This window comes from Anabrus simplex, chromosome 1 (genome assembly GCF_040414725.1).
Source record: "Anabrus simplex isolate iqAnaSimp1 chromosome 1, ASM4041472v1, whole genome shotgun sequence".
NCBI lineage: Eukaryota > Metazoa > Arthropoda > Insecta > Orthoptera > Tettigoniidae > Anabrus > Anabrus simplex.
In genome coordinates this window covers 1,609,977,298-1,610,265,655 of record NC_090265.1, presented here as the reverse complement: position 1 = coordinate 1,610,265,655, position 288,358 = coordinate 1,609,977,298, and the positions used below count along the sequence as shown (strand labels likewise).

Genomic DNA, 288,358 nt, shown 5'->3' with positions numbered 1-288,358 from the left:
TCCCCTTGTTTTTAATCTAGCCTATCCCGAATTTCTTAAATTAATTTTCCACCAATTATGTGTTTCTTCTTAGTATTGTGTAGGGGGTTTATTGATGAACCAATAAAATCCTCGTGGGAGGGTGTTCTCATTCCCCTAACGCCTAGAACCTTCCGCGAGAGTATTTAAACTGCTGATTTTAGGGTCTCCGGGCCACTTCTGTTCCATCTTTCAGTGTATAAAGTACATAGCAGGAGGCGGGAAGCGCCTCTTTCCTCGGCAGCGGTCAACAACAAGGTAATGGCCAATTAATAACTTTTTTTCTTGGCTAGCTCAGCAGTTTAACTCTCGGGGCGGGTTCTAAGCGTTCCACCATGTAACCTTTTCCTAAATGTAACTACTCTTTCATATATTCTCTTTTAAAGCTACATACTGGGATAGAGAGTGCTAACCCTCTCGAGCTCCCACTCATATTGTTTTGAGGTGAACTTATTTTTCTCAACCTATTCTTCGTTAACGTAAAACAAATTGTTCTCTTCTTAAGTCACCTCTTTAGTATGGGATTAGCCCTTGTATTAACGGCCTAGTGCCAAGTAGGTCTTAATCAAAGTGTATTAGGAGTGCAAGTTCGCCTCCTCTCAAATTGTTACCTTAGAGGTCATTTAATTAACCTTCTTTTCATTTTATAGCCCTCAGTAGATTGGGTATTCTACCCCTGTGTTTAGGTCCGTTGAGGACAACTTGAAGGTGGAGTTTGGTGTGGCCTGGGAGAGGCTTAAATTTGAGAGCGAGTGGCTCTTTTGAAAATTGAGTGTTGTACGCCTCGTGGAGGCTTTTCTGTGTAATTTGGAGCAAGGGCTCCTAGGCATGAATGGGGTTTTCTGCCCCTCTGTTGAAACTTGTGTTTGGGGTAAAACTGGGCTGATTGCCCTAGCATTGTGGAGTCAGGGCGCGAAGCCCAAATCTTGTAAATATTGTAACTACCCTTTGGACTTGCTACTTTGTACCTGCCATGCTTGTTATTTCTTTGTTTTAAAAAAGAAAATATAACCTTGTTAAATTTTAAATTAATTTTACTTTAGTAGCTTGAGACCTGTTCACCACCCCGCACCTTCTTTCACGCATAACTACCACAAAAACTCGGTAACAAGTGGTAGCAGAGCGTGGTTGAATGGGTCTCAATTTAGCCCCTTTTGACGGCTAAACGTTGTTTTGTTCCGAACCCTAACTATTTTCCCAGTTGCTGGAATTTTTTGAGTTTTTCAAAATTGTTCTGTCATCATGCCCGGCCCTCGCGATGTTCTCCATCTTAACTATTTGCGCAAGGAGGAGTTGATCTATGAATTGACTATTAGAAATGTACAATCTGGAGGCACGGTTGCAGTAGACACAAACAAGCTTAGAGAGTCCCTAGATTTGCCCATTTCCATCCCCAGTTTGGGAGAGAAAGAAATTGACGATTCTCTTTCCACGATCACGGAGAATATTACTGGGCTAGCTTCTGTAGTTAGTTTTTTTGATGAAAATGATCCTTCTCCTAATCAAATTAAGCGTGTGCAAGCTAGGCTATATCACTTTTCAAATAGAGTTAACGATCTGTTGTCTCTAAAGTTGAATGACGTTCAGAAGAAGGAAGCTAGTACGCTGCTTGAAAATATGTCTGAATTATCTAGCAAGGTCACTCAATTGTTAACAGGGGAGGTTCCTCCCAAAAGCGATCTACCCACCACAGTGAATGTAGGTTGCGAGGAAGAGCCTCATAAGGGAGAAGTCAATAGGATAACCGTTGCTGCTCAAACAACTTCTGCCCCATTGGACGAGTCTGAACGCCGTGCATCGTTGAGTAACATCCGTTCTGAATTAACTACCTTGCCATTGAAATCTTTACCTACTATGTCACCCGGGTTTAGCAGCTTGCCTCATCCATTGGCAATGTTGCTCAGAGGTATCTCTAAGTTTTCGGTTAATACCACCAGTGAAGTAATTTCATTTTTAAGATTTCTGGTTGAATTTCAGGATCACGCCCTTGTGTTTTCTCTTTCTCCATGTCAAATTTTGCAAATCATCTATCCTTATGCAATTGGTATTCTTTCTGACAAAATAGTAAGAGCCATAGCCGAACAGTCATCTATTGAAGATTTTCATGCACACTTGCTTGCAAATTTTATTCCCGCCCGCGCGAGGTCATCTCTGATTCAGAAGTACTATTATCGTGTACAGCGCTTGGATGAGAACTTGGCTGATTGCATACAAGACATTAAGTTTTATACTAGGGTGTTTGCCCTTCATTTTCCTGAAGATCAGATTGTACAGGCTATTGTAGAAGGCATTTCACCATCTTATAGGTCATATTTGTGTTTCGCGGCGTGCCCGCAAACTTTCTCTGAACTTGAAGCGTTGGCCGTTTCAGCGGAAGGAGTGAGGTACGCTGACTCTTTGCGTGTGGCAAAAGAACCCCCTCCTTCGTTTAGTAATACTCGGCCTCCACCTCGCCGACCAGTCACACCCCGTAAATGTTATGCTTGCGGGTCGCCTGACCATCTTCGCAATAAATGTCCATTGGTCAAAACTAGTAGGGCAAATAATGGAGCTGGTTCAGCACAAGGCTGTTTTAAATGTGGGGCTTTCTCACATATCGCCAAGAATTGCCCAAACTCGATTAGCACCCCCTCCTGCTCAACTTCTGGTGCAAATTCTACCTATGCCAATAATAAAAAGTGACTAGTGGCTTCGGCTGAGTCGACTAATCCATCTTCCCGAGACTCAGCCCCTAGTAAACAGGTTGTAAATTCAGGGAACGAGCAATTTTCAAATTTATCTTTTGAAGGTCCCAAAGAGTGTCTTAGGATTGCGGCGGATTCTCCCGCACCGGTTCCTTTTCTTAAGATTGAGTTAAATAACGAGCCTATAACAGCTCTCTTAGATTCAGGCAGTGTTTGTTCGATTATTTCGGCTGAATGGTATTCTAAATTGAAGTCTGTTTGTAAACTCCCTGACTATGTCTCATCTCCTGTTCAATATGTTTCGGCTAATTCATCCCCATTAGAAATTCTAGGTTCCTTATTGGTCAAAATTCGTATTTTTAAATTCACATGGAAAGTTAAATTGTTTGTGGCCAAGCTCTTGTCTTGCCCCATTATATTGGGAGCGGACTTTATTTTTCACACTGGTCTTGTGCTCGATCTTCAGAGTAGGTCTTGCACTTTCAAATTTGCCTCTAATTGTAATATCCCTCTATTAAAGTGTAATTCTGCATCATGTTCTTCTATTTCGCCTACCCAGGATGAGATGTTGTTAGACCTTAGACATCTACCTGAGGAGCAGGCTGATAGTATTCGTAAGCTGTGTCAGTCCTTCCCAGAGGTGTTCTCTGATACTCTTGGTGTTACTGACCTGATCGAATACAAAATTGAGGTCACGGATTCGATTCCTGTCCGTTTTCCACCGTATAGGCTATCTCCACCTAAAATGAAGGCTCTGAAAGAAATTATCGATCAGATGTTGAAGGATGGTACTATTAGGCCCTCTAAGTCGGCGTATTCTTCGCCTATTTTTTTAGTTTCGAAACCCCAAGGAGGTTTCAGGCCTGTCATTGATTATAGGGCTCTCAATCGGAAGGTGGTGTTGCAATCTGTGCCCCTTCCTGACCTTCATTCTTGTTTTTCATGGTTTCGTAAGGCCAAGTTCTTTACTATCTTGGACTTGAATCAGGTCTATAATCAAATTCCCCTTGCCGAAGAGTCTAAACATCTTACAGCGTTTGCCACGGACTGGAACTTATACGAATACAACCGCGTGCCTTTCGGGCTCCCCACGGGAGCAGCTGTACTCACTAGGCTACTAGATAGGGTCTTCTCCGACATCAAATTTGAGTACTTATATCACTACTTGGACGATGTCGTCGTATTTTCAGAGACTTTTGAAGAACATCTAGATCATCTGCGAGAAGTTCTCGATCGCCTTCGTAAGGCTGGGTTAACCGTTAAGTTGTCCAAGGTCGCCTTTGCTAAGCCCTCTATGTCATTCCTAGGGCATATTGTGTCACCTGATGGCGTAGCAGTCGATCATTCTAGAACACAGGCCATCCGTGATTTTAAACCTCCCAAGGACATTAAAGGTATCGCCAGGTTCATTGGTATGGTGAATTTCTTCAGGAAGTTTATTCCTAACTTCGCGAATAGAGCGTCGCCCTTAAACCTTCTTCGTAGGAAAGGCATCAAATTCGAGTGGGGACCTTCTCAACAAGCCGCTTTTGAAGACCTTAAATTAGCTCTTTGTAATGCCCCTGTACTTGCTATGCCTGATTTCTCGAAGAAATTCATCGTCCAAACCGACGCGTCGTCGTCAGCCGTAGCGGCAGTCCTTCTTCAAGAGAATGAACTAGGGAGGCGACCCATCGCCTATGCATCTAGGACTTTGTCGGCTCAAGAAGCCAAGTATTCCATCTATGAGCTCGAAGGTTTGGCAGTCTTATTCGCCTTAGAGAAGTTCCGTCTCTATCTGGAACATGTTAAATTCGACCTGGAGACAGATAATCAAGCCTTAAGCTGGGTCTTAGGTAGGCCGCGTCGTACTGGTCATATAGCCCGCTGGGCCATTCGTATTTCTGCCTTCCAGTTTGATGTTAGACATATCAGAGGTACCGAAAATATTGTCGCTGATGGACTCAGCCGTATGTTTTCAAACGACGTTGAGATCCATGAACAGGTCGACAGTTCATCACCTTCCGAGTCCACACTATCTGATGTTAATACCATCTTAACTGATGCTCCCATGCTTTTTAGGGATATTGAGAAATACCAACGTGAAGATCCGACGCTGGCTCCGATAATGGAAACCCTTTCTTCTGGGGAACATGTTGTCCCTTATGTTCTGAGGAATGGTGTTTTATGTTGCCCATCGAGGCATGACAAGATGATGAAGGTTGTCGTTCCAGCTGTTCTCGTGCCTATGATCGTCAAATATTATCATGAGACCCCATTAGGAGGGCATCTTGGAATCTTTAAAACCCGTGAAAAGATTCGTGAAATGTTCATCTGGAAAGGTATGGACGGTGAAATCCGTGAACTAGTAAAGGCTTGTAAATCCTGTTTGATTAGTAAACCAACCATGTCCACCAAGGTAGGCCTTTTGTCTTCCCATCAAGCGTCACGCCCCATGGAACGCCTGTACATTGATTAGGTAGGACCCTTCCCCCAGTCAAAGGGTAATGCTAACAAGTTCATCTTTGTATGCGTAGATGGTTTTACCAGATTTTCTTGGTTATTTCCGACTAAGCTGGCTACCGCTCAGTCCACCATTACTTGCTTAAATTCTATTTTTGCTTCTTTTGGTCCGTGCCAATATATTGTATCTGATAATGCTAAGGCTTTTACATCTAATTTATTTCGTAAATTCTGTTTTGACTTATCCATCTCTCATGTAACTACTTCTGCTTATTACCCTCAACTATCTCTGGCTGAACGGGTTAATCGTAATCTCAGGTCCGCACTTATTGCCTATCATCATGAAGATCATTCCAGGTGGGACACGTCCCTGCATTGGTTAGCTTTTGCTTTGAATTCGGCGGTTCATGAATCACATAAATTTACTCCAGCTTCTTTGATGTTCAAATTTGTTCCCAACACGCCGCTCTCTAACCTCTGGTCTCTGAGTGACGTTCTACTCGAGACAATAGATCCGGATAATATTAAAGATCTTTGGAAGAAGGCTAAAGCCAATCTTAAGGTATCTCATGAAAAGGTTAGGGAAAGGTATGATCGTGGACGGAGACCCACCACTTTGAAGGTAGGTGACCAGGTGATGGTCAAGAACTTTGTTCCCGCGGGCAAGCTTGCCCCCAGATTCCATGGGCCATGCATTATTCTGGATTTCCTTACGCCGGTTACCTTATTGTTAAGTAATCCAGCCACCGAGAGGATATTTAGAGTTCACCTGTCCCAGGTGAAATCGGTGTAATTTCTGTGTTAACTTGCTTCATATTATTTTGAAAGGAATATGAAGGTTATATTTTTTTTTGAGTTTCACTTTTAAGGCTTTCTGCCCCTTCTATAATATTTTGTCTTATATGTAAGCTTTTTGTGAAACCTTCCCCGATCCGTTAAACTGCCATTTTGTCCTGACCATGGCCATTACCACGCTCCCGTCTCCTGCTATACACACTGCGGCTTGATTACATTAAATGCCATGGACACCTGCACGCCGCTGACCCCTCAACCTCTTCACCAAGCCTGTGCCCTCAAAAAGATGATGGTCCAACACAATTCTGCCGCCTAGCTTTAATGTTTCAGTGCCCCCGCAGCCGCGCGGCGCCGTGCAGCAACTGGGGCAGAGGACGGGCCCCCTCTTCTCCAGCGAGGACGTCAGGTGCACGGCGAGCCGGAGCTCTCCTCCCGGCCAAGGCTGATGCGCGGCGCACGACCTGCTACTTGCCCGCAGCCTGTATATGTTCACCGCGGGCGCGGCGTGTTTCAACACCTCTGCTCCCCTCATAGTGCGGACGAGCGGTATCTCAGGGTACTTGAGGGGTCCGAGCGGCCTCCTTTTGGACGCAAGCTGCAACGGCCGGTCTGGCCATTCAACTTAATCAACATCAACTACATGGACAGTTACGATAAGCAATGACTACACTTGGGAATTCAACAGCAGTATTTGGCGGCAATTGCAAAATTTTTCTTCACCTCTAAGTATTAAAAGTTTATCTTCAGAAATTCAACTTCTACAAATATAAAGACTTTACTTCACCTGCAACAACAAAATTTTGAAACTGAATCAAACCAAATTAAGAAAATCTTATAAATGCTTCTGCAATCAATCTTCATATCCACAGCATAACTTGGACCTTGTTTCAAACAGATTTCATGTGTCACCCCTGGAGGTACTTTTAGGGGGGGGAGGTCTGTACCGGGCGGTACACCTCCACGCCGCTAATTTAAAATTTGCGCCAGTTGAAACTCCTCTGCTGGAGGAAGTCTGAACTTTATCTACGCTATTAATTCTCTACTTTCTCAGAAGATGTCACCACGTGGAAAATTTTGAGTTTTTGAACTGTGTCATTTTTGATGTGTTTTTGTTTCGCTTGAAGTAAGAAGTGTGAACTTTCTCTTCTAGAGGACACTACTGAAGATCAACAATAGTGCACCCTAGTGCGAAGTCAAAGAACTATTTTGTTGGAGAAATTTTTATTTCAAATGTTTGTTCTTTGCTAAATTTTTTTCAGTCATTGGTTAAGTTGGCAATATTAACCCCTTCTTTCCCCTTGTTTTTAATCTAGCCTATCCCGAATTTCTTAAATTAACTTTCCACCAATTATGTGTTTCTTCTTAGTATTGTGTAGGGGGTTTATTGATGAACCAATAAAATCCTCGTGGGAGGGTGTTCTCATTCCCCTAACGCCTAGAACCTTCCGCGAGAGTATTTAAACTGCTGATTTTAGGGTCTCCGGGCCACTTCTGTTCCATCTTTCAATGTATAAAGTACATAGCAGGAGGCGGGAAGCGCCTCTTTCCTCGGCAGCGGTCAACAACAAGGTAATGGCCAATTAATAACGTTTTTTCTTGGCTAGCTCAGCAGTTTAACTCTCGGGGCGGGTTCTAAGCGTTCCACCATGTAACCTTTTCCTAAATGTAACTACTCTTTCATATATTCTCTTTTAAAGCTACATACTGGGATAGAGAGTGCTAACCCTCTCGAGCTCCCACTCATATTGTTTTGAGGTGAACTTATTTTTCTCAACCTATTCTTCGTTAACGTAAAACAAATTGTTCTCTTCTTAAGTCACCTCTTTAGTATGGGATTAGCCCTTGTATTAACGGCCTAGTGCCAAGTAGGTCTTAATCAAAGTGTATTAGGAGTGCAAGTTCGCCTCCTCTCAAATTGTTACCTTAGAGGTCATTTAATTAACCTTCTTTTCATTTTATAGACCTCAGTAGATTGGGTATTCTACCCCTGTGTTTAGGTCCGTTGAGGACAACTTGAAGGTGGAGTTTGGTGTGGCCTGGGAGAGGCTTAAATTTGAGAGCGAGTGGCTCTTTTGAAAATTGAGTGTTGTACGCCTCGTGGAGGCTTTTCTGTGTAATTTGGAGCAAGGGCTCCTAGGCATGAATGGGGTTTTCTGCCCCTCTGTTGAAACTTGTGTTTGGGGTAAAACTGGGCTGATTGCCCTAGCATTGTGGAGTCAGGGCGCGAAGCCCAAATCTTGTAAATATTGTAACTACCCTTTGGACTTGCTACTTTGTACCTGCCATGCTTGTTATTTCTTTGTTTTAAAAAAGAAAATATAACCTTGTTAAATTTTAAATTAATTTTACTTTAGTAGCTTGAGACCTGTTCACCACCCCGCACCTTCTTTCACGCATAACTACCACAAAAACTCGGTAACAATAATAATAATAATAATAATAATACCGGGTGAGTTGGCAGTGCAGGTGGGGGAGCGCAGCTGTGAATTTGCATCAGGGAGATAGTGGGTTGATTGATTGATTGATTGATTGATTGATTGATTGATTGATTGATTGATTGATTGATTGATTGATTGATTGATTGATTGATTGATTGATTGATTGATTGATTGATTGATTGATTGATTGATTGATTGATACTAGTTTAGCTAAGTATTATTCACATAATTTGGGAAGATAAAGCAAAGTGATTTTCTTTGCGTTTGGTTGTTTTTTATTTCCATTCCTGCAGAATAGTTTGTAGTTAAATTAAGTTTGAAGGAATAGGATTTTGCGACTAGTAAGTTATCAAAATGGAGTATTAGAAATGTTACCAGTTTGCTGCTGATATTCTGAGCGCATTTTCGACAATATTTAATTTATTATGCATCATATTTCCAAGTTCTTATGTAATATGTTGATATTTTTAGGGCTTAAGTGCATGCATATTTTCGAAGATTTTAGGCCATACAAATTTCATTCCTAATAATAATTCTCATACATGTTCCTTTAACACGAAAAAAGACTTACTTCATCCCAAATAGGCGTATTTATAATATTTTATATTATATTATTTTTAGAGTCTCTGTGGCTCAGGTGGCAGTACATCCGCCTCTCACCGCTGGGTTCCGTGGTTCAAATCCCGGTCGCACCATGTGAGACTTGCGCTGGACAAAGCGGAGGCGGGACATGTTTCCCCGGGTACTCCTATTTTCCCTGCCATCTTTCATTCCAGCGACACTCTCCAATATCGTTTCATTTAATCTGTCCGTCATTAATCACTGCCCCAGGGGAATGCGACAGGCTTCGGAAGCCGGCACAATTGCTATCCTCACCGCTGGATGGGGGGAGGGGGGGCTTCATTCATTCCATTCCTGGCCCGGTCGAATGATTGGAAACAGGTTGATCTTGAGGATTATAAAATTGTTCAATATTGAGACGCGTATAATGGAGCAAATTGCGCAAAACGTTATGGCACTTATTAAGCAGTTCCGTCACGAAACTAGGCGATTATAATACAATTCTCGGTCAGAAATATTCTACAGGCAGGAACTCGCATACAGTTTACGAAGGAGTTCCAGTAGTGGCGTTTAACTCACGAAGCTATGAAATCCATTCTGTCCACTGCCCTACGTTCTTATTTTAAGTAATTAATACCACCGAACACGTCCGCCTCTGTGGTGTAGTGGTTAGTGTGATTAGCTGCCACCCCCGGAGGTCCGGGTTCGATTCCCGGCTCTGACACAAAATTTGAAAAGTGGTACGAGGGCTGGAACGGGTCCACTCAGCCTCGGGAGATCAAATGAGTAGAGGTGGGTTCGATTCCCACCTCAGCCATCCTGGAAGTGGTTTTCCGTGGTTTCCCACTTCTCCTCTAGGCGAATGCCGGGATGGTACCTAACTTAAGGCCACGGCCGCTTCCTTCCCTCTTCCTTGTCTATCCCTTCCAATCTTCCCATCCCCCAGCAAGGCCCCTGTTCAGCATAGCAGGTGAGGCAGCCTGGGCGAGGTACTGGTCATCCTCCCCAGTTGTATCCCCCGACCCAGAGTCTGAAGCTCCAGGACACTGCCCTTGAGGCGGTAGAGGCGGGATCCACCTCCGAACACAGTGTTCAACTGATGACATTTCTTCACGTGCCAAGAAATACAATAAGTGACAGTCAATAATGAAACGGCGTAAATGGAAGATTCTTGTCAGGTGCGAAAATGGGCAAAGTGTCGTTAGCTATTAATATTGAAATTGTCCGACTCGTTGGCTGGCGTACTGGTCTTCGGTTCAGAGGGTCCCGGGTTCGATTCCCGGCCGGATCGAGGATTTTAACCTTCATTGGTTAATTCCAATGGCTCAGGGCTTGGTGTTTGTGCTGTCCCGAACATCCATGCAACTCACACACCACACTTAATACTATCCTCCACCACAATAACACGCAGTTACCTACACATGGCAGATGCCGCCCACCCTCGTCGGAGGGTCTGCCTTACAAGGGCTGCACTCGGCTAGAAATGGCCACACGATTTTTTTATTTTTTTTTAATATTGAACTTAGGCGCATCTTCAATATCGTACATGTTTATGTTATGTATTTAACAGCATGGTAGTAATTAGTCTATTGAATATTGTAAAAGGACTCTTAAGCATCTACAGCAACTTACTGATTAATCTACATCCAAACTACATGCATGTACGTTACCGAGAATGTAAACTTGAGTATGATGGCTGCGAACGCACCGAAGACCATCAGCTATTTCAGTGGGTTACAATATGCAATATATTTGAAAAGACCGGAATTTTCGTAGTCTTGTGGTAAACTATCTAAAAAATACTATATGTTTTGCAATATGTACATGTTGAAGTTAAATATCCCGAAATATAGAAAAATTACCTTCCATTATGGTTTACCTTGAGAAGTTGATTTTGTTCATTAGATTTCCTTAACAAAAAATGCTAGGTGCACTCCTGATGACTGATGAACAGAAAACGCCATGTAACCTGAAAAAAAGTCCTCAAATTCCACTAAGTGGCAGTATTTTTTAAAACAATTGTATACTTCTTCACTCTGTCAAAACAGTAGGTCCTAAGCAACATTTTTAGTAAAAATGTTTCATGACTACAGTATTACTAAGGGCTGTCAAATGGTCGGTATTAAATCATATTTGGGGTTTCCAGTTGGCGAATACGTGACAAATTTCCATCCCGTGCTTCTACACGATCTTCTAAACAGAAGTAGCCAACTTCGCGAGTGTTCGGTGACAAATGAATCTGTATCTACAAAGGCTGATTTTCAACATTATATCAGTCATATGATCAGTGAAACCATAATAATTTCGTGTGGCTATTTCTAGCCAAGTGCAGCCCTTGTAAGGCAGACCCTCCGATTAGGGTGGGCGGCATCTGCCATGCGTGGGTAACTGCGTGTTATTGTGGTGGAGGATAGTGTTATATGTGGTGTGTGAGTTGCAGGGATGTTGGGGACAGCACAAACACCCAAACCCCCGGCCACTGGAATTAACCAATGAAGGTTAAAATCCCCGACCCGGCCGGGAATCGAACCAGGGACCCTTTGATCCGAAGGCCAGTACGCTGACCACTCAGCCAACGAGTCGGACAGTGAAACCATGAAGATGTTATATTCGTTTTTTAACACAGGTGTATGAGTATGGGATAAGTAGGGTAAGGGGCCGTAGGCGCTAATACTGGAATGGGGGGAGGGAAGAGTTGCAAAAGAAGTCAAAATATTTGTCGAAAAAAAGTGATTTTAAAAAGATTTGACAAGATATGGAATTAAGAAAAATGAAGTCGTGATTAAGAATAAGTCCGCCTCTGTGGTGTAGTGGTTAGCGTGATTAGCTGCCACCCCCGGAGGTCCGGGTTCGATTCCCGGCTCTGCCACGAAATTTGAAAAGTGGTACGAGGGCTGGAACGGCGTCCACTCAGCCTCGGGAGGTCAACTGAGTAGAGGCGGGTTCGATTCCCACCTCAGCCATCCTGGAAGTGGTTTTCCGTGGTTTCCCACTTCTCCTCCAGGCGAATGCCGGGATGGTACCTAACTTAAGGCCACGGCCGATTCCTTCCCTCTTCCTTGCCTATCCCTTCCAATATTCCCATCCCTCCACAAGGCCCCTGTTCAGCATAGCAGGTGAGGCCGCCTGGGCGAGGTACTGGTCACTCTCCCCAGTTGTATCCCCCGACCAAGAGTCTGAAGCTCCGGGACACTGCCCTTGAGGCGGTAGAGGTGGGATCCCTCGCTGAGTCCGAGGGAAAAACCGAACCTGGAGGGTAAACAGATGATGATGATGATGATAATGATTAAGAATAAAATTACCGTTCGTTCTGAGTGCTGTCATCAGTGTTAAAGAAAACATCAAAGAGCAGTGGTTGCCCCTGGACTATAAAAATGGGGGTGCAATACTTCTCTCTTCTATACTGACGTTCTCTCTCTCTTTCGCGTACACAAATACGCACATAAACAGAATAGCAGACCTACCCTTCCATCAGCCGTTGATACTCCCCATCTTACGGTGTAAATCACATGGTGACTGATGACTTAAGTCTCCATTCCACGGCCCTTTTTGCTGGCAAATTTATATGACCGGAAACGAAGGAGACAAGCACGTGGGCAAGTAGCAGGGCTACAAAGGCTCCACGCCGAAAGACACTTTCCACTCAATTCAAAGTGAATGACTCAATTGGCTTGATCTAACAAGTCCAAGTAATACCTGACTGGGGGGTGAGTGAGTAGTTAGGGTCTCCAGAAAATGCTGCACCTTGACGTTAGTCAGTGGTGGTGATTCTTCGGACGGTGTAGAAGTTTCCTTCACCACCCACTGCAACTCGCAAAAGCACATGCACAGAACCTATCGAAATGTATATAGTCTTGTTTCCAAATGGCCTTTATGAGACTGCTTTAACCCCTGCTCTCCGCTAGCAGTTTCGGCTCCACAAACTCGCAGGACCGCTCGCGTGATCCCGATATTGCGATTCCGCGAGGAAACAACATGCTGGTGAAAGGCTGGTGACAATAACAGTGGGGAGATCGCGCGCAAATTGAAAACATAATTAACATGATCGGAAACTTGTATTTTCTTGAATTTTCTTTACTTTCAAATAAATGTCATTCATGTTAACCAATTCGGATGTTTACTTGCGAATATACGAATGGCCTCCTGGTTAATTAATGGCGTAGGGCCACCGGAGAGACCTGCTGCAGGTCTTTTTCTAGTAGACGGCCTATTAGGCGACCTGCATGTCTGTGAAGATGAAGATGAGGGCCCTACCTAGGATGATTTCTAATGTTGAATACGCCACGCACACCCAACCCCCAAGCCATTGGAACTGACCAGTTAAAGTTAAAATTCCCGACCAGGCCGAGAATCGAACCCGGGACCTTCTGAATCGAAGGCCAGTACGCTGACCGTTCAGCCAACGAGTCAGACGGCATTCTGGTAAAGAACCTGTTTTTGGGTGGATATGTTATGGTGTTATTGGGGCAGAGGTTGATGAAGGAAAGACAAGATGCTGTGTAATAAAAGGCGATCTAAAGAGTAAACGACATAGAAAAGACAACTACTGAGGGCAGAGTATGTAAAAGAACTGAACTGTTAACTAGGAATGAAACAGAAATAATTTGTTGGTTAATCAAGGTTACACAGACATAGAGGGATAAGATAAAATAAGGAAAATCTATGCGATAAAGACATGGGAGTGCACACGTATAACAAGACTGTAAAGAAACAAGTATAATAAGGCAAATCAATAATCCCAGATTCAGTTCCGGCGAGACAGTGTTCCCAGTGCGCTGTTTCTTCTCGTATGGACAGGAATAAATTCCTTACTTCCATTGACCTGGCCTAGTAACTCGTGGCTTTGACAATATGAAAGTGACTGCGGCATGAGCAATGCTTACGCAGCAAATCCGTGTTGGTATGTTTAGTCATCAACCCGAAGGCTGGTTGGATCCTCAACAGTTCTGCCATGAGCTGTCATAGATGGCCTAGGCATCAATGAAGAGGCGTACTAGGGAAATGAGGAGTGGTGTAGTTTCCCGTTGCTTTCCTCACCGAGCCAAATGTTGCTATTACATATCAGTCTGCCAAGCCCACTGACATGCATGTACCAACCGACCCTGTGAGCAACAGTTTCACACCATTCATAGCAGGAACTGGCTGCGTAAGGAATGGCATTACTAGCATCGCTCATACCTCAGTCACTTTCATATTGTCAAAGCCAAGGATAAGACAGAGACAGATCAATGAAAGTAACAAAATTGCTCTAGCCTATACCAGAGGACATAGTGCACTGTAAACACTAGGTCCCGCCAGCAAGAGTAGTGTGAGAAAGTCGCTCATGGAGTTTCAGTTGGCGTGGCAGACTGAAATGTAACAGCACATTCGGGCTCAGTGAAGCAACGGGAAACTACCTCACTCCTCTCTTCTCTAGTAAGGCTCTCTAGCGGCACCTAGGTTATATCTGTGACAGTAAATGGAGGAGTGTTCGGGCCGAGAACTCAATAAACAAAGAGTAAAATTAAAAAAGAAAACATTATGGCCACAGCTGCCGCGTTCTAAACTTCTAAATTCCGATTTACTGCTATATAAAACAATAAAGCACAGTTCTACTGGATGGCTACCAAGCAAGCGTGCGGTTTTACTTGTCTGTTGTGATGGTACTTAATATCACACAGCCCCGATCATATTTATTATTACGTCCGGTAGCTTCTCATGTATAAGACCCCATAAGTACCTGAACACCCACATTATTTCGATGATATTACATTTAATAAGTATTTTGCATAAACAACAGTTGACTCTAGGAATACCAACCTATTTTAAGTCACTGTCTACCAACGGGAGGGGGGGAGGGGATACTTTGTGACCGTAACCACCACTTTGTCCGCCTCTGTGGTGTAGTGGTTAGCGTGATTAGCTGCCACCCCCGGAGGTCCGGGTTCGATTCCCGGCTCTGCCACGAAATTTGAAAAGTGGTACGAGGGCTGGAACGGGGTCTACTCAGCCTCGGGAGGTCAACTGAGTAGAGATGGATTCGATTCCAATCTCAGCCATCCTGGAAGTGGTTTTCCGTGGTTTCCCACTTCTCCTCCAGGCAAATGCCGGGATGGTACCTAACTTAAGGCCACGGCCGCTTCCTTGCCTGACCCATCCAATCTTCCCATCCCTCCACAAGACCCCTGTTCAGCATAGCAGGTGAGGCCGCCTGGGCGAGGTACTGGTCATCCTCCCCAGTTGTATCCTCCGACCCAATGTCTGAAGCGGTAGAGGTGGGATCCCTCGCTGAGTCCGAGGGGAAAAACCGACCCTGGAGGGTAAACAGATTACGAACGAACGAACCACCACTTAAAGTCAAGTTTCTGGGAATGTATTATGTTTATTATTGGAGATATGTATAAATAATTTATTTAATGAGCACAATGTAAAAGCAAAGCAAAGTCATCTCCGCACAGGTCATGAAGGCCCTTGGAGGGGTGGAAGGTAAAGGCTTCCACGATCCGTAACCTCGACACCTAATGGGGTGGAGTGGTTAGTTCCACGCCCGGCCGCCTTTGCCCCCAGGAATTAACCTGGTACTCATTCTTGGTGTAGGCTGAGTGAATCTCAGGGCCACCATGTGCACCTCCGGAAGTGGAAATTTTGTTTCTTAAATTTTTCGACTTCCTGAAAGGGATTCGAACCCACGTGAACTGACCACGCATTTACCGCCTCGGTCAGGCAGCCCCTAATGCGCACAATGTGCAAAGAATTAAATTATGCGGATCTTCATTACAATATGTTACGAGTGATTCCAATCGCTGTTTGCAACTTGACACATGGTACCTAGTACAGTGTGTGCCACATCTCGAGCAGACGCAGTTCGGACCTGGTTTATGATAATGCTGTATGTTAGATAATTTACAGTGAAACCCATGAACGGAGAACCTTGTCGGTAGGGGCCGCAGATCATATCCACCTTGAACCCACTCGCTATTTATCATGGCATCGGTGGAGTAGAAATCTTTCCAGATGTCGGCTTTCTTCGACCGTAGGTCTCGAATCAGATGTACATTCGATGTTGTGGCTGGGAGTAACGACTGTATTCTTAGCTCCTCCTCATAAAATTGCATAGCAACATATGGCTTGGGGAATATTTGGGAACATTTGAGTCTAAGGCAACTAGAAAAGGTCGAGAAGTTGAAGGCAAACACTTGAAATGTGCACTATGCTTCACCAAATATTCCCCTTCCCGGCTTGTGAACGAGTTATCCCGGGAGGAAACAGAATATTTATACAAACAGCATTTAACAACAAATTTTACATTCCCTACAATCAGCTAAAGAGATCTTTCAACAACGACAGAGCTTATTTCAACTTTCACGTTATCAAGTGTCAACTTTTCAACGACTTGCCTACAAATAAACAGCTGAGTGATCTATTGTTAAAATGCAAATATTTTCAATGTTCTACTTTCAGCCTGATGAATCATAACTTTTACTGTGATGTCCACACGTTTAGCAGATGACAGTTTTGGAACTGTGTTTTCCGCAGGTGTATCTCTTGCATGATAATAATTTCGCGTGGCTATTGCTAGCCGAGTGCAGCCCTTGTAAGGCAGACCCTCCGATGAGGGTGGGCGGCATCTGCCATGTGCAGGTAACTGCGTGTTATTGTGGCCTTGCATGATGAACATACTGTATGATGGTAGTCTTACTTTGTTACACTTTTAATTTTTACAACGGGATAGAGCTGTGCACAAATGGCTCTTCCGTCAGTTGCCAGCTTTGCACTTCGATTTCGTTTAATTGTCGTGCCAAAAATCCCTTCCATAGAATAAATTAGATTTCTGCAGCCCTTCGTTTTTTCAGCGTGTTATTGGATTTGAGATTTCGCAACCTGAAGTCCTATTTTCCTCAAGTAAATTCTTCTTTTATTAAGTTCTTTTTTATTCAGTGCTGGTAAATTTAGCACGAATACTATAAAGGCATGACAGCTTAATTGTCGAGGAGGGTGCATAAAAATAGACAATGGGCACCTGCGCGTCCCCCTTTTTGTTGAGTATTTCCTCACCATTTGATTTACTGCATCTACACCACCTTTCGTCCCATTGTAGTGTAGATTTATAACAGTTTTTCTCCTCGTATCATCCTCAGAACCAATCGCTGCATCTGAGTGTTGAGTAGATAGCAGAAGAAGATGTTTTCTTAAGTTTGTCTTTTCCTATGTATGAAACGATGGTGACAGGAACACTTCTTTAAGCGAAAACAAATATGCTAGGGTAAAGCTCCCTTCCTTGCACTACTATGAACTCCTAGGGAATGTGTTTTCTATTTATCTGTAGTGTCCCAACTAGGGTAAGAATGTGGTTATTCCACAGATCCTCAGGCAGCTTGACGGAAATGTAATACCTGTCTGTTGTGACGTTGCGCCCAGATTTGTCTATTGAGGAAATCAAACGTTTCACAACTGCTGATTGAGTGTTCGAACCCTGTACATCACCCTGGTTCCATACTGAGTACATGCCTTGTTTTATAATCTGTGAGCATGCTATTAGTATGCCATACTTCCCGGGTTTCGATTTTATGAACACTTAGAATGGGCATCTGCCTCTAAACGGTGAAACCATTTCCTCAACAACAGTATCTGTCTCTGGAGCATAGAAAACTGGCACCAAAAAAAATTATTTATTTTGTCAAAAGTCTTTCTGTCCTGGTTGTTTAGTCATCAAATCTCACAATGCGTAAAATTTTAAGAAACATAGTTCTGCTCATAGTTGCAACATACAGTATATCGGCCGACCTGTGTCGTTTTCAGCCCCCATAAACAAAGGAATGCCTACAAAAGCCATGGATGATTTTTCACCGATGACATCAACATTACGACAGACTGACTCTTCATTAGTGTGCTTACGTATTTGTCCAATTACCTCCGAAGTCACAAATTGTTCAAAAGATTCAGTAATCAAGTTCGCTATTCCATCTGACCGCTTCCCTTTCCCCGACATTTTGATGTAGGTCTACATGTCTAGTCACTCAAGATGGTTCTGTAGAATAAAGTTTACCAGTTTTTGTCACATACCTGAGCCTAGAAATGTCACTGACTGTAGAACGGTCATTCTCATCTGAAAAAGTATCTTCACTTACTGAGTAGGAACTATCACTTATATCTTCATTCAGTAAATTCATATCCCAAGTTCCATCTTCATTTTCACTTACAGTAATATCACTGTCATCATTTTCAGGTGAATTAACTAGCTAGGAGGATATTTCAGCATCCGTCAGGTGCAAATTACTCATTGGAGTAGACAGAGAACTATGCACTTTATATCCAATTAATACTATAGTCGTCAGACGAGAAGTAGCGTGGTTGACGGGTAAGGAGTGCGAGGGATAAGCATGGCTGCTGCTGCTGCGCGTGTGCCAATCTCAAGTCTCAAGGCCTGACAGTAAACATCTGTTCCGTCCGCGGTGACTCGCGAACTGTGGTGCTGCTGTGAAGTTTCAAAGAGGTAGTGCAATTGTGCTTTAGTTACACATTTAAGGTAACTACCGCATAATAAACAGTGTAATAATGAATATGCATCTGTTTCAGAGAGTTCGCACTGTCTATCACGACTAATGTTTGTAGCTTAGTGTTACTCATGCCGTACCTACAAGCTGCCGCGACTTATCGTCAGACGCAGATAGCAATGCCTAGAAGCAGTCAACAATGAGTTTTACATCAAAGAAACTGTAATTTTACTCTGCATGGCCAACAATGTTGTAAGCAAGGGAAAAAGTGCCAATACAAAATAAGGCATTTTACGTCAAATACCGACTCGTGTTTGAATGCCTCTCTACCACCTTCAGATGGTAAAAATTAGCAAACCAACTACACCATTCGGCGCCATTGTTAGTAACAACAAATACATTTTACAACCTTTTATTTCAAATAATGGTTCAAGGCGTGGGTTACTGTAGTCACGTCCTAGTTCGTGAGCCAAGGGCAAAGGCTCAGTGGCCTAGTAAGTGATCCTGAGAGTCGGGATACCAGTTGCTATGGAGGTAGTGGGCATTTCGGACATATTCTGAGTCATGGCCCTTCTTGTGCTCGGGCTAGGACTATACAACCCACCGGTGGTCCCTAACCTATTAGCGGGGAGATCCTCACTTGTACTATGTGTAAGTAGGGTATCATCCTGTTCAGGAATTTACCGAGCTCAAAACATTTTAAGCAAGCCTCGGACCTATGGGAGTAACAGAGTCCCACTCCCATTTGACAGGCGAGGGACTCCTAGAACAGATCTCCTGCTTACCCAAATTATTGTGAATGATGGTGTTCACACTGTCCTTGCTAATCCCTAATTCCTTTGATATCCTTCTCAGAGACAGTCATCAAGAGTTTCCTGTCCATTCCGAAAGCGTTTTAACCAGTCGTAAACGCACTATTTCTGTTCCAAAGACTTGCACCAACATTGCATGCGTCTTCTTTGCCGTTTTTTCCAACTTGATGTTTATGCGTTGCTCCATTGCACAATGACACGAGTCTTTGCACGCACTACATTCGTCTGGGTGCAGTAGACTAACCTGCTTCAGCTCAGTGTGTTCAACGCTACGTGTCACTTCTCGAGATGTCTCTCTATTCACATGCGCATGCACGTAGTGTTATCACACGTTGCCATTGCAATATTGGTCCATTCATTGTTCTTTTTAGACACATCTTTTATGTAAGATTTCAAGATTGTTTTCGAGATGAACTCATTGATAGTTCCCTTGTTAGAATGTGCAGTTTCTCCGGATGGTAGTCCAGTAAGTGAAATTGAATCAAGGTGCAGAAAAGCAAATGCAGTGAGCTCGCAGTTGCGATCAACAGTCGGCGGATTGCATTTTCCGCAAAAAAAAAAAAAAAAAAAAAAAAAAAAAAAAAAAAAAAAAAAACCTAGCTTTACCGCAAAACTTCCTATTTTCAGTTCTGCGAATTTGGACATTTCTTTGCCGCAAATATAAAGTGTACAACAGCTTACCTTTGAAACTGGCAACGCAGCACACTGCTTGCCGCGGTGAAATATTTACAGCATGTAGTGGGAACCAATGTGCAATTTATTTTACGTACTCCAGTAACGGTATATGCACTACGTTGACATTTCTCCCACAACTTAGTAGCAACACGATAATTTTCACGGTGACGTCTGTTTATTGTTCTTTTATAATGCACTATGTTAAAGCACAGATACGTTTCACTTGGCAATTCCTTTAAAGCTTCCGTAAACTCGTGAATAGAAGGATGGGGTTTGAAAAAAGTTTGTTTTAAATATCTATGAAACGACTCTGCATCACTTGTAGTTCTGATTTCATCTGTCGATATACTGGCCGGTTAGCGTGATTAGCTGCCACCCCCGGAGGTCCGGGTTCGATTCCCGGCTCTGCTACGAAATTTGAAAAGTGGTACGAGGGCTGGAACGGGGTCCACTCAGCCTCGGGAGGTCACCTGAGTAGAGGTGGGTTCGATTCCCTCCTCAGCCATCCTGGAACTGGTTTTCCGTGGTTTCCCACTTCTCCTCCAGGCAAATGCCGGGATGGTACCTAACTTAAGGCCACGGCCGCTTCCTTCCCTCTTCCTTGCCTGTCCCATCCAATCTTTCCATCCCTCCACAAGGCCCCTGTTCAGCATAGCAGGTGAGGCCGCCTGGGCGAGGTACTGGTCATCCTCCCCAGTTGTATCCCCCAACCCAGAGTCTGAAGCTCCAGGACACCGCCTTTGAGGCGGTAGAGGTGGTATCCCTCGCTGAGTCCGAGGTAAAAACCGACCCTGGAGGGAAAACAGATTAAGAAGAAGAAGAAGAAGATATACTGACCCATAAATTCGGGGAAAACTTAGCATCTTTAGTTTTCAAGTATACAGGTATAGTCTAGATTTTTTTAAACTGATTGTAATTGGGAGCAATACTATGCAACTCCACAAACGCATCCCCGATTATGCTTGGAGGTAAACATCTTTTGCGGTAGTGAAAACGTATTTTTTGCAATAATGAAAATTATTTTTTGCGGAATTCCCTTAACGTTTTTGGGCATTTGCTAGCCAGCCTCAACGGTATGCTATAAAGAAAGAAGTGAGTTCTCGGACGAAAATACCTTTAAATCCATCTGTTTTCAGACAACTTTGCTGTCCGAGAATTAAGTGGGAGTGAGAGTTCTAGATCGTAATGGGTGGGTAGAGATAAGGATCTACGCTCAGATGGCCTTCTCCTGAACCGCAGTGGTACGAATAAGTTAGGAAGTTTGATTAGAAGTGGTTTATAGGGATGTACATTCAGGGAAACGGGGTCGGTTAGAGAGCGGTGATAATGGTTCAGAGATCCCTTATTTTTTTCCTAAACTGGTCATGCCTATATTTGTTTTTCAATTGTCTCATCATTTTTAAGATTATTAGGTAATAAAAATAATGGAATTCGATATTACACGTTACCACCTTATAAAAGAAAAGGTTGTTCTATTTCAAGTTATTTCACTGCTAACAAATAACAGTTTAGCCTCTCCGGAAGAAAGAAAGAGTCCAATAGAACTAGCCTTGGTTTTAGTTGGGAGTACCGTGACTTACTTTAATGTTCACTTCATTGCATTTTCGTGAGTAATCGCCGCTCTCCCTGCGAACTGCACTCAGGTTGCGGGAGGTAGCCTACAGTATTTCGCTTCATATGCACATTTCATCACACTTGAGATGCACGGCTTCTTTATTACACCTGCAGATGTTCACTGTGTGCGCTTCTGTGGTGTAGTGGTTCGTGTGATTAGCTGCCACCCCCGGAGGCCCGGGTTCGATTCCTGGCTCTGCCAAGAAATGTGAAAAGTGGTACGAGGACTGGAACGGGATCCACTCAGCCTCAGGAGGTCAGATGAGTAGAGGGAGTTCGATTCCCGCCTCAGCCATCGTCGAAGTGGTTTTCCGTAGTTTACCACTTCTCCTCCAGGCAAATGACAGTTTAGCCTCTCCCGAGGCCACGGTCGCTTTCTTCCTCTTCCTTGTCTATCCCTTCCAATCTTCCCAAGGTCCCTGTTTAGAATGGCGGGTGAGGGCGCCTGGGCGAGTAATGGTCCTACTCCCCAGTTGTATCCCCTCGAACCAAAGTCTCACGCTCCAGGACACTGTCCTTGAGGTGGTAGAGGTGGGATCCCCCGCTGAGGGAAAAACCAACCCTGGAGGGTAAACGAATTAAGAAATAAAAGAAAAATGTTCACTGCAGTGAATCGTATACAGTATTATGATAACTACGGTTCAGACGTTCAGATAATGACGTATTTTTTCCGGTCTTCCATTTTGGCTATTTATTGGAATTAAGTGGGAATTGCACTTTTCTTAGCCTTATTTTATAGGACATATAAATGTATATTTGGCCTTTTTTATGGTTTTGGTCATATTTCGGTCATTGTAGTTGTTTAAGGTCATATTTTGGTTATATTTTGCACGGAAAAATGTACTATGGTTGGAATGTGATGTCCGATGGTGCTTGTTTGAATGTGCTTGTGGAATTGTGACGAAAATTGAAGCTCGGGTTCAAAGCAGAATAGTTGCTTATTGTATCTCGTCTGAGTTTGCATCACTAGTATTAGAATAACCTTGCAGTACGGGTATTTACGTCCACTAGACTGTCACCCTTGTTAAGAGACAAGGAAATACCACAAGGAATTACTCGTATCTTCTTATCTTTCTTAGTATTTGTGGCTCCTGATCACTTGAGGTAGCGCCTAAATTACCTTGCTCTCCTCACCTTTCTTCTATAAATGGAGTATTTCAACCGAAAAGCTTTGTGTCTGGGGTTTACCCAAGTTTTGAGAATCAGCATATTACGGCAAATAGCTTGATTCTGGGTTCATTTTTGCAGATAACATCCCCCTACTTACACCGACTCCTGCAGGGTAGGATAAATGAAGTGATAAATTACCGTACTGCAAAGATTGGAATTTAAAAATTAATGCACGGAAAACTAAGGTAGTGTGTAAAAAAAAGGTATAAATTATCATAGAATGAAAAATGGATGAGCAAAATTAAGTAGAAATCGAGAGAACTGACCGGGAATCGAACCTGTGACCTCCAGGTGCGAGGCAGGCATGCTACTCCAAGATCACGGGTCGCCTTATCGTAGGATTACTGCTCAAAAACACCTTAGAGGATCGAATTAAGGAGGACAAGCCCAAGTACATGGCATTCGTATATCTAGAAAACGCATTCGATAATGTTGATCGACCAAGCTATTTAAGATTCTGAAGGTGATTGGGATCAGATCGAAGAATTATCTACATCTGTATAAAAATCAGTATGCATAGATAAAGAATCGAAGACTTTGAAAAAGAAGCAGCAATCCATAAAGGAGTGAGGCAAGGCTGCAGTTTGTCCCCCGTCTTTTTCAATGTTTACATAGAACAGGCAGTAAAGGAAATCAAAGAGAAATTTGGAAAGGGAATCACAATCCAAGGAGAAGAAATCAAAACCTTGAGATTTGCCGATGATATTGTTATTTTATCTGAGACTGCAGATAGGAAATGAAGTCTTAAAGGAAGTAGATGATTATTGTTACTTGGGTAGTAAAATAACTAACGACGGCAGAAGTAAGGAGGACATAAAATGCAGACTAGCACAAGCAAGGAAGAGCTTTCTTAAGAAAAGAAATTTGCTCACTTCGAACACTGATATAGGAATTAGAAAGGTGTTTTTGAAGACTTTCATCTGGAGCGTGACTTTGTATGGAAGTGAAATATGGAAGCTAACTGGATCAGAAAGAAAGAGAATAGAAGCCTTTGAAATGTGGTGTTACAGAAGAATGCTGAAGGTGAGATGGATAGGTCGAATCACAAATGAAGAGATACTGAATCGAATTGATGAGAGGAGATCAATTTGGCTAAATTTGATAAGAAGAAGAGATACAATTGTAGGACACATCTTTAAACACCCAGGACTTGTTCAGTTGGTGTTTGAAGGAAGTGTAGGCGGTAAGAACGGTACGGGTAGACCAAGGTGTGAATATGACAAGCGGATTAGAGAAGATGTAGGATGTGATAGTTACGTAGAAATGAAAAAGGTTAACAGTGGATAGGGTGTCATGGAGAATTGCATCAAACCAGTCTATGGACTGATGACTCAAACACACACACACACACACACCGATTTTTAAAAAATCAACATACTTTTAACATTTTACTTTATCACCTAATCTTATCCGGATCCTTGGCTGAATAGTCAATGTAGTTGCCTTCGGCTCGGAGGACTTCGGGTTCGATTCCCGGTTTGGTCAGAGATTTTAATCTTAAGCGGTTAATTCATCTGGCTCGGGAGCTTGGTTTTTGTACCTGCAACTCACACACTGCACCTAACACTATCTCTCACTACAACAACATTCAATTTACCATACACAGCAGATGCCGCCCACCCTCGTCGGAGGGTCTGCCTTACAAGAGCTACACCAGGCTAGCAGTAGTCACCACTCATAATATATAACCTTTAAATAAAGATTAAAATATCAACTACCCTTAATCCTTAAATATGTGTTTTGTTACTTTCCTGTAGTCTTGTAGGAAGTAGTACCAAAAATCGACTGTGCCCAGGATGCTGGGTCTGGAGTTTGGGGATAATTCCTTCTTTGATTTCTGCAGCCCATAAAATTATCCTGTAGTTCACTTGCCCCAGAATTTAAAATTTAGAACGATACCTGGAGTTGTTACTGCTTTACAGATATCCTGTTGTCAGTACCATGTATGTGAATCTGTGAAATCTGTCAGATAAGTGGTGTTGTTGCAATGTTTAGTAGTAAGAGTAATCGTCATCATAGAGTCTAGGATTTGGATAGTTGTCACGTGAAATTGGAATAAGGTTATACCTAGAATTTACCTGGAATAAGGCCCAGGGGCTTTTAATTTTGGAGCGTGAGTTGGCGACCACGGAGCACTTAGCTGAGTCCAGGCATTGCTTCCACTTACTTGTACCAGGCTCCTCAGTTTCATCTATCATATTCGACCTCCCTTGGTCAACTCTTGTTCTTTTCCGACCTCAAAGGTATTGGGTTTGCCAATTCTAGGGAACATTTAATTCTCATGCCCTTCGTGGCCCTTGTCTTTCTATGGCCAATATCTTCATTTTTCGAAGTATCGGATCCCGTCCATTTTTTTCCTCTGATTGGTGTTAATGCCAACGGCCGTAGCCGTGTTTAAACACCGGATTCCGTGAGATCTCCAAAGTTAAGCAACATGGATATGGCCAAGATTTGGATGGGTTGCCACGCGCTGTTGGTGGGGGGTAAAGGAATGGAGGAGCGGAAAGGAACTGGCCACCCTAATGTACGTAAACTCCGGCTCAGGCACATCTCTGCGGAGGTTCGGACCTGCCTTCGGGCAGAATACACCCTTATCTTACCTTAATGTGTTAATAGAGGATGTTGCCCAGTTGTACTTCCTCTAAACAATAAGCACCACCACCGCCTGGAAAGAGTGGAAACGATATTGAGGATGGCCAATGAAAGTTACTGAGGCTCGGGATCAAACAAAAAGCAATTTGTAGTTTTTCTTCCATATACAGGACCTCCAGATTTATGTCGTGTTCGAATCATAGGGACGTAACCTATCATTTCTAAAATCCCACCTGAATTAGTGTAAGAGTAGGTGACTAAAAGGGGGACCAGGGCCTCTCAATTTGGGGGTATGGTTTGGCGAACACGGTTCCCAGCTGAGTCTGGCGTTGCTTCCACTTGTGTCCGGTTCCACACTCTTACCTTTCCTGTCTGACCTCACTTCGTCAACTCTTGCTTTGTTCCGACCCCGATGGTATTAGATTTGCGAGGCATAGGGAGTCTTTCATATTCGCGCTCTTCGTGCTACTTTCCTTTCTTTTGCTAATAAATTCATTCGAAATATCGGACCTCTTCCATTTTCCTTCTGATTAGTGTTACTAGAGGATGGTTACACCAAGTTGTTCTTCCTAGTAAAACAATAATTACCACCATCATTTAATTTTACGTAGCAAGAAGAGGACCTGGCAACACCCTCCACTATTTGGCTTGTCGAGTTTTCACTAGAGATTTGTGTAATATGAAAATATCGTTCATGTGTTACTTTTATTTATTAAGTTAAAATGTTTCTTTTTCTTCATTTTAAATACAGTACATTGGAATTATATTCTTTGTCTTTCCACTCATTCATTTTTATACATAAATAACAGCAGAAAATATCCACAACAACTTAAAAAGGCAAAAAGAAAGCATTAAACTGTCAGATATGCTACGGAAGCTAAAATAGGCAAAAAAGGTAAAATAATAACTTGTCCTATCTTTCCCAAACGTACGGAAACATGTTTGTCTCTATGTGATACTTCGATATATCCACCCAGATTAAAAAGGCATTTTGCCTAACTTCCGGGCTCTACTCATGACTGTTCCATTTCTTCAGCCGATCCTCTACTTTCTAGAGTGGTCAGAAAAATCTTCCTGTTTATTTCACGTTTAACGGCAAGAAACACGGGTAATTCTATTGTTTTATAGCTTGAAACATCACTACTGAAAATCTATGACTTCATTCTTTAATAGTACTTCACTAGACACATTTAGGGAGGCAGATAGAAGAGATGTTACAATCACAAAGCTAGGCGAGCAGTTTTTCAAACAATGTTCAGCTAACGCTCGATAAACAACAGAGTGAGTCAGTATGATATTTAGACACTGTAGTAAACATATGATTCACAACGAAGAAATCAGTACAATTTATGTTCTTGAATGAAGGAAAGATGCTGCAGACATGATTGTGGCTACAAATAAGCAAACAAAGAAGGTTTCTGACACATAGGAGGTTCAGACCCCTCTTGGAATTTTTGCATAAGAAAATTAACAGAAACAGAAAATTAACACAAAAGAAAGTCGATTCAAAGAGTTGGCTCTTCTGAACAATCATGGAGACGCAATTGGAAGACCAGCACATTTCTTGAATCTGTTTTCTAAGAAACCTAGAAAGTTGGATTTTACATTGTAATCTGAACATATCATTCGCCGTAAAACTAAGCCAAGTACAGCTGTCTCGATAATCCGCTCGCACTACCGCAGTTCAGCTTCTCCAGCGAGCTAGGTTTCCTTGCCGGCGCGATACAGAGCTACCCCGCAGCGAAATTTAAGGTCGCTTGAGTGACGGATGCACTTGAAGCTTTTTCGAGGCGGAGCTGTGCCTCCTCCCCCGACAACAATTTACGGCGACAGGCCAGCTAGCTTAGGTAAGGGGTGTTAGTTTTAATACTTGACACTCGTAGTCTTCAGCGCCACACACTAGAGACTGCAAGAAAAATAACAACATCTTAACAGTATAGCCATTTGCACATCGTCTTGCTAATAACAGTAGAGCCAGTATGTGAAATCAATTGTAATATATACGAATATATTTTAGTCTTGGGTTTCGACATGTATACAGTTTCTTTCGAGCAATTCATTGATGGCACGTGTAGAGTATGTGTTCCGACAGCCGCAGAAAAATATTTATGTTGCCCAGCATGAACACAGAGTTAAGCGCGAATGGTTGTCTGCGATGGTGGTATATAGTGAATTTTTGTAGTGTTCCTCTTGGATTATAGGTTCTGGAATATAACGTGTGTTATACGTCATGACAAATATTTCCCCTCGTTTGTCGTTGATGCACGTACAATCAGTATGCGAGTGAAAGTATAAAACTTCAACGACGGTAAAATACCAGTTAAATTTTGCTGACTAGTTTAGATTAGGCTTTTTAAGTAAAACACAAATTATTAGTCGCAGGGTATTTTTGTGAAAACCATGACTGTACTATCACGAAGCGTCACCGGATGAAACTGTAAGTACATTGTTTAAAATCTGCTACTGATTAAGTTAGGATGGTGTCGTCACTGCCGTGGATATCAGTTTGGAAGTATGTGCGAACGTGTGGTTGAAAATATTCTTGAAAGATCTCAGGTAGACCTTTCCACGAAAAATGCAGCCTTATAAAATGGTAATGTTGACTTTAGAGAGTGTAGTGGGGCTACGATTGTTTATATATAAGAAACTTTTTTGCAGCTGGCGTAATGAATATTTTCACCGCACTCCACTGGTTCACCGGGTGCCGGGTTCGATTCCCGGCCGGGTCGGGGATTTTAATCGTGTTTGATTAATTCCTCTGGCTCGGAAATTGGGTGGCTGTGTTTGTTCCAACACTTTCCTCTACATATTCAGACAACTCCAACCACCACAAGAAACACGCAATAGTGATTACATCCATCCATATAAGGTTGGCGTCAGGAAGGGCATCCGGCCGTAAAGCAGGGTCAAACTCACGTGTGCGACACAGTTCACACCCGCGACCCCACAGGTGTAGGAAAAGCAGTAGAAGAAGAAGAAGAAGAAAAAGAAGAAGAAGACGACGACTCTAATTGAGGTCTTACCAGTGACTTACATGCCCTCTCCTTTACATCCTTACTACGACCCTGACATACTCTCATAACCATTTTCTTATATTAATTTTCTTATATTAACACCCGAGTACACTTAACCACGGATATTATCTTTTAAGGCCCGTATTTACCATCATCATCATCATCATCATCTGTTTAGCCTCCAGGTTCGGTTTTTCCCTCGGACTGAGCGAGGGATCCCACCTCTACCGCCTCAAGGGCAGTGTCCTGGAGCTTCAGACTCTTGGTCGGGGGATACAACTGGGGAGTATGACCAGTACCTCGCCCAGACGGTCTCACCTGCTATGCTGAACAGGGGCCTTGTGGAGGGATGGGAAGATTGGAAGGGATAGGCAAGGAAGAGGGAAGGAAGCGGCCGTGGCCTTAAGTTAGGTACCATCCCGGCATTCGCCTGGAGGAGAAGTGGGAAACCACGGAAAACCACTTCCAGGATGGCTGAGGTGGGAATCGAACCCACCTCTACTCAGTTGACCTCCCGAGGCTGAGTAGACCCCATTCCAGCCCTCGTACCACTTTTCAAATTTCGTGGCAGAGCCGGGAATCGAACCCGGACCTCCGGGGGTGGCAGCTAATCACGCTAACCACTACACCACAGAGGCGGCCCGTATTTACCAACGCGAGTAAAATCTTTTATCTTGACTTAAAGCTAAGAAAACCGAGATAACAGTCAAATTTGTATTCATCGACAAAATTATATCGGAAATTTAAAACTGTACCGGAGAAAAGCTAGCAGCTCGTAAACGACTGGAATGTTTAATTGAAAGAGAATATGACCATGATTATGCAATAAAACGTCTTTGGTGGATAAAATAACACGATACATATTTTGGTGACTACGATGATACTGATTTTGAAACCGATTTTATGTTATCTGAAGCTTTGGGCACTGCCAGTTTTATCCATGACAGAACATAACTGGAATTCCCGACAAAGAGGTAAGTTGAATAATTCTTGATTACAGCTTACGTCCTGTATGACCGGGCGAGTTGGCTGTGTGGTTAGGAGAGCGCAGCTGTAAGCTTGCATTAGTGAGATAGTGGGTTCGAACTCCACTGTCGGCAGGTCCCATTTTCACACCAGGCAAATGCTGGGGATGTACCTTAATTAAGGCCACGGCTCCTTCCATCCCACTCCCAACCCTCTCCTGTCTCATCGTCGCCATAAAACCTATGTGTCAGTGCGACGTATGAAACCAAATTGTTAAAAAAAATGTCTTTTTGGTACGCGATCGAGTATGACTTTTTTTTAAATGAAGAACTAAGGAATATTGAGTGAAGTATATATAAAAATGTAGCGGACATAATTTATGACAAAATATTTGCAAACACTGAACCTACTTAAATATTTTGTTTATTTTTTTGGCCTTTTCGGTAGTATCATTTGTTTTCCGTGCGTCAGTCTGAAAAATTCAAGGTTCAAATTCAGATTAAAATAAAAACTCTGTTTTGGTAAACCGAGATAATAAGTTCTGTGTGAATACATAAGTGAACGTTATCCGAGATAATGACATCCGAGTTTTGGAAATATAAGATAACACCAAACGTAACTGACATTGGTGAACACGAGATAAATGGATTAGGTAAGTTTTTTTAAACAAGACCTTGGCCACAAATAATGGTTTGTAAAATGGTTTACGCTATCTATACTGTCAGTATCACCCACATTCAGGTCATTACCTGTATCAAGGCTGCTATATTAGTTTTGAAGTAGAGTACATCTATCGTTTCTTTCCAATACACCGGGCGAGTTGGCCGTGAGCGTAGAGGCGCGCGGCTGTGAGCTTGCATCCGGGAGATAGTGGGTTCGAATCCCACTATCGGCAGCCCTGAAAATGGTTTTCCGTGGTTTCCCATTTTCACACCAGGCAAATGCTGGGGCTGTACCTTAATGAAGGCCACGGCCGCTTCCTTCCAACTCCTAGGCCTTTCCCATCCCATCGTCGCCATAAGACCTATCTGTGTCGGTGCGACGTAAAGCCCCTAGCAAAAAAAAATCTTTCCAATACTGGGTCCCTCGGTAAGAATCCGCGTGATCCTGGCTCAGTCCGGTGGTATTTAAAGGTGCTCAAAGATGTCAGCCTTGTGCCAGTAAAACTGGCACGTACAATAACTCCTGCGGGACTAAATTCCTGCACCTTGGCGTCTCCGGAAACTGTAAGAGTAGTTAGTGAGACGTAAAACCAATAACAATATTATTATTAAAATCTGCGTATCCCAAGAATGTATATGTCAGACTTCCTTCAATAATTTCAAATCTATAAATGCTAGCAACATAAAATAATAACTGAGTTGAAAAGAGTAAGGTGCAAAGAGTATACTGAAGTAACTTCCAAGGTCAGGTGGTGCAACAGTGAGCGGCGCGTGCATCGATCACTTTGTGGTGAAATCGGAGTTCGGAGCGTGTGGTAAAAGTATAATAGTACAGGTGATCAGATATGCTTGACTCCGGCACGTGGTGTTGAAACTGTCCATCTCCATTCTCCACACTTTTTTGACACCTCGTTAGAAAATTGTTTATCACTCGCTGTTGTTCACGTGGAGGAATGCCAGCAACTCCCTCATGAATATGTTTCAGTTCTTGTATAGTGTGCGCGTTCGTCTTGCTCAAGGCATTCTTTTTTTTTTTTTTTTTTTTTTTAACAATTGGCTTTACGTCGCACGGACACAGATAGGTCTTACGACGGTAATGATGGCGTGTGGCCTCCGAAGTGGCCTGGTGCAGGTCTTCCGACTTGACGCCGTACAGGCGACCTGCGCGTCTGTGAGGATGGAGCCCTACCTACGATGATTTCTAATGCTTAAGACAACACACACCCCCAGCCCCCGAGTCATCGGAATTAACCAATTAAGGTTAAAATCCCTGACCCTGCTGGGAATCGAACCCGGGACCTCCTGGACCAAAGGTCAGCATGCTAACCATTTATCCTTACGGCGGTGATGGGACAGGAAGGGGCTATGAGTGGGAAGAAAACGGCCGTGGCCTTAATTAAGGTACAGTCCCAGCATTTGCCTGGTGAAGAAAGGCATTTTTAATGTATCCCAGAGATATTCGTAATAACCGCTGGTGGATAAATTGGAGAACCAAGGGGAGGGGAGTAAAAAGCGCTAATAATAACTCTGCTCTGTGGAGACACTTTGTGAATTTTCCCATGGAAGTTTTCGCAATGTGAGCAATGTTGAAAAAAAATGCTTTTTTTTTTCTATTTGCTTTACGTCGTACCGACACAGATAGGTTCTTATGGCGACGATGGGATATGAAAGGCCTAGGAATGGGAAGGAATCAATAATAATAATAATAATAATAATAATAATAATAATAATAATAATAATAATAATAATAATAATAATAATAATAATAATGCTATTTGTTTTACGTCCCACTAACTACTTTTACGGTCTTCGGAGACGCCTGGGAAGGAATATCGGCCGTGGCCTTAGTTAAGGTACAGCCCCAGCAATTGCCTGGTGTGAAAATGGTAAACCACGAAAAACTATCTTCAGGGCTGCCGACAGTGGGTTTCGAACCCACTATCTCCCGGATGCGAGATCACAGCTGTGCGCCCTTAACTGCACGGCCAACTCGCCCGGTGAAAATGCAAAATCAAGCTCCCTTTCGGTTCATTCTCTTAAGAAGTGAGTTAGTATGGTATTCGCATAAGCCTGGCAATCACACCTGGGAAGAGCTGAAATACGATTATGATATCGGAAATGTGTACAAGGTCAGCTAGCAAGGATGCGCATGCACACCAAACAAAGCGCGGAGTCAGGAAACAAAACATGTGATGGCCCATTCCCTTCCCGCGCGCCGGAGTAAATCATATCTGATCAGTAGAGATGGGAATTATAGGCATGAATAGGTTGAAATGCAAATTTATTTGAACAAGGCACAAGTGCAATCTAGCAGCTGTACAGTTGTACCGGTGAGTTGCATATTTTTTAGGAGTTCTGCTAGTTCGGATCGCCAATATTTATGCAAATCTCACTGCAGAACCGTTGTGCGGGTATCATACACTGGCGTCTTGGTTAAATACGTTTGCATTCTAACTGTCTGGCTTCATGGCTAAATGATTAGCGCACTGGCCATTGGTTCAAGAGGCCCCGGGTTCGATTCCCGGCTTGGTCGGGGATTTTAACCTTAATTGGTCATTTCCACTGGCTCGGGGCCTGGGTGTGTGTGTGTGTGTCGTCCTTAAATAGAAAATAAAAGGAAAATGTATCAACTAAGAAAACATCAGAAAAAAGATTTTTAAAAACTTATTCGTGCCTATAATTCCCATCTCTACTGATCGGCTCCATGGCTAAATGGTAAGCATGCTGGCCTTTGATCACAGGGGTCCCGGGTTCGACTCCGGGCACGGTCGGGAAATTTAACCTCAATTGGTTAATTTCGCTGACACGGCGGCTGGGTGTATGTGTCTTCAACATAATTTCATCCTCATCACGACGCACAAGTCGACTACGGGCGTCAAAAGACCTCCATCTGGTGAGCCGAACATGCCCTCGGACACTCCCGGCACCAAAAATCATACGCCATTTCATTTTTACTCTGTATAACTCGAGAGCGTGACGTGATTGACTAGGTATAGTTGGGGACAAATCATGACGACCTCGCCTCACACCACTACTTTCCAGCGGCAGCTCGGTGTCTATTAGCGACTTACAGGATTTACTACCTCTGCTGTAGCCGGAGTTGTCAAATCGGATACTGCACTCTACACGAAGGCTACGGAGAGTGAGGAAGAAAGTGGTTTGGCAGCCTCTCTAAAACAAACAAGGATCACTTAGAACTCGTTAACTCAGCAGGGTGCAGGGTGTGATTGACTACTGGCTTCCAGCTCGCTTCTAGGAACTGAGGCCGTCATGTTTTGTCCCCAAATATACGCGAAGAATTGTGAAAGAAATGGACCTTTGAGAAATATAAATGTTATAAATGTTATAAAGAGGGTCCTCCCCTGCGAACCATGTGACCTTGCCGCGGTGATGAGGCTTGCGTGTCCCAATGAAGCAGATAGCCGAGCCGCAGGTACAACCATATCGGATGGGTATCTGTTGAGCAGGGGCGTAGCCAGGGGGGGGGGGTTACTGGGGGTTAGAACCCCCCCCCCCATGGAACTTTGACAAAAAGAAAATAAATATAAACTGACAGTTAACAATAAGCTAAATAAACATTGCTTAAAATAGATAGATAATAGATAATAGAAAATAGATAATGTCTATTAACTGTTGGAATATGCAAAGTCAGTATGGAGGTGTCTGCATGACTGCCGCGCCGGCTCTTTGGTCGTAGTGTGTGTGTGTTTCGAAACACCGCCGGCTCAATCAGCTGTCTCGATGCCTCGACACCACAACGTTTCATGTACCGTGTGTTGCGTGAACAGAAGCTCAGTCCTTCCGTACATGTCAGCTACATCGATGCTTTGAAACAGAAAAGATTTTTGAAACGGTGACGGTGGTTTGTTTATCTTCTCGCCTCAATAGAAACACTCCGATTGACATTGTCCTGAAGTTGAACTGACACTCGTTAATAGACGCTTCATATTCCGCACCGCAAGTCAAGTTACTAAAAGAACAATGTACTCCGCATTGTAAGGTATTTGTTGTACATAGAAAAATGACATTATTGTTCTCAAAGCAGGGTCATACTATGCTCCCATTTGTCAAGTGCAAACGTTTCGAAAATTATGTTTTTAAACTTCAAATTAAACTAGATTTTAAAACTGGATTAGGCCAAATCTGTTACTGTACGACCAACCAGATGAAGTAGACAGAGAAAAGAAGTATATCTACCTGCCTACAGAGCCATATAACAACAATAAATACGAGCTTGACGACGTAGAAGTGAGGGGTCTCATGATCGGTGCAAGAGGGACAATCCCTAAGAAGACGAGTTTCAACATCAGTACCAAGGACCTCAAAGCGCTCAGGGATTCTCTTCTGACACTCATTCAGACACCACTTATATTCGCCAGACAAAGATCATGGATTTATCATTTACAAAAAAAAATCCTTATATTTAACGAAGTTGTTATAGTGTATTCTTTGTCTTTACGCAGCCACCAAGTGGATTTTGAAAATAAAATAAAAATAATACCGATATTCGACTCTTCTTAGATGAATTACTCATTTTATAATCATTCAAATTAGTTCACTTAGTTGTTAACTATCTTACCATGCTTTCGTAACTACATGGTTACATGTACGTAAAACCGAGCGAGTTGGCCGTACAGTTAGCTGTGATCTTGCATTCGGGAGATAGTGGGTTTGAACCTCACTGTCGGCAGCTCTGAAAATGGTTTTCCGTGGTTTCCCATTTTCACACCAGGCAAATACTGAGGCTGTACCTTAATTAAGGCCATGGTTGCTTCCCTGTCCCATCTACGTATCTACCTATCTACGTCGGTGCGACGAAAAGTAAATTGTAAGAAGAACATGAAAAAGGAAATTGAAGACAACAGAAAGAAGATTATTCCTGTTATCGAAACTATCATTTTGTGTGGCCGCCAAGGTTTACCCCTTAGAGGACATAGAGACGATGGACCCATTATATTGAATGATGAAGAGCCTACTGAAAATGATGGAAATTTTAGTACTTTCCTTCATTTTCGTGCAAGAAATGGGGATGAGGATTTAAAAACTCATTTGCTTACAAGCAGCCGCAATGCTATGTACATTAGCCCACAAACTCAAAACGAGATCATTCACGTATGCAATTACTTTATTGTTGAAAACATCGTGCGCAGAGTGAACAGATCACAGTGTTCCACTATAATGGCCGATGAGACAAGTGATATTTCTGGAATGGAACAAATGCCACGTTGTGTTCGATATGTCAACCCTGACTCTCAGACACTCAGGGAGGACTTCCTTCAGATTGTACCGATCACTGACGCCTCTGGAAGAGGTTTGGCTGCCAAAATAATTGATGTGCTTAAGAAGATAGGAGTCAACTTAAATTATTTAAGAGGACAAGGATATGATGGAACTAACGCTATGAGTAGGCAGTTTAATGGCGTCCAAGCGATAATAAGGGAGACCTACCCGTTGGCTTTGTACGTGCACTGCAGTTCACATGTTCTCAATCTTGCTATAACCCATGCATGCTCAATCCAAGGAATCAGAAACTGTTTGGGTACTGTGGGGAATATTTGTTCATTTCTTAGTTTTCCTAAAAGGTTAAATGCATTTAAAGAATCGATAGATGCCACTGTTCCTGAAAGTGACAAAACGAGGCTTAAAGCATTGTGTCTAACAAGATGGGTGGAGCGCCATGACTCAATTGCAGTATTTCTAGAACTGTTTGATGCCGTCGTTGCAGTTCTTGAAAATATAGTACAATGGAGTAATAAAGAAGCCTGCACTAATGCTCTACATATACTAAATCAAGTATTTAATGTAAGTGATCTTCTTAGCAGATTTTTTCAAAGTGAAGAGTTGGACATTGCAAAAGCATTTTCATATGCTAATGTTGTGGAGGACAGAATTATCAAGATCAGAGGAAACGCAGAAGAGGAGTTCATAAACATATTTATGCAAGCAAGCAAGAAAGCTTCTCAGTTGGACACACAAATTACCATTCCTCGTATAGCAAAGCGCCAAAGGTAATGAAGGTATCGGCCAAAGGAACACAAGGGCCACGAAGGGTGTGAAAATGAAAGACTCCCTAGCCCTCGCAAACCTAATAGCGTTGGGGTCGGAAAAGAACAAGAGTTGACCAAGAGAGGTCGGATAGGATAGATGAAAGTGAGAAGCCTGGCACAAGTAAGTGGAAGCAATGCCAGGACTCAGCTAAGGGCCCTGTGGTCGCCAACCCCCGCTCCAAAGTTCAGAGCCCTTGGGGCGTATCCTTATGACAGTCATACATGCGCGTACCAGACACGCACAAGCAGTTTCATTATGTTATATCTTAATTTTGTAACTGTAACCCCCCCCATTGGGCGATCCTGGCTACGCTACTGCTGTTGAGAGACCAGACTAACGAATGGTTCATCGAAAGGGGGATAGCAGCCTTTCGTAAGTTGCAGAAGCGGCATTCTAGATGATTGACTGATATGGCCTTGTAATAATACTCAACATGGCTTAGCTGTGTTGATACTGCTACACGGCTGAAAGCAACGGGAAACTACAGCCCTAACTAACTCCCGAGGACATGCAGCTCTCTCTGTATGAATGATGTACTGATGATGGCTTCCTCCCGAGTAAAATATTCCGGAGGTAAACTAGTCCCCCATTCGGATCTCCGGGTGGGGACTACACGAGAGGGGGCGATCATCAGGAAGATGGATGCTGACATTCTGCGAGTCGGAGCGTGGAATTTTAGAAGTTTTAATCGCTGTGGTTGATTAGAGAATCTGAAAAGGGAGATGGATAGACTAAAATTAGATGTAGTTGGTATAAGTGAAGTACGTTGGCAGGAAGAACAGGAATTTTGGTCGGGCGACTACCGAATTATCAACTCAAAATCAAACAGGGGAAATGCAGGAGTTGGTTTAATGATGAATAAGAAAATAGGGCAGCGGGTAAGCTACTACGACCAGCATAGTGAAAGAATTATTGTCGTCAAGATAGACACCAATCCAATGCCCACCACAATAGTGCAGGTCTATATGTCTACTAGCTCAGCGGATGATGAGGAAGTCGAAATAATATGTGAAGAGATAGAAGATTCAATACAATATATAAAAGGTGAAGAGAATCTAATTGTAATGGGAGACTGGAATGCAGTGGTAGGCCAAGGAAGAGAAGGTAATACAGTAGGAGAATTCGGATTAGGAAAAAATTACGAAGAGGAAGTTGGCTGGTTGAATTCTGCACTGATCATAATTTAGTCCTTACCAATACTTGGTTCAAACACCACAAACGACGGCTGTATACGTGGACGAGACCTGGAGACACTGGAAGGTATCAAATAGACTTCATTATGATTAGGCAGAGATTCAGAAACCAAGTGTTGGATTGCAAAACTTTCCCAGGAGCAGACGTGGACTCTGACCACAACTTGTTGGTCATGAAATGCCATCTGAAGCTGAAGAAATTAATGAAAGGAAAGAATGCAAAAAGATGGGATCTAGACAAGTTGAAAGAAAAGAGTGTGAGGGATTGTTTCAAGGAACATGTTGCACAAGGACTAAATGAAAAGGCTGAAGGAAACACAATAGAGAAAGAGTGGATAGTCCTGAAAAATGAAGTCAGTAGGGCTGCTGAAAAACTGTTAGGAAGGAAGAAAAGATCAACTAAGAATCAGTGGATAACTCAGGAGATACTACACCTGATTGATGAACGACGAAAATACAAGAATGATAGAATTGAAGAGGGCAGAAAGGAATACAGGCGATTAAAGAATCAAGTGAATAGGAAGTGCAAGGTAGCTAAGGAAGAATGGCTGAAGGAGACGTGCAAGGATGTCGAAGGTTGTATGGTCCTAGGAAAGGTAGATGCTGCATACAGGAAAATCAAGGAAACCTTTGGAGAAAGGAAATCTAGGTGTATGAATATTAAGAGCTCAGATGGAAAGCCACTTCTAGGGAAAGAAGACAAAGCAGAAAGATGGCAGGAACATATTCAACAGTTGTATCAAGGTAAAGATGTAGATAATTTGGTTCTGGAACATGAAGAGGCTGTTGATGCTGATGAAATGGGTGACCCAATTTTGAGGTCAGAGTTTGACAGAGCGGTGAGCGATCTAAATAGGAACAAGGCACCTGGAATTGATGACATTCCCTCTGAATTACTGACTGCCTTAGGAGAAAGCAGCATGGAAAGATTATTCCATTTAGTGTGTAAGATATATGAAACAGGAGAAGTCCCATCCGATTTTCGTCAGAATGTTGTTATACCTATTCCCAAGAAAGCCGGTGCTGACAGGTGTGAAAACTACCGCACCATTAGTTTAGTATCTCATGCCTGCAAAATTTTAACACATATTATTTACAGAAGAATGGAAAAACAAGTTGAAGCTGAGTTGGGAGAAGATCAGTTTGGCTTCAGAAGAAATGTAGGAACACGTGAAGCAATCCTGACTTTACGTCTGATCTTAGAGGATCGAATCAAGAAGGACAAGCCTACGTATATGGCATTCGTAGATCTAGAAAAGGCATTCGATAATGTTGATTGGACCAAGCTATTTACGATTCTCAAGGTGATTGGGATCAGATACCGAGAACGAAGAATTATCTACAATCTGTATAAAAATCAGTCTGCAATAATAATAATAGATGGCTTTGAAAAAGAAGCAGAAATCCAGAAAGTAGTGAGGCAAGGCTGCAGTTTGTCCCCCCTCCTTTTCAATGTTTACATAGAACAGGCAGTAAAGAAAATCAAAGAGGAATTTGGAATGGGGGTCACAATCCAAGGAGAGGAAATTAAAACCTTGAGATTTGCCGATGATATTGTTATTTTATCTGAGACTGCAGAAGATCTTGAGAAACTGCTGAATGGTATGGACGAAGTCTTGGGTAAGGAGTACAAGATGAAAATAAATAAGTCCAAAACAAAAGTAATGGAGTGCAGTCGAACAAAGGCAGGAGATGCAGGCAATATTAAAGTAGGAAATGAAGTCTTAAAGGAAGTAAATGAATATTGTTACTTGGGTAGTAAAATAACTAACGATGGCAGAAGTAAGAAGGACATAAAATGCAGATTAGCACAAGCAAGGAAGAGCTTTCTTAAGAAAATAAATTTGCTCACTTCAAACATTGATATAGGAATTAGAAAGATGTTTTTGAAGACTTTTGTGTAGAGCGTGGCATTGTATGGAAGTGAAACATAGACGATAACTAGCTCAGAAAGAAACATAATCTTTTGAAATGTGGTGTTACAGAAGGATGCTGAAGGTGAGATGGATAGATTGGATCACGAATGAAGAGATACTGAATCGAATTGGCGAGAGGAGATCGATTTGGCTAAATTTGACGAGAAGAAGGGATAGAATGATAGGATACATCTTAAGACACCGAGGACTTGTTCAGCTGGCTTTTGAAGGAAGTGTTGGTGGTAAGAATGGTAGGGGTAGACCAAGGTATGAATATTACAAGCAGATTAGAGCAGATGTAGGATGCGATAGTTACGAAGAAATGAAAAGTTTAGCACAGGATAGGGTGACATGGAGAGCTGCATCAAACCAGCCTATGGACTGATGACTCAAACAACAACAACAACAACAACAACATAAAGAGGGTTCAAACGTACCACAAACGAAAGAAAGTAGAACGAATGATTCAAACGCAATCGAACAAGACAAAAATATTCGAGGTTGAGCGTAAGAAAGCCTATACTACTAAAATGTTTTCATTCCTCCCCTGAAAGGGGAGGCGGGCCTCTTAACGCCGTCTCTCAGGCCGGGAGATTTGTTTCGGTGAAGGAGGTGGTCGGAGAAGGTGAGGGGGTTGGCGGCCGTGACATATACTAAGAAATGTCCCGGCATTCGCCTTAGTGCAGGAGAATGGAAAACCATTCTTAGGACAGCCGACGGTTGGGGTCAGCCGTGAGGTCCAGCCTTGTCTCGTCTCCCGATTGCAGAGGTGTAGAGCCATGATAGAGCCGTGGCCGCTTGAGGGCAGGCCATCTATGTAAACAAACTTGAATTTGTGAACTCCCAGAAACTTTTGTCTTCTACAGTTAGACGTTTCTACCATCGGTTTATTTGCCCTCTCTCGCGGACTAAACTCTAATTATTGCATAGAGTAATGTTTATTTTGGAAGTCTGTAAACCTGGTTTTGAGAATTAATTTTTTATGTATCGAAATTATGAACACTTCAGCTGGTTCCTCATCGATTGTAATAAACCTATCAAAAACTTGGAAATATTGTCTCTAGCCCATTAAAATCGGGTATATAGGCGTTGCCTACAAGATAAGTAACTAACTCATTTATTTTTCAAATTTTACACATAGTTCATACCAGACCTTTTATGTCAATTGTGTATTTGTACATTTGTTTTTATATCAATTGTGTGTTTGTACATTTGTTTAGTTATTAGATGTATTACATTAAGGCTGATGATGGCCAGCCAAGACCGAAACTAGTTCCTAGTTTACTAATGTAATTCAAACATATTGCATAATTTAGAGTATTGAAAAGGTGGACCATTACGATATTAATTTTATAATTATTACTGTGTGCCCACAGCGATGTCTGGTGTTACTACAATTTCTATAATTCCTTTATTCGTGTTAACGAAATCAGCATTAACGATAAAATACCTAATGATGGTAAAGAACCGTGAAAATTCTGTGTCACAGAAACTTCATGTACAGAGAATATGATGGCTGACTGACTATTAAAAAATAGAAGTAGTGTTGATGAAACGCTGGCAAACGACAGCTCGTGATAGTCGAGCATGCTTTAAGTTAGACGAGCAAAGCAGTGCTCGTTAGTCAGAGGTTTGAGTCCAATATAGGACGATTTTATTAACCCATTTATGCCCAAGATTTTTTTTTTTCGAATTTTATGGTTTTGACTACTGGAATGAGTTTATTTATGTCCAAAAGCGCCCCGAAAATTGTTTTAAAAATATTTGTTGTTGTTGTTTAAAAATTATAGCATGGGTCGTAAACGACCCACTGGGCATGGACCCCAGGGGCATATCTCCAACATGGGCTTTGGCTATTTTCATGTTAGGGTTCATCATGGTAAATTTTTAATGATAAAAGAAGAACAACTGGTGCATTTTATGACTCATTATTAGTGAAAAATGAAAATGACATATCTACTACAGAGGCAAGTATTATAAAGCACCCCTTAGAAAATGCTAATAGGAAGTCGCTCTTCACTAAATGTCATAAGGAGGAATCTCTCCTATAAATGTAAAGAGTATCAAAATATAACATTAACATTAATAATATAAAATAGACTATCAGTCGAGTTTCCTAATCAGTCTTACACATTCCTTTGAATACTCAGTACTGAAATGGCACAACAGGCTTTGGGATCATATTATAAAACATTTTGTCTTGCATAAAAAAACTGTATCAGTCAAAATTTTAAGCTACGAAGCTAAAAACACGTTCTCATTTACACAGTGCACTTTACTTCTTGTGGATTTCTCCAAAACAATAATGGTGTAAGGCAACAGCACATCTTTGGCATGCTTGGACAGTTTTACTTTTGCAGACGCGACAACATCGCCGGGGCTGATTGTCCACCAGAAGATGACTACCGTAGCTTTCCTGCATGGCTTCAGTCACTGGTGCACTCGTGTTAACATTGCGAGGAGGGGTTCCATACTTGTCTAACAAGCTGATCACAATGAATCGTCGGAACGCCAAGGCGTCAAGCTTCATGCCGTGAGATTTCGACAAAATCCAAGCATTGCTCATCACAACGTCTAGAAGCCAGAGCAGAATTGGCATATACCCTATTTTGCTGATGCGGAAAGTAGATACATTGTCCGTTTTTTCTACTCCTCCCATGTTCTTGTTGTACTGAGAAACAAAATGTGGCTGAGGTATCTTCACAGGCTTTTTTTCTGTGCAAATGAGTACCGCCCAGCTTCTTCAACAGGTTCTACGCCACGCTCGTTTGACAGGATGTTCACAACGTTGTTGTCTTTCCATGTCACAGCCACTATTTGGTCTTCGTTGTCAACTGCACTTACAAAGTATCCCCTTTCTTTCTTATTCATCGTCTTCTTGTCTGGCAATGGGCAGCCTCCATCCGGTTAGCCCGAACCGTGCCAGTGCATCGCATTCCTCTTTTTAACTCCGACAACAACTTTGGGCAAGTAAAAAATGTATCGCAGTAAAAAGAGAAGCATACGCTGGGGTTAAACTTAAATAAAACATCGCAGAATTTCAAAACAACGCTTTCCTCTAAGTCAACATCTTTAGAGCAATTTTCGTTAGCTTTCGCACCTTGATAAATAGTCTTGTGCTTCAGTCCCTAGTTGTGACCCACTCATTTTATCTGGATTGTAGCAATCATCTTCGTCGCCCGAATAGGCTTATCATCCAGTGGAGTGATGAAAACATCCACTAATGTTCCAGCAATATCGCTGGCAGTCAATACCTCAAGCTCTGACAGAATTTCACCAGTAGTAAAAAATTTTCGCCTGAAAAAGACGAAATAAATATTCAAAAACTGTAATTTTCTGATTAGTTAATGAATGGACGACTTAAATGTGCTCCGAATAGTTGATATTGTTTCAAAAACACTAATTTAGAACATTTTCCGCCAATCCCTAGTGTTGTAACCATCTAAATGCAAAAATGCGCTAAAGTACTATTGTTCTGTGGTTTGTGCCCAGCGGGTCGTTTGCGACCCACACTATGTTATTCGTGGTGTATTGTTAGAACGAATTGACATATTGAAATAGTAAAGGCATCTAAAGATGCGTCAGATATCCCCGAACAACATCAACACACTGAACACTACATTTTAAATCTTTTAACCACTCTACTTACCAATAACGGCGAGAGCGCGATGCAGGTTCCACCATGACTCAACTAGCTGCCGCGCAGCATCTGCGTTGTGACGGGAAAGCTGCTCCAACCAAGACACAGCACTGCTGGCAATCTTACTACACACACTGAATGCGCTATCAACGCGAAACTACAAAAAATACGCTCGGCAGAATTTTTTCTTTCGGATGGGTCGCAAACGACCCGCTGGGCATAAATGGGTTAAATGTTCGTGTGAGTCGCATTGTTGAAGACAGACATGATCAGTTCTCATGTTCCAGGTACTCTGTTATGTTGGTTTCTAAGTAGCTCTTAGTATAGCTATTTGCTGTAAAATAAGCTATTACTGACAGATGTGCAATGGGCTTGTGCATGGTCATTCGATTAATGAAGGAAATTAACCTTAATGAGTTGAACCGTAATTACGAAAGCCTTTAAGGGGAGACGTCAATAAAATACATCAAAATATCGATTATTATTTTATTATCATTATATTTCCAAAGTTTGGTATGAGATTTAAATTTCGTAAGTCTATTAAATAACTTAAAGCTGTTGATTATGCACATAGGCCACGCCAAATTTTCACAACATGCAGTCGTTCCAGTTCAAGTCTTCTTGTATTTATTGTTATTTATCCTTCTGTACTGAAAGACGTAATATAACTACAACGTGACTGGCAAAGTTCACAACGACTGTGTTTATGATTTAGAAGGCTGTGAAACTGGCGCGAGTATTGCTGTAGTTGACATCTCTGTGGTTGCCATGTGACTTGCTATATTGTATTGTTGATTGTATATCCGAGCGGTGTTCTTTTTTTTTTTCTATTTGCTTTACGTCGCACCGACACAGATATGTCTTATGGCGACGATGGGATAGGAAAGGCCTAGGAATTGGAAGGAAGCGGCCGTGGCATTAATTAAGGTACAGCCCCGGCATTCGCCCGGTGTGAAAATGGGAAACCACGGAAAACCATCTTCAGGGCTGCCGACAGTGGGGCTCGAACCCACTGTCTCCCGATTACTGGATATTAGCCGCACTTAAGTGACTACAGCTATCGAGCTCGGTGAGCGGTGTTCATGGTAACAGCTATTATGCCTAGAAGTAACATAATTTTTAGGAAACACAAGGAATATCTGATCAATAATCCCCCTGTGGGTGGGGGCTGTAGAATAACACCCACGGTATACCCTGCCTGTCGTAAAAGGCTACTAAAAGGGGCCTCAGGGGCTCTGAACTTTCGAGCGTGGGTTGGCGACCACGGGGCCCTCAGCTGAGTCCTGGCATTGCTTCCACTTACTTGTGCCAGGCTCCTCACTTTCATCTATCCTATCCGACTTCTCTTGGTCAACACTTTTTCTTTTCCGACCGCGACGCTATTAGGTTTGCGAGGGCTAGGGAGTCTTTCATTTTCACGCCCTTCGTCGCCCTTGTCTTCCTTTGGCCGATATCTTCATTTTTCGAAATGTCGGACCCTTTCCATTTTTCCCTCTGATTAGTGTTATATAGAGGATGGTTGCCTAGTTGTACTTCCTCTTAAAACAATAATCACCACCACAACCACCTGATCAATAATGTCCGGATGACGAAATGCGAACCAAGCAAAAGTGACATAAATAACGTTGTGGCTAGTATCTCCACACCTCCAAGTGCGTCCAAATCTAAGCTGAAGAAAAGCTTGGAAAGTGACAAATTATTACGGTGATAAACTGGAGGAAGAGTGTGGATTTAGATTAATTGATATCCGGTCACACAGTCTACCTGAACCAGATTTATTAGTAATAAAGCCGGTCTACCGAGCCCTTTTGAAATGCCGACCTCCTCCGCCGATGTCTCCGTGGGAAAGCACAAAATCCCAATGAATCCCTGAACTCAGTGATACGGACACGACGTCCTAAAATCACTGTATGCTTCTTCGGCGCTGTCAGAATTACCACGAATAATGCTGTTCTTGTCTACACTGACGGAAATGGATGAAGAAATATGGGCTTCAAAACTGGAGTCTGCATATTATGTCACATGCTCAGAACTATCGACTAAAAACGTGTTGTTGCAGCTAAAACTGAAGTTTTGGCTGGAATGATACAAAGAAGGCAACAGAAGTGGGATGAAAATAGAAGAACAGCAGATGAAGAATACAAAGACTACAGTCCTGGAACATTTTAGTTTAATAAATAGAGTTATGTGAGTGACAAACTTTCATTGATGATTTCCGGTATTTCAATTTTTTAAACAAATGTTCCTTTTTTCTGACACTATAAAATGTAGCTCATTGAAACATTTTACAATGAATAAACTAATAAGAACACATATTTTACCGCAACAGAAATGGCATATTTTAAAAAAAGCATTTGTAAAAGGCATTTGTTGAACATTTTTCACAATTTCAATGCAAAATTTTCAAGTGTTTTAAAAACGTTGTTATTATACCAAGAAAAATATCCTTGCGCATATTTGTTTAAACACTACTGGTGAGATTAAATTTCAATTTTCAGAAAATACGATTCGAAGGTTTCTTGAAAAAAGGTACATAAATTGGCATTCAAAATTAAAATTTGGAATTTCAATAAACTCTAAATTATGAGATAAAAATCTGAAATTTGCCGAACTTGTAGCTAATTATACTAGTAATGGGCCTGTCAATTTTCATGTATATGTGAATTGTGGTATGGCAGGTACGTCCCCACTTAAGGGTATAAAAATAAAAATGAAAAGCTCGTAGCTAGATTTTATTTCTGAATCCGTCAAAATAAAATCACAATCTGTATCCATTCCAGGCGACGAACAGTAGGTCTCGTATCTCTGTAATAATGGGATAATCTACGCTATCGCTTCGAAACTGATCTTGTATGTTACAATCTCCAAACTCGAATGTGCAGACAGGTTTACCTTGCTGCAAACACCACAGTATGCTAAAGCATTATGTCTCTCTTAAGCCCAGATACTTGCAACCTGTTACTTGGTCAAATCTAAATGGCTAAATGGTTAGCGTGCTGGCCTTTGGCCACAGGGGTCCCGGGTTCGATTCTCGGCAGGGTCGGGAATTTTAGCCATAATTGGTTAATTCCGCTGGCACGGGGGCTGGGTGCGTGTGTCTTCTTCATCATCGTTTCATCCTCATCACGATGCTCAGGTCGCCTACGGGAGTCAATTCAAAAAACCTGCACCTGGCGAGCCGAACTTGTCCTCGGACTCTCCCGGCACTAAAAGCCATACGCCTTTTCCATTTCATTTACTTGGTTAAATGAGTCCAGCCTAATGTTTCAGGACCGAGCTCGATAGTTGCAGTCGCTTAAGTGCGGCCAGTATCCAGTATTCGGGAGATAGTGGGTTCGAACCCCACTGTCGGCAGCCCTGAATATGGTTTATCGTGGTTTCCCATTTTCACACCAAGCAAATGCTGGGGCTGTACCTTAATTAATGCCACGGCTGCTTCCTTTCCACTCCTAGCCCTCTCCTATCCCATCGTCACCATAAGACCTAAATGTATCGGTGCGACGTAAAGCAAATTGTAAAAAAAAAAAAAAAAAAAAAAAGTTTCAGGTGTTATTCACAATGGATTTGTCCGTAGTCAGTGCTTACATGGCTTCTTTCTGTCTTTCTTCTTTCTTTCTTTCTTCTTGCTTCCAGGGTTGGTTTTTCCCTCGGACTCAGTGAGGAATCCCACTTCTACCGCCTCAAAGGCAGTGCCCCGGAGTGAGACTTTGAGTCGTAGGATACAACTGGAGAGGAGGACCAGTACCTCGCCCAGGCAGCCTCACCTACTATGCTGAACAGGGGCCTTGTGGATGGATGGGGAGATTGGAAAGGATAGGCAAGGAAGCGGGAAGGAAGTGGCCGTGGGCTTAAGCTAGGTACTATACCGGCATTTGCCTGGAGGAGACGTGGGAAACCACGGAAAACCACTTCGAGAGGATGGCTGAGGAGGGAATCGAACCCCCCTCTACTCAGTTGACCTCCCGAGGCTGAGTAGACCCCGTTCCAACCATCGTTCTACTTTTCAAATTTCTTGGCAGAGCCGGGAATCGAATCCGGATCTCCGGGGATGGCAGCTAATCACGCTAACCACTACACAAATTTGTTATGTCAGGAGTGAGATTCTAACCCAAGCCCGCAGAAGTGGACTGCGACCTTAACGCAGCGCCTTAGACCGCTCGGCCATCTTGACACGCTTACGTGACAATAATGATTATGTCTGTTTATTATAACTTCCTTAGAAGAATATCTGAGACTTCAGAAAATTCAAGTCTTCTAAAGGATGCCTAAAAGAGTACGAGACCTGTCTGTGTCGGTGTGACGTAAAGCAACTAGCAATAAAAAAAAGTACGAAATGAAAAAAAAAAGGCATGACTCAAGAACGTTTCGAACACTCACTGCCCCATGTAGTTTACCCAGGTAAGTTACATCCAATATGTCTGATTCTGCGCAGCTACTTCCTGCGTGAACGTTCAACTCTTACAACTCTGTGTATTGCACTGGAAGAAAACTGGCTTCTTTAATTAAAAGTCTGTCAAAAGGCATTAAACATGTTTTAATACTTCAAATCGTCAGGAACCCTTGAAATAGGCATTTACAAGCACAATAAAATCAACAAATTCTTGTTTAAAAGAGCCTAAAACAGATTTATATCTTAAAATCCTACGTTTCCGTACCTAGGAATAAAACAGGCAAAAGGGCAAAATGTCATCTCTAGTTATAACCACATGCAAGGGCGAAGAAAGTTACTCACAAACGTCTGATTGGAAGCGAAAGCTCACGAAAACAGCAATCAGAAATCAAAAATCGAAGTTTAATGAAAAGGTTTCGGAAATACGAAATTTACTGTCGATTGTCGTCAAAATAGAGTTTAATTCTTATGCTATAGTTCAGTTATTAACCCTGTATCAGGAAACGAGACTAAGAGTAGACATAGTTCAGCTCTTCCACGAGTAATTTCAAAAACGCAAAAAAGTTTACCGGAGATTCTTTTTAAATATGGCAGACGTGGAAAAGTAAGGCTAAAATTCGAGAGAATCCGGAAAATACGGAAGTTCAGGTAACCCTGCCTGCTGATAACCTCAGATAAGCCTTTACACGCTTTAGAGGTAACATTCAAAGTTTCCCCCTGAGGAGCTGGTGGCCGGTGTACTTACCTAGCCTTCAACTGGTGACGTGGTGTCTGACAGACTCCTTGTAGGAGATACATGTACACCCCTAAGCACACAATTGAAAGTGAGACTTTTGGTTTCCAGTACCTTCATATCTCTCTGTCAACAAACGTTTCATCATTAGAGATTCGCCCTCAGTATTATCGTTCTCTCCTTAGAGTGTGGACAAGTTTCCAAGTGGCTTCGTAGACACCACGTCACCAGTTGTGTAACATTTTAATGTGTGGATTCCTAAGTTGTGCGAAGTGAACTCATACCTTTTTAATTTTTGTTCGTAATTCAACAATGGCAGACCGTGCTGGTACATCTCGACCTATAAGGCCTGAAGGTCCTGGGTTCGATGATCAGGTAGCACAGTGGTTAGATACAGAATTTAGTGATGTTGAAAATGGTGTCGACAGTGACTTTGCTATTGAAAGTGATCATTGTACTGACTCGGTAGAAGAAGGCACAGGCAGTGAAGGTGAAGATCAAGAATGCACGGAACAGCATTATTACTATGGTAAAAAAAAAAAAAACGTTATAAATGGTCCGCTAAAGAACCTACTAGAAATGTACGCACCCCAAGTCACACCATAATTCGGTTACCTGCGTTACGTGCTCAAGCAAGAATTGGCAATCAAATAGACCTAAAACTGTCTGGGATTTTATATATTCCAGGGAGATGGTGCAACTTATAGTTCAATAGACTAATATCAAAATGCGGAATATGAGACAGAAATACAAACGCATGGATCGTTCCGAAATTGACGACACAGATGACATGGAATTTGAAGCTTAGTTATACTTCTCTACACTGCTTCTTTCAAATCCAACAATGAAGATATTTCTGCAATGTAAACCAGTTATCAAAAGTAATATTTCTGTTCGTTTACGAAGTTTTACAAGATATGTATGGCATGTCTATTGATCACTTCTTAATTTGAACACTTAGGCCACTTTTGCTCCAAAGGGTTCAGAAAAAGATAGACCCTACATGTATTTTCTTGAGATTAGTTAAAACATGTAAATAAATATAATAGGTGATTCGGGTGTGTATTGGACGGAAAACAAATCAAATAAGACAAATTACAAATATTTGTAATATTTTTGAGTATTTTGAAAGTGCAAAAATTAGTGCATTGCAGGTTTTTATAGTTTCAGTGAATGTGTGATGAACTTAAGTTTTCTGAAATGATTATGTTTCAGTCTGTGTAGGAAAGTAGTTTTTGAGCCATTCGGATGCATATGAGGGATGATGATGCAATCTAAGTTGAAACCTAGATTTCTTCTTCATAAAGTGACATACACTTGGATTCAGAATTTTTTTAAATTTTTGGTGCAATGGAGTTAGTAATAAAATATGTTAAACCATTCGTCAAGATATGCCTTCTCAATATAAAATGAACAAACCTCGCCTTAATGAAATGTGATTCCATTAAAAATGCTCAAATTATAGACGTCTCTCAGACACCATGTCACCAGTTATGTTCCTTCCGGAATACGTCACCAGTTGAGGGCTAGTCATATCTCTTCGGATAAACTTGCGCAAGATCCTCCTTGCGAAGAAGCTGACATAGATAACAAATCTACAGCCTTTTCGTCATCCCTCATAAGAAAGGGCAGATAAGATTTCAAAGGAAAACATCCACTGAGCCAGGTGGAGTCAAGATCATCTTAATTGTTAATTCCTGGCACCGATATCGATATTAACACAATGAATAACATTTGTTACTCAGGGAACTGCTATTGTCTCTTAAATAAGTATTTTGCATGATATACTGCATGAAGTCAACGTGTTCAGAAAAAGAAGACATACCGAAAAACACTTATTCTTTAAAGTGGCGAAACAGTCTTACCGCCCCTACAAAAGTGTGGACCCAGCCGTTAGACTACGAGACCTATTGAGAAATCCTACACCTTAATTAAGTTCATGGCCGCCCCATTCTTAGTCCTAGCTCTGTCTCCCATCGTCACCGAAAACTAACTTGAGTTATTGCGACGTTCAACAATTAGTAAGAAAGAGGAAGTGGATTACAATTATAATTTACAGTCAAATCATAAAGGTTCCAGGAATGAGTTTGTATCATAAACTAGTACGTTGTACGTAGATACGTGACCCTGGGCATGACTGGCATACTGTAGCTTATCGGCGCCAGGATAATGGTTTTTAGTGGACCCCATGTTGTTCAGGAATTTCTTAAGCAACTAGCAGTTTCCCGCTGGCTCCGCCCGCAATGTACAATGTATGGTGTTGTTCGTTACTATCCTCACGGATGTATTTGCAAAGTTCCGACTTAATGAAATAAAGCACATGATCTGCTGCGGTAATAGAATGTAATACTGTGTCAAGAAAACACTTGAAAATACATTACACAAAGAAATTGAATTAAACGTTCCTTGGAGCAACACTACGCGCCGAACTATTAAAAAGTCCTTCAAAGATCTTCGTCATTGAGACAAATGTACTCATAACTATTCTCATAATCTACCAATGTACGTAGTTATTACTTCAAAAGAAAGCGCTGATCCACTGAGCGTTTTTAGACCAAAACGAACTGCGTACCTCAATTAGAACGAAAGATATGATTGGTTCAATGAGAAAAAATGTTGAAGAAATGAGACGTCAAATTTAATGTGCACTTATAACTTTGCTCAGAATGAACCAATTTGAATAGTTAAGAGCTGAAATGAAAGAACCTGATCCACTGAGTGTTCTTAGGCCAAAACGAACTCCGTACCTCAATTAGAACCAAAGATATGATTGCTTCAAAGATACAAAAAAATTGAAAAAATGAAATAATTTGAGGAAGGTGGAAGTTAAGTGATTTATACTACCTGATGACAAATTTGTGCATGAATACCTTTAAGTTAAAACAAAAATGCAGAAAATCGACCGGATAGAATGACCGGACTGACTGACTTTAGTTTTCATAATTTTTTAAATATATAGATGGATATTCCAAGCTCTTCCTTCTTCTCTTACAATCTTACATCATCGCGCGGGTTTTATTCCCAGTAAAAACCATCGATAAAAGGTAGTATTGCTGCTATTCAGAAGGCTGCGACAAACCAAACCAACCCCATGGGGCAACTGCCCCGAAGAGCCATGGCCTAACAAGTGACCGCTGCTCAGCCCGAAGGCCTGCAGATTACGAGGTAATGTGTGGTCGGCACGACGAATCCTCTTGGTTTCCTAGACCGGGCTTTTTCAGGCTGCTCCAAGACCATCTGAAATGTTGGGAGCTTTGCAGCCGGAGACAACAAGAATCATTAGTCGGTAAATTATTATTTGATTTCCTACAATGCCAGTTTTGGAACGTTTAAGGCAATACCATGCCCTTTCCTGTTTGGATAAACTAACTCACATAGGTTTCCGGAGACGATGAAATGCGAAAGGGAAGGTAAACTTAATTACAGGACAGCCCCGGCTTTTTGCCTGGGTGAGATAGGAAACCACGGGAGGTCATTTTCAGCGTTGCCAATTTTTATTTTCAAAATCCGCTAAATACTACTAAAAATCCGCCAAGAAATCCGATCTCAAATAATGAGCAATAAAAACGATCAATAATAATAATAATAATAATAATAATAATAATAATAATAATAATAATAATAATAATAAAAGTATATATCTGCACTCACGTGATCTGTGAGTTTCACTGGGATTAACCCCCTGCGTGCGAGCCGGCGAGTTAAAAGTTGTAGGCGTTTTAACTGTCGGGTGCAAACTAGGTGAATCCCCTACCTCAAGGGCCACACACAGAACAGGCCAGTTCATTAAACGGTCTTCCTTCATAGCATAAAAAATATAAATGCTACTCTCTCACAGTTTCATTATCTGTCGTCATTCGTCAACTAAGAGATAAGTACCCTTTCCCCACGCATTACAAATTTATGATACCATGATCTCATAACATCAAATCCAAACAGCAAGTTTTCCTCATGTGACTGCTGGCTCCTGTCAAGAAATACGGAATAGCATAGAGACAGACCGGAGTACAAAATAAAAAGGAAAGCGTAAAACACTAAATTCCGCTATAATCTAGAATTCCGCCAAAACATCCGCTGTCCGCTAAATTATATATTTCTCCGCCGACCTCCGCCAAATTTAGCGGAAAATCCGCTAAGTTGGCAACACTGATCATTTTATGAGCTGCTGACATCACGGCTTATATCTTCCATCTCCCGAATGGAAGTGTACAGCTTCACGATTATACAACGTAGTCAACGTGCTCGGTTGATGAACTGAGAACACGTGTATGCCGTATGGTGAAGAGCCTTTGTATTCCGTGACAACACAGAACAATAGTGTACTTCTGGGTTCCACGTTCCAGTTCGATGGGTAAAACGATATGTATAAAGATAGACTCTTACTTTTAAAAAATGTCATGAAATAGGAGGGAAGGATTATTAAAGTAATATATATTTTTTAAGGTCCCCCTCTGTGGTGTAGTGGTTAGCGTGATTAGCTGCCACCCCAGGAGGCCCGGGTTCGATTCCCGGCTCTGCCACGATATTTGAAAAGTGGTACGAGGGCTGGAACGGCGTCCACTCAGCCTCGGGAGGTCAGCTGAGTAGAGGCGAGTTCGATTCCCACCTCAGCCATCCTGGAAGTGGTTTTCCGTGGTTTCCCACTTCTCCTCCAGGCGAATGCCGGAATGGTACCTAACTTAAGGCCACGGCCGATTCCTTCCCTCTTCCTTGCCTATCCCTTCCAATCTTCCCATCCCTCCACAAGGCCCCTGTTCAGCATAGCAGGTGAGGCCGCCTAGGCGAGGTACTGGTCATTCTCCCCAGTTGTATCCCCGACCAAGCGTCTGAAGCTCCAGGACACTGCCCTTGAGGCGGTAGAGATGGGATCCCTCGCTGAGTCCGAGGGAAAAGCCGACCCTGGAGGATAAACAGATGATGATGATGATGATGATGATATTTTTCAAGGAGTTGCTTACTCATGCAGTAACTACCTCTCTCTATAGTAAACTTGAAATAAATATTTTTTTAAATTACAATTTACGTCGCACCGACACAGATAGGTCTTAAGGTGACGATGGGATAGGATAGGGCTCGGAGTGGAAAGGAAGAGGCCGTGGCCTTAATTAAGGCCTGATGTAAAAATGGGAAACCACTGAAAACCATCTTCAGGGCTGCCATCAGTGGTATTCGAACCCCATCATCTCCCGCATGCAAGCTCACAGCTTCGCGCCCCTAACCGCGCGGCCAACTCGCCTTGTTGAAATGGAAGTAACTAAGCTCAGGTTCGAGTTCAGCTCTGGGTATAGGCATATGTGAAAAAGCAAAACCATCTCCGTACCGGTCTTGGAGGATTCCACTATTCTTAACCTCGGCACTAAACAGGTTATCTTTAATCCCGGCCAACTTCAACCCCAGGAATTAACCCGGTGCTTATTTTTGGTGTAGGCTGGGCGAATCTCAGGGCCATGCGTCACTTCAGAAGTGGAAATCTCGTTTTTTAGTTCTCGTTTCAACTTCCTGACGGGGAATCGAACCCACGTCCTTTCAGGTGAACTGAGCACCCCGTTATTGCATCGACTAGACAGTCCTATACATACATATATATAAATAAGATCATGATGTAACCACAATAATAATAATCATCATCATCGTCATCACCATCATCATGGCGTATGGCCCCCGTAAAGGCCTGGTGCAGTTCTCTTTAGAGTTGACGGACTGTAGGTGACCTGCGAGTAAGTGACAATGGGACCATACCTATGATGAATTCTAATGAATGAATACGACAGCCATCCTCCGAGTTAGAGAAATTAAATAATTAAGGTTAAAATCCTCATCCCGGCCGGGAATTGAACCAGCGAGCTAACCATTTAGCCACGGAGCGGGGTAATTACTATGTGAAATGTGAATGAAAAGTAAAACTTCTTTTCACACACTAACCTTTGGCGTACCTCCTGTGGGTGAGGGTGGTATAATACTGTATATCCACGGTATCCCCTGTCTGTCGTTGAAGGTGACTAGATGGGGACCCAGGGACTTTAATCTTGGGTGCAAGTTGTGTCAGACTCCTCACCTCCGTCTGTTCTATCCGAATTCTCTGGCCAGCTCTTGTTCTCGTCACACCCCGACGGTTAGATCTGCAAGGACTAGGCCCTACGGTGTCTGTCATTTCCACGCCTTTCGTGGCCCTTCCCTTTCTCTTGCCGACACCTTCATTTTTCGAAGTGTCGGGCCTCTTGCCTTTTCCTTCTGATTAGTGTTAATAGTTGCCCAGTTGTACTTCCTCTCAAAACAACAATCACCACCATCACCACTTCTCCGGCGCGTGAAATAGTGAACAGGTGGTAAATATTCAGAGTTACGAAGTAATTGAGTAAAAGTAATCGAATTAATTGTAATTATTACATTCTTAATAATTTTGACTTGTAATCGTTACCTTTTACAAAATGTAATTTTTACTTGTAATTTACTTCTTGAGTCCACCTCCGTGGTGTAGTGGTTAGTGTGATGAGCTGCCAGCCCCAGAGGTCCGGATTCGATGCCCGGCTCGTCCATGAAATTTTAAAAGTGGTACGAGGATTGGAACAGGGTTTACTTAGTCTCAGGAAGTCAGATGAGTAAAGGGGTTTCGAATCCTGCCTCAGCCATCCTCGAAGTGGTTTTCTGTGTTTTCCCAGTTCTCCAGACAAATGCCGGGATGGTATGTAAGTTAAGGCCACAAACGCTTCCTTTCCTCTTCCTTGCCTATCCTTTCCAGTCTTCCCATCCCCAACAAGGCCCCTGTTCAGCATAGTAGGTGAGGCCGGCTGGGCGAGGTACTGGTCCTCCTATCCGGTTGTATCCCCGACCAAATGTCTCACGCTCCAGGATACTGCCCTTGAGGTGGTAGAGGTGGGATCACTCGCTGAGTTCAGGTGGGGGGGGGGGGGGAGGTCCAAACCTGGAGTGTAAATAAATAATAAAAATTATGAAAACTAAGTCAGTCAGTCCGGCCATTCTATCCGGTCGATTTCCTTCATTCTTTTTTTAACGGAAAGGTATTCATGAACAGATTTGTCATCAGGTATTATAAATCACTTAACTTCCGCCTTCCTCGAATGATTTGATTTGTTCAAATTTTGTCTCTTTGAAGCAATCATATCTTTGGTTCTAATTGAGATACGCAGTTCGTTTTGGTCTAAAAACATTCAGTGGAGCAAGCGCTTTCTATGAGGTAATAACTACTTAAATTGGTAGATTCTGAGAAAAGTTATGAGTACATTTGCCTCCATGACGAAGATCTTTGAAGGACGTTTTAACAGTTCGGCGCGTAGTGTTGTTCCAAGGAGCGTTTAATTCAATTTCTTTCTGTGATGCATTTTCAAGTGTTTTGTTGACATAATATTACATTATATTACCACAGCAGATCATGTGCTTTATTTCATTAACTCGAAACTTTGCAAATACATCCGTGAGGATAGTAACAAACAACACCATACTATGTACACTGCGGGCGGAGCCAGCGGGGAAACTGCTAGTAATAAATAAATAATAAATAAAATAATTTACTTCTTGAAAGAAAATTACAGTCGTTACTTTCTAGTAATCTTACATTCCAGCCATTGACATACATCGGACGGAAACGGAAACGGGGAAAAAGTAAATGTTGCAGAACCAGTAATTTCACTAGTTTTATTATGAGATACTTTCTTACCTCCTCAGTACTTCCAAATACATCATTCTTAAAACAACGATGTTCTTACATTTAAACACAGATATTCCTTTATCTGCCCCTCTATGAAGTTTTTCAGTAGGGCCTAGATGCAAAGATGTACTTTTCCCCAAATACGCCGGATCTTAGCGATGAGAACCTCAAATGAATGAAAATCCACAGTCTGTTTCCAGTCATTCGACTGGGTCAGGAATGAATGAAGCCCCATGTAGCGGCGACGATAGGAACAGCGCCGGCTGCCAAAGCCTGTCGCAGTCCTCTGAGGCAATGATTAATGAATTACATGTGAACTGAAATGATATTGAAAAGTGTTGCTGGAATGAAAAATGACAAGGAAAACCGGAGTGCCCGGAGAAAAACCTGTCCCTCCTCCACTTTGTCCAGCACAAATCTCACATGGAGTGACAAGGATTTGAACCACGGAACCCAGAGGTGAGAGGCCGGCACGCTGCCGCCTGAGCCACGGAGGTTCTTAGAATCTTAAAGAACCCATTAATGTATTTGCAAAGTAAATGACAAATTAGTTGATACGCTAAAAGTCATTAACTAAAATGAAAGTGGTAGAAAACGATTACTGTATTTCAAAACCAAGATATCGAGTTCAGTCTCACCTAGTGATGATAGCCATTTCATGTATCTATGAAAACAAAACACTAATTAAGGGACATAGTTTCCTTGCAAACTTTTTATTATGCGAAAAAATTCAGTATTTTGCTTTAAGACTGGCGCTCCGTAAAGCAACAGGGAACATGCATGATCCGGGGTTTTAATTAAAAATATGCTAATCTGATTCAAAATTGCATGCAGAATTCAAAAATGTGATCAGAATGTACAAATAATAACTCCAAACATGATAAAAATCTACGAAAATGTCACGTCACGCAAGTACGCGATCTCATTGGCCTGACGTCATCGTACAGGTTGACTGAATTAGCAAACGAAATAACACATAGTGTGCTGTAAGAAGCAGGATACACTTCGCGTATTTCTACTTTACGTTAGTGTCTAGTATGGTTAAATTCGAGGTCTATACATTGGATAATAATCTGAGTGGTATATTTTAGACTTAAAATGAATCCTGCGCAGACAGTGAGGCAGAAAACTTATAAATGGTGTAGAGTTCCGATGTGCAATAGCACATCGCATACCATACGAAACAAATTGTTTATAAACGTTCCAAAGATGCTAAAACTAGGGAGTAATGGATTTTGGCGAGCTGGAGAAATGCTGGTGATATATCGGAAAAGTCTACAGTTTATTTTTTGGAAGATTTTAACGTAAGATGAATTTGTTTGAATTCTCAAATCACTTTTCCATGTCAGCTGTTCTAGTGGTAAAACTTTAAATTTTAATGTATGATGCTTTATTTAAATGCTTCAATTACACCTTGGAATATGAAAGTAATAAACAGTGCATTAAATAATGCTGGTTATTAAAGTATTCTCCAAACCTAACCATGTCAAGATAATAAATCAAAGGGGTTATGAACCATTTTGACAGCTCTAATTCTACCAATATATCTTGGCATGGGACAGTTATGTATGTCTTTATTGAAGAGCTTAATTGGTAAAGAAATGTAGGCTATATCTAAATACTCTATAATGTAACAAAGAATAGGCGTGTACATCATGAAAGGAAACAACGTGAATTTAACAAATGTATAACTCTACACAAAACCAATGCTTGTCTGTTGGGGTCTTATAAGTTAACAATGCTCAATTATAATAATTATCATAATATTAATGAAATAAATAACATAATTGCACACAGGTGAAAATAGTGATGGAGGTGTTTAAAATATTATCCAACTTAGCCTAAGTTTTAGGTTATACAAGCCAAGTCAATAAACCGAAGGGTAAAAATACCGCGCGAGTTGGCCGTGCGGTTAGGAGCGCGCAGCTGTGAGCTCGCATCCGGGAGATAGTGGGTTTTGAACCCCACTGCCGACAGCCCTGAAGATGGTTTTCCGTTGTTTCCTATTTTCACACCAGGCAAATGCTGAGGCTGTACCTAAGGCCACGGCCACTTTGTTCCCATTCCTAGGCCTTTCCAGTCCCATCATCGCCATAAGACCTATATGTGACGGTGTGACGTAAAGCAAAAAAAAAAAAAAAAAAAAAAAAGTAAAAGCCACAGCACCCAAAGACATTCCTGTATTGAGCGACTAAAATGTCACCAGGACACTTTTCTTTCCTGATATGCTCAGCTTGTTAAAAGCCAAATGTAATTAATGTTACTGGCTTCACGCCCCGCTAACTACTTCTACGATTTTCGGAGAAGCCGATGTGCAGGAATTTAGTCCTGCAGGAGTTAAGTGCCAGTAAATCTACCGACACGAGGCTGACGTATTTGAGCACCTTCAACTACCACCGGACTGAACCAGGATCGAACCTGCCAAGTTGGGGTCAGAAGGCCAGCACCTCAACAGTCTGAACCACTCAGCCCGACTTGTGAAAACTAGATGAAGTCGTATTTATCTTTATCATGTTTAACTTTTTCCCTCCACAAAGATATTTAATTCTCTTTCATGAGCCCCGGAAGTGGGTAGGCCAGCTGTCCCAACCATAAATATATATATTTTTTGGGAATGAAAGACGATAGCCCTATAGTACTATGATCTTTCTTCCTTTCCCTCTTTCTTTCTTTCTTAATCAGTTTATCCTTCAGGGTTGGTTTTCTCTCGGACTCAGCGAGGGATTTCACCTCTACCACTTCAAGGGCAATGTTCTGGAGCGTGAGAGACTGAGTATGGTGAAGAAACTGGTGAGGAGGGCCATTACCTCGCCCAGGCGGCCTCACCTGTTATGCTCAACAGGGGCCTTGTTGGAGGATGGGAGGATCGGAAGGGATAGACAAGGAAGAGGGAAGGAAACGGTCCTGGCCTTAGGTGCCTGGAGGAGAAGAAGGAAAATACGAAAAACCACTTCGAGGATGGCTGAGGTGGGATCCGAAACCTTCTACTCAGTTGACCTCCCGAGGCTGAGTAGACCCCGTTCCAGCCCTCGTACTATTTGTTTTCAACTTTCAGGCAGAGCCGGGAATCGAAACCGGGCCTCCGGGAGTGGCACACATTAACCACTACACCACAGAAGCGGACTAGTACTATAATGCTACCTATATGTTTATGATAGTGCTGAAATCCGATTTCTTACTTTACTAATGCTGAAAGCCCGAAAATGTAATGTTATTCTTTAATAGGGGAATCAGTCTAGAAGGAAATGTTGAAAGTGATGTGATATCTATCCAGGTTCGTTGTTATCCTAATACTATGGGTTACAGTACATTGCACGTATATAAAAGACGCCACTTACAAACTGGCTTGTTATCCGCGAATTTCTGCGGCCACAAAAGTCACTATTTTTCAAGAATGATGACATTTACACATGATAGATTGTCTGATTGTGCTGTTTTGAACCTTTCTTCTGTCATTTTGAAGTTATTCGCGATCACGAATAATAAACAATCGGCTTTTAGCAACGGCTGATGCACAACGGCTGGTAGAGCTCCATGCGGTACTGGATCGTGACGTCACAGCGCGCCGCTTACGTCAGAGGCCGTTTCACTCGCCTTGCAGAAAGGCACCATTAAATATTTTTTTAATGCTAGAAAACAAGGCAACATACCACAATGTAATACGTTTACGTACTATTTCATTGGTGTACTTTTCAAAAAAAAATATTTTTGAAAATGATGCATGTTCCCAAATTGGGTAATTGTACTGATTGCTTGTTGAAGTAATTTGTAAATGTAATTGAATAAATTTTTTCTCCGGAAACTAAAATCCAGCCCAATTACTTCCTTCTTGTGCGCTTCCCATCAATGTAAATGTTACAGCGGTATGCGGCTCCTTGTCAGCATCGCAGCCATCGAGTCAGAGGGTCCTGAGTTCGATTGCCGGCCAGGTCGGAAATTTTAGCCGCATCTGGTCAATTCCTCCGGCTCGGGGACTGTTTGTCTCGATACACACACAACATACACGCTACCAACCACCAAAGAAGCACGTAATAGTGGATACATGTCTCCATATAGTCTTGGAGTCAGGAAGAGCATCCAGCCCTAAAACAGGACAAAGTCCACATGTGTGTCAGAGTTTGCATCAACGACTCCACTGGAATGTGGAAAAAGAGAGCGATGAAAGAAGCAGAAGCAGAAGAAGAATGTTAGTACAGAAGTACACTCCACCACACATTGAAAGGGTTAACATAAGTGTGCTATGACTCTGCCATTTCCGTTATCGAGTAGTCTAGTCACATCCTCGATATTACTATTTGCACATATCTGAGTTGTACGTTTTGAATCTCGGCATACCAAGTGGTCAACAGAGCAAGTGGCACGCGCTTTGGGTCACGATGCTATCAGCTTGCATTCGGGAGATAGTGGCTTCGAACCCCACTGTCGGCAGCCCTGAAGAAAGTTTCCCGTGGTTTCCCACCAGACAAATGCTGGGGCTGGACCTTAATTAAGGCCACGGTCGATTTCTACCCACTGCTAGCCCTTTCCTATCATATCGTCAACATAAGACCTATCCGTGTTGGTGCGACGTAAAAAAATGTGCTCATCCAAGAAGTGGATTTTTCATAATTTCTCGAAGGAAACACCTTATTTCACTTCTCACGGCACTAATTCAAATCTGAAGTTAAAATAATTACTAGTATATTTCCTGACAGCCGTCTCTGTGGTGTAGTGGTTAGCGTGATTAGCTGCCACCCCCGGAGGTCCGGGTTCGATTCCCGGTTCTGCCACGAAATTTGAAAAGTGGTACGAGGGCTGGAACGGGGTCCACTCAGCCTCGGGAGGTCAACTGAGTAGAGGTGGGTTCGATTCCCACCTCAGCCATCCTCGAAGTGGTTTTCCGTGGTTTCCCATTTCTCCTCCAGGCAAATGCCGGGATGGTACCTCAATTAAGGCCACGGCCGCTTCCTTCCCTCTTCCTTGTCTATCCCTTCCAATCTTCCCATCCCTCCACAAGGCCCCTGCTCAGCATAGCAGGTGAGGCCGCCTGGGCGAGGTACTGGTCATTCTCCCCAGTTGTATCCCCGACCTAAAGTCTGAAACTCAGGGACACTGCCCTTGAGGCGGTAGAGGTGGGATCCCTCGCCGATTCCGAGGGAAAAGCCAACCCTGGAGGGTAAACAGATTAAGATAGAAGATAGAAGACATTTCCTGACAAATGAGTAATCGGCTAGAAATATCTATGTCCCAGAATACACTTCAAGGACGACCAAAAGAAAGGAACACGTTATCATAGTTAACAGACAGCGGGTTTTCTACAGTCTTAGGCTTACAATACTTTTATGGGTCCAACCCACGACACAGTTGAGTTGAATATTTGGTAAATCTTTAACAGTGGGTAATATAAGCTTACCTCCTTCTGCAGATCAGATAGGCTATACCCCATAATTAATTGAAAATATTCATTCGACAAAATTTTCAAGCCTGTCACAAATATTCAGCAGCTGTTTTCACAATCCTCAAAACCATGGGCATTGTTCAACTGAGGACAGTACCTAGGAAAACCAGGACTGCCCAGGCTATTCCCCATATGTCTGTTTTGGACACCCCCTGGGGGGGTGCCAGGTGCGGTGCCAGTACCGGTGCGGTATGTAGCGCTCCTCACCTGCCCAGGCTATTCCCGGACGTATGGGAAACCTATACTGTCGACACATTTTCAATAGAAGGGCGCACTCGTATGCTTCTAACATTCGTTACAGATTACCCTAAATGCTATTTCCATATTCTATAATCCCGGCTTTCTCCCACCCGAAAGTCCTTTTATGTACGTATTCCAGCAATGTTTAATATCTTATCTATTAACAAGAACCTAGATAACTTCGTTTCATATCCTTCCTTCTGTCGTGATATTTCCCATATAACTTAATTTTCCTTCTTGTTCCTTCCTGTTTCTTCTCTTGTATTTAAGTGCATTTTCCTTTGTTTATATCATTGTTTATGTAAAAATGTAATATATAGGATTGTACAATTTTTATTGTGTATCTTTGTGTCCTTTGTAAATATTTCTATATCTTTCATTTTAGATTAATAACTATTGTAGATATCTCAGATCTTTGTAATTCGGAATTTATTTTATTTTATGAAATACTTCCTCTCATGCAGAGGCTGCCTTGCGACAAAGTATACTTTTACATTTATTTTTAGAAGATAAATAGATATACTGTACTTGATAAATGTTGAAGGTAACCTAATTGTAACAGTGATTTCTTAGAATTATCAGTGAGCCCCTTAAGGCTATGATGGCAATCTCCCGTAACGCTGTAACTGGTAGAGACATCTGTTTCCAGAAATTAGCGGCAAAAGCGGGAATCGTTCCCCTTGCTCCAATCATCAGACCTACTATGTCGATTTCCTCTATCTGGTATTTCTCCCTGTAGTAAGGAATTGTTGGTAAGTAAATATTCCTTTTCCCTAGGTTAACATCTGAGGGCTGTGACTTATGGCTTTCAAAGCGAATTGTGGGGTCAATGATGTAAATAAATAAATAAATAAATAAATAAATAAATAAATAAATAAATAAATAAATAAATAAATAAATAAATAAAATACTTGCCACTCTCCTAACACACTAGAACTACTCTAGATTATTGGCATCATATTCATATGTATTGAAGAAATGTATCTTAACTAGTAAGACAAGAAATACATTTTTTACGAAAGATCATAGCGGGGGACGATAATAATAATAATAATAATAATAATAATAATAATGGTTTTACGTCCCACCATCTACTTTTACGATTACATAATGAAGTGAAGAAAATTGAATACGTTCAATTAGTTGAATGAACTCAGCTAAGTTCTTTTTTTTTTTTTTTGCTAGTTGCTTTACGTCGCACCGACACAGATAGGTCTTATGGCGACGATGGGACAGGAAAGGGCTAGGAGTGGGAAGGAAGCAGCCGTGGCCTTAATTAAGGTACAGCCCCAGCATTTGCCTGGTGTGAAAATAGGAAACCACGGAAAACCATTTTCAGGGCTGCCGACAGTGGGGTTCGAACCTACTATCTCCCGAATACTGGATACTGACCGCACTTAAGCGACTGCAGCTATCGAGCTCGGTCAGCTAAGTTCTAGCGACACAGCCCTTTCTAGGACGATATTCTCTTATACAACAGAAGGACCATGTCCATGTTCTTGACCTAAGGAAAATAAAGATGGAGGCTATACTCACGTGTATGAGAAAGACGCCGGCAGCAACGATCCAGCTTCCAGCTGGTGCTGGGATAACATCCTTGTCCTCTAGACTCTCTTCATCCAGCTGTGGCCTTCCCCTCCGCCCCCGCGTCTCCATAACGTCACAATACACCTAACAGTTGGCATAAGCCCTCATTTCACGCTGTAGTAAATCATTCCCGGAACAACTGAGTCCTATTACTCATACATTATGGCTTTCATGCTATTAGGTAGATCAGCTTCAGTCAACAACGGACGAAGGACATTGGTGTGATGAGTTCAAAGTCTCGTGTAAGAGAAGAGTATGCCAAACTGTGTCCAATGTCCTGGGTCGCAAGCACATCCAAACACTCGACTACTTCTTAGAATCTTATGCAATATGTGTATCAAGTCAACAGTGTAGCAAAACAACCGGTTATAAATGGAGTCATTCTGTAAAATGGCTTCATAATAGTACTTTGGTAGCCATCAAGCCACATTCCGTATGGCAAGAGGGAAACTACTCGTAAATATAACTGACATTTTTATTTAAAAAACTTACCAGTACCGGTATATTACTGCTTAGGCTTTCTAAAACCACATGAAGGTTGACAGGTGGAACTTAGAGAAATAAGTTATTCGTTAAACAATAGTATTGCCTGAAGCGAACTGAACCTTCCAGAATATTTTCAGAATCTCAGTTTTAATTTATTTAAAAATTCAAGTACGGTATATTGAAGGAATATTTTAAAATGCCTCAATCTGAATAACAGAATACTGTACTGCTAATAGCCATTACATTGTTATACCACAATTCCCTTCTTCTTTACATTTATTATTCTGCGATGTAAAAATAACTCACTGTAATTCACAATTCTTTATCACATGACCTGCTCATTATCTTCACTACACAGTTCATCCAGCATTTTTACAGTTACGTAAAAAGAGAAAATTGGACAGAGCTTTATGACAAAACTCTAAGAACTGTATTGTATTCACATGGTATTTCACACACACACACTATTTAAACACGTTAGAATTTCGACCTACAAGAACGAGACTTTGTTTTAATGTAAGGTTCAGGTTTAATCTTGTGGTATGTAGCTAGCGGTTTATCTTATCATGCTGGAAGTAAACTCCGCCTTGTTCGTAACATGGCTGCCATGTCACTACGTACGGAAGTACTTGACGGTATCTCGCTTACAGGTGCGCTTGTGTTTTCGCAACAGGAGACCTTCCTCACCTTGCCCTAGACGAGAGCTACGCTCGTTAACTTCAGTAAGAGAAAAGGGACATGACAGGTATAAACCTGCAGCTTCTCAGCATAGGTGCCAACATGAGCGCCAAGAAGTCATTCGCCTTCCTTGACTTCCTCAACATTTTAACAATAATTTGTATAATAATGCATTTAGGAAATATCAATTATGTTATTATCTTCGCCCACTTTTCATTGTGGTGCATTAATGTACGGGCTGACTGAGACGCTGAAGCCACAACCCCGGTGTTCTTTTTACAATAGGCACCGTGCAATACCGGTTCCAGGTCTGTGGGTCGAAAAAATTGTTACCATCACAACGTTGGCCGGCAGGGTAGGAGACGTGGTGGTGTACAATAATTTCTAATCAACAATTTGCGTGCTAAAAGCCTGGATTCAATTCAGGGGCGTAGCCTAGGGGAGGGGGGTACTGGAGGTTAAACATTTTAGGTACATCCGGGAGATATTGGGTTCGAATCCCACTGTCGGCAGCCCTGAAGATGGTTTTCCGTGGTTTCCCATTTTCAAGCCCGGTAAATGCTGGGGCTGTACCCTAACGAAGGCCACGGCCGCTTCCTTCCAACTCCTAGGCCTTTCCTCTCCCATCGTCGCCATAAGACCTATCTGACCCCCTGCGAGTGGGGGACGCACATGTTGAATACACCCGTGGTATCCCCTACCTGTCGTAAGAGGCGACTAAAAGGGGCCCAAGGGGCTCTCAATTTGGGAGTGTGGATTGGCGACCACGGGGCCCTTAGCTGAGTCTTGGCATTCCTTCCACCTACTTGTGCCAGGCTCCTCACTTCCGTCTATCCTATCCGACCTCCCTTGGTCAACTCTTGTTCTTTTCCGACCCCAACGGTATTAGAGCATTCGAGGTCTAGGGAGTCTTTCATTTTCACGCCCTTCGTGGCCCTTGCCTTTCTTCGTCCGTTACTTCATTTTTCGAAGTGACGGATCCCTTCTTTCTTTTTTCTCTCTCTTTACCCCCTGTGGGTGGGGGACACAGACGAATAATATACGCACGGTATCCCCTGCCTGTCGTGAGAGGCGACTAAAAGGGGCGACCAAGGGATGATTGAATTAGAACCATGAAACTACTTTTGATTCGTACCATCACGCGGGGAACACCATGGGTTGCCTGTACTTGCGAGTAGTACCTCTATATTAGGTACGAAATAGGTTTGTGATTAGTAACAGCAAAGAGTGGGTTCTCCTGTGGGTTTCCAGTACCCGTGCGTCGTACCCATGTGAGCAACACCGCGGGTCTGGGCGTTGCCGGTGAGGTGTACCACTATATGAGCGACACTGTGGGTCTGCGTTGCCTGTGATTAGTACCCACTGTGTGAGGAACACCACGGGAATACCAGTAGCCGTGACTAGTACACCTAGGTGAGGAACTTCATCGGTTTGCGTTGGCTATGAGTGGCGCCATTGTGTGAGAAACACCATAGGTCTGCGTTACCTGTACGAAGTACAATACTTGTGAGTAGTACCATCTTGTGTGGAACACCGTGAGTCTTCACTACTTTTGATTAGTACCCCAACATGATAAATACCATGGTTCTACTTTACTCCGACATGTACCATTCTGAGGGGCCTTAGACCTGGATTTTGGACCCTTTAGACACCAAGCATCCTCGATTCAGGATTGTGCTTTATAAGTGGTCCCTTGGTCAGTAATACTATTATTTATGACCTTTTTTGAGTTGGATCCACTTTTTGTTTGTTTTTTGGGTTCATGTCCATCCATTCATTCTTCATGACATTTTTTTTATTTTGGTCAGTGGAAGATTTTGAACTTTTTGTTGTCATTTCATTTCGTACCATTAGGGGCCGGTGACCTCGATGTTAGGCCCCTTTAAACAACAAGCATCATCATCATCATCATCATCATCAAGACCTATCTGTGTCGGTGCGACGTACAGCCACTAGCAAAAAAATGAAAAGTTTAGGAAATTTTACAAAAAAATAAAATAAACAAACTCGCAATAAAAATAATTAACATTCAGAAACATAGTTGTAGAAGAAATAGATCTGTTTAAGCCTCGAAAGTTGAATTTTAGATCGTAAACTGGACATGCCTTTCGCTGTAAAACTGTTGACCTTGATCGTTCTGTTCTTGCTCTGTACTGCAGTCTGAACATCAACACTTGTCAGTGTCCTTATAATGACAAGCCATGCATGCGCGCACAGCACACTCACCTTCATTGTGTTCTATCATAATTTTGTGTCCGGCTCCATAGCTAAATGGTTAGCGTGCTGGCCTTTGGTCACAGGTGTTCCGGGTTCGATTGCAGGCAGGGTCGGGAATTTTAATCATAATTGGTTAATTCCCTTGGCACGGGGACTGGGTGTATGTGTCGTCTCCATCATCATTTCATCCTCATCACGACGCGCAGGTCGCCTACGGAGTCAAGTCAAAAGACCTGCACCTGGCGAGCCAAAGTCCTCGGACACTCCCGGCACTAAAAGTCATACGCCATTTCATTTCATTATTTTGTAACTCTGACCCTCCGTCCCTCCATCGGCCGATCCTGGCTACGCTATTGATTCAATTCCAAATCTCTCCGCAGTGTTCATATGGAGTGAGGGCAAATGGCGTTGTTGATGATGATTCCCCGTCGGATGGTGACGTTAAGCCTTGTTCAGCCCCATTGGTGCTAATCGATAGGAGTAGGCTAAATGCCGGTATCGGGTTTCACCCTCTCCCTTCCTGTTATCATACACCACGTCATATCACGACCTTCATTTCATCTCATTGACTCCTCTGATGAGGTTGACGTCAGAAAGGGCATCCGGTCATAAAAACTCGCTATCAAAATTCTCACTTCATACTCGACCCCGTAGAGAAACGGGACAAGGGATGAATATACGTACAATTAACGTAGGCCTGCGTAACACTAACTCAGGTTTTCGGGGACGATCAATCAATCAGTCACCACTGATCTGCATTTAGAGCAGTCGCCCCGGTGGCAGATTCCTTATCTGTTGTTGAAATGGAAATGGCGTATGGCTTTTAGTGCCGGGAGTGTCCGAGGACAAGTTCGGCTCGCCAGATGCAGGTCTTTTGATTTGACACCCGTAGGTGACCTGCGCGTCGTGATGAGGATGAAATGATGATGAAGACGACACATACACCCAGTCCCCGTGCCGGGGAAATTAACCAATTAAGGTTAAAATTCCCGAGCCTGCCGGGAATCGAACCCGGGACCCTGTGGCCATAGGCCAGCACGCTAACCATTTAGCCATGGAGCCGGACTATCTGTTGTTTACCTAGTATTAAATAATTGCAAAGAATTCGTAAATTTATTGAACATATCCCTTGATAAATTATTCCAGTCCCTGACTAATCTTCCTATAAACAAATATTTGGCCCTATTTATCCTCTTGAATTCCAATTTTATCTTCATATTGCGATCTTCCCTACTTTTAAAAACACCACTCAAACGTATTCGTCTTCCAATGCCATTCCACGCCATCACTCCACTGACAGCTCGGAACATACAACTTAGTCGAGCAGCTCGTCTCCTTTCTCCCAGGTCTTCCCACTCCAAGCTTTGCAACATTTTCATAACGCTACTCTTTTGTCGCATATCACCCAGAACAAACCGAGCTGCTTTTCTTTTGATTTTTTCCAGTTCTCAAATCAAGTAATCGTGATGAGGGTCCCATACACTGGAACCATACTACAGTTGGGGTCTTCAACAGACTTACATGCCCTCTCCTTTACATCCTTACTGCAACCCCTAAATACCCTCATAACCATGTACAGAGATGGGATCGGGAAGGGATAGGATAGTGAAGGGATCGGCCGTGGTCTTAATTAAGGTACAACTCCAGCACTTGCTTAAAACTGGGAGAGGTTGTGGTGATTATTTGCTTTAATAGGAAGTACAACTGGACAACCATCCTCTAACACTAATCAGAGGGAAAGGGGAATATGTCAGGCCCTTCGAAGAATGAAGGTATAGGCAAAAAAAAAAAGGAAGGGCCATGAAAGACCTCGCAAACCTAATACCAACAGGTTCGAAAAAACAAGAGTTGACCAAGGGAGGTCGAGTAGGAAAAATGAAGGCGAGGAGCCCGTAATTTTCAACCCACGCTCCCAAGACGAAAGCCCCTGGGTCCTGTGAATCTGGAAAACCGTGTCCAGAGCCGCCGATGGTAGGGCTCGAACCCACCATCTCCCGAACATAAGCTTACGGCTACGCAGCCAACTCGCTGTGTAAAACCCATTGTAGTTAGGGCGTGTGAAGAATATGTCCTTACTGCTCGTAGTTTTTGCTGTAAAGACTGTTATGCGCAATCGAGGCTCAAACAAGCCACCGCAATGTACCTGGTTGAGTATACTGTATTATGTTGTAGCAATTCAATCTTACAGTTCGTTCTCCATTCATTGTTTATGCTGTATTCCTAAACATGCTTTATGTTGGCCTACAGTATTTCTATGAGTACAGGTAGCAGTCAAAGGAGTATTTGGTTATAACATGTCAAAATAATTAATTTGTCTGACTCATTGCCTGAATTGTCAGCATTGAGGCCTTTGATCCATAGGGTCGCGGGTTCGATTCCCGACGGGGTCGGGGATTTTAATCGTATCTGATTAATTCTTCTGGCCCGGGGACTGGGTGTTTGTGTTTGTCCCAACACTTTCCTCATCTTATTCAGACAACACAAAAACACTACCAACCATCACAGCAACATCCGTCTACATAGGGTTGACGTCAACAACGGCATCCGGGCGTAAAACAGGGCCAAATTCACATGTGCGACACAATTCGCACCCGCGACCCCACAGATGTGGGAAAAGTGGTAGAATAATAATAATAATATGTCAGTATAAGTAAACGTATTTGCTCAGTACAAGGTGTTTGTATACAAAATAACTTATTTTGTTTCTTCGCCATAATCACCCGCACTGAGAATAACGAGGCATTAGGCATAATAAAACTGTTAAATTTGTCTAGATGCATGCCCTTTTACTAGTTGTAACTGATTGTGAGAGCCGTGCAAGCAACTACTAGGCTGTACCTTCCACCAAAACGTATACTCTGCTCCTTTACCTGTCTGTGTTGGAGTGTTGCTCATTGAGCCGAATTGTGCCTGCCTTCGGTGTAGACCTTGTTACACGAGGCGTATTCATCCATTCTGCCCACAGACTGCAGAGCGAGAAGCCGCGTGGATTCAGTTTCGTAGCTGGTTTTTACGACCTGTTCACGATGGGTATATTGACCCAGAATTTTTATTCTTTTATGGTGAGCTATGGATTCATTTGAGTGAAGAACTTCACGAGAACATTCGGGAAATTACATCGAAGAACTCATATGTTGAAATTCATCGAGTATCTGCAAATTTGTTTAGGAGGTACCAAACATAATTGGGAGATGTTTCGGTAAACAGAAAATGACAGGAAAAAGGGATTACGAAATTGGAGGGGAAAGTGTTGTTGAAGTTGATAGTTGTAAGTTCTTAGGTGTTACTATTAGAAAAGACTTAGACTGGTCAGAGTAAGTGGAAAATGTAGTTAAGAAATCCCAGACATCGTTACATTTTATTATGCGGAATCTCAAGAAAGCTAATTCTGGTGCCAAAAGCAAAGCTTACGAATGCTTGGTAAGACTGATACTCGAATATGAATCTGCGTGCTGGGATCCGTACAGGGCGGGTTTAATAAATTTCCTAGAAATATTCCAAAGAAGAGCGATGCGTTTCGTAACCGGGAATAGGAGGTATACCATTAATTGGGAAAGTCTTGAATCTAGTAGAACTGGAGCTCATCTGTGTGGTCTTTATAAGAGCTATAAGGGAAGGGTTGCCTGGAGTAGTATTAGGAATAGGTCGGAACCTCCCTCATATTTTAGAAATGATCATAAGCATTAACTTAGGGCCAGAAACCAGCATATGGACGTGGGAAAGTTTTCCTTCGTCAACAGGACTATAAGGGATTGGAATAAATTACCCGCAGCAGTCTTTGATAGATTCCCTTCCGGTATCAAGTCATTTAAGGAGATCATTAATGCTAGAGTAAAGTGAAAAGTAAACGTTGTTAATTACGGACACTGAATTTGTGATTTTCTGCTTGGTTTAGATTGTAAAACTAGGAGTTTCTCTTGTGGTATTCTCTTTCCAGGGAATTGCTTCTTGTACGCATGTAGTAGTAGTAGTAGTAGTAGTTGTTGAGCAAATTTATTATCACTTGTATTAATAAGCTAGTAGTATTGTAAGCCGTAGTATTAAGTACTGGAAATACTTAAGTTGTGTGTGAATTTGTATATGATGATGCTGGATTTAGAATTATAAACTTAAAGTAGTACTTAGTATTTCTTGTAATTTTTTTTCCCAGGGATTTACTTGTTGTACTCTTGTTTTTGTTGTTGTTCTTGTAGGGTAATTATGTTTTTAACTTTACTTTATTTTCATTGCAGTGTTGAAGCTAGTAGTAAGCTCAACCTATAGTATTGTAAGCCGTAGGATTAAGTACTGGAAATACTTATAGGTGGGCCGGCACAAGGTTGCACTTGACAGTTGTAAGTCATGTTGGCACCACTACAAAAATGAAATGAAGAACGTCACCCATCAGTCAGAATCACCAATCCATTACTTTTTATGTCAGATACAGTTACGCATTTTATTCATGTTAATTCGTATTTAATTCCGTATAGTGTTCATAATCTTTTATTTGCTTACACAAATATGAGCATTTAAAATATATTATAAGGTTTAAGCGAGCTACAAAATAAATACGAACTATTTTCAGTTGATTGTTGTTGGCAATATAGGTAGTATAGTGGTGCCATCTATAAGTAGCTTGACTACTGTATTGAACTGTTGCCGTTTTGTCTGTCGCCGCTAGCACGTGGTCAGGTGTGATTCGCGCGTTTATGAAAGTTTTGTTTTCATTGTGAGATAATTGTGAAATTTTATTTTAACGAATGCAGTGCGATGTCTCGGAAATGACAACATAGTCATGAAGCGCGAAGTGATAATCCTTTGAGCCGCGGAGTGTCCCTTAATAATCAGGCATTAGAATTAATGCGGAGAACTCGTGAGTTTTACGAGAGGGAGACGAAATTCGTACGCTTGTATAGCCATCTCTCCGTTCCTGTAGATCATGTTGTGGATCGCATATCTCAAACATTAGGGCTTTCAAAGCGTACTGTCATTCAGGCTAAAAGTCAGGTTGTGAGTTTCACAAATAGGAAAAGTCCTCTCAGTTTTAATTACTGCGTTGATGGGGTGAAAGTTCCTTTTGGGGATCATTGTAAGTATCTAGGTGTTAATATAAGGAAAGATCTTCACTGGGGTAATCACATAAATGGGATTGTAAATAAAGGGTACCGATCTCTGCACATGGTTATGAGGGTGTTTAGGGGTTGTAGTAAGGATGTAAAGGAGAGTGCATATAAGTCTCTGGTAAGACCCCAACTAGAGTATGGTTCCAGTGTATGGGACCCTCACCAGGATTACCTGATTCAAGAACTGGAAAAAATCCAAAAGCAGCTCGATTTGTTCTGTGTGATTTCTGACAAAAGAGTAGCGTTACAAAAATGTTGCAATGTTTGGGTTGGGAAGAATTGAGAGAAAGAAGAAGAGCTGCTCGACTAAGTGGTATGTTCCGAGCTATCAGTGGAGAGATGGCGTGGAATGACATTAGTAGACGAATAGGTTTGAATGGCGTCTATAAAAGTAGGAAAGATCACAATATGAAGATAAAGTTGGAATTCAAGAGGACAAACTGGGGCAAATATTCATTTATAGGAAGGGGAGTTAGGGATTGGAATAACTTACCAAGGGAGATGTTCAATAAATTTCCAATTTCTTTGAAATCATTTCGGAAAAGGCTAGGAAAGCAACAGATAGGGAATCTGCCACCTGGGCGACTGCCCTAAATGCAGATCAGTATTGATTGATTGAAAAAAAGAAAGGTGTTCGCCTCCAAGAACAGAAGGAAAAAGTGACTGGGGCACATAGCAGTAGCAAAAAGGGGGCTGATAGTAGGGACTTGTTTCACAGCACTCCGGGAAAGAAACGAATTAAGCTGGGGTGAAGTAAAACATTACGTACGCACTTATAACAAGTCCTTCACAGTTACTGAAGTGGAAGGACTGTTCCGGGAGAGTATTGCTCGAATGGATGCGGCTTTGTGCAGGAAGAAATTTAGCCATGTCGCAGCATTCATTAACTCGGCAATGGCAATACATGGCATCATCAGTGACTCTCAGGAGTTGATGATCTGCCTAGACGATGATGACAATGACAACGAAGGCGACGGTAGTGATGGCAGTGAACTGGAGGGTATCGAGCCTCTGCCTTTGTGAATCAGGTATGAAAATAAGGTTTCTGAATTTTCGTAAATTTTACTTGAAACATTGTGTTAGCACCGGTGTGCTAACATTTATTGGTGTATTTGAAGTGAGATCCTTGTCGGTCGATTTCTGCCGTGTTTTCTAACATCGCGATAAGAACTTCGTAGTATATTTCTCTCGTATAATTTTGTGTGATGAATAATCGGTGAGTTGAAAGTTCAATTTTTGTCGGCAGATTTCATTTGTATTGTGTATCATCGCGATGACATTAAAAACATTTCTCCCGTGTTTTTAAAAACCCATGTGTCGTGCAATCAGCTGTTGTTACGGCGGAAACATCGCTTCGTGCGCCATTGCAGTGTGAGCAATATTGTACGCAGCTGTCATGTGCAACCTTACGCCGGCCCACCTATAAGTTGTGTGTGAATTTGTATATGATGATGCTGGATTTAGGCCTAGTTTAATCAACACATGTTAAATATATGCTAACAAGTAGTTAATTAGTTAAAAATTTAACATCTTGTTAGGTTTCTTGCATTTCATCAAACTTTTCTTGTGAAATGTTAACTAATCGACTGTTAACTCTCCCAATATTGCGAATTGGTGCGAATCAAGGAGGCAGTGGTACGAACATGCTGTTTTACTGCGCGCTCCGATGCGGTTTTGTTTGAGTACAGCTGTAAAATATGGCGCGTGAAGTGAAACGGAATCGTTGTTCTAATTTTTCCTCCTTCGAAAAAGAGTTGTTAACTGAATTAGTAAATATATTATTGAATGCAAGCGCACAGATGGCTTGACGATAAAAGAAAAATACGAGGCGTGGGAGAAAGTCCGCGAGGGTTTCAATGGAGTTAACAGATATTTTTAGCGGGTATCCACTGTCGCACAACTATATCACTTTGTTAATTGTCCCACTTCAAACTGTGCTCCGATATGGGAGTTATTAAATATTGTATTGTCGTGTGCAGAACCAGACCACCTAGCAGTATATCCCTTATTTGGAGGTTAGGCTCACTAATCACCTGAACATTAACATTAACAGGGAAATATCCCTTCCGATTACGATATATTTCGGCCCAATTGCCTCCAGGTGATTGGATTCTTACATGTGTGCAATCTGTTTCACCTAGAACAAACACGAGGAAAACGGCTTATTTCGTAGAAGTCGCGGATAATTTGCTGACGCTCTTCTACTGAAGGGAATGTTATATACCTCCTTCTCATGGATTCTATTGCTGCAGACACTCGACAAACAACTCTACTAACAGTAGGTTTAGAAATTCCAGCATTGTCTCCGACCATTATGTGAAAAGAACGATTAGCAAAAATTCGTAATATTATCAGTACCTGCAACATTGGAGAAAGAGCTAAGTTTCTCTTCGTAGGATATTCCAACCTCACTCGAATTTCGTCAACAACCTTAGCAACGATTATTTTCGATAACCTGTATCTATGAAGAAGTCCCGCATCCGTCAAATTTTCAATGTCATTTCGTCGCTGAACTCTTCTTTGATCAGGATTGTTTTGTAAACGATCTAAATAGAGCAATTCCGCATCGAAAGCGAGATTCACAGCAGCCATTTTGGAACAGGTTGCTAAATGCTAATGTTAACCATTTAACATTGGAAATGGCTGATGTTAACTTTAATACGCAATTTAACATTTGTTAATATTAACAGTTGTTGATGAAACGCAAATTTTCTTAAATCGTATGTTAAAATGATTTAACACCTTGTTAAGTACTAACATGTGTTGATGAAACCGGTCCTTAGAATGTTAAACTAGTAGTATTTCTTGTAATGTTCTTTTCCGTGGAACTGCTTGCTGTACTCCAATTGTTGTTGATGGGTAGTTATGTTTTAAGTTTTTCTTTATTATCACTTGTAGTGTTAAGCTAGTAGTAAGCGCAACCTATAATATTGTCAGCCGTAGTGTTAAGTACTGGAAATTACTTAAGTTGTGTGTGAAATTGAATACGATGATGTTGGATTTAGAAAGTTAAACTAGTAGTATTTATTGTAATGTTTTCTTTCCATGGAATTGCTTGTTGTACTCTTGTTGATGTTGTTGCGTTGTAGGGTTTAACTTCACTTTATTATCACTTATAATGTTAAGCTAGTAGTAAGCTCAACCAATAGTATTGTAAGCCTCAGTGTTAAGCAATGGAAATACTTAAGTTGTGTGTGAATATTTTATGGTGACGCTGGATTTAGAATGTTAAGCTAGTAGTGTTTCTTGTAATATTTTCTTTCCATGGAATTGCTTGTTGTCGTCTTGTTTGTTTATTGTTGTTGTTTGGTAATTATATTAACTTTACTTTATTATTACACTATTGTAAGTAACCACTGCCACCGGGATATTTCCCATTTGCGATGTATTTGTTAATAATAATAATAATAATAATAATAATAATAATAATAATAATAATAATAATAATAATAATAATAATAATAATAATAATAATAATAGTAGTAGCCTCCGTGGCTCAGACGACAGCGCGTCGGCCTCTCACCGCTGGATACCGTGGTTCAAATCCCGGTCACTCCATGTGAGATTTGTGCTGGACAAAGCGGAGACGGGACAGGTTTTTCTCCGGGTACTCCGGTTTTCCCTGTCATCATTCATTCCAGCAACACTCTCCATTCTCATTTCATTGCATCTATCAGTCATTAATAAATCACTTTGGGAGTGGCGACCCCATCGTACTAACAGCCTATATATGCTTCATTCATTACATCCCTGACCCGGTCAATGACTGGAAACCAGGTTGTGGGTTTTCATTTTCAATAATAATAATAATAATAATAATAATAATAATAATAATAATAATAATAATAATAATAATAATAATAATAATAATAATAATAATAATAATAATAATAATAATCCGCCTCTGTGGTTTAGTGGTTAGTGTGATAATCTGCCACCCCGGAGGCCCGGGTTCGATTCCCGGCTCTGCCACGAAATTTGAAAAGTGGTACGAGGGCTGGAACGGGGTCCACTCAGCCTCGGAAGATCAACTGAGTAGAGGTGGGTTCGATTCCCACCTCAGCCATCCTGGAAGTAGTTTTCCGTGGTTTCCCACTTCTTCTCCAGGCAAATGCCGGGATGGTATCTAACTTAAGGCCACGGCCGCTTCCTTCCCACTTCCTTGTCTATCCCTTCCAATCTTCCCATCCCCCTACAAGGCCCCTGTTCAGCATATCAGGTGAGGCCGCCTGGGCGAGGTACTGGTCATCCTCCCCAGTTGTACCCCCGACCCAGGGTCTGAAGCTCCAGGACACCGCCCTTGAGGCGGTAGAGGTGGGATCCCTCGCTGAGTCCGAGGGAAAAACCGAATCTGGAGGGTAAACCGATTACGAAAGAACGAATAATAATAATAATAATAATAATAATAATAATAATAATAATAATAATAATAATAATAATAATAATAATAATAATAATAGAAGGAGTGCAGGTTTTTCGCCTCTTACATTACATTTTGTTTTAGGTCGATCTTAATCAACCTTTTCTTTTTCATATTAAGGCCAGTAGTATGGGCAATTACGCTCCTGTTTTATCGAACAATAGATTTTGGTTTAAAGTTCCTTTTGGAACACGTGAATTATAAAACTGTTGAGCAGACGATGAACCCAAACCAGGGCCAAGTGATTGTATAAGAATTGCAAGGTTAAACTTGTGATGTAAGAATTTATGCCTCTGAGAGGCTGGACTGAATTTACTTTTTAGCTCAGACTCCTAGGATATTAAGTGAGTGGAGCAAACATGTTCTTATGAGATAGTGTACCTGTTCAGAGCTGTAATTCTCATTCCTTGTATGTTATCGTGTTGATAATTCTCTCAAGTTTTGGTACCTGATATTCGGATTTATAATCCACTGTTGTTGTGGAAGCTGACATGCTTATTTATTTATTTATTTATTTATTTATTTATTTATTTATTTATTTATTTATTTATTTATTTATTTATTTATTTTATTTATTTATTTATTTATTTATTTATTTATTTATTTATTTATTTATTTATTTATTTATTTTTGACCTTAGCTAAGTTAGGGCTCGTGTCCCTCTCTTACACCTAACCTTGTAAATTACCGGATGACACATACATAAAAGAAAATATAGTACTATATTATAAAATAAAAAATAACTAAGCTAAATAACAGATTTGGTGAACATTTAATAAAGAAAGAAAGCTTAATAAATAAAATAAATCCGGAGCATAATACGCTATGCTGTTAGGTTTAATTTTATTAAACAAAAATAGTTTGTAAACTTTTTAAAGCTAGCCTCTCCCTGGTTCCACCTCTGAATGAAACTGTTTATCCAAATTAGTGGAAACCACTACCTTTCCTTGTTATTTAGAATTGGAAATGCGGAGGTTTCAAGAGAAGCTTGTGAAAAATGGAGTTTTGTTTGTCCAACCCTTGTACCGTTTCTCTACGGGGTCGGGTATGAGGTGGGATGAATCTGTCGTGGCGGGTTTTTATGACCGGATGCCCTTCCTGACGTCAGCCTCATTAGAGGAGTTAATGAGATGAAATGAATGACGTGATATATGAGAGTAGGAAGGGAGAGGGTGAAAGCCGGTGCCGGCACATAGCCTACTCCTGTCGAATAGCACCAAGGGGTCTGCTCAAGACTTAACGTCCCCATCGACGGATGAATCACCATCAACAGCGTCATATGCTCTCACTCCATATGAGCACTGCGGAGAGGTCTGGAATTTAATGCAGGCTTTTGGCACGCAATCTAGTGATTACAAATTGTATATCACCACCACCACCCCTACGCTGCCGGCCAACATTCTGATGGTGAAAAGTTTTTCGACCAACGGGACTCGAACCGGCCAACCACGTGTCAGACCGTTTAGACTTCAACGCCTTAACGATCATGACAAATAGGCGGGCCTGTGAAATATGGAGTAACGTTAAATATAACTCCATAATCATTAAATACTTATTACTGGAAAGAGTTTCTTAATAAATGATGCACTATTTTCGCTAATGAGTGGGATGGAATTATAAAGAAGGAAACATTTTCGGTTTTGTTTTGGGTTCCAGCTTCCCGTAAGACATTTAAGTTGGAATTATTTATTGATATTATACTAAGATAGAATGCACTTTCTACAAATATTTGTATTTTAGAAGATGAATGTTTCATTTACATTATATATTTCCGCTACCTATCATATATATGTGCCTTTATTTTAAAAATTTACTATGAAACTCTATCTCACTCGATAGGTAAATACGTACAGAGTTATTTTATATTTGATCTGTATGTTACTGCATTCATGGAAATACTTCTTCCTGAATTTGAAGTTCACGATTTGTTCCTCTTCCGTTCATACTCATCCAATCAAGTTATATTCCTGTAACATAAATTGAAGTATGAAATACAGACAATGCAAGTATTCAATATAATTTTTTTATTCTAAGAATTGTGAACTTTTGTAAGAAGCATTACACCCATTTCCCTGGACTATGGTTGAGGCATAAAACAAATCACCGGCTAATTTCCTCTTTTAAAACATCTCGATAGTCAGAACAGTATTTTATAATTTTCTTTGAATACAAGAGAAAATACAACAGAAAAATGTACATAAATAGTAAGCTATTTTCAAATGTTGTCAGTATGGAGGAATGCCCGGTCTAAAGTTGCATACCCGGAACATTGCTGTGGGTAGTTTCGGTAGTGATGGATGTAAAGGTAAAACAATGGAATTATCGTCTTTAACACTAGAGTAGAACGCAGCCTGGAAGGTGGTTTGAAGAGGGTTGCGCAGTAACATTCGCGCGCTTTGTAGTATGACGTGTTTTCCGCTGAGCCAATAGAATCATTTCAGTAAGAGGTGCCTGTTTGTGCGGGTCACGAGTGAATGTTTCGAGTTTTATTTGTAAATATCATAATCAACGAATTTAGGGAACTATTTGCGTGTGTACGGTCGATCCAGGAAGAGCAAAAAGACAAGTATTCCGTCGACAGGCAAGGGGAAATAGTATTTAAAGTGTATTTGTATTTTGTGAGCATGCAGCAGCAGGCGTTCATAGACGGAGAAGGTGAGAAACGCCATGTTGCCACGCTTCAAAAGAAGGCAGCACTCGCGTGTGGTATCGGCCTGCGAACAGTACAGAGGATAAAAGAAGCTTCGGAAATGAAAATAATGCCGTATTCAGGTCGCCAGAGAAGAACCCTTAGAGGAAGAAGCCAGTGACCTCGATGATTTCAATAAAAATGTTCTGCGTACAACAATACTTGATACGTATAAAAACGGCGATTATCCTACGGCATTGAAACTGGACCGTCCATTTACCTTTCTTAATATCTCGAAAATTTTCCTCAACACCTTCGCGGGGTTTGATGTTAAAAATTAATTTGGACTTCAAGGAAACATTTAAGCCCACGAAAAATATAGGTCATCGCTTTGAAATTCAAGATATAACTGGAAGAAAAAATGTTTACACGTTCATTCTGTTATGATCTCTGCACTTCGCCTTCATTTCTCTCAACTTCCATTTAACTTCTTTAATATCTCGAAAATTGACCTCAACACTTTCTCGGGGTTTGATGTTAAAAATTAATTTGAACTTTCAAGAAACTTTTAAGCCCACAAAATTATAGGTCATCGCTTTGGAATTCAAGATATAACTGGATGAAAAAATGTTTACACATTCATGCTGTTATGGGTAGCCAAATTGACATCACCGCACCTCATACTTCTGTCTCTCTCTGCGCAACGAAACCGCTTTCCGAGCTGCGTTCTACTCTAATAATAGCAGAGAAAGAAGCTCCGACCCTTACAAGAAAATGATGCTATAAGTTGGGGACAAAACATGACGGCCTCAGTTCCTAGAAGCGAGCTGGAAGTCAGTAGTCAATCACACCCTGCACCCTGCTGAGTTAACGAGTTCTAAGTGATCCTTGTTTGTTTTGGAGAGGCTGCCAAACCACTTTCTTCCTCACTCTATGTAGTATTTACCCTTTCTTCGTGTAGAGTGCAGTAGCCGATGTGGCAACGCTGGCTGTAGTAGAGGTAGTAAATCCTATAAGTCGCTAATAGACACCGATCTGCCGCTGGAAAGTAGTGGTGTGAGGCGAGGTCGTCACGATTTGTCCCCAACTATATCAACTAAAATAAGCATCCAGAGGTGTGGCGGAGAAATATCCCCAACGTCTCACAAACTTAATACTGTCGGAATCGAAAGAGATCAAGAATTAATCAGAAAGGTCAGATACTAAAAATGTATTGTAGTGTGCGTCATCAGACCACAGACGGGTTTAATGCAGCCCTCCGCCACCCTATCCTGTACTAAACTTTTCATTAATACGTAACTACTACGTCCATCCTACCTCTGTTCGAATCTGCTCGTCATTTTCGTGCCTTGGACTACCCCTACCGTTCTTACCTCATACATTTCCTTAAAAAAATATCTGAACAAGTCATGAATGTCTTAAGATGTGCCCCATCATTCTATCTCTTCTTCTGGTCAAATTTCATCAAATCGTTTTCCTTTCGCCAATTCGATTTAGTATCTGATCATTCGAGATTCAGTCTACTCATCTTATCTTCAACATTCTTCTGTAACACCACATTTTAAAAGCTTCTATTGTCTTTCTTTCTGCTCTAGTTCTTATCCCACTTCCATACAATGGCACACTCCAGACGAACGTCTTCAGAAACATATTTCCAGTTCCTATATCAATGTTCAAAGTGAGCATTATTTTTTCTTAAGGAAGGCCTTTTTTGCTTATGCTTGTCTGCATTTTATGTCCTCATTTCTTCCGCCATCGCTAGTTATTTTCCTACTAAAATGCCTTCAGGAATTAATTTCCCAATCTAATATGTCCTGCGTCAGGTGGTGGTGGTGATCATTGTTATAAGAGGAAGTACAACTGGGCAACCATCTTCTATATAACACTAATCAGAAGGAAAAGTGGAAGGGATCCAACACTTCGAAATATGAAGATATCGGCCAAAGGAAGACAAGGGCCACGAAGGGCGTGAAAATGAAAGACCTACTAGCCATCGCAAACCTAATAGCGTCGGGGTTGGAAAAGAACAAGTATTGACCAAGGGAGGTCGGATAGGATAGATGAAAGTGAGGAGCCTGGCACAAATAAGTGGAAGCAATATCAGGACTCCGCTAAGGGCCCATGGTCACCAACCCACGCTCCTAAGTTAGGATCTCCTGGGGCCCCTTTCAGTCACCTCTTACGACAGGCAGGGGATACCGTGGGTGTTATTCTATCGCCCCCACCAACAGGGGGATGTCCTGCATCACTTGACTTCGTTCGACTGCACTACTTTCCTTTTGTTTTGGATTTTTTTTCATCTTGTACTCCTTCTCAAAGTCTAAATTATACCGTTCTGTAATGTCTCCTAATCTTCTGTAGACTCAGATAAAATAACATCATTGACAAATCTCAGAGTTTTGATTTCCTCTCCTTGGATTGTGATTTCCTGTCCAAATTCTTCTCTGATTTCCTTTACCGCCTGGTCTGTATTACAATGAAAACAAATGGGACAAACTGTAGCCTCGCCTCCCTTCTTTCTGGGTTGTTGCATCTTTTCAATAGTCCTCGTTTCGTATCACTACAGACTGTAGATAATTCTTTTGTTCTCCGTATCTGATCCCGGTCTCCTTCAGAATCTCAAATAGTTTGGGCCAATCAACAATATCGAATACCTTTTCTAGATCTACAAATGCCGTGCACGTGGGCTTGTCCTTCTTAATTCGATCTTCTTAGATCAGTCGTAAAGTCAGGGTTGCTTCACGTGTTCCTACATGTCTTCTGAAGCCAAACTAATCTTCTCCCAGTCTAGCTTCAATTAGTCTTTTCATTCTTCTGTAAATAACATGTGTTAAGATTTTACAAGCGTGACATAAAAACATGTAAGAGACGAGGCTATCGCTATTTGTTTAATGTCGCACTAACACATATAGGTTTTCGGCGACTCTAGGATGGGAAAGGGCTAGGAATAGGAAGGTAACGCGCACCAAACAGTTATAGCTTGAAATAAAACTCTACATTCGGGAGGCGGAAGGGCTGGTCTCACCGTTAGCTGTCCTGAAAATGGATTTCCGTGGTTTACCATTCTCCTCACTAAGGCAAATGCCGGGACAGTTCCTTTCAAACGCTCATCTCTCACCTTCACCTCAAATCACCGCTAAACATCTCCTGACCTGAGAGTGGGCGTCACACTCTAAGAGGCCCGCCGTACCGCTTCAGGGTACGAAATGAAAACTACAAAACAAAAAAGGCAACGACCGTGTCCATAATTAAGCTACAGCCTAGTATGAACATCGAAAACCATGGAAAAACCATTGAAAGCTACAGACGATGGGTAGTTGTTTTAAGGGACAATGGGATAATGAGCTCTTTCATGTCCGACCATTTCAAACAGCAATAATAATAATAATAATAATAATAATAATAATAATAATAATAATAATAATAATAATAATAATAATCGTAGTCAAACTGTTCAAGATGAAAGAAGACAAGTTGTAGACATGATATGGGCTTTTGGGCTTACGCTGTGTCAACAAAACAAGGTGAAACTCTTGACGTTTCGCAAGGAACTCTACTTCAGAAGAAAATCTCGACTGTTCACGAGGAGGACTTCTACAGTAATGATCGTTTGAATTTAAAAATGTATTACCATTGGAGCTGTAGTGGTACGCTCGTTCGTCACCAGATGGCTCGCTGTATGCTGGCACAGTGCTCCAAGCGGGAGCTGACGATAACATTAACCTCAATTTAAGATGTTCTATCACACCGCGTGTGCGTAAGAAGTGACATAGAGTACATCAGACGAATCAGGGACGAATGTGGCAGAAAACGTAAATACATAAATAAATAAATAAATAAATAGAAGAAATACTGTAAGTACATAAATACCTAGTTTCTATTTATTTCTTCTACCACATTCGTCCCTGATTCGTCTATGTCCTCTATGTTACTTCTCAAGCACACTCGGTATGATAGAACATCTTAATTTGAGGTTAATGTAGTCGGTCGGTAGATGCAGAGTGGGTCTCGGCCCATAAGTGACCACGGCTCTACCGTGGCTCTACCCCTCTGCAATCGGGAGACGGGACAGAGCTGGACCTCACGGCTGGTCCCAACCGTCGGCTGTCCTGACAATGGTTTTCCATGGTTTTGCATTCCCCTGCACTAAGGCGAATTCCGGGACACTTCCTAGTATAGGCCACGGCCGCCAACCCCCTCACCTTCTCCGTGCATCTCCTTCACTGTAACAAATCTCTCCCAGCCTGAGAGACTGCGTCACCGTCTAAGAGGCCTGCCTCCCCCTTCACGGGAGGAATGAAAACATTTTAGTAGTAGTAGTTAACGTTGTCGCCAGCTCCCGCTTGGAGCGCTATGCCGGCATACAGCGAGCCACCTGGTGACGAATGAGCGTACCACTACAGCTACAACCGTAATGCATTCTTATATTCAAACGCTCATTGTTGTACAAGTCTTCCTCGTGAGTAGCATCCGTGGCTGAGGTGGCAGCACGCCGGCCTCTCACCGCTGGATTCCGTGGTTCAAATTCCGGTCACTCCATGTGAGATTTGTGCTGGACAAAGCGGAGCCGGACAGGTTTTTCTTCGGGTACTCCGATTTTCCCTGTCATCTTTCATTCCAACAACACTCTCCAATATCATTCCATTTCATCTGTCAGTCATTCATCATTGCTCCAGAGGAGTGCGACAGGCTTCGGCAGTCGGCACAATTTCTATCCTCGCCGCAAGATGGGGGCTTCATTCATACCATCCCTGACCCGGTCACTGACTGGAACAAGTTGTAGGTTTTCTTTTCTTCCTCGTGAACAGTCGAAATTTTATTCTGAAGACACGGAGCAAAGTTCTTTGTAAAACATAAAGGGTTTCACCTTTTTTTTTTTTTTTGCTAGCTGCTTTACGCCTCACCGACACAGATAGGTCTTATGGCGACGATGGGTTAGGAAAGGCCTAGGAGTGGGAAGGAAGTTGCCGCGACCTTAAATGGGAATGGGAAACGACGGAAAACCATCTTTAGGGCTGTTGACAGTGGGGTTCGAACCCACTATCTCCGGAATGCAAGCTCACAGCTGCGCGGCCCTAACCGCACAGCCAACTCGCCTGGTCCTTATTTTCATGACACGACATAAGCCCAAAAGCCCATATCATGTCTACAAGTACGGTCCGTGAAAGCATCAATGCTAACAGAAGAAAAGTTGGTGGTGCTGGTAGGATTATTGTTTATGCGGAAATTCCGTACAACTAGGCAACCACCCCTTCTTATTACAAATCAGAAGATAAATAGGAAGAGGTCCCGTAGTCAGCAGTTCTCGCTCGTAAGTTAAGAGCCCCTGAGGATAAAGATCTGACACTTGCAGAAATGCACCCGCAGTGGAGGTGAGCTGCATGTACAATTTCAACCACATACCAGCCCTCTTGCCATTCTTAAATTTCTGGCAGTACCGGGGATCGAACCCGGCTCTCCGAGAACGGCAGCTGATAACACTAACCGGTACGCTACGGAGGCGGACAAAAGTAAACTCGTGTTCTCATCCCGTGGTGGTGCAGCTCTTCTTAGGTACACCCCCAATGGGGGTGAGCTGCATGCGCCATTTCAATCACATACTAACCCTCCTGTCGTTCTTAAATTTCTGGTGGTACTGGGAATCAAACCCGGACCGCGGAGGACGCCAGGTAATAACAATAACTGTTACACTACGATGGCGGACAGTGAAAGGGTAAAGTTATGGAAGACAGGAAAGTGAAGGACTCTAATGGCCTCTCAGCAATTATTGACCACGGAAGGTTGGATAAGATAGATCAGGGCCTCTCAAACACCCAAAATCTCACGCGTGCCAACTGGGGCGCAGAGTGCCTGTGCACAGTGCATCGGTCCCACTCGGCTCGCCTCGGACCAACGCTTCGTCTCTGGGCTACTCGGCTAAGCTCGGCTCAACTCGGCTCAGATGTGGAGCGCTACGGAGCAAGTGAGGAAGAGAGAGATAGGCGGAGTGAGCGAGACAGGCATGGGGAAAGAGAGAGCGCTATTGCTCCAAATCGAGGAGTGGGGGTCTGCACTCTGGTCAGCCAAGCGAAGTCGTCTTTTGCACCGTGCACAGTGCATGCCCTGAGATAGATGAAAGCGAGGAGTTTGGCATACGTATACAATGAGCCAAAAAAGTATTCAACTGCCGTAGCTACAACATATAAGAGACAGGAAAAATGTACAAACTGCCGGGTGATAGACAGCTGGACAAGGTGAGAGGTCATGCATACCTGTGCGGCGATAGGGAATCACAAACGACGTTATCAACTTGCCCAGTTTCCTACCAGAAGATGAAGTGTGATAGGCCCGTGAGTCACAAAAGTATTGAACGCGGGACTATGGAAAGAGCAGAGACTTTCAGTAGAGCAACAGCTTGTCGTGGAGAAGTGTCTTCGTGATATACGACAGAATTGCAGAGTAGTTAAAGTGAGTGGAGCGGCAATGGGAGGTAAACAGAAGGAAACAACGCCAGAAGAACGCAAACTAGCAATGTGGTTGTATCGCAAGGGGAAAACATTTAAGGAAATTAGTAAAATACTAGAGAGACTGAGAGATACAGTGAAGAGCATCACTTGCAGGTTCCAGAAAACGCGTGACATCGTCACTCTAAGCATCAACCAGTGTGGGAGTAAGCACATCTAATGCAATCTTCGCGGCACGTATGCTTCTGGAGAAATGTCGAGTTAAGAATAAGGCATTTAATCTGGCATTCCTCGCCCTAGAGAAAGAGTTTGATCGTGTACCGCATCAGCTCATCTGGTACGCACTGCGAGTTGAATATCGACTATGTCCGGATGCTTTATGAGTATACAAGGTGCGCTACTGGTCTCTCTGGGAGCTTCCCTGTGAGAAGAGGAGTACATCAGGGATCAGCGTTGTCACCGCTGCTCTGCATACTTGTCATGGATACCATCTCACGTGACCTACAGTACATGCCTGTATTCCTTGGACCGTACTGTATGCCAACGACGTCCTGCTTGCAGCTACAACCAAAGAGGAACCGCAGGGATGTGTTCAAACGTGGAGTGAACGCCTAAGCCAAAATTGCCTGCATCTAAATGAAGAAGATCGAGTATCTAGAAACTAACCCGACCACATCCGCCGTCACAATCAATGGTCAAGACCTAGTGAAAACGAACCGTTACCAGTATTTAAGATCCCGCCTGGAAAGTAACGGTGACACTGATCAGAAAGTGCGGGCTAGGGTGCGATAGACACGTGACAGGTCACCATTAATCAAAGGTGTACCGCAGTAGTTCGTCCAGCGGTGTTTGATGGGGCCGAGAGCTGGCCAGTCACCGAAAGCGCCGAACGCCCTCTGCATACCATGGAGATGCGCATGTAACGTTGATCACATAACCAACGATACGATCAGGCAGAGAATGGGAGTTGTTCCCATTCAAGGAAAAAAATGCGAGAAGTGCGTCTGAGATTGTACGGCCATATCGTGTGAGCGACAAATGGTATCGAAGCTCATGAAGCATACAACTTCACTGTCGGTGGTAAGAGACCACGTAGGAGGCCGAGACAACGATGGTAAGACACCGTAGCTGCAGAGAGCTCAGCTGACACCGAACGTTGCGTCTGATCGCTAAAAATGGCGTTCCTCAATCCGAAGAGCGGCGGAACCTGCACCAGCTAGAAAACGCGAGGAAAAGAAGAAGAAGGAGAAGAAGAGAATCTCATGCCTGACCTACCAGCAAATGCATTTGAAAATGCTGGACATTCTTCCGATCTCTTATATACAAAGATGCAACCCGTGACTATTAGCAGCAGAATATTGAAAGACTAGCTCGATATACAGCTAAGAGGCTACTAAAAGGAAATGCACTAACATTCAATTTAAGTATACAAGCCAACGCAAATTATTCACATTAGATGAGATTTTGATGGAAGATGAACTTACCTGTCTCCTCCTACCGGCATTCAAACTCCCTGAGAGTATGAGTTCCTTTAGGGTCCCTCTCTGTAGTTACAGATAAAAACTGACAAGAAAGGTGTCTGCCTTCATGTGAAATTTAGACTCGAAACGAGGTTCCATCCACAAACCCCGGAAACAATAGTAATTCTGTTGCTCCAACAGACCAATGATAATATACATTTTGTCGTAGGATGTTGAAAATATGTTTGATATGTGAATCTCAGTGAGTTATTGTTCTAATACTGTAATGAGGACTTTCATATAAATGATTAAAGCAAACGAATTATAAACATCAAATTGCAGGCGAAGTAAGAACTGAGACCTCATTCAAAATAGCATGGAAATCACGAGAACCATCTTGTGTAAACCTAAAATTTCAGCCATTGTCTATTGAGTATATGGGACGTGAAGAAGAATAAGAAGCTACGATTAATTAATCTGAGTTTCACACATATATCAATAACACAGGTTCAAAAATGTGTTAATGTATACTAAATGGTAATGTTGTTGATTTTGCGTACCACTAACAAATGTTTCGGTTTTTGGAGAGCCAAGGTACCGGTATTATATAAGGCCGGCATTGAAGATGGTTTTTTCTAGTTTCCCATTTTTTTAAATTTGCTTTAAGTCGCACCAACACAGATAGGTCTTATGGCGACGATGGGATAGGAAAGGATTAGGAGTGGGAAGGAAGCGGCCGTGGCCTTAATTAAGGTACAGCCCCAGCATATGCCTGGTCTAAAAATGGGAAACGAAGGAAAACTATCTTCAGGGCTGCCGACAGTGGGGTTCGAACCCACTGTGTCCCGGATACCGAGTATAACAGCCTGCCTGAATGTTGGCGGGAAGTAGCTGAGGAGTTAGATACCTTTCTTCTTTAGGATGCCATTCCTTTGGTTCAGAAATTTTCTGAAACTACTGGTACGTAAAGCACTGGTTCATCATAGCGTTCGAGCACTCTGAGGCGCTGCTCGGGATGAACTGTGTGCATATTTATCGGAATAATGGCAGACGAGAGTTCACGGCTGTCTGCGGCCTGGTCATTTCAGCACTGGAACTTCGAACTGTTAGATCGGCACCGTAGTACTGTTCGTTAAAAGGGAGAAAACGTGCGGTTTTTCACTTGATCGAGCATTTTATGATAACATTGCTTTTAATCGCTACATTCGTACTGGCATTTTTGTAGGAAAATCACAAAAACAGTCTTACTGAGAATCCCGTAGCGAAGCACGGATTCATCAGATAGTAAGTCAATAGAAAACAAAAGTATTGGAATGTAGTCCATTGAAATCAGGAAAGTAACCAGTCGTGGTAGGAGCAAGGAAAACTAATCTGAGCAAGGGAAGAGGCTTGTTAACTTCAAACGTAGATGTACAGGTTCAGTCACTCAAAATAGAATGAGTGCATGTATCGTAAAGTTTCTCGCAGGTACACTTTCCTCAGAAACACTTGAGCTTGTAGGTATAATGTTTATTGTGGATATCAACAGGGTTTAAATCTACATGAGAGGTGTATTATATTTCGATAATAAATTACAGTTAAGGCTGATGAAATATACAATACCATGTGCTCATTCATTTTTTTGAGTGACTGTACATAGTACAGAGATATTTCTGAAAACTAGGTACTGTTCGGCGCGTGGCACTATATTATGGTGAAAAACGGACAATAAGTGGTATAAAAAGGAATGTAAGCCTTAGAAATGCAGTTTACTTCAGGATATTTGCAGGCGAGACGAGTAGATATAATCATAAATGAAGAGATACTGCGTGATTTTGTTAGGAAATTTGGCCAGAATAAGGCACATCCTGAGACAGCCATGGCTCGCTCACTTCGTTCTGAAATAAATTTCGTTAGGAAGGGAGAAAGGAGAGAGAGTGATCGGTCAAGGTATTAATTTAAAGAAACAGATTACAATACTGTACAATCATGCAGGCTGCGATTACTACGTAGAGATGGAAGGAATGGTACAGATTAGAATGGTAGATTATAGAACAGTATATCAAATCATTCTGAGAATGAATAAACTGGAAAATGTGAAGAAGGAAGTGTATAGGCTTGCGATTGATGCTCTAGGACTAAGTAAAATGAGATGGTCAACGAGTGGATTTTTCTGGAGTGGTGACTACAGAATTCTTTACTCAGAGGATGTAAAAAGAACGGGAGGTGTTGCTTTCGTATTAAAACAGAAACTGGCATATCAAGTCCAAAGCATATGGGGATTTAGCGAAAGAATGAACAAGATAACACTGAAGACAGAGCCTAAGGATATAGTATTAATCCAGACTAACATGCCCACATCTGGGCACACTGAAATAGTATATGAACAGCTGGAGGAAGTATTACTGAAAGTTAAAGGTGATGATAACCTAATCATCAGGGGCGACTGGAATGTTTTAGTCGGTGGGGGCAGAATCGGCAACTGTGTGGGAAAGTATGGCCTTAGAAACAGGCATGGAAGAGGTGACAGGCTAATTGAATTCTGCACATGTCATATGTTTGTGATTGCAAATACATGCTTTGAACAACGAAAAAGAAGAAGACACACCTAGATCATGCCTGGTAGTGGTGACAGATACCAGATAGATTATATCATGTTAGAAGACCGCCAGAAGAGCTCTCCAGGTGCAGATGTGGACACGGACAACAAACTGATACTGATGAAGAGCCAACTGCGTTTTAGAAGAAAGGTTATAAAACAATATCAGTAGGGTCAAAGGTGACGAGCAAGCTTTAAATGAGTTCAGAGAAAAACTGATGAAAGAAATTGACCGCAAGAAGATGTCAGGAAATAATGTACAGGAGAAAATGGACACTACCAAAAAAAAAAAAAAAAAAACCCTCAAATAGCTGATGCATGTTTTGTAAGACTGGAAAAGGCAGTGTACAAGCTTCGGATCACTAGAGATACACTGGAGTTAATGGAAGAACGTAGGAAGTGCAAAGCGAGAGGAAACCAGGAAGAATGTGCAAGATTACGAAATAAGATAAACAGAGAAGCAAGGAGAATAAGAGAAGAAATGTACGAAATGAAGTTCAAAGACATAGACGAAAATATGATTAGAGGTAATAGTGAGAGAGCATACGCCGAGATACGAAAACAATTTGGAGCAAGAAAGAAAATGTTGAGCATCATACGGAGTAAGAATGGCCAAGCCCCAATTGAATAAAATGAAGTAGTGCTACGTTCGACTGAGTACACAGAACTCTACCAAGGAATTATTGATTCAGGTGTCCTGGAAAGTGAGGACCAAGTGGAAGTTGATGTGCTAGGGCCATCAATACTCAGAAAAGAATTTGAAGTGGAATTCAAGAGATTAAGACAGAGAAAGGCTTCAGGATCAAATAAAATTCCTGCAGATATCTTACAGGTCCTAGGAGACAAAGCTAAAGACAATCTATACGAGCTTATAAATGAAATATACATAACAGGAGGAATTCCAAAAGATTTTAAGCAAACTATCCTGAGGCGCTTCTCCCAAGCCTCTAAAATCATAAATCGAATTATCTACCACTGGATAGAGAGGACGATAGATGCTGATAATTTCAGAAGAACAGTTTGAATTTAAGAAGGGAAGAGGCACACGCGAAGTCATTCTTAGTCTCAGCGTCAATATCGAAAAATGGCCATTTCTTTCATTAATATAGAGAAATAATTTGATAACATACTCTGGAATGTGCTGTTTGACATCCTAAGAAAGCTGAAAATAGACTTCAGGGACAGAATAATACTCTACCACCTTTACAAGAACCAGACAGCATTGGTAGACAAACAAAGTGTTGAAGCTAAAATTGGATAAGGCGTAAGACATGGGAGTGGATTATCACAATTATTGTTTTACATCTGTATAGAAGAAGCCACCAACAATCATGGTATGCATTTTAATGGTAAACTGTACAATACCATACGATTTAAAGATGATATAATACTACTAACTGAAAATGAAACAATATGGAAAAGGCACTAAATCACATGAATGAATTGCTAAAAGAAAGGTGTGGCATGAGGATAAACAAAAAGAAGAACCAAGATAATGAGATAATTACCAAATTGCAAATATGCTGATAGATGGAGAAAAACTAGATCAAGTAAAGGAATTCAAATACCTATAGCTCATTCCACGTCAAGAAAACAGTATTGCTCTTATGGACCTTCAGGAGTGAACACACCTTCTCTTAGACATCCATAATTCCTCGTGATTAAGGGATATTATACTGTACTTTGTAATGCATTATGAAAGATAAATGAAAAGGACGAGGCATTTTTGCTCTGAGTTATTAGAATAACTATATAACATTTTCTTTTTCATAAATACATTTGTAGGGAGGAAGTACAATACCGGCAACAGCCATCGCTTCATTGCGTTCCTTCATTTTCCTTCTTCTGTGTTACTCTGGCACAAGCCTCGTGCAGTCCCTCACTGTGTGAATCGCGGCAGTTCTCTTCTGCAGTGAAGTCATCTACAGTATTTATTTCTTGCATGTGTGTTTTAGGCTTTAAATCAGTGCGTAATTGTCTTGTGTTGAGTAAGAGTTATGCGATAAGCCTACCTGTGTGATTTCTTTCTTTATCAGAAATACTGTGATCTTCTGTACAGTCATCTACAGTATTTATTTGTTGCATCTGTTTTCTAGCCGTCATTGCCTGGAGAAGTTTATGAAATGCAATTAAATGCATCCTGCACCCCTCGAGCCCATACAAATTATTTGTCTATTTTCACCCCCAATTTGCCTTACACTTTAATGCTGAGATTTTTATGTGCCGTAGTTTAACTCTGATTCTTTACAGTCGAAAAATATCCCCTATAAACACCGTCCCCTTTAGTTCATGAAAAAATAAAGCTTAGTTTATTCCGCGTTTTGTCTTGAACTTAAATACTGAATTTCACAAATTTTTGTGTCACCGTTTTCCCGTGATGGTGTTGAGGATAGCCGTTCGATATGGCAACCCTGTTTTCATAAGAGCAGTACTGTTTTCTTAACGTGGAATGAGCTATAGGAAGTCTGATAACATGTAACCGAAAATGTACGAGAGAAGTAAACGCCCGGATTGCACACGCAAAGGGAGCTTTCTCAAACAATAAATCTCTACTAACATCTAAGACAATCTACATGGAGGAACGAAAACACTTCGTGAAAAAAAGTGTATGGAGGGTTGTAAGCTATGGCTCAGAAACATGGGCGCTGCGAACATGAAACTCAAAGCACTGGAGATGTAGTGCTGGCGTCGACTATTAAGAATACCTTGGACTGATAGAATCACACACGAGAACGTTTTCAAAGGAGCAAATGAGACAGGCACCTTGGTTGAAACCTTGTACAAAAGAAGAAATAGCTTCGTTTGCCACTTTCTTCGTCATTCTGACTGGTGCACAACCCTGTTTGAAGGAAAAATGGAAGGCAGGAGGTCTAAAGGAAGACCTAGAGTGCAATTTATACATAACATTAAAGGCAAGCGCACATATTGTCACTTGAAACTGCTGGTGAAACAATGGAAACGCTTGGAAGACATACGTGTTACTCATCAAACTTGGGGTTGAGGAGAATAAGAATGAGAATATTAGATGCAGGTGTTTAAATTCAAATAACAAATTCTAGATGAGGATTTCAAAGAAAGTAAGGCAATAAAGGTGACATATTCATTGAATGAATGGTTGAAGACGACTACCTTTCAAGTTCTCTTAGTATATTTTAGCACATTTCTAAAAAAGGTTGTGTATTAATCGTCCATTCAAGTAAACAATATTTAAATTATTTCTAGCTTTAATTAAAAAAGGAGCAAGCGTATTCAGTGTGACAAAGTACGTGTGCAAATTTGTCAAGAGCTTATAAAAATTATTCCATTTTTCTGTGTAGTGACGTAAATTGTACCCTTGTCTTGGTTAGGTAATAGCTGAAGAATTACGATGATAACGTAAAAGAAGCATTAAAATACGCTTGTTTCACAAATAGAAAATTAATGCTTATCATGATCTGACTTTTTGTGGACCCCAAATAACTTCCTCCTTCTTATAAAACAGAGAGAATTAAAAAATGGTTCTAAAAGATGAGAGAGTCAAATGGCATAAAGGAATAACAAACCCCGTGCTCTATGTTACTTGTTTCCCAGGATGTAGGCCCTATTCCGCATTACGTATTTTCTCGTAGATCGATTATCGGGAAATATTAATTAATATCCTATGGGTCTTCTTATATTTCTTCACTGAAAAATCCTGCAAACTAAAAGAAGCGTCGCTGTTTCAAAAATCAACAAAGGAGATATCAAAATGAAAATATCCCTGAAAATGTGATGAAGGCTTTCAATAAAAACCATTGAATTTAGACAAAGGCTACACAGAACAAAATGATTGAGTGTAGGAGTGGTGATGTCTACAAATACACGTATCGATACTGTGAGATGAGATCGCAAACTTCCTGTTGTTTAGTTCGCATCAAGGGGAAGACACACAGAGGATAAAGCGGCTTTCTTGAGACGGATGCCAATACGAATATACTGTACAATAAATATTTGGTAATTGTTGCATTATGTTAAATTGATACTTGCCTCCTCTTTATCTTCTTTGTCAACACCTCCTCCCAACATCTCTATGATGTCATCTGCTGTCAGCATACTGGGTTTACAGTCGCTATGTCCAGATATTACGCATTTATTTATGCGACTGTCAAACTCATAACCGTCGGGGCATTCCATTAGCTCATATCTTAGAAATCTGTGATGCAGAGAACAATGAATGTATTTTGTGCAGCTGAGCTGATACCGGAAATTACCAACTTCCTTACAAATGAAATTTCTACTGGGGATAATTATGTCAAAATACGGTGTGGTCAGCCAGTCTTCTGTTGAAACTATTTCCTCGCGCCATCTTGATGGCATATTTTCCTCCTTATACGGTGCGCCCAATTCACCTTTATGTGAAACGGACATATCTGATAACTTAGAGGTCAATGAACCAAGTTCTTCTTTAGTAGTTTTCAACGGAAAGTCTGTTGTAGACATATCATTTGCTGAGGAGGCTGACTCTCCAAATTCTATGCTCTGTACTACTGACCCAGAAGAGGTAATTTTTGGTATTTCATATAATGGAGAACTTAAACCCTCGGTTGGGACAGTTGGAGTGATTCTTGCTATTTCATACTGCGAGAAAGATGATCTCTCTTCTTTTATGTAATGTTCATCTGAGCTCGACGGAACATGTAATGGAGGAAGTGACATCTCATATTCAGAATCGAATGACTTCTCATATGTTGAAGATGAAAATAATCCATATTCTGAAGAATTTATTTCTAATTCTGTTGAACAAATCGTTGTTGTTTCAGATATTGCGGAGGAAGGTCTTTCAAAATGTAACATGCTTGTTTCTGAAACTTTTCGCCCAATTGTTGATGTTGAAGATACTTTGGAAGTAGAACTTTCAAACGTTCCAGTGTGTGTTGATCTGATTGTTGTTATTGTGTGTGCTAAGAAAAGTGAACTGCTAAGAGGAATTCCTGACATTGTTGAAATGGTTGTTGAAGGAGGAGAACTTTCTGTAATTACAGAATGTATTTCTGGAACTCTTGATCTTATTGTTGAAATTGCAGGCATTGAAGAGATAAAACTGTGAGTAATTACAGAGTGTAGTTCTGGAATTGTTAATCTCATTGTTGTTGAAATTTCTGAAGAAGGAGAACTTTCTGCAATCACCGAGTCCAGTTCTGTTCCTATTGGCCTGGTTTTTGATGTTTCAGGTACTGGAGAAGGATAACTTCCTACAATTAATGAAAGTATTTGTGGAACTGTTGATCTGATTTTCCTTGTTCCGCGTACTGAAGAAGAACTTTCTGCATTTAGAGAGTCTAGTTCTGTACCTGTTGATCTGGTTCCTGATGTTCCGGGTATTGAAGAAGGCAAACTCCCAGTACTTGTACAGTGTAATTTTGAATCAGCTGAGTAGATCGATGTTTTTGACAACCCAGAAGAACTTTTACCGTTTGTAATGAATAATTGTAAAACTGTGGAACCAATCTGTGACTTTTCAGGAGATGGCGAATTTAAAATTTCAATATTTTCCGATTGTACTTTTGAGCCTGTTGAATCGATATTTGTCGATACAAGTAATGAGGGAGATGTGATTTCCATATGTTGGGTGTTTATTTCTGCAACCAGTGAAATGGGTTTCGATATTTTAGACATTATAGAACTTTCTTCTACACCTCTTTTTGAAGCGGTGTATTTTATTTCCGATGTTGAGGTTGAGGATCCAGCAACTTCTGGAGTAAGAGTGATATAAGTGTAATGGGAATAAGGAACTGGAGTGAACTGCGTACCATTGATTTGGTTGCCTGCTTTAGTCTCCTCTCCCGTTTTGTTATTTGTTATTGTTGATAGTACAGGTTTTCGTAACGGAATTCCCAATGCGGGACAGTGAGTCCTGTAAGATGGCCGCCACCCACAATTGTTGGCTGTTTCATAATCGTAGTCTTCGTTATCACGTTTCTTGACGAATCCATTCACTATATATGATTTATAGACTATTTTCTTATTAGTTCGCGATTTCCATGCGTGTTTGTAACGCACTCTTCGCAGCATTTTCTTCAGTGGGATTTCTGTCAGATGATATCGAGGACACTTGCTTGAACAGGGTATGAGTCCTCCTACATGACAACACAATCTTGGTCCGCACTTCACCACCAGTTGTTTACTTGCCTCTCTGGCTAACTCCATGTCCATGCATCGGATGTAATGCGTAGCATTGATGCAGAGGAACGATTGGTCGGGGGAACACATCACCACCGAAGCCTGGAAATTTCCGCATATTCTTGTATTTCGGTCTTAAAAGAACCATGTATGCTGTAGCACAATCTTTCAAATCTCGCAGTTTAATTTTCTTACTTAATGATTTAATCGGAAGGTAAACAGTGACACTTGGTCCCCGTTCGTAATCATATGAATTACAAATTTGGATACTTGAAAGACAGGGAGACGAATGTCAGGTGCATCGGTAGATGCAGAGTGGGTCTCGACCCCTAGGTGGCCACGGCTGGTCCGAGGTCCAACAGCTCTGCACTCTGACAGGCGAACCAAGCAGAGCAGGGGTGGCTACGGCTCTACCGTGGCTCTACGTCTCTACATTCGGGAGACGGGACAGGGCTGGACCTTACGGCTGGTCCCAACCGTCGGCTGTCCTGAGAATGGTTTTCCGTGGTTTTCCATTCTCCTGCATTAAGGCGAATGCCAGGACAGTTCCTAGTATAGGCCACGGCCACCAAACCCCTCGCCTTCTCCGAGCATCTCCTTCACCGTAACAAATCTCCCGGCCTGAGATACGGCGTCACCGTCTAAGAGGTCCGCCTCCACCTTCAGGGGAGGAATGAAAACATTTTAGCAGAAGTATGTCAGGTGTTGATTTGTTCCCACGACAGAAGTGAGTGTAAGTAATTCACTGTTAAATTAACCTTGTTATTAGGAACGGACAAGGAGTTCCTATTACCAAAAAAGTTGTGTGTTTCCTCGGACAAGACAATACAATCGTTCATGCAATGCTTCTCACAAGGATAAAAGAGGGTTCCTTTCACATACAGTTTTCAAAATAAGCTGCAACACGAGAAAAATTATGGATAATATATATTTGATGGTAAAATGACCCTCTCGTCAATCCAAGCGCTCACAATGAGGCATTACTAAGCTTGAACTTAACGGATATCGTTGCAATTTATATCATCTTGGAGAAAAAAACATTCTATACTGCTATTTAAAATATTGTACTACGTAAAGCAACGTGTAAATAAAAAATTCTAGATAATGACATACTACTTTCAAGTTTAACGTACATCAAAATCACTCACCTGAATGACAAGGATGTATATAGAAAGTGAAGCGTCTTGGTCACAATTTTAGTCACACCTCACTCCAAAAATCCACTTACATCGTACTGAACTTTGAAGTCCACCTTAATGTTGTATCCGTTTCTCACATTTCGTCGCCTCGACATAAGGGGAAGTTAAGTCAAGACATGCATAAAGAAGCATTCCTCTCGTATATTGTCTAAAAATGGTGCAGGTAATCCCACATGCTGTCTTCCCTATTGACTAGGTATTAGACTGCTACAAAACTGCTTCCAGCTTAAAACATCCAACAACGAGGTACAGTATCAAAAATACTGATCTGCTGTCTCCATGAAAATATTCACAATTGAAATCAAAGAGGAAACGGTTAATTGAAAATTTAATAATTCGAAAGCTTAGTCCTACATCCGTATTCTAGATATGTTCATATTATTTTATGTTGATCAGAAACTTGGTTTGTTATCATGGAACTTCCTTTGCATTGAGGATAGTAATAATTTCACTACAGAAGCATTGTGGAAATTCAGAAATATAGTTGTAAACTTATTAATCATGTCATGAATATGCCATAAAATTACCAGCCTCTGGAAAGCACGAATATGTATTCGATTTTGACATATGACGGTTTCAGTTCATTTTAAACTTGCTTAACAACTATTTGTTGTTGGTAGAACGCCAGCAAATCAATATTATATTGGCCATGACAACCTTTTGATAAAATCCTCGCTATATAACTCTATCTCAAGATCTCATACATGGGTAGAAACTCAAACTTGTTTATTACTGGTTGGAGATTCCCAGGAACTTATTTCTATGGGAAATATTAATACTTTATAATAAAAAACTATTGTACACTTTTTGACGTTTACAATTCTTCGTCCAGATTTCTAGTTGTTTCCAAGGCGATCATTAAAGGTTAGGATACATTTCACACGAAAATCCACGTTCAAAATTATTGAGATAATTTCTAAAGGCATATATTGTTTTAATTTATCATAGGCGTTGCGAAAGTACGTTTTATTTTCTGTCATATCTACGGATTTTGACCTGAAAGACATTGCAACCAACGAAATAAAATCGAATTTCTCACGTTTGATTAAAAACCCATGGGCTTCTGTACAGAACGAGTTGGCCGCGTGGTTAGGTCAAGTTTCTGTGAGCTTGCATTCGGAAAATGGTGGGTTCAAATTCCACCGTCGGCAGTCCTGGAGATAGTTTTCTGCGGTTTATCCATTTCGCACTTGACGAATGCTAGGGTTGTATCTTAATTAAGATCACTTCCACTAACTTCTCAATCCTAGCCGTTTCCCATCCTGCGTCCCTGAAATATTTCGATGTGTTAGTGCGACGTTAAGCCATTAGCAAAAAAAAGGGCTTCTGCTTTATCATAATATTTTATTTATGTTTAAATAATTTATCGTAATTATCTAAGTTGTTGATAATCGTAGACTGCTAGACTGAATTGTTAATAGGTCAATGAATATAGATTGCGTTTCGCTCTAGCTCCGAAACAAGTAGTTCTAGTCCATACCAAACACCATGACTCTTGATTCATCCTAGGCGAATATTTTGGACATTTTTCGTTCAATACATTGTCCTTTCAAATGCTTTAGTCCAACGCTAAATGAAGAAAAATTCTTGAAAAAATCTCCAATTCATTAGGGTATCCATTGTGACGAACCACAACTTTTAACATAGCGAAAGAAACGCTTAACTGGGGAACTTTGGTCATGTGCACATAATTTTAACTGCGATATATAAATTACTCAAATAATCAACGCCGGACTTAGTGTCAATATTCAATAAATATATGCCCCATTTCAGTAAAATTGTTTCATTTCTTAAAGAGAGAGGACCTTGTGGTAACAAAATAAATATTTTAGAATCAAGTTATGGTCCTACATGGGGTAAGTAATGAACACATTTTCTTTCCCAGTCCTTCCAGAGGTACTGTAGTAAATGATGCGTGCTGTGCGGATGAGGTGATATAAAATTTCCTATACGAATAAACTTGGACGATTTTATTAACATCGTCCTCCAGAATATTCTTTTATCAGATATCCAAACCAATACAGAGGCCGAAAGATAACTTTTAAAGGTACACAAATGCTTGAAGGAACTGTAGAAAGTGATGAACCTAGTTGTATTTCGCTTCCACAGACACAGCCTTGCACTAACCCAACAAACTATGAGTTTTATTGTGTTTGTATTTATAGGATCATTTTATTTATACCAGGAGGAATTAAAAATACAGATAGTTGAAACCACTTTACCTAGTCCAGACGTCTATTTTATTCATCCGAGTTCCATCTCTTTTAACATGGTTGTACCATGTATGTGATTGATCTGATCATTTCGAAATTATTCTACCCACTTTGTATAAAGTTGTCAGATGGGTGGGTTTATTCTAACGTCACCGGAAACGTTCTTTGTTAATATGACGCTAAATAGATCAAAAAACAAATCTTTTCAACATTTATCCAAATCACGTATTCCACCTTTACAATACAATTTGCGTCTTTATTAATAGACTACATTAAATTCGATACATGTTTCATCCCTAGCGGGACATCATCAGTTGACATATGAATAGCAGACCTTATAAAAATTGTCACATGGATATTGGTACATATACGCATTGAAACTTACGTTCACTTTATAGATAAAAACGACTTACTTATACAGTACTCCACCAACAACCATGCGGTCCTAGTCAAATGTTTCACCTATAAATTGAATGTTCCACGTTTTTTAACAACTCAGTCCATTAACATCAATTATTATGCCCAATATACGGAGAGACTCCTCAAGATTTTTATCATAAAGTTGCATTCACATTTGATTTTTAAAGGAAAAGACGTCATACGTCGTTTTTATCTATAAAATGAACGTAGTATTCGCTGTGTATATGTAGGCCTACCAATATCTATGTGACAATTTTTTTAAGGTCTGTTATTCATGTATCGATTGATGATGTTCCGCTAGGGTTGAAACATGCATCGATTTTAATGTAGTATATTAATAAAGACTCAAATTTTATCGTAAAGGTGGAATGCTTTATAAGTATTGCTAAAGGGATACTTATGACAATACGGGCTTAGCACAATTAAATTTATTTTATGTAATTAATACAAATGTACTACACTCCTATACCTGCTTTAAAAATCATAGCTTCTCATAACAATGCATTTTGAGACTTGTTTATTATTATTATTATTATTATTATTATTATTATTATTATTATTATTATTATTATTGCTATTGGTTTTACGTCGCACCGACGCAGATAGGTCTTATGACGCCTTTGAGACTTTTAATTAATTATATTCCTTCTAGCATTACAGTTGTAGATGTGGATGTACAGCTGTAGATATACTCCTTGTAGCTGCATATAAGAGTTCGATTCTTCTCGCGGAAATCAATCAAAATATAAAACATTCACGTTTAAAAAATTTCAGTAAAAATAGCTGATGAAATGGGAACCAGCAGATTAATATAATAAACGTAATTCTCATCATCGAGTTTTCCAGAAAAGAGAAATTTTTCATATTCTTTATAAACCCATGAAAATATAATTTTATTGCTCTACATCATATTTATTACTCTGTTGTGAAGAGGAGAAATGACAGAAGGTAAATGATCTCTCCAACTGGCTTTATTTAATAAAGGGTCTAATACATAGCATCGGTGTCATCAAAAGTATCCAACAATTGTAACGTATCCTCTTCAGAGAGGCTACTGGGCCTACAGTCGCTCAAACCTAATGGCACACAAGTGTGTTTGCGGCTGTCGAACTCCCAATCTACTGGGCATCTCTTCAGCTCAAACAGAAACTTCCCGTGGTGAATACTGCATCGGATATAGCGAACACAGCTAAGTTTGTAACGGAAATTTCCAGTACGCGTGCATATCCACTTCAATTCAGCCTCACCTTCCTCTTCGAATGGAAGTGGCTGAGATTCGATGACACGTGGCTGGAGCGGATGTCGCTCATTAATAAATTCACCAGTAAATATTATCCACGTACTCGATTCAGTCTGCTTGTTAGATTGTTTGTTTTGATAAGCTGTATAAACAGGAGTAGAAATTGATGTTGGGTTTGTTGAAGTTTTGTCAAATATGGCATTGACGTCGTTTGTTTTTTGTGTCAGATGATCAAATAATATTGTACTGTTAGCTTCTGTAAGAAAACCTGAAGTAGATTCTTCAGGAATGGAAATTCTTGTATCATAAATAGCTGTGATTTGTGGTATTTCAGTATAATGTTCTTGAATTGCAACTTCGCTATTCTTTCTATTATAAATTTGGAAAGCGTTATTCACCTTAGAATCAAGATATGGATCAATTACTGAATTATAATCATCTTCATTCAGATCATCTTCTTCCTTGAGAATGTACTTGACAGAATGAATACCTGGAAAGTGCAATCTAGGCTCGATAGAAGGAGAGGCTCTAGAAACCGCTGCTGTAATGTGATTCTCTTCAGTAACACCAATGTCGTCTTGCATCTGTGTAGTAGATTTCTCTGAAACACCAGTAGCTGTTTTGCCACCCATTTCGTAATGTGTTTCGGTAGTCGAAGATCTTTTTAGAGAGAAAATATGTTGATTCGGTTGATTTGGCGGATAATTTGAGACCATATCATCATAGTAATCAGGTATCATATTGAAATTATCGTCTTCCGAGTAATATTCATTTTCCTCTGTTCTTTTAGTTGTTGAACCATTCCATGCTTTGTTAATAATGCCAACTTCCTTTGATTCAGCGTGAGAGCTATTGTCAATTGCCAACTCATTGCGAGTAATAGTTGTAGATGAGGAAGTGACGATAAAGGGTGACATATTGTTGTTTCGTTCTGGAAGAGCATTTCCATTATTGGAACTGAAATGCATGAAGTATGGTGATAGTAGTTTTAAATCAGCATTTCTTCTGCCATTTATATCAATGAATTTGTGACTTACTGCTGAAAGAGCAATTGCACTTTGAGTCGGTGTAGTAGTCATAGATCGACACGTTTTCCTGTAAGAAGGTTTCCATGTGGTACCTAGAACATTCGATTTTTTAATTAAGCCATCTGCATCCTCATAAGCATAATCTTCAGTACCGGCAGCGATATTCTCGTCAACGGCTGGACTTTTAGCACCCAACAAAAATATTTTGTATTTGAACTGGCGCTTCCTTTCCACTGCAGTTATTCCTCTCCATGTTTTACCCCGACGTCGTTTCTTCGTATTCCAGGCAGCAGTGGTGGGGAGTTTCGGGCACTTGACACCGCAAGGATCGACGCTACCCACCTGACAGCACAGCCCTGCTCCACAGAAGAACACTTTCTGCATTTTCATCGATTTCATCAGTTCCATGTCCATGCAGCGGCTGTAGTGCGTTGTGTTGATGCAGTAAAATGAATGTTCGGTAGAGCACATCACCACTGAAGCCTGAAAATGTTTGTAGAATTGAACATAGATCACATACTGTATTATGTAAACACAATATTTCAAATCTCATTTTTGTAGCTGTATTTTGTCCATATACGCCTATTTATAAATAAATGTGAAATCGTATTTCTAAAGCCTTCTGCATGTTATCTAACAATAAGGGTCGGTCTAACTTCTTTTGGACCCCAACTTGGCAGGTTCAATCCTGGCTCAGTCCGGTGGTATTTGAAGGTGATCAAATACGTTAGCTTCGTGCCGGTAGATTTACTAGCACGTAAAAGAACTCATGCGGGACTACATTCCGGTATATCGGCGTCTCCGAAAACCGTAAAAGTAGTTAGTTGGACGTATAACCAATAACATTAATATTAACCTCTTTTGGTGGCCGACGCGCGTCACAGACTCTATTGGCCATCGCCCTTGCGCATGACACCAACTACTGTATTGTAACAAGAGTCGGCTGCACCAATAAGGTTTACTCAATCAACAAATCAATCATTCTACAATGATCTGCATTTAGGTGTGCCACCCAGTTGATAGATTCCCTATCAATTGCTTAACTAGCTTTTTCTTAAACATTTTCAAAGAACTTGGAAATTTATGGAACATTTCCCTTGATGATTTATTTCAATCCCTTACTTCCCCAATTTGTCCTCTTGAATTCCAACCTTATCTTCATGCTATGATCTTTCCTACTTTTAAAAGCTCCACTGTAGCGTATTCGTCTATTTATGTCATTCTACGCCAACTCTCCAGCGAGAACTCGAAGCATACCACATAGTCGAGCCCAAAGTTACGTGACATTACTCCTTTGTCGGAAATCACTCACAACAAACAGTGCTGATTTCCTTTGATTTTTTCCAGTTTTCGTATCAAGTAATCCTGGTGAAGGTCCCATACACTGGAGCCACCAGAGACTTATACGCCCTTTCCTTTACATCCTTACTACAACCCCTAAATACTCTCATAACCACGCGAAGAGAGAGAAAAAATGAGGTTGATCTGTGGCCGAAGAAAATGTGTCGACGAGTGAGGATTGTGGGATGTTGTTGCTTTGTATGATGCGGAAATCGATCAATTCCGACTCATCCTTTATTGATTGAAATATCATCTAAATGACTATACTATAAGCTACTCGATGACTTGAGGCCAGATGGCAAAGTTTCGTTATTTTAGGATCCCCTATAATTAGTTTGATGAACCGTTGACAATATCGCGTGTAGTATCACTAAAAGCGACTATTAAGTCGTCAAAGTTTTATTCATCAACTGAACGTACAATCAGTCCACTGCTGTTCCTTGTTTTTGACATAGTTCCGGTTGTACTCAACAGACTGGGACCGACTGTAACAAGAAAATGGCTGCAGTGACCGTCTAAATCAGGGCCTCTCAAACGCCCAAAATCACATGCCTGCAAATCGAGGCGCAAGAGCTCCGTGCACTGCGCATCGGTCCCGCTCGGTTCAGCTCGGACCAACGCTTCGTCTCTTGGCTACTCGGCTAAGCTCGGCTCTACTCGGCTCAAGTCAGCTCGGAATTAGCGCGCTACGGAGCAAGTATGGTAGAGGGAGACAGGAGGAGCGAGCGAGACAGGCGTGAGGAAAGAGAGAGTAAGCGCTGTTGCTCCAAATTGAGGAGTGGGAGGTTTGCATTCTGGTCAACCAAGGGAAGTCGTCTTTTTCACCGTACACAGTGCATGCACCAAGCGCATGCACCCTGAGAGGCCCTGGTTTAAATTATGGTCTGCTGCTACTGTCTCAGCCGCTTGATAGCAAGCGTGAGCCACTGATTAACCGCCAACGCCTACCTAGGCCATCGCTGTGACACCGTGTATATGCACCCATTTCCTTTCTAAAACCGAAACCAAAACCCATGGCGCAACAGCCCCAAAGGGCCAGGGCCTACCAAATGACCGCTGCTCAGCCCGAAGCCCTGCAGATTACGAGGTGTCGTGTGGTCGCCAAGACGAATCCTCTCAACCGTTATTATTCGTTTCCTATACCGGAGCAGCTAATTCACCGTCAGATCATGTGGGCTGAGTGGACCTCGAACGAGCCCTCAGATCCAGATAAAAAATCCCTGATCTGGCCGAGAATCGAACCTGCGTCCTGGTAAGAAGCAGGCACAATACCCCTACACAGCGGGGCTGGCCATTTCTTTGCAGGTATTTCTAAAGATGGCTAGTGGCAGTTGTGCGTGTAGGCCATTGAGAGTGGCCTAGCGTAATGTCTAAAAGGGAGAAACCAAAATGCAAATGAATCATTAAACTGAAAACTTTGGTCCATATGTCCCAAAACATCATGCAGTGGTAATAGAATTGTTCAAATAGCAACCTGCAGTGCAGTGCCCAGTCTTAATAATGGAGCTAGCAGTAGCCTACAAGTACTGAGCGCACACGGAATCAAAGTTGGGAAGAATACTCTGGAAGCTTTGTGCAAGGGTAGATTCAGATGAAAAAAGTAGGAAACTCAACTTTGGAGGCTAAGAAAGTCTAAACAGACTCAGACTGGAAGAAAAATCCAAGAACATCGAAACAGACGGTATACGTAACATAAGACAGTGGAGCCTGCTAAGGTATAGAGTTGGTCGAACGTGTGTTACAACTTTAGAAGCATTTTCCTGAACACATTAATTTTTTCAAACAAGAAACATATCGCAAGAACTATTTATATGATCTAAATTAAATTTTGCTCAGTTGTTCAAATATGAATTCTATAGAGAATGAACTAAAATAATGGAACTGAAACACAATTTAGGCTTAAATATAATTATATAACTAGGCCATAAAAAGGTAGAAATTATAATATACACAGTTTTTAAATCTGCCAAATTAATTTGAATGCAGTAAGAGATTTCATCTTAGTCCACCCTCTACAATATTCTCTAAGTTTCAATTTTATCAAAATTTATGAATTAGTGTGACTACTTCACATTAAATTTTGATTTTTACTACATAAAATAATAGATTAGGATGTTATATATCACCATATTAATTTTCAATGCCCTACTTGAAATAATGTAGGAAATAGTCATATTTTTGTCAGGTAGTAACTAAACATGGCATGACTAGTGTACGACTCTCCCTTTAACACTAATCAGAGGAAAAATAGAACGAGTGTTGGTAGTGATTTTTGTTTACAACTTGCTTTACGTCGCACCGACACAGATAGGTCTTATGGCGACGATGGGATAGGAAAGGCCTAGGAGTGCGAAGGAATCGACCGTGGCCGTAATTAAGGTACAGCCCCAGCATTTGCCTGGTGTGAAAATGGGAAACCACGAAAAACCATCTTCAGAACTGCCGACAGTGGGGCTCGAACCCACTATCTTCCGGATGTAAGCTCACAGCTGCGCACCCCTAACCGCACGGCCAACTCACCAGGTGATTGTGGTTTTAAGACGAAGTATAACTAGGCAACCATCCTCTGTTAACCCCAATCAGAAGGAAAAATTGTAAAGGGTCCAACACTTCGAAAAGTGAAGGTGTTGATCAAAGAAAGACAAAGGCCACGAAGGGAGTGAAAAATGAAATAGTGGTGGTGGTGGTTATTGTTTTAAGAGGAAGTACAAATGACCAACCACCCTCTATTAACTCTATTCAGAAGGAGGAAAATGGAAGGGATCCAACATCTCGAAAAATGAAGGTATTGGCCAAAAGGGCGTAAAATAAAAGACTCCCTAGGCCTCCATATGTAACACTGTCGGGGTCGGAAAGGAGAGCCCCTGGGGACCCGTTTTGTCGCCTCTTACGACAGGCAGGGGATATCGTGGAGGTTACAGAAATTAGGAAGATGTTCGATATTTCAAAAATGAAGGTATCGGCAAAGGAATGCATGGCCACGAAGGGCGTGAAGATGAAAAACTCTCTAGGTGTCGCAAACCTAAAGGCCGCCATTCACTATTGCTCCATACGTCTGAATGGACTTCGAACTCCCGCAGTGAATTGGGGAACCGCGGTCTGTTAAAGTGGTGCGACGAATCTGCCAGATATCTGCCGCGTCAAAATCTAGCAATCAGTTCTAACACGCCACCGCACCCTCACATAATGAATGCGGAAATCGAACGTGGAGAGGCTCCAAGCCACCGCGAGAACCTGCTAGTTAGTGGAGAAACCGTTGTTCAGGTAGCATGAGTCAATTGGAAGATACCGTCGGATACACAAAGTGTTTCGAAAGATGTCAGGGCGCGACTTTGTTTTGGAGGTGACTGAAAAAATAAAAAAAATAAAATAAACAGTTGTCATGCCTATGGCAGATTCCGAGTAGTGACTCCTCTTCTTCTTCTTCTTTGTCTACCGTTTTCACCACACTCGTGGGGTCGCGAGTGCGAACTGCGTCGCACATGTGGATTTGGCCCTGTTTTACGGCCGGGTGTCCTGCCTGACGCCAGCCCTGTATGGAGGGATGTAATCACTATTGCGTGTTTCTGTGGTGGTTGGTAGTGTAGTGTGTTGTGTTGTGTTGTGTGAATATGAAGAGGAGAGTGTTGGGGCGGACACAAACACCCAGTCTCCGAGCCAGAAGAATTAATCAGAAGCGATAAAATCCCCGACCCGGTCGGGAATCGAACACGGGACCGTCTGAATCTAAGGCCAGTACGCTGACCATTCAGCCAACGAGATTACGAATAGAGACTATCAAGACTAAATAAAAAGAAATGAAGCTTTAGAGTAATTTGCGTGCTAGAACGCGAGAGGGGGCTAACCTACAAATTTTTAACAAATGAGTTATTTACATATTTGGACATTAGTCTACTATTATATATTTATTATCCCATAATACATGAATAATTATTGTCCACTTTTACATTCCTACGGTACAAAAGATTTTGAAATAACTCTGAATCGCAATCTTGCAGTGCGAGAGAGAGAGAGATAAGTCAAGCGGTAACATTACGTCAGCTAGTGGTAGCCAATAGTACACGAGCTTGCAGTCATATGTTTCAGTGTTGACCATGGTTGACGGTGAAGATGGTTCTGTGTCTAGTAGTTGTGAGAAATCTAGAAAACCTACAAGAAATGAAGAAAGAAAACTACTCTCCATTGGCTGTTTGAGAAGAAGTTAAGGTTTTGAACAAAAGAACTGGACGACCTCGGAAACACAGAACATCAACAGATTTCAACCCCATCACAAATTTTTCACGCTTACAAAAAGCGGAATGTTGACAGGAAAATTGCTGCTGCAAAACACAAGGACTTGTCCCTGCTCCCATCCATTCCCAAAAACCATCATGCTGCGGACCATGCTCTTCAGCCAGACACTCAGGTGCAAACAGCGAGGATGAAGAGGATTCATAGGCTGAAATTAAGAATAGGCTTAGAGTCAGTATGACTATTAGTAAATTTTAAATGTAACAATAAATTAATGTTGAAGTAAATATGAACCTAACTGCATTTTAAAACAAGTAATTGATGAAAATTGTACTGTTGTAAAAATAACCCAGTTTTAAAAATTCATTTTTCAGATTTGGCGATATGGAGCTGAAATTTTTCGGATAAATAATGGATATTAGTAGACGATTTTAATTTTCCCATATTTTTAGACTATGAATAATTCTTTATGAAGCAAAAACGCGACTGTTAATGTGCTCAATTTCATGCAATAAAGACAATCGCAAAAGTCAAAATATCTCAGTTCCATGTCCGTGTGGGTTAGCTCCCTCTCGCATTCTAACACTCTATTAAATACTCTCTTCAACGCCAAAGAAACTGAAGCAAAGAAGGGCTTGGTGTTTAAAAAAAAAATATTACTGGTATGTAAAGATTTGCATATGGAAGAACTCTTAGAAGTGTCAGTAGCATGGGCTTACAGCATACTCTGAATGTGTTAAGCGGCCGAAGTTAAAACCTGCTTAAGTTTTGGAGAAAACAGCGAAAATGATGGAAGCTCCTTTAAAATACCCTAAAGAAAAGGCGGAGTTGCCTCACTTTTTGAGAACACTTAGTGGAGAAGTTGCGGTCAGTGAATCCTACGAAGTCTCCTATCTGTGAGAAATTAATTGGTGACGTGGTTTTCCTCACGAACATTGGCAACCTGAATGCAAATACAAGGGTGATAGCCGATGCTACCAATGACGTCTCTAATGCAGTAAAACCTGTATTTAGCGCAACCTTTATGAACCGGAATACTGTTCATATCGGAAAAATTTTCCCGTCCCGTGAATTATGGTTTAATATTCATATAGGTTTATCTATTTTTAGCGGAACCTGTCTGACGCAGAAACGAATGGAAATTTTGCTACCATAAGGGAAAATATTTAATTTCATTCTTTTCATTAAATTTTCATGTATTCCGAATAGATCTAAAATGGCCGAGACAGCAATCGACCAGGAAATGTCGGTGTCTGTGCTCGATGCTGTAATTTGGATCACAGAAGCAGTGAAAGGAGTGTCGCCAAATACGGTATGTCAGTGCTTTCACAAAGCCAAGTTTGTCTTACACCCTTAAGAAGGAATGGAAAATTCTAAATTCCCATGGAGGGAATTAGATATTTTTCACCAATAGAGCATGTCAAAAACATATCAGATGTAAGGTTTTTCAGGCGTTTGCTCTATTAACCAGCGTTTCGTCTTAGGTCTGACACTAGACTCGTCAGAGTGGGATTCCCTCCATGGGAATTTAGAATTTACCATTCGGAATTGCTAGGCAGGCAATAATTCCATTGTGGAGATTTATATCCCGTATGCAATTATCAGACTGTGCCTCATATATAGGCTTCTGATAAGCTCACCTGCATACACCCAGCGTCAGTGGGTAGGATCTGACACATCACACTCTGACGAGTCCAGTGTTAGACCTAAGACGAAACGCTGGTTAATAGAGCAAACGCCTGAAAAGCCTTACATTTGATATGTCCCTGGAGAAGGAACCATAATAAACGACGAAAATACTGGTGTTCTGGAACAAACTCTTGAACAGTGTAATTATGGTCACATCAATGCAGAAGATTAGGTGACCATTGTTCTAGAAGTTGAGACAGAGGCGGCTTTAGAAAACATCGAAGAGTTCGTTACCCATCACCTCCAAGAAAAGAAATTATTAATTGATGGCGATGATGACGAGAACGAAGACGATGAAAAAGACGGTTCATGCAATGTGAAGTCCTACCCACATGCCCTATCAGCCGTAAAGGGCATTCAGACTTTTTCGCTAGTGAAAAATTATTCGACATTATTTGACATGCCCGCATTTTGATTGAGAACCGTGTTACCAGGGATAGTTGTGTCCAGCGTATAATTCTGGATTGCTGGAAGAAGTAAATGATAGTACTGTACAGTATTACTGTTGGTGATATTTCTATAAAACATGTGTATTAAATGAGTGTATGTGCTGTACTACTGTACACTGTGAGGAATTTCTAAGCAAAAACAGATTTGTGTTAGTGTTAATGAACTCAGTAGCGTAGCCAAGCCCGACCAATGTTGGAGGTGTTGTATGTATGTATGTATGGTGGGTATTTAGCCCGAAGGTTGGTTTGATCCTCCACAGCTCCCCCAACAGCTGTCATAAATAACCTAGGTGTCACTGAAGAAGCGTACTAGGGAAATGAGGAGTAAGGTAGTTTCCCGTTGCTTTCCTCGCCGAGCCAGAAGTTGCTATTACGTATTAGTCTGCCAAGCCCACTGAAATGCATGCACCAACCGACCCTATGAGCAACATTTTGACACCATTCATAATAGAGACTGGCTGCGTAAGGAATAGTATTACTAGCATCGCTCATACCTCAGTCACTTTCATATTGTAAAAGCCAAGGATAAGACTGAAACAGGTCATTTATTCAAGCCCATACCAAAAGATATAGTGCACTGTAAACACTACATCTCGCCAGAATAGTTACAAAATGAGGATAGAACATAATGAAGGTGCTTGTGCGTGTGTGGTGCGCGCATGCATGAGTGTCATAAGGAAACTGATACAAGTGAATTATGCTGATTTGCAGATTGCAGTAACAGTACATTACAAAATCATACATTAAAATACAGAACAAGAACAATATAATCGAAGTGAATAGCTTTACCGCGAATGGTATGTTCCAGTGGCGTGCATTGAACCCCAGCTACCCCAGCGCTGCTGGTGCAAATAATTTTGTATTTGCATTTTCTTATTGTTTCTTAGAACGTTTCTTTATCAAGTTAAAAAGACTAGAAACAGCTAAGTCAAGGCAAGTACAGCTGTCTCGATAACCCACTCGCTCTGCTGCAGTTCAAGTCTCTCCAGCGAGCTAGCTTCCTTCGCCCGCCCGAAAGAGAGCTACCCCAGCGAAATTTAAGTCGCTTGGTTGCCGCCCGGCAGGGAGATGAGGTGTACAGTGACTCTATATGTGACATATAGAGTCACATTTTTTTTTACGGGGGGCCCCCGTAGCCCGCTCCCCCGGCGTGGCAATCGACACAATCTATATTGCCTCCGACATGCTATTAGTTCTAAGTAGAAAGAGATAGCAGGGAGAGTGGGAAGTGATACAAGGAGCATCTGCCTGTTTCCATGTTAAACACGTTACCAGGCGATTTTGTATTGGTAGGATGGTGTTAAGGTATGGTATTGAAGGGTCAGGGAAAAATCACATAGGCAGAAAAAAGAAAGAGCCTACATGTAAAACCTGACATCTTTTGATAGCACATGCAAGGATGTGGGCTGGAAAAGTCCAGAGGTTGTGTTAGTTAGGAGTATGTGTCATGCAATCATAACCATTTACCTAGCTTTTGTCAATTATTATGGGGAATCAGTCCTTCTTGTCACTGCCGGGTGCGGCTCGGGTCCACTGGCGTCTGGACTTTGGGCCACAGGTTAGTCCCTTGGTCCAGCAGCCAGCAGTCCCTGGTGCCAAGTCTCCATTTAAGGAGAAGGGGAGTAGTGCCAAGCCTTACTTATTGTAAGGGGCATCTTCTTTCTCGCCTGATGACGTCCTTTCTTTGCGGTCACTGTAGTGAGTTGGTAGCTGTTGGCCTCGCTGGACATTCACAGCGGCTGACGGCGGGGAAGCTGCTAGCTTGGGTACATGTTAGTTGTAATAGCTAACACTCGAGGTGTTCAGCGCCACACACCAGAGGCTACAAGAAAAAATAGTATAGCCACTTGCACATAGTCTTGCTAATAATAATAGCCATTTTATGAAATTAATTGTAATAAAAGTACTTCTTTTATTTTTCGGATTTCGGCATGTATGAAGTTTTTGGGAGTGATTCATTGGTGGCACGTGCAGAGTATTTTTTTCGATTCACGCGGAAAAGTATTTAGATTGCCCAGCACAAATCCAAAGCCAAGCGAGAAGTACGGTACAAGAATTTTGTATTTGGTTGCTCTGTACGAGTGGATTTGCCTGTAATGGTGTCATATTGTGAATTTTTGCAGCGTTCTCTTAGATTATAGATGACTTTTGGTGAGTTGTGTGGCGTTCTTCGTGAATATAACACTGGTGTACCTCGTGAGGAAAATTTTCCCTCGTTTGTTGCTGTACCTACGCTCAGTAAGCGAGTGAAACTGTGAAACTTCGGCGATGGTAAAATGGCTGCAAAATTTTGCTCATTCAATTTAGGTTGAGCATTTTAAGTTAAGAAACAAAAATGTAAGCCCCAGTCCATTTCTGTGGGAACCATGACTGTACTAACCAAGCGTCAGCGGGAAAAACTGTACTGTAAATACATTGTTTAAAATCTGCTGTAGTTCAATTATGATGGTGCCGTCACTGCCGTGAATACCAATTTGCGAATATGTGGCTGAAACTATTCTTATTCAAGTGAGTTAAAATTTCATAAGTTCTTTAATACCTAAATTGTCTTATTTATTTATTTATTTATTTATTTATTTATTGTCTGATCTGTTTGCTTGATATATTTCCACTTAGCTATCTAGTGTGTATATAAAATAGAAATATTGACTTTAGAGAGAGCGGCAGGGCTGCGATTGTTTTATTTTTATTTTATATTTTATTTAGGTTAAGGAATGTGTTCACTGCACGCCATGTTCAGATTACAATCTAAAATCCAACTTTCGAGGCTTCTTAGAAAATAGATTCACGAGAGCTGTTGGTTTTGCAGTTATGTCTCTGTGAATGTTCAGAAGAGCTAACTCTTTGAGTCCACTGTCACTTGTTTATTGTCAGTGTATGTTTATTCTCTTTTGTAAAAATGCCATGGGGGGAGGGTTATAACCCCCGTAACTCCCCTCCATGGCCTCGCTTCTGGATGAACTAGTGTATATACTAAGTGTATATACTAGTAAGTGTGTGATGAGTGTCAATATTATATCTATTACCAAACAAAATCATATACAACTACTGCTGGATTATGTAACGGAGGTATGTGGCCTACTTATGATTTTTATTTTATTTTTAACCACCTTTATGAAACGGAATTCTGCATGCAACGGAAACAATTTCCGGTCCCATGGGTTTTCGCTGAGGATAGGTTTTACTGCACCATTATGCAGCTTTCTTGGATACCATAAACTATCAAACATTACATTACGGTACTTATTGTTGTATATTTTGTACTTTGTATTTTTGGGATGGAATTAACTGTTTATTATGAAACAAATCAAACATTAGAACAGTTCAACTTACCTTCGTATATTCTTGTAAGCAGAATAGAATATATCTTTATTATTACATCCAGCATTTGGGGTGAGATTACAGTTGGGTATTTCAGTTCTTCCTATGGACATCCAGATGCCAAAAAAGAGAGGGTCGATGTAGGCTTATTGCCAGTTTGAAATTAGTATCTTGTTTTTTAATAAACTGAGTTACTAACACCATCAAATGAAAGTATGTTGGCTCGTCCATTTTTCTCATATCATTCGCCAAACTTCTGGCTACAAGTCCAAAGACTACTGATGAATCAAGTTCACACGCGAGTTAATAACTCGACTGAGCAACCACTGCATCGCCCGTACTCTCCTTCTTTTTTCTTGTCTTCGTCCAAGGGCAGCAGCGATCAATAATTTCTTTACGTCAAGGACAATAGTTGATGAAATAAGTTAATTAAACGCAATGCAACGAAAAGGCCTATACCTCCTGTTGATGAGGAAGCGACTGGCAAGTTGTGGTGCGGCTATGAGTGGGCCCTGCTTTTAGACGTCATTCGTTTGGATGTCATCCGAATGAGTGCGCTTCATTCCGAGCAATAGTGAATGCCGGCCCTAATACCGTCGGGTTTGGAAAATAACAAGAGTTCACCAAGGGAGCTTGGATAGGAAAGAAGAAATGGAAGGAGTGCCAGACTCAGCTAGGGAAACCGTGGTCCCCAAACCACGCTCCAAAGTTCAGGGCCCCTGGTCCCCCTCTTAGTCGCCTCTTACGACAGGCAGGGGATATCTACTACCCCCACCCACCGGGACTCATCATTTGAAGTATCTTTGCACTTGTGACATGATCTGTCCATGAAACGTTTAGCATCCTTCGGTAGAGTCACATCTCAAAGGCCTCTAATTTATTAAGCGACTTTGTCAAAGTCCATCTTTCAACACCGTAATAGGGGACAGAAAACACATTGTAGAGACTCAGTTTGGTGGCTGTCAACTCACGATTTTTAAAAAGCAGTTTTCCCATTTTGTTGAACAAAGTCCTGACTTTTTCATTACGAGACTTCACTTCATCCGAATTTTCCCGTTGATCGTTAACAGTGGTACCGAGATATGTGTATTTCCGGACCTGTTCTACACGATTCTGGCCCATTATAGAAGATGGCATGAAAGAATAATGTCTTGCTTATGACCATAACTTTTACTTTCTTTACACAGTATTAATGTCAATAATGTATCCGTGGCTAGTCTATGCCACTCTGTCGATGAGATACTGTAGGCCTAAATATCCCGGGCTGTCTACAGAAATTACAGTGTCATCCGCATATCGAATATGGTTTACCTACAGGCCATTTAAACGCACTCCCGTACCTGTATATTGCAGTGCTTACCAGAAGATATTTATATTCTCAGTAGATGTTAAATAGAAATGGAGACATTATATAACCCTGCTTTACACCCCGTTCGAAATGTACATCTTCCGTGTTCTCACCCGTCAATCCTATAGAAGCAGTCCGATTTTGGTATAAGTTGGCAATAATACTCCGATCTTTGTCATATACATAGACCGATGTCTTAGTTTCTGAGAGTCAATAAAACGGACATAAATGTCAACATTTATATCTCTGCATCGCTGAAATAGTACATGTATGCTGAAAGAGCTTCCCGTGTGCCAACTGCATTTCGGAATCCAAACTGTATAGGTGAAATTTCTTCTTCGCAGAGCTTGTATATTCTTCTGTAAATAACCTTCAGAAAAAAGTGTCAACAAATGGCTCATAAGGCTTATCATACTGTAATCGTTTATAACTCCAGGGTTTTTTTTCTAGGGGCTTTACGTCGCACCGACACAGATAGGTCTTATGGCGACGATGGGATAGGAAAGGCCTAGGAGTTGGAAGGAAGCGGTCGTGGCCTTAATTAAGGTACGGCTCCAGCATTTGCCTGGTGTGAAAATGGGAAACCACGGAAAACCATTTTCAGGGCTGCCGATAGTGGGATTCGAACCTACTATCTTCTGGATGCAAGCTCACAGCCGCGCGCCTCTACGCGCACGGCCAACTCGCCCGGTCCCGGGTGTTTTAAGCAGTACTATATGTATTCGGGAGATAGTAGGTTCGAACCCCACTGTCGGCAGCCCTGAAAATGGTTTTCCGTGGTTTCCCATTTTCACACCAGGTAAATGCTGGGGCTGTACCTTAATTAAGGCCACGGCCGCTTCCTTCCCACTCCTAGCCCTTTCCTATCCCATCGTCACCGTAAGACCTATCTGTGTCGGTGCGACGTAAAACAACTAGCAAAAAAAAAAAAAAAAAAAAAGAGAGCAGTACTATGCATTTCGATTTTATCCACTTGTAAGGAATATTGCCAGAATCGTAGATGTCATTGAATATTATAGTCAGCCACTTCACATGGTCTTTATTAAATCATTTTTTAAAATCTGCAATGTTGTTTCTGGGCCTAAGGCGTAGCCATCTTCCATTTCCGTTTGTACTTCCTCTACCAGAATATTCGATCCTGTTTCATAGTTTATCTGTGGCGGTTCTGGCCGCTTGTCTTTGGTTTTCCAGAATATAGTCAGTCCAGTTTCTGATAATAAGTTCAGGTGATCCTCCAGGAGACTTCTGGCTCTGCGTCTGCATCAGATGTCTGTGTGGAAGTGTAAATAATGTACCATTGGCTGCTGTCAATCTCACAACATTATCGAGGTCACTTTGCAGTTGCTCACAATCTTGTAACTTATTTATTACTACAGAATAACATCATCCGTAAAAAGCCTTGTCTCTGATTCCACTTCTTTACTAATATCACATTTATATACGGTACGGTATATAGGAAAACATAGAGGTCCAATAATACTGCATTAAGGAATTACCCTTTTAATTATTATGGGGTCACCGGACGAGTTGGCTATGCGGTTAGGAGCGCGCAGCTGTGAGCTCGCATCCGGGAGATAGTGGGTTCGAACACCACTGTCCGCAGCCCTGAAGATTGTTTTCCGTGGTTTCCCATTTTCACACCAGGCAAATGCTGGGACTGTACCATAATTAAGGCCATGGCCGCTTCCTTCCCATTCCTAGGGCTTTCCTGCCCATCGTCGCCATAAGACCTGTCTGTGTCGCTGCGACGTAAAGAAACTAGCAAAAAATTTACAAGGTCAGATAAAGCTTCGCCTACTATAATTCTCTAAGATCTATTTTCTAGAAATATAGCAACCCATTCAGTCACTCTTTTGTCTAGTTCAAATGAACTCATTTTTTCCAATAGTCTCCCATGATCCACCTTTTCAAATGCCTTAGAACAGGTCAATCGCGATACAGTCCATTTGACCTCCTGAATCCAAGATATCTGCTATATCTTGCTGGAATCCTACAAGTTGAGCTTCAGTGGAATAGCCTTTCCTAAACCCGAACTGCCTTCTATCGAAACAGTTCTTAATTTCGCAATCATGTCTAATATAATTAGAAGGATGCTTTCCCAAAGCTTACATGCAATGCATGTCAAACTGACTGACCTGTAATTTTCAGTTTTATGTCTATCACTCTTTCCTTTATATACAGGGGCTACTATAGCAACTATCCATTCATTTGGTACTGCTCCTTCATGCAAACAATAATCAAATAAGTACTTCAGATATGGTACTATATCTCAACCCATTGTCTTAACTATATCCCCAGAAATCTTATCAAATCCAACCGCTTTTCTAGTTTTCAACTTTTGTATCTTATTGTAAATATCATTGTTACTATAGGTACAGTTTAATGCTTCTCTAGCGTTAGTCACCCCCTCTATCTGGACATTATCCTTGTAACCAACAATCTTTACATGCTGCTGTTTGAATACTTCTGCTTTTAGAAGATCCTTACATACACATTACCCTTGTTCATTAATGATTTCTGGAATGTTCTTTTATGGTACTTGTTTCTCTCCTAAAGTACTGTGCCGTATCAGAGCCATGAATTAGTGATCCAGGCATATATATTCAAAATTTTATTAAATATATTCTGTATTTGGCGCGCGCGGATCCGTGGGGGGAAACGCGTGAGCATTGAAAGCCAGGGGAAGTTCCATCCAAGGAGCGAATGCGATAGAGATAAGCTGTGTGACGAGAATAGAAGAGGGCAGGGCTCGATCACGTACCACGTGATAATACTGTGGGGGCGAGAATCACGGACAGCCAATATTCCGCACAGAAATTTTATGTGGGAAGCCAGCCTAACGGGACGAAAAGGTGAGGAGAGATTATTTTATCATCTCAAATTATTCTATGATTAGGAGAACAAATGACACCACATGCATCTTTGGAATTATGTACAGAGATTGTCCGGAAGGGGTATGCTAAATATCCCGTGGAATTTAAATTACGCAGTAGTGACACTATCACATAAAGAAAGCATCCCCACGCGATGAACTGCACACGTGGCCTGTCACGGGGAGTCCCGCAATTGCTTAAGAGGCAGGGCTGTTACTACGGATATTGCAAGATAGTTTACGAATGGATTAGCTTCCGCACACAATCGAGATTCATGGAATACGTTTAGCTACCTCTCGAGCGCACTGCTTCACTGATATTCGCGATATCAATGGAATAGATTGATATCCTCTCCGGGAGGAGTATAGGGTCAGCCATCTTGTGCCAGTCTTAATAAATAGACCAACAGTCGGGAACTAGTCTTGGAGCCTACTTCACGTCACTCGTCACAAGAATATGCTCCTTTGTGCGGGAATGATTTGAGAGATATAAGCTCATATTGAAAAAACAGTACACGAATGTATGTGTTTGAGAGCGATCTAATATGGAATAAGTTATATAACTTTCAAAAGGGACTGTGATATTTTTTATAGATAACAGGGCATAACTTCTGTGCGTGACGGTAGCCCTGAGATCACTATCAAGGGTGATTGTAACATTAAGTTCATGAGTGGATAATATTCTGTGTTGGTGTAACAGTGTCTTCAGTGGAGAACGAGAAATTCAACCATGTTCCAAGAAACAGCTACCCAGCTCTGGACCCTTGGTATACCAGTGATGATCGTTACTGATATGGAAGGCTAAAGTCTCCCAGCATGGACCCCCCGAGGCTTGAACGGAAGACATCATGGAAGTATTCAGATAAGTGCATTCCGTTTTTAGTAATTATGAATGCGTATCTTGTAAATATTAATAGTAGATTAGGATGTATTTTTTTTTAAAGAGAAAATTATATTTAAGTGCTTAGCGTAGGAAGCTTGTTGAGTGAGATAATGTTATTGATCATGGTGGAATCGGTGTAATTAATCCACTTTCACCATTGGGTTACAGTAATCGCGCAATTCATTTGAAAGGCGGGTTAGATGTACAGTTTTTATTATTTTTTTAGAATAGACGCTTTATAAGTTACTTTGTGAGTGCATTAGGATAAAGATTATGATGATGGAATATATATACTAGTCCTATAGTCACTGTATGTAAATAGAGTATAATTAATGCATACATTTTCTCTAGATGTATGTATGCACTCAATATATTTTCCTTTAAATGTCAAATTAGTAGTAGATTTATGGCATAAGGTCTTTGGATACAGATATTCTGTTTGATGTATGAGGAACAACGCTGGGATTCGAATCAGCAACCTCCATTTAGAATAGGGGTTTCCGTAAGGAAACATTTTATGTTAATTCTTCTATTCCCCTGCATTGTAAAGAAGTATAATGTTTCTTATATGACTAATTATCGAGTTAAAAAGCACCGTTTCTTTTTTTATTCTTCGGTGTGCTCAGGTCACGAACCCGGGTCTGTATTTCTTGAATCTGTGTCAATGTGAGTTAAACAGTGATCCCTGTTAATGATCTAGTTATTAAAATTGTATTTTGCTGTCTTACAATAGGTTACTGATACGGTCATATGTATGATAAGTTTAAAAGCATATGTTTTTTTTTTCAATAGATGAGAAGTTTAGAACACTGTGTGAGGTCATGCAGAGTCGAGATTTTAAAAGGAAACTGGTGAGCGAAAAGAAGACAGGCGGGCGGGGTGACCCATCTGTTTCGGCTGTCACTTTGAAATGTATGGCTGAGGGGAAAACAGTGTTATGGTAATATACAGACCCTTGACCAAAAATCGTAATTTCCTTCACAAAGGAGTTGTAAATGGGTTCTGTTTGTTTCGTATACAAATAAATTGTTCGGCCGTAGGGCCAGGTAATTAATTAATGAATTTAGGTGATAGGATCCCTTTGCAAATAAAATAGATTCAGCAACCCGCTACGATACCAGACGACCCATGATTCGAATCCCGGCATATCCAACGTGGAATCGCCCGGGTCCCTTTGACCTGGACAGATATATTTATACAGCCAGTGATTGAATGTGTATTTTTCTTTTAATTGTTTTTCTTTGTGTTTCTTGACTCCTTATACAAGTGATTTAGGGGCTGCCTGGCCGAAGCGGTAAAGGCGTGCTCGGTTCGCCCGGAAGGACGTGGGTTCGAATACCCGTCAGGAAGTCGTAAAATTTAAAAACGAGATTTCCACTTCCGGAGGTGCATATGGCCCTGAGGTTTACTCAGCCTACACCAAAAATGAGTACCAGGTTAATTCCTGGGGGCATGGGCGGCCGGGCGTAGAGCTAACCACTCTACCCCACCACGTGCCGAGGTTAACAATGGTGGAAGCCTTTACCTTCCACTCCTCCAAGGGCCTTCATGGTCTGTAAGGAGGTGACTTTGCTTTGCTTTTTATACAAGTGATTTGATTATGTGTTAAGAGTAAATTCTGACTTTACTCACGTAATGATGTTGAGTTCGTCTTTCTCTATCGCGAGTAGTGGACCACACTATTATGTCTATAATTTCATTTCATTTTTTTGCTTTGTTTATTAATTGTAGGGGGGCATTGACCACTCAACCAGTTTCAAGTGTTTTCTTGCTTAGTTGTAACTTGGTTCCCTGTATCGAAGGGAATGTCATGTAAGTTTCGCTGACGCATTCGTAATTACAGTAAATTGTCATATACGATCTTGGGGATGCATTTATCTGAATAAAGATTAACAATCATCTTGTCCGGCAAATTAATATTATTTTTGTTAATGTATGTATTTTTTAATCACATGTAATCGATGGTATGGTTCCAAAGACTTGTATATTATATTATCTTGAAATATGATTTTATTTTGCCAAGGACATTAAAATTTAGTTTGTTCTTATTGGAAGTATTTCATTTTGCCGGAGAATAGTGCGTTCTGAATTTCCTCCACACCCTTAAGTCTGTAAGCGAGATATAAATTTAGAGATACGGACAAACCACCCCAGGAGATCCTGTTGTTAAGATCAAGGGTGCGGAGAAGTGTGTGTTCGAATCCTGCACTGGTCCTGGACGATGCCACATCTGTTGTCATGGACACTGAACTTTGTTTTCACTGTGGGTTCGTATCTCAGGCCAGAAAGGGTTCAGTACCTATACATACTCTTCCATTTTTCACTAAAATTTGTATGACTGCCAATTATGCTTGCCATCATGTTATCCTTTGCTGACTTCTTTGCTAGATTCAACTTCCTAGTAAGTTCCTTCAATTTCTCCTTACTTCCACAGCCATTTCTAACTCTATTATTTCCAATCTGCACCTCCTTCTTAGACTCTTAATTCTCTGTTATAATAAAATGGATCTTTTACCATTCATTAACGCCTTTAAAGGTACAAACCTGTTTTCACATTCCTCAACAATTCTTTAAACTCATCCTTGATATCACAAATCCATGTTCTCCATCAAATGTAATAAGCTTTCCTTCAGCGGTCTATCATGATCGTGCAGGAAAAGAATCGAAGGACTGTTGTGCCCTGGAAGATGGTGCCACTTCTTATCATGACTCCAGAGCTGCAGCTATTGATCTCAGTATGAATTTATGGGCTTGTGTGGTACTAGAATCCGCAATCATAATGAACAATGCCATCTGACCACTTCATTCATTGCGAGCTCAGTTTCCACAAACACTTTATTTCTCTTCTTCTAGCTTTTTACCTAGCGGCTAGTTTCTTTCCAATTCATTGCATGAGAGACTTTTTGAAAAAGATACGAAGAACATGTGGTTTGATTTTCATGAAAATTACAGGCCATGAATTGTATGCTCCCACAACTAAAATTGCGAGCCTCCGTGGCTCAAGCAGCAACGCGCCGCCTTCTCACCGCTGGGTTCCGTGGTTCAAATCCCGGCCATTCCATGTGAGATTTGTGCTGAACAAGGTGGAGGAGAGACAGGCATCCGGCTCAATTCCTATCCTCGCTGCTATATGACGGCTTTATTCATTCCATTCCTGTCCTGACCCAGTCGAATGATTGGAAACAGGCCGTGGAATTTTATATTCAACAACGAATTGAATACAATTCCAAAATAGCTATATACCTTACCGGGCGAGTCGACTACCTGTTTGTAATAATGTTACCTTTATTTTACATCCAACTATTTTTACGGTTTTCGGGGATGCCAAACTGTCGGAATTTTGTCGCGCAGGAGTTCTTTTACGTGCCTTTAAATCTACATGAGGCTGAGGTATTTGATCACCTTCAAATACCACCGGACTGAGCTGGGATCGATCCTGCCAAATTTGAGCTCAGAGGCCAGCACTCTACCACCTGAGCTACTCAGCCCAGCTACGCGGTTTTAATCATGCACCTATCAGCTTGCATTCGGGAAATACGTTCGATAGCCTAGAAGAAGGTTTTCCGTGGTTTCCCATTTTCTACATTAGGCAAATACTCTATCCCATCGTCGCCATAAGACCTGTCTGTGTCAGTGCAACGTACAACTAGTTAAAAAAAAGCTAGCTGCCTAGTTTTCTTGTTCGTTTTACTGTGCGTTCGCTTGCGGGTGGGGCCGGGAGAAACCTCGCTTGCCTGGTACTAGCCACTTGAGGGCTTGAGACGCGCCAGTCAAGGTCAAAGCATCGCTCACCGGGCACTAGCCACGCTATCGGGCGGGAATCAACTAACTGTGCGCTTCCACTGTCTATATTACAGTGCTACCAAGACCCATAAAAAGCCGGGCTGAGTGGCTCAAGCGGTTGATGTGCTAGTCTTCTGACCCCAACTTGGCAGGTTCGATCCTGGCTCAGTCCGGTGGTATTTGAAAGTGCACAAATACGTCAGTCACGTGTCTGTAGATTTACTGGCACGTAAAAGAACTCCTGCGGGACTGAATTTTGGCACCTCGTTGTCTCCGAACACCGTCACAATATTTAGTGGGACGTAAAACAACATTATAGACACATTAAGTAATTCATTAATGAATTAGCCTACGCAGTACTTACCGTGTTATAGGCGATGTTGGAAGTGATGTCCGTCCACTGCCACACAGTTCTGACATCGTTTAATAAAATTACGGTTCACATGGGTAAGTTCTTGTTCGGTAATTTTCCTAATTTCTGTTGATATATTCTCCTTCAATTCGTCTATGTTATGCAGATTATTCCTATAAACATTATTTGTTAGGTGTTCCCCACAAATAGAAATCACACCCTGTGAGGTCGGGGGAACGTGGCGGCCATAAACCCTGAGAACACGTCAGTTAATTCGTTCATGGATTCATGAGCTGTATGGGCTGTTGCTGAATATTGTTCGAAATACCCTTAAAATTTCTTCCCATCTGGTAACATTTGGAAAAATGGTGCGAGTATTAGAGTGCGATATCTTTGTGTATTTACTGTATCCTGAAAAATAAAAATGGGCCTAATAATTCACTTCGCTGTAACGATGCACCAAACACCAGTTTTATCGTCATGTAATGGAAACTCATAAATTAAATGGGGATTATGTATACTCCAGTACCGATTGTTCTGTCAGGCAATATGTCCTCCTAGATGGGACCACGCCTCATCAGAAATAAATTATTAAATGAGGATCCACACTACCGTCCACAATACTTTGTAACATCCAATTACAAAACTGAACTCGTTTTTCATCGTCTCCAAGCCGTAATTCATGCACGATATGCACTCTATATGGCTTTAATTTCAGAAGTCGAATGGCAGTAGAAACGGATGTTTTTGAAACAGTAATTTCCTGTCAAACCCGTTTTAGAGATTTGGAGAGCGTGTGAATGATGCACTGATTTCATCAATTTTGCCCTCCGACAATACTCTTCGTTTTCGCTAAGATAATTGAAGCATTTGGCGATCCTCTTGTCCTTAGTTTGTTAATAAGTCGTCTAACAGTTTTTCTTCCGGAATTAGAGCACACGGGTATTTCACTGGAAACTGTCTGCGCACCTCTTTACATGACTCTGCTTTTACATTTGTATCGTACATAAAAACTCTGTTCAAGCTGGTATTTCCCTGTTGCATTTCTAACCACTGCGTTACACACGTGCTTCACAGCTGGCTAGCTAACTACTGCCGTCTTCTCGATCGTAACTGGCGCTTCTCAAGCCCGCCCGTGGCTAGCGAGGTTTCTCCCGGCCCCACCCATAAGCAAACACACTGTACTTAGCACAAGTGAATGTGTAATGAGATAAGAATTCTTAAGGAAACGGTTGTTATATTAAGATTCATCAGGGCAAATCATAGTTATGAAAAATAGTCTGTATCAAAATTAAGTTTTCAGACCTAATTGAAAATACGGTCGTAAGCAAAACGAAAGTGTCATATAGTGTAATGAAACACAGAACTGAGATTATCTTGTTTTCGAAATTGTTAACCGATCGACTGCTGGTGGTGGTGGTGTTTATTGTTTTAAGAGGAAGTACAACTGAGCAACCATCCTCTATTAACACAAATCAGAGGGAAAATATTAGAAGGGGTCCGACACTTCGAAAAATGAAGATATCGGCCAAAGAAAGACACGGGCCACGAAGGGCGTGAAAATGAAAGACTATGCCTCCAAACGCAATATCGTTGAGATCGGAAAAGAACAAAATTTGACCAGGGGATGTCGGATAGGATAGATGAAAGTGAGAAGCCTGGCACAAGTAAATGGAAGCAGTACCAGGACTCAGCTAAGCGGCAAATGGTCGCCAACCCACGCTCCCAAGTTGAGAGCTTCTGAGGCCCCTTTTAGTCACCTCTTACGACAGGCAGGAGCTACCGTGGGTGTTGTTCTACCACTCCACCGACTGGGAGAAACCAATTGATTAATGGATATTAACTGGCTTCCATGGCAGCCTAAGTCGGCAACAAAAATAGCTCTAGGCAGAACGCATAAAATTTCGTATAAGACATTAAAGTTGAAATCAATGAAGTTAACAAGACATCTGAATGTATACATTTATTCTGAACAGTACAAATATATATTCTCAATGACTTGGCGCAGTCTACTATTTTAAATCAGATGATCCAATCATCTGGAATAATACATTGAAATGACTTCTATATCACAACGGTGTCTACAGTACAGCATCTTAAGGATGTCTTTCCTCGTCTCCCAAAATGTCCATTACGTCTTGGTCAGAAAGAGAGGTCGGTACACAGTCACTAAGTCCTGTAGGAACACACTTTTTCTTACGGCTGTCAAACTCCTGATAAAACGGACAGCGCATTATCTCATATTGGAGCCTGCCATGGTTCCAGCTACAGTGGATGTAGCGCGTACAACTGATTTTGTAACGGAAGTCTCCAGCTTTCTGGCAAAGAGGGGTATTCGTTGGAAACAAAGGCAAGCGATCTATTTTACTTCCATGTTCCTCACTGCTGTGTGTTGTATATTCGTTGCTTCCTGACGTAATCATAGCCGCAGAATACATTTGGGTACTGAATGGTGAGGGAATTTTCAACTTTTGAGATGTTTTATTTGTGAGATTGGTAACATGTATAGGGTTCTTTTCGTCTGAATCCACATTAGTTTGATTAAATGTAGAATTGAGAAGAGAGATTGTGATGTTCTTTAGAACTTTCGCGTTGTTATATTCTTTTCTCCCATTTATAGGAAGGGTCGTTTTAATTTCATTATATGCCTCAGAAGACAACTCATTATATCCTGTCGTTTCTGAATTTTGAACTGTGGTCTTGAAAGTTATTTGACTGTTAACAATCATTGCTGACTCTTGAAATGGAAAAGTATTCTGACTACATTCAGATTTTTCTGAATTTTTTATGATATTATTTATGAGACTGATTGTAGCCTTTGCAAATGTATTAGATATTTCAGTGGCATCTTCCATGAGATTAGTTTCCGTTCTCAAGCTCGTTGTTGTGCCTCTGGGACTAGTATATAGCACTGGGTTTATATTCCTACCAAGGGACGGTAGAAATGCACGCCGTCCACTTATTGGCTTAGTGAGTGCTGGGCATTTCGTTCTGTACGAAGGTTTGGAGGAAGAACGCGGTCCATTACTGCCATAAAAATCGACAGAATTGATATCATAGTTATCACTATAAATACAGTCTTCAATATCGTCAGCATAACCATCACCAAGAATAAGTCCAGTGCCACTGAGATAACCGTTGCCATTCTCTTGGTCGTCGTTATCCACTAGGAAAGCCTTCACAATGATTCTTCTTTTCGGAAGCTCAGATTCGAACCTTTCAGTAGATTCCCCTACCAGAACAGGAATTACTGGTTTGTCATCACAATCATTTGTACAAGGTGAGTTGATTCCTGGCCTGCAACACCGTTTTACTCCACACCAGTGCACAAATCCTCTAGGCGGAGGAAGATCTTCAAGGACCACATGTTGGCAAGGACTGTAATGTGTTGTATTGATGCAGAAGAACGTTTGATCTGGGTTACACATCACCAGCGTTGCCTGAAAATGTCCGCAATAAGCTGATGAACAAAGTAAAATGATTATTTACCAGTGCTGTAGCACAATCTTTCAAATCTCGAAATTATGATATTTTCATCAGCTTGGTGAAATTAGTAAACAGAACTCAAGATTATTTACTATACGGAGAATAGCCATTCAGGTCCGGACATTTCAACAGTAAAAATAGTAAAAAATTAGTAATATTAATAAAAAAATAGTGTTATCCTTAACCCTGCAGCACAGTTCACTTAGTCTCACAGATCCATCCCATATGTTTTTTTTATTGGTGGGGGAATTATCGGTGTTGTAAACCTGTTTCTGTTTGTATAGTTCTCTCAGTTTTCTCGTTAATGACCGGCGACTCAAACGTTAAGCCGTACCACGCCGTGTCAGTAAATACATAATATATGGCTGTCTGGAGTCGCATCTGCTGTGACCAACAGCACGCTTGCTTTGTCGGTGACAGTCCACGTGAAGTACTTCAAGAGGGTAGCGGTCCTGGAGCCGGCTCCCTTGTCAGGTCTCCAGTGTTGCATAGCTGCACGCAGTTCTGCCCGGTCTCACTGCTCGCTCTCGTTGGCTATATTGTTAAAAGATAAGAGTTGACAACGCTGTGTTCCGACTTCGGGGAATCCTGGCACTCCGTGGACAAAGAATGTAAAAGCAGCCGACCAGCTAGGCTTCAAAAGCGTGCGGGTCCTTAACGAGGAAACTGCAAGGACTATACCTCCTTATCTAGTTTGAGCTCGCACTCTCGGTTTGCATAATTAGTAATAGAACTGGAAATAATAGCCGTCTGGGTCAGTCAGACTTGGCGCCAATACACATCTATGTCTATAAAATTACATCTACGCGCAATGGCGCCTTAAAAATAATGTTTCAAATTTTTATTACTCACTTCTTGGAGGCTTTAGTAAGAAAATTTTTATTAACAGCATTTCATTTAGTAATCTATAGCCACTGGACAAGAAAGTGAGTGTATGAAACTCTGGGAGAAGATTTGAAAGTGATTTAGAATGAAACCCTGACGAGTCAGACTAGAAAGATAATGTGCCGCATGGTAAGTCCAAGTAATATTGCAAATTATGTACAAAGGTTTTTCTACCTAAGTAATGTCGAATTTTCATGCTAGAGGTGTCCATTTTCCAAATAGTTTATGAATAGCAACTTCTTTCTTTCTTTCTTTCTTTCTTTCTTTCTTTCTTTCTTTCTTTCTTAATCTGCTTAACCTAAAGGGTTGGTTTTTCCCTCGGACTTAGCGAGGGATCCCCCCCTCTATCACCTCGAAGGCAGTGTCCTGGAGCGTGAGACATTGGGTCGCGGGATACAACTGGGGAGGATGACCAGTATCTCATCCAGGCGGCCTCACCTGCTATGCTGAACAGGGACCTTGTGGAGGGATGGGAATATTGGAAGGAACAAGCAAGGAAGAGGGAAGGGAGCGGCCGTGGCCTTAAGTTAGGTACCATCCCGACATTTGCCTGGAGGAGAAGTGGGAAACCACGGAAAACCATTTCCAGGATGGCTGAGGTGGGAATCGAACCCACCTCTACTCAGTTGACCTCCCGAGGCTGAGTGGACCCCGTTCCAGCCCTCGTACCACTTTTCAAATTTCGTGGCAGAGCCGGGAATCGAACCCGGGCCTCCGGGGGTGGCAGCTAATCACACTAACCACTACACCACAGAGGCGGACAATAGCAAATTCAATGATAGAATTTTGAGACCAGAGCGATTACTTTTGAAAGAAATGTTCTGCATTGAGTAGGCTACTTTGTATTTTAGAATGTTGTTTACTATAAAATAATTGGAAAATGCCAGACGTCAGTACATTTATGTTGTGTACTATATACTATCATTACACATTTTTACCATAATGTTTATAATTTAAAGTGCACCTGTAAAATGTATTTGATTTACACAATTATAATATTTTAAAAAGTATCCATGGGTCTGTGAGAATGCGCCAGCACTCAAGTCACAGTGTAGAACGCCAGTGCTGTGGAGTTAAACAAAAAGCAAAGCAGGCCATGAAGGCTCTTGGAGGGGTGGAAGGTAAAGGCTTCGCCTATCCGTAACCTTGGCACTTGATGGGGTAGAGTGGTTAGCTATACGCCCGGCCACCTTTGGCCCCAGGAATTAACCTGGTACTCATTATTGGTGTAGGCTGAGTGAACCTCAAGCCCACGTGCACCTCCGGAAGTGGAAATCTCGTTTCTTAAATTTTACGACTTCCTGACGGGGATTCGAACCCACGTCCTTCCGGGCGAACCGAGCACGCCTTTACCACCTCGGCCAGGCAGCTGTGGGGTTAAACAGCACCACACAAAAGATTATTGATTTTGTACTTTGGACCTAATCCTATTCTTGGATATATTTAGGGCGTTGTACTGAAGAGTGGCTTCATTGTGACCATTTTAGCACTAAATTTGGAGATAATAGTTAATTTACTATTATTTTAGAGGTTTAGTTGTTTTATATCATCATTCTGTAGACCGTTGGGTGAAATCTAACAATTCTGAGAATATTAGTTGTTTATTCTGCTTATTCGTCGGGCTGAGCAGCGGTCACTTGGTTGGCCAAGGTCCAGTAGGGTTGCAATGCCATGGGTTCTTTAAGTAACTTGTGTTTTAATATAAATTTTCCTAATAAAGTAATAATTCCATTTATAATAACAACGATTTTGTTGTTAAAACTTCAAACGAGTATGACCCTTATCATCACAGGCGTAGCCAATGGGGGCCCACGGGGGCCGGGCCCCCCAAAATATTTCCTGAAACTAGAGCGAGTATCAGCCGTTGTTTTACGTACGGTACGAACAACTTAAAAACTTACGACGAAATGTTTAATTAACGTAGCGACAAAGAATCTACTAGCAAGGCTCAATAGAGCCATACATAATTCTCCATATTTGTACTGCTTGAATGAAAGAAAGTACTTAGGATTGTGATGCGCGGGGATATTTCCCTGTAGAGGTCTCAGGATTGGGAATGTAACCGTGCGTTGGCAAATGTCAAGAGGTGAGGAAAAGGGCAATTAGAAAGGGATTACTCAGTAGGGGGCCGGAACGTGACCACCGAGATAACGGGGGCCACGCACAGTGGGTAATTTCTAGCATCCAGCCGGCCAAAAATAATATTTTCAACCCTTGTCTTTGGTGAGCATTTTCTGTGAGTCGTGTTTATAAGACTCTTGGGTACAATAATTAAGTATTGAAAAGTCGCGCTGTCTGATTATCTATTCTCACCGAAGGCCTAAAGTGGCTCTCCTCCGAGGCGAACGCTCAGTTATTATTTATGTGAGCGCTCAGTAAAAACATCAGAACTAAATATTTCTTTAGCTTGCAATATGATTATATTAGATGAAGGTATGTATTTTTATATAGTATGTAGCATTTTCTGAAAATTACTATATTGTTGTCCGAAGTATGCACTTAAAATTCAGGTACATGGTGTCCAAGCGTTAATTATACAAATTCGAGCTGACTTTCAAAATGGATTGCCTTTGATTTCCACAATGAAAGTCTTTTAGATTAGTTATCTATACTTCAAAGAATAGAAAACTGTGACTTTTTGCTGCGACCAGGCGCGACCATGAGAGTAATTAATTTTTTTCAGAAGCCATGTACTCTGTAACCCGGAGGTCGGTTTTCGAGCTGTTGAGGAACAGCAGGGAATATAAGCGGAACGATGATATTGCGAATGTTGTAATTGAACATTTAGGCTTTGAGGATTGTTCCGAGGATATATCCAAGTCAATAAGGAAATCTGTCAGTATTTTGTGTGCTAAAATTCGATCACGCTGGACAAAATGTGGTAGAAAAAGGGACAAATTGCTGAAGTACAATAAAAGTTGGTTCGAGCAGAGAATGAGCCGTGCAGAAGGACGTGCATCACAACAATGTCAGGACGAGCCTGCCATTAGCTTACTATAGCTCATTCCATGTTAAGAAAACAGTATTGCTCTTATGACAACAGGGTTGCCATATCGAACGCTCCGCTCAACGCCATCACGAGAAAACGGCGGCACATGCATTTGTAAAATTCAGTATGTAAGTTCAAGACAAAAGGCTGAAGAAACTAAGCCAAAAATTACTTTTATGAACTGAAGGGGACGTGGGGTTTACAGGGGCCACTTTCGGTTCGTACAGAATCAGAGGTAAACTACGGCACATAAGAGACCTCAGCCCTGAAATATAAGGCAAAGTGCGAGAGAAAATAGGCAAATAATTTTTATGGACTTCAGGGGCAGGTGATGTATTTAATTGTATTTAATAAATTTATCCGGACAATAAAAGCTAGAAAACAGACGCAGTAAATAAATACTGCAGATGACTACAAAAGATCACAGTATTAATGTTAAAGAAATAAAACACACACGTAGGCTTATCGCATAACTCTCATTCAACACAATACATTTACGCACTGATTTAAAGCCTAAAATACACACGCAATAAATAAATATTGTAGATGACTTCACTACAGAAGTTCAGGGAGGAAACGCGTCTATTGGTTGATATCCGAAGCAAGGTGTTGGCAATACCAATGACAGAAACCGCTAGAAGATTCTTCAGAGAAGCTTCCACTTCTGCGGATATTACTGGAGTAGATATAAATTTAATAAACCATCTACGTGCCATCGTAGAAACTCTTTCGTGTGGGTATGCCATTGATAAAGTAACATTGGCATGTACGCAAAGGAAACTATACAATTATACTTACAAAAATACAAATCGTACTACATGCCTGTAACTTTGCACGAACTCTTGGGTCATGGCACTGTATTATACCTATTGGACACCTTTCCGAGGAAGCCCAGGAGACCAGGAATAAAGATAATAGGAATACTTCCAGAAAGACACAAATACTGACCTTTTCCATAGGCTGCTTATATCATCGGACCCTTATATTACCAGCTTAGGGAGATCAAGGAGGAGGAAGTTGATTTCGCTTTCACGAGAAGTGCTCAACTTACTGTCTGAGCCTCCTGTATCTGGTTCTGCCGAAAGAGATAATGAAAGTGACGATAGCGATTCTGATGTAACTGTATCTAATGAATAAATTGTTTGGCAAGTACATGTATTCCTGTATCTGTTTTTAAACATTCTAAACAGCATGTCCCACTATTAACATCTATTTAATTTCTTAAAGCTATAACGAAAAATTATTAAAATTACAAAGATTACTAATTCTATTCCTGGCGTCGTAATTTGTTCTTTGTACTTGATTGACCACACACTTAATTATCTCCAATAATAGCAGTTACATACTAAGTTTTATGTAAATCGGTCCATTAGTTTCCGAGATACGATTTTTGGCCGGCTAGATTCCTGAAATTACGCACTGTGCCACGGCCAGAAGCAGTTGCAAGCTTACAACATCGTGTCAGCTTTTATACATCCGTTCCAGGAAACAACAATACCCTAGCGATCCTGGGGTTGTACCGTGGTTGAGAGATGTGCTGTTTCCAACAATAAGTCCCCGACATACTTTATACATCGCACCTTCGTTTATCCATCGAGTAAAAGTTAATAATCAAATTCTTTATTTCTCTTTTTTTTTCTTAGTAATAACATATTGTAATTAGGATACGTCTGAACGTAGTTTATAATTATTGTATTGTATTGCAGTATCTTATTAGAAATTAGCATGCTTATTCTATTATTGTAAAATATATGTGTAGTATAGTCGATGTCTCTGTAGAAACTCTCTTACTAGAATTCTGTTGTTTTGATAAGGATAGGTTTAACTGCAGTTTAGAATTGGGTATTTCTTGTGTATTCCTTTCGGTATTCAGTAATTAACGGGAGTTTTTATCCTGTCATGGTGTCGCAAGATAAAAATATAGCACGACTAAGTAGTATCGTAATGTAGTAGTATATTAATAACCTTATTGTTGTGTGATCTTTGTGTTCTATGCTAGACAACATTCTTTCCTTTCACTTTTCTACACAAAATACATTTATTTTTTATTTTATTTTCATTTTTCCGTAAAGAATGGCTAAGGAGTGCAAGCGTAGGAACTGAGGCTGTGGCCAGGCATTAAAATCTATGAGGATGAAGTTGGAGAGTTTGAGGGAGATAATTAAGATTCTCTCAGAAGATAGGAAGGAAGGTAGGTCTCCCTCAAACAATGTACATGGTACAGTAGGAGTAAAAGAGGGAGGGGAAGGAAAGGGGGGAAATGTAGAACACAGGTGGTCTAATGTTTTAAGGGGAAGGAGATTGCAGTCTAAGGGCTCTATTCAGGATAAAAATTCAGGACAGATGTCTGTGAGAAATCGGTACGAATCAATGCAGGTAGAACAACAGAGGGAAGATGAGGAACAGGAAATTGTTGCTGAAAAGTGTGGAAGTAGGAGGAAGGGAAAAGGTAGGAAAGGAATATGTAGAGTAGAGGATAGGAAAAGACAGGTCGAACAGGGTCATGGGTGTGAGAACAGGTAAGAGGACGTAAATCCTGTAGCTGTCAGGAAGACAGGACTGACCAAGAGGGGAGGGGATCAAATGAGGTGGGTACGTAAGACTCCAAATATAGTATGGTTCCAGTGTATGGGACCCTCACCAGGATTACTCGATGCAAGAACTGGAAGAATCCAAAGAAAAACAGCTCGATTTGTTCTGGGTAATTTCAAAAAAAATAAAAAAAAAAGTAGCATTACAGTTTGGGCTGGGAAGACTTGGGAGAAAGGAGACGATCTGCTCGACTAAGTGGTATGTTCCGAGCTGTCAGTGGAGAGATGGAGTGGAATAATATCAGTAGACGAATACGTTTGAGTGGTGTCTTTAAAAATAGGAAATATCACAATATGAAGATAGAGTTGGAATTCAAGAGGCAGTAGACGAATAAGTTTGAGTGGTGTCTTTAAAAATAGGGAAGGTCGCAATATGAAGATAGAGTTGGAATTCAAGAGGACAAATTGGGTCAAATATTAGTTTATAGGAAGGAGAGTTACGTGATGGAATAACTGACCAAGGGAGATATTCAATAAATTTCCAATTTCTTTGAAATCATTTAAGAAAAGGCTAGGAAACAACAGAAAGGGAATCTGCCACCTGGGCGACTGCCCTAAATACAGATCAGTAGTGACTAATTGAACTTGTTAGGTTCGATCCTGGCTCAGTCGTCAGCCTCGTGTCAGTAGATTTATTGGCACGTAAAAGAAATCCCGCGGGACAAAATTCTGGCACCTCGTCGTTTCCAAAATCCGTAAAAGTAGTTATTTGAACGTAAAACAAATAACATTATTATTATTATTATTATTATTATTATTATTATTATTATTATTATTATTATTATTATTATTATTATTATTATTATTATTATTATTTTCGTTTCAGCCATCTATGGGCTGCTATTACGCAACTTCTATTGCTTTCTCAAGTTCTTTCTCCTTCCTCTTTCGCCAGTATTCCTTCATCCGTTGACTTGCTCGTGCTCGTTCTTCTGCCGAGAATACTCTATTCTTCCTCGTTTTCTCATCAGCTAGGTCCTTCACCTCCGCAAATCTCTGCCTGAAGATTTTTCTGTTTGTTATATCTTCTGCCGTGATCCCACATTTTCTAAATCTCGGTGGACTTCTTTTACGCATAGAACTTGTGTCTTCCTGTTCTCCTGGAAGGTAAGGATGCTGTTGGCGAGTCTCTCCGATCCCATCCCTGAGGGAAGAAAGTGATACGCAAGGTATCCGTACGGGAAGCAGTCAAACGTATAGCGCAAAATTCGTTACGAGAAGCGGCAAAGTTAGGCCTAAAATCCCACACAGTGCACCGGCGAAAGTGTCGAACATTATTATATTTGGTGATAGCCAGGCGAATTGCGGAGAAAATGAACAATAAAGATATTGCAGCATCGGCTATCGTCTATCCTGGGGCCCCAATGAAGAAGGTATTGGAAAACACGGAGCAGGCGGCAAGAAATCTCGGAAGTCGTGATGCAGTAGTGATCATCGGCGGGACGAACGACGTAGCTCACAACGACGCTAAGAATGTCATTTCTGAACTTAAATGTACACTAGGTAAGCTGACTCACATTAACATCTTTGTAGTGAACGTGCCCCACAGGCATGGTTTGATTAGAGACTCGTGTGTGAACAGTGAAGTGGACAAAGTTAATACACATATGGTTAAAATTTGTAAACATTTTCGTAATACACAGGTAATTGATAGCAGCAGTTTCAAGAGACACTGTTACACAAAGCATGGCCTTCATCTAAACAATTCAGGTAAACGAAAGATAGCAAATATTGTTCTAGATTTTATTAATCTTAAGATATGTAGGGCCTACTATAAAAAAGGCAACTCCCTTGAGTTATAATACTGACCAGGAAAACTAGTAGAAAGAGCCAGCTGTACTTCAAGCTGGCTCAGCCAACTAGAAAATGAAACTCAGGAAAGTAAGGAATTTCAAGTTACCCAATTGCAACAGTCAAGTTTTAGGGAGGAAGCGGGTCTGAGATTGCTCTTGGTAAACTGTCAGAGTGTAGTAAATAAACAATTAAAATTCGGTACATTGATGGAATCTTATGAGACTGATGTGGTGATAGGAGTGGAATCGTGGTTGAGAGAAGGGGTGGGTAATAGAGAAGTATTTCCAGAAGGGTATACAGTCTATCGTAGAGACCGAGAAGATAAAAAAGGAGGGGGGCTGTTTATTCTGGTGAAGGAAACTTATTGTTCACATGAATGGTTTACCGATGAAAGGGATGAAATATTAGGGATAAAATTAATTTGTGATAATATGAAGGAGGTGGGAATTATAGGAACATACAGGCCTGGAAGAGAGGAAAGAGACATGGAAATATTTGAGAAAATAATAGATTATACTCATAAAAACAATAATAATGATGTGGTAATAATTGTGGGAGATCTAAACTTGCCGGAAGTTGAATGAAATGGAGCTGCAAGTGAAGCCCATGAACAGAAACTGGCAAATAAGTTAATTTGGGAGGGAGGATTTACACAAGTAGTACAAGAACCGACTCGTCTCAATAACTTACTAGATGTATTCTTGGTTAAACCATGGGAAATTGTTGATAAAACTGAGGTAATTGAAGCAATAGGTGACCATAAGGCTGTAATAATGGATGTGGGATTGGTACCAAAAAGGCTTAATAAGAGGGTCACACAAGACAAGAAATTGTACAGAAAAACTAAAGTTGATGAATTTGGGACTTACCTTAAATCACAATTCAGTTGCTGGATAAGTGAATGGAGTAATGCAGATACACTTTGGGCTAAATTCAAAGGAATCATTTGGGAAGGAGAGAAGAGATTTGTACCTGTTAAGAAGGGTAAAATGACCTAAGACCCTGTTTCTTATACATGGGAAATAAGAAAGTTAAAAAGAAAATGTAGAATAGTAAACAAGAAAATCAAAGAAGGTAGGGAGAGTAGAGAAAGTAGAAAACAGCTAATGAGGGAACTGAATAGAGTGAAAAAGGAAGCAAAAGAGAATTATATGAATGGCATTCTTCAAGAGCATAATGACCACAAAGGCAGATGGAAAAAGCTGTATTCATATATCAGGAATCAAAAAGGAAAAGGAATCCAAATTCCTACAATGGTGAGAGAAGGGAGTGAACACTATTTAACAGATACTGAGAAAGCAAACCTCTTCAGTAGGGAATTCAGAGATTCAGTAGATGATTGTCAGGAGTTGGAAACCGAAACAGAAGATAGAGAGGGAGAGACACAGAGGGAAACAAGAAGCTTCTCATTCACAAACGAAGATATTGTCAGAGAAATCCAACTGCTCCAGCAAGGAAAAGCAGCAGGAAGTGATCAAATTACTGGGGAGATGTTAAAGGTAATGGGGTGGTACATAGTGCCTTATTTAAAATTTATCTTTGACTATGTCATAAATAATAGTGTAATACCAAAGGAATGGAAGGAATCTATAATAATACCAATTTATAAAGGAAAGGGTGATAAAAGGAAACCACAGAACTACAGACCAATCAACCTGACCAGTATAGTTTGTAAAATACTGGAGAATTTAATATCAAAGTACATCAGAGGGATATGTGATGATAAAAATTGGTTCATGAGGAGCCAGTATGGATTTAGAAAGAAATTTTCTTGTGAGGCACAACTGGTGGGATTTCAGCAGGACATATCAGATCAATTGGATTCAGAAGGCCAGTTAGATTGCATAGCCATAGATCTTTCCAAAGCCTTTCATAGAGTGGAACATGGAATATTATTAAAGAAATTGGACATAAGGGTTACACTTTGGATAAAAACATTTTTAAATTCAAGGGTTCAGAAAGTCAAAGTAGGAAATAACGTATCGCAGGAAGAGAAAGTTTGGAAGGGAATTGCACAGGGTAGTATAATCGGTCCGTTACTTTTCTTAATATACGTAAATGATTTAGGGAATAATATAACATCAAAAATAAGATTGTATGCAGATGACATAATTGTTTATAGGGAAATAAATACCATTGAGGATTGTTCAGAATTACAAAGGGACCTTGAGAGTATCCAACAATGGGTTGAAGAGAATAATATGAAGGTTAATGGAGGCAAATCAACTGTTACAACATTTACAAACAGGAGTTTTAAAACTGAATTTGAATATACTTTGGATGGGGTAGTTATCCCAAAAGATGGCAAGTGCAAATACTTAGGTGTGAGATTTGAAAGTAATTTGGACTGGAAGGGTCATGTGGATGACATTGTTGGGAAAGCATACAGATCATTACATGTCATAATGAGGCTACTTAAAGGATGCAACAAAGAATTAAAAGAGAAAAGTTACCTAAGTATAGTTCGTCCATTATTGGAATATGCAAACAGTGTTTGGGATCCTCACCAAGAATACCTAATAAAATAGATAGTGTGCAGAGGAAAGCAGCAAGATTTGTAACAGGGGATTTCAGGAGAAAGAGTAGTATATCAGAAATGTTAAAGGAACTAGGGTGGGAAACTTTAAGTAAGAGAAGGGAGAAAACTAGACTTATAGAATTATATAGAGCCTATACAGGAGAAGAAGCATGGGGAGATATCCGTGAAAGGCTTCAGTTGGCAAATAATTATATCAGCAGGACTGACCACAAATATAAAATTAGAAGGAATTTTAGCAGAAGCGATTGGGGTAAATTTTCATTCATTGGGAAGGGTGTGAAGGAGTGGAACAGTTTACCAGGGGTAGTGTTTGATCCTTTTCCAAAATCTGTACAGATATTCAAGAAGAGAATAAACAGCAACAGAGAAAATAAATGAAATGTTAGAGGGCATTCGACCAGTGCAGGTTATTGTGAATTCAAAAATGTGTGTGAATAAATTAATTCCATCCCCTGGTCTAAGGAGTTGGACAGCCAAAGTAGGGGACTGCCTGTAGGGGTGAAGTACAGTGGGGACTTCGAGGGCCCTGGGACCGCTACGGTAGCTGTGAAGGCCCTTCAGGAACTCTGAAAAGTGGTGGCAAAAGGGGCTCTGGTTAAGACGCAGCAGGTCGTTATGCTACTTAGGTTCCGAATGGGTAAAGAAAAAAAAAAAGTAAATGAATGCAATGTAAATTTTAATCTTATACCAGTTGTACAGTATCATTTGAAGTAATTCCACATACTGTATAGCAGTTGATTATATTTGTAAGTAGTACAGGAGATATTGTAAGTAGAATTTTGTAAACAATATAAAATTATTAAGGATGAGCTGTGTGTTTAATAGAAAAAATTGTTAGCGTAAATTGTATAATATTGTATTATAGGAAAATGTTCTCCTCTTGTTAATTTAATATTTAGTGCTTGACAATAATGTATTTTACTGTACCATTTGCCACCGAGGTAGACACCTCATTTGCAAATGAAGAGATTTTGATTTGATTTATTATTATTATTATTATTATTATTATTATTATTATTATTATTATTATTATTATTATTATTAAAGTTGTAGTCGTTACATTTATGGTCATTGATGTGCATCGCACGGTGGCAGAAACGGGAGAAAATAATGATAAATATAACATTTTCAGTTGTATGTGCAGCAGAACCAGTAGCTTCACCAATTCTGGACAAGTCACTTTCTTACCTCTTCAGTACTTTCAAAGACATTCCAACGATGTTCTTAAAATTAAACACAGGTATTCCTAAAAGTGCCCCTCTAGGGCGTCTTTTCAGTGAACACACAAAGGTATACGTTCCTCCTTTAGACGGTGAGGTTAAGCAATGAGAATTTGAAGAACCATTTAATTTATTTGCAAAGTAAATGGAAAATAATTTCAAACGCTAAAAGTCATTAACTGGAATAAAAATGATGGGAAAAGATCCTTTCGAAAGTTCCAAGGTATGATATTTAGTCTCACCTAGTGATGATAAGTATTTTTCCTTGCAAAATTTTGTGTTATTCCAGCTCCATGCTGAAGAAAAGCAATGATTTCCTTAAGAAAATTCTGTAAAGTAATTGTAGTTTTACTGATTACTTGTGAAAAATTAATTTTTAGTCGTAACTGAGTAAGATATTTCTCAATTACCTGTAATCAATTAATTAACTAATTAATTGTTTACATCCCACTAACTATTTTTGAGGGTGTTCGGAGACGCAGAATTGCCGGAATTTTGCCCCCACAGGATTTCTTTTCCGTGCCAGTAAATCTACCGACGCAAGGCTGACGTATCTGGGCACCAACAAATACCACCGGACTGAGTCAGGATCGAACCTGCCAAGTTGGGGCCAGAAGACTAGCGCCTCAACAATCTCAGCTGCTCAGCCCGACCTACATGTAATCGAGTCCAATTTCTTTTTGTACTTGTACTCTTCCCATCACTGCTTAAGTAACGCCTTTTACAGCATGCAGACACTCTGGACGTGCCCTGAGATCCGCTCTTCAGCGTCACACACACCTCAGTGGCTTCCATACTGTCGCAACCATAAATATGACACTGAGACTGGAACTACAATGGAAGCTCTGCCTTATGCCAAGAGATCGATGCAAAAAATTATTAATACTTAAGTCGAATGTCTGAAGCATGAAAATATACACATTTGCAGTTGAAATGGGCCACTTGACTTTATTTTACAGTTATCATTTGCCGAAATGAACACACTCATTTAAAAATAACATTATGGATAGTCCCAATACAGTATTTCACAAGTCTTTTTTCTTTTCGAATTGAGTCTCTATGAATTGCGTGTTAACAACCACTCTCATTTTCAGTGTCTATGTCTTGTTCGTCTGCCGGCTTTGACATCCTGCCAGTATCTCTTGAGCCCTTCGATCAGCGCTTTCTTCCGAACCTCTGGTAAAGGGCTTTTCTGTCTTCCGGGGTATGTCTCCACAATAAAACACTGATAGCTTTCCACCATCCTTCTGAAGTACCGTGAATATTTTCTTGATGTTATCCGAAAAATTTAGATTGTATTTAACACACTGTACGCTATATACGATGTGTTATATACTTCACTTGTACCACTTATACTACCACGTATAATTTATATATTCCCTGAAACAATATAGATTAACGGGCAAGAGATTTTTGTTATCAATGAAGTGCCAGTTTGGTAAATAGTGCTGAGCTTGAATGATAAGTATTTGTATAGGACAAAACATCATTTTACGTTAATATTTATCTGCGTAGATGATTGCGATCATTTTTATTTAGCACAGTATTTCAAAACTGTTGAAAACGTGTCGTCATAGAAACTGTAGGCCTACCTTCCTCATCATGTCTTATACAAGCATCATGCTGAGAGAAAGTATAGCTCAAACATCTTTTTCACATTCAGTTTAATAACGTTTTAAATTCTCAGTCAATCAGCAAAGGAGGTAAAATAATTATTTCCTGAAGTAAAATATTGTTTCTGTAATACCAAAACAGAGCAAATGAAAAACATTTAAAATACATCGTTAATCACAAAGAATGAGATTTGAAAAAATGTGCAAAGACAGCAATTCACAGTACAGTTACACAAAACATACGGGACATCTTATCAAGCTTGACATTACATCTACAGTAAATATAATGCACATAAAATATGTAAGTACCTGAATAGAGAATGCTACAAAGCAGAGCAAGTAGATGCAATATAATCGATATAATTTTCTCTTTAACCAAGATAAAGAGAACTCAATTTAGGAAGACTTTATGGATGTTTCTCATTAGGTATCTGCCGCTCTAGTCAGCTACTTTAGAAGTTACATAACTTATTTCTCTGGAGCAAAGAACTTGAATTTCTGAAACGTGCATGTGTTTCTTTTTGTTTATAGCGAGCTCTTGCGTCATTCCTACTAAGTCGTCCATTAGACAAAAAGAGCGAAGGAATGTATGACCTACTATTAAATGAAATGTACTCTTGTATATTACTCCGTATCTGAGAAGTTTATTTCCAAAAGATGCCAAATCCAAAGAATTCAAAATTGAGATGGAAAATATAAGTTGGTAGAAAAATCCATAATGTGAAAGAAAAAGAAACAGTCAAAATGGCCCAAATCCATGTCAAACAAGGCGTTAAAAATCACGTTTGATGCCAATAAGTACGAAATCCCATGGGGTGAGTTGACCAAAACATAACGTCACCATGCAGTCAATGAGGAGCCATTTCCTGGGCACGTGACCAGCAGCAACAGAACACTTCGATTAACTTCCATTGTTGTGTTCGATGATTTCATTTAATATATCTGTGCCTTCACTGTAAATGAATAATTTTGATCAGAGTATATTCAAATACAGTCAGCTTTGTGATGACTACAGTGAAATTTATGCCTCTCAGACGTGTTTAGAGTTTAAGTGCCAAATACAGTATAGTGTCGTTAATCCGAACTAATTGGGACCGGAGTCTGTTCGGATTACGAAATTTTCGGATTAACTGGAAAATATTTTCTAATAATAATGTTATTGTTTTTATGTCCCGATAACTACTTTTACGGTTTCCGGAGACGCCTAGGTGCCGGGATTTTCTCCAGCAGGAGTTCTTTTACGTGCCAGTAAATCTACTCACACGAGGCTGACGTATTTGAGCACTTTCAAATACCACCAGACTGAGTGAATTAACTTGCGGTGAAATAAGAGCAATTTCCTTGCCTCCTATTGTTACGTCGATATTGCAGCCAATGGACTAGGGCGTTCTGCTAAATGTAAAACTTGTGTATAAACGGAATCTTCTCAGGTACATGATTGAGAATGATAGTTCACTTACTATTATTCAAAAACTGAAGAACGTGAATGTAAAGGACGTGGTTTACTGGGCAGCAGAGGTATGGGAGGGTGTCGGTAAACAGTTCATGACGAAAACCTGGAAGAAAATGTGGCCGAATCCCGCATTCATCGAGAGTCCAGCGGAAGCGTCTGCAAATGTCAATCTCCTTGAAATCGTTGAACAACTTCCTGGGTATGAGGAAGCCAATGAAAATGACATTAGCGAGTGGATGGAAGCTGACTGTCATCAATTACAAACAGACCAAGAAATTGTAGCTATGGTGGAAAAAGAATCTGGAGTTGATGAGGAACAGAGTGACGACGAAGACCACAATGAACAACTAGTGTCACATTCAGATGCCGCGGCCGTCTTAAGCCGCGTATACACTTGAGCGTTCGCCCCGAATGAGCACGCGTTGCCCATGCGGGAGCGCACAAGCACGACTAGCATTGCAATCTGTTGAGCAAGTTACCACTGTGTTCGGACCGAGAACACCGTCTGTGTAGATGTAGTATAGCGTTTTGCCTGACCTGAGGCTACAATGGTGAACCGAAAATTGATCGTCACCAGTTATTGTTATATGTATTTATTGCATTCCTTGAAAACAAAAACGAGAAAGCGGTGGTGGCAAAGAGAACTGTATGAAGAGAGATGATTTTAAGGTATTGTAATAGAACTCGTCCTTGGGGTTCCATAGAACGGGATACTTGTGATAGTACCCCAGCAGGATACGAGAATTATCCTGGGACAATTCCATTTCAACTTGAAATTACTTTCGCACTCTTCCTTCACTTCACTTGCACGAGCGAGATCGCAAATGCATAGGCGGAAGCAGTCGGCTCATACTATTCGGGCTACCCCACTCGTCATCAACCGTCCACACTGAGCACGAACAGAGCACGTGCTCACTTTGAGGTGCCGACAACATTCGGATCGGGCTGAGGCATGCGGATCCATTCGGTTCGTCCTGTACTCATCTGAGCAAAACTGGGCAAACGCATGTTCATTCGGGGCGAATGCCCAAGTGTATACGCGGCTTAAAATTTGCCGTACGCTACGTCGAGCAACACTCCGCTGCTACGCCCACTGATGTTATGTTTATGAAACGCTGATTTAACACTGCATCTTCGAGTACGTTCCAATCACTACGGCAAAAGAAACTAACAGACCGTGTAAAGATAAACGACCAGTAATTGATGGTTTATGATGTATAATTATGTTTACATTAAGTTATTCTAGTAAAATATGACTAATAAAATGCAAGTAAATGTTCATTCCATAATATGTCCTTTCATTTCAATAAGGAGAATTTTTTAAATTGAATATTTCAGTTCGGATTAACCGGACATTCGGATTAACGGGACTCTAGTAGTATCAAATCCATTCTTTTTTTCTTGAATATTGATTCAAATACACAAGTTTTAACAGAAAATACTTTGTGTAAAAATGTATTTATTCTATCTAAACATAACAAAAATGAAATTTATGCAAGGAAGTGTTCAGAGTTCAAGTGCCAAAAATACCAAACCCATTTTTCTTGAATATTTCTTAAACTACAAAAGTTATAACAGAACTACTTTGTATAACAATGCATTTATTATATAGGTCATTCCATGGTCAGAAAACAGTATTGCTCTTATCACAGCAAGGTTGACATATCGAACGGCTCTAATCAACAGCATCATGGAAAAACAGTGGCACAAAAATTTGTGAAACTCACTATTTGATTTCAAGATAAAAGGAGGAAGAATAAGATTTTTATGAAATCTAGGGTATAGGGGTTTTAGACGGGGCTTATTTAGCAATGGCGGTAAACTTCTGCACATGCAAAACTCAGTATTTAAATTCAAGGGGGATTGGGGGTGGGGTGGGGGGTGGGGGTGGGATGGGGAACAGAGAGCACCATAATATTTATAGCCTCAGGGGTGGGGGATTTAGTTAATCACATTTAATAAATTGGTTCAGGCAACGCCAGGCACTACTGTGGCGACGTATCACCCCGCGAAAAGAACGATAAAAATTAAGTGCGCTTATAAAAAGTGGTAAAAGTGGCAAAAAATAAAATGCGCTTAAGAAACAAGAGCTATATAATAAAAACAAGCACAGATAGATATCATAGCGAATTTCTGTATCAGTGCAAGTCATGTCATGATGTATCGCTGCACACCACAACATCAAAATCTTCAGTAACAACTACTGTACAGTACAAGAATAGTAGAACTCATACACACGAATAAATAGATGACGTCTCATCAACAGTGATAAGCTGCGTTACGTGTACCAGGACTCCGAAAGAAAATGAAGGAAGGCAACAAAGTGATGGCTATTACCGCTGTTGTGCTTCCTCCCCGTGAATGTATTTATGAAATAGAGAATGATAAGTAATTATTTTAATAACTCAAGGGCAAAAAATGCCTCATCCTTACTGTTGTAGACATCGAGTCCATTTTGCTCAATTTATCACGCCGTTTTCTTCTGCTATTCTCTTTAAGGATTAATGGTGAAGTGTCAGCCTCCAAATACCAAGACAGCGATTTCAAACTCGTTACAGTTAATCTGATTTTGGAAAGGCTGTAAGTGGTGGTGGTGATTTTTGTTTTAAGAGGAAGTACGACTAGGCAACTTTCCTTTCCGAACAAAATAAATGAAAAATAAATTTAAAATAAAACAAAACTCCATGACCTTGACGTTGGTATGGAGGCTTGTGTGCTCGTTGATCCCGAGGGCTGTAACAGATCAGGGTTACTCATGTTGGATTGGCTTCGGAGTAGGGCGAGACTAACAAGGTGTCCCACTAACTACTTTTTATGGTTTTCGAAGACGTCGAGGCGCTGGTACTTATTCCCGCAAGAGTCCTTTTACGTGTCAGTAAATCTACCGATACGAAGCTGACGTATTTAAGCACCTTCAAATACCGCCGGACTGAGGAACCTGCCAAGTTGGGGTCGAAGGCCAGCGCCTCAACCGTCTGAGTCACTCATCCCCGCGTTATTATTATTATTATTATTATTATTATTATTATTATTATTATTATTATTATTAGGGTAATAATAATAATTTCGTATGGCTATTTCTAGCCGAGGGCAGCCCTTATAAGACAGACCCTCCGATGAGGGTGGGCGGCATCTGCCATGTATAGGTAACTGCGTGTTATTGTGGTGGAGGATAGTGTTATGTGTGGTGTGTGAGTTGCAGGGATGTCGGGGACAGCACAAACACCCAGTCCCCGGGCCACTGGAATTAACCAATGAAGGTTAAAATCCCCGACCCGGCCGAGAATCGAACCCGGGACCCTCTGAACCGAAGGCCAGTACGCTGACCATTCAGCCAACGAGCCGGACATTATTAGGGTCTATTATTATTATTATCTTCTGCTACAATTCCAAGCAGAATAGAAGTCACATGTTGAAGTACGACAGTTCACCAGAGGGCTAAAGGAATAGATTGTTTTAAGTGTCACCCCTCTGACAAGCAAGGTTTTCATTATCGGTACTCACTAAGACTACAGCGCTAACAAGCAAAGCAATTACGGTCAATAGATTCCAGACAACTTCAAAACTAATCATTTGGATTTCCCCTATAGCACTTTTCCTCAAGTTTTCTGGCTCCTTGGCTGAATGGTCAGCGTTGTGGCCTACGGTTCAGAGGGCCCAGGATTCGATTCCAGGCCGGGTCGTGGATTGTAAACACATGTGGTTTATTCCTCTGGTTCGGGGACTTGGTGATTCAATTTGGCTTAATACACATCTACATACAACACCTCACACTGCCAACCACCACAGAAACAGTATATAGTGAATACATCCCTCTGCATATGGATGGCTTCAATAACGACATCTTAATATAAAACTGGGCCTAATCCGAACACCTAGTGCCAATCCCAACAGACTGGGGAAAGGTCAGAAATATGACACAGATAGGTATTATGGCGACGATGTGATAGGAAAAGGCTAGGAGTGGGAAGGAAGCGTTCGTGGCCTTAATTAAGGTACAGTCCAAGCATTTGCCTGGTGCGAAAATGGGAAACCGTATAAAACTGCCGACAGTGGAGTTCGAACCCATTCTCTCCCCAATTCAAGCACACAGCTGCGGGCCCCTAACCGCACGGCCAACTCGCTCGGTAAGAATACTTTTCGTAAGTGGTTTCACTGTTCCACGTGTCTCCAGAGCACTTCAGACGACATGCACATTTCATGAGGTATTCAAGTTCTTATTCTAAAGCAAAGGAATTGACTCACTTGCAAAGAAGCAAGAATCAGTTAACTTGACCTTATTCATGAAAATATACTCAATAGACATTCTGTAAATTACATGCATTGTGTCGAATAGCTCCAAAAGACAAAAAATTTTCCCAAACACACAAAGAAGTATTATATCAATGTAGTTTGAACAACAGTTTAATTATGTCCTAATGAACTTAACAACTAACGTGACTGTATTGAATGTGATGAGTTAATTTTCTAATATGTACATGCAGGAATTTTCCTTTCTAAATTAGATGTTAATAAATGTGACGTCAATGAAATAGAATTCAAATAGGTTTCATGTTGAATATTTTGAAGGAATCAATAAAATAACATTTAAGAATGTCTATTCCCTATACCGGAGTTATTTGAGTAAGCATGCAAGACAAAATGTTTGGAAATTTCAAAATTATTGCTAAGTGGAAGTCTAGTGCAAGGGAAATGTGCAGTAGCTTTATGCGGACATGAACAACACTCACGCCTTCTGCTAGGCCGCTAATAAGGATCGACTACTCATGAAATTACTCCACTTCGACCGGGGGATGGCAACATTCTCTATATAACACTAATCAGAGACAGAGAGAGAAAATGGAAGGGATCCGACACCTTGAAAATTGAAGGTATCGGCCAAAGAAAGACAAGGGCCACAAAGGGCGTGAAAGTGAGACTCCCTAGGCCTCGAATGCTATAATACCTTCGGGATCGGAAAAGAACAAGAGTTGACCAAGGAAGGTGGGATAGGATAGATGAAATTGAGGAGCCTGGCAAAAGTAAGTGGAAACAATACCAGGACTCAGCTAAGAGCCCCGTGGTCGCCCACATACACGCTCCCAAGTTAAGAACCCCTGGGACCTCTTTTAGTCCCTTCTTAAGGCAGGCAGGGGTTACCGTGGGTGTTATTCTATCGACCCCACTTACAGCGGAGCCACTCAGTTCAAAGGATGGTACTAATATTTTATCAGTGTTCCGGACCGGACCATGACTGTGTGGAAAATATCGGTCCGGACCAGTCGTTCTCAGACCGTACCGTGGCCAGATAGAATATTCAGGCCGTTAAGACCGTCCAAAAGGATCGCAGACAGGACGCCGAGAACACTGGTCACACGGTCCGTCCGATCCGCCATTTAACTCAACTCAGGACATTTCAGCATGTTTCCACTCCGTGGAAACTGAAAGGTAAATGGAGGTGAAAAGTAGTAGTAGCCCAATAGAGGGAGAGGGACGTATGAGGACCATAATAATTTACTTTCATTGAATTTGGAAGGATCGGTTTTCTTTAAATTTCTATTTTACTTTCGCAATAACACACTGCGGCTCCAAGGAAATTACCGGTAACGTTTGTTGACGGTCGCAGTCAATATCTTAAAGGAAAATGAACTGTTGGTGGCATTTGAATGTAAGTCGTACTTTTAATCGACATAGGAATACAAGCATTTACAGGAGGCTAGGGTTCGAAAGAATGACCATGATGCCATCGACAAGCGAAGGATTCAACTAGAAAAATAAATTGCAGCCCTAAAGAAAGACATTCATCGTTCACTTGTGTTGCCGGATGCTAACTGAACGAGTTTTGGAATTGCAGGTTCCTCTCTTTTCCATAACTGTAGTATGTTCTGATCTGGAGGATCATCGGTAAAGTGCTGCAGTCTGTCGTGTAGGCCCATGTATTCCTGCATTTGAACCGTTCCAATCAAGAGGTCTTTCTCCTCTACGGACCGGATCATGAGCGCATTGCAGCGGTTCTGTCCGGACCGCAATCGGATCGAGACCGCTGGATATGGCCATCTTGGCGAGTTGGCCACGCGAAGGAACCATGCTAAGTCATTTCATTACTACTGTACCTTCCTGTTGCATAGGCATGGCCGACACACGTCGTAAATAAATCTGTTACGTCTTTGAAATACTATACAGCAGAGGGGAAATACTTGAGGTACTCACGAAGTATACACGCGGTACATTGCACACAAAACATTAATGTGTTCACAAGAACCACACAAAAATCACAGCCATACAGATTGCATCTTACATCTTACACACACAAGCCATGAGACAATGCATAGTGTACTACCAATGACGCGCTTACTTACAAAAGGATGATATGAAACATTCGACTGACCGTTCAATAGGCCTATATAAATGGATTCATCACATTAAGAATACGACAATTTTACACCAGCCAGCTCCTGGGATCTAGAGGATGGTTGCTCAGTTGTACTTCCTCTTAAAATAATCACCACCACCACCATTCTGGAACCTACGCCGAGGAATCTGACAAGACAATCAACAGGCAAATCCTTCGTGACTAAACAAAAGAGTGGTTAAGACTAGATAGGAGTGGTAGAATTGGTGGCTAAATTTCTAGAAAGAAGGAAGAGAATTAGAGTAGGTGTAGCATTATCTGATCATGTAATGATGAAGAGGGGAGACTCAGAAGACAGTATTATTAGACAACTGTTTTCTTATGTACAGTGACTCACATAATTATTCGGACACCTTAATTGTAGCCTTTGCTACACACTATGTCCCTATGGTTCAGAGAAAATATCACACACGCAAACTAGTTTCTGACAGAACCCAATTTGACACTTTCAACACGGCATTGAAATGTGTACTTTTAGTTAACAGGAGAGAACCAGTGACCCTCGAACCTCAGAACTCAGTTAACGTGCTTCAGCAAAATTATTCGGACACAAGTCAGTTATCGTGCAGAGCCACGAACAGTATGAACGAAAACATTCAGTGAGTTAGAGTACTGTGTACAACTTAAGAGAAAATCGCCCGCAGAGGAAGAGAGAGTACAATCGAACAGCGGCAGCTAGTAATTTTTCCACCATGCCAAAGGTAAAAATTGTCGTTAAATTGCTGAAATGTTACAAATGAATAAAATACAGTCTCTGATGTTATCACAAGATTCCGGGAGGAAGATAGGATTGAACATCTACGGCAATACGAGACGCCCAAGAAATTCTGTGAGAGAAGAGAGTTATATGCCAAGAAAGACAAAAAATGAAACCAACTTAAGTGCTCCAAAACTCATTATGGCGACTGCCTCAGACACCGGAAAGAAAGTGCATTCCAAAACGATACGGAGAGTGCTCAGAAGAGGTAACTTGCATGGCCGTATTGCAAGAAGGAAGCCCTTCATAAATCAAATAAATCGAAGAAAGAAAATGCTGTTTGCCAAAGAGCATGTTAGAGAGGACAATGAGTGGTGGAATGACGTTATATTTGCTGACGAGAGTAAATTTAACATATTTCAGTCTGTTGAGAGGATAACAGTTTGGCGGCGTCCTAATACTGAGCTTCAAGAGAAAAATCTGAAAGCAACTGTGAAGGATGGCGGTGGACATGTAATAGTGTGGGGGTGCATATCGACGAACGGAGTTGGTGAATTGGTTTTTATTGAGGGTAAAATTGACCACTTTCAATACCTTAGAATACTGAGGTACAATATGAAAAAGAGTGCTGAAAATATGTGGATTGGTGAACATTTTTAAGTTTTATCAAGATAACGACTCAAAGCATATGGCCTGGAATTTAAGGATGTGGTTATTGTTTAATTGCCCAATGGTGCTTCATCCTCCCCCTTAATCACCAGACTTGAATGTGACTGCGAACCTTTGGGACAAACTTGATAAAGAAATAATAAAAAAACAACAATCACATCTAGAGAGCAGCTGAAAAACCCACTTCAAGAAGAGTGGCAGAAGATATCTCCCGATTACATCAGGAAATTAGTGGAGAGCATGCCAAGTCGACTCAGGGAAGTAATTAAAATGAAAGGAAAGACAACCAGACGCTGAACCTTTAGGTTCGTAAGTAAAAAAAGAAAGTGTCCGAATAATTTTGTGCAATGTTGGTTTTGTTTTTATTTTGTTTTTTAATTATTTTATTTTCATTGACAGTGTTCATTAGAAGAATGATGGACGTTTAGTTTTTATATTCCTTACAGAAACTTGTATTTAATTTATATCAGTGATTTATTATTACTGAAATCACTATTATAAAGGAAAATGAAATAGATCATGTCTGTCCGAATAATTATGCGAGTCACTGTATATGAGTAAAGAACTGGAATCACTGAGTAATGTTGAGAGTTTGAGGCAAGGGAAGATGCTGATAAATTTGAGAAGGAGCTTATTTTGCCACACGGTGTCAAATGCAGCTGTAAGATCTAAGAAGACACCCGTGCTTACCATATTGTTCTCAAATCCATTTTCAATATGGGTAGCTAGTGCTAAAACCTGTTCTTCACATCCTCGTCCAGGTCTAAATCCAGCTTGCTCGACTGGAATATGCTGATTTATTGTCGCGGAGATCCTGTGATGTATCAACCTTTCCAGAAGCTTCATTGTAATACTGAGGAGAGCTATTGGCCGGTAACTCTCAACTTTTGTTGGGTCCTTAGATGTTTTCAATAGAGCTATTATTTTTGTTTTCTTGAAGAGTGAAGGTAGGTTACTTGTCTCTAGTATGTTTGTGAAGAAGTTAGTAAGCCACTTAGCAGCAGCTTGTCCAAGATGAAGAAGGAACTATGGATATATACCATCAGCACCTGCAGTTTTCCCAGGTTTTAGAGTTTCTATGGCCTGGTTAGTTTCTTGTAGTTGAAATGGGGCAGAGAATTCAGAAAATCGTTGAGACGAACGTTTTCTTTCCTTCAAGAGGTGCTTTACGTGCCTTTTATGATGCTTTTCAACTGAAACCTTTGAGGTAGAGACCATGAGCTTGGCCATGTCGTCTAGACTGATGCTTGTTTTCGATCTAATTTTGCTATTTGGTGTGTCCAATTTCCTGATCAGGCTTCCAGCTTCCCTGCTAGAGTGAGTGAAGTCTAGGGACTCTACAGTTTCTTGGTGATTCTCTTCCTGTTTTCATCTAGGGATTGTAACAATTCAGAAGCTGTATCTGGATCAGCATTGGCCTCAGATTCTTTAAAGAGCCTTTCACTCTCCTCGTTTCAGCCGGGGATGTATTGTTTACGATATCTTCTTGGAATACACCGTTTTGCTGCACTTTTAACTACACCGATGAATCTGCTGTATTTAGTATGGATAGGTCTTATCCACCGCAGGTTGGAGTCAATCTATTTAGAAAATTAATCTCAATTGGCCTTTTTAAAATTCCATCTCTGTTTCGGGCAGGAGTGAACGATAGGCACAAACAATCCAGACTGGAAAATTATTGGTCTGTGCTGACTGTGAGGATATTTGTTGAGCACTGTGCGTCGTATGTTGCTGAGTGGGTGTTATGACTGCGTTACAAAACAGAGATCCGGGATGTATTCTTTGTCCCATCGTGCAGAAGAGAAGGAAGCCTTATCCTTGGCATCATAGATAAATTTAAGGTTTTTCAGTTTCCATCCAGTCAGTGAGCTTTACCCCATTACTGCCGTTCTCTTTGTATCCCTATAGTGTGTGATGGCTGTTGAAGTCTTCTGCAATTATACTTGGATTTTGCAGAGTTAGAATGGGCGGAGATGGCCAGGGAGTTCCAGGAGGTTTATATAGGTTAACTACTGTCAAATCACAGACTTTGATTTAGGCAGTAAATGTTTCATTATCTGAGGAGGATGGCAAGACTTGATAGTGGGTGATATCGCTCCTCATATAGGTGGCAATCCCGTACTTTGCATGGTCAGCTGCGGATACTAATTTTAATCCTGGAATTCTCCTTCTGGATTGCAGTTGGAGATCATTTTCCATATGGGTTTATTGAAGCAGGATGATATGAGTTTGGTGTTCTTTGCGAATCTTCGCTAGGTGTTCACACTTTGTTGTGCTTATGCCCTCGATGCTAAGCTGGCATATTTTCATTGAAGGGCCAATGTTACGAACTTGAGGGCCCTGAGAAGGGCCTCTAGGTGTGTTTCTTCTTCGTTTTCCTTGCCTTCACCGAGAGGTCGTATACGACAGTGCGGTCTCATCTTATTCTGATGCTGCTCACTTAGCACCACCCGGGGAACATGCGTAGGGTAATTTAAGGTTAAACCTACGGGACATGAGTAACAGTGGTCCCCCGATGATATTGTGCTGTATAGAGTAGTAAGTTCGGTAAGTTACATGATTGTGAGCGACTGAAAAAAATAATGATTTCGGCAGTATTGTGAGATGGACAGCAAACAATGGGATGAAAAGTCAGGTTGTACGTTTCATCAAGAGAAAAAATCATCTTTTAATTATCGCGTTGATCGGGTGAGAGTACCTCATGGGGAACAATGTAAGTACCTAGGTGTTAATGTAGGCCTAAGGGAAGATCTTCGTTGCGGTAATCACATAAATGAGGTTGTAAAATAAAGGTTAAAGATCTCTGAATGTGGTAGTTAGGGGTTGCAATAAGGATGTAAAAGAAAGGGTGTCCAGGTCTCTGGAAAAGCCTCAATTAAAGTATGGTTCCAGTGCTTGGTACCCACACCAGGATTACAGTACTTGATACGAGAACTGAAACAAGATCCCAAAGAAAGCAGCAAGCACGAATTGTTCTGGATAATTTCCGACAAAAGATTTAGTGTTAAGAGAATATGGGCTGAGAAGATTAGGGAGTAACGAGACGAGCTGTTCGAGTACAGTAAGTGGTATGTTCCAAGCTGTGGAATGACATTAGGGTATATAAAAAAGCAAAGTCATCTCCGTACAGGTCATGAAGGCCCTTGGAGGAGTGGAAGGTAAAGGCTTCCACCATCGTTAACCTCGGCACGTAATGGGGTAGAGAGGTTAGCTCTACGCCCGCCCGCCCGCCTTTGCCCCCAGGAATTAACCTGGTACTCATTTTTGGTGTAGGCTGAGTGAACCTCAGGGCCATATGCACCTCCGGAAGTAGAAATCTCGTTTCTTAAATTTTACGACTTCCTGACGGGTATTCGAACCCACGTCCTTCCGGACGAACCGAGCACGCCTTTACCGCCTCGGCCAGGCAGCCCCTGACATTGGGGTATATAGTACACGAATATGCTCGAGTGGAGGTTTTAAAGGTAGGAAAGATCATAATATGAAGATAAAGTTGGAATTCGGAGAACAAATTGGGCAAATAGTCATTTGAGGAATTAAGGATTGGAACATTTATCGCAGGGAAATATTCGATAAATGATTTTGAAACAATTTAAGAAATGCCTAGGTAAACAAATTGCAGGGAATCTGCTACCTGGGCGACGACCTTAATTGCTGATCAATGATGATTAATTGCTTGATTGACTGAAAACGTTGACTGCCTTCCGTATCTAGGAAACCATCCATCTGCAAAATCAATGAAAACGTACTCCACTTTTCGATTTGCCTTGAGCGTCATTGATTTGTGGTGGTTTCCCTATTACAGCATAACCTTCGCAGGTGCTATTTGAGGACACTTGACTTAATTAATAACAATTATAATTATAATTTACGGAAGGAACTCTTGAGGAACTAGTGAGAAATTCACTTTATTTATTGCCTTTCATGTTTACATTCTCTGAAGGAAATCCGAAACATATACTGTATGAAACAGGTTTACTTCCTGAAAACAAATTAATACGGGGTAGCGAATCTCTACGAACGGCGGTTCATAGTGAATCGGTATACAAACGGTAAAGTTTCCTATCATCCTTTCGATCGGTATGGTATGTAAGTAATCCTTAGGCCAATATGCTGCACTGCTGCTGATCAGTCAGCGACATAATAATTGACTTTGTAGAAAAAAAAAAATGTAAACACAGTAACTCATCACATACAATATTGGATTCGAGGTAAGAAATCTTATCGCCCGATGTGCATTACTTACCCGTTTTCCTCGCTCCACTGGCATGTTGTCTGTATCTTCCAGTAGCATCAAGGGAGTAAGATCTGTCAAAGAAAATGAAATTTTCAATCAGTTACAGTACATCAGACAGTTGGTAGTTATTTCAATTTTGGGGTTTGGAGCATAGAAGTCCAAAGTCCGGCTCCTTGACTGAATGATCAGCGTACTGACCTTTGGTCCATAAGGCCCCTGGTTCGGTTCCCGGCCAGCTGAGGATTTTAACTTCGTACGGTTAATTCATCTGACTCAGGAACTTGGTGTTTGTTTTCATTTCAGTACACACCCAGCACATCACTCACAGAAACACGCGACAGTGAATGCATCCCTCCATATTGTTGTTGCCAGCAAGGGCATCCGGCCGTGAAACTGGGCTAAATCTAATCTCGTGTCTACCGCAATAAATTAGGAAAAGGGCCAAGAATAATATTTTCAAAGGTTAGTTACGTACTGCGTTATTTACTGGTCTGAAAGTCTGTGCACTAGTGTGTGCATGTGTATTAGTGCGAGTGAATGCATTAACTGAGATGACATTGAGGAGGAAAGGGCCCAGTTTTATAACAGGCAGGCTACGATCCTGGCACTCGTGTAGAGTTGAAATTGAAAACCTAAGTGAATAAAAGATACAACCGTAGATCAGTAGGTGAAATACTAACTACTGTACAGCACCTACGGTCTCGGGTTGGATCTCACCATTGATTTATCTTTGAAAAATGGAAGGGATCCGACATTTCGAAGAATAAAGGTATCGGCAAAAGAAAGGGAAGGGACACTAAGGGCATGAAAATGAAAGACTCCCTACGCCTCGCAAACCTAGTATCGTCTGCGTCGGAAGAGAACGAGAGTTGACCAAGGGAGGTCAGATAAGATAAGCAGCCTGACACAATTAAGTAGAAGCATTACCAGGAGGCTAAGGGCATCCCATTGATTTAAGCTAGTGGTTCCCATACTTTTCTAGCTAACGCCTACACACCCCACCCCCACCCCCACCCCCACCCCCACCCCCACCCCCACCCTTTGCAATCTCTCCAAATTACATGCATACCCCCATTACAAATATATTTTCTCTGAATCACTTATAACATTGCAGAATAAATGAGAGGAATTCAGAATTCAACATTTAAAAAGAGTTAGGATGTCCCCCCTCAGCCGTACTCGAAGTTGTTTTCCGTGGTTTCCGACTTCTTCTCCAGGCAAATTCTGGGATGGTATCACGGCCGCTTCCTTTCCTCTTCCTTGTCTGTCCCTTCCAATCTTCCGATCCTTCTCACCCCTCAGCATAGCAGGTGAGGCCACCTGGGCGCGGTACTGATCCTCCTTCCCAGTTGTATCCCCGACCCAAAGTCTCACGCACTTGAGCCGCAGGAGCTCTGAACTTGGGAGCGTGGATTGGCTACCACGGGCCTTTAGCTGAGTTCTGGCATTGCTTCCACTTACTTGTACCAGGCTCCTCATTTTCATCTATCCTATCCGACCTTCCTTGGTCAATTCTTGTTCTTTTCGACCTCGACGGTATTAGGTTGCGAACCTAGGGTGTCTTTCACGCGCTTCGTGACCCTTATCTTTGTTGGGTCTATATCTTTTTTCGAAGTGTCGGACCCCTTCCATTTTTTTTTCTTTCTGATTAGTGTTATATAGAGAATGGTTGCCTAGTTGTACTTCCTCTTAAAACAATAATCACCACCACCACCACCAATACCATCACACCTTTGAGGCGGTAGAGGTGTGATCCCTCGCTGAATCGGAGGGAGAAAAAGCAAACCCTGGACGGTAAACAGATTAAGAAAGAATGAAAGAATGAATGAATGAGTGAATAAAAGAAAGAGAAAGAAATAAAGTAAGAAGTAGGATGTGTGACTGAAACATACAAATCAACGAAGTGCCAATATCAAGCTGCTCCTTGAAATCTCAACTGTTGGCCTGGAGATAAATTTAAATCAAACATGTAACTTCTTCTTTCTCCCATGCCCTTATCCAGAGAGCTCCTGTGTCGGGCTGTGGATCATTGACCTCCATCCACTTCTCACACCTCTCTCGGGGTACAAGAGATGCACGTCGCTTCTGAGGTATTCCCTAAATCTTAGTTTGTCGGCGCCTTTAGAGAGTCAGGTTATTTACCGCCGCCCAATACTCGGAAATGAAATGATATTGGAGAGTGATGCTGGAATGAAAGGTGACAGGGAAAACTGGAATACCCGGAGAAAAACCTGTCGCACCTTCGCTTTGTCCAGCACAAATCTCACATGGATTGACCGGGATTTGCACCACGGAAACCAGCGGTGAGAGGTGGGCGCGCTTCCGCCTGCGTACAAATATCACATGAAGTGACCGGGACTTGAACCAAGGAACACAGCGGTGAGAAGCTGGCGCGCTGCCGCCTGAGCCATAGAGGCCTCCATCAAAATGTAACTAAATTAATTAATGATATCCCCTAAAATATTTTTTAAAAAATGATTTGCCTTCAAGAATTATTGGACCTGAGTGTGTCGGCAGCAACGTGATGACGCTACTGCTCCAAGGCGAGATCAAGGCGGTCATTACAGACCATCTCTACGAAGGAAAACTCTCACTCAGAAGTTTCAGTGGCGTCTCTATTAATTTCTCTATTCACCAGATCTATTTACCAGATCACATGTCTCTCATTTGTACCGGTACTGAGTAAGTTGTCTGTGGTCACCTTGTAAATATTTCTCACTGCCTCCTGTGAGGGGGTAGGGGGAGGAGGGATATCTTCTTCCCCACCAAGTTTGGAAACCACTAGTCTAGGCTGACATGACTTGTAGTGACACACCATTCGTCTAAGTCATCAGGATCAGGAATGCGTAACAGAGAGCCTATTCAAAATATAGTTCGACACCTTGCAAAAACAAAAGCTTACTTCGTATTTTGGAAATTACCTAGAATGGGAACACAATACTTCTCCTCTCCCAATTGTTCCTAAGACTGCATTATTCAGGCATGTTACCTTCCAGCAGTAGCTCTTTCAGTGATCTCCTTAACACCAAATATAAATTTTACCATTAAATCACCCACCTAAGTAACACAAAGTATCAAGATTATCAGTTAGAATACACACACACAAGCACATACACTCACTACACGTGGTACAATTTCTATAAGACAGTGGTAACAACGAAAGCAAATCATACTTAAATTGATTCAACAACAGAAAATGATATGATTCCCGAGTACTCGTTTAAGAGGTATCGTAAAAAAAAAAAAAAACAAACCAGGAGATATTTTTTGCGGTGCGACACATCATTGATGACGTAGAATAACTTCGAAGAATATTTAACACATTATGCTACGCAATTATGTAATTTCTCTTAACTAATTTATTTGTTTATTGGCCCGCCTCTGTGGTGTAGTGGTTAGTGTGATTAGCTGCCACCCCCGGGGGCCCGGGTTTGATTCTCGGCTCTGCCACGAAATTTGAAAAGTGGTACGATGGTTGAAACGGGGTCCACTCAGCCTTGGGTGGTCAACTGTGTAGAGGGGGGTTCCATTCCCTCCTCAGCCATCCTTGAAGTGGTTTTCCGATGTTTCCCCACTTCTCTTCCAGGCAAATGCCGGGATGGTACCTAACTTAAGGCCACGGCCGGTTCCGTCCCTCTTCCTTGTCTATCTCTTCCAACCTTCCCATCCCCCGATAAGGCCCTTGTTCAGCATAGCAGGTGAGACCGCCTGGGCGAGGTCATTTTCCCCAGTTGTATCCCCCGACCCAATGTCTCACGCAGCAGGACACTGCCCTTGAGGCGGTAGAGGTGGGATCCCTCGCTGAGTCCGAGAGAAAAACCAACCTTGGAGGGTAAACTGATTAAGAAAGGGAGAAAGAAAGAATTTATGTATTTATAAATACTGAAATATTGCATGCATTTTTAAAGTACTGAAATACTCCGTGTATCTAAGCTTTAGAACACCACTCTTCATTCTAACTGCCTTAGGCCTCTTCATAAATTTCTAAACTACATTTATGCTCAGTGCACTTGTCTTGATGAACAAGTTTTAGGGTTAAAGTTTTTTCCAGAATTCTTTTTCGGAAGCTTTGACCTGAATTTAGCTTTTGTTCTTGTAAATATGCTACAAACATAGTCTCACAGTCGGCATTGCAACGCGGAAGTGATAGAATAGAAAGCATTACGTTAGATATTTAGAACACCACCAGCTGATTGCATCTGTCTTGCCAGTGTCCACTGAACATCAATTCTCTCCAGCTACTTAAATAACGAGGAAAAACCTGCGATTTTCAAAAAAATACAGGAATACTAAATCTGCTCACAAAACCGCGATCAGGAGAAAGCGAGGAAGGACCAAAGATAGGGAGTCTCCCCCTTAAATCGAGGGAGTTGGCACGTCTGGGTATTTAGGTTATGTTCAAGTCTACTGTGTAATGTTAAAATGCAGATGTATAACATATAATAATAAGATACTCAAACCTGAAGATAAAAGTACAGATCTTAAAACAATGACACTGCTCCATGAGTTGTAAACCTAATCGGTTTATCCACTCGAAAGAAATTCTCAAAATACTGTAAATATGTGACGAAATACGGTTCAGGCATTAGTGAAAAGCATTAATGCACAGAATAAAAACTCATGAAATTGTGAAGACAAATGAAGAGCATCGTGTGCTAAATCAACACGTTATCAGAGCCTTCTAAATACTTGAACATAATGGATGATGGCAACTTACCACGAGCCGGAGAGGCCATCAAATGGCAGAAGAGAGTAGACAAGGCTAAAAGTGCCCAGTAGTCCATTGTGTAGGCGATATTTGTCATGGTCGTTCCCTGTTTGCGTGTCAGCCATGTTCACGGTGAATGTTTACCTCGTGGATACTGGCACGGCGGGGACAGTCATGAGTGTGGTATTACAGCTGTTGTGGACAGACAATGGCCGAAGTCAAGACGCTATCATACTGGTGATCTGCAAATAATATTGTTCTCTTTTGTTATTCAGAGGATGTCCGTGACTTTATATATTGCAACCTTTGTAAACAAGGTAGTGTTCACTCCGAACTTCTGTATATTGCAGTGCTTCACTCGTGCTGTTAATATTATTTCCGCCGGGTTGAATAGCTCAGATGGCATATGCCAACGCGGATGAAATAGAATTTTATGAAAGGAACAATTTCGTTGATTCTCTGTATGTTTCCTTTTTCTTTTTTTTTCTTTCTTTTTTTTTACAAGTTACTTTACGTCGCATCGATACAGATAGGTCTTATGGCGACGATGGAGCAGGAAAGGGCTAGGAGTGGGAAGGAAGCAGCCGTGGCCTTAATTAAGGCACAGCTCCAGCATTTGCCTGGTGTGAAAATGGGAAACCACGGAAAATCATCTTCAGGGCTACCAACAGTGGGGTTCGAACCCACTATCTCCCGAATACTAGACACTGACCGCACGTAAGCGTCTGCAGCTATCGAACTTGGTCTGTAAGTTTCCAACAGTAGGCCTATATGAGCCGGAGAATATGACTATGATAATTGTTTTGGGATTAAAATTTGTCTTAATGGGTACATTGTATTTAAAACAGAAACGGTGTGAATTTCGTTGAGTTTGCTGCATTTTATTGGAAATTAAAGTACCGTTTTACATTATTAAAAAAAATCAGCCACCCTAATATTAGCTATAACGAGCTCGATAGCTGCAGTCGCTTAAGTGCGGCCAGTATCCAGTATTCGGGAGATAGTGGGTTCGAACCCCACTGTCGGCATCCCTTAAGATGGTTTTCCGTGGTTTCCCATTTACACACCAGGAAAATGCTGGGGCTGTACCTTAATTAAGGCCACGGACGCTTCCTTCCCACTCCTAGCCCTCTCCTGTCCCATAGTCGCCATAAGACCTATCTCTGTCGGTGCGACGTAAAGCAACTAGCAAAAAAAAAACAAAAAAAAAACAATAGCTATTGCGAATACCCAAGCATGGAACAAACAGTTGGTTGGCAAAATATAAAAATTACGAGGAGGGATAATTTAAGCAAGATAATAAATTTTTCGTGGAATTGCTCACATGTTTGTATGCTGAGTTCTCAATCTGAAGGCTGGCTTGATCCTCAACAGCTCTGCCATCAGCTGTCATAGATGGCCTAGGTGTCACAGAAGAGGCTCACAATGTAAACGATAAGTGAGGTAGTTTACCGTTGCTTTCCTCACCAAGCTAGAAGTTATTACATTTCAATCTACCAATTCCACTGAAACGCACGCACCAAATGACCGTATCAGCGATATTTTCACATAGTTTTGAATCAGTCCCCTCTGATCTGCGCCCGTTACCTAGTCTTTCTATAAATGATTTCCCCTTGTGGGCGGGGGTGATAGAATAACACCCCTACCTGTCACAAGAGAGGCTATCAATTTTGGATCATGGATTGGTGATCACGGGGCCCTGTTGATATTTGCTTTACGTCGCACTGACACAGATAGGTCTTATGGCGACGATGGGACAGGAAAGGCCTAGGAATGGGAAGGAAGCGGCCGTGGCCTTAATTAAGGTACAGCCCCAGCATTTGCCTGGTGTGAAAATGGGAAACCACGGAAACCATCTTCAGGGCTGCCGACAATGGGGTTCGAACACACTATCTCCCAAATGCGAGCTCACAGCTGCGCGCTCCTAACCACACGGCCAACTCGCCCGGTACGGGGCCCTTATTTTTGATGCGAGCTGAAGAGAAGACTAGCGGGGCGTGAGGTGGGACACGGGGGAGCAGCTTTCTCTCTCTGTCGTCTCGGCTATGGCTCTTCCTAAAACTATCGTCAGCCAGCCAGCAGCCAGTCTGCCTTTGATGATGCAAGTGGCCAGTCGAACAGTTCGGTAGCGTTCATCTTGTCTACGTGTCGGAAGTGTTGAACAGCGATTTAAATACTGAGGCTTACATAACTGTGTTATAAAACATTTATGTTATTATAGTGCTACTTTGTATTACAATTATGGAACCCTGCCGGAAGAAAGGAAAGACTATCCACAGCGAAGCTAGGGAGGTTATCAGGCATGTTATCCAAGAATGTGATGAAGAGGCACGAGAAGGGCAACTGAAACACTTACTGAGGCAAACTAATTTGCGTGTATCTAATTACACGCGCATTTCAGTCAGCACAGAGAGTAGAATTCGCAAGGAAAGTACAGCAGCTGGCGATACGTCACTATCAACACCAGGGAAGCATCGCCCACAGCCCGAAGAAAGAAAAGTGCAATGTGATGGGTTTAATAGAGATGTAATAAGAGAAGTAATTCAAGACTTATGTAGTCCAGAAGAAAGTGCCTACTTGCCCCAAGCTTTTGAGTGCCATCAAGGAGAAAATCGAATTTCCGTGGGGCGTTCATTCCTTGAGGCGAATTTTAAGAGACATGGGATTTAAGTGGAAGAAGTGTCAGAATTTCAGAAAAATTTTGGTGGAGCGCCCAAACATTGTCAGTTGGCGCTGTAGGTATTTAAGAGCTATGCGGCGTTATAGAAGTGATAATCGTTCTATTGTTTATATAGATGAAACATGGGTAGATAATAATTTAACATTTAATAAGTGTTGGCAAAGTGACAATCAACCTGGTGTTATGACCAACAGAAGCTCATCGAATCGCTTAATTATTGTACACGCGGGATGTGAAGATGGGTTCCTGGAAGGAGCGTTGGTTATTTTTAAGGCCGGGAAATCATCAGGAGATTATCATGGCCAGATGAACGCAGAGAATTTTGAGAAGTGGATTCGTGAGAAGCTGTTGCCTAACCTCCCTAAGAACAGTGTTATAGTGTTAGATAATGCTTCGTATCATTGTGTGCAACAGAACAAACCCCCCACGAAGTATGCTGTTAAGAAGGAAATGAAAAGCTGGCTAGAAAGGAACTATGTGCCATACGGTGAGGATATGAGAAAATCGGAGCTCTTTCATTTGATTGAAATTAATAAAGGTCCCGAGAAAATCTTCCGGATTGATGAGATGTTAAGGTCGCATGGGCATGACGTAATTCGTTTGCCGCCTTACATGTGCGAGTTTAATGCCATTGAACTGGCTTGGTCAAAGGCAAAGAGGATTGTACGCGAAAGCAATGTTACCGGGGACATTTCCATGACAAAGCTTGAAGCCGTAACGAGAACTGCAATTTCTTCTATTACCAAAGCAGACTGGGAAGGATATTGTTCCCACGTTCGTAACAGTGAGGAAGAGTACTGGAAGAACGATGGACTGATGGAAGACGCGCTCGAAGAATTCATCATATCTCTGGATAGTGACTCTAATGAATCAAGCGATGACCAGTTTTCCTCGTCCGAATCCGAACTTGCTCATCCCCTAACAGACAGTGAGTAACCCATCGAAGATGCTCTTCAAATACTTCTTCGTAGGGTTTCTGTTAATTCGTTCGTGTAACTTTAAGTAAGTGTTCACCTTAGGAAATATTGTTTTTAATGATATTTTACTTCGTTATTTCGTGTATCATCAAGAAGTGTGACATAGGGACACAAGGCTTGCTGAACCTAATTTAGGCCTACAGTCTATTGTTTTAAATGTTAATTTATTTGATGGTTGTGTGTGTCAAGAAAGTGACATAGGGCCACAAGGCTTGCTGAAGCTAATTTAGGCCTACAGTCTATTGTTTTAAATGTTAATTTATTTAATAGTATTGTGTATAAAAAATGTGACATAGGGACACAAGGCTTACTGAACCTAATTTAGGCCTACAGTCTATTGTTTCAAATGTTAATTTATTTGATGGTTGTGTGTGTCAAAAAAGTGACATAGGGCCACAAGGCTTGCTGAAGCTAATTTAGGCCTACAGTCTATTGTTTTAAATGTTAATTTATTTAATAGTATTGTGTATAAAAAATGTGACATAGGGACACAAGGCTTACTGAACCTAATTTAGGCCTACAGTCTATTGTTTCAAATGTTAATTTATTTGATGGTTGTGTGTGTCAAGAAAGTGACATAGGGCCACAAGGCTTGCTGAAGCTAATTTAGGCCTACAGTCTATTGTTTTAAATGTTAATTTATTTCATAGTATTGTGTATAAAAATGTGACATAGGGACACAAGGCTTGCTGAAGCTAATTTAGGCCTACAGTCTATTGTTTCAAATGTTAATTTATTTGATGGTTGTGTGTGTCAAAAAAGTGACATAGAGTCACAAGGCTTGCTCAAGCTAATTTAGGCCTTCAGTCTATTGTTTCAAATGTTAATTTATTTCATAGTATTGTGTATAAAAATGTGACATAGGGACACAAGGCTTGCTGAAGCTAATTTAGGCCTACAGTCTATTGTTTTTAATGTTAATTTATTTGATGGTTGTGTGTATCAAGGAAAATGACATAGGGACACAAGGCTTGCTGAAGCTAATGTAGGCCTATAGTCTATTGTTTTAAATGTTAATTTATTTGATGGTTGTGTGTGTCAAAAAGTGACATAGGGACACAAGGCTTGCTGAAGCTAATTTAGGCCTACAGTCTATTGTTGTAAATGTTAATTTATTTGATGGTTGTGTGTGTCAAAAAAGTGACATAGGGACACAAGGCTTGCTGAAGCTAATTTAGGCCTACAGTCTATTGTTTTAAATGTTAATTTATTTAATAGTATTGTGTATAAAAAATGTGACATAGGGACACAAGGCTTACTGAACCTAATTTAGGCCTACAGTCTATTGTTTCAAATGTTAATTTATTTCATAGTATTGGGTATAAAAATGTGACATAGGGACACAAGGCTTGCTGAAGCTAATTTAGGCCTACAGTCTATTGTTTTAAATATTTTGCGATTAATAATATTCTATAAAATTATGTTCTTCAGTAAACTAACTGGTCGAATAATGAATAAGTTATTTCCCCTCTCGCCCATTTCAGACGGTACAGCACTGGGTTTCTGAGCTTACAATAAGTTTGTGGGTTCAATCTCGGCTAAGTGCAATGGTATTTGAAGGTGCTGAACTACGTCAGCGTCGTGTCGATAGCTTTAACGACACATAAAGTAACCCTTGCGGCACAGAATTCGTGACGCACAAGCGGGAACATTGTTATACAGAATAGTAGAATAGAATACCCCTTCCCCGAGTTCCGGATCGGCTGGAAAGAGTAATCATTTATTGCTATTTTTGATATGAATGCCCTTCTTGTATCTATTACCACATTAAACATTATAATTACTCCTAATCATTATTTACACCCAATCTTAAATTGCAGTTTTTAATTTTGTTTCCTTATAATTCTTTTTGTCCTAGACATTAACAGTGTTATATTGTCTAGAACAACACGTATCTTGCCCGTACTCCTATTATTAATTAGTGTAAAATTGTTTATAAGTCCGAACAGATTTCTCCTTAGCTTACAATAGACATTATATATTAACTGAATGAGGGAATGACTGCATGTCTGGATGAGTTGCATGATTGGATCGTAATCGTAAAAATTGTTATACGCGCATATATTCAATCTGGTTCATTATTATTATTATTATTGTTACTATTATTATTTTCTTCACGTAACGAACACGCCGGTACATGTGTGTGAGAGAGAGAATGCATTCGTAACTCGGCACACTGACGAACGAAATTGACCTGCCTGTAGCTCACTTCTTGAAACTTACTACATTTGAAATATAGGAAATAAATATCGTCCTCTTTTTAGTGATCTAATCGTCATGGGACATTTTGTAAAAATGTGTAAAAAGTATTATAATAATTAATGCAGTATATATATTAAAATAAAAAATAATAACAGAAGCTCTTTCGATTTGCACCTTGAGGATGGACTCCGCTCCTGATAAAATCGAATGTTGGCATAAATTCCCAGTGTCAGTGGAAATTAACCTAGATTACTATTAGTTGGAAACTGCCTTGTCTTACTATTTCGCTGGTCAGATGTAGTCTATTAACAGATGAATAATGTTACCCACCTGCGATATATAAAAATACATCGAGTGCCTCGCAGGAAGAGACCAGCAAAGGACACTGCGACTGCGAGGACGAACGTTTTCAGAAACGCAAGTACATACACCAGCTTGGTGACGTGAAGCCAGGGACGAGGGGAGAAGCGAGGCCTAACGCAATCCCGGCCACATTCCTAGCGGAACTCTTCTCTTTAGCTCCCATCAATAGCTAAGTCCTGTCATTTCTTCCACTTACTTGTTTCAGACTACTCACTTGCATCTATCCTATTCGACCCTCCATGGTCAACTCTTGTTCCTTTCCGACCCCAAAGGTATTAATTTTAAGAGACCTAGGGAGTCTTCAATTTTCACGCCCTTCGTGACCTTTGTCTTCCTTTAGCCGATAGCTTCATTTGTCGAAGTGTCGGACCCCTTGCATTTTTCCCTCTGATTAGTGTTAATAGAAAATGGTTGCCTATTTATACTTCCTCTTTATACAATCTTTTAAATGATTTCAGGGAATTTGGACAGTTATCGACTATCACCCTTGGTAAATTATTCAGATCCCTAATTCCTCTTCCTATAAAGAAGTATTTGCCCCAATTTGTTCTCTTGAATTCTGACGCTCATCACAGGGACTGGCTGCATACTCATACCTCAGTCACTTTCATATTGTCAAATTCAAGGATTAGACTGAGTTGGGTAAATGAAAGTAAAGTAGCAAATTAATTCTAGCCCATATCAGAAGATATAATGCACTACAACTCTACATCTCGCCACAAAGACTCCACTGATCTCCGGTGTAAGTAAAACAGTTTCGGCAAACTGCTGCAACAAACTACTTTCCCAGTAATTTTGCTCTCAACACGCCTCAAAAATAGCCTCTGTGGCTCAGACGGTAGCACGTCGGCCTGTCAGCGCTGGATACCGTGGTTCAAATCCCGGTCACTCCATGTGAGATTTGTGCTGGACAAAGCGGAGGCGGGACAGGTTTTTCTCCGGGTACTCCGGTTTTCTCTGCCATTTTTCATTCCAGCAATACTTTCCATTCCCATTTCATAACATCTATCAGTCATTAATAAATCACTTTGGGAGTGGCGAGCCCATTGTACTATTACCCTATATATGCTTCATTCATTCCATTCCTGACCCGGTCAATGACTGGAAAACAGGTTGTAGGTTTTCATTTTCATTTCCATGCCTCAAAAAATGTAGCCACAGAACCGTTTTACGCTGGCTGGCTGACTTTTTATTTTAAGAATATTTTTCTTTGTTGCATTCTTATTTTTTCCAATCTTTCCTTGTTTTTCGTTTTTTACTTTAAAGGACGACGCGCACACACCCAGTCCCCGAGCCAGTTGAAATAACCAATTAAGGTTAAATACCCCGACCCGGCCGGGAATTAAACGCGGGGCACGCTAACCATTTAGCCATGGAGCCGGACGCGTTAGGGAAACTCAGTGTGCAACGTGCAACAGAGCAGGAAGTGAATTTCTCCCACTTTAAAGGCACAATTGCTCATTTCAGTTTGTAAATAGAAGAAGGAGATTGTTATTTCTGAAGACTTGGTTAAAAGAAAAGAAACTATTTTTTCAACTTGAAAAATGAAATTTACCATTTCAGTTTGTAAATATAAGAATATCATTCATTTTTGAAAAATGTGTTTATACAATGTACATTAGTTTTCACCCTCTCCCCTTTCTTTCATCAAATGAATCGTGTATCTAAACACACACATATTGTGTTTGTAGTTGGAAAAAGAAAATTACAAATGTTTTTCCAGTGTTTTAATCAAATACGGTAGAGACAATACGCGGCACTCAGCGAGATATCGAGCGACAGCTATTAGAGCTCTCCCTAGCGGATTGACCTGAGAACTACTGCTTCTGTCTTAAGAGCACGTGTATTTGTGTGATGAAGTTTTTGGTGTTATTTATGCGTTTTCAGTGAGTTGACATAATTAAATAGTAGCGTGTGCCATTCCTTGATATCTTCTCTCAACATGAGGGGAAAATATGTGCTGTGTTTGGGTGCAGTAACTATAAAGTAGAGAAGAATGCGCGGTCTTTCTTCCATTTCCCTCGTGACAAGAAAATGTAAGTAATATTATATTTGCATATACACTGAAGAAAATGGAAATTGCAACACCCAGAAGGAGTGGTGCTACATTGCTGCAATTGAACATGCAGGACGAGTGTTCGGTTGTGATTCGATTATTACACTTTCAGGTCCCGCTGACCGCAAGTTTGGACAACAATCAATACAGGATGTGCCCACCACGAGCTGCAATGCATTGATGAATTCTTCGAGGCATGGAGTCAATAAGGCCCTGAATCGCTTCCTGAGGAATTGTGGCCCATGCCTGCTGCACTGCACGGGTCAGTTGTTCCAGAGTTGTGGGTGGCTGAGGACGGTTGGCCAGTTGTCGACCCATCATGTCCCACACATGCTCAATAGGACTGAAGTCCGGGGATCTGGCGGGCCATTCTAAAGTTGTGATGGCGTGGAGAGCTTCTCTGGACATGCGTGCAGTGTAAACCCGGGCATTGTCCTGCTGAAACATCCCATTAGCAATGTTCGCCATCATAGGGACAACCACTGGATTGAGTACCCTATCAACGTACTGTCGAACAGTCATAGTACCCTCAACAAGCACTAATTGTGATTTCACATTAAAGCCAATAGCTCCCCAGACCATAATGCTTGGAGTTGGCCCTGTGTGCCTCTCGACAATAAGACCTGGGAGGCCCCTCTCCCCGGTACGTCGGCGCACACGATTCCGGCGATCACTGCGGGCAAGACAGAAGCGCCATTCATCACTAAAGACGACCCTATGCCATTCGTCGACCCACGTCGATCTTTCTCGACACTAGGCCAGCCTTACGCGTCGCTGTTGTGGGGTCAATGGAACACCTTCTGCTGGGACACGGGCTCGTAAGCCAACTGCACGCAGGCCATTACCAACTGTTTGTTGTGTAACGTGGGGTGCCACAGGTGCTCGAATTTGCGCTGCTGTTGCATGGGGTTCCATCCGGGCCATCCGAATGATGCAGCGATCCTCTCTCACAGTTGTCTGTCGCGCTGGGCCTGTGCCAGGTGTACGAGTGTGGGTACCTTCATTTGACCACTGCTGCCATACACGTTGTACCGTAGATGCCTGTCGGCCAACACGTGCAGCGACAGTCCTTAGCGATAATCCAGCCTCACACAGCCCAATTATCCGAGCCCTATCAAACGGCGACAGTTGTTGATAGCGTGCTCTTCTCTGTCGTCGAGGCATGTTTGACGGGGAACACTTCACTGCACAGGCTGCAAGTCACCTACGCTACACCAGAGTCCGTATACTGGAGTTGATTCCTCGGCGACCAATCACGTGGGGAGTTTTGTAGCAACAATCCAATGAGTCTGAAACTTTGATCGTTTACATACCTACATGGTATCGTTCCATATCTTGAAAATCAACACAAACGACCAATGCCTTCATGATGTTGCAATTTCCATTTTCTTAAATGTATATTCTTCCAGTGTCAGAGATTTTTATAGTACTTCATAATCTTCTGACCTGCTCGACTCGTATTTTAACTGGCTTAAAATATAATACGCATATTTTATTGTATAGTACAGCAGTTAACCTTCAATACCGATATGTTGTTGTAGGTGTGATCTATGGGTTAGATTTAATTCAGGGAAGTACAAATGCATATGAGTGTGCCTGGTTGTGTTCCAAGTTGCCCCATTTGGAATGCAGTAATGCGTTGTCAAGCACTGAAGGAAATATGGGTGATTTAGGAAATGTACATATTTTGTTGAAACAATATGATGATGCAAATTTGCTTTACCCTAATGTAATGGCATTATGGCAAGTGTTGCTTATAGGGAAAATTTGAATGTTTTTGAGGCTAAATTTATAGATTTTCTTTCTGTTAGTAGGCTTCAAGTTAAAAGGAAAATTGTCCAGCTCTTAAATATAAATTCATTGAATCATGTGTGTGTATGGAATGCCCCGATATTTTTGTTGACAAGTGTTTTAATATGATGATACAATGATTTTAAATGAGAAAAAAGAAAAATATAGCCGTGAACGTCTAGGCAGGAATTCTAAAGCTAAAAGAGTAATGCATAAATGAAAGGTCAAGCCCTTTCACAGCAGTCCATTTCACATCTAGATTATGTGTCGAATTTCAGTCTTTAAATAATAACCTGCTAAAGAATTCTTCATTCATTTATCCAGAATTGCTTTAGCAACTTTGAAGTTAATATCTTAGTAACACCTTCTTTCTAGACGTAATTTATTTTTCCATTTCCGTATATACATTTCCATTGATATTTGAAGTTAGCGCGAATTTTCAGGTCAAGCCACTAGGAGCACCACTTGCGACTTGTCTCCCATTTTAACAAGTCTAAATCCTGAAGTGTCGCGTATTGTCCCTACTGTATTTGTTTTAACGTCGCACCAATACATTGAAGGCGTTCGGGGACGCAAGGATGATAAAGTGTTAGTATTGGAAAGGTACCGGCTGTGGACTTAATTGAGGTACATCCTCAGCATTTGTCTGGTATGAAAATGGGAAACGGGAAACCATGGAAAACCATCTTCAGAGCTGTCGACGTTGGGAATCGAACCCGTCATCTCCCGAATGTAAGCTCCCAGCTATGTGACCCTAAACGCAAGGCCAACAAAATATTGTTTTTGGCGTTTATTTTCGTATTCTTTATTCTTTTTATTATTCACTTATTCCATTAACCAGAGTCAAAATCCTTAAAGTTCTTATCTTTGAGCCATTCGCAACTAAAATAATCTGCTGTGTTAAATTTAATGCTTTGTTTATGTACATATCTCACGATATTTATTAGAGCGCAGTTAGTCGTAGCGTTTTTGTGCCCCCCCCCCCCCCCCCAAAACCGTAAGAGTAGTAAAAGCAATAACATCATTGGTTTCTATGGGAGGAAATGATTTCGTTCAATTTAGCATCCAAAACTACAAGGGAACGCTCAGCACTCTGTTTCTTCTTAAAACATATCTCTGCTGTCGAGCATTTTTTCAGAACAATGGTTTTTGACCCCACTGTGCGGCATTGTGTTGGCTGTCTGAACTCAAGTTGGCGGGTCGATTCCAACTGAGTCCAGTCGCATTTGAAGGTGCTCAAATACGCTTACCTCGCATCGGTATATTTACTGGCAGTTAAAAGAACTCCTATGAGACAAATTTCCGGCAAATGAGAAATGTATGCCCATCCGTTGCCTACGTGATTAGTAATAAGGCCTCCGCATGGCAGCTTTCACAGCGCGAAATACGTTCTAGTTCCAGAGTCGCCTCTAGACTTTGTGTTAACCCTCCACTGTTTATCACAGACGTACTGTATATGGAAACTGTGGAGCAAAAAGTTAAGTTAGTGAGTTTTTAGGCGAGATAGGTAGCGAAATTAATTGAAAAAGGCGTTGATTTGTGTGTTCAGCTTGTGGTGAGTATATAATTTCTATTTAAACATAAGATTAAGAAAATGTTTGGTGCATATTGATAAATATACACGGTTCTGTATTTAACGCCGAGAGAGTATTTATTGTAAACATTCTATTTACAGGATGTTTATTGCGCGTGATAAACAATGATTTATTGCTGTGTACCATTCTCCAAAAGTAAACTTAGGGAGGTAGTGGAATTTCTTTCCACAAACAAATGTAGAATTACGAGAACAGTAGGTCGAAATTATATCACGTAGGGGTGACGAGAAAAATAGCATGTGGCAACCTTCCTCGAAGTCTGTAGTATGTAGCAAACATTTGAAAACATGTGCTTTAGTATTTCTACTAAAATTATCCGCATTCAATTCCAACACTTTTTTCAGGGTATCCATCGTATTTGCATGGCAGGGGCAGGCTATGTGAATACTGAAGTTTAAAAAAAATAATATGAGGCACCTATTTTCATTTTTACTAGGATGTGAACTTGCGGTTGCAATTATACTGACTTGTATGAGCTCATCTTGAATTGGTGATTCATTTTTTCTTCATTAAATATCATAGAAATATCACTTTTCTACTCAAAACGCTATGTTTTATTTTTGTAATGTGCTTTTATGTGCAAGTAATTCTCGTAATGCTAATTATTGGAATCGTGCTGAGGAATGGAGGGATAACCTGACATATAGCGGTCCTATTTGAACTGCTGCTACTCTGTCAATTTAGTATTTGAAAAGATCGCGCATCCAGAGGCCTTTACTTATCTCGTACGCAACGGCCCGTCGATAAAATTGATAAACGCATAAGCTTCAATAAATTTATCAGTAGAGGGTCAAAACTGTTTTACTGTTTCCCTCCGGAACTGAGCACTTCAAGATATAGCAGACACTAGCTGTAGTACCCGTTGCTAACGGGACGATCACTTAGTATGTGCATGATTGCATCTTTGACCACCCTTCATATTGTTTCCCAGATTCTGAGACACATAAGTGGGTATGCCTCTCCCTGTTAGTGGCCTGTCATGACATCCTCTCTTTCCTTCTCGCGCTGTGGGTGGGGGTGCATTCTCTGTCTATCGTAAGAGGTGACTAAAAGGGGCCCCAGGGGCTCTTAACTTGGGAGCATGGGTTGGCCCTTAGCTGAGTTCTGGCATTGCTTCCAACAATTTGTGCCCGGCTCCTCACTTTCATCTATCCTATCCTATCCTATCCTATCCTATCCTATCCTATCCTATCCTATCCTATCCTATCCTACCTTCCTTGGCAAACTCTTGTTCTTTTCCGACCCCGACAATATTACGAATAGAGGCTTAAGGAGTCTTTCATTTTCACGCCCTTCGTGGCCCTTGTTTTTATGTGGCCGATACCTTTATTTTTCGAAGTGTTGAATCCCTTCCATTGTTTTTCCTCTGATTAGTGTTAATAGACGATGCTTGTCCAGTTTGCTCCTGTAGGTAGGGGCGGTAGATTAACGCCCACGGTATCCCCTGTCTGTCATAACAGGCGACTCAAAGGGGCTCCAGGGGCTCTCAACTTGGGAGCGTGGGTTGGCAACCACAGGGCTCTTAGCTGAGTCCTGGCATTACTTCCACTTGCTTGTACCAGGCTATTCAGTTTTACCTATCCTATCCGACTTTCCTTGGCAAACTCTTGTTCTTTTCCGACCCCAACCGTATTACAAATAGAGACCTAGGGAGTCTTTCATTTTCATGCCCTTCGTGGCCCTTGTCTTTCTTTGGCCGATACCTTCACTTTTCGAAGAGTCGGATCCCTTCCATTTTTTCTCTCTCATTAGAGGTTATAGAGGATGGTTGCCTATTGTACCTCCTCTTAAAACAATAATCACCACCACCACCACTTGCCCAGTTGTACTTCTTCTTAAAACAATAATCACCACCACCAAAACCACTCTCTTCCCTGTTCTCTGTGGCCCTTTGCAGTTTCATATATAGCCTATATTGCATTATTGCTAATCTTGATTTGATATCTCTCTTCCGGCCAGTATCAGGTTAATAACTTATTTTCAAAATATATATACGGTATAATGGCAGGTGTACAAAGTCTTTACAACGTTGCCGGAACGATCTACATAGCAACTCCCTTTACAGTCTATAGAGTTCGTTACCGGCTCTTGTATATACATTTGTACACAACTGCCAATGATATTTCCTGTATGTTTCATTGTATCAGAAAAAAGGTATAGATCAACAATTCTGAATAAATGTTGCCATGAACTGTTTTCATGGACAACAAACCGTAAGAGACTTACATCAAGTTTTATTCTTTAGGTCCTTCGGAAGCACCCCCTTCTGCTGATTTTTAAACGACTAGCAGCTGAGATTCTACTCGATGCTATTCTGAACTGAAATACTGTACCGGGTTTCATTAAAATTCATCCAACACTTTTTCCGTGACGCTGTTAACAGATAAAGACAATAATAAACTGAACTCAACCAAGCTCATTACAATGACGTCAGTATTCTTGCCACAATACATTATTAACCACCTGGAATGTCACGGTTAAAAGCTATGCTATCATAGGAAATGCTCGATCAAATGAAGCAAACGGCAGAATGCCTTACTTTTCAAGAACAGTACTAGTACTAGGCCTATGCTGGCGTTCAAATAAGGCCAAGTTCCAGAGCTGGAATGACCCAGCCACACCCACCGGTGAACACTCTTCTGCCGTTTTTCGATAAGTGTGCACACTCCTCATTCCTATCAGCGCCTCGTGGCAGGGATCAAATACTATGATGAACCAGTGTGTCACGTACCAGTAGTTATCAGAGCATGTATGGACCAGAGGAATGGTATGCTAAAAAAAGGAAGTTATCTAACCCCCCGGCTACTTCCCGCCAATATTCAGCTATCGGAAATGAGTGGCAACAGAAGAGATACAGCATATCACAATAATAACTGTAGCCGAATAATAAGCAAATTACAGATTCACTGGTGAGTAATTAATGAAAAGTGGTGATTTAGCGAGTGCTGTGACTTAAAAGTGGAATAGTTAATACCAATATAAAAAGAAACATCTCAAGCAGTGTTAGTTGTAGGAAGAACAGTGTAATATTATGTATCTGAATCTGTTAAATATCTCACGTGTGCTACGTCAATAAACCGCCATTTTATTCCGGTTTTTGACTATCGAGAGGAAACAAGCATTTCTCGCTAGGAAGAATTCTCAAGGGAAAACGACAACAACACAAAAGTCAAAGAAAATACACAGTGACGACTCCAAAGAAAACGGGAATTCAAACAAAAGAGAATTGCGGTTCCTGCAAACAGGAATTTGATGCAAATTCTGCAGCCGTAAACATGTGAAGGAGCTTGCTCACTCTGGTATCATAATAACTGTGCAGGACATAAACAAGAAGAATTTGACATGCTAAGCAAAAACAACAGCAATTTAATGTGGTTGTGCAGAGACTGCAAATCCATATTAGAAGAAATTAAGTATAAGAGAGACATGACTCAAGAGATCATGGAGAAAATAGAAGGAATTGCGATAAACAACCCCGAAATAGAGGAATTATCAAGGAAAATAGAAACAATGACTGATTTCATCCAACACAAATTAAACTTAACACTAGACAAAACACAAAAAGAAGTAATAAATAATCTTCCCGAACGAAACAATACAACGCCGATGCAGACAGTGAGAAAAGAAAAAAAAACCAATCCCCAACCCAAATAGCATAATTTCTGAACACAGATAAGAATCAATCGCTGAAAAGGAAACTTCGACTTCACCTCAAATATAGAACAACACAGAAATCACTCTAGACAACAATCAACACTCAAACAGAAATACAGAAAAGGAAAGAAGTAAGATATGGAAGAACACAGCACAGACGAAAACAACAAGAAGCACTGATCGGTACGAATCAACATGAAGATAAATTAAGTGCCGCCGAAAAGACTGCCTGGCTCTTCTTGGGGAGGATAAATCCAAATTCTACACAGGCGAGGGTCAAAAACTTCCTGATCAGAAACGGGATTGAAGGATACATAACCTAGGAAGAAATCTCCAAACGAGGAGTCAAGAAAGCTTATAAAGTTGTTATCCCCTTCAAGTACCGAATATGAATTTAGTATCAGACCCAGGATTCTGGCCAACAAATAGTATAATAGTCGGACGCTTCAGGTTCTTTCGGAGCCAACGGAGAAACGAAGGTGCTCACCTTGAATAACAACGAAGATACCCCTATGGAGCAATAGAGGAATAATAACAAGCGCCACATCATGCATAGTACAGAACAACCTGACAACCGATAAGAAAACTTCCAAGAAAGCACGTAAAACTGCATCAACCAGAAAAAGAAAAGAGAATAATAAAAATAATGATTACACAGGACTACTATGGAACGTTGAAGAAATTAAGGTAGCAATGGCCTTAGCACCAGAAAACACCGTAAGCAAGTACGACATAGTAATATTCACAGAAACCTTCCTCTTGGAAAACTGGCAACATCCACACTTCTATGGTACACATCTTATGGCAAAAAAGTGGAGCTAGGAAGACTTTCAGGAGGAATATCCATTCTTGTGAAACCACTCTTGACACCAATTACCTTCATAACTCAAACCAACAATGCCTTACATGTGGAAACAGCACCTCACCATCATAGCCGCTTACTTCCAACCATATTACGAAGCCTTAGACATAATAGATGAGCTTAGTGATCTAATACAAATCAGTAAAGGAACCAAGCCAACCGTATTATCAGGAGATCTGAACAGCAGAATAGACACTGACAACTACGAAACAATACAACGCCGATGCAGACAGTGAGAAAAGAAAAAAACAACCAATCCCTAACCCAAAGCTAGGAGAACAGGGTTTCCTAGTTACAAATACACTAAAAAAAATTAAAATAAAAATAAAAACTCCGTCATATATATCCATTAACGGCAAGAGCGCATTAGATCTATTATTTACAAAAGACCAAACAAAAGGGAAAATAAGTCCCATCTGGACGGACTTATTGACTCCCATGAGGAAACATCTCCCAGTGGAATTCACCATTTCTCTTCCAAGGGACAAAATTCAAGATAACGACACACTGAAGATATCCAGAAAACTAAACATAGAATAGATATACTGAAAGAAAACTCTTCCAAAATCAAAAGCATAGAAACACTAATAGAGAATGACGAACTGTCAAAAGCCACAAATCGAATAGAAGATACACTTAAGAAAATGGAAATTGCAACACCATGAAGGCATTGGTCGTTTGTGTTGATTTTCAAAATATGGAACGATACCATGTAGGTATGTAAACGATCAGAGTTTCAGACTCATTGGATTGTTGCTACAAAACTCCCCACGTGATTGGTCGCCGAGGAATCAACTCCAGTATACGGACTCTGGTATAGCGTAGTTGACTTGCAGTCTGTGCAGTGAAGTGTTCCCCGTCAAACATGCCTCGACGACAGAGAAGAGCACGCTATCAACAACTGTCGCCGTTTGATAGCGCTCGGATAATTGGGCTGTGTGAGGCTGGATTATCGCTAAGGACTGTCGCTGCACGTGTTGGCAGACAGGCATCTGCGGTACAATGTGTATGGCAGCAGTGGTCAAATGAAGGTACCCACATTCGTAGACCTGGCACAGGCCCAGCGCGACAGACAACTGTGAGGGAGTATCGCCGCATCATTCGGATGGCCCGGATGGAACCCCATGCAGCAGCAGCAGCAGCAGCGCAAATTTAAGCAGCTGTGGCACCCCACGTTACACAACAAGCAGTTGGTAATTGCCTGCGTGCAGCTGGCATACGAGCCCGTGTCCCTGCAGAAGGTGTTCCATTGACCCCACTACAGCGACTTGTAAGGCTGGCCTGGTGTCGAGAAAGATCGACGTGGGTCGACGAATGGCATAGGGTCGTCTTTAGTGATGAATGGCGCTTCTGTCTTGCCCGCAGTGATCACAGGAATCGTGTGCGCCGACGTACCGGGGAGAGGGGCCGCCCAGATCTTATTGTCGAGAGGAACACAGGGCCAACTCCAAGCATCATGGTCTGGGGAGCTTTTGGCTTTAATGTGAAATCACAATTAGTGCTTGTTGAGGGCACTATACTGTTCGACAGTACGTTGATAGGGTACTTAATCCAGTGGTTGTCCCTATGATGGCGAACATTGCTAATGGCATGTTTCAGCAGGACAATGCCCGGGTTTACACTGCACGCATGTCCAGAGAAGCTTTCCACGAAATCACAACCTTAGAATGGCCCGCCAGATCCCCGGACCTCAGTCCTATTGAGCATGTGTGGAACATGATGGGTCGACAACTGGCCAAGCGTACTCAGCCACCCACAACTCTGGAACAACTGACCCGTGCAGTGCAGCAAGCATGCGCCACAATTCCTCAGGAAGCGATCGCCTTACTGACTCCATGCCTCGAAGAATTCATCAATGTATTGCAGCTAGCGGTGGGCACATCCTGTATTGATTGTTGTCCAAACTTGAGGTCAGAGGGACCTGAAAGTGTAATCAGCGAATCACAACCGAACACTCGTCCTGCATGTTCAATTGCAGCAATGTAGCACCACTCCTTCTGGGCGTTGCAATTTCCATTTTCTTCACTGTATATTAAACTCTAGACAACCACTCAACATGAATGCTCAAGTGGAGAAAAAGTGGTTTGAGAAAGAATATTACATCAAAGGAAATGTATAATGGCAAATAGCTTTTAGTGCCGGGAGAGTCCGACGACGTGTTCGGCTCGCCAGTTGCAGGTCTTTTGATTTGACTCCCGTAGGCGACCTGCGCGCCGTGATGAGGATGAAATGATGATGAAGACGACACATACACCCAGCCCCTGTGCCAGCGAAATTAACCAATGATGGTTAAAATTCCCGACCCTGCCGGGAATCGAACCCGGGACCCCTGCGACCAAAGGCCAGCACGCTAACCATTTAGCCATGGAGCCGTACGTCAAAAGAAAGAAAGTGCTAGACAAGTTACGCCAAGTGAAGTTTAACATCCAAGACCCTGTCCTGCTAGATATATATGCGACTGAAGGAAAACAATACAAAACACTGATAAAGGAAAAGAAAAGAGTATACAATGAAGAAAAAGCTCGTCAACTGCCTGAAGAAGCAAAAAAGGATCCATACATTGCACTTCGCCCACGACAACGTCCACCAATACAGTACAAAAACATGATAGTTTGGGAAGACCACTTCATTAGCATATTGAACAAAATGGAAGAAATAGATTTACGTAACCACAGAACAAACCCAACTGATTGTATACCCTTTACAGCAGAAGTCCGGAAGACAATAAATAGAACAAAGAACAAGAAAACTGCAGGTCCAGACAACATCTATAATGAGCATATAAAATCATCCCTAGAATCATTGCTCCCTATATGGACCGACCTACATAATAAATGCATAGACACCGGGACAATATCAGAACAATGGAGGAACTCCATAATTAAAGTTATGTTCACAGGAAAAGGAGACCCGGAATTGCACTAGAAAATGCCTCCTTTAAAATACAACATTAATAACGGAACGAATAAAGGGACCTATTGATGAGATTTGGATTCAGAAACAATAGATCAACACTAATGGCAGTAAAACTATTACTAGGCAACATAAAAGAAGCACTTAAAAAGAAAGAAAATTTCTATTCCGTTTTTGTAGACTTCACAAAAGCTTTCGACCAATTTGACAGGGGACTAATCATATCCAAACTTAAAAACGTGTTAGGAAGAGAAAACGTATGGACAAGAGTAATGAAAGAAATATCACAATACAACACTATAAGGATATCGGAAGCTCTTTCCATTTCACATGCAATTAGGTAAACAAATAGTGTGCTTCAGGGAGATCACATGAGTCCACTACTGTTCATCCACGCATCCGAGGAAATATTAATGATAACGCAAGATAGAGAAGACATTCACATTTTTTCATATGCAGACGACATAGTAGTTAGCTCCACTAATCTGCACAAATTACAGAGTGCCATATATATCATTGTAAAACGGTGCCAAAGCAATAACTTCTAGATTAACGAGACAAAAACAGAAATGGTTGTCTTTAGAAGTGGGGGTAAAATAACGAACGGTACAGAAATTGTCATCTCCAATAGCAAACTGAAAATAGCCAATGATTTCAAATACTTAGGGATCACGCTACAAGCTAGCGGCGAATGCTTTACAAAACACATAACAGAAAGAGCTGCGCAAACTATCCGAGCAATAAATAATATCTAGCATATACAAGCACTTGGTTTGGAAACATCAATAAAATTATTCGAGGCAAAGGTTATTCCTATCCTAACCTATGGCATTAAAATTATATGGCCTAACGTCACCAGTTACCTTGGAAAGAGTTAAAACATGCTTCCTAAAAAGAAAGCCTTGGTTATATCCAAATCAAAAAGATCGCGCCTAACATATCTAGGCCTACTAGCTAGAGAGACTTTTCTGCTAGAGGACCTTCGTGCAGCAGAACAAGAATTACAAAGTTTGAGCGACCGCCTCCTACAAAGCCGGAGTTCTACAGCTCGGGTGCGATGATCGATAGGACCTGGACGTCAGAAAAAATCGAGATGAGATACGTTCTAACGAGACTGTCTGTGCATGGCTTCCATCATCACCTCTGCAAAAACAAGATATACCACGATCCCATGAAGACTTTCATTTATGACAACTGTGTGAATAAACGTGTGATCGTACAAAGCGAACAAAAACCATAAGTGAATACGCGAAACTAAATGTTAGTAGAAATAATATTTAAATAATTTTTGTTACACTCTGCACAATTGTGCGCATTTCCAATAATAATAATAATAATAATAATAATAATAATAATAATAGGCCATATAATTTTAATGCCATAGGTTAGGATAGGAATAACCGTTGCCTCGAATAATTTTATTGATGTTTCCAAGCCGAGTGCTTGTACAGTATATGCTTGATATTATTTGTTGCTAGGATGGTAGAGGGAAACTACAGATTACGATCAAATAAGGATATATACAAAAGAACAGAAGACCTGGAAACAACAATAAGGAAAAGACGGCTGCGATTCTATGGACACATGGTCAGAATGGATCCAGCAAGGTTAAATAAACAAATGTTTAATAAAATATACTACGTGAAGAGCCAGGGGGGATATGCCAAGCAGATGAAGGAAGAACTCAAGAGGTTAGGAATTGCAGATGAAGAATGTCGTGATAGAGACCAATTCAGGAAAAGACTTTCCAACATACAAGTTCTTGTTGAAGAAAAGAAAGAGCGCAGAGGGGGAAGATGGACTGAAGAGAGAACAGCGCAATATTCTGAAAGAATGAAGGCAATGTGGAGAAAGAGGAAGGAAGAAGGGATGATAAGAAAGAAGTGAAAAGTGGTATTGGCGTGGTCCTAAGTTTGACCGGTTCGCAAGAAATAATAATAATAATAATAATAATAATAATAATAATAATAATAATAATAATAATAATAATAATAATAATAATAATAATTTTATTTATTTATTTATTTATTTATTTATTTATTTATTTATTTATTTGTTTATTTATTTATAACTTATCTAAAATACATTTGCAAATATGCAGTAGGATATTATACATTATCTTTGCAATTATTTATACCTGCAAAGCACTTGATGTGCTTATCTGCTGGTGTAGATGTTTCACATTTGTATACAATGTTGCAATACTTACTGTTTACAAAATTAATAAGGTATGTATATTTACATTAGCATTGTAATTTTGTCCTGTGGTGTGAGTTTTTCTTAATCCCTGAAAGTATCACTCAAAATAGATAAGTCTTTGGTACATTTTTCATTCATGAACAAATATTTAAACTGTAATTTTATTATCTATGATCCATAGTTTCACATGTATTTTTAGTTGATATTTGGTTTTCAAGTGTGTCAATTCTGAGGGCAACTTGTTCAAAAATTTAGGAACTACAACTTGCAGTGTTCTGGATCCATATTTGTTGTAGTACCTCATGACCTGAAAATAACTTATATGCATCAGTCTTGTTCCATGTATATGTTCATTTACAATTCTATATTGAGGCTTCCAGTAATTTTCTTTAATTATGTTGTACATATAAAGTTGTTTAACTCTCAAGAACCTTTCCTTCTGTACATCCCTGTTAACATATCCTCACTTAAGTTAAATATTCCTCTGTTTTCATACCAAAAGAATGCTTTGACAATACGATTTTGTAACATTTGTACCATGTTTATGTCTGTAACAGAAGCTGATCCCCATACACTTACACCATATGATATAAGTGACTCAACAAGTGAATGATAAACCATTTTTAAGCTATCATGAGGTATTATATACTTAACCATTTGCATTTTGAACAAGCTTAGCCTCAGTCTTTCACACAATTTATTAATATGTTGCTTCGATGAAAAATATCTATCTATTATTATACCTAAATATTTCATGTTATCAACTTCCTCTATTACATAGTCACAATTGCATGATTTTTGTTCACCATCATAAATGCACTGAACTGAATGGCCTGTTATTTTAATGTTTTCTCTTAGCATTTTTGGTGTAGTAATGTACAAGACTTTTGTTTTTGAAGTGTTAATTATTAGACCCTTATCATGGCTCCATTCTTGAAAGTAGTTGTACTCCATTTGTAAATGCTTCTCTGCCACTTTTGGGTTTTTATGTACTGATACAATTAGTTTATCATCTGCATACACGAAATATTTACAGTTTTTAAAACATGAGCTTATATCATTGACAAAAATAATATACAAAATGGGTCGTAGGATACTTCCTTGTGGAACACCTCTTTTAATAGAAGTTATTTCTCGATATATATTATCAATTTTTACCCTATACGTTCGGTCAGTCAGATAACTTTCAAAAACTTTTAGTGGTGTTCCTCTTACCCCAATTTTGCTTAAGGCTGCAATAATTTTTTCATGGGAAATTGAATCAAATGCCTTTGAGAAATCAATAAACATAGCTAAAATGTGCATACCTTGATTTAGCTTCCCATTGATCAAATTGGAGAATTCCTCAAGAAGATTACTTGTACCCTTGTGTTTTTGATAAGCAAATTGATGCTCATCAATTATTTTTAAATTTTTCTAAATATGAGATTAGGTGATCAGCAATGTATCTTTCAACTACTTTACCTATAGTTTGAAGAATAGATATATCTGTCTATAGTTTTCATACTGTAAATGTGAACCTTGCTTGTAAATAGGTCTCACTATGGCAGTCTTCAGATCCTTTGGGAAAATACCTGTCTCTATTATTTTATTGACTAGCTTCTGTATTACTGGTGTTATTATGTCTATGTTATCTTTCAGATGTTTAACTGTTAATTTATCCATGCCTGGTGATTTATTTATGTCCATTCCTTCAATTATGTTTGCTATATCTGCTGTACTTGCTAGTGGTAGGTAAAATGATGAAAGTCTCTCTGTATTAGGTAATGGTCTTCGTTGTACCCTACATTCATGTACTACCTTGTCTAGTTGTTTTGAAAATGTTTTTGAAAAGTTATCAACTATATTTTCTAGTGAGTCTTGCCTTCCTAAATAATGTCTTACCGTTTCTTCTATTGTCCATTTCTTTTTAGTCTTTAGCACATCATTTAATACTTCCCAAGTTTTCTTCATGTCCCCTCTACAACTTTCAAACTGCAATCTGTAATACTTTCTTTTTGCTTTATGAATATCAGCTATTATATCATTCCTCATTCTTTTATATAACCTTCTTAAATTTTCCTTATTTTCTGGATTTAAATTTGATGCATTTTTCCATCTTTTGAAAAGTCTGTGTCTTTCTTTGATTTTTTCTATTATAGCACCCGTCAGCCACGGTTGAGTCTCTTTCCTTCTCTTCTGGTTTTTTGTATCCTTCGTTTCATTAGTTGCCTTGTTAACTGCATTGCAAATCATCATGTATATATCATCTGAACTCATATTCTCATTTATTTATTTTCCAATAATTTCTATTTCTGTTCTTAACATGGATTTACTCACCCTTTCCTGTATGTTATCTATAGGCTAACTTTTTCACTTGGAACATATTTATTACACCTAGTATCATGTGATATCTGTACAGTTATTATATAATGATCAGAAACTTTAGTCTGAATTACAGAAGAACTTACATGTTTCCCATTCCTAATCAATGCATGGTCGATGCAGGATTGTGTTTGTTTTCCATTTACATATTCTTCCCTTGTGAACTTGTTAATGCAATGAACTAACTGATGATCTGCTAGCACATTATTGTACAAGGATGTGACTGTGCTGTCTTTCAGAATATCTATGTTCATGTCCCCAATAATTATTAAGTTTCTGGCATTCATGCTGTGTAAATGAAGATCTAACTCCTCCACAAAATCCTTTGGATTATAGTCAGGTGGTCTGTATACTGCCATAATTATCCCATATACTGTTCCATTAATCCAAACTTCCCCTGATAAATTTTCAAACTGATTTGTTATACATTTCTTTTCTTTAAATACGAACCCTTCCTTTACAAAAATTACTATTCCTCCACCCCTAGAAACATTTCTTATTGAATAATGCATACTATATCCTTCTAACTCATACTGCTCAATTTCCATTTCATTATTTACATTTATTTCACTAAATATTAGCACATCTACCAGTGGCCTGCTGTGTCTTAATATTATAACCATCTGATCCCAATATTTTCTAATTGATCTTATATTCATATTTCACATTTCACTTTCTTGTTTCTTTGTCATCTGTAGCCATTCATCACAATTATTGTATATTGTATACCTTTGAATCTAGTAATCTAGTAATAAACTACAACTATCAATATAACTGACATCCATAACTAAATTTGAGATACACTAGAGTAAAATTAAATATTGATACTTTCAGCCAGTTACTGGATTTTTTCAATGTCTTTTTTTGAAAGAATTCTTACCGGAGTAGTTTTCTCTTCCTTTCTAGCGAACAGCTTTCCCTGCTTCACCCATACGTACTTCCATCCTTTGATGTCCGCCTGTCTCCATGCCTCCCAGCGAAGATTAGCCATGTAAAGGGACAGTTGCTCCGTGACAAGTACCTTCCCTCCTTCAGTTGGTCCAATAACTTTGGAGTTAAGGATGATCTTGCTTTTCCTTCTTGCGAGCATTAAGTCTCTCTTCTTCCTTGGTAGCTGAATTATGATGGGTTTGGGTACTCCTTCTTTCCTGGTTGGAACTCTGTGTGCTGCATCTATTTCAGTTTTACACAAAGGAACATCCAGCTCTGCTGCAATTCTGCATGCTATTTCTTCAACATCTTCCTCATCTTTCTCTGGAATACCATGTAGCAAAAGGTTTCTATTTCTGGAATATTGTTCAAGTTCTTGTATTCTAATTTCCTGTTCATGAATTATGTCATCCTTTTCTTTGCATGCATCTGTTAAACACTCCACTTTCTTTTCCAACTCCTTTATATGTTTAATCATGCTCTGCATTCCTGTCCTAATGTCCTCATACTGTTCACAAATGAACTTCTGACTTTTAACACTTTCCTTCAGTTCTTCCTTCATTTCATTCACTGCATCTTTCAAGTCCACAACTATTGTTAATTTTTTGTTGATGTCCGACAAGTCATCGCTTTTTTTAGCGTTACTGGTAGTGTCCACTTTCTTTCTGCATTCAGCACATCGCCATTTTGTTTTCTTGTCCTTGTTCATCGCACTGTACGAATTTTCTTTCAGGGCGGAGCAATCATAGTGCCATGCATTTCCGCACCCCTTGCACTCCACATAGCCACCGTTATTAGGCAGTTCGGACTCGCACGCTTTGCAGTATTCCATGACGTACTGTATGCAGCAGTTGGCAATACTACCGTGTTTTGTTTCCCGTTCCTTACTCCGCCACTAGAATCTCTATGTCATACGTTAACTAAATGGCGACTTCAATTTTAACGAACTCAACAATCAAGCAAACACAGTTTTTACTCTTGTACAGGTTTCGAGTGAAATGTTAATTATGTCAATTCAAAGAACTTCACTTAGTATTAAGTAATGTAACTCAACTATACATCAATAATGTCACTTTCCACATGAAAAATGAAACTCTCACAGCACTCTATACAAATACGTTCTTTCACCATCAAATAATAATAATAATAATAATAATAATAATAATAATAATAATAATAATAATAATAATAATAATAATAATAATAATAATAATAATAATAATCCGCCTCTGTGGTGTAGTGGCTAGTGTGATTAGCTGCCACCTCCGGAGGCCCGGGTTCGATTCCCGGCTCTGCCACGAAATTTGAAAAGTGGTACGAAGGTTGGAACGGGGTCCACTCAGCCTCGGGAGGTCAACTGAGTAGAGGTGGGTTCGATTCCCACCTCAGCCGTCCTGGAAGTGGTTTTCCGTGGTTTCCCACTTCTTCTTCAGGCAAATGCCGGGATAGTACCTAACTTAAGGTCATGGCCACTTCCTACCCTACCCTCTTCCATGTCTATCCCTTCCAATCTTCCCATCCCCCACCAAGTCCCCGGTTCAGCATAGCAGGTGAGGTCCCCTGGGCGATGTACTGGTCATCCTCCCTAGTTGTATCTCCCGACCCAATGTCTCACGCTCCAGGACACTGCCCTTGAGGCGGTAGAGGTGGGATCCCTTGCCGAGTCCGGGGGAAAATCCAACCCTGGAGGGTAAGCAGATTAAGAAAGAAATAATAATAATAATAATAATAATAATAATAATAATAATAATAATAAAGGTCGGACTTCATATCTCCTTCCAGAAAACGGAATTTTTCTGTGCAAAACTAGACATCCATAGTCTCAATACAAAATACGGTCAAATCAACAGATTCCCTCACTTCAAATACCTGGGCGAAATCCTCGAACCAACCGGACAAGAGAAAATAACCCAAAACAACCGTGTCCAAAAGCTCAGAAGAGCTTATGGGAGAACAAGAGAAATCTACAACAAAAAATGTACGTCTCTCCACGTTAAGATTAAACATTATACAATACTGTAATCAAACCTGAGGCATTATATGCAGGGGAAACTCTAACGCTTCATAGAAAGGGCGAGCTGGAAAATATCCTAAAAGAAGAGCGAAAAATCATGAGGAAAATTTTAGGACCAAGGCACACGGGAGATGGGTACCGCCTCCAAACCAGGAAATCCACAGAAAAATTATATAATATTGCGGCAGACTTCAGGAAAAGAAGGCTAAATTTGTATGGACATGTTAAGAGGGTTCCAGAAACCAGACTAACACACTAAATTCTTGAAAGAGTTGATAAACTGAAGAATTTCCCTTGGATACAACAAACAAAAGCGGACATGAAGAACGCACAAATTCAACCTGAAGAAATTTTGAATCGAAATATATATAGAAAGAAAATTGACAAGTGGGAAGTTACTCCAGAGAATGAAGTACCAAAAAGAGCAGGTACCAAGTGGACGGAAGAAAGGAAGAAGATCTTTAGTCAACAGATGAAAGCATCCTGGATCCTCCGCAAAAGAAATCATAAATAAAGCTTCGTGTGTTCGGAAAAGGACCATTCACGCATAATAATAATAATAATAATAATAATAATAATAATAATAATAATAATAATAATAATAATAATAATAATAATAATAATAATAATAATAATAATAATAATAATAATAATAATAATAATAATAATAATAATAATAATAATAATAATAATAATAATAATTGTACCGGGCGGTACACCTCTACGACGCAAGTTCAAATCTTGCGCCAATAGAAACTTCTGTACTGGAGAAACCCGGAGCTTTAAAAACTGAACTAACTCTACGGTTTATCAGAAGATGTCACTGAGTGTTTTTGATTTGCTTTTGTTTTTCATTGATCAAGAAGTGTGGACATTCTCTAACAGATGTCTCTACCAAAAACTATGATAACGCACTCTGGTGTAAAGGAATGAACCTTCTTGGAGAAATGTTGTATTCATAAGTTTTGTCTTTACTAAATTTTGTTCTGTGGTCTGTGGGTTGGCAACATGAATTCTTTCTTTCCGCCTGTTTTGAATTTAACCAATCAGTAATTTCTGTAATTAATTTTCCTCCAATGATAGCTTTCTTCTCCAAATTTCCATGTGTAATTCTTAGTCTACCAATAAAAATTGAGTGGGTGTGTCTACTCATTCCTGAAAGGTCTCGAATTTTCCACGAGGGTATAAAAACTGCTAATTTTCTTGTCTCCGGGCCACTTCAGTAATATCTAGCTTAGTGTGTGGATATGTATCAGGGGGCGGGAAGCGCCTCTTTCTTCGGGCAACAGATCTCCAACAACATTAACATTTTTATTTCTTGCTAGTTCAGCAGTTTAACTCTCGGGGAGGGTTCGAAACCTTTAACATGTAAACTATTAAACATGTAAACACTTTTCCTGGTAAACTTCAGTTTTCTTGAACTTTAATTCGGGGATAGAGAGTGCTTTACCCTCTTGAGCTCCCCTTCATTTGAAATTGAGGTGACTACGTTTTCGCGACCGTTTCTTTTCTTCCTTAATGTATTAAAGTTTTCTCATACCAGTCACCTCCCTAGCTTGGGATTAGCCCCTGTGTATCTGCCTAGCGCCACTTAGGTTTTAAAATGTGTATTTAGGAGTGCAAGTTCACGCCTCCAGTCCTTTCTGTATTTTGGCCAGTAACTTAACCTGATGTTTTTTTTTTCTTCATGCGAAGGCCCTGTAGGTTGGGTACCTGATACCCCTGTTTCTTTGTAAGTGTGCCTTGAGGGCAGTTAGTAGTAAGGTTTGTTGTGGCCTTTGATAGGCTTGTAAAAATCGAGAGCAGGTCAGCTCTTTCTGGTATTTTGGAAGGTGCCTCTAGGAGGCTTGACATTACTAAGCGGGATCAAGAGCTCCATGTAATGAAGAGGTTTTCTGCCCTTTGGTAATTTGTGGTTGTGAGCTGAGAGCTCAGACTTTGGGGCTCGTAGCCCAGGATTTGTAAAGTTGATGTGTATCTGATTTTCCTTGTTATTTCCCCTAGTGGAAACTGGTTAAATTTTTCTCTAATTTTGGACTTCTTGATCGTGTACCTGATTTAACTGGTTGTTATTTGTTGTACGCTCAAAATTCTATGTCCCCATTGTTAAGTTTTGAAAATATAACCTTTATTGAAATTTTAATTCATCTTTCGGACTTGTAGTTAGACCCATTCCAGCCCGCACCTTCTTTCATCTCTGACTTCCACGGATAACTCCGTAACAACAACAACAACAACAACAACAACAACAACAACAATAATAATAATAATAATAATAATAATAATAATAATAATAATAATAATAATAATAATAATAATAATGTTACTGTTGATGTTTTATGGGCTTTCTATATTGTAGGCTTTCCCATTTGGTTTTCTTCTGACGACGGTGATATTAGGGCACCCAATGTACAGTGAGTCCTTCTTCCTTTCAAGACTCCGTCTTATTTTATTCTTCAAGTGATCGTTCCTTCACGATTTTTTTTCTCATTTTGAACACAATTTTACTTGTCGATATGGGCTGTTGACCATGCGGTTTCTCACCTCAAGACAATCACGACAGAAACCACTACCATACCCAGTTTAACATGATTCAACAATACGTCCATGTCAGCGATTTTCGGCGTTGACAATGGACTAAGCAACAACATGAATATCTTTGTTATCATGGCCGGTACGGTAAAAATATGTAAAACATAAATTATCTCAAATTGGATTCTCTATACTTGTATGTAGTATCTATAATGGACGTAGGTTTTCGTGGCCCATTATATTAAAATAAAGAAATAAATAAGCTAGATGGATTAAAGCCACTTATATACTGTATATATTTATCACAGCCGAGCTTTCCGCCAAATTACATTGGCCTTCATCACGGCTGTGAAGGTCTGCCTCTGACAGTGAGCAAAGAAATTCTTCGAAGGAACGTGGAAGTCACGGCCATATTATCCACGGCCCCCTACTTACTGGACTCGGGGATCGTCGCGCTGTGTTGGGAGGGAAGTTAATGATACATCGCCCTCTGTCGACAGTTAGTTGAGTGCATCGCACTGTGTAATGGTGGTGTTATGCATGTATTTCTGGAGTACAGGTCTCCATGTATTTGAAAACTTGAAGCCATCTTCCCTGTCGATGTTATTTCGGCTTTGGGTGCAGCTCTATCTTGGCTTAGAAGTCTTTTACAGGTGCTATGACCTTCGTGTGGTCAAAGAGGATTTTATGGTCTGTACTTTAGAAATATTCTGCTATGGCAGGCTGGTTTTCCGTGGAGGATGAAAGGTGACATTCCTGGCTGATCTGATGTGTTCTTTCACTCTGCTGCTTACAGGCATTTATGTCATGCTCATATATTGGCATTAATTATATTTACTGTAACATATACACAGATTTAATTCCTTCGTTGTTGCAGAAGTTTAGTGTACTGTAGATGGACACGGCAGGGAAAGAGTTGGGTATTTGCAGCCAGAGTTTACTTCATGGTTACTGAGTATGGGATGTTTTATCATTATTATGTGTGTTTGTTTTCAATTTTCTTTACATCGCACCGACACAGATAGGTCTTATGGTGACAATGGGATAGGAAAGGGCTAGGAGTGAGATGGAAGCGGCCGTAGCCTTAATTAAGAATCAGCCCCAACACTTGCCTGGTGTGAAAATGGGAAACCGACAATGCTGACAGAGGGGATCGAACCCACTATCTCCCGAATGCAAGCTCATAGCTGCGAGATTCTAACCGCACGGCCACTTGCTCGGTGTATGGGAATTTATCCACGTCAGTTTTAAATGCTTAACATTGCGTCTGAGAAATCATTACTTTTAATGTAAGGTTACAGAAATCAATCTGCATTACTCTCCTTCCCACGAGATCCTGGGCAACGCCCCTCCTCTCCATAAAAATATATTGCGAATATACTGCCTCTCTTTATAGCTTATTTGTTCACTTCCTTGACAAGTGTTGTATGAGCCATAAAGCCACTGTAATTGCTGAATGAGGATGTAACGTGGGTTTCAGTTCTCTTATTACTCCTACTGTTCACGAGCTATTAGATCCTTCTGTTGATTCTACTCTCTGATAGCCTCCAACTTAATTTGTGAAATTTTTTAAACGATGCCTTTTTATAACTGTTTTTATTGTTTTCCGTGACTGACAGGCATAACTAAGGTTAATGAATTGGGTAATGAATATACAGAATATAAAATTACAGGTGTACTGAGACGTAATAGACTATCTTATGACGCGGACGTCGGCAGATGTGCAGTGAAGGTAAGCTGTGTTTCCCCTTGATTTTTATTTTTTTTCGCTAGGTAATATAGTACGATAATATGGTATGAAACAAAGATTAATTCTTAAGTATAGATGAGGAATAGTCCTGTAGCCTCACCAACAAGATCTTTAGCACAAGAGGTACTGTAGAGAGAAAGCCTCCAAGAACAAATGCATTACCGCAGTGAAATTGGACCTAGAACAATTAGATATTCCCCTAAATCCACACAGGACCGATCCAGTTCCGGTTGATCACTATGCAGGGTGTCTTCTCAGTGTCCCTCATCTGAAAGAACACAGGGAACACCAAACCGAAATGGACAGAGGAGGGGAAGCTTGCCAGGTACGAAAGTTTCCTTGGCCAATAAGGAACATAAGACCAATGTAAAAAGTCAAAACGAACTTCGTGGTCCTAAGTAGAACCAAACAAAGAGAAGAAGATGAGGAATGGTAGTAATATGGATTAGAATAGTATATCATTATAGCATCATATTTAGTATTCTGAGCCGTGAAATTATCTTGGGACAATGGACTCAAAAGCCTTGACATTTTATAATGTGTGAAGTCTTTTCTATTGACTTATGCTGGTTGTGGTGTCTGTGCAGGTGTGCATGTTAGTAATGAGATAGGAACAGTATTGGAAAGGAAATAGCCAAAGCTTATAATAAATAAATAAATAAATAAATAAATAAATAAATAAATAAATAAATAATAAATAAAGAATAATAATATATAAATCTCAAGACTTACGTAATATTATTTACTTGATATATTGAGACATATCATATATGTCCAGGAATATTTATTAACAATATTGAGTAACACTGTGTGTTCGTTATATTGGAATGCTTTGTGTGAGAGGCGGTTGGCCAACGGATTCATTCTGGACCACGCGGAGATAGAGAACAGTCAGTAGCAAGCCTTGAGATCATGAGTATTTTGAAAATTTGAACGAATCTGCAGGGTGTGTCGCAGTATCGCCTGATGAGCGGCGTGTTTAAAGTAGACCAACCGCAAGTTAGTAGGCGTGGTTTACGGTGACGGTGAACCCCAAAACATTTTTTTCTGTACTAGGCCTACCAACTTCGTACATCGCAGTGCTGACCTGCTATTATCTTTTGGGAGAAATCTGTTATTATATGTTACGCGGTTTTGACATGGCTACTGAGTTGTGGTTGAATTTACAGATACATAAATGTTTATATTTCGGCTACTTTCAAATGGTGTACTGAATTGTTATTTTACAACGGTTACGCACTTTGTCTTCAGACAGCGGTTGAGAGCTCAAGGTATGGTTTCGTGGGGAACCCCCTCTTTTGATTAAGGCAAGTGATACTATAAAGCAGTGAGCAGGAGGGGAAGTTCTCTCATTCGTTTCTCAGTCGTTCTGCAGTGTGCACGTCAGTTGTAACTGCCATGTTCTTTGTTTATAGTATATTTCAATAGTGACTATATAACTACTTTAATTATGAGAACTGAATGTAATGAACAATGAGTCTATTTTTGAGGACAGTGTTAATATACACTGACTGACAGTGACAATGCAACACCAAGAAGGAGTGGTTCGAAAGGGATGAAAGTTGGGGAAAAAACAGAGTCGGCACGGAAGAATAATTGATGTTTATTTCAAACCGATATGCAGGTTACACAATGCGCACGGCATCGACTCAGTAGGATGTAGGACCACCGCGAGCGGCGATGCACGCAGGAACACGTCGAGGTACAGAGTCAATAAGAGTGCGGATGGTGTCCTGAGGGATGGTTCTCCATTCTCTGTCAACCATTTGCCACAGCTGGTCGTCCGTACGAGGCTGGGGCAGAGTTTGCAAACGGCGTCCAATGAGATCCCACACGTGTTCGATTGGTGAGAGATCCGGAGAGTACGCTGGCCACGGAAGCATCTGTACACCTCGTAGAGCCTGTTGGGAGATGCGAGCAGTGTGTGGGCGGGCATTATCCTGCTGAAACAGAGCATTGGGCAGCCCCTGAAGGTACGGGAGTGCCACCGGCCGCAGCACATGCTGCACGTAGCGGTGGGCATATAACGTGCCTTGAATACGCACTAGAGGTGACGTGGAATCATACGCAATAGCGCCCCAAACCATGATGCCGCGTTGTCTAGTGGTAGGGCGCTCCACAGTTACTGCCGGATTTGACCTTTCTCCACGCCGACGCCACACTCGTCTGCGGTGACTATCACTGACAGAACAGAAGCGTGACTCATCGGAGAACACGACGTTCCGCCATTCCCTCATCCAAGTCGCTCTAGCCCGGCACCATGCCAGGCGTGCACGTCTATGCTGTGGAGTCAATGGTAGTCTTCTGAGCGGACGCCGGGAGTGCAGGCCTCCTTCAACCAATCGACGGGAAATTGTTCTGGTCGATATTGGAACAGACAGGGTGTCTTGCACATACTGAAGAATGGCAGTTGACGTGGCGTGCGGGGCTGCCACCGCTTGGCGGCGGATGCGCCGATCCTCGCGTGCTGACGTCACTCGGGCTGCGCCTGGACCCCTCGCACGTGCCACATGTCCCTGCGCCAACCATCTTCGCCACAGCCGCTGCACCGTGGACACATCCCTATGGGTATCGGCTGCGATTTGACGAAGCGACCAACCTGCCCTTCTCAGCCCGATCACCATACCCCTCGTAAAGTCGTCTGTCTGCTGGAAATGCCTCCGTTGACGGCGGCCTGGCATTCTTAGCTATACACGTGTCCTGTGGCACACGACAACACGTTCTACAATGACTGTCGGCTGAGAAATCACGGTACGAAGTGGGCCATTCGCCAACGCCGTGTCCCATTTATCGTTCTCTACGTGCGCAGCACAGCGGCGCATTTCACATCATGAGCATACCTCAGTGACGTCAGTCTACCCTGCAATTGGCATAAAGTTCTGACCACTCCTTCTTGGTGTTGCATTTGCTCTGTCAGTCAGTGTACATGATTGATTAATTGATTGATTGATTGATTGATTGATTGATTGATTGATTGATCCTGGTGCGAATTAAGTCAGATGAATTCGGGAGTGAACAGTCCGTTATTGTGGCGGTTACCTCTTCCTGTGTGACAAAGTACAGTATTGCCAATTGCGGGAGGCACAGTAGGCCTATATATTGAAAATTCTGGAGACTATATAAGACGGTAAGTACATATAATAGTATGCCTCTCGCAAATTTATTTAACATTTATTATATGCAAAAACATTTATCGGGTCGCGTATCGTGATCGTGGAAGTAGCGTGTGCGCTCGATACGATTACTGCTCTTACATATGAACTGGTACGGGATTTATTCCTTCAAACAGTAACTTTGAACGAAGCTCAGTTTCCGATTGGCTTAGTTATCATAATTGCAAATTGTTTGCATATGCATATGCGTGTAATCAGAGCAAGTGAAAAGTTATTTACTATACATTCATACTAGGAATGTTACCTACAAGAACTATGATGGCGTCACCCATTGTTAACCCAGTATAGTGTGACAACATTCAGTGTGTTGTGATGGCAGAGTAAATCTACAGATGCAGCAGTCATGTGACTAGTGTGGAAGCAGAGATCGGCAAAGATAAGTAATATGCCAACTTTATAAACACGTTTTTAGGCAGAAGAAGTCAGCTCAGTTTCATCCTATGTAAATTTTATATTAATGTTAAATGTCAGCCCGTTAGAGCTGAGCTATGCTTTATTTCCTTTCACGTCAATGGAAATCCAGGGCTGTTGCATGCTAGTGCCCTTTATTTTGTGTTTACATTAGTGATGGGAAAGAGGGATATAATTTAGGTGCAGATAGGAGTGTGTTTCATTTGTTTTATTTCAGAGTATTCCGTTGTGGAGGAGATAGCTTCTTCAGTAACGAGACTATGCGCCCTTAAAGTTGTGAGGGATATGAATATTCAAACCAGTGTAGGTTTCCTTATTTACTATGAAAGCAGCTCGTTTTCAGATCTTTTTGGTCGCCGACGGAGTGGGAGGCTACGTTGTGAAGTGAGAGTCATTTATTTGAGCAGAGAAGACAGGCGATTCGGGTAGGAGAGCGACAAAGGTGAAAATGAAAGGCAGGTATCGCCTAGAATATAATGAGGGTATTGAAACAGGAGTAAAGGCCTGTGAAAATTTCATTGAAGGGAAAAATATGAGTGGTAGCTGCTTATTAGGAGACGAGCTTGAATACGCCTGGATATTCGATGATACAGTTGAGTTTCGAACTCTCATACCGCGTGTAAAGAAGGCCCGAGTGTCGTCTTATTTGATAGAGAATTGTGCAGTTATTAAGCTGAGATATTGTACCCTTTTCGCGGTATCAGTACATCAATAGATCATAATAGTCCTGCAACATGACGTTAAAATGGAACATCTTGGATAAGGCCTTCGACCAAGCCCGACGCCGAGGACCCCTCCTCCCCTACTAGCGTTACAAAGCACTAGCTTTGTCGATAGAGACATACATGTCGCAGTCTGTCCTTACTGGGCAGTAATCTAATAATTTACAGTAGGGGAATCTCAATAATGAGAGGAATACTATCAAACTATGCAATAAGAAGAATAAATCGCTTCTTTTCCATAAGGGCAATTTAATTACTAATAAAGCACATATTTAAATCTTTGTACAGATATGCCGCCGCATCAACACACAAACAACAAACACTAATATTTCTTGAGGTTAGGATGTCTATATAGTCTTATTTCTATAACCCCATCTGCTCAGAAATATGCAAAAATTTGAGAAGGTGTCCCTTCTCGGACCAATTAATTACCTAAATACTTATCACTTCACAGGCATCCTATATACACAAATCATTTGGCGGGGGCATATCGCGTGTGTCTTGCGTAACTCAAGCTATTAATTTACATGACAAAAGGACAAGCAGCATCGATACGCTGTCAAGTTAAATGAGGTTTGGTCAAGTTATTTATGAGTACACTCTGAAGTACGGGAAAGTCGCTTCGTCCTATTCAATTTTTAGAGGAAAAACCCTATACCACTACCTCATAAGTAAATAAATATGTACATAATGCGAATTCCATCGGGATGATACTTTAAACTACTGTACAATTGACATCCAACGACGTTGTTTCCCTGTAACGATGCATATTAATGAGCCAATGTCCCTTAGATTACATGATAAATCTCCTGAAAGTAATGACAGATAAACAGACACTTCACACTTATATGACAGTTGATGGACACTGTGGTCCGTCCACAATAAGTAGCAGTGGGTATGACTTTCACTGTTACTGATTAGCAGCAGTAGCATAATGCAGGGATTCGGCGGCCTCCTCCGCCGCCCGCCTCCTCCTCCTCCTCCCGCGGGAAATTTGAATTTTGGCGCGAGATTTGAATTTGTAAACAAAGCCACGTGCTTTCTGACAGACAACAACGCATCGCTAACCTCAGTACTGCCATCTTGACGGGCCTAAACCTCACTAGTACCAACTTAACCTAACTAGCATGAGGTAAACAAAGCCACGTGTTTTTGACAGCCACGTGTTTTTTGACAGACAACAACGCATCGCTAACCTCACTGCTGCCATCTTGACGGGCCTAAACCTCAGTAGTGCCAACTTAACCTAACTAGCATGAGGTAAACAAAGCCACGTGCTTTTTGACAGACAACAACGCATCGCTAACCTCAGTACTGCCATCTTGACGGGCCTAAACCTTAGTAGTGCCAACTTAACCTAACTAGCGCGAGATAAACAAATCCACGTGCTTTTTGACAGCCACGTGCTTTTTGACAGATTTGTAAACAAAGCCACGTGCTTTTTGACAGACAACAACGCATCGCTAACCTCAGTACTGCCATCTTGACAGGCCTAAACCTTAGTAGTACCAACTTAACCTAACTAGCGCGAGGTAAACAAAGCCACGTGCTTTTTTGACAGCTGTCATCCGCCATCTTTAAACACTGTGCTGCCCTCTTAAATTCGTCACCTGTCATCGGCAGTGCTGCCATCTTGGCGGGCCTAAACCTTAGTGCTACCAACTTAACCTCACTAGCTCGAGATAAACAAATCCACGTGCAGCTGTCATCCGCTTTTGACAGCTACCATCCGCCATCTTTAATCAACAGAGCATAGTGCTGCCCTCTTTAGTTTGAAATGTGGTGGCGGCAAATTCCACGTGCTCTTGTTTGGAAACAAAGCCATGTACAGCTGTCATCCGCCATCTTTAATCAACAGAGCACCGTGCTGCGGGCAATTTCGTCAGCTGTCATCCGCCATCTTTAAACACCGTGCTGCCCTCTTTATGGCTACTACCTTAAGCACGTAGTAGCGGGCAATTTGAAAAGTTCTGTTAGCTATCATCCGCCATCTTTAATCAAGAGAGCACCGTGCTGCCATCTTTAGCTAGATACCTTTGAAATGTGGTGGCGGCAAATTGAAAAATTTCACGTGCTCTTGTTTGGAAACAAACTCACGTGCTTTTTTGACAGCTACCATCCGCCATCTTTAATCAACAGAGCATAGTGCTGCCCTCTTTAGTTTGAAATGTGGTGGCGGCAAATTCCACGTGCTCTTGTTTGGAAACAAAGCCATGTGCAGCTGTCATCCGCCATCTTTAATCCAGAGAGCACCGTGCTGCCCTCTTTAGATGTAAATTCGTCACCTGTCATCCGCAGTGCTGCCATCTTTAGCTAGATACCTTTGAAATGTGGTGGTGGATAATTTAAAAAGAGAAATTCTACAGCAGCCCTCTCTCGACGCTAATTGCATAAGATGGCGGCTATACATGACTCCTTAAGGGTGCTTACGCAAGATGGCTGCTATACACAGGTTGTTATGAGACGCCCTTGGGATGCTTGCGCAAGATGGCAGTTATACATGGCTCCTTATGAGATTCCCTAGGGATGCTTGCTCAAGATAGCGACTGCTCTTATGGAACGGCTTAAGTGTCCTTGCACAAGATGGCTTGAGACGCCCTAAGGATGCTTGCGCAAGATGGCGGACACAAGATGGCGGCTATACACAACTCCTTATGAGACGCTTTAAGGGTGCTTGCGCAAGATGGTTGCTACTCTTAGCTTAGAGGCTAACGTGTCGTGCTAGTTCCATTCATTAAATTTAGGGCTTAAATGCAAAATGTTAAATATATCGAAAACGGTGCACCGTAGAGCAAAACGGACAAAATTTTTCCGCCTAATACCTAGGTTCGCAGTATGAGGAACAAGAAAACCATAGTCTAATGATGGGATCAACGGTTCGGTTTCTACTTAGGCCCTTTGACATTTGCTCTGTTTTAGCTTGTATTGAAGCGAGTCTTCGTAACATGATCAGGTCTAACTATGGTAGAGAGTATAACGTACCGTGCTGGTTCGATTCATTAAATTTGGAGGCTTAAATGCAAAATGTTAAATATCTCGAAAAAGGTGCATCGTAGAGCAAAACGGACAAAATTTTTCTGTCTAATACATAGGTTCGTAGTATCAGGAACAAAAAGAAACATAGTCTAATGATGAGATCAACGGTTCGATTCTTACTTAAGCCCTTTGGCATTGGCAGCTATCTATTTCTACAAGATGGTGGCTGCTCTTATGAGACACAAGATGGCTTGAGACGTCCTAGGGATGCTTACGCAAGATGGCGGACACAAAATGGTGACTATACATAGCTCCTTATGAGACAGCCTAGGGGTGCTCGCACAAGATGGCAGCTACTCTTATGAAGAAAGCTAGCTTAGAGGCTACTGTGCAAGATAACAGCTGCTGTTATGCATGTGGTGGAGGGCAATTTGAAATTCTATGTGCTTAATCAACAGAGCACCCTGCTACCCTCTTTAGCTGAAATGTGGTGCTGGATAATTTGAAAAATTCTTTTGACAGCTATCATCTTTAAACAATGGCGACTATACATAGGCTGTTAAGGCCTTATCATTCTCCTCCTCCTCCTTCTCTACCTCCTCCTCCGCCTCTTATGTCAAGGCATAGCTTTATATCGAACAAGTTTAAACCTGCATCGCGAAGGCAAGCGTGTGCAGCGATAACATTATTATGCATGTTTAGACTTTCGAAACATAAGAAGAGAAGAATCAAACGCTGTACTCGATACGACATGTGATCAGAACATTGACTGATGCGTTCAGAAAACAAAATAAGTGATCAAGACTAGAATCGAACACTGTACTCAATACATCATGTGTTTAGAATATGTCAGGGGATACCCTTGTTCTAAGAAGATAAGATTGAAACATAACAAGACTAGAATAGAACACTGTAATCGATGTTGCTAACTTCAACATGTGATCAGAACATTGATTGATGTGTTCAGAACACAATATAAGTGATCATGACTAGAATCGAACACTGTACTCGATACAACATGTGATCAGAACATTGATCGATGTGTTCAGAACACAAAATAAGTGATCAAGACTAGAATCGAACACTGTACTCAATACAACATGTGTTTAGAACATGTTAGGGGGTACCCTTGTTCTAAGAAGATCAGAATGAAACATAACAAGACTAGAATCGAACACTGTAATCGATGTTGTTAACCTCAACATATGATCAGAACATTGTTTGATGTGTTCAGAGCAAAAGTACAATTTTGATGATTTGCTTAGTGTAAAATCAAAAACTATGGAAACACACTGTGCACATATCGCATAGCTAACTCGCTCAGTAAGCAATATTGCAAAACTACAACTTCAATGATTTGCCTAGTGTAAAAATAAAAAAACACACTGTACCCATACTGCGCAGCTAACTCGCTCGGTAAACGATATAGCCAAAGTATAACTTCAAATTATTTACCTTCCATCATTCGTCTTGTGTGAAAATCAGTCGAACAAGTTATCGCATAAACATGTAACATGAAATATCAGTCAATCTGTTGGCATGGGTTACAAGCATGTAGTTTATGCGGGAAGTAAAATTAAACAGAACGCTAGTGCTATAAGAAATACTCTGCTTACATTTAAGTCCCTAGCTGTTGAACAAGTTATTACATAAATATGTAACATGAAATATCGGTTCGGAAACATATTGTTTCAAGGATGAAAGGACTCTTCCTCCTCCTTACCGCACATTCCTTGTAGGGCTAAGGGGCTAATGGGCTAAAGGGCTAATGGGCAAAAGGGCTAAAGGGCTAATGGGCTAAAGGGCTAAAGGGCTAAAGGGCTGAAGGAGCAACAACCTCATCGATCGCTATCAGCAAGAACGCTTGTACTTTGTTAAGTGTAGAAAATTAATCTTTATTTGTAAATGGTTTCATGTTCAGAACAAGGAATGGAACCTAGGGGTTACGTCTTACCTAATAAAATCCCCGAGGTGCGATGAGTTACGTTTTTCGAACTAGTGTTTGGAACACTGAACTTTTCAAGATGATAGCAGAGAGTTTAGCAATGTTCTGTTGTTGGATTATAAATTCCGCGCTACAACATGCATAAGGTGGCAGCCTTGAGGTTTACTGCCGTAAAGATGACAAGAGTGAGGTTAACAATGTTCCGTTGTTGGATTTTAAATTCCGCGCTATAACATGCATAAGGTGGCAGCCTTGAGGTTTACCGCCGTAAAGATGGCAGCAGTGAGGTTAGCGACGCTCTATTGTCCTTCAAAGTGAGGTTAGGGTTCGTCAAGAAGACAGCTGTCAAAGAAGCACGTGGCTATGTTTACCAAACAAGAGCACGTGGTCGTGACGTCACGGTCACGTAGTATGCTGCCTCAGCATGCAAAGTTCAATGTCTACACCTACGTAGTAAACATTCTGCTGTGTTCACAAGATTTTTTACACATAACTATTCTTTATGCTTTAAGTTTATGCACATAGGCTATGCTAAGATAGCAGCACAAACACATGCGAACTTTGTACATTCTAATAGAATATGTTTAGTACTGCGTGCATCATAGATACATGATGTGTACACGCATTTAAACATGGCTGTACGTAATGCTGCTGCTTTGTTTACAAGATTTTTACACATTGCTATTCTTTATGCTTTAAGTTCGTGCACACACAAGCGATAGTCGTACGCTCTGGCAGGAGAAGTTTAGTACGATATTCGATACATTATCGGTAGGTGATGTGTACACGCTTTAGAACATAGCTCTTCTTTGTGCTTTAAGTTCGTGCACATGGGTTAGGGATACACAAAAGCGATTGCTACATGCTCTAGCGGAAGAAGTCTTGTACGATAGTCGATGCATGTAAAATCGATAGGTTTTGCTAAGGTAGCAGCACACTTACACGATTTTAGCACAATCTAGTGGGAAAAGTTTAATATGATAGTCGTTTCGTGCAAAATCATTAGGTAATGTGTACACGCTTTGAAACAAGGCTATTCTTTGTACTTTAAGTTCATGCGTACAGGTTATGCTAAGATAGCAGCACAACCTAGCGGAAGAAGTTTAGTACGATATTTGATGCATGCAAAATCAATAAGTAATGTGTACACGCTTTAAAACATGGTTATTCTTCGTACTTTAAGTTCATGCGTATAGGTTAGGCTAAGATAGCAGCACAGTCTAGCGTAAGAAGTTTAGTACGAGAGTCGATGAATGCAAAATCGATAGGTGATGTGTACACGCTTTGAAACACAGCTATTCTTTGTACTTTAAGTTCATGCGTCTTAGTTATGCTAAGATAGCAGCACAATCTACCTGCAGAAGTTTTGTACGAGAGTTGATACATGCAAATTCGATAGTTGATGTGTACACGCTTTGAAACATGACTATTCATTGTACTTTAAGTTCATGGGTATAGGTTATGCTAAGATAGCAGCACAATCTAGCGGAAGAAGTTCAGTACGAGATTCGATGCATGCAAAATCGATAGGTAATGTGTACACGCTTTGAAACATGGCTATTCTTTGTACTTTAAGGACATGCTAAGATAGCAGCACAACCCAGCGGAGGAAGTTTAGTACGATATTTGTTGCATGCAAAGTCGATAGGTAATGTGTACACGCTTTGAAACATGGCTATTGATTGTACTTTAAGGTCACGCGTATAGGTTATGCTAAGATAGCAGCACAATCTAGCGGAAGAAGTTTAGTACGAGAGTCGATGCGTGTAAAATCGATAGGTAATGTGTACACGCTTTGAAACATGGCTATTCAATGTACTTTAATTTTATGTGTATAGGTTATGCTAAGATAGCAGCACGATCTAGTGGATGAAGTTTAGTTCGATGGTCGATGGATGTAAAATCGATAGGTGATGTGTACACACTTTGAAACATGGCAATTCATACTGCTGCTCTGTCCCCAAGACTTTTGAGCATAGCTAATCCTAATGCTGCTCTTAACGACGTCGAGCTAAGGATTGATTACGTGACCGTGACGTCACGACCACGTGCTCTTGTTCGGTAAACATAGCCACGTGCTTTTTTGACAGCTGTCTTCTTGACGAACCCTAACCTCACTTTGAAGGACAATAGAGCGTCGCTAACCTCACTGCTGCCATCTTTACGGCGGTAAACCTCAAGGCTGCCACCTTATGCATGTTATAGCGCGGAATTTAAAATCCAACAACGGAACATTGTTAACCTCACTCTTGTCATCTTTACGGCAGTAAACCTCAAGGCTGCCACCTTATGCATGTTGTAGCGCGGAATTTATAATCCAACAACAGAACATTGCTAAACTCTCTGCTATCATCTTGAAAAGTTCAGTGTTCCAAACACTAGTTCGAAAAACGTAACTCATCGCACCTCGGGGATTTTATTAGGTAAGACGTAACCCCTAGGTTCCATTCCTTGTTCTGAACATGAAACCATTTACAAATAAAGATTAATTTTCTACACTTAACAAAGTACAAGCGTTCTTGCTGATAGCGATCGATGAGGTTGTTGCTCCTTCAGCCCTTTAGCCCTTTAGCCCTTTAGCCCATTAGCCCTTTAGCCCTTTTGCCCATTAGCCCTTTAGCCCATTAGCCCCTTAGCCCTACAAGGAATGTGCGGTAAGGAGGAGGAAGAGTCCTTTCATCCTTGAAACAATATGTTTCCGAACCGATATTTCATGTTACATATTTATGTAATAACTTGTTCAACAGCTAGGGACTTAAATGTAAGCAGAGTATTTCTTATAGCACTAGCGTTCTGTTTAATTTTACTTCCCGCATAAGCTACATGCTTGTAACCCATGCCAACAGATTGACTGATATTTCATGTTACATGTTTATGCGATAACTTGTTCGACTGATTTTCACACAAGACGAATGATGGAAGGTAAATAATTTGAAGTTATACTTTGGCTATATCGTTTACCGAGCGAGTTAGCTGCGCAGTATGGGTACAGTGTGTTTTTTTGATTTTTACACTAGGCAAATCATTGAAGTTGTAGTTTTGCAATATTGCTTACTGAGCGAGTTAGCTATGCGATATGTGCACAGTGTGTTTCCATAGTTTTTGATTTTACACTAAGCAAATCATCAAAATTGTACTTTTGCTCTGAACACATCAAACAATGTTCTGATCATATGTTGAGGTTAACAACATCGATTACAGTGTTCGATTCTAGTCTTGTTATGTTTCATTCTGATCTTCTTAGAACAAGGGTACCCCCTAACATGTTCTAAACACATGTTGTATTGAGTACAGTGTTCGATTCTAGTCTTGATCACTTATTTTGTGTTCTGAACACATCGATCAATGTTCTGATCACATGTTGTATCGAGTACAGTGTTCGATTCTAGTCATGATCACTTATTTTGTGTTCTGAACATATCAATCAATGTTCTGATCACATGTTGAAGTTAGCAACATCGATTACAGTGTTCTATTCTAGTCTTGTTATGTTTCAATCTTATCTTCTTAGAACAAGGGTATCCCCTGACATATTCTAAACACATGATGTATTGAGTACAGTGTTCGATTCTAGTCTTGATCACTTATTTTGTTTTCTGAACGCATCAATCAATGTTCTGATCACATGTCGTATCGAGTACAGCGTTTGATTCTACTCTTCTTATGTTTCGAAAGTCTAAACATGCATAATAATGTTATCGCTGCACACGCTTGCCTTCGCGATGCAGGTTTAAACTTGTTCGATATAAAGCTATGCCTTGACATAAGAGGCGGAGGAGGAGGTAGAGAAGGAGGAGGAGGAGAATGATAAGGCCTTAACAGCCTACGTATAGTCGCCATTGTTTAAAGATGATAGCTGTCAAAAGAATTTTTCAAATTATCCAGCACCACATTTCAGCTAAAGAGGGTAGCAGGGTGCTCTGTTGATTAAGCACATAGAATTTCAAATTGCCCTCCACCACATGCATAACAGCAGCTGTTATCTTGAGCAGTAGCCTCTAAGCTAGCTTTCTTCATAAGAGTAGCTGCCATCTTGTGCGAGCACCCCTAGGCTGTCTCATAAGGAGCTATGTATAGTCACCATTTTGTGTCCGCCATCTTGCGTAAGCATCCCTAGGACGTCTCAAGCCATCTTGTGTCTCATAAGAGCAGCCACCATCTTGTAGAAATAGATAGCTGCCAATGCCAAAGGGCTGAAGTAAGAATCGAACCGTTGATCTCATCATTAGACTATGTTTTTTCTTGTTCCTGATACTACGAACCTATGTATTAGGCGGAAAAATTTTGTCCGTTTTGCTCTACGATGCACCGTTTTCGAGATATTTAACATTTTGCATTTAAGCCTCCAAATTTAATGAATCGAACTAGCACGACACGTTAGCCTCTAGGCTAAGAGTAGCAACCATCTTGCGCAAGCACCCTTAAAGCGTCTCATAAGGAGTTGTGTATAGCCGCCATCTTGTGTCCGCCATCTTGCGCAAGCATCCTTAGGGCGTCTCAAGCCATCTTGTGCAAGGACACTTAAGCCGTCCCATAAGAGCAGTCGCTATCTTGAGCAAGCATCCCTAGGGAATCTCATAAGGAGCCATGTATAACTGCCATCTTGCGCAAGCATCCCAAGGGCGTCTCATAACAACCTGTGTATAGCAGCCATCTTGCGTAAGCGCCCTTAAGGAGTCATGTATAGCCGCCATCTTATGCAATTAGCGTCGAGAGAGGGCTGCTGTAGAATTTCTCTTTTTAAATTATCCACCGCCACATTTCAAAGGTATCTAGCTAAAGATGGCAGCACTGCGGATGACAGGTGACGAATTTACATCTAAAGAGGGCAGCACGGTGCTCTCTGGATTAAAGATGGCGGATGACAGCTGCACATGGCTTTGTTTCCAAACAAGAGCACGTGGAATTTGCCGCCACCACATTTCAAACTAAAGAGGGCAGCACTATACTCTGTTGATTAAAGATGGCGGATGGTAGCTGTCAAAAAAGCACGTGAGTTTGTTTCCAAACAAGAGCACGTGAAATTTTTCAATTTGCCGCCACCACATTTCAAAGGTATCTAGCTAAAGATGGCAGCACGGTGCTCTCTTGATTAAAGATGGCGGATGATAGCTAACAGAACTTTTCAAATTGCCCGCTACTACGTGCTTAAGGTAGTAGCCATAAAGAGGGCAGCACGGTGTTTAAAGATGGCGGATGACAGCTGACGAAATTGCCCGCAGCACGGTGCTCTGTTGATTAAAGATGGCGGATGACAGCTGTACATGGCTTTGTTTCCAAACAAGAGCACGTGGAATTTGCCGCCACCACATTTCAAACTAAAGAGGGCAGCACTATGCTCTGTTGATTAAAGATGGCGGATGGTAGCTGTCAAAAGCGGATGACAGCTGCACGTGGATTTGTTTATCTCGAGCTAGTGAGGTTAAGTTGGTAGCACTAAGGTTTAGGCCCGCCAAGATGGCAGCACTGCCGATGACAGGTGACGAATTTAAGAGGGCAGCACAGTGTTTAAAGATGGCGGATGACAGCTGTCAAAAAAGCACGTGGCTTTGTTTACCTCGCGCTAGTTAGGTTAAGTTGGTACTACTAAGGTTTAGGCCTGTCAAGATGGCAGTACTGAGGTTAGCGATGCGTTGTTGTCTGTCAAAAAGCACGTGGCTTTGTTTACAAATCTGTCAAAAAGCACGTGGCTGTCAAAAAGCACGTGGATTTGTTTATCTCGCGTTAGTTAGGTTAAGTTGGCACTACTAAGGTTTAGGCCCGTCAAGATGGCAGTACTGAGGTTAGCGATGCGTTGTTGTCTGTCAAAAAGCACGTGGCTATGTTTACCTCATGCTAGTTAGGTTAAGTTGGCACTACTGAGGTTTAGGCCCGTCAAGATGGCAGCAGTGAGGTTAGCGATGCGTTGTTGTCTGTCAAAAAACACGTGGCTGTCAAAAAACACGTGGCTTTGTTTACCTCATGCTAGTTAGGTTAAGTTGGTACTAGTGAGGTTTAGGCCCGTCAAGATGGCAGTACTGAGGTTAGCGATGCGTTGTTGTCTGTCAGAAAGCACGTGGCTTTGTTTACAAATTCAAATCTCGCGCCAAAATTCAAATTTCCCGCGGGAGGAGGAGGAGGAGGGAGGAGGAGGAGGAGGGAGGAGGAGGAGGCGGGCGGCGGAGGAGGCCGCCGAATCCCTGCATTATACTACTAGCAGCGATCCATGTTCCTCTGACAGTGCGGGTGTGAACATCTCAGCTGAAAACCCTGCGCGGTAAGATTCATGCAAAGAGAGATGGGAATCGCTCATCTTAGATATCTGAAGGTCTACCCCAACGTTGACGTTCTACAAGTTATTACAATTCTGCCGTCACCGAGAGAACCGAATCTGCTGTAAACAAAAAACATTGTGTATCCGTATGTATCCATCCGCGGTCTGAACGCTGATTGGAGGATCACTGGGCTTCTTCCAAGCACATGGCAAGAACCACATGGGCTGTCTTTGAACTGTCGTTACTTCGCCTGGTTGCGGCGATTACATCAGACTTAGTTCTACATAGAAATAATGAGAACTTAAACAAGCCCTTTAAAGCCCAACAGCGGTAGCTTCTCTCTCTCTCTCTCTCTCTCTCTCTCTCTCGTCTTCGGTCCATGAATTGCCTCCCAGGTAAACGACCTGCCAGCCAAAAATATACACACTCCCTCCAAGTTAACGGGACTTTCCCAGCCGGTCTTGCGATCAATACTTCTGCTACTCATTCCCTTTCATTTATTTTCCACTGTGTCACTAATATCATTAATGCGAGTCGGCTCTACTCTAGCCCTCTTTATATTAATCACACGGAATTACTCATCGTGGTACTATTCAAATTGCTGGGCAATATTCATACTTCCTCAAATCACAGGCTCATCACAATCTCCTACACAGAGTTCGATTTTTTACTCCTCGACTCGGCCATACATGTAAGTCACAAAAGAAGCTGTTCTATCGAATGGGGACAAACATACATCGACACTCGCGATTTTAGTATAACTCATTTATAATCACATCCACTGTCATATCGTCTTCTTGATGCTCGTATGTATCCTTAATTTACAAAGGTGGGTATCTATCTGATGTGGAGCAGAAATAGAAAATGCAGAATGTTTCTGAAGACTCATACAGAATATAACTGATGGTAAACTGAAGTAAATTTTACATGAATTTCAAATCCCTTTACTCAATTACGCTGCTCCACATTTTATTTAACTAAGGGGTCTTATTCATAACATGCAATTATATCCCGTGCAAATGGAATAAAGGACGGCCATACAGCCTTGAAGAAATCTATATACTCCTATTAGGCAACTATTTCATTCCTCTGAAATTGCAAATCCTAATCTACTATCTACATCATTTGCATGCAGTTAACATATTTACATTGAATTGAAACTGCGACTCTCTAATACTTCAGAATGGTACTTAACACTTGTCTGGTACAGTCCAACATCTCTCCTCCGGCAGGCACGGCATAGATCCTTAGCGGGACATCACAGCAGCGTCAAAAGCATAAGATTCGTAGTTCGATCGTAGATAGGTTGCTCTCATGATGACTTGAGTCACGTTCGTGCTGAGACGGTCTCGAAGTCCACGATGCATCGAATAGATGACCACCTGTGCACTTGGATATGCTCCTACGGATGACGACGTCGCTGGTACATAACAAAAATGAGGGGATTTTACTTAGGATAACTTTGTTAATTTGTGACACATTATACTGCTATATGATCAGATCAAACTCATTGGCTCGAGTTCCCTGATTAAACGATGGTAATGTCCCTGTAGCCCATCGTTCTCCCTCATTCATCTCTCGAATCCACTATCAGCAATTTAGGCCCTACGTGATAGACGATCTGAATTTCACTTCCCTGGTTACTTGGCAATGTCATGACAAGTATGGTTTCAACTCGGCCTATTTCACACTGGTTTCTGTGGGATACAGAGTTAACTATTGCAGTAGGGTTTTATTAGCTGATACTTTCCTTTTCGAATTCACTATGAGTGAGCTTGTTGTTCGTCTTTCACTTCACCATTTAGTATCATACACCTATCAAAGCTTCTCCCCGATTTTACCGACCTTACTTCCGGCTCCATGGCTAAATGGTTAGCGTGCTGGCCTTCGGTCACAGGGGTCCTGGGTTCTATTCCCGGCAGGGTCGGGAATTTTAACCATCATTGGTTAATTTCGCTGGCACGGGGGCTGGGTGTATGTGTCGTCTTCATCCTCATTTCATCCTCATCACGACGCGCAGGTCGCCTACGGGAGTCAAATCGAAAGACCTGCACCTGGCGAGCCGAACTTGTCCTTGGACACTCCCGGCACGAAAAGCCATACGCCATTTCATTTTACCGACCTTACTGAAGTATACTGAGTTCTACTGAGGTGCCGCCTACCAGCGTTTAAGTCACACATTAATCGCTCCTATGTAGTTTATTCTACGGTTCCACACGTCACACAAATAATCACCTTCACGTCCTCGGAAAGTACGAATACCTCCACACATTTACGTACAATGATATCAATGTTGATATTATTATTATTATTATTATTATTATTATTATTATTATGAAAATTGTAGACACCAAGAAATAGCCACTGAATTTCACATACTTTATAACAAAGGCATGTTGAAGAGTCACTCACAACATACACAACGTCACACTGCAATTGGAAATATCGAAGTACATACTATGACTATTCTGAAGCGGTCACCTTAAATAGCGAACCCGTGTTAGACCTAGTGGAGAGGGTAAACTCCACCCCCTTCTGAAAATTCACTCCGCTGGTCGGCACTTTCCACCATTAATTGTGATATCAAATTAAAGCTAGTTCACTCCAGTTTTCACTGATCGATTCTCATTACCATAGCTTCATGTGTTTTGACGTAATCTCCATAGCATCCTTTAGCGGCTTCGTGTGGGAGGGGCTTGAACTTAGGAAGCTTGCGAATTTGTTCCCGTCATCCATCTTCACCATCTGGCAAACACCTGTTAGAGTATTTGTTTGCTGCGTACTTGGTTACATTTCCATTACATACAGCACTTCTTGGTGTGATAAATCTGCGTAAATTCTGCCGATCATTATGAGCTTCGACTCTTAGAAATCCGTCAAGTATTACCTGATTTCTGCAATTAATTTTTCTGAAACAGTTCAAGTCTTATGGTTTTTTCGCGGGAAAAGAGCGAAGAAATTATATTTTTCCAGGGTTGGGGGCCGTGCTTGTGACCTAGATACCGGCGTGGCTAGTTTCATCCCACTCGCACCTGACTGAGAGCTCTTTCGCCCGCAGGCTAAAATACGATTCGGTGCAGCAAGTACGCATAATGAGAGCTTGACCCATGGAACGGACAGCGCGCGACTCGTATCCCGGGGTGGATAAACGTGCGCTAACTTGGGCGCTAATTATCGTATAAGAGCGCGGAAAACGGCATATTTAAACGGTAGAATGCCATAATATAGTCCTGATGATATGATGAACGGTCACAATATGGATGCCCAGTTACTCTGTTAAGACAAAGTATTTTTGTGAATGGGAGAAATATTTATTCTTGTGTAGCGCGGCAGCTATATAAGCGAAGAGAATGGCATTTGAAGCATCCCTTGTAATGTGAAAGGACGGCATACTAGTATCCGCTGTGAGTGAGACGAATGCCCTTGACAACCCCTCGTAGGAATAGACCTCCAAACCCGCTCGCTCTGTTCGTCTTTCTGCTAGGTAGACATTCTTGCGAAGTTTACAGCTGACAGACAAGGAGTGAAAGTGGAAATCCGCCTGCTGTGCCAGGCAGGCGTAACCTACTTAGCCCAGGTGTTTACTGGGTCATGCGTTATTAGGACCTCATTCATGAAGAAGTGTATTTATGCATTTTATTTAATATGTCCAGTGATTTTTCCTTAATTTTCAGGATTTTTATTGATTGTTTATTTCATTTGCCGTGTGTTACAGTGCTAATGTTTTTCGTTGTCCATGTCTTGGTGTCAACGTTGTTTTGATTATTTGCATTTTAACTTAGCCCGGAGCTAATTTCTAAGAGAAGTCAGCCTTAGTGCTGGTCCATTTGTGGCAGAGCGGTCTGTCGATGGAAGCAGTGTAGTTTGTAAGATTAGTGAAACCTGGATTTGTCTTGTTGTGTTTTATTGCTTTGATTATGTAAATATGTAAATAATGGATCGAAACTAGCTTGATCTTCTTTTGTCGAGGAACATCTTAACGGACGATTGCGAGATCCCAACCTCGTTGGGGGTACGGGCATACATACTTATGGGCGTCGATTCAATGCAAGATGTAGATCCTTACCAAGAGTTATTTATTATGTTATTTATTTGTTTCCATTTGTTCGGCATTTGGTCCGACTATCATTTTATGTGTCTTACTGTAATTAATTTCAGATGTGCTCGGCACATAGTTTTATTTTTATTGACCGTTTGAGTCTACTTAATTTTCTTTCTATTTTCATTTTCAAGTCTAGTGTGAATAATTTATCATGTGTTTAGTTTAATAAATCCATTTTACCCACGAATTTGCTTCTTATTCACAATATAATGACGCTGTTTCCCATTCATATACCATTGGTATTTACTTCTTAGGAATTCAGTTTTAGTCTCAACACCCAAATTTTAACGAACGTACCACGAAGCTCTCCGACTTAGCCTGGTATATTTTCATTAGGATGGGAACGGTTCAATATTGCATTCAAAAGGTGGACCCTCTTGTCAATTTATTTCTTATAATTACACTTCAATACGGAACAAAAATGAAATGTATAGCTTACAATTAGCCAAATCTTCAATACAGGTAGGAAGGGAATGTTGTACCGCGATCATATAGTATAGCAGAGAATGATATTTGCAAGGCATACGTGGACAACATTTTTATTTTTCGGGCATACTGTAGATACTGTGATGGTACAGGCATGACTCAGTACTTTTATGAAAGTTAATATAGTAGCTAGAACCCTGTATTAACACGTGTCGCTCGAGCGTGAGCAAAGGGTCACTTTCTTGACTAGTACATCGCAGGATGGAGTGAGTGTGCGAAGCTTTATCGCCTGACGGTGAACAAGGAGTGAGTGATGCCCTCGTGACGAGCAAGGCACACTCGAGGTGATAGTTGCTTAGTAAATACAGAACGGGAAACTACAGAGTTGGTGAAGGAGAAACTTGTAAGTCACTAATATAGTGTAAGGAAGCCAGTAATCAAGGGTGGTCAGTGAATGTGAATTTGGCCCTGCTTTACGGCCGGATGCCCTTTCTGACGCCAACCCTGTATGGAGGGATGTAATCACTATTGCGTGTTACTGTGTGGTAGTATGGTGTGTTGTCTGAATATGAAGAGTTTTGGGACATACACAGACACACCATCCCCGAGCCAGAAGAATTAATCAGAGGTGATTAAAATCACCGACCCGGCCGGTAATCGAACCCGGTACCCTCTGACCCGAAGGGCAGTATGCTGACTATTCGGCTAACGAGTCGGACTAATCAATCAATCAATCAATCAATCAATCAATCAATCAATCAATCAATCAATCAATCAATCAATCAATCAATCAATCAATCACTGCAACGTCACTACACTAACTTGACCATTACCTTGCCAGAGATGGAATCGATGACGACGACTCACTTAAATGGTGCAATAAAAACTATACCATTTTCCCCAAACTTACAACAGTTGCACGAAGAATAGTTTCTATTCTTGCACCTAGGGCAGCAAGTGAAAGGAATTTTAGTGCTACTGGGTATCTTTGGTCTGATAGAGGAAGCTCTCTTGATCTAGATAAAGTCAATTATATTGTATTGGTACATAATAGCCGCGTGTCATTGGTTCGAACCCCGCCGTCGGTTGTCCTGAGAATGGTTTTCTGTGGTCTCGCATTTTCACACCAGGCATATGCTAGGGCTGTACCGTAATTAAGGTCACAGCCGCTTTCTTCCCACTCTTAATCCATCGTCGGTGCGAAGTAAAGCAAGTTTTAAAAATGTGTACCCTAATTTACTCCGGTCGCTAGGCTAAGCAACCTGTTGTCACAAACACAACACACCTGACGATGGTCAGAATATGGAGTGAATCACAAGAACACGAATTGGTTATTGCTAGACTGGCCTCTCTGTCGACTACAGGTACAGTAAAACTGCTCTCTATTCTTGCTGGAAGAATTGAGTTTTCTGCAAACGAGCTAGCGGGTATGCTTCTTATTTACGGTGAAGCACATCGTGATTTAGAATGTACCGTCCGATTGTAGGGCAACGATTTAATGACCGCCGCATACCCGATAGGCGATCTTTGCTACGTGTCAGCGAGCACTATTGCGTTTCTCTAAAAGTTACCGTGCAGCGCGGTGTTGATATTCCTTGCCTTGTGTCGAGCCAATGACAGCTTCAGTAGATTAGGGAGAAATATGAATTGATTCAAGCAGCACCAATGCAATATCCAATGAAAACCTGCGTCTGTGATATTTTCCCAACAATACATAGAGTACTTAAACTGTTTGCTGTCTTACTAATAACCACTGCCACACCAGAACGCTCTTTTTCATCCCTGAAGCATTTAAAATGTTTAATTTTAGAATATGACTGCACAGACAGCTCTTTTGCATATCGTATATACAAAGAAAGACGTCTGCTATTGTAAACATGTACATGAACAGAAAATGTATCTTAATTAAATAATTGTGTTATTTTGAAAGTTTTAATTTAGTTTTCCAATTTCACAATATGCACCGTACATTATTTAATGGAAGTCATCGAATTTTAATATTTAATATAAGTTACCACTCCCCCATGAAAATAATTTCTGCGTACGCCCCTGATGGTGTTATTAGTGATGGAACTAATTGCAACAAAACTTATTCATATTGTGTATGGCAGGTAAGACGCTCCTAATCAACATACTAAAAATATACACCCATACTGTCGAACAAAATGCGTTTTGGCCGCCATCTTGAAAGACATAAAAAGTAAGAAAATCTATAAAGAAAAACATATGAGTATCGAATTACAGAAAATTTCATGCTGAAAAGGAATATGATATGATTTTTAAAATTAAAATGTTTACAAAGTTGAAGTAGGGAGAAAATGATAAAGAAATTATACGCACATGACTCTGAAAAAGCATGTAGGCCTACATGGGGTTGAGCATACGTTAATTTTTTTTTTTTTTGCGAGTTCAGGTCATAGTAATTATGTTAAATGCGCAAGAATATACACTGACTGACAGAGCAAATGCAACACCAAGAAGGAGTGGTCAGAACCTTATGCCAATTGCAGGGTAGACTGACGTCACTGAGGTATGCTCATGATGTGAAATGCGCCGCTGTGCTGCGCACGTAGAGAACGATAAATGGGACTCGGCGTTGGCGAATGGCCCACTTCGTACCGTAATTTCTCAGCCGACAGTCATTGTAGAACGTGTTGTCGTGTGCCACAGGACACGTGTATAGCTAAGAATGCCAGGCCGCCGTCAACGGAGGCATTTCCAGCAGACAGACGATTTTACGAGGGGTATGGTGATCGGGCTGAGAAGGGCAGGTTGGTCGCTTCGTCAAATCGCAGCCGATACCCATAATGATGTGTCCACGGTGCAGCGCCTGTGGCGAAGATGGTTGGCGCAGGGACATGTGGCACGTGCGAGGGGTCCAGGCGCAGCCCGAGTGACGTCAGCACGCGAGGATCGGCGCATCCGCCGCTAAGCGGTGGCAGCGCCGCATGCCACGTCAACCGCCATTCTTCAGCATGTGCAAGACACCCTGGCTGTTCCAATATCGACCAGAACAATTTCCCGTCGATTGGTTGAAGGAGGCCTGCACTCCCGGCGTCCGCTCAGAAGACTACCATTGACTCCACAGCATAGACGTGCAAGCCTGGCATGGTGCCGGGCTAGAGCGACTTGGATGAGGGAATGGCGGAACGTCGTGTTCTCCGATGAGTCACGCTTCTGTTCTGTCAGTGACAGTCACCGCAGACGCGTGTGGCGTCGGCGTGGAGAAAGGTCAAATCCGGCCGTAACTGTGGAGCGCCCTACCGCTAGACAACGCGGCATCATGGTTTGGGGCGCTATTGCGTATGATTCCACGTCACCTCTAGTGCGTATTCAAGGCACGTTAAATGCCCACCGCTACGTGCAGCATGTGCTGCGGCCGGTGGCACTCCCGTACCTTCAGGGGCTGCCCAATGCTCTGTTTCAGCAGGATAATGCCCGCCCACACACTGCTCGCATCTCCCAACAGGCTCTACGAGGTGTACAGATGCTTCCGTGGCCAGCGTACTCTCCGGATCTCTCACCAATCGAACACGTGTGGGATCTCATTGGACGCCGTTTGCAAACTCTGCCCCAGCCTCGTACGGACGACCAACTGTGGCAAATGGTTGACAGAGAATGGAGAACCATCCCTCAGGACACCATCCGCACTCTTATTGACTCTGTAGCTCGACGTGTTTCTGCGTGCATCGCCGCTCGCGGTGGTCCTACATCCTACTGAGTCGATGCCGTGCGCATTGTGTAACCTGCATATCGGTTTGAAATAAACATCAATTATTCGTCCGTGCCGTCTCTGTTTTTTCCCCAACTTTCATCCCTTTCGAACCACTCCTCCTTGGTGTTGCATTTGCTCTGTCAGTCAGTGTACCTTCAACAAATGCGGGAACTAAAAACAACAAATCCGGAACTCTACAAAATGCTGAATAAAGGCCATTTTACTGTTCGAAGAAACGACAGGATGTGGTCTGGTTTTCGGACCGATATGTACATTGAGCAAACTCTCGTGCGATGCATTAAAAGTCGTGCGCAAAATGCAATGTATGGATCCTTTTTTGCTTCCTCAGCCAGTTGACGAGCTTTTTCTTCTTTGTATGCTCTTTTCTTTTCCTTTATCGGTGTTTTGTATTGTTTTCTTTCAGTCGCATACATTTCTAGCAGAACAGGGTCTTGGATGTTAAGCTTCACTTGGTGTAACTTGTCTAGCACTTTCTTTCTTTTGTTGTAACATTCTTTGTAAAACCACTTTTCCCCCACTTTAGTATTCATGTTGATCGGTTCTGTAGAGTTGAATGTATCTTCTATTCGATTTGTGGCTTCTGACAGTTCGTCATTCTCTATTAGTGTTTCTGTGCTTTTGATTTTGCAAGAGTTTTCTTTCAGTGTATCTATTCTATGTTTAGTTTTCTAGATATCTTCAGTGTGTTGTTATCTTGATTTTTTTCTCTTGGAAGAGAAATGGTGAATTCCACTGGGAGGTGTTTCTACATGGGAGTCAATGAGTCCGTCCAGATGGGACATATTTTCCCTTTTCTTTGGTCTTTTATAAATAATAGATCTCTTGCGCTCTTGTCGTTAGTGGATATATATATGTCGGAGTTTTGTTATTGTTTGTAAGTAGGAAACCCTGTTCTTCTAGCTTTTCTATGATACGTTTTGCCTTGTAGTTGTCAGTGTCTATTCTGTTATTCAGATCTCCTGCTAATACGCTTGGCTTGCTTCCTTTACTGATTTGTATTAGATCACTAAGCTCATCTATTATGTCTAATGCTTTGTAATATGGTTAGAAGTAAGCGGCTATTATGGTGAGGTGCTTTGTTTCCACAAGTAATGCATTGTTGGTTTGAGTTGGTTTCCCTCTTCTCCTCCAGGCAAATGCCGGGATGGTACCCTACTTAAGGCCACGAGCCGCTTCCTTCCCTCTTCCTTGTCTATCCCTTCCAATGTTCCTATCCTCATACAAGCCCCCTGTTCAGCATAGCAGGTGAGGCCACTTGGGCCAGGTACAGGTCTCTCCAGTTGTATCCCCGACCCAAAGTCTCACGCTCCAGGACACTTCCTTGAGGCGGTAGAGGTGGAATCCCTTGCTGAGTCGGAGGGAAAAAATCCAACCCTGGAGGGTAAACAGATTAAGAAAGAAAGAAAGAAAGAAGATTTGTGGTGAAGTTGAGAGGGTTGGTGGCCGTAGCCTATACTAGGAAATGTCCCGGCATTCGCCTTCGTGCAGGACAATGGAAAACCACAGAAAACCATTCTCAGGACAGCCGCCGATGGGGTCTAGTCCCTCTCTATCTCCCGAATAAAGAGGTGTAGTGCCATGGTAGAGCCGTGCCCACCCGTCCTCTGCTCGGCTGGTCGGTCGGAATGCAGAGCTGTCAGACCGCGGACCAGCCATGGCCACTTACAGGCCGAAACCTACTCTGCATCCGCTGATCTCTATACGTAAATGAAATGTCGTATGGCTCTTAGTGCCGGGATATCCCAGGACGGGTTCGGCTCGCCAGGTGCAGGTCTTTCTATTTGACTCCCGTAGGCGACCTGCGCGTTGTGATGAGGATGAAATGATGATGAAGACAACACATACACCCAGCTCCCGTGCCGTTGGAATTAACCAATTAAGGTTAAAATCCCCGACCCGGCCGGGAATCGAAACCGGGACCCTCTGAACCGAAGGCCAGTACGCTGACCGTTCAGCCAACGAGTCGGACATCCCTATAGGTGAACAACCGGCAAAGCTGCCTAGAAGCGAGTGGAATGGGAAGAGGAGGAAGTGGAGATATCAATTTTCTTTCTGTAGTGCAGTTAATAATAAAACCACCCATGTTTTCAAGCGAACTAGCACAATGTGAAACAAGACGAAAAGATACAGCAACCCAGCGCGTAACTCCACGCGGACTTGACAAGAAACTGTCGTTCTGGTATAACTCATGGAGGAGGAATGACTCAAAGTTAACGTACAGCATGGAATTTGAGCCATTCTAAATGCAGTGAAGTAATATGTGTAATGAGTTTGCTGACCAGTATTTCGCGTATTGTTGGTGAACAACGTACTGATTTAATTGATGCCAGGATGGCCAGAGATTTCGAAGATATGAAAAAGATAATACTATTTTTTAAGTTGGCCATGCGATTAGGATCGCGCAGCTGTGAGCTTGCATTCGGGAGATAGTGGTTTCGAACCCCATTGTCGGCACCTCTGAATATGGTTTTCCATAGTTTCCCGTTTTCACACCAGGCAAATGGTGGAGCTGTACCTTAATTAAGGTCACGGCCGCTTCCTTCCCACTCCTAGGTCTTTCCTATCCCATCGTCGCCATAAGACCTATCTGTGTTGGTGTGACGTAAAGCAAATTGCAAATTGTAATTGAGCAAGTATTGCAAGATCATCAGAATAAGCAAATTGGCGTGATGTAATGTAAGTCGAATATCTGCAATATACAAATTAAACAACAATGATGAGAGTACAGAAGCTTGAGGAAGACCATTATTGGGGTTTTTAACTTTGTTATCCTGATTGTCCGTAACGCCTGAATCAATCTCTTTGATAACATATTGTTTATGAATTGTGGCATTACCTTGTATCCCACATGTTTAAAGAACTTTCACACATACCCCTCTCTCCAAACAGTATCATAAGTATCATAACAGTTCATATCTCCTCAAGGCAGTATTATTGGACCTTTATGTTTTCTTATATATATATCAATGATATGTGTAAAGAAGTGGAATCAGAGATAAGGCTTTTCGCAGATGATGTTATTGTATACAGAGTAATAAATAAGTTACAAGATTGTGCGAAAATGCAAAATGACCTCGATAATGTTGTGAGATGGACAGTAGGCAATGGTATGATGATAAATGGGGATAAAAGTCAGGTTGTGAGTTTCACAAATAGGAAAAGTCCTCTCGGTTTTAATTACTGCGTTGATGGGGTGAAAGTTCCCTTTGGGGATCATTGTAAATACCTGGGTATAAATATAAGGAAAGATCTTCATTGGGGTAATCACATAAATATGATTGTAAATAAAGGGTACAGATATCTGCACATGGTTATGAGAGTATTTAGGGGTTGTAGTAAGGATTTAAAGGAGAGAGCATTTGCCTCTGGTGAGACCTCAACTAGAGTATGGTTCCAGTGTATGGGACCCTTACCAGGATTACTTGATTCAGGAACTAGAAAAAATCCAAAGAAAAGCAGCTCGATTTGTTCTGGGCGATTTCCGACAAAAGAGTAGCGTTACAAAAATGTTGCAAAGTTTGGGCTGGGAAGACTTTGTAGAAAGGAGACGAGCTGTTCGACTAAGTGGTATGTTCCGAGGGAGGACATCAGTAGACGAATAAGTTTGGATGGTGTCTTTAAAAGTAGGAAAGATCACAATATGAAGATAAAGTTGGAATTCAAGAGGACAAATTGGGGCAAATATTCGTTTATAGGAAGGGGAGTTAGGGATTGGAATAACTTACCAAGGGAGATGTTCAATAAATTTCCAATTTCTTTGCAATCATTTAAGAAAAGGCTAGGAAAACAACAGATAGGGAATCTGCCACCTGGGCGACTGCCCTCAATGCAGATCAGTAGTGATTGATTGATTGATTGATTGATTGATTGATTGATTGATTGATTGATTGATTGATTGATTGATTGATTGATTGATTGATTGAACATATCTATGAACACTGCACCACTCTTCCATCGTTTTTCCAAACCTGTCTCAATGTGAGTTGTTAATATCGCAGGACATTTAGTGTCGAGAGAGCGTATGAAAGACTTAGTTCATTACAGTTGTTGAGTTTGTCTAGTATATCTCTTTGACTTTACTTCATTCATAAACTTAATAGGACTGTAAATTGCGTAGCAGAGCACTTGGCTGCCAGAGATACGCGGCCCTCTTTACCAGCTGTTTTTGTCGATTGAGAAGATGGACTGTCGTGTGGATTTCTTCTGCACATGGGCACATGTGTGACATGGCTTTACCGATCTTGTTAAGGTACCGAAATAATTTCCCATGGCTGGATATAAATTGTGTTAGGATATAAGGATGAAGGGAGTATGTTGGTGTACCAAATTTATTTTAGAGACTAATTTGTGAGTGCTACAAGTGCAAAAATACCTTCAGTAGGACGAATTCAGAATGGAATGTGTGTTGATCGTTCATATGCTAGCGATATTAGAGCGAAAGAAACGACTTACAACCAAGGATTGACTGGCCGGTTAACTGAGCATTCACACATTCAGCGCGCTTCTGTGCCTGACGGCAGAGCTGACACGTGGATGACACGGGCGTATGCTATCATATATTGAACACGTAATATCTCATTCCAGAAAGAACTTTCTGAAATGAAATACACGTTTAAAGAAGACTAATGATGAGGTATCAATTGAAAAGGGGCCGATGACCTAGATGTTAAGCCCCTTAAAACAACAAGCATCAACACCTCCATTTGAAAATAATATTGTCTATTGAACCCGAGTGACTTAGGCCCATAATCAATCATGATTTGATCGGTAAAATAATATGGTACATTTATTGAAATACAGAGGAGTGTATTTGAAAATATTTCGTTTAGGTAATGTCGAAATCGGAGCGAAGGAAGGACGACAGACTGGAGCCTGACGGATTAGCTCAACCCGACAACTTTTAGCTACTTCACAGCAGGGAATATCATTAGTTGGCGTACAAGGAAATACAGAGTCCACAAATAAGTCTTGGTCAGAAAGAGGAAGGGGGAGAATCATACAAAGAAAACCCACCACATGAGTAAGACCTTGGGATATTTTTGGTAGGACGGAAATTCCATGACCTCATGGAAAATTACAGCGGCTGAGTGTACGTTCGCTAGCCTAAGTTCGAGCAGGTGGAGATTTAAATCACGTGACCGCTTGCCGGCCAATAGTAAAAATTTGATGGGAGACTCAGTGATACCATCTTAAGGAATGATGGATGAGATATTTTCGTAATTACAAAAGTATTCAGTAATAAATTAATATGAGTACGCGGATGGATGTAATGAATTTATTAGATGTCACGCATGGAAAAATAATCAATACTTATTGGCAAATTAAATAAATTGAAGGCTGGATTTCTTGGAAACCGGACAGCTTGAATCTCATTGGCTGAAAGAAGACCACGTTGTCAGAGACGCTTACGAAGGCGCGAAATGTGAGGAGCGAAATCCACCCATATCTCCTAAATCTGTGATCACCTGGAGTTCATATTTTATCCAGCAGATATGCTAGCGGAGTGGATTAATTTGATGTAAATTTTAACTTCCAATTCGGAGTGCAAGTACCGATATTAAAAATCCACCCCCTCCCTAAGGGGCATGACGTCAACAAATCCGCGGGAAAAAGGCTTCATCCATATATACGGAGCTGAATTGACGGTCGCCAGCCACTTGTCTTGAATCGTTGGAGCTGAATTGACGGTCGCCAGCCACTTGTCTTGAATCGTTGGAGCTGAATTGACGGTCGCCAGCCACTTGTCTTGAATCGTTGGAGCTGAATTGACGGTCGCCAGCACACGTGAATTGAATATCGGGAGTTGAACTGTTGGTCGCCGGTAACTTAGAATTCTACGGACGTACAGTCATTTAATGGCGCGAGCATCCGCCAGTGTTTGTAAAGTGTGATCGCGCTCAAGCAACATGTTAAATCTGGAAATAGTTAACGTAGGATAGTGTTCGTTATTTATGAATAATCAGTGACGTAAAGTAATTACCCTGCAAGAGAGTAGTATAAAATATATCACCATAAGTACGTACATAATAGACTGTGTGACGAACAGTACTTTAAGGAAGTAGTAGCCTGTACTTAGCTATACCGAACCGATGTAATGAACACGTCAAGAATGCCGTATAAATCGGGCGTATCGCGACGGGCGAAATAGTTGACACCTCGTCGTACGTGTCCAGGTCCATTGTGCGGTAGGTGGACGAAGATTAAATAGTGTAAATATATTAAATTCTTGGGTCTAGGATAGAAATTTGTTGTGTTAACGTAGTAAATGGTGAAGGTTTGTGGTAATCAAGATATGAGTATAAAATAATAATGTGCCAGGAAATCTTTTGTGAAACTACGCCATCAAGGATGGAGGAGTAAAACGCAGAGAGGGGCTGGATGAAGCCTCTCGTCTGCAAAGCTGCAATGGAATACCGATAACTAAGATGAGTACTAAATTGTAAAATATATTTGGGAAATGTTATCGTGATGGGAAAAATGGGAATAATTTGATTATACTTGGTTACCTTCTGTAACAAGATGGGTCGCTTAACGACCCCATCCTAAATTTGTAGCACGGACAGTAGTAAATCATAATAATGTAAATAATCGGGTCTTTTATGTATTCAGTTTGTTGGAGATGTAAATTTGTATATATAGTGTAGTACGTTAAGTCATGCATGCATTCATATTTTCTTTGTAGTCGATAATTTTCTTTACATTTGATTTTGATTATGCTAGTTAAATAAGACCCGATATGTGCTTTTATGTTTTGTCAATTTTAACGAGCCATTTAATGACATGGAAGGAAAATCCAGCTTCGCCATACCAAGAGTGTTTTGTTGAAATTAATATGGTCATATTTTCAAAGTGAAGTTGTTAAATTTGTGAGATGCGATTAATATAATAATTTCCAAGTAAATCATATCTGGAGTGTTTAGTGCCAGAATAAATCGACTTTGTACAAGGGGTTATGCGTTAAACATATTACGAGTGGACTACCGAGTTACAGGCGAAAATATTATTTTTTTTAAAATAATAATAATAATAAATAAATAATATAACTATTTCTTTTAAAGAAGATATTTTTTTTTATATGATTTGGAGATAATAATAATTTATGTGATCAAGTGTTGAGTTTATTGGGAATCATTTAATGACGGGAGGTCGTTTTTTTTTTATTTGGAATTAAAGTGCGTGATAACTTAATTTGATCGATTAATAATATTCAAATGTAGATCGGTGTTAATAATCCGTACATGTTAATGAACGTGTGGTTTAAATTACGGTCCAATATTTTTTTACGTATAAATGTCGCGTTTTGAAGTTGCGATTCATTAGCCGGAACATGTAGTGCTAATATTACGAGACCATGATTGTCAAAATTTGGTAAATATAATTTCAAGATGTTACGATTATTTGTGGAGAATGAACTAAGGCATAGATCCAAATGAGATAGAAAATGTGAAAGAATTTGCAGTCAGATAATAAAAGGTCGTACGATGTCCGAAATGAATAAATAAGTCAGTTGATAATTCTGTGAGGAATAAATAAATGAATCGAGGAATATTGAGATAGAGAGGAAAATAAATTCCGTACGAGAGACACTTAGGATATTGATATGAGTGTAAAATGTACGGGCAGTGTCACAGAGAAATACTGAGTTACGCAGCGGGTAGAATTCGAACCCGTGACAGCATGTACGAAATAAATAGACTGCACAGTTATTCGTTGAGATACAACGGATCTAAGGATAATGAGAGTTCAGATTCCACAGAAATGGTCGTATATTGTATTAATTGTACTAACGAGTGAGGACAATCATGACGTCGTGATAATAATAATAATAAATATTGCAGATAAAGGATTGGACCGCCTTAATTAATTGAGCGTTGATAAGGATGTTAAACGGGAATCTAAATGATAATATGCAACCGATAATAATAATAATAATGTAAGGACGATGTTAAATCATCGCGGTCAGATTAATAATAATTGTCATAATAATAACTGTAATGATGTCGTTGGTTGATCAGTGAATTAATTTGTAATTGCGACCGATATCTTAATATATATGTTTTGGCGTAAGTGACCGGTTCATTAATGATAATAACCTTTTAAGTGACGTGAATAATAATAATATCTTGGGTCACCTATTCATTAATAATAATAATAACCACGAGAGGGATATAATAATAATAATAACAGTAATAACCATTTGTGTTTGCATCCCGCATAATAATGATGATATTAATCAAACGTGACAGTGCCAGGAACCGTTGCATAATAATAATAATAATAATAATAATAATAATAATAATTTCGAGGATGATAAAATCGTGGATTAAATTGTTTGGTGACGACATCCCTCTATTCGTATGTTTGAATAATGAGAATGATAATATTAGAGTCATTTGGTACCTCTTTATTGTACGGTCTCCGTACGGGACGATGTGACAGTCATACTTGCGTGTTTGTTTACTTCGCTCGCGATGCGAGGGGGGCCATGGCCACGGTATTTCCCACCGCTTCTCGTTATCTCATCTGTGGCAGTAGTCTACTGAGGCTAACTGGAAACAATTCAGATCACATGTAAATAAATGTAAGTGCTAATTCATTGGTATGGTATCAGCTGGATATCGTAAGATAGGAACTGTCCGTGGAATCCAGTTTTCGCACTTCACGAGAAACATTACCCAGTCCGAGTACCGGTCTCGGAAAAATGTATATAGCCGGAGTACATCATCTTAGTTAAATCGGGAAGCCGACCGTAACATGGGTTATGCTCGGGCTCCCGATAGAAGGAAGCTATATCTTTGAGTGACGGTTCGATTCAAATGGAATCGATCCGTAAATTATACCTCCAAAATGTCATTTAATTTCAGAAGCAACGCAGCAAGATATTGATACCACTTGCGGTATGGCAAGTGATTTATATATGTAACATGTTGTAGGATGTTCCTTAACTGTTTGACTAAATTTACAAACATATTAATCTGCATATTACTTGAAAATCTGAATATCTGCATTTATATTGCAAAATCTGAAAATTAACATTCATTAAATAAATTACACACTTGTCGAACCTTGTACTCACACTTACTTGTTACCTGCTTACTTACACATACGTTATTTGAAGGGCGCCAGCTGTCACTCAGTACAGCAATAATACAATGAGACTCTTGACCATCTCTAGGGTGTGGGGTAATAAGCTTACTTTTGACAACATACCATATAAGTTCTGGGAAAAGGAGATTGGCGTTCGGTTTCCCCATTAATTTTGAGGTTAAGATATTTTACTGTCAATGAAATGAAACTATGAATTCGTTTGATAGAACAATATATATTCTTTAAATAATATATCAAAAAATAGTGAGTCTTGTTGCGATAACACAGATGAGAATATGAAATTATGACATTGCAACAGAAAGAAACTAGGCATGAATTTGAATTCTACTTGACCGGACATTTAGCAATTTATACGAAATATTTCCCTCACTGATTCACTTGACTGTACCTTCAACACTTTTAGTGTAATTACGACGTATTCCTTTGCTCTGGTGTTTACTGTAGATGTGTCACGCCTAACGTGGTGATACATCCTTGCGACTTCTTCTTCTCCATATCATCTGACTTCTTTGTAAGTCAATATAGTATGACCTCTTGGCAGGTCCAGGGTTGCCCTCTCTGACTTCTTGGTAAGCCTTGCGTCCGCGTCTTCCACTAAGTGACGGACCAACCATTTGGTCTCACTCTCTCAATGACCAATAATGGCTCACTGAGTCTTCACCATCTCTCGTTCACTGGCCAACTAAGGCCTCTTGATCTAGTAGACTTGTTCACTGTACTGCATCCGTATAAGTAATGACTGACGCTACAATGTGCATCCACCTTATATAGAAGTTGGTTGACACAACTACGTAATCTCCAGAAATAACAATGACATACTCCCACCTACGCGACAGATATTACATACAGTGGTGAAATAGCCCCGCGGCGATGACACCGTGCGCGCATATTCTAAATAAATACAATGACGTAGCCATGGCCTGGCGATGACTTGGCAGAATCGCCAACACTATTGCACAAGGTACCAACGTCACATCCCATCTCTGATATATACAACAATTCTCACTGTACAGGTATTGAGTGTTATACTACACATACGTATATATGTATACATCTAACTGCAATCTTGCAAGCAACAGGCAATTGCAAAATTGAATAAAACGGATAATTACAATAATAGTACAATATCACAGATAACATAATAATAATACTGACATAATAATAATAATAATAATAATAATAATAATAATAATAATAATAATAATAATAATAAAATACAGATAAAATCATACAATAATAAAAATACAGATATCATCTTGTAACGGGATTTGAACCGTTACAATTCGCCTCCCTCATAAATAAATCGAAGAACAAAGAATCGATTGATTTATGAACAAAATTATATATATAACACTGACACAGATAAACACTTTAAATGAGTATACAACAATAATTTTCTTTTTCAACATCCATACATTTTATAAAATATCACAAATATGAGAATTCTTCTCGCACATTGCCATCGTAGATAACTGTCCAGTGTCCCATTCTCTCTCTTTCTCTCATACAAATCACAAGAGTATAGCACTTGATTTAACACACACAAATAATTTTCAATCAATATACAACATTCTTCTCCTTTTTTTTTTTTTAACATATCAAAATATTTTGTGAAATATCACTTATATGAGAACTTTTCTCGCATATGGTTATCGCAGATAACTGTCCAATGTCCTGTTCTCAGTTTTGTCACACAGAACATGACAATGTAGCACTTATTCTTCCAATGCACCAATACGACACTTGGTTCACACGCTAATTCATGTATGTTAATTTTATTTTGCCAGTTTCTTACAAAAATTTAATCATCTTACTCTTATTTCAACAAATCTCACGTGACGTACTTCTTTACATATATAATACTACAAATACCGACAATATCCCCTTCCTGATCTTTTAAGGAATATGCACACTTCCCGATACGGTTCACAATAGTGAAATACCCCTGATACAAAATAATAACTTCAACATATTTCCCGCCTCTGCAGATGATGAAATGGAACTCTGAGTAGCACTCTGTCACGCAAACTGAATCAATTTTGCCCTCATTGACTTACATATATCAATAAATGACATCCTTCTTGGCAACAATAATTAAAGGTTCAATACCATAGCTACAAGATGGTTCAATTATTCCGTAATCCAGCATAATGTTTATTTGTTCTTAGACGTCACTAGCATTTTTAAGTTGAATGGGGTACTTACCTCCCACAAACGATGAATGGTCATGTACTACAAATTTATGTTCAAATACGTGTTCTTCCTCACTTACCACTAAATACATCTCGATGCTTACCTAACATCGACCACAATTACTCCTCCTGTAATTCACTCAAATTACCTCACGTCACTGCCTCATACCGACGATCCCTCAGATCCTGGTCGTATAGACACGTAACACACCCAACAACACATGTCCTCTCACTAGGAACAACTTCACTTACCTCTCATATATTTCAAAGAACACACGTCACCAACACACTTACCTCAGACCATCATAATTAACACGTACTTCTTTGCTAGTTTCCTCATAGAACAAACACACACTACCTAAATTAAAGTCTACTCTACTTCCATGATTTGCAACCAAGTTAGCTCCTAAAATAACTGAATACACAAGCTTTGGTACAACAAGGCATAGCTGAAACTTACAATTATCTTCAATTGACTGGTACCTCTATCAACTTATTTACTCACTTTGACTTACCCAACGGCTGTTATAATATCTAATAGTACCTTCACTTACCTTCTTCATATCACAATTTCCATCATCAGAGTTACTACCTCACTACTTACATCATATTTTCGGTATTACAAGTACTTACATCACTTAACAGAACACTTCTTACGTCTAACTTACTGCTACCATCAATTACTGCATGATCTACGACTACGTCATTACTTAAATATCTGACTTATCACTACTTAGGTCACAATCACACTATACTTAAATCTACGTTCACTATATAACTACTTATACTAAATACCTGTTCATCTACTACCTTCAGACTGTTCACTTTATTTACCCGATTCCCTGTGAATCTGAAATACTCTGGCTCGATAATGGCACCTTGATAACCTTCATATTCGGCTTATCATAATCCCTCTGATACTTCAAACCCGTACGCCTCCCAACTTCCGATTCTCTCTGATTACTCCTCTGATCTTCTCTCTCATAACTCAAATACATACGCCTCCCATCTTCCGATTCTCTCTCGTTACTCTCCTGACCACTATCACCATCAACACAACTATTAATCCTCTGCGGATCATGATCACCCCCTCTCCTCTGATACACGGCTAACATTTTCCCCCTTCTCTCCACAATACTACTTTTACCAGACATCATGCGCTCTCTCTCTCTCCCCTGTAAACATTCTTTCCAAAGCCTGTCAATGAACACTTTAAACTCTCCTAAATTAGACATCTTATTCAAGTATACTCGAAACCATATTCTACTTTCACCGATAAAAACATTCGACAAGATTTCCAGTACGTATTCCCATTCAATAACATTATTCCTCAACTTACTTGCAAATCTTTTCTCACCTATTTTCACAAATTCTGTAGTACTGAACTGTTTTCCAGAAAACCCGGTTAAATCACGATCCCTACTGAACAAACCACTCGCTATTACCACTTCTTTCGTCGTCTCACCTGTACCTTTCTGCCGTATCACTTCCTGGCAGTTTACAACTTCTTCTTCTTCTTCTTCTTCTTCTTCTTCTTCTTCTTCCGCTGCTCTTTCAGCATTCTCTTCCACTATTCTCACGTCTTCCTGCAATTCTTCCTCTCTCTCTCTCACCTGTTGTGATAGCATTTCCTGTTCGTTCCGTAGTTCAGTGACCTCCACAAGTTTGCTTTCAATTTGTTCAATTCTACTAATCTGTTCCCTCGTATCTTCCCTAGCTGCATTGTAAATTTTGTCCAATCTTTTCTCGACTACCTCATGAATTTCTTCCCGATTACTCGCAATCTTATTACTTAACTCTAAGATCTTCTCTGTACATGTTCCTTTGACATGCTCGATTTGAGTATGAAGCTCGCTCCGACTCGACTCCATTTCTTCTCTAAGGTCAACACACTCTTTATTTAACTTATTTTCTAACTTAGATATTTGACTAGTTACCTCTACTATCTTAGTATCTATTTTAGAATTTAGTGATTCACTTAACCCATCTATTTTCTCATTAATCCCATCAAAATTCTCTTTATTACTACCAATTAATTCTTCCATTTTACTACTTAGAGAGTTAATCTGTTTCTTACAATTTTCATTATTAATACTAATTAATTCTTTCATCTCTTTCTTATTATTTTCACTACTACTACTAAAGAATTCTTTCAATTCTTTCATCTCTTCCTTACTATTTTCGTTACTACTAATTATTTGTTCCATTTTATTACTTAGAGAGTTAATCTGTTTATTACTATTTTCACTCAGTTGTTTACAGTTTTCATTACTGATCTCGGTAAATTTGGCCATCATTAAATTTATAAAATCTTGGTTCATTCCCCCCGCGATTTCCTTTTGAGTTTCAGTGTGCTTCTCAATTTCTGCGCTTTTCTGAATTTCCTCAGAAGCTCCCATCGTATTCACCTGCTCCCTACTCTGAATTTCACCTTGGATGTCCACAGAAGCAATGACCTCGTCGTTACATGACTTGTTACTGTCTTCCGTGTCCATCTTTGGTTCACTAGTAATAGTCCGCGATCTCAAATTAATTTCCCTCTTCAAATCCCTTGACATATCCCCAAAATACAAATAGATATCACAAATTACACTCCTGATTTTTACCGGTAATACTTCCGCTGGCTTTAGTTGTGCATACTCTTCCCAAATGAACCCATGATATGCTGTCATTCAGAACAAATTCTGAATTTATTCGAGTCCCACGTTGCGTCGACACTTTGAAACTTTCCTAACTTGCTGACTGAATTTACAAACATATTAATCTGCATATTACTTGAAAATCTGAATATCTGCATTTATATTGCAAAATCTGAAAATTAACATTCATTAAATAAATTACACACTTGTCGAACCTTGTACTCACACTTACTTGTTACCTGCTTACTTACACATACGTTATTTGAAGGGCGCCAGCTGTCACTCAGTACAGCAATAATACAATGAGACTCTTGACCATCTCTAGGGTGTGGGGTAATAAGCTTACTTTTGACAACATACCATATAAGTTCTGGGAAAAGGAGATTGGCGTTCGGTTTCCCCATTAATTTTGAGGTTAAGATATTTTACTGTCAATGAAATGAAACTATGAATTCGTTTGATAGAACAATATATATTCTTTAAATAATATATCAAAAAATAGTGAGTCTTGTTGCGATAACACAGATGAGAATATGAAATTATGACATTGCAACAGAAAGAAACTAGGCATGAATTTGAATTCTACTTGACCGGACATTTAGCAATTTATACGAAATATTTCCCTCACTGATTCACTTGACTGTACCTTCAACACTTTTAGTGTAATTACGACGTATTCCTTTGCTCTGGTGTTTACTGTAGATGTGTCACGCCTAACGTGGTGATACATCCTTGCGACTTCTTCTTCTCCATATCATCTGACTTCTTTGTAAGTCAATATAGTATGACCTCTTGGCAGGTCCAGGGTTGCCCTCTCTGACTTCTTGGTAAGCCTTGCGTCCGCGTCTTCCACTAAGTGACGGACCAACCATTTGGTCTCACTCTCTCAATGACCAATAATGGCTCACTGAGTCTTCACCATCTCTCGTTCACTGGCCAACTAAGGCCTCTTGATCTAGTAGACTTGTTCACTGTACTGCATCCGTATAAGTAATGACTGACGCTACAATGTGCATCCACCTTATATAGAAGTTGGTTGACACAACTACGTAATCTCCAGAAATAACAATGACATACTCCCACCTACGCGACAGATATTACATACAGTGGTGAAATAGCCCCGCGGCGATGACACCGTGCGCGCATATTCTAAATAAATACAATGACGTAGCCATGGCCTGGCGATGACTTGGCAGAATCGCCAACACTATTGCACAAGGTACCAACGTCACATCCCATCTCTGATATATACAACAATTCTCACTGTACAGGTATTGAGTGTTATACTACACATACGTATATATGTATACATCTAACTGCAATCTTGCAAGCAACAGGCAATTGCAAAATTGAATAAAACGGATAATTACAATAATAGTACAATATCACAGATAACATAATAATAATACTGACATAATAATAATAATAATAATAATAATAATAATAATAATAATAATAATAATAATAATAATAATAAAATACAGATAAAATCATACAATAATAAAAATACAGATATCATCTTGTAACGGGATTTGAACCGTTACAATGTGTGTAAATTCAAATATTGTTGCCACGTGTATCAAAGTTTTATACGTCAAATGGCGTAATAAACCGCTCCTTCTGGCAAATTATTTCAAAGGAAACCACTCTCATAATCTTTTTATTGTAGTTAGATGATGCCCTTTTTAAAGTAACAGTCACTTCCTAGTCCTATCATGGAGTCCTTAAATTCAAGTTTACAATCGAGCCTTCCCCCTTTTAATTTTAAGTTGCTCCGTTCATCCCCGTGTTCTATTATGCCGTTATATTTATATTTGATGATTTAAATAATGAACCGACACCCCTGAGATAAATGCTAGTCTGGGACTCGGGAGGTGGACGGGTGCAAAATGGCTGGCCCAAAGTGGGGCTTTAAGAACGGCAACGTGTTGCTTTAAGAACGGCAGAGAGGCCAATTTTATTGCTAATCAATTTTTATATTTTTATACTTTTTTTTCAAAATTTTATATTTTTTAATTTTTGATTTTTATTAATTGATGACCGCATCACGGTCAAGTGTGTGTTCACTTGTAACGTAGTATCATGCTAGAGTAAGGTTAGTTTCGAACGGAGCTAGATTTGGCTAGTTATTAATATAATCCCTTGCTAATCTCTTCAAGTTTGGCAATGATTCAAAATTCAATAAGCTCGAAGATTTGATGTTTCTCTTTTCCCATATGAAATTTAATATTATTTTGGTAATTCAGGACTCCATTTAAATGTCATTGGACATGAGATGAATATTATAAACAGCTGTTTAGGAAGGCTTGAAATGGTAAAAATATTACTGAGCACCAGTTCAAGTTATTAGTTAAAAAGAGGTTGAGATGGTATAAATTAAAATTAACGTATTTCAGGGCAGGAGATTTCCAACTTCATCGTTTTTTTTATGTTGTTGTTGTTGTTATATTGGAGCGGTTTATTGTGAAATCTTAGGCGCAAGCCAGCATTCAAGTTGAATGACCTGCAAATGTAAACAAGTTTTATAGTCAAAATTTCTTTTTGTTAAATGAAAGTTAGTGTAGGGGTATAATGTCATAGGATAGGGCCTAGACCCAATAGCGTATTCCTTCGTGTGCAGCAAGGCGAGAGGCCGATCGGCCCTTTTGCTTTCTCAAGAAAAGTTATAATGTCTGACGACGGTGGGGAGCAATCCCAGGACATATTGGTAGAAGGACAGGGAGAGGTGAAAGCTCTCACGTTAGAGGACTTAATGCAAGCGTTGGCTTTGAATAATGTTGCAATGGAACGTAGGTTCGATCAAGTACAGGCTAATAGTGTTTCATTAGAAAACAAAATAGATCAAGTACAGGCTAATAGTATTTCATTAGAAAATAAAGTTGATCAAATGCAGGCTGATAATGTTTCAACTAAACATGAACTTGCAGAACAAATGAAGGTTAATAGTGTTTCACTAGAAAACAAAATAGACCAAGTACAGGCTGCGTGCGAAGTTAATAAAACAGAACTCAGGGCACAAATAGATGCAGTTCAGGCCGCGAGCGTAGCGATGGGACAGGAACTTAGGGACAAATTAACTCAAGTCCAGGAAGCATGTCACTTCGCGAAAGATGAATTAAAAGTGCACATGGATGCGTACATTACCATCGTTAATGAAAAGGTTGACCGCGTTAGAGATGAGGCTCAAATGGAACGCGCAGAAATTAAGGAAAAATTGAACGCTAGTGTCAAGGAACTCGCCGCTCTACGAGTAACTGACAGAAAAGACATAGAATCACACATAGAGGAAATTCGGGATGAGTGTAGGAAGGAGAATGACATCGTCCGGGGACAAGTAGAAGAAAAATGCGCGCAGATAGCTGGCACCTTGGACAAGCATGACAAGGGCATGAACGAGTTACGTGGGGAAGCCGCACGTACACTTGTCATTGTAGCAGGACTGAAAAACAAAGTCGAAGAACTAACTATAAATTTAGAAGACCGTAGCCAGAGAATAACTAAGTGCGAAGACGCAAACTTAGCGTTATTCCAGCGGACGGAAGATCTAATCGAACAGGGCCAATCATTTGCCGACACGGAAGTTCGCCTATTAGAACAATGCAAGGCGTATAATGGGCAAAATTCCGGCACAAAAGAAATAGCCAGTTGTAATCCCGACGGAATGGATGACATCCGAAAAGACTTGGAGATGTTGAAGGCTAGGTTGGAACCATCAGCGTCTAGCCAAGATTTTAACCTCCAATATCGCGAATACGAACCCCATGATAACCAGGGGATTCATAAGAAAGGAGGCCTATCCCATGCTGATACACACGGTTTCAAGTTTGAAAACAGAGATGGGTCATCTACGTCATCAAATGCTATCCCGACATCGGTGGTACACGTCATTAAGATGTCTGATGACAAGCCACCAAAGTTCGATGCCCGTGGGCATATTACCCCGAAAGGTTTCATCCGGGAAATCGCCGGTTATATAAGTGAGAATAAAATACCAGTAGAGCGACAACTGCGAACGGTCGAGAAATTCCTAGACGGAGCACCAGCTGTATGGTTCAGGGCTTTCTTGTATACTTTTGAAGATTTTGAAGGATTTCGGCGGGCTTTTCTCCAAAAGTTCTGGAGTATTCAGGAACAGCAGGAGTTAAGGCTGGAAGTATACTCCAGACGATATGCAACATCTTCACCAACGAAATTCTCTGATTACTTTGTGGCACAATTTCACAAGCTACGGGAGCTTGATAATCCAATGAGCGAAACAGAATTGATTAGCGCCATTGGAAAACAATTGCCATTCGAGGTCCAACGAATGATGATAGCGTCAAATGTCCAGACAGCTGTCGATGCGGAGGCTTTATTACGTCAATTAGACCTCACAACGCATCATTCGAACCCAAGACAAATTAGGAGCAGGGACCAACAGGTGAATAATATCGAACGGACAATCGAACCGAAGACCACTAGTACGAAGAACCAGGGAACTAGTACTGATCCGGAACCTCGTCGAGCATACAATACGGAGTGGAAGCCGCGACAATGGACGAGACCAAGGAATTTTGCGGAAGGCAACCGGCAAACCAACCAAGGGAACTTTCGAGCTGACAGGGGATACCGTGGATGCCAGAGAAGTAATTACAGGCCGTATCCAGCTAGGAATCAAGGGAACCCGAGATATTACCAGGGAGGATCTCGTCAAGAGAAGGATGACAGATACCAAGAGTCTAGGCGGTACATAGAAGAGCTGAACAAGAGAAAATGGAAGGAGGCGATCCATGATCGAGGCCGTGATGAGGAAGCGACAGGAGCGGAGAGCTTGCAATTCCAAAGAGCAAGGAAAGGGGGCAGCGACCTAAAACCCGAATGCACCGACGTTCGAATCTGAAGAACGGCTCGGGGCGAAAAAAAAAACGCCGAATTTTAACTGAAGAATGGATCATCGCAGAGGTCGATACATGGGTTGTGACCTCTGACGAATTAATTGACGATCCCGAAATCCAAATTTCAAAGGAAATTAAGAGACTACCAGTGATATACACTAGGATCAACCACGTGAGGGTTCGATCACTCATTGATACAGGCGCCAGCGTATCAGTAGTATCCCAAGTTCTGTTAAATGAACTACAATCCAAAGTAAACATCCCGATTATCCCAGTTTCAAATTTGAAGATTCGTGGAATTATCCCGGATAAATCCGTCATATGTAAGAACCAGGCATTATTGGACATCGAAATTGGAAATTCAAAATTTGCTCATACATTTATCATCATGAATAAAATCAACTATAACTTGATCCTAGGGGCCGATTTTATGACTGAATACCAGGCTGTGATTGATATGGGGGATAACTCTGTCAGATTTAAGCACAGGGAAGGTATTGAGGATACAACCATGAACCCTCAGTCGGAGATAGGAGAGCATGAAGAAATTTGGAACACCGAAGTCGTGAATCCGCTTAGGACGGACGAAAGTGTCATGAGTGAGACGGATGATCATGTGACCTCTGATGATTATAAACTGTTTGCGGCAGAATTGCAGGAAGGTGAAATCAACTGTGGGAAGGTTATAGCAGATAAAGTTAATGCAGCTGTAATAGGTCCCGAGGGGAAGGAAGATTTATTCAAAATTTTAACAAAGCATAGCGACACGTTTGGCTCAAAACCTGGAAAAATTGAAAATTTTGAATACGAATTAAACGTGAATGATTGGTCCCCGTATAAGAAGAAATTATATCCAATTGCCGAGAAATTCTATCCCCAAGTCCGCGAAGCTATTAGAGAAATGGAAGCAAGTGGATTGATATCGAAGTCACCGACGCCATTTTTGAATCCTTTAGTGATAGTAAGGAAACCGGACGGATCAGTGCGCATTTGCCTTGATGCACGTGCTATCAACGAGAGATTAGTCCCAGAGTATGAGCAGGCCCCGCCTATTAAAGAGATCCTGAAGAGATTTAAAGATATGGAATATTTTACCACTTTTGACCTGACGTCATCGTTTCATCATATACTGTTGGAAGCTAAATCTAAGTTGTTGACGGGATTCTTATTCGATCAACAGACTTATGTTTTTAATCGTCTCCCATTCGGTATTAAGAATGCGGGTTCGGTTCTCATTCGAGCTCTTGACCGCAATCTAAGTCCAAAGGTCAAAGAGGCGACTATCATGTATGTGGATGATATCTTGGTAGCTACAAGAACACTTTCGGAACACTTGGAAAATATTAATGAAGTCCTCACCGATTTAGGAAGGCATAACTTCAAGGTCAACCTATCGAAATCACATTTTTGTCAGAAGGAGGTGTTATTTTGGGGTCACCTTGTAGATGGAGATGGTGTGCGACCAAACCCAGTCAAAATTGAGGCCATTAGGATGTTTCCTAAGCCTACTAAAGTAAAACATGTTCGGCAGTTCCTTGGAATGTGTCAATTCTTCGCTGATCATTGCCCTGATTACACAACCGTAGTAGCACCATTGCAGGACCTGCTTAAGAAAAATAATCGATGGAAGTGGGACCATAATTGTGATGAGGCGTTCGCTCAGACCAAGCAACGATTACTGCATAATGTTAAGCTCGGATACCCTGATTTTAGCCTCAAATTCATAATTCAAACAGATGCCTCAACCATAGGTATAGGAGCCGTATTACTGCAGGAAAACCCCAATGATCCAAGCATAAAAACCTATATTGCATTCATGAGCCGGAAATTGCGGAAGCATGAGATAAAGTACACTATCACAGAATTGGAAATGCTGTCTATCGTGAGCGCTTTGCAGTATTGGAAGAAGATCGTGTATGGTTTTCAGATTGTTATCCGTACCGATCACAAAGCGCTGACGTTCATTATGAAAACCAATATGGCAAGCGAGAGGGTTAGCCGTTGGGCATTATTTATCCAGCAATTTGATCTAACAGTCGAACATTGCCCCGGGAAACTCAATATTTTGGCAGACACGTTGAGTCGACATCCGAACCCGGAGGAAGTCGTAATCCACCAAATTGAGTTAATAGAAGAGGATCAGGAGGTCTTAAGGAATTTGAAGGACATAGGAGCAATACAGAAGAGAGATGGGTTCACTAACTTGATGATAGAGTTCTTTAACAAAACATTGCAGCCAGACAATCCACAGTATGACAGAGCTAGTAAATTATCAGCGAGCTACCATTATTTGAATGGGGTTCTTCATAAGTTTTTGGATGAGGAACACACGAAACTTCGCATAGTCATACCATCTGAAATGCAAGTACCGGTAGTCAACCATGTACACCGGGTCATTGGACACGGAGGTATAGGGAAGGTCTTGGCAACTATCCAAGAGACATTCGTGTGGGCCAAGATGAACCAAACAGTCCGAAATGTACTACGATCATGTGACGTCTGCCAAAGGATTAAACCTAATCCGTACTTACTTAAGCAATCTCCGCGCCCACTGTTACCTACTGAACCCCGCGAGATATTCGCAATGGACCTGTACGGACCACTCCCCAAGGCCCGTAGGGGAAACCAATTCATCCTTGTTAGTTTAGATGTATTCTCTAAATTAGTAGCCTTGTATCCGCTGCAAAAGGCAAATTCTAAAACTGTACTACGAGGAATTACTTCACATATCATTCCACAGATGGGGAAGCCTAAGAAGATCCTTACTGATCATGGTAGTCAGTTCACATCTGCTGCGTTTGCAAATCAATTACGACAACTAGACATTCAGCATGTACTTAGTTCGATTCGCCATCCCGAATCGAATCCATCAGAGAGGATCATGCGAGAGATTGCAAAATTTTGCAGGATCTACTGTTCCGAGGCACATTGGCGGTGGATTGACGTGGTGCCCATTATAACTAAATGTATTAACACCACGATCCACGAAGCAACAGGACAGATACCGGAAGTGGTCCACTTTAACAGATATCCGGCCAGGCCATGGCACGATGCAGTAGCATGTCCTGTAGATCCACGCGTATCCAGCGAAATTTGTATCAGAAAGACACGGGAACATTTGGAGGCACAAGCAGAACGACGATTGAGAAGGCTGAGGAATAAGCGATTCCACCGTCCGTTGAGGGTTGGCGAGCTCGTTCTAGTGAAGAAGCCTAGTGTGTCTAACCCAGAGCAGAAGGTGTACCACAAGTTTTGTAAATTGTTCGTGGGCCCTTTCAAGATTATACAAACTTATGACAACAATGCTTACAAAGTTCAGAGCTTGGATGGAAGTTCAGAGAACATCTATAACGCTGCAAATTTAAAGCTTTACCACACGCCAGCAGACCACAGGGAAGCAGAGGATGAACGAGAGGAAGCAGATGACGAGCCGGAAGAAGATGATGTCGAAGAAGAGGATGAAGAAGATGACGGAAGGGAAGAAGAAGTCCAAGTAATCCATACACCAATTGAAGCAAGGCCATGTCCAGAGTGTGGAGAGATAGACAGAGACGTGCAGGAATTTGTCAATGCGATCCATGATATCGAAAGACAGAACGAGGAGTTAAGGGTCAGGAACCAGATGTTGAGAGACGAAATCAATAGCCGTCGCAGAACAGAGGATCCAATGTCAAATCATGATAGTGATGATATGGACACATCATTAAAAAAAAAAATCTCATGATGCTCACTAGATTTTTTTTACCTGGGCAAGAGGAAGATGAACCCGAGTGACTTAGGCCCATAATCAATCATGATTTGATCGGTAAAATAATATGGTACATTTATTGAAATACAGAGGAGTGTATTTGAAAATATTTCGTTTAGGTAATGTCGAAATCGGAGCGAAGGAAGGACGACAGACTGGAGCCTGACGGATTAGCTCAACCCGACAACTTTTAGCTACTTCACAGCAGGGAATATCATTAGTTGGCGTACAAGGAAATACAGAGTCCACAAATAAGTCTTGGTCAGAAAGAGGAAGGGGGAGAATCATACAAAGAAAACCCACCACATGAGTAAGACCTTGGGATATTTTTGGTAGGACGGAAATTCCATGACCTCATGGAAAATTACAGCGGCTGAGTGTACGTTCGCTAGCCTAAGTTCGAGCAGGTGGAGATTTAAATCACGTGACCGCTTGCCGGCCAATAGTAAAAATTTGATGGGAGACTCAGTGATACCATCTTAAGGAATGATGGATGAGATATTTTCGTAATTACAAAAGTATTCAGTAATAAATTAATATGAGTACGCGGATGGATGTAATGAATTTATTAGATGTCACGCATGGAAAAATAATCAATACTTATTGGCAAATTAAATAAATTGAAGGCTGGATTTCTTGGAAACCGGACAGCTTGAATCTCATTGGCTGAAAGAAGACCACGTTGTCAGAGACGCTTACGAAGGCGCGAAATGTGAGGAGCGAAATCCACCCATATCTCCTAAATCTGTGATCACCTGGAGTTCATATTTTATCCAGCAGATATGCTAGCGGAGTGGATTAATTTGATGTAAATTTTAACTTCCAATTCGGAGTGCAAGTACCGATATTAAAAATCCACCCCCTCCCTAAGGGGCATGACGTCAACAAATCCGCGGGAAAAAGGCTTCATCCATATATACGGAGCTGAATTGACGGTCGCCAGCCACTTGTCTTGAATCGTTGGAGCTGAATTGACGGTCGCCAGCCACTTGTCTTGAATCGTTGGAGCTGAATTGACGGTCGCCAGCCACTTGTCTTGAATCGTTGGAGCTGAATTGACGGTCGCCAGCACACGTGAATTGAATATCGGGAGTTGAACTGTTGGTCGCCGGTAACTTAGAATTCTACGGACGTACAGTCATTTAATGGCGCGAGCATCCGCCAGTGTTTGTAAAGTGTGATCGCGCTCAAGCAACATGTTAAATCTGGAAATAGTTAACGTAGGATAGTGTTCGTTATTTATGAATAATCAGTGACGTAAAGTAATTACCCTGCAAGAGAGTAGTATAAAATATATCACCATAAGTACGTACATAATAGACTGTGTGACGAACAGTACTTTAAGGAAGTAGTAGCCTGTACTTAGCTATACCGAACCGATGTAATGAACACGTCAAGAATGCCGTATAAATCGGGCGTATCGCGACGGGCGAAATAGTTGACACCTCGTCGTACGTGTCCAGGTCCATTGTGCGGTAGGTGGACGAAGATTAAATAGTGTAAATATATTAAATTCTTGGGTCTAGGATAGAAATTTGTTGTGTTAACGTTGTAAATGGTGAAGGTTTGTGGTAATCAAGATATGAGTATAAAATAATAATGTGCCAGGAAATCTTTTGTGAAACTACGCCATCAAGGATGGAGGAGTAAAACGCAGAGAGGGGCTGGATGAAGCCTCTCGTCTGCAAAGCTGCAATGGAATACCGATAACTAAGATGAGTACTAAATTGTAAAATATATTTGGGAAATGTTATCGTGATGGGAAAAATGGGAATAATTTGATTATACTTGGTTACCTTCTGTAACAAGATGGGTCGCTTAACGACCCCATCCTAAATTTGTAGCACGGACAGTAGTAAATCATAATAATGTAAATAATCGGGTCTTTTATGTATTCAGTTTGTTGGAGATGTAAATTTGTATATATAGTGTAGTACGTTAAGTCATGCATGCATTCATATTTTCTTTGTAGTCGATAATTTTCTTTACATTTGATTTTGATTATGCTAGTTAAATAAGACCCGATATGTGCTTTTATGTTTTGTCAATTTTAACGAGTCATTTAATGACATGGAAGGAAAATCCAGCTTCGCCATACCAAGAGTGTTTTGTTGAAATTAATATGGTCATATTTTCAAAGTGAAGTTGTTAAATTTGTGAGATGCGATTAATATAATAATTTCCAAGTAAATCATATCTGGAGTGTTTAGTGCCAGAATAAATCGACTTTGTACAAGGGGTTATGCGTTAAACATATTACGAGTGGACTACCGAGTTACAGGCGAAAATATTATTTTTTTTTAAATAATAATAATAATAAATAAATAATATAACTATTTTTTTTAAAGAAGATATTTTTTTTATATGATTTGGAGATAATAATAATTTATGTGATCAAGTGTTGAGTTTATTGGGAATCATTTAATGACGGGAGGTCGTTTTTTTTTTATTTGGAATTAAAGTGCGTGATAACTTAATTTGATCGATTAATAATATTCAAATGTAGATCGGTGTTAATAATCCGTACATGTTAATGAACGTGTGGTTTAAATTACGGTCCAATATTTTTTTACGTATAAATGTCGCGTTTTGAAGTTGCGATTCATTAGCCGGAACATGTAGTGCTAATATTACGAGACCATGATTGTCAAAATTTGGTAAATATAATTTCAAGATGTTACGATTATTTGTGGAGAATGAACTAAGGCATAGATCCAAATGAGATAGAAAATGTGAAAGAATTTGCAGTCAGATAATAAAAGGTCGTACGATGTCCGAAATGAATAAATAAGTCAGTTGATAATTCTGTGAGGAATAAATAAATGACTCGAGGAATATTGAGATAGAGAGGAAAATAAATTCCGTACGAGAGACACTTAGGATATTGATATGAGTGTAAAATGTACGGGCAGTGTCACAGAGAAATACTGAGTTACGCAGCGGGTAGAATTCGAACCCGTGACAGCATGTACGAAATAAATAGACTGCACAGTTATTCGTTGAGATACAACGGATCTAAGGATAATGAGAGTTCAGATTCCACAGAAATGGTCGTATATTGTATTAATTGTACTAACGAGTGAGGACAATCATGACGTCGTGATAATAATAATAATAAATATTGCAGATAAAGGATTGGACCGCCTTAATTAATTGAGCGTTGATAAGGATGTTAAACGGGAATCTAAATGATAATATGCAACCGATAATAATAATAATAATGTAAGGACGATGTTAAATCATCGCGGTCAGATTAATAATAATTGTCATAATAATAACTGTAATGATGTCGTTGGTTGATCAGTGAATTAATTTGTAATTGCGACCGATATCTTAATATATATGTTTTGGCGTAAGTGACCGGTTCATTAATGATAATAACCTTTTAAGTGACGTGAATAATAATAATATCTTGGGTCACCTATTCATTAATAATAATAATAACCACGAGAGGGATATAATAATAATAATAACAGTAATAACCATTTGTGTTTGCATCCCGCATAATAATGATGATATTAATCAAACGTGACAGTGCCAGGAACCGTTGCATAATAATAATAATAATAATAATAATAATAATAATAATTTCGAGGATGATAAAATCGTGGATTAAATTGTTTGGTGACGACATCCCTCTATTCGTATGTTTGAATAATGAGAATGATAATATTAGAGTCATTTGGTACCTCTTTATTGTACGGTCTCCGTACGGGACGATGTGACAGTCATACTTGCGTGTTTGTTTACTTCGCTCGCGATGCGAGGGGGGCCATGGCCACGGTATTTCCCACCGCTTCTCGTTATCTCATCTGTGGCAGTAGTCTACTGAGGCTAACTGGAAACAATTCAGATCACATGTAAATAAATGTAAGTGCTAATTCATTGGTATGGTATCAGCTGGATATCGTAAGATAGGAACTGTCCGTGGAATCCAGTTTTCGCACTTCACGAGAAACATTACCCAGTCCGAGTACCGGTCTCGGAAAAATGTATATAGCCGGAGTACATCATCTTAGTTAAATCGGGAAGCCGACCGTAACATGGGTTATGCTCGGGCTCCCGATAGAAGGAAGCTATATCTTTGAGTGACGGTTCGATTCAAATGGAATCGATCCGTAAATTATACCTCCAAAATGTCATTTAATTTCAGAAGCAACGCAGCAAGATATTGATACCACTTGCGGTATGGCAAGTGATTTATATATGTAACATGTGTGTAAATTCAAATATTGTTGCCACGTGTATCAAAGTTTTATACGTCAAATGGCGTAATAAACCGCTCCTTCTGGCAAATTATTTCAAAGGAAACCACTCTCATAATCTTTTTATTGTAGTTAGATGATGCCCTTTTTAAAGTAACAGTCACTTCCTAGTCCTATCATGGAGTCCTTAAATTCAAGTTTACAATCGAGCCTTCCCCCTTTTAATTTTAAGTTGCTCCGTTCATCCCCGTGTTCTATTATGCCGTTATATTTATATTTGATGATTTAAATAATGAACCGACACCCCTGAGATAAATGCTAGTCTGGGACTCGGGAGGTGGACGGGTGCACTATAGAGCTACGATCCAAAAGACTACAGATTGTTTTAGTGGGATGTCTCAATATTTAAAATAGCTACACCGCGTCCTTACATGACTTTTAAATAGTACGTACTGAGCCATCCCATAGATGCCTCAATATATAAACATGGTAATTAGGTCAACGCATCCATTTAATCGCATGCAAGAAGCAGAGTACGAACTTTGAGGGTCCGTTACAGGCCGAGCTAGGTGCGGCGTAGCATGGAATTTTCCAGAAGGTAGCGAGCCAGTTTGAATTCAAAGCGAGTCGTTGTCTTGGTTACTAGGCACACCAGCCTCACCCCAACTTTCAAATTCAACGACTTGAGTGTGGTGGTGGTTATATTCGAAAGAAGGGAACCCTACAACAAGATTTCAGGTTGACCAACTTCGTATTCGCAGTACTGGCATCTCAAGATTTACATCGATTATTTCACCACTAAGCTAGAATTCCACAGTTACAAACTAAATATCACCTGCAGATATATTTATTAATCACTTCTAGATCAGAATAATGTTTACTTGAGTCCTTATCTAATAATTTTATTTGAATAGAAAGTCGTTAGGCAGGCGAGAGTCTATTAACCGTCACGCAGCAATGTTAGGCGGGGATTAACCTCGCGCTACAAAGAGACAGACAGTTTATTTAAAGGCTCCTGGAGGAGGAAGTTCTCTCATTCTTCTGAAGTTTGTGGTGCGAGCAGTACGTAGTGCGCGGATGTGAATCTTTCTTTGTGATAACAAAAACCGTTACACGTCTGCGCGCGTTTATAATTCTTTCTCTACTTACCTCGAGCAAAACAATTGCAGGATAAATATCATGTCCTGGTTTGATTCGCCGTTATTTGATAGACCAAGATTTGGTCACGCGAATCTTTGACTGATAATTTCAATTAATTATAGCTCGAGAGTCGCGCGTGAGATAAATGTACTTTCGAACAGTGACCTGTATCTTTCTTCGGTTCGCGTACGCGGGATCATCTGTGAATCATGTGCGTTTCGTACGTGTATAAGCCGCCAGAAGAAGTAATGTCGATTGGGTCTGAACCCTTGATCTGATGACACGCATTTTGAACTAAAATCTGTGCGTAGGTTGAGCCTATTACAGCCAAACTTCAGGATCAGCATAGTGTAATCGTACATACAGCGGTGAAGAGGCTGGTTGTAATCTACTTCCTTTCTGCAGAATCTCAAGAATAAAGAATACATTATGAATGGACGTGGTATCAACGCCAGAACCTGCCAACCAACGCTCATTTCTGGAGTCATGAGCAGTTAAGCAGCTCAGGACATGCGGCTGTGGAACCCGGGATGAGTGACCACAAATTGCAAAAGATAAGTACAATAATCCAATCAAGTGGCATGAACTTGGCACAGGCTAATACATCAGGTTAGGGAAATTTTTATATGGCTTGTAAAGTTAAATGTCAGCCAGCTGCAGTTTTGTGTTTTTTCACTTAACGGTAACTGTTTGGCAGATGGGCGGTGTGCATGATTTGGCCCAGGCCTTTTGTATATATTAATTTTATTTAGAGGGCATAGAAGGATCACACCAGGGATTACGTAGTTTTTTTTTTTTTTTGCTTGTGTATTTGTGATACGTTATTCCGTGTCTTTTGTTATAGTTATTTGGGGATAAGAGTCTTGGTCATGTAAACAGGCCAGGAGCCATCAGCGTTGGTTTACTACACGTTAATCAGCAGCATAATGTCAGTCAGATATTTCTATGCATGCAATATTGATATTACTCCAGCGGCTACGGGAGGTGATGTGGCAACGTGTCCTACGTTTAGCGAGAAGGTGAGTCAGGGATCTGGCTTGGGAATGAACCTGTGATATTTGAAATGAGAGGCTTGATATGCCAGAGCGATGAATTGAGGCTTAGTATTTGTGTTAATGCAAGACATGCCGTTATTAATTGTTGGAGCCTTATGTATTTGGGTGCTAATTAGCCAGCTGGGAGGTGCGATAAATTCACCCGCTGAGCTGAGAATGTGAGCTATTCACGTGTTTACCTGGAAGAAGGTTTTGTAACAGGCTAAAGGCCTAGCTATTTGTGGTCCCGCAGTGAATGGGCCGACTGGCAGAGAATGTGTTTCCCCTCTCAAAGAAAAGTGTAAGTTATTTGCTATTTGCAATTTGTTTTACGTCATACCGATATAGATACGTCTTTATGGCAACGACAGAACAGGAAAGGCCTAGGAATGGGAAAGAGGCGTCCGTGGCCTTAGTTAAGGTACAGCCCCAGCATTTGCCTGGTGTAAAAATGGAAAACCATCTTCAGGGCTGCCAAGAGTGGGGTTCGAACCCTCTATCTTCCGGATGCAAGCTCACAGCTGCGCTCGCCTAATCACACGGCCAACTCGCCCGGCACGTAAAAGAATTAATACCTAACGGAAATAAAATTAAAATGAAGAAAAACATTTTAAGGACATTAAGAATTAGACTCTAGATAACAAAGGAAATAATTATAGTACTGCATGACACCAGTTAGAAAAGCAATTAGCCTAAAAAAAGTAAATAGGTGAAATTAGAGCAGAAAATACATAACTTCTGTTTGATAAGAGAAGAAATAGAGAATTCAGTATCAACAGCGCACTAAGTACGAATATACTGTGGTAATGATGCTCTTTGCAGTTTGGTTGTTGTTGTTGTTGTTGTTTGAGTCATCAGTCCATAGACTGGTTTGATGCAGCTCTCCATGCCACTCTATCCTGTGCTAAACTTTTTTTATTTCTACGTAACTATTGAATCCTACATCTGCTTGTCATATTCAGATCTTGGTCTACCCCTACCGTTCTTACCACCTACCCTTCCTTCAAAATCCAACTGAACAAGTCTTGGGTGTCTTAGGATGTGTCCTATCATTCTATCCCTTCTTCTCGTCAAATTTAGCCACATCGATCTCCTCTGCCAAACTCGATTCAGCATCTCTTCATTTGTGATTCGATCTATCCATCTCACCTTCAGCATTCTTCTGTAACACCACATTTCAAAAGCTTCTATTCTCTTTCTTTCTGAGCTAGTTATCGTCCATATTTCACTTCCATACAATGCCACGTTCCACACGAAAGTCTTCAAAAACATCTTTCTAATTCCTATATCAGAGTTTGAAGTGAGCAAATTTCTTTTCTTAAGAAAGCTCTTCCTTGCTTGTGCTAGTCTGCATTTTATGCCCTCCTTACTTCTGCCATCGTTGGTTATTTTACTATCCAAGTAACAATATTCATCTACTTCCTTTAATATTTCAGTTCCTATTCTAATATTTCCTGCATCACCTGCCTTCGTTCGACTGCACTCCATTACTTTTGTTTCGGACATATTTATTTTCATCTTGTACTCCTTACCCAAGACTTCGTCCATACCATTCAGCAGCTTCTAGAGATCTTCTGCAGTCTCAGATAAAATAACAATATCATCGGCAAATCTCAAGGTTTTGATTTCCTTTGCTTGGATTGTGATTCCCTTTCCAAATTCCTCTTTGGTTTCCTTTACTCCCTGTTCTATGTAAACTTTGAAAAGGAGGGGGACAAACAGCAGACTTGCCTCAATCCTTTCTGGATTGCTGCTTCTTTTTCAGAGCCCTCGATTCTTATGACTGCAGACTGATTTTTATACAGATTGTAGATAATTCTTCGTTCTCGGTATCTGACCCCAATCACTTTCAGAATCTTAAATAGCTTGGCCCAATCAACATTATCGAATACCTTTTCTAGATCTACGAATGCCATGTACGTGGGCTTGTCCTTTTTGATTCGATCCTCTAAGATCAGACGTAAAGTCAGGATTGCTTCACGTGTTCCTATATTTCTTCTGAAGCCAAATTGATCTTCTCCCACCTCTGCTTCAACTTGTTTTTCCATTCTTCTGTAAATAATCCGTGTTAAAATTTTGCAGGCATGAGCTACTAAACTAATGGTGCGGTAGGTTTCACACCTGTCAGCACCGGCTTTCTTGGGAATAGGTATAACAACATTCTGCCTAAAATCGGATGGGACTTCTCCTGTCTCGTACATCTTACACACTAAATGAAATAACATTGCCATGCTGGTTTCTCCTAAGGCAGTCAGTAATTCGGAGGGAATGTCATCAATTCGAGGTGCCTTGTTCCTATTTAGGTCGCTCACAGCTCTGTCAAACTCTGACATCAAAATCGGGTCTCCCATTTCATCAGCATCAACAGCCTCTTCATGTTCCAGAACCAAATTATCTACATCTTTACCTTGATACAACTGTTGGATATGTTCCTGCCATCTTTCTGCTTTCTCTTCTTTCCCTGGAAGTGGCTTTCTATCTGAACTCTTAATGTTCATACTTCTAGATTTCGTTTCTCCAAAGGTTTCCTTGATTTTCCTGTATGCAGCATCTACCTTTCCCAGGACCATAAGTGCCCTATTTCACATACGTTTAAACTACCAAGCTATATCCTTATATTTATGAATCCCCTCAGTTATAATTTTAAGACATTCATCTCTCTTTTCTAAGACAAAACACATTTCCGTCCCCGAGCCTGAGGAATTAACCAAGCGTGACTAAAATCCCCGACCCGGCCTTGAATCGAATCCTGAACCCTCAGAACCGAAGGCCATGAGTCCAGTGGCGTATGCTGGGATCAAGAAGTTGGCTACCACTAGACTTTGGGTACCCCTTTTCGATAGTTGGTTTAGTGAACGTCAAGCCTTAAGCGTTTTGAGGTGCAACCAATATCCAACGGAGTAGCCTGCTGTGTTGTCAAGGCTATTTTTTTTTTTTTGCTAAGGGCTTTACGTCGCACCGACACAGATAGGTCTTATGGCGACGATGGGATAGGAAAGGCCTAGGAGTTGGAAGGAAGCGGCCGTGGCCTTAATTAAGGTACAGCCCCAGCATTTGCCTGGTGTGAAAATGGGAAACCACGGAAAACCATTTTCAGGGCTGCCGATAGTGGGATTCGAACCTACTATCTCCCGGATGCAAGCTCACAGCCGCGCGCCTCTACACGCACGGCCAACTCGCCCGGTAAAGGCTATTTTACAAGCTACTGCCCTGGCCTCTGCTACTGTCAATAACCAACACGTGATCAGTGGAGATGGTAGCCTAAGGTTTAGCAAATTTAAGTGAGCCGAATCCTGACGGCCCATAAGAGACACTCAGATTATTATTTGCCATATTATATAATTTTATTGAAATAAATTTTAGTCAGGCATGGTAAAAGTAGTGGATCGCAGGATAGCTGAGACCGGAAGTCCATGGAGACATAAAGTCGCTGGATATTGCGCGATGCTTCCTCGGGACCGTGAGAAAGGCTTAGAGTTACCAGAAGTGTAGAAGACGTTGGCCGAGAGGAACATTCAGCCAATCAGAACGCGTGGGTGTGGCAAATATGGAGTCTGGATCGCGCGGAATTAATATCCCAGGTTGACCAACATGGACAATTGCATGAAGAAGATATCGCTATAAAGGAATCAGTACTGTTAGTTGACGGATTTCCACAGGTCGGAAAATGTAATATAATAAGGAATACGCTATAAAAGTAATCTGAGTCACTTTTATATCATCTGGAGGGTGTTTTATGGTATGTTTTAATTAATATATAAGTCATTGTGAATGGCAAGCACGCTGATTGGTCGCTCTTTTAAAGATGCAGGAATCCCATAGCTACAACGGCGTTAACCAAGCTTCTCCAGCGTCCCAAGCTTTGGGAGCATCACTCTGATGGTGGGAGCCAACGTGGTGTGAAAGTTGTTCGGTATTGCTCTGATACTTGTGCGTGAATGTTGCCACGTGGATAGATATATAACAGTGTATGGTTTTACGACCGAGAAACAGTGCCTTTAGGCGTGAAGTTTACTGAATTAACTGGTGCAGTGCTAAATTGCCGATTTCATTATGGCGCAAAATTTTACTCCAGATAAATAGACGGTAATAATAGCCGCAGACTGGAAAGTGAAGAAGAAACGCTCAGCTGTATTGCATTTTCGTGTCTGTCGCGTTTCGCGTAGATCTTTCGAACCGAACCGGAGCCTCTCTAACTAACTGTATAAAAATCCCTAATTGATTAATTTTAAGTGTGTTTGTCAGTAATATTGGCTTAATTCGCAGCTAACAAGGAGTTGTTCGGCACGTGCAAATCGAGCGGTGAAGAGACATTCACCTAAAGTCTTCTGTGTTGCAGTGTACAGGAACTTTCATCAAGAAGATGGCACCGCCCATAGAAGAAAGAAGATTGTTTCCATGTGTTAAAGCAGTGATCAACATGAAATAAGACACCACCATGGCAAGGATGTGAGCTGTTGCAATGTCCAGAGAGTCGTCCAAGATAAGGCGCATGTTTTTAAATTAGATGGCATGTTATATGAATTATGTTTAAATACTTGTGAAGTTTAGTGTAGGGATTTTTCTTTAACGTAAATTTTGCCTGACGGCATGTGTTTATTTTACATTTGTAATGCTGTAAATACGGATAAAAGAGGAATGCATGATTTCTGTATTTTTATTTTACTTTACGATTAGTTAGATTGGATAGTGAGAGGAGTTGTTAGGATTTATTTTGTTGTGTCATTATGCATGATAATTAGCTCAGTATTATTCCGACATCCTCGTATATTAGAGATAGGAGGATTAGATTGACAAGCTCATCCACTTTCCGAGTTAAACACTTGCTACGTTGAGGGTAAATTCAATTTAATTTTGGTCATTTACAAAGTTAGTAACAGTTAGATTGCAAGACGCATGTTATTTCAGGAGCTGACATGTGTGGAGCTCTATCGCAACGTTGAATGAGAAAGGAGTCTTCCAATGTAGGTTGGAAACAATTTCGCACAATGATTTGTATGGGAATCGAATTTGGATTTATAATGGGAAAGGCTGATGAGATTGTAAGAAATATAAGAGGTTTTAATGCATGCTGATTTATGAAGTTGATTATGCAGGCCGATTGCATGCCTGATGAAGTGATAAGAATGATGTGCAGTGGATATGGCCCTGCAATTGTATTCTGAGAGAATATTGAGAATCAGAATTGACGGGAAATTGATGCCAGGCCAGTGACTCTGATGTGTGTGATAAATTATTGTAGCATGCTAGTAAGAAGCACGATTGTATGTGAGTTTCCGTGCAGTTGAGGAAATATGAGATTGACTTACAAGTTTACTTATCAGCCGCGTTTACATAGACAGCGTGAATGAGATGTTATTTCCGTGATACAGCCTTGTCGAACAGTAACCAAGCCTCAGTGCAGTATTGAGTTTTAACATTTCTTTTCAGCCCACAGCACAGCAGGAAATATGTGACGGATGAACGCACTTTTGGGTTCGCAAATGCAGCAGAAGAATGCAATGTTGCCAATTGCTTTCCATATGTTTAATAAAGGATAATAATATGTGTTCTCTTATAGGATTTTGTTTGTGATATTTCATGTTGTTTGGATATGTTGTCTTGTTGTTTAATGGGGAACAGCCCGAGTGCTGAAAAATATTGGTGGTCAGTCTAGTTCTCACTAGATCTTATGGGTGAATCGCGTTTCACGTCGAGTCAGTGTAGTATGTAAGATTTCCTTTTCTTTATCCGATGTATATATTTGTGATACTTTGCTTGTTTGTGTTCATTGTAAATATAGCGTAGGGAAATGCCAATAGTATTTTCCATAATACATATCATGTCCTATTGCGTCTTAATTTTCTTTTTATGTTGACTTTGTGACGATTCACCGAAATTAAAATCCGTATCAATGTGATACTTAATAACGTGTTACTCCATGTGAATCGAATATGTATTTGTATACACATACGTATACCATTATGAACATGAACTTTGGACAATCATGTGAAGAATATCTTTGAAGTTCACAAGTATTAAATTTTGTGCTTGAGCTTTCATTTTGCATTTAATTATTTGAAGAATTAACGTTTTAATGTCCATTTCTTTTCAATTCTTGAGACAATGTTATTATCATTTTTATTATTTGATTTTCTTTTTATGTTAGTATGATTCGGGCTTATTTTGTGAATAAACTCATCCTACCCCATATTATTGTTTCTCATTCGAGTTATACCTCCATTTTCCTGTCATTTACTTGTAATTAAGTGAGAAACTTCGACTTTTAGACTTGCCCATCGACAACCAACCCACTTCTCTGCCCAAACCTGAGTTAGTCGGATGTTTATACAGGAATGGGGGCATCGTCCTAGAGGGTTACTACCCCTGGGTACGGTACATAAGTCCGGCTTTGTACCTAAATGGATAGAATGCTTGCCTTTGGTCCCATGACCCCTTTTCAATTTTCAGAATCAACCCCTCGTACTCTTAATTTCTCCGGCTTGTGGACTGGGAGTTTATGACGTCTTCGCCATTCGTATCATCCTCATTAGGTCACCACCAAGTCTATAAAGATGCCATGCACTCTTATTATTATTATTATTATTATTATTATTATTATCATCATTATTATTATTATTAAAATTTTGGATTTTGCATCACCAAGGATCGTAGCCATCATTCACTGGTTTATTCGCTTCCTCGAGAGATCAGTGGTGGTGTCCGACCCATGATCACGGGTTCTATTCCAATCAAAAACGGAGAACACTAAACTTGAAAAATTGCATTTCATTTTAGCAGGTCTACATACAAAAATAAAACTATATTATTCCTATAACAGCAGCCCTGCAGTGTCTTCGTACAAGGATGCAGAAATTAATGGGAGTGAAATACCAGCACTCTTATCTGTATAATTAAGTCAGAAGTATGGGGTGAGGAAGTATATAACGACGTGTAACGCAACCATGGTTGTTCGTTAGCAGTGGCGATCTGACAGAGCGAAGGATAGTACACCTATTCCCCCGTACCTTTCGGACATTCAGCAGCAAGCCGCACGAGGCGGGGCGAGGGGAGAGGGACGCTGTGCTTGGACTGCAATATCAGTCTCCGATGCCTTGCTCTCAGAAATACGTGCGACGTTTTTTCTCGCTGCTTTCACATTTTGTAATTGGAAGAATGTGTCAGATGCTTACATTATAACGTGCGACGTTTTTTTCCCCGCTGCTTTCACATTTTGTAATTGGAAGAATGTGTCAGATGCTTACATTATAACGTGCGACGTTTCTTTTTCGCTGCTTTCACAGTTTGTAATTGGAAGAATGTGTCAGATGCTTACATTATAACGTGCGACGTTTTTTTTTTTTTTCGCTGCTTTCACATTTTGTAATTGGAAGAATGTGTCAGATGCTTACATTATAATGTGCTTTAGATTTCCATCGTTCTTATTTGAGGTTTGGGCTTCACCGATAGCCTTGGTCGCCCTCAGTGTACGCCACTGGCCATGACGCTGACAACTCATCCACAGAGCAGGACAAATTGTAAATGTATTTGCAGGATGAAAATCTAGGCATTTTTACATTATCAGATATTTATTGTTCGAACATCCTTAGTTTACAACATTAAATTCAAATCACGTACTTGATGTACGATACCAACGACCTCTGTAACTTGGCTGTAAGGAATGTAAACTTTTTAGGCCATGTGGTAATGTTTTGTTTTAAATTTTAGTATAGTTGAAACCGATGGGTACTGAAATCCAATTGTGTGTCTTTTCATATTTTGCGAAATTCTTCATGATATAATAAAGCCTGCTAAAATCTGTGAAGAGTAAGTACTTCTCATCTGTTTTTGCTCACTTAACCTCTGCCTGGAAGTTAATTTCGGCGATTTATGTGCCAAATATAATTTCTAAAGAATATTCCAGATGCCTAGGAAGGGTTGTGTGCCAGTATGCAAGTCAAATTATGACAGAACTGTAAAATTAAATGGTATGGTGTCCACTGTTTGTTTTCCTAAAGAAGAACGCGGGCATGGATTCCTGCAATTTCACGAGAAATCTGACATCCAACTCCTCATCTGCTTTTTGCGCCCACCACAAAATTTAGAGAACAATGCTGTCTATAGCGACACTGACGACTGTGTCTGAGGACAGAAATGAAGGGAAAGTGAAGGTGTAGGCGAGGAAAATGAACAAAACATAAAAAAGGAAACTTTTTTTTTGCTAGGGGGCTTTACGTCGCACCGACACAGGTAGGTCTTATGGCGACGATGGGATAGGAAAGGCCTAGGAGTTGGAAGGAAGCGGCCGTGGCCTTAATTAAGGTACAGCCCAAGCATTTGCCTGGTGTGAAAATGGGAAACCACGGAAAACCATTTTCAGGGCTGCCGATAGTGGGATTCGAACCTACTATCTCCCGGATGCAAGCTCACAGCCGCGCGAAAAGGGAACTTCAGGCCCTGGGATGTTAAGGTACAGTGTAATTATTATTAACTTACGTGAAATTGACGGCATGTTTTACTACAGTTTGCCTATTTCTAGTGATATTTATGTGCCTGTTTATTATTCGTAGTTGTGTTTTATTTACGGTGAAATTTCGCCAGTGAACCAGTCGTCACTCTACTTTCCCACTATGAAACCGTCAGCCTACAGTTCGATAGGAGTGCGACGTTGCCGAGTAAACCTCACATGACGATGCTCATCAAGATATTCTTACTGGATGAGAAAATGATGGTCTAACATTCAGAATGAACTGGTAATGACATTCACAGCAATGTCTTCAATTACTTTTACTGGCAACCCAAACTGCTTTCTGAACTTCGCGAAGAAAGTCAGTATCAGTACAAAAGTATCTAGAATAGGCCCAATTACCTCTCTCTCTTGCAGATAGCCGTTATCCACTTCTTCTAGTTGGATTCATGGCACTCAGATATGAAAATTATGTCTATTAAATAGCCTTCTACCTAGCTATTCTTATTCTTCTTCCATGACCCTTTCCCTCAGTTATCTGAGGTCTGTACTCATGCGGATTAAGCCAAGATTTACGTCTAGATACTCTTCCTAAAGCAAAGTAATGTGAAGGGATATACTCACCAGGGCGTTTTTCTGTGGTTGTGGTAGTATGATGTTTTGTATGTAGGCCTAAATAAACTTATTTATTAATAAGGTCGCAAACACCCAACCCCCAAGCTTAAGGAATTAACCAAACGCGGCCCCACCGGAAATCGAACCCGGGGCTCTATGAACCGAAGGCAGTACGTTGAACATTCAGCCAAGGAGCCGGATAGCGTTCTACCTTCTGTGGCTAGTCTCAAGAGAAATCACATCTATTCGTCAGCTGGTACCATTTGATGATCTGTCGTGGAATTCTTCGTATACTGTATATGATATAACATTTATTTCATACTATGATATAAATGTCGTCTTTGACACTTTACCATACTGTAATTTATTTCTTCACTGTTTTATTAGAAATCCTCCCTGATTGGTTGAAGTCCGCTTAACAATAATGTTAATACGGATAGTCAGAGTGATTATGAATCAGCGAACACCAAACTTACCTTTTGAAATATTTATTTATTTATTTATTTATTTATTTATTTATTTATTTATTTATTTATTTATTTATTTATTTATTTATTTATTTATTTGAATTATTGTTCAACATGCATTTTTGCGCACTTGCAGAACATTTCCATTTCTTATTTCTAATGTTATAAATAATTTACAAAGAAAATTAAAATATGAACTTAATACTATACTTATGAACTATTATTTTAATTTCTCCTAAAATATGCATTACCGGGCGAGCTGGCCGTGCGCGTAGAGGCGCGCGGCTGTGAGCTTGCATCCGGGAGATAGTAGGTTCGAATCCCACTATCGGCAGCCCTGAAAATGGTTTTCCGTGGTTTCCCATTTTCACACCAGGCAAATGCTGGGGCTGTACCTTAATTAAGGCCACGGCCGCTTCCTTCCAATTCCTAGGCCTTTCCTATCCCATCGTCGCCATAAGACCTATCTGTGTCGGTGCGACGTAAAGCCACTAGCAAAAAAAGAATGCATTGTTAATCTAAATTAATCTAAGGACTACACTATTCATGTATGCTACTCTATGTAATTTATGTCTTATCTCTGTGTGAGATCCCTTCCTACTGACCTTAACATCTTTTATTATAATTTGAGTTCATCTTATTCAATAAATAAAATTTGTTGCTTAGATGTAATTACAACATATATTTCAATCAGAACTAGTTTCGACGCCCCTCTGTGTCATCATCAGCTGATGTAAGTTCGTGGAAAAATTGACAATCATGTAAGTTTATCTACGTCAAATTGATCACAATTTAAAACCATATTAACAACATAAAACTGTGTTAAAATTATACTGTCTCTAAGTCCATATTTTCTACAAGTCCAAGACTCGCGAGTCTTATGCCATAAACTGATGAAAACATAATATGCAAACCGGTTTGCTCACTTATGAAATAACGTGGATTTAAAAGAACAACAACTTTAAAAATTAAAATAGTCTTGAAGTGCTATGTGTTTAATTTATCTCACTTCTTAAAACTTGACGTACAATCGTAGTAGAAATAATTCAAAAAACGTCAGTGTCGTTTTTATGGAGCAATCCTAGTGAGGTGGAAACGAGCAATAAGTTCTTTAAGATGTTATCAAGGACAACGTTCCCAGTTCAATGCGGATCAGCAATAATAGGAATGTAATAAACTATCACTTCATTGAAACTAGTTCTGATTGAAATATATGTTGTAATTACATCTAAGCAACAATTTTTATGTATTGAATAAGGTGTAATCTTGGTTCAATACGGACAAACAATTAAGTTTATTAATTTAACTGACCTTAACAGGACACACCCCTCGTGAAATTTGTCCACGTTTGGCATTTTATTAATTGACTGACATATTCTGTTTAATGGCGAATTCATATGGTGATTTGTGTTTGACCTTTTAATAAATAAAGGTTAAATTATTTAGATTACTTCCAAACGGTGCATACAGGTTTACTTAGTGGAGTAATTCTCGGTTATCTGCTTTACCTTTGAGAATTCTATGTAGGTATTTTACACTCGTTAATGTTCTCCTAGTATGCAACTTATCTACCCCAAAATCTGTTAATAAGTCACTATATACCACATATTTTGCACTAGTTTTAGAGATACAGAAATACAGATATCTTAGAAATTTAGCTTGAACATTTTCTATTTCTTTTATACGTTTATTACACGATTGATTCCAGACTATAAATGCATATTCTGTTTAAGTAGTGAATTGTATACCTGTATAATGGCTTTGCTATTTTTGAATTTGTTTGTGTTTCTTATTAGAAGTCCTAGGTTCTTATGGGCCTCATTTACGGCGTTAATTATGTGTATATTGAACTGGAGTTTACTCCGCCTGATTAAAAAGCGCCGTACCCATCTACAGTAAAAATGGCGTCTCTGAATTCCCAGCTTAAATGATCTGCCGCCATCACCAATGTATAGGTTAATCCATTTTCGATAGATAAATATCAACTATATCACAGTATATCATTAAGTTAGTATTACCTTCCCTAATCCAGGACCAGCGGACTTTGTTTACGACTCTGGTAGCTTAGTGGACAGTTCACTCCTTCAAATAAAATTAATTTTGATGTTTTATTACCACCTAAATCCACGTACAGAGCCCTTATGTCTCTCACAGCAACACACACCACCTAAATCCACGTACAGAGCCCTTATGTCTCTCACAGCAACACACACAAAAAAAGTCACTGCTTGAGTTAAACATGGATGATTTGCGTGGTGACGATAATTAACTATTATAATAAGTAAATTCACCAGAGTATGAAATCAAATATTGTTTGCAACAACCATTAAAGTGACAAGTTTACGTCACTCGTTTCAAAATTCCTACGGCTCATAACGTTGGCCTTTTAAGACTTTAAAAGATTTACTGGGATAGCAGTGGTCATCTTGACGTTCTATGTGGTAACAGTATTTACTCCTCCAGCCAGACGTAATAGAATACCTTTAGTTCCCAAAGCATTGAAGAGTGCTGAAATTAATGTTAGTATATTAAATGATAGGATTATGATTGTAAAATTGAACCCAAGACCTTAGGAAGTCAGCATTCAAGTTTATACACCAACTTTCAGAAGAACCCATGAAAATATTGAGAAATTCTTAGTGTTCTAAGAAAGAACTTAAACAGTGAGAAATGAAAATAATTCAGGGTGGCTTTAATCACAAACTTTGATGAGAAATCAATTAGAACGATCACTTTTGACTTGTTGGACGCTTTGATCTGGAAGCATTAAACAAAAGAAGAGGGAGGCTGTTGCAATATTCTCTATTGACAATGACATGGCAGTAGCAAACATATTGTCACAGCAACATTATTGGCGCCATTATACATGGATATCACGTGACGGTCGAGACCAAAATAAAACTGATGCATTGTACTCCTCAGACTATGAACCTGATTATACGAATTTTCTTTATCATGGAATCACGTCTAGTGCAATTTCAGTTAGGTGGAGAATCTCTGCAAACATCTATAGTACTTGCTTTGTTGAAACCGAAAGGCATACACATATCTGAGAATCAATGAGCCAATAACACATGAAACGATGGAGAACCTCTGCAAACATCTAGAGTACTTGCTTTGTTGAAACTGAAACGTATACACACATTTGAGAATCAATGAGTCAATAAGAATGAAACGAGTTGAAATCTGCAACCACCAAACACAGATCATGAGTTCAAGACTTCTGTTACTAAAGGACACTACCTTCTCGATTTGCATCCAACGGCTGCTTATACTGCCTGCTCATTACAACATTTTAAGATGGCACTAAATGAAATACTGCGTTTACAAATACCCACGGTAGGCGACAGCACCAAATGGCCCCAGGCTGTCAGAATGAAATAACGGAAAATAGGCCTATGCTAGTACTGTACTTAGTTTCAGTGAAAATGGTATATTATACGCCACTGTATTTGCCAGCGGATTGCTCCTCCGAAATATTACGATTCTTGGCAGATAGATAGGTATCCAGGAACGATGAAGTGTGGTGCAGGTATTTCATCACTAATAAAGGAAAGACTGCAAAGAGAAGCCACTAATTTGAATGATCTGGAGAAAGTTTGCTCCCTTATTTGCGACGAAATGGCAAGCGGATTAATAAGTAATAAAGAAGAGGACAGATTATATGGAAGCAGGGGGAGTCTATAAAGAAGACATTGGAATAAACCCTCAACTTGCCAACAATTTTTTGTGCTTTGTAATTAATGGATTGAGGAATAAATTTGCGATCCCACCTCCCTACATCATGGTGAAGGCATTAAAAGGAAATGAGCTTTACCACTTGGTTCAGAAAGTTTTGAAGTCTGGATTATATGTTTTACATCCAATCAAATACTTCCATGTTCAAGACATTTGATGTTGGAGAATTAAAGTCAAGTGTGGTTCATCCATGCAACTCCACGCGACAAAGTTATTTGCCTTCCAATTATTGTCACATTATTAAAAACATCAAAACTCAGTTTCTTGAGCAAACCATGGCAGATGAAGATGGCTTAATCATCTAAAGGAGATTCAGAAAAATCTCGTGGTGAAACCTGTCCGGAATCTAAAGAGGAAGTACGTGGAACCAAGTTGCTGTGCAAAGTTTTCGCTCCACCAGTCACAGCAGCTCTGCAGTTCCTGATGGAAACTCATTGCACGTGACGGCCAGAGACGATTTTTCGGAGGCTGGACCTACCATATGATTTATTAAATTTGTGTATACATTGTTCCGTGGCTATGACACCAGCGACAAAATTCAGCACTTTGAAGTAAAATGATCCAGACAAAATGGCGTTCGGTTCTCCAGCATATGAGCGTCTCCAGTGGCTGAAAAATAATGTCTGCCAATATCTTGAAGAGATACAGGAAGCGTTCAAAGCTTTCAATAAAAAAAGACTTACCAAAGAAACACATCAAACCATCATTATTAATGTATTGTCTGCTTTCTCGTTCATTGTTCATCTTCTACAGAATGGATTCTTTTATGTGCTGGCACAGGCCTTTTCAGGAGATCCAGTTGAGCCAGGTTTAGGGCTTTAAGAATGGATGAGGGAGAAATGACATGACTGACTCATGATCTGCTCAGAATTCCGTATAGAGACTTCTAAAATCCTGTATTTTAATGTCCACCGATGGTGCTAGAATTATCCACAAGCAAAATTCACAGCTTTTTGCCTCAGTATACCCTCCCAGACTTGACTACAGTAAACAGAATCAATGATGCTCCCTTAGTATGAACTTGATTTACTGGAAGATGCTCATGAGTATCCTCAGTCAGGGTGAGCCAATTTGGTAACAGCTTCCCAGGTGGTTATTTGGTGCGTGTAATCGAAGAAGAAACTGAATGCTGTCCGTGCTTGAATAATGTTTACACCTCAGTTAATGAATCCCTATCGATGAACTTGATCCGTAACTCGAATAGGCCTGCAGTATCCACAGCCGCGATTTATTCGCCTAATTATGGGGTTATATGAATTAGTTGAAGAGGCTCTACCTGTACTGCAAGAACTCATCGAGTCATTTAAAGTTTGTTAGTAACAATAATCACCTGCAAATTGCGTCAGAAATTGAGGTGGTCAAAATTGTGAAACCTCTATTTAGTAATGTAGGGAAGTATCATATAAAGTTTCCAGGTCTTCTTGTTCGTTGAAACATCCTTTTCAAGAAGTCCAGTAGCTATACATCTCTAGAGCACTACTTTATAAGTAAAATAATTTCCTTTTTCTGCTTAGCTTTCAGATTTTCAACTTCGCTTATGAGCATATCCACCTGTGTTTCCGCAATAACTAGGGCTATTTTGTGCTGCCATCTAGCGGCGGATTCTTCGCAAGTCGTGTTACACGTTTGAGTATGGAATGAGCAGGCAGTATAAGCAGCCATCGGATGCATATCGAGCAGGCAGTGCTAAACGAGTTACGCTAAGCATAAAATACCTCACTCTAATTGGAAAGAGTAAACAGCTGTAAAAGCAATTTTTTGAAAATACCGAACAGACTCAGATATATAATTTCTTGTACCTTGAGATGTAGAATTGTAGAGATGGTAAACAGAAGAAAATAAGTAAAGTCTGTGGCAACATGTAAAACACCGAGCTCGATAGCTGCAGTCGCTTAAGTGCGGCCAGTTTCCAGTAATCGGGAGCTAGTGGGTTCGAGCCCCACTGTCGGCAGCCCTGAAGATGGTTTTCCGTGGTTTCCCATTTTCACACCAGGCGAATGCCGGGGCTGAACCTTAATTAAGGCCATAGCCGCTTCCTTTCAATTCCTAGGCCTATCCTATCCCATCGTCGCCGTAAGATCTATCTGTGACGTAAAGCAAATAGCAAAAAAAAATAAATAAAATAATAATAAATCATGTAGGCCCTAAAACCACAGCCAAAAGAAGGCGTCGCGAGATTTACATAAGAACATGAAACTCTTGTCACGAGGCTTCATCTCATTTTTTGGAAATACGGGATTCTGAAGGGGCTGCTCGGCCGAGGCAGTAAAGTCGTGCTCGGTTCATCCTGAAGGACGTGGGTTCGATTCCCCGTCAGGAAGTCGAAAAATTTAATACACGAGATTTCCACATCCGGCGGTGCACATGGCGCTGAGGTTCATTCAGCATACACAAAATTTCAGTACTAAGTTAATTTCTGGGGACAAAGGCGACCGGGCCTAGAACTAACCACTCTACCCCCAACAAGTGCCGAGGTTACGGATAGTGGAAGCCTTTACTTTCCACCCTTCCCAGGGTCTTCGTGGCCTGTACGGAGATGAATTTGGTTTGCAAGATTCTAAATGGTGGTAAAAAATGTAATTTTGAAATGTAGAGGCAATATTGCGAGAATCAGTTAAGTGTTGCTTGTGATCTGGAAACTGACTCAATAGTATTTGTGCTCTATGTGGTGATGTTGAGAATGTGGACAAACATTCAAAAGATTACAAGACTTTAGGATGTGGTGACATTTGTGATACAATCTGAGATACGATGGCATGAATATACCGATCGGCAAAATAACGCGTCCATTCTGTAACAGAATATTGGAAACTTTTGATTCCTGTTTTAGTTTTTTTTTTCTCTTTGCCTTACGTCTCACCGACACAGATAGGTCTTATGGCGACGATGGGAGGGGAACGGCCTAGGAATGGGAAGGAAGCGGCCGTGGCCTTAATTAAGGTACAGCCCCAGCATTTGCCTGGTGTGGAAATGGGAAACCACGAAAAAACATCTTCAGGACTGCCGACAGTGGGATGCGAGCTCACAGCTGCGCGCTCCTAACCACACGGCCAATTCGCCCGGTGTTTTAATTCTTTAAAAATACACACATGATCCTTTGATTTAGGTCTGCAAAGCCTAGGGATTCTTGCATTTTCTCCTACAATTAGAATTTAGACAGGATGTTTATTTCACTTTCTACTTAAAACATCTTTCTTTACAGTTTGCTTTACGTCGCACCGACATAAATAGATCTTATGGCGACGATAGGATAGGAAAGAGTTAAGAACGGGAAGAAAGTGAACTCAGACTTAATTAAGGTACAGCTCCAACATGTGCCTGGTGTGAAAATGGGAAACCACTGAAATCCATCTTCAGGTCTGCCAACCGTGGGTTTCGAACCCACTGTTTCCCGAATGCAAATTGACAGCTACGAGAGCCAAACCACGAAGCCACTCACTCCGTAAACAATAATTATGACCACGCCAATCGCTTTCACTTCCTGTACTCATCTCTGTTTGATAAATAAAGGTAAATTTCCTTTTATCTTCAATAATCTCTCTTTACGAAGTTGTTCACACGTGTTAAGGAATTGTATTGTAAAAATGGCTGCTGATAAACAACAATGTTGGCATCATGCGCTGTAGCATTATCATGCATGAATACTACGTTTGCTCCAAGTTGCCTCACGTGGGGAATCACACGTGGCACTAAGGTCTCGTCAATGTACCGGCGAGCAGTTAGGGATGCATTGCGAATGATCAGGAGATCGATTTTCGCACCGTGACTTACGCCTGCCCACACCATAACAGATCCACCGCTATAAGCAGCTGTCGGATGAAATCGCTCCCCACGTCTTCTTCAGACTCTCACATGGCAGCGGCGCATGCTATCTTTTCGATAGTTGGTTTAGTGAATGTCAAGCCTAAAGCGTTTTGAGCACCGAGCACAGAATAACATAGAGACGGCAATGCCTACCGCAATGCATTGGCTCGCTGAAGCCGAGTTTTGCGCGCATCGCCATGTTGTCATTACCAGCAGTGCTAGTTAATTCCTATCCGAGTCACGTTAATTCCTATCAGAGTCTGTCATTTTAAAAGATTTCTGTAACATTATTTCATTGGTTAACGTATGTAACGCAATAGAAAAGTGCCTTAGTCATAATGATAAGCACGGGGCAGTCCAGAACACTGTTTTAATCGCAATACCGGTAGTTTAAAATTCGGAAATATGAGCTCAAATAGCCTGTTATTATATCAGATCGTATTTAGCCCAAACGAATTGCCGATTTGCAAGGTGCAGCTAAAAATAATGGAACATTTTCATAAAGACCTATTTTAGAGAAAGGATAAGACAGGTTATGGACCATGAATATTTATATAGATACCATATACAGTACACATCCACACAAAATATCATACACAATAAAAATATACACAGTCTGTGGGCCTATAAATAAAATAGTACACGGTCAATAATAAAGATATCCTGGAAGACCAGTAAGTATGAGGTAAATAGGCCTAATTATTATAGAATTGTTGAGCCAAGTAATTCATATAAAAAAATAGAGAAATATTTTTACATTAGTACACTTGATGAAATTAATTAATTCATCTCAAGGATTATTTTGTAATGTATACATACATTATCATTATAGACTTATGCCTTTCAGCGTTCAGTCTGCAAGCCTCTGTGAATTTACTAAATGTCGTCACAATCCTCTATTTGCAACTAGTGCTGTGGCCTCATTTAGTTCTATATCTCTTATCTTTAAATCCAAACTGAGTCTAACTATCGTCGTCTTGGTCTCCCTCTACTTCTCTTACCCTCCATACCAGAGTCCATTAATCTCCTAGGTAACCTATCCTCCTCCATTCGCCTCACATGACCCCACTACCGAAGCCGGTTTATACGTACAGCTTCATCCATCGAGTTCATTCCTAAATTAGCCTTTATCTCCTCATTCCGAGTACCCTCCTGCCATTCTTTCTGTACGCAATTTCTTTGGTTTTCGCAATTTCTTTGGTTTTCATGTGATCTATTTGAGCACTAAAACATGTTTCTGCACTTTTATTACAGATAGATATTTCCACAACAGGTACTTCCTGGACTGCTGTAGAGGAATCTAATGAAGGCATTTCCACAGTCTTTATGATTTTAAGGACCCTCCTCTCCTGTAAAATAAATTTAAGAAATAGTAGGCTTACACTAAAAAATATGTATTTCGACATATTTCTCACATCAGAGGCTAAAATGAAGAGAAACTAACCTTTGATTGTATTTGTAGGTACTTTGGGAAAGCAGCAAACATAGATGTCACAGTCCATTCCCATGAAGTACGATCAAAATCACGTTCAGTAAAGTGAGCTGAACATATGGTACTGAAAGGTGTGGGGTACCAATTTTCCATTCGTATAGCTCTTATCCATTTCTTCCGTCGTATATTATCTTTAAGAAAACTGTAAATGATAAAGGGGCTTCTTAACCTATACTGCATGTGCAAGGGGAAAACAATTCGGCACTGAATATTCGCAAAAACATATTGCTTACCTGTGAAAAGTTATCCCTGGTATTTTCTTTGAAGCTCTGTTTGCACATCCATACGCTACACAAGTCGGCATTTTAAAATCATAACACAAACTTCCTTTATTTACTTCACATGTGGCGCACTGTTCACTTACTTACACTAACTGGTCTCCAATGTTTTGGTACAAACAACATGGCGGCCGCTTATGTCCACTGACTTCAACTCAGACGCCACATTGCCATCTCTATGTTATTCTGTGCTCGTTGGTTTTGAGCTGCAGCATTGTCAAGGCTATTTCACAAGCTACTGCCCTGGCCTCTGCTACTGTCAATAACCAACACCTGATCAGTGGAGATCACGGAGATGGTAGCCTAAGGTTTAGTAAATTAAAGTCCGGCTTTGTAGCTAAATGGATAGAATGCTTGCCTTTGGTTCGATGACCCCAGTTCAATTCTCAGAATCAACCCCTCGTACTCTTAATTCCCCTGGCTTGGGAACTGGGTGTTTGTGACGTCTTCGCCATTCATCTCATCCTCATTAGGTCACCACCAAGTCTATACGGATGCCATGCACTGTTATTATTATCTATACGTCTATACAAATATTATAAAGAGGAAAAATTTGTTTGTTTGTAACGAATAGACTCAAAAACTACTGAACCGATTTTAAAAATTACTTCACATAGAAAGCTACATTGCCAATCAGTAACATGGGCTGTATTTTATTTTCAAAACAATTCGAGGGGGGCAACGGGCGGAGATATAAAAATATTAAAATAATGGCCTGGATCGCATTTGTCGTACAAGGAAGAGACAAAGCTCATTTGAAGCCCCTTGACGCAAAGAACAAAACACGGTAAACCCTTCGGGCCCGAAAACCATGTTTTAAGGCCCTAAAAGCAAACGTTATGGAGATATTGGAACCACACTACCCCTGCTCTAGGAATCGGATAAAGAAACGAACAGCCGTAACCATGGCAACGTCAGCTCCAGGATTCTACAGCAGCTAGATTATGTATGTACGTTTGGGCATAGCTGCCAACCAAAATTGATACAGATATGACTTACTATCTGGAAAAAATAAACTGTTTTGTAGGACGCTCATAGCACTCCTTTGGGCGGGGATGGAAAGGGAGTGAAGTATAAAAGTAATAGCCCCGGAGATCTCCGTAGTACAGCGACCAGCGGTTGCCGACGGACCTCCGTTTTTACGTACTGGCTTAGGTTTCAGCATTTTGCGGAGTCTGTTACCTATAGTTTAAACTATTTTCTATCAAATCATGGAGTAGTAGGATCACTGATGTTATTAGTGCCGATATTTTGGTCCACTTTTACGATCATTGTAACCATGTAAACAACCTATATGTCTGTCTGTTAGGTCATCAGCCCAGAGGCTGGTTGGATCCTCAAATAGCACCACCAAAGGTTATGCGGTTATCAGGAAACCGCAAAAACCAATGGCAGCACCAAAATGAGGCGTACTAGGCAAGATGAGGAGTGAGGTAGTTTGCCATTGCTTTCCTCACTGGGTCAGAAAGTGCTATTGCAGCACGACTGACCCTATGAGCAACACCTTTCATAACACTCGGATGCACTAGTCGTGCTCTGAATGCCATTACTCAGCACCACCCATACCCCAGCAGCTTCCATATAGTCACAGCCATGGATGAGACGTGGACTTCGGTGAAAGCTACACTTTACTCTGGCCTGTGCCAAGAGATGGATACAAAAGTACTGTATCCATCAAGAAATGCCAGCAACAACCTATATACTGTACACAATTGTCATGATGATGCGCCAATGACTTGGAAGAAATTTCTCAACATTTATACTCAGATTAATTATATGATGTGCGACATGAGTGACAAGCCCTGAGAATTATAATTCTCGATAATTATAGTAGTTTCTTTTATGCATCGCGTATTTCCTTGATCATAGTTACGAAATGTCGGATCAAACAAATACATTCAATAATATTTATATTTGTGGTACTATCTAGCGGAAGTATACTTACACTAAACCTGCAGTTTTGTGAAGGGAGCAAAGTATATCTAGGTGGGAATGAAGGAAAAGCAAGGTAGCAAAAGATCTTAGAGGTCGACGCTAATTAGGAACTAATGTTTAGAGGCCCCCATGAAGAAAAGAAGAAGATACACTATAATTCCAAACATAACAAATAATTTCTACGTACTTAAGTAAATACACCAGTGATATAAATATCTAATGAAGTCAGTCACACCGATAGTATGATTAACTAAAGCCAGTTTCTGATAACCCGCACGAAGAACGGGTACTTCTGCTAGTTATTATTAAATTAAAATGTTGAATTTTACAGCATTACTAATGGTCGTACCCATCGTTCACTGGTTTATTAGTTTCCTCGAGAGATCAGTGGTGGTGTCCTATCCATGATTACGGGTTCTATTTCAAAAAAAAAAAAAAAAAGCACTAAACCTGAAAGACTGCATTTTATTTTGGCAAATCAACCTATAGAAAAACAACTATATTACTCTTGTAACAGCAGCCCTGCAGTGTCTCCCTACAAGGCTGTAGAAGTAAAGGGGAGTGAAATACCAGCACTTTATTATGTATATAATTAAGTCAGAAGTATGAGGTGAGGAAGTATATATGATGAGTAACGCATGGTTGTTAATTAGCAGTGGCGGAGCGAAGCCTAGCACACCTAACCCCCGGTTCAGCAAGCCGTGTGAAGTGAGGCGAGGGGAAAGGGACGCAGCGCTTAGACTGCAATATCAGTCTCCGATGCCTTGCTCTCAGAAATACGCGCAATGTTTTTTCTTATGACTTTCAAGTTTTGTAAATGGAACAATGTGTCAGATGCTCATATTGTAATGTGCTTTAGATTTCCACCGTTCACATTTAAGGTTTGGGCTTCACCGATAGCCTTGGTAGCCCTCAATATACGCCACTGGCAGACAACCATCTGAACGATATAGTGCGAAACGGGATTCATCCGAGAACAGCACAAGCCGTTCCTTCAAGCACAGGATGCTAATGTCTTTGTTGCCTGGACAAATCATCTCTAGGAAACTGCAAACTGCCTTGATATACTGCTATGAATGAGCTTTGTAGAGTGGAATATCACTTACTTAGATTTTGTAAATCTGCAGAGGCTTTCAAATTATAACCATGGATTAGTGATCATGGAGATCCTAAATGAGTTTAGGCATTACTAATACTCACTTGTGCCAGCCTTTTCTCGTCCATCTTTTCTCTCTGACTTCCTACGGACAACTGTTTTTTTTTAAACCCTGGAGTTAGAGTGAAGCAGAGGGAGACTCGTCTTCTAAGCAATTTAATCGTTTTACGTGGCTGTTTATATAATGATCATGCATGATCACAGGTCCTCTAAGTTTATGTGGAATCCTATTCACAGGGATGTGATGTTTTATTTCAAAAATGGCTTACTCTGGAATCAAACTGCTATTACCTTAACGAGGAAGCCGTTTTCTTTTCTACTTGCTTTACGTCGCACCGACACAGACAGGTCTTATGGCGACGATGGGACGGGGAAGGGCTAGGAGTGGGAAGGAAACAGCCGTGGCCTTAATTAAGGTACAGCCCCAGCATTTGTCTGGTGTGAAAATGGAAAACCACGGAAAACCATCTTCAGGGCTGCCGACAGTGGGGTTCGAACCTACTATCTCCCGAATACTGGATACTGGCCGCATTTAAGCGATTGCAGAGGAAGCCGTTGACGATGCTAATGCCTTCCTTAATTTTCACCTCGGATTAATAGCCCCTTCTGTAGATGAGTGAAGTGCCATTCTGCGAGGCCAAACTCAGCGGACGAAGTCATAAGAAGTCCTTTCTGGCACTTATTTGACTTCCGGGGTTTAGCCGACAAAATTAGTTCTCATCAATAGGTCACCCAATAGTGTTAGGTCTCTGCCATCCGGTAGAGTATAACAGAATGCTGAAATTGACACGCAGGCAGCCTGGGCGGAGTCAAATGGAAAAGTCTGCATTTGGTAGGTGGGGCCAAACGATTCTTCTTCTTCGTTTTCGTTTCGGCCGGCTGTGGACCACGTTATTTCAACCGTTTGCAACCTTGAGCTTTAATTCTTCCCCAGTATTTCAGGATTTGCTTTCTTGTGAGCCTCATTCCTTTCGTCAGTCCTCTTCTTGCCTGTTTTCAACTTTGGCTTTTCTTGGAATCGCTGATATGCTCGGACTTTCTTCTGGAGAGGAAAACGTTCCTGGATGTCTTCATGTGTGATCCCTATTTCTTGAAAATCTTTTTTAACTTCGGTGAACCAGGGTCCCTTGGCTTTCTTCTTTACAAAGTAGGAAAATATACGGTTGGTCAATCTCTGCGAGCTCAGTCGCTTTATGTGGCCATAAAAATTAATTCTCCGTTTCCGAATGGTGTACGTTATCCTTTCGACGAGCAGGTACAGTTTGTTGTTGTGCCGTCTCTTGTACTCACCATTTTCTCTGATTGGTCCCAGGATTTGTTTCTTTGGCTTCGAATTCAGTCATATCTTTCCTATTCAATGCAAGGTATTCTGCTTTATATAGCGCTTCTGGAAGAATGATTGAACAATAAAGCTTGGCGTTGATGGACTGATTTTTTGTTGTCAATGTCACTTCTATCCTGTTATTCCTAGACTTTCTCAGAGTTTTTAGGTATTATCCACTCGCCTAAGTACTTCAGCTTAAGTAATTAATCTCTTCTGGTTGTTTGATTGTCCCATTTTCTACAATTAACTCGCTAGGAGCCAGCTTGATATTGGTTATAAACTCCTATTTTTCAAAGGAGATCTGGAGGCCAGTCTTTTCTGCTCGCGTTTTAAATTGGCTGACATTTTTATCTTATTGTATTTTCTCCAAAAGCATTATTCCCCACTACCAGTAAATTTACAACTATGTAAAGCTATATTCAGAGTTGTGCATCAATGGTTTCGAACTTACTATCTTTTAAGTAAAAGCTTACAGCTGTACGAAGAGTACCGCCTAGCCAGCTCACTCAGTATCTCAGAGGTGTTTCAGTGCTTAAGATTATGTCTGTTAGAGGCACATTCTGAGAAGGAACCTTATTTGAAGTCCTTAAGCACTGTCTCAGTCATAATCCAAGTAACTTGGCATTACATAGGCCTATACTGCAGTAAGGCAGGCCATCAAACAGGTTTTACCACACTTAAGTTAATGGGACTGATAATTTAATAAACCCCTAGCCTCTAAAACTGATCACTGATATATGAAAATCCACAGCCTGTTCCCAGTCATTCGACCGGGTCAGGAATGGAATGAATGAAGCCCCCATCTAGCGACGAGGATAGGAATTGTGCCTGCTGCCGAAGTCTGTCGCACTCCTCCGGGGCAATGATTAATGAATGACGGATGAAATGAAATGATATTGGAGAGTGTTGCTGGAATGAAAGATGACATGGAAAACCGGAGAAAAACCTGTCCCCCTTCCGCTTTGTCCAACACATATCTAACATGGAGTGACCGGGATTTGAACCACGGAACCCAGTGGTGAGAGGCCGGCGACCTGCCGCTTTAGCCACGGAGGGTCTAATCAATGATATATATACGATATCCAAATCTGAATTAGGCCTACCTGAGCTGGTTCTACTTCTTCACTGTTATCAGGAGCTTCCTGTCAGAGAAATGTGAGCTGGTTCTTTCCAGAGTTCCTTGTTTATCCCTTGTTTCTGTCCTTAAAGAGAAATCCTAGCAATCTCTCACGTATGTGGCAGTTTGTGACGTGCATTATCGTTCTGTAAGAAGAATAATTTATGAGCTTGTTTATGGGACGTGGGAACAGAAGAATGCGTCATTCAGAGGGATATGGGAAATCTTTAACACTAACACTTCCGTTAACTCCTTACCAAGGCACTTATCCTAAAGACACCCTAATGTTAAATTATATCACTATAATAATGATGATTACGGGCAAATAGGAAAGCTATTAATTAGAGGACTACCAAGCCGAGGCGATAAGGGGCATTCACAAGGCAATGTTTTAACTACTGAAACGCCTCTGGGCCCAAATAATTTTGCGCCCCCCCCCCTCCCCGTCGTCCTTAAACTTGATAAGACAAAATTGAAGTTACTATTATTTTATATAATGAATTAAGTAATGGAGTATAATGCATCTAAGGAAAAATATCAAACATTAATCCCATTAAATAATAATAATTATAATAATTCCAACTGAGAGAGCAGACGACTGTCCACTCTGCACAATTCACTACCCTGGCTTTTAAACATGACCACATAATCACCGGACGAGTCGTCCGTGCGGTTAGGGGTGCGCAGCTGTGAGCTTGAATCCGGGAGATGGTGGGTTAGAACCCCACCGTCGGCAGCCCTGAGGATGGTTTTCCGTTGTTTCCCATTTTCACACCAGGCTGTACCTTCATTGAGGCCACAGGCACTTCCTTCCCACTCCTAGGCCTTTCCTATCCCATCGTCGGCATAAGACCTATCTGTGTCGGTGCGACGTAAAGAAATTAGCAAAATTATCAAATAATCACGATGAGAGTGGGACTTTTGAAGTTCTGTTAACCGCTGATTTCCATGCTTCCAATCATTGAAGGAAGTTGTTGCAAATTGGGATGTCCCTCCAAGAAGTTTAAAAGGAGCACATGAACAGATCACTGGCTGCAGGAATAAACCAGATACTCACGTTTCATAACGTCTCCATTTGAAAGCTTTCTTTCAAACAGCATTTTGTCAAAAATCGCTAATTGTCTGGATAAATCGGCATAGAATTACAGAAAATGTCCTGATTCTGCTTCACTCCACTTTCAGAATACCGGTAGTAGTCTCTAGTAACATTATTCATAATCTAAAAATTAGGGTAATCATTCGTTCGTTCGTTCGTAATCGGTTTTCCCTCCAGGGTCGGTTTTTCCCTCGGACTCAGCGAGGGATCCCACCTCTACCTCCTCAAGGGCAGTGTCCTGGAGCTTCAGACTCTGGGCCTGGGGATACAACTGGGGAGGATGACCAGTACCTCGCCCAGGCTGCCTCATCTGCTATGCTGAACAGGGGCCTTGTGGGGGGATGGGAAGGACGAGGGAAGGAAGCGGCCGTGGCCTTAAGTTAGGTACCATCCCGCCATTTGCCTCTCTACTTAGCTGACCTCCCGAGGCTGAGTGAACCCCGTTCCAGCCCTCGTACCATGTTTCAGATTTCGTGGCAGAGCCGGGAATCGAACCCGGGCCTCTGGGGGTGGCAACTAATCACACTAACCACTACACCATAGAGGCGTAAGGGTAATCATTTGGTTTAAAATATAAAATTTGACATAAAAAACAGTCTCCACACAGGGAGTCGAACCCACGACCATCGAATTACCAGTCCGAGCTATTACCGCTACGCCAACCACTACTCGGCGGGCGCGCTAACTTAAGTGGCTTATACGGTGCGAGAGCAGTGTCAACATTTTTATTTTTATTTTCTATACGCTTGGCCATCTGGAGTTCCCACTTTGGGTACTTTCATTTCTAGCCAAGCCCTGCATGTTCTATAAATTTGAGCGAAATCGGTGGTGACGAGTAGGAAATGCTCCCTTGTAAGTTGCAGGCCGACATCATCTTGATTACCTGTACGCTGAACCGAGGGGACTGTGTTTCAACATTGTGGTGGTATTTATAATATTATTACCGACAGTTTTCACATAAGCGGAACGAAAATTCCGCTATTCACGTCGGGAACTTTCGTTTTTGAATAGTACGAAAGTGCGTGTCCGCCTCTGTGGTGTAGTGGTTAGCGTGATTAGCTGCCACCCCCGGAGGTCCGGGTTCGATTCCCGGCTCTGCCACGAAATTTGAAAAGTGGTACGAGGGCTGGAACGGGGTCCACTCAGCCTCGGGAGGTCAACTGAGTAGAGGTGGGTTCGATTCCCACCTCAGCCATCCTGGAAGTGGTTTTCCGTGGTTTCCCACTTCTCCTCCAGGCGAATGCCGGGATGGTACCTCACTTAAGGCCACGGCCGCTTCCTTCCCTCCTCCTTGCCTATCCCTTCCATTCTTCCCATCCCTCCACAAGGCCCCTGTTCAGCATAGCAGGTGAGGCCGCCTGGGCGAGGTACTGGTCATACTCCCCAGTTGTATCCCCCGACCAAGAGTCTGAAGCTCCAGGACACTGCCCTTGAGGCGGTAGAGGTGGGATCCCTCGCTAAGTCCGGGGGAAAAACCGAACCTGGAGGGTAAACAGATGATGATGATGACGAAAGTGCGTGCATTCTAAAAACTCGTTTTCAAATGATTAGATCTTTTCATTTTTGCCGCCCCATAAATTTGCCACCCTGGTCCCAGGCCCATAAGGCCCATCCCTAAATACGGCTCTACCCGTGGGGGTTTCCTTTACTAGTTCCCCTATCGGGCGTGTCCCAGGTGGTAGATAGGGGGTTCGTCGGACTTGCCTGGAGGGTCTGAGGGAGATAAAATACCTCTCGCGGACCAAAAACAGAAAATATCTTAAGGCATTATGATTGTTACTAGCCCAAGCCAAGGCTTGGAAGTGGAAGCCTCACCCACACATTCAACGGGGGCATCCATGGTTCCTCCACATAAGTATGGCTCAGGTGAAGTGATGGTGGTGATTGAGGTGAAAGCTCACTGCGGGGGGCTGGAACCAACACATCACTTTGCTCTACGTAGCCCAGACGAGCCGCGGGTTGGGAACGGGGTGAACCCAACCTAGGGGGAATATCATTGCTGTAAACTCAGTCACGGGAATGCCAAGTGGAAACCGCGTGAGTAGGCCTACTGAAGGGGGAACTAACCTGTCTAGGGGCGGACTGCTGTATGGACGACTGAGGGGCGTGGTTTCTGCTACGGAGAGCCTGAGTTGAGGGAAGACAATGTCTGGCTGTATGCCTCATCACGGATGGTGAGAATGTCGCTCAGAACCCTAGAAGGCGCAAAACCCCTATGATAATTTGAAACATGGACGCTCAGGAAGAGCCATATTCAAAAATTCCTACGTCAAGGGAAGCCATGGAAGCTCCAGCAGAGCTGATCCGGGAGCAAGCCCAAGATGAACAAAGAGAGACAGAAGTACCAGAGAGACAGGCTGTCGGCAACACAAAACAAGATACGGCAAAAAAGCTTCAGTAGAGTAGACTGCCATCACAAAACAAATCAGGAACGTCCGTAGAGAAAGAACTGAAAATTTCTGCATCAAAAATCAACAGGTTGCATATTGACAGACCACCTCACAACAGTGCCTACTGTAAGGAAAGGAAGAGAGCGAGGATGGAAGCCAAAATTGCGGCTGGAACTTCGTCGGAGAAGAAGCCAATGAACAGGAATCGGCGAGGGCTATCCCTCGGACAACGCCCAAGAGACTAAGGTCAGAGGATAATACGCCATAAAGTTCGACTACAAAACCACCCACCAAGAGATATGAAGAAACGGTCATGTCCTTTTCGGAAAGACTCACTTCAATTAATGTAGCCATAGTACCTAAAACCTCTCCAGGTGGGAAACTGAAGGAGGAAGACGTGATAGAGCTCTCATCTGTTCTGATATCGCAGATGAAACCGCTGTCGGATGGGTGTCTTCCAGGCTTTCTCGAGTCTCCAAGGATGAAAAGTGGAGCAATGGTACTGTTTCGTGCAAATCCAGGAACTAAACGTTGGCTGGAACAGACAGTAGCCAATTACATCCCTTAGAAAGGGGAGAATTTAGAGGTCGCAGAAGCTAAGAGGGTACAGAAAACAACGAAGGTCATCACCAAGTTTCCGCCTCCATTTTACAAGATGAAGGTAGAAGATGTTCTTGTCGGAATCCATCATGACACCAAACTTCCGACGAAAGAGTGGAGAGTGCTGAATTTTACAACTTCTGACAACACAGGAAGGACAATTGTTTTGGCCCTTAATGAAAAGGATTTTGAAGAGCTCAAGAAGAGAAGCCTTAAGGCCAAGCTTGGACTTGGGCAGATCAAATTCCAAGTAATTAAGTGAAAAACAAAATCTAGCGTTGGCAAGGATGATGCTGAAAGTTCTTCAGTTCAACCTTCAACATAAAAAAGCAGCTGTCGCGAATTTCGTCAGGAAGTTCAAGTCCGAGGCCATGGGTAGTTAAGGGCAGAGTAGCAGTGCTAGTGGAATTTGGAGGTAAGTTAATGTACGACATCACATCGGATATGCCCAGAATATGTCTACTTGTAAGCAGGAAATAAAAATACCTTCTGTTGCAGGAGCATTGTTCAAGGGATCTAGTGGCGGTCAAGATAAAACCTGGAAATCGGGAAGGACCCAGAGAAATAACAATAGGCTCTGCGTACCTTCCAGACGACTCAAAGGATCCGTCTCCATCGGAAGAATTTGAAGAATTAATTTGCAAAGCAAAGAGGAAATTTGAACACCTAGTACTCGGAGTAGATGCAAATGCACATCACACTGCTTGGGGCAGTACTAAATGCAATGTAAGAGGTGAGTCCTTACTAGAGTTTGTTATTAGACAGAACTGATAATATTAAACCTACATTCATAAATTAGTAGAGAGGTAATAGATATCACATTGAGCACCACGCATATTGCAAACTTCATAAAGGATTGGAAGGTGCTGGAGGAGACATCCTTGGCAGACCACCAGCATTTCCAATTTGTGATAGATGCGAGACAATGTGGTATTGAAATGTTCAGAGATCCTAAAAGAACGAACTGTGATGGATAGAGAGAAGTTCTAGGGCAGACTGTACAAAAGATCCAAACAAACATAAGGGGACGGAGGGAACTGGATGAGGCAGTGGTAAAATAAGAAGAGGCCATTTTAGCCGCGTACCAAGACAACTGTCCTTCCAGAGAAAAGAAAATCGCCAAAAATGTTAGATGGTGAAATAACAATATTGCCAAAATGAAGAAAGAGGTTATAGGGTTGTAAAAATTATCATCAAGAGATGGTATGTGGGACGTATATCATAGAAAACTCATTGAGTATGACCTAGAGATACGGAGAGCAAAAAAAAAAAAATCTTGGAGACTGTTGTGCGAGAAAGTGGAATGAAACACTGGAGCAGCAAGACTCCAGAATGTTCTTAAAACGATACATATAAATCAAGAGGGAACACTGGAAATACCCGATGGAACATAGACGGGAAAAGAGACGCTGGAGATGTTGCTAGCTTGTCATTTTCCTGAGCTTGAGGAAGTTGAAGGGGAAGAAATGGTTGAAACAGCTCGAAGAGCGGATTGGAACTGGGCCAACCGATTAATTAAGCCTAACCATGTGAGGTGGGCAATCAACACGCTTCAGCTCATAAAGGCTCCGGGGACAGATGAGATACTCCCGATACTCCTGCAGGAAGGACGAGAGATAATCATCAAGGCCCTAACAGACCTTTATAGAGCAAGCCTAGATCTGGGACACGTGCTGAAATCATGGTCTAAAGCTAAAGCGGCATTTATACTGAAGCCTAGAAGGGCGAACTATGGCCAAGCCAAAGCCTATGGACCAGTATGCTTAAATTCCTTCATGCTAAAAGCAATGGAGAAAATACTGGATAAATACGTACTGAAAACGGTGCAACTGAGCTCTACTTTACATGAAAATCAGTTTGCATACAGGCCTGGCAGATCCACTGAGACAGCATTCCATCAATTGGTTTGCAAACTAGAGGAAAGCCTAGAATACCTGCTCTGGCAACATTTATTTATTTATTTATTGTGCTTCAGACAGGTACAAACCTAATGATGTGAAACACATATACATATACTATTACATTAGATAAAAACAAATATTAAATTAAAATTATAATACCTCTTATGAAAGTCCTTGTAAAATAAAGTCATAAATGAAATAAAAAATACACTTTTCTTCAGTAACATAGTATTATAAATATTCAGTTACATATGCACATATTATAACAAGGTATTTAAAATATTACAATTAAAATTATTTACGAACTGCTTTAAAGCTGCATTAGTACTGTAATTATACATGATGGTAGTGATGTTATCGAAGATAATAATGATGATGAGCTAGATGGTATAACTAGAAACTAGAATATTAACTAAAGTTATGAGGCTAACAATGGGAATCAGCAAAGTGGGATTTTAACTTAGAACAGAAAACAATTAAGTTATTTGTTTACATTGTTTTCTATGGATGTGTATGTAGTTGCAAATATATCTATTCTATACTCATTGCTATATTTATTAAATATTTTCATTGAGTTTAACACTGGTGAATTACTATGTTGTTGGGTTCTTGATCTAGAGCAGTAGAAAGTAACATATTTCGGGCGTGTAGATGGATTAGGGACAGACAAGTTGAACAGAGAGAGCAAGTTAGAGCTACCAATAATATTGTTAAATAATTTGTAGACAAATAGAAGAACTGCAATTACTCGTCTTTTTGCTAAGGACTTATAGCCAAGTTGTTTCACTAAGTCATCATACGAATCAAATTTAGGATAATTATTAGTTATTTTGTACGTAAGGTATCTAAGAAATTTGTTTTGCACCATTTCAAATTTGTTTTCATATAGTTTAAAGGTGGGATTCCAAATGGTTGGTGCATATTCCAGCCGACTTCTTACAAAGGAGTTGTATAATAGCTTTATTGCCTCAGGATTTGTGAAGTCACGTGTGCATCTCTTAATAAATCCTAATATTCTGTAAGCATCTGCAACTACTTCGTTTATGTGCAGAGAGAACGTCAATTTAGCGTCAAAATGCACGCCAAGATCCTTGATAAAATTCACTGATGACAGATTAGTATTCAAAATATTATATGAGTGACTAATTTTATTTTTATTCCTGGAAACTACCATTACATGACACTTGTTAATGTTAAAATCTAACTTGTTAATAACGCTCCAATGTGATATGCTATTGAGGTCTTTCTGATGAAATCTACAGTCCACCTGTGAACGAATGGTTCTGAAAATTTTTACATCGTCTGCGAATAGCAATATGTTTGAATACTGTACGCATTTAGGAAGATCACTGATAAGGATTAAGAAGAGTAATGGTCCAAGATTTGAACCCTGTGGGACACCAGATCGAGTATTGTAATACTCAGATTCAAATCCTTTATAAGACACAACTTGTTGTCTATCAGAGAGATATGATGCAAATAATTTTATTAAGCTGTGAGAGAGTCCATAATAAGCTAATTTATTTAAAAGTTCATCGTGATCAACTTTATCGAATGCTTTTCTAAAATCTGTGAAAACTACATCCACTTGGCCTCCTGTATCCATGGCTGCCGACACTTCATGAGTGAACTCCAACAAATTTGTCGTTGTCGATTTCCCCGGTCTGAAGCTATGTTGGGTGTCACTAATGATAATTTCTACATGTTCGAACAGATGCCGATATAGGATTTGTTCGTAGACTTTTACTAATGCGGAAGAAATTGCAACGGGTCTGTAGTTATTAATTACTGACCTATCCCCGGATTTGTGAAGCGGACTAACTCGCGTTGTCTTCCACTTTGTAGGAAAAGTTCCAGTTTTGAGCGAAATGTTAAAAATAATTGAGAGAGGGTGTAATAAAATATCTCCGCAGCCTTTAATTACATATGGAGGGATTAGATCTGGGCCTGCGGCTTTTTTAGGTTTCATCTTGCGTATTGCGTTTTGAATTTCGGTAGTACTAATTTCATTAACATTTAGTACATTCATCAATGGATCTATTTCCGTATTCTCATATTTCGGTAAATCATACTGCGCCCGTTTCTCTGAGTATACAGATGAGAAATAGCCTGCAAAACTGTCAGCAACAGATTTGTCGCTTATTAGTTCTTTTCCATTGTATTTCATTACACTGACATAGGGGTTCCTTTGCTTACTTTTAACGAATGCCCAAAAGTTCTTAGTATCTACGCCTATTTCGTGCTCTACCTGCCCGATATAGGCTTTATACGCGATGCTTATATCTTTCTTAACACTTCTTCTCAATTCTTTGAATTTCAAAAAATGGGAAGTCTGATTTTTCTGCCCTTCGCGCATTTTCCTGTGATGGTATGCTTTCCGCCTAATATTTCTTATTATCTCTTGCGTAAACCAGCAAGGGTATCGTTTCTTTTTCCTGACGGTTGCCGGAACACAGACATTTAAAACAGAATAAAATTTAGAATAAAATATATCTAGTGCCTGGTTAACATCAGCGTAATTTTCCAGAAAGCTCCAATCTATTGCACCCGTCCACCTCCCGAGTCCCAGACTAGCATTTATCTCAGGGGTGTCGGTTCATTATTTAAATCATCAAATATAAATATAACGGCATAATAGAACACGGGGATGAACGGAGCAACTTAAAATTAAAAGGGGGAAGGCTCGATTGTAACTTGAATTTAAGGACTCCATGATAGGACTAGGAAGTGACTGTTACGTTAAAAAGGGCATCATCTAACTACAATAAAAAGATTATGAGAGTGGTTTCCTTTGAAATAATTTGCCAGAAGGAGCGGTTTATTACGCCATTTGACGTATAAAACTTTGATACACGTGGCAACAATATTTGAATTTACACACATGTTACATATATAAATCACTTGCCATACCGCAAGTGGTATCAATATCTTGCTGCGTTGCTTCTGAAATAAAATGACATTTTGGAGGTATAATTTACGGATCGATTCCATTTGAATCGAACCGTTACTCAAGGATATAGCTTCCTTCTATCGGGAGCCCGAGCATAACCCATGTTACGGTCGGCTTCCCGATTTAACTAAGATGATGTACTCCGGCTATGTACATTTTTCCGAGACCGGTACTCGGACTGGGTAATGTTTCTCGTGAAGTGCGAAAACTGGATTCCACGGACAGTCCCTATCTTACGATATCCAGCTGATGCCATACCAATGAATTAGCATTTACATTTTATTTACATGTGATCTGAATTGTCACCAGTTAGCCTCAGTAGACTACTGACACAGATGAGATAACGAGAAGCGGTGGGAAATACCGTGGCCATGGCCCCCCTCGCATCGCGAGCGAAGTAAACAAACACGCAAGTATGACTGTCACATCGTCCCATACGGAAACCGTACAATAAAAAGATACCAAAAGACTCTAATATTATCCTTCTCATTATTCAACATACGAATAGAGGGATATCGTCACCAAATAATTTAATCCACGAAATTATCATCCTCGAAATTATTATTATTATTATTATTATTATTATTATTATTATTATTATTCAACGGTTCCTGGCACTGTCACGTTGATTAATATCGTCATTATTATGCGGGATGCAAACACCAAGTGGTTATTACTGTTATTATTATTATTATATCCCTCTCGTGGTTATTATTATTATTAATGAATAGGTGACCCAAGATATTATTATTGTTATTCACGTCACTTAAGAGGTTATTATTATTAATGAACCGGTCACTTCCGCCAAATTATATATTAAGATATCGGTCGCAATTACAAATTAATTCACTGATCAACCAACGACATCATTACAGTTATTATTATGACAATTATTATTAATCCGACCGCGGTGATTTAACATCGTCCTTACATTGTTATTATTATCGGTTGCACATTATCATTTAGATTCCCGTTTAACATCTTTATCAACGCTCAATTAATTAAGGCGGTCCAATCCTTTATCTGCAATATTTATTATTATTATTATCACGACATCATGATTGTCCTCACTCGTTATTACAATGAATACAATATACGACCATTTCTATGGAATCTGAACTCTCATTATCCTTAGATCCGTTGTATCTCAACGAATAACTGTGCAGTCTATTTATTTCGTACATGCTGTCACGGGTTCGAATTCTACCCGCTGCGTAACTCAGTATTTCTCTGTGACACTGCCCGTACATTTTACACTCATATCAATATCCTAAGTGTCTCTCGTACGGAATTTATTTTCCTCTCTATCTCAATATTCCTCGATTCATTTATTTATTCCTCACAGAATTATCAACTGACTTATTTATTCATTTCGGACATCGTACGACCTTTTATTATCTGACTGCAAATTCTTTCACATTTCCTATCTCATTTGGATCTATGCCTTAGTTCATTCTCCACAAATAACCGTAACATCTTGAAATTATATTTACCAAAATTTGACAATCATGGTCTCGTAATATTAGCACTACATGTTCCGGCTAATGAATCGCAACTTCAAAACGCGACATTTATACGTAAAAAAAAATTGGACCGTAATTTAAACCACACGTTCATTAACATGTACGGATTATTAACACCGATCTACATTTCAATATTATTAATCGATCAAATTAAGTTATCACGCATTTTAATTCCAAATTAAAAATGACCTCCCGTCATTAAATGATTCCCAATAAACTCAACACTTGATCACATAAATTACATGAATTATTATTATCTCCAAATCATATTTAAAAAAAAATATCTTCACAAAAAAAGTAGTTATATTATTTATTTATTATTATTATTATTTTAAAAAAAATATTTTCGCCTGTAATACGGTAGTCCACTCTTATTATGTTTAACGCATAACCCCTTTTACAAAGTCGATTTATTCTGGCACTAAACACTCCAGATATGATTTACTTGGAAATATTATATTAATCGCATCTCACAAATTTAACAACTTCACTTTGAAAATATGACCATATTAATTTCAACAAAACACACTTGGTATGGCGAAGCTGGATTTTCCTTCCATGTCATTAAATGGCTCGTTAAAATGACAAAACATAAAAGCACATATCGGGTCTTATTTAACTAGCATAATCAAAATCAAATGTAAAGAAAATTTATCGACTACAAAGAAAATATGAATGCATGCATGACTTAACGTACTACACTATATATACAAATTTACATCTCCAACAAACTGAATACATAAAAGACCCGATTATTTACATTATTATGATTTACTACTGTCCGCGCTACAAATTTAGGATGGGGTCGTTAAGCGACCCATCTTGTTACAGAAGGTAACCAAGTATAATCAAATTATTCCCATTTTTCCCATCACGATAACATTTCCCAAATATATTTTACAATTTAGTACTCATCTTAGTTATCGGTATTCCATTGCAGCTTTGCAGACGAGAGGCTTCATCCAGCCCCTCTCTGCGTTTTACTCCTCCATCCTTGATGGCGTAGTTTCACAAAAGATTTCCTGACACATTATTATTTTACTCTCATATCTTGATTACCACAAACCTTCACCATTTACTACGTTAACACTGTATACTTTAATTTGGATACAACAAATTTCTATCCTAGACCCAAGAATTTAATATATTTACACTATTTAATCTTCGTCCACCTACCGCACAATGGACCTGGACACGTACGACGAGGTGTCAACTATTTCGCCCGTCGCGATACGCCCGATTTATACGGCATTCTTGACGTGTTCATTACATCGGTTCGGTATAGCTAAGTACAGGCTACTACTTCCTTAAAGTACTGTTCGTCACACAGTCTATTATGTACGTACTTATGGTGATATATTTTATACTACTCTCTTGCAGGGTAATTACTTTACGTCACTGATTATTCATAAATAAAAAACACTATCCTACGTTAACTATTTCCAGATTTAACATGTTGCTTGAGCGCGATCACACTTTACAAACACTGGCGGATGCTCGCGCCATTAAATGACTGTACGTCCGTAGAATTCTAAGTTACCGGCGACCAACAGTTCAGCTCCCGATATTCAATTCACGTGTGCTGGCGACCGTCAATTCAGCTCCAACGATTCAAGACAAGTGTGCTGGCGACCGTCAATTCAGCTCCAACGATTCAAGACAAGTGTGCTGGCGACCGTCAATTCAGCTCCAACGATTCAAGACAAGTGTGCTGGCGAGCGTCAATTCAGCTCCGTATATATGGATGAAGCCTTTTTCCCGCGGATTTGTTGACGTCATGCCCCTTAGGGAGGGGGTGGATTTTTAATATCGGTACTTGCACTCCGAATTGGAAGTTAAAATTTACATCAAATTAATCCACTCCGCTAGCATATCTGCTGGATAAAATATGAACTCCAGGTGATCACAGATTTAGGAGATATGGATGGATTTCGCTCCTCACATTTCGCGCCTTCGTAAGCGTCTCTGACAACGTGGTCTCCTTTCAGCCAATGAGATTCAAGCTGTCCGGTTTCCAAGAAATCCAGCCTTCAATTTAATTAATTTGCCATTAAGTATTGATTATTTTTCCATGCATGACCTCTAATAAATTCATTACATTCATCCGCGTACTCATATTAATTTATTACTGAATACTTTTGTAGTTACGAAAATATCTCATCCATCATTCCTTAAGATGGTATCACTGAGTCTCCCATCAAATTTTTACTATTGGCCGGCAAGCGGTCACGTGATTTAAATCTCCACCTGCTCGAACTTAGGCTAGCGAACGTACACTCAGCCGCTGTACTTTTCCATGAGGTCATGGAATTTCCGTCCTACCAAAAATATCCCAAGGTCTTACTCATGTGGTGGGTTTTCTTTGTATGACTCTCCCCCTTCCTCTTTCTGACCAAGACTTATTTGTGGACTCTGTATTTACTTGTACGCCAACTAATGATATTCCCTGCTGTGAAGTAGCTAAAAGTTGTCGGGTTGAGCTAATCCGTCAGGCTCCAGTCTGTCGTCCTTCCTTCGCTCTGATTTCGACATTACCTAAACGAAATATTTTCAAATACACTCCTCTGTATTTCAATAAATGTCTCATATTATTTTACCGATCAAATCATGATTGATTATGGGCCTAAGTCACTCGGGTTCATCTTCCTCTTGCCCAGGTAAAAAAAAATCTAGTGAGCATCATGAGATTTTTTTTTATGATGTGTCCTTATCATCACTATCATGATTTGACATCGGATCCTCTGTTCTGCGACGGCTATTGATTTCGTCTCTCAACATCTGGTTCCTGACCCTTAACTCCTCGTTCTGTCTTTCGATATCATGGATCGCATTGACAAATTCCTGCACGTCTCTGTCTATCTCTCCACACTCTGGACATGGCCTTGCTTCAATTGGTGTACGGATTACTTGGACTTCTTCTTCCCTTCCGTCATCTTCTTCATCCTCTTCTTCGACATCATCTTCTTCCGGCTCGTCATCTGCTTCTTCTCGTTCATCCTCTGCTTCTAGTCACATCTCTTTGTTTCCTGTCCCGAATCGAACGTCTGTGCATTTGGGTTCAAGGCGCTGCCCCCTTTCCTTGCTCTTTGGAATTGCAAGCTCTCCGCTCCTGTCGCTTCCTCATCACGGCCCCGATCATGGATCGCCTCTTTCCATTTTCTCTTGTTCAGCTCTTCTATATACCGCCTAGACTCTTGGTATCTGTCATCCTTCTCCTGACGAGATCCTCCCTGGTAATATCTCGGGTTCCCTTGATTCCTAGCTGGATACGGCCTATAATTACTTTTCTGGAATCCACGGTATCCCCTGTCAGCTCGAAAGTTCCCTTGGTTGGTTTGCCGGTTGCCTTCCGCAAAATTCCTTGGTCTCGTCCATTGTCGCGGCTTCCACTCCGTATTATATGCTCGACGAGGTTCCGGATCCGTACTAGTTCCCTGGTTCTTCGTACTAGTGGTCTTCGGTTCGATTGTCCGTTCGATATTATTCACCTGTTGGTCCCTGCTCCTAATTTGTCTTGGGTTCGAATGATGCGTTGTGAGGTCTAATTGACGTAATAAAGCCTCCGCATCGACAGCTGTCTGGACATTTGACGCTATCATCATTCGTTGGACCTCGAATGGCAATTGCTTTCCAATGGCGCTAATCAATTCTGTTTCGCTCATCGGATTATCAAGCTCCCGTAGCTTGTGAAATTGTGCCACAAAGTAATCAGAGAATTTCGTTGGTGAAGATGTTGCATATCGTCTGGAGTATACTTCCAGCCTTAACTCCTGCTGTTCCTGAATACTCCAGAACTTTTGGAGAAAAGCCCGCCGAAATCCTTCAAAATCTTCAAAAGTATACAAGAAAGCCCTGAACCATACAGCTGGTGCTCCGTCTAGGAATTTCTCGACTGTTCGCAGTTGTCGCTCTACTGGTATTTTATTCTCACTTATATAACCGGCGATTTCCCGGATGAAACCTTTCGGGGTAATATGCCCACGGGCATCGAACTTTGGTGGCTTGTCATCAGACATCTTAATGACGTGTACCACCGATGTCGGGATAGCACTTGATGACGTAGACGACCCTTCTCTGTTTTCAAACTTGAAACCGTGTGTATCAGCATGGGATAGGCCTCCTTTCTTATGAATCCCCTGGTTATCATGGGGTTCGTATTCGCGATATTGGAGGTTAAAATCTTGGCTAGACGCTGATGGTTCCAACCTAGCCTTCAACATCTCCAAGTCTTTTCGGTTGTCATCCATTCCGTCGGGATTACAACTTTCTATTTCTTTTGTGCCGGAATTTTGCCCATTATACGCCTTGCATTGTTCTAATAGGCGAACTTCCGTGTCGGCAAATGATTGGCCCTGTTCGATTAGATCTTCCGTCCGCTGGAATAACGCTAAGTTTGCGTCTTCGCACTTAGTTATTCTCTGGCTACGGTCTTCTAAATTTATAGTTAGTTCTTCGACTTTGTTTTTCAGTCCTGCTACGATGACAAGTGTACGTGCGGCTTCCCCACGTAACTCGTTCATGCCCTTGTCATGCTTGTCCAAGGTGCCAGCTATCTGCGCGCATTTTTCTTCTACTTGTCCCCGGACGATGTCATTCTCCTTCCGACATTCATCCCGAATTTCCTCTATGTGTGATTCTATGTCTTTTCTGTCAGTTAATCGTAGAGCGGCGAGTTCCTTGACACTGGCGTTCAATTTTTCCTTAATTTCTGCGCGTTCCATTTGAGCCTCATCTCTAACGCGGTCAACCTTTTCATTAACGATGGTAATGTACGCATCCATGTGCACTTTTCATTCATCCTTCGCGAAGTGACATGCTTCCTGGACTTGAGTTAATTTGTCCCTAAGTTCCTGTCCCATCGCTACGCTCGCGGCCTGAACTGCATCTATTTGTGCCTTGAGTTCTGATTTATTTATTTCACACGCAGCCTGTACTCGGTCGATTTTATTCTCTAGTGAAACACTCGCGGCCTGTACTTGGTCGATTTTGTTTTCTAATGAAACACTATTAGCCTGTACTTGATCTATTTTGTTCTCTATCGAAACACTATTAGTCTGTAATTGATCTAACCTTCGTTCCATTGCAACATTATTCAAAGCCAACGCTTGCATTAAGTCCTCTAACGTGAGAGCTTTCACCTCTCCCTGTCCTTCTACCAATATGTCCTGGGATTGCTCCCCACCGTCGTCAGACATTATAACTTTTCTTGAGAAAGCAAAAGGGCCGATCGGCCTCTCGCCTTGCTGCACACGAAGGAATACGCTATTGGGTCTAGGCCCTATCCTATGACATTATACCCCTACACTAACTTTCATTTAACAAAAAAAAATTTTGACTATAAAACTTGTTTACATTTGCAGGTCATTCAACTTGAATGCTGGCTTGCGCCTAAGATTTCACAATAAACCGCTCCAATATAACAACAACAACAACATTAAAAACAACGACGAAGTTGGAAATCTCCTGCCCTGAAATACGTTAATTTTAATTTATACCATCTCAACCTCTTTTTAAATAACAACTTGAACTGGTGCTCAGTAATATTTTTACCATTTCAAGCCTTCCTAAACAACTGTTTATAATATTTTCTCATGTCCAATGACATTTAAATGGAGTCCTGAATAACAAAAAAAAATATTAAATTCCATATGGGAAAAAGAGAAACATCAAATCTTCGAGCTTATTGAATTTTGAATCATTGCCAAACTTGAAGAGATTAGCAATGGATTATATTAATAACTAGCCAAATCTAGCTCCGTTCGAAATTAACCTTATTCTAGCATGATATTACGTTACAAGTGAACACACACTTGACCGTGATGCGGTCATCAATTAATAAAAATAAAAAATTAAAAATATAAAATTTGGAAAAAAAATATAAAAATATAAAAATTTATTAGCAATAAAACTGGCCTCTCTGCCGTTCTTAAAGCAACACTTTGCCGTTCTTAAAGCCCCACTTTGGGCCAGCCATTTTGCACCCGTCCACCTCCCGAGTCCCAGACTAGCATTTATCTCAGGGGTGTCGGTTCATTATTTAAATCATCAAATATAAATATAACGGCATAATAGAACACGGGGATGAACGGAGCAACTTAAAATTAAAAGGGGGAAGGCTCGATTGTAACTTGAATTTAAGGACTCCATGATAGGACTAGGAAGTGACTGTTACGTTAAAAAGGGCATCATCTAACTACAATAAAAAGATTATGAGAGTGGTTTCCTTTGAAATAATTTGCCAGAAGGAGCGGTTTATTACGCCATTTGACGTATAAAACTTTGATACACGTGGCAACAATATTTGAATTTACACACATGTTACATATATAAATCACTTGCCATACCGCAAGTGGTATCAATATCTTGCTGCGTTGCTTCTGAAATAAAATGACATTTTGGAGGTATAATTTACGGATCGATTCCATTTGAATCGAACCGTTACTCAAGGATATAGCTTCCTTCTATCGGGAGCCCGAGCATAACCCATGTTACGGTCGGCTTCCCGATTTAACTAAGATGATGTACTCCGGCTATGTACATTTTTCCGAGACCGGTACTCGGACTGGGTAATGTTTCTCGTGAAGTGCGAAAACTGGATTCCACGGACAGTCCCTATCTTACGATATCCAGCTGATGCCATACCAATGAATTAGCATTTACATTTTATTTACATGTGATCTGAATTGTCACCAGTTAGCCTCAGTAGACTACTGACACAGATGAGATAACGAGAAGCGGTGGGAAATACCGTGGCCATGGCCCCCCTCGCATCGCGAGCGAAGTAAACAAACACGCAAGTATGACTGTCACATCGTCCCATACGGAAACCGTACAATAAAAAGATACCAAAAGACTCTAATATTATCCTTCTCATTATTCAACATACGAATAGAGGGATATCGTCACCAAATAATTTAATCCACGAAATTATCATCCTCGAAATTATTATTATTATTATTATTATTATTATTATTATTATTATTATTCAACGGTTCCTGGCACTGTCACGTTGATTAATATCGTCATTATTATGCGGGATGCAAACACCAAGTGGTTATTACTGTTATTATTATTATTATATCCCTCTCGTGGTTATTATTATTATTAATGAATAGGTGACCCAAGATATTATTATTGTTATTCACGTCACTTAAGAGGTTATTATTATTAATGAACCGGTCACTTCCGCCAAATTATATATTAAGATATCGGTCGCAATTACAAATTAATTCACTGATCAACCAACGACATCATTACAGTTATTATTATGACAATTATTATTAATCCGACCGCGGTGATTTAACATCGTCCTTACATTGTTATTATTATCGGTTGCACATTATCATTTAGATTCCCGTTTAACATCTTTATCAACGCTCAATTAATTAAGGCGGTCCAATCCTTTATCTGCAATATTTATTATTATTATTATCACGACATCATGATTGTCCTCACTCGTTATTACAATGAATACAATATACGACCATTTCTGTGGAATCTGAACTCTCATTATCCTTAGATCCGTTGTATCTCAACGAATAACTGTGCAGTCTATTTATTTCGTACATGCTGTCACGGGTTCGAATTCTACCCGCTGCGTAACTCAGTATTTCTCTGTGACACTGCCCGTACATTTTACACTCATATCAATATCCTAAGTGTCTCTCGTACGGAATTTATTTTCCTCTCTATCTCAATATTCCTCGATTCATTTATTTATTCCTCACAGAATTATCAACTGACTTATTTATTCATTTCGGACATCGTACGACCTTTTATTATCTGACTGCAAATTCTTTCACATTTCCTATCTCATTTGGATCTATGCCTTAGTTCATTCTCCACAAATAACCGTAACATCTTGAAATTATATTTACCAAAATTTGACAATCATGGTCTCGTAATATTAGCACTACATGTTCCGGCTAATGAATCGCAACTTCAAAACGCGACATTTATACGTAAAAAAAAATTGGACCGTAATTTAAACCACACGTTCATTAACATGTACGGATTATTAACACCGATCTACATTTCAATATTATTAATCGATCAAATTAAGTTATCACGCATTTTAATTCCAAATTAAAAATGACCTCCCGTCATTAAATGATTCCCAATAAACTCAACACTTGATCACATAAATTACATGAATTATTATTATCTCCAAATCATATTTAAAAAAAAATATCTTCACAAAAAAAGTAGTTATATTATTTATTTATTATTATTATTATTTTAAAAAAAATATTTTCGCCTGTAATACGGTAGTCCACTCTTATTATGTTTAACGCATAACCCCTTTTACAAAGTCGATTTATTCTGGCACTAAACACTCCAGATATGATTTACTTGGAAATATTATATTAATCGCATCTCACAAATTTAACAACTTCACTTTGAAAATATGACCATATTAATTTCAACAAAACACACTTGGTATGGCGAAGCTGGATTTTCCTTCCATGTCATTAAATGGCTCGTTAAAATGACAAAACATAAAAGCACATATCGGGTCTTATTTAACTAGCATAATCAAAATCAAATGTAAAGAAAATTTATCGACTACAAAGAAAATATGAATGCATGCATGACTTAACGTACTACACTATATATACAAATTTACATCTCCAACAAACTGAATACATAAAAGACCCGATTATTTACATTATTATGATTTACTACTGTCCGTGCTACAAATTTAGGATGGGGTCGTTAAGCGACCCATCTTGTTACAGAAGGTAACCAAGTATAATCAAATTATTCCCATTTTTCCCATCACGATAACATTTCCCAAATATATTTTACAATTTAGTACTCATCTTAGTTATCGGTATTCCATTGCAGCTTTGCAGACGAGAGGCTTCATCCAGCCCCTCTCTGCGTTTTACTCCTCCATCCTTGATGGCGTAGTTTCACAAAAGATTTCCTGACACATTATTATTTTACTCTCATATCTTGATTACCACAAACCTTCACCATTTACTACGTTAACACTGTATACTTTAATTTGGATACAACAAATTTCTATCCTAGACCCAAGAATTTAATATATTTACACTATTTAATCTTCGTCCACCTACCGCACAATGGACCTGGACACGTACGACGAGGTGTCAACTATTTCGCCCGTCGCGATACGCCCGATTTATACGGCATTCTTGACGTGTTCATTACATCGGTTCGGTATAGCTAAGTACAGGCTACTACTTCCTTAAAGTACTGTTCGTCACACAGTCTATTATGTACGTACTTATGGTGATATATTTTATACTACTCTCTTGCAGGGTAATTACTTTACGTCACTGATTATTCATAAATAAAAAACACTATCCTACGTTAACTATTTCCAGATTTAACATGTTGCTTGAGCGCGATCACACTTTACAAACACTGGCGGATGCTCGCGCCATTAAATGACTGTACGTCCGTAGAATTCTAAGTTACCGGCGACCAACAGTTCAGCTCCCGATATTCAATTCACGTGTGCTGGCGACCGTCAATTCAGCTCCAACGATTCAAGACAAGTGTGCTGGCGACCGTCAATTCAGCTCCAACGATTCAAGACAAGTGTGCTGGCGACCGTCAATTCAGCTCCAACGATTCAAGACAAGTGTGCTGGCGAGCGTCAATTCAGCTCCGTATATATGGATGAAGCCTTTTTCCCGCGGATTTGTTGACGTCATGCCCCTTAGGGAGGGGGTGGATTTTTAATATCGGTACTTGCACTCCGAATTGGAAGTTAAAATTTACATCAAATTAATCCACTCCGCTAGCATATCTGCTGGATAAAATATGAACTCCAGGTGATCACAGATTTAGGAGATATGGATGGATTTCGCTCCTCACATTTCGCGCCTTCGTAAGCGTCTCTGACAACGTGGTCTCCTTTCAGCCAATGAGATTCAAGCTGTCCGGTTTCCAAGAAATCCAGCCTTCAATTTAATTAATTTGCCATTAAGTATTGATTATTTTTCCATGCATGACCTCTAATAAATTCATTACATTCATCCGCGTACTCATATTAATTTATTACTGAATACTTTTGTAGTTACGAAAATATCTCATCCATCATTCCTTAAGATGGTATCACTGAGTCTCCCATCAAATTTTTACTATTGGCCGGCAAGCGGTCACGTGATTTAAATCTCCACCTGCTCGAACTTAGGCTAGCGAACGTACACTCAGCCGCTGTACTTTTCCATGAGGTCATGGAATTTCCGTCCTACCAAAAATATCCCAAGGTCTTACTCATGTGGTGGGTTTTCTTTGTATGACTCTCCCCCTTCCTCTTTCTGACCAAGACTTATTTGTGGACTCTGTATTTACTTGTACGCCAACTAATGATATTCCCTGCTGTGAAGTAGCTAAAAGTTGTCGGGTTGAGCTAATCCGTCAGGCTCCAGTCTGTCGTCCTTCCTTCGCTCTGATTTCGACATTACCTAAACGAAATATTTTCAAATACACTCCTCTGTATTTCAATAAATGTCTCATATTATTTTACCGATCAAATCATGATTGATTATGGGCCTAAGTCACTCGGGTTCACTATGTGTGAAAGTCCTCTGTATAACAATTCAAAATCTGCCTTGTTATAATTGTATACAATTTTATTTCCCGCATCATTACATTTTTCTCCCTTCTTTCGGTAACAAAAAGTAATGTTTAAGGCCGGATGATGTTTGTCCTCTGGTACGAGAGGATGAAAGTTTTGGTCGACAGTAATGTGAGTGATATTCGACAATACTAGGTCAAGCATTCTGCCATTGTTATTAACAACGCCGTTAACATTTCTTAATCCCATGAATTGTAAGAAATTATTCATGCGTACGGATGTACACGTTATATAGTTTTCTTCAATAATTTGTGGTAAATTAAAGTCTCCTAATATTACTTACTGTTTACTATTTAAAATAGGACTGGCTTCAATACCTTCGTAAAATTCATTATATGCAGCCAGTTTAGTACTAGGCGGAAAGTATACCACACAAATAAAGATACTATCAAGATTTTCCCTCAGAAGTTTAACACATACATGCTCAGCCGAAACATCTATGTCAACCTGTGAGGCCTTATATTTGTTGCTGACAGCCAGTACAACACCTCCGCCAAGTTCTTTACCTGTAGATATGTTATTACGATCGCATCGAAATACGTTATATTGATCAAAGAGCTCATAATTGCTAATAGAAGAATTTAGCCAGCTCTCCGTCAAAGCCAACAGATCGAAGTTCTCACCTAATAAGTTTGTATAAAATAAATCAAGCTTGGTCCTTAGACCTCTACAGTTTTGGTAATACACGTTTAATGACTTACTTAGAGAGAATTCTTCAAGTAATGCAGGGAGGAATGCCGGTAACTTTGAATAGAAACCCTTGCAAAGTGAAAGTAAAGAAGATTAGGCCCGCTGCTGTCTGAACATACCTGACTCGGAGTACACTCCCTTTCCTAATACTACAGACAATACAACGGACATGAAACATAACTGAATTCATAGCTGGCATTTCTAATTCAACTTATTCAAGTCATCAGTTTCATTAATTACACATATCTTTGAACCTTCACTCTTTCTTAGTCGTATGATTCCATTTCTTACCCATAGATACCTGTAGTTGTGCTCCGTCTTGAATCTGCGAGCGAGTGCTAACAGCTTCCTCTTCTCCGGCGCCAGGCTTTCGTTCACATAAATGATGTTGTCGTCCGGAAGTCCTAGGTGTCGTGTTGATAAGTTGTATTTAACTCGCCTTCTCTGCATGAAGTTCTCCTTGTCGGAACGTCGAACAAACTTCACGATGATCCCACTGTGAGACTGGCCCGGTAGTCTAGGTAACCGGTGACAGGCATCAATCATATGTTCTTCTATTTGAAGCTCCAGAGCTCTCCCTATGCCCTTTAAAGTTTCCAGCACGTCTTCGTTGGCTTTCTCTGGAACACCAAATACACTGACTGACAGAGCAAATGCAACACCAAGAAGGAGTGGTTCGAAAGGGATGAAAGTTGGGGAAAAAACAGAGACGGCACGGACGAATAATTGATGTTTATTTCAAACCGATATGCAGGTTACACAATGCGCACGGCATCGACTCAGTAGGATGTAGGACCACCGCGAGCGGCGATGCACGCAGAAACACGTCGAGGTACAGAGTCAATAAGAGTGCGGATGGTGTCCTGAGGGATGGTTCTCCATTCTCTGTCAACCATTTGCCACAGTTGGTCGTCCGTACGAGGCTGGGGCAGAGTTTGCAAACGGCGTCCAATGAGATCCCACACGTGTTCGATTGGTGAGAGATCCGGAGAGTACGCTGGCCACGGAAGCATCTGTACACCTCGTAGAGCCTGTTGGGAGATGCGAGCAGTGTGTGGGCGGGCATTATCCTGCTGAAACAGAGCATTGGGCAGCCCCTGAAGGTACGGGAGTGCCACCGGCCGCAGCACATGCTGCACGTAGCGGTGGGCATTTAACGTGCCTTGAATACGCACTAGAGGTGACGTGGAATCATACGCAATAGCGCCCCAAACCATGATGCCGCGTTGTCTAGCGGTAGGGCGCTCGACAGTTACTGCCGGATTTGACCTTTCTCCACGCCGACGCCACACTCGTCTGCGGTGACTATCACTGACAGAACAGAAGCGTGACTCATCGGAGAACACGACGTTCCGCCATTCCCTCATCCAAGTCGCTCTAGCCCGGCACCATGCCAGGCTTGCACGTCTATGCTGTGGAGTCAATGGTAGTCTTCTGAGCGGACGCCGGGAGTGCAGGCCTCCTTCAACCAATCGACGGGAAATTGTTCTGGTCGATATTGGAACAGCCAGGGTGTCTTGCACATGCTGAAGAATGGCGGTTGACGGGCGTGCGGGGCTGCCACCGCTTGGCGGCGGATGCGCCGATCCTCGCGTGCTGACGTCACTCGGGCTGCACCTGGACCCCTCGCACGTGCCACATGTCCCTGCGCCAACCATCTTCGCCACAGGCGCTGCACCGTGGACACATCCCTATGGGTATCGGCTGCGATTTGACGAAGCGACCAACCTGCCCTTCTCAGCCCGATCACCATACCCCTCGTAAAGTCGTCTGTCTGCTGGAAATGCCTCCGTTGACGGCGGCCTGGCATTCTTAGCTATACACGTGTCCTGTGGCACACGACAACACGTTCTACAATGACTGTCGGCTGAGAAATCACGGTACGAAGTGGGCCATTCGCCAACGCCGTGTCCCATTTATCTTTCGCTACGTGCGCAGCACAGCGGCGCATTTCACATCATGAGCATACCTCAGTGACGTCAGTCTACCCTGCAATTGGCATAAAGTTCTGACCACTCCTTCTTGGTGTTGCATTTGCTCTGTCAGTCAGTGTATTTCAAGTGTGTTCCTGCGAGAATATTGTTCAGACTCTGTTAA

General features: G+C 40.8%; 2 protein-coding genes across 9 annotated transcripts in view; both read right to left on the bottom strand.

Annotated features, from left to right (window-relative positions):
- LOC136858587 (uncharacterized) overlaps positions 1 to 63,182 on the bottom strand; it is a 177,147-nt gene extending 113,965 nt beyond the window's left edge. The window contains exon 1 of one of the 2 annotated variants that reach the window (XM_067138256.2): positions 62,716 to 63,182. In XM_067138256.2, coding sequence (XP_066994357.2) covers positions 62,716 to 62,835 — 120 coding nt within the window. In that variant the 5' untranslated portion in view covers positions 62,836 to 63,182. The remainder of the gene's footprint in view (positions 1 to 62,715) is intronic. The other variant, XM_067138257.2, reaches the window with a different exon arrangement.
- A 14,204-nt stretch (positions 63,183 to 77,386) lies between these two features.
- LOC136858588 (uncharacterized) lies at positions 77,387 to 264,570 on the bottom strand. 7 transcript variants are annotated; one of them, XM_067138261.2, is made up of 5 exons: positions 264,483 to 264,570; positions 156,567 to 156,799; positions 151,859 to 151,920; positions 101,360 to 101,500; positions 77,387 to 77,636 (listed from the first exon to the last, which is right to left on the bottom strand). In XM_067138261.2, exons 2-5 carry the CDS (start codon positions 156,652 to 156,654, stop codon positions 77,616 to 77,618), a joined length of 312 nt encoding a protein of 103 aa, XP_066994362.2. In that variant the 5' UTR covers positions 156,655 to 156,799; positions 264,483 to 264,570; the 3' UTR covers positions 77,387 to 77,615. The 7 variants fall into 7 exon arrangements, 5 of the variants coding, with proteins under 5 accessions (XP_066994362.2, XP_068081728.1, XP_066994359.2 ...); XR_010858651.2 differs by lacking the exon at positions 101,360 to 101,500; XM_068225627.1 differs by lacking the exons at positions 77,387 to 77,636; positions 101,360 to 101,500 and adding an exon at positions 106,249 to 106,796.
- Positions 264,571 to 288,358: the final 23,788 nt, after the last annotated feature.

Excerpts from the sequence above, each read along its gene's own strand:
- LOC136858588 (XM_067138258.2), bottom strand. The coding sequence starts at position 156,654 with ATGACAAATATCGCCTACACAATGGACTACTGGGCACTTTTAGCCTTG. Across the intron at positions 151,921-156,566 it reads GATGGCCTCTCCGGCTCGTG|ATCTTACTCCCTTGATGCTA; the intron begins GTAAGTTGCCAT and ends TTTCTTTGACAG. Across the intron at positions 124,726-151,858 it reads CAGTGGAGCGAGGAAAACGG|GCAACGCTGGTGATGTGTAA; the intron begins GTAAGTAATGCA and ends GGACATTTTCAG.